The 288,358-nt window shown below is 40.7% G+C and overlaps 3 protein-coding genes across 3 annotated transcripts; 2 read left to right on the top strand and 1 right to left on the bottom strand.

The window, feature by feature from the left end:
• Positions 1–10,572: 10,572 nt before the first annotated feature.
• KCNB2 (potassium voltage-gated channel subfamily B member 2) lies at positions 10,573–205,092 on the top strand. The gene is made up of 3 exons (XM_075023441.1): positions 10,573–10,706; positions 26,006–26,684; positions 202,683–205,092. Exons 2-3 carry the CDS (start codon positions 26,106–26,108, stop codon positions 204,843–204,845), a joined length of 2,742 nt encoding a protein of 913 aa, XP_074879542.1. The 5' UTR covers positions 10,573–10,706; positions 26,006–26,105; the 3' UTR covers positions 204,846–205,092.
• Positions 205,093–231,330: 26,238 nt separating this feature from the next.
• TERF1 (telomeric repeat binding factor 1) lies at positions 231,331–255,351 on the top strand. The gene is made up of 10 exons (XM_075023442.1): positions 231,331–231,574; positions 235,039–235,134; positions 237,340–237,470; positions 238,146–238,232; positions 239,107–239,256; positions 242,710–242,810; positions 243,940–244,005; positions 244,096–244,139; positions 245,253–245,317; positions 253,022–255,351. The coding sequence occupies exons 1-10, from the start codon at positions 231,364–231,366 to the stop codon at positions 253,178–253,180; spliced, it is 1,110 nt and encodes a 369-aa protein (XP_074879543.1). The 5' UTR covers positions 231,331–231,363; the 3' UTR covers positions 253,181–255,351.
• A 341-nt stretch (positions 255,352–255,692) lies between these two features.
• On the bottom strand, positions 255,693–266,977 carry SBSPON (somatomedin B and thrombospondin type 1 domain containing). Its single transcript, XM_075023443.1, has 5 exons — positions 266,652–266,977; positions 258,231–258,425; positions 257,564–257,654; positions 256,554–256,730; positions 255,693–255,874 (listed from the first exon to the last, which is right to left on the bottom strand). Exons 1-5 carry the CDS (start codon positions 266,866–266,868, stop codon positions 255,757–255,759), a joined length of 798 nt encoding a protein of 265 aa, XP_074879544.1. The 5' UTR covers positions 266,869–266,977; the 3' UTR covers positions 255,693–255,756.
• Positions 266,978–288,358: the final 21,381 nt, after the last annotated feature.

The raw sequence follows: 288,358 nt of genomic DNA on the forward strand, positions 1-288,358 counted from the left end.
AAGGATGGAAAAACAGGGTAATGACAACAGTTAGCAGAGCAGTCTATTGAATGAGCAACACCAGAACATTGAAATGATGGACAGAAATGTGGCAGAAAGCAGAGTGTTATGGTGCAGAGATCATGTTGCCATCCTGAATCTTTGGTAGGTTTGAGAATTTCCTAGTGAGGAAGCGAAATTATATCATGAGACCCACAATGCATTGCCACGATCCCAGAACCTATGCAAATAGCAAATATGAATAATGAACATTTAAAGCAAGAACCATGCACCAGGCAAACAATTCATAAACTGGGATATTTGTCTGAGTCATTTGCAAGTAAATTCAATTAATAAGCAAATTAAAAATAATCACACAAGTCTATTTGTGCATGTCACTAGCAAAGTACGGGGCCCGATTTCCTGCTACTTGCATCTCCAGCAGTCATCTCCATCTACATGAAATGAAGGTAATACTTTTCAAATCAGATTTTGTAGGATTTCCCACCTTCTTCAAAGTCACTTTGCAGTGATACAAGCAAGTATTCAGATGGCAGTGAGCAAGAGGGTCCACTGAACACTTCTGCCTGCTCAGCTCTGCATATGACAGCTCAGCCTGGCTTCCTAGGGAAAAATCTATGCCTTTGCCTTTCAGGTCCATTCTCTCTACAACCTCTTCCACATGGCTTCTAAATCCATTAGACCATTTCAAAACATTTTATCAACTTTCATGAAAAATAGTGACAGGAGAGCAAAGGAACCCACATTAGTGTCTTTGCTGAGGCTGCAATACATCTTTACTGTTATTTGCTTAATTTAGTGGAAACACTGGCCTTGCAGTCCATAGAGTTCAGAAACATCCACAGCATATGTCACTAGCAGCTGGGAAATGGGACACAATGGATGGAGGATACTGAGTGTACTCGTGGAAGATAAGGAGTATTTCAGAGCTTGTGGGAATAAATTTCAAGTACAGTTGAAGATAGTTAAAGGTCACTAAAACATAAAACAAGAGCCACCCCAAAACCAACCTGTTTAACCTACAGTAAAAATATGAAGTTCTATGACTCTGCTTCCAGTCCTAATCAGCTTCCACATTTAAGTCACCATGTTAGTTCATACTCCTCAAAACAGTGTGTTTCATTGTGGTAGCTATGAAGTATTTTTTGCATTCTTCCACCGATTTGCAGAGGACTTACATAAGCAATTTAAGAATAAGAGTTTTAGTTTTTGTTGGTAGTTGTTGTTGTTGTTCTGTGGTTTTTGTTGTGGTTTTTTTTTTTTTAAACAGGAACAGTGAGAAATGTGTTCTAGCCAATTTTGGAATATGCAAATATGTAAATTTACACCTCCAAGGTGGGGTTTCTTAAACATAATGCCATTTATCCTACATTATAGGAATTTAAAAACCAGCTACGGTAAGTGTAAAAATGTCTAACAAAATATTTCAGAAGATATTATGGCATGTAACCTGCCAACTGAGATTTGATGTACTGCAGGGAAGCCTGAGGACTTGACATGTAATTTTAAAAAAGTTAGATTTCCTTGACTTAAATAGCACCCCATGGTATTAATCAAACCCCACAGAGCCAGCATCTTCAGGTATGCAGAATCTAAAGCAGAGAAGCAACACATACTTGCACAATAAGAATCTCTAAAACCGTGCATCACTCAGGAAATTATTTCAGAAAGTCAGTCCCTTACTGGTTGTTATTTCTGAAGCTAGTTATAGACATAGAGCTGCTTGAAATGTTCCAGCAAAGCCAGTGTGTTAGTATCAACATGCTCATTTAAGTTCACTTTGGTTTGGTGAACTTTTATGGTCCCAGAGCCTAGCTCTGAACCAACTCTACTTCCTGGCAGGCTGCCTTGGATCTAGGAACCTTGTTTCTCTTCAAGGACCACTTCATCCAACGATCATCTATCCTGCTCAGGAGCCTGGCTTGCCTCTCTCAAGCAATCTGCTTGGTAGGTGTCTGGAGTCCCTGACGCTAGGGCTGACCCCCATATACTGGTCTCCGTTCAGATGTCTCTGCGGCAGGACCCTGGCAACCTGGGAACCATCCACCTAATCAGGGCTTTCCTCCAGTTTTGCAGCAGCGAGGTGAAGCCAGCGAGAGCCCTCACTCCCCAAGCTTCCAAGCTCGTACATGTTGGGCTTGAAGCCCGAAAAACCTTACATGTGCTCACTGTGCTGGTGTCTGGGCAGGGCTTGCCCTCCACCACCGAATTTGTCTGCAGCTTGTCAGGGAAGCTGGTGTTTTTGTTAGTTGAGCCGATGTTGGAAAAAGCAAGCATTCTCCACGAAAACCCTGCTTTTCAGACACCTTTAAGAAAAAATATGATTCTTTCCCAAAAACAGTTTACAGATTGAAACCATGACCTGGTAACAACTTCATTATTGTTTCTCTTTGAGGACGTTCTGCTTGGGCTAAGTGTCCCATTTATACATCATGGCAGTACTCTCTTCCAGACATTACAAAGGATAAAAAGGCTGTAGGGAACTGTTGGGGGTGAAGGCTAAAGAAAAAAGCAATTAGGTTAACTTATTACTCTATCAGATTTGTATACAATCCCATAGGAAAAAAAAAAAAGTCTGCATAAACCCTGCAAAATAGCTGAAAGTAATTTGTGGAGTTTTTTTAGCTTGCTGGTTGTTTTGTGCTGCAAGCTGGGAGTAGAATCATGTTCTATGCAATGTGTTATTCACAGCTGGAGAAACATGGTCCTTATATTGGGTCAGGGTTTGCCAATGATATCAAGAGACATTTCATTAAAAAAGATGATGTCCACAGGTTTTTTGCATCTCAGTCCTGAGACTTAATCCGTGGGGAACAAGTTGAAAATGAAAAATAATGATGGGAATGAGAGCTCCAAGGCCTAACACTTCACTTGCAAATACAGTAAGTTTTAAACAAATAATCCACACAATTTATCATATTTATCAGCACTACAAGTTTATCAGATGTGTCGGCAACAGGTTCCGTCTAATCTCTGGGAAGCTCACTCCCCAGTTCCCGTCACAACGTCAGAGCAGGACTACGCTGTCTGGGCACAGCTCAGTGCCCAGGTACCTGTAGAACTGCCCTGCTCAGGGAAAGCCTCAAACTGTATTTCAGGAAAATGAATCTCCCTGTAGTTCCCCCAAGAGCCTGACAGAGTACAAGATATGGAAGAAGCTCTCCTCCCAAATGCCAGGCCCTACCTCTCTGCTCGGAGTCTCTATCCTCTTCTGCCCGGCTGCAGGGGAGGAGCATGGGGATTGCCCTTATAATTAGAAGCTTCATACCTCTCACAACTAATCACAGTCTGATCCTCCTCTCTCTGCAATTGGCTTCTTCCCATTGCAAAATCCTCTGCTCCTGGATGTTTCATTCTCCCTTGCTAATAAAGAGAGGTACTTAGACAGTAATTCTGAGTGGCTGCTGAACATCCCTCCTTCCAGTTCTTGCTGTTTTCCTTCAGCTTCAACCTGAGCAGAAAATGCCTCCTGCTTATGCCTAAAATATTGTGACAGACTACTTTTAATTAATCTATCATTAAATCATATTTGACTTAGAGCAGAAATAATCCAAAGCAAAAAGCCTAAAAATTCTGACTCCCATTTCGCCACACTGAGGAAAGGCAGACAAATAGCTGCCTGCTACGTAAACCCCAGGCAGGTACCGCAAACCCCCAAAGGAGCTTGGAAAGGACGTCTTCCATAACAGCCCTCCTGGGAACAGAGAGCCCCGCTTCTGTGGCTCTGCCTCCACGGGGCCGGGGAAGAAGCCAGTGCTCCCAGTCCTACCTACCTGCTCAGCGCTCTGCACCGCAGCAGCAAGCCACTGTAGAAGAGGCAGTGGATGGTTCCAAAGGCGTGGAAACCATCTCCTCGAAGGTGGTATTTAGGGAAATGTATTTTTGCATTGCAGAGCTTGCAGAGTTCAAAGCTAGAAGGCAATTCCTGATCACCTAGATAAGCCTCATGCTAAGTATACCTTTGGCTATAAGGATCCCTTGGCTGCCCCTATATAATATAATCAGGAAATGCCAGGTCTTTAACATGACAGGATTGGGTTTTATTCGACTGCTTTTTTGTCATAAACTTGGACCAAGCTACCGAAACTTCTAAAAGGCAATAGCAGAGCAAGTTTAAACCTGGGATATACCCTACCTAGGACTCATGAGCAAAGCTGAATCATCTCAGGTTGTGACCTGGCATGGGGCCAAAATAAGGGATCTCAGTTTAAAGGTCTGTGAATAACACTGGATAACATTTTAATTGACAGAGAGGATTACCATTCAGATCATGTTTAAAAAAAAAAAAACAAACAACAAAACTATAAATATTACATTACAAAGTATGATTTTTTTTTTTAATATCAAAACATAAGATAGAGTAACCCATTACAGGAGGTTAAAAAAAGACTTTTGAGTTTGTGGAAATCATCGCCATCTTATGTCACACAAAGGAGAGCCCTATATCCAAATGTTGCAGGCTGGAGCTCCAGGAGCCACTCAGCAGGCATCCTGTCTGCTTGACATAAAAGCCAACCAGTAAACCTTAACTATTTGACTTCTACATACGAGGAGATGCCCCAGTTTGAAATGAATCAGTTTGTACAACTCTGATTCAACTGTAATCATATTGATATGCCTTTGTTTAGTTCAGGTTTGCTTTCTGTTTCTGTTACATTGTGTCTACAACTGATTTTAGTCCTGACAGCAATTACTATTTTCTTGTGCAGATTTGCCCAGAATAAAAAATATAAAAAATTTCCACCCAGAGAAGAAAGCAGCAATAAATCAATTTTTACAAACACCCAGAAAAAAAAACCTCAAAACCCATCCAAGTTGTGGCTAATTTGACAATGGCATCTTGCCCACGATCTGTCCTTCCTGGCTCTGCTCTTGCTCAGCTCCATTGCTGGTTTTGTGACACCTAGCTCTGTAAGTTTCCACTTACTGCGCTAGAGAGGAAAAAGCTGCCACTCTTGCCCCTGTGTGCAGCAGCATATCATTCCTAGATGTGTCTACAAGATAGCCTTTAAACACTAGTGAGACTCCTGTCCCACTGCATCCTGTGGAAGAGCTGAAGACCCTTCCAGGAGCCCCTCTAGAACCCAGGACTTGGAGAAAGTCTGTTGGAGTCTGATCTGTGACAAGAAGAATAGAAAACATATTATTCTGAACTGGACAAATCCGATAAAAGGAAACCAAAACGTGAAAAAGAGGGGAAAAAGAAAAATACCCAAGCCACTCATTAGGAAGCATGGAAAGCTATTCCATGAATCAGGAAGTCCCTAATCCAGACCAGATTTGGTCTGAACTGTGGTAGGCTATGTCATTGCCAGAAGCTATTTCCAATGTGATTTATTTTAAAAGAATATTAGACTTGGCCAAGAAGCTGTCTTTGTTTGACTTGGTTTTATCTGGAGGTCTTGGGTGATAGAAAGGGCACTCTTTGCTCCTCTCCTAGAACAAAACCTTCTTCTTTTTGCCATTTGTTGGACTCACAACTGGGAAATTAGGATACATTTCCAGACCTGACATTACATTTTGGCATTACAATAACTAAGATTAATACAATCAGGAAAATTATCAACTATTTATTTAGACAGACGGGCCAATTTTGATGCTGATGACAGCAGTCCTCCTGTTGCTAGTGCTTATTGTGGTATCTGCTCCTACAAGTGAGGAATAGCCATTAAGCCAGTCTATGAGAGGATCATTCCCTTCTCCACAGAGGAGTGTCTCTAGTGTTGCTGGGGGAGGGACTGAAAGCTCTGGGTTGAGCTGAAATGGGGTCCTGGGCCATCGTCAGGTGTTGGGGGAGCCCCCAGAGGAGGCTGGGCAGGGTCAGCAGCCCTGGTAGTGCCTTCAGGGCCCTGACAAACGCAAATGCACTCTTCTTTCTTCAAAAGGAAGCAAATGTGTGGGTCACATGAGTTCACTGGTGTGGTTGAGATGGTCAGCAGTGGAGAAGACAACTACTTCTTGCAACAGTTATATTGGGATTCTCAATGATCCTCCTGCTGCATATCAGGATTTAACTATACCTTTCCAAATGTCTGCCCATCTTCCTCCAGCCATGCCTTCCTCTGTCTGCCCTCTCCTCTCACTCCCAGGAGATGTTTTGGGAAGCACTGCCTCACAGAGACCTAGTGGGCTCGTCTATGCAAACCAGGCATGAAGTGAGAAGGAAGAGGTCCAGCATGTTTACGAGGCTGGTCTTGATGAAAGGTGCTCTGAAGAACATCATTGTAATGAGGGAGAAAAATCCTGCAGCAGAAAGCTTGGTAAGAAAGAGATTTCTCTTTCATTCCAGCTGTTTCTTTCTTCCCCTTATTTGACCAACTGAAACAAAACTACCCTGAAGGAGATCTTTCCCACATGGTCTGCAAGACACTGGTCACCAGCAGGGCCATACATTTTGCACTTTTTTTCTGGTAAACAGAGGAACCATAAAGGTTTCCCTTCAATTTCCAAACACGCTGGTGTAAGAGCAGAAGATGAGTGTTCGTGAACAGAAAAGCCCTAAGCCTAGAAAAGGAGTGAGCCAAGAACAGTTAGCATTAGTTCATGAAGGAAAATTGAATAACGTAGATCCAGTGATGTAAATGTGTATCTAGGTATGATAACATTCCTCTATGTGTAAAAATTCTTTCCCAGAATAAAGTTATTTTTACTGTGGACTCACTAGCTCAATAAAGAAATTTTTATTCCAGAACAATTCCTTCTTTCTGAAAGCAGATTAATTGCTTATTCTGGAGCAGTGTCTACGCAGCATGCACAGCGGCATAGCCAGAGAACTGCAGGAACTCACCTGTTGACTGCTCTTTGTGTCGGTTTTCCCAACAAGCAAGTCCTATTAGTGTCTGGGTGGGTGTATATGAGAGAGAAACAAGAGTGTCTCCCTTTATCAAAAATACTGAAAAATCAAATAGTAAAATCTCACAACAACAGTCTGGTTCTATAAGACACTTACAGCCTTCAAAACCACTCACTGCATCATGAAAAGCAGTAGAGGAGCACTGGAGCTCCTGAGAACCTATTACTTCACGAGCATTCAAATGCATGAACTCTGGTTTCCTACAGCTCTGTTTCATGGGCTTTACTGGCTGCAGTGGTTAAGAAGACATAAGCTCCAGCTGAACTTTCCTCACTGATGTGACATATACATGCAGATTTTGAGGTATATAACAACACATGAATTCTTAATGGTACCTTTGCCATGCTCTGGGCGCAAAGGGATACAGAGAGACCCCTTTCACCCAACTGCCTTCTTTTTATTAAACTTGTAGGAATTGAATTGTCTTTGACAGTTTTGCCCACCTCGCACATTCAGGTGAAACTGTGGGTTCCAAAATTAGTAATGAGACACCTAGACACATGCATGCATACACAAGAGATGGAACGTATGGAATTCATAGATACCTACATTTCAGTTGGGGAGTAGTCAGGGAGAGGAATGGGTTGCTATGGAGCTTCGTTTATCATATAGAAGATATGTAAGAGAATTTCCCTGATTGACCATAAGGGTAGACTAGGCTGAGCAGCACAGGCATTGATGTCTATGTCACAGATGTCCAGATTTCAGAAAAGTGCATTCTGCTGGAGGCTTCAACATAAATCATTATTTCCACAGAAAACTAACCTTGAAATCAGCACCACTTAGGACTTTCCACTACTGCGGTACCCATTCAGAAACCTTTGGAAGGTAGGCCAGGAGAAGATGGTCGGTCTTTTTTAAAAATCACACATCTATATGTTCCTGCGCTGGTGGGCAAGGAAGTACGTAAAATGGGGGGAAATTAACACAGTAAATGAGTATTCAAAGTTCAACCTAATTTTTAGTTCATTGTAATTGAAATCATGGTGGCAATACTGCCCAATCTGTTTCTTGGATGGCTTTCAAAAGCATTAGAGGTCTCTGAATTAAAAAAAAAAAAGGGGGGGGAAGCTGATTTTATTGGGTTCGCGTGGCAAGATTTTGGTAGTGGGGGGGCTACAGGGGTGGCTTCTGTGAGAAGCTGCTAGAAGCTTCCCCCATGTCCAATAGAGCCAATACCAGCTGGCTCCAAGACAGACCTGCCGCTGGCCAAGGCTGAGCCCATAACATGGGCTAACATATTTAAAAGGGGGGGAAAGTTGCTGTGGAACAGGAACTGCAGCTGGAGAGAGGAGTGAGAACATGTGAGAGAAACAACCCTGCAGAGCCCCAGGTCAGTGAAGAAGGAGGGGGAGGAGATGCTCCAGGCGCCGGAGCAGATTCCCCTGCAGCCCGTGATGAAGACCCTGGTGAGGCAGGCTGTCCCCCTGCAGCCCAGGGAGGTCCATGGTGGAGCAGATCTCCACCTGCAGCCCAGGGAGGACCCCACACCAGAGCAGGCGGGTGCCCGAAGGAGGCTGTGAGCCCATGGGAAGCCCATGCTGGAGCAGGCTCCTGGCAGGACCTGTGACCCCTTGGGGGACCCACGCTGGAGCAGTGCGCTCCTGAAGGACTGCATGCTGTGGAAGGGATCCATGCTGGAGCAGTTTGTGAAGAACTGCAGCCTGTGGGAAGGACCCACGTTGGAGAAGTTTGTGGAGGACCGTCTCCCATGGGAGGGACCCCACGCTGAAGCAGGGGAAGAGTGTGAGGAGTCCTCCTCTCCCTGAGGAGGAAGAAGCGGCAGAGACAACATGTGATGAACTGACCCCAACCCTCATTCCCTGTCCCCCTGCGCTGCTGCAGGGGAGGAGGTAGAGAAAATCAGGAGTAAAGTTAAGCCCAGGAAGAAGGGAGGGGTGGGGGGAAGGTGTTTTCAGCTTTAGTTTTTATTTCTCATTATCCTACTCTGATTTGATTTTTCCTGAACTCAAGTCTGTTTTGCCCATGACGTTAATTGGCGAATGATGTCTCCCTGTCCTTATCTTGGCCCACAAGCCTTCCATTGTATTTTGTCCCCTCCCTGTCCATCTGAGGAGGGGAATGATAGAGTGGCTTTGGTGGGCACCTGGCGTCCGGCCAGGGTCAACCCACCACACTGATAAACGTTGTGTTGGAAAGCCTCCATTCCAGCAGGAAAATGTGCAACAGTGAAGGCAGAATCTCAGAGCTATAGGATGAGATGAAGCCTGAGCAACACAATGCAGAGGGCAAAGCTACAGAGGAACTGTTATGAAACCTGAGAAAGAGAGGAGAGCTTGAAAAGGAGAACAGCTTTCTAATCCAATACCTAAAATATAGAGGGGCATCACTGAATGAGGGAGAGAGACTTCCTCCCATTATCGGGAATGATAAAGGACTTCCCATTAAAAAGCAATAAAGAAGAACTATTAAACCCCATGGGAAGGAGGAAGAGGCAGCAGGAGGAGCAGGTCTTGATCGCAGCCTGCTACCCCAGCAAGACTTGATGATAAAAGTGCACGAGTCCCCACCCCACAAAGGGTCCTGGCTCCCCAGGCACTGACTGCACCTCTGCCATGGGGTTTGGCCCTCGGCAGACCCCCGGCACGCCAACAGCGAGGCTGGGCCGGGGCTGTGGGGTTGTCAGCCAGACTGGGGCAACAGCCCCGTGTCGTGCGTTGTGTGCCTGTGCCCTGCGTGGGCTGGGGAAGGGGAGAGGGGAAGAGGGGAGGGATGGTGCTGTGGGTGTACACTGCCCAGGAGAAGGTGTGGGGGGTGTGGGAGGTGGTGGGATATGGAAGTGAGTGTGTGTGTGTGTTGCCTGTCTGGGGGGGAGGTGTGTGGGGAGGTCTGACCGGGTGTGCCCATTCCCTGTCTGGGAGCGTTAACGTGGGTTCACCCTCGTCTGAGAGGGGGATCCCCTCCCTGGGGGGGGGGGGAGTTAGTGTGGGTTGTGTGTGTGTGCGTGCGTGTGCATCCTCTGCCTGGGGGGCGGTTGGTGCGGGTTCTGTGTGAGCATGCATGTGCGTGAGCGTGTGTGTGTGTGTGTGTGTGTGCATCCCCTGCCCGTGGCAGTGATACAGTGTGCGTGTCTGCATATATGTGTGTGTGTGTGTGTGCGTGTGCATCCTTAGCCTGGGCAGGGCTGCGGGGGGAGCGTGCACACCCCCTGCCTGGGGTTAATGCGGGGAGTGTATGTGTGTGTGTGTGGGGGGGGGGTGCGCGCAGCCCCTGCCTGGGCTGGGGAGCGCGGAGCGTGTGCGGGCGCGGTGGGCGGGGGTGCGCGCAGCCGGGCGGGGGGCGGCGCGGCGCGGGGGGCGCGCGGGGGGGGGGCGGGGGGCGCCCCGCGTGCCCCGGCCGGGAGCGGCCGTGCCCCCCCCCCCCCGCCCCGCCGCCGCCGCCGCGCACAGCCGCAGACACGGGCGGCCGCGCCGGCAGCCGGCAGCTCGCGTGCAGCCGGGGATTACAGCGGGGCGAGGGCAGCGCGGGCTCCGCTCTTATCCCCCCCCCGCCGCCCGCCCGCCCCGGCCCCCCCCCCCCCGCCCCCCTTCACCGCCCGCCACCCCAGCCGCTCGCCGCGCTGCGCGGTTCGGCGGCTTTTCATCTCCGGGGGTAGGAGGGAGATGCCTTTGCCGTGGTTTTTCCACCCCCGGTCCTCTCCGTGCCGGGGGGGGCGGTGATGTGGAGCCGGGAATGTAGAGCAAAACCCTCCCCGGGAAGGAGCGACCAAAACAAACCTCTCGCCGTGGCTTTGGCGGCCGCGCGGTGCCCGGGGAAGCCCGAGCAGCCCCTGCCAGCGCCGGGGAATCCCTCCCCCAGCCCCCGGCGGTGCCCCGGGCGCCCGCGGAGCAAGGTAAGCGGGCGGGCATCTCTCCTCCGACGAGGGCTGCCGCTGGGTTCTCTTCGGGGGTTTTCGAGAGACCGAGGCATCCACGCCTCCCGCACCGGTGGGAGTTGCGAGGGAGGCGAGCACCGCCGGCTGGCCCCCGGCGGGCTGCGGGGCGCCCGGGCCGGAGGGGAGCGGGGCTCTGCCGCCGGGAGCCCCGGGGTGCCCCGGGCGCGCTCCGCTGCCCGGCGGCGGCCCCGGCGCGGGGAGCGCCCCTCGGGCGAGGGGGACGCGCTCGGCGGGGCCGGACGGGCGCGGGGTTTCCTCGCCGGCTGCCTGCATCAGTTGGAGGGAGGAGAAGGCAGCCCTCACGCTGGAGCGCTTTGGAAGCCGTGGCTTGTGTTTTTGTTCCCTCAGAGCTGCTAAAGGGGGGGGGGGGGGGGTGACATTTCGTAGTATTCTACCTCCTGCCGTGGGTGAGCTTTAAAGATAAAGGCTCGTCGTTTGTTTCCGATGCTCTAATAGCGCTTGTGGGAACCTGACGATACAAAACCTCGGCGTTCTCGGTAGACAGCTGTCATTTGAATTACCCCGTGTACCCGGGGATTGAAAAATCCCCTCTATCAGAGAAGAAAACCTGTAGCCTTGTGCTAGTCTAAAATATAGCGGCATACATGCTTTCTGTAGATACGTAGCGTGCCGTCAGTCCCCCAGATTTAAAAACCTAAGTGTTTTTATAAACAAGCGTGTTCGCTGCAGGGTTTCTACAAACCGTTCAGGGTGTTCCTTGCATCAGAATTTCACTGCCCGGGCGAAGGTAGACCTTTGTTTGTACCCAATGTATGTACTGTCCGTATTTATAGTAGGTCTTGGACTTCGTTCAACTCAAGTTACATAATGATTAAGATATAAATAAGCAGTATATTTGCAGTTTCTTGGCCATTTGAATTCATTGCAGATGAGACCATCTCCAGCATCACTGCCAGAATTGTCACTTTTAAAATGTTTGTGTAAAAAGGGAAGCGTCAGTAGCATCAGGTGGAGGCAACATTCCTTAGCAAATACACAGTCATCAAACCTTGCTATTAAAAAGGACACCTAAGCGAAGGATTTCAGTGACCCCATCCTGTAGGTCTGAGGGGCTGCCAGGATTGGTTTAGAAGAGGAATAGCAGCGATGCTGGACAGGCTTGGGAGTGAGGAAAGCCTGTCTGGTGAGGTTTTGCTTTCGAAACACTCAGAGTTCAAGTGTGCTCAGCTGGCGAGTCGTATCCACGTTAGTACAGAGCTAGCACTGAGCCTTAGACACTGGGCAAGGTCTGAGAAACTAAACGTCCTACCAAGCCTGGGGCGTGATCCTCCTCCCAGGGAGTTTTGCTAGAAACTTTCAGGGGAGCAGGGTCAGTCAGTACATGCCGCTCATCAGATTTGTTTGCTCCGTGATCACCTGAGGTGTACTGGCAAAGCTCCGGAAAGAGAGATGAGGTGCAGTACACAAAAAAGTTTGTTGGCAGTTCTTAACGCTGCTGTCTTTTCCATTCAGACAACAACTGATAAACCATCTCTTTGCTCAGCCTTACCGGAACTTGCAGCTGCCTTGTTGTGGTTTTGTTCGTGGTTTGTTTTTTTTTTTTTTTTTTTAAAAATGATGCTTCCACAGGCAGCTCTCACAACAGTGTTCAAATTGCTCTCGTCTCCGTCTTTCTCAGCTGGACGCTGTCACTGGGGCTCAGCAGGTTGGCCTCATTCAGACACATGCAGACAGTGAAAATGAAAACATCTTCAGCTTGAGATGAGGGAGAAGTGCTGTTTGGAGCAGCACGCTTCAGTCTGAGCACTTCCATTGGCTTCAGCATTTTGAAATGTCCCGATGCCGTAACGATGCCATATCATATGTATTTATTTATTCATGCTCAGCCTTTTTTTTCCTAAGTGCAAGTTAATTGGCAAATTCTGGCTTGCAATTCAAGGCAAGGCGAGGAGTCGAGATTCGCAATAGTTTTCTTGCCAACGTTTGGGATTTTGCCAAACAGCTTGCTACTGTGACTTTTAGAAGAAAATCTTGATCTTATGTGACTTCCTTGAGCTTCATGTCACAACATGCGCAGGTAAAATATTTTTCATGGTGCTACTATATTTAAAGCTACCTGCTGGAGGAGATTTCAGTCAGTGTTTTACTCCGTATGTTGTTCTTATATAAACAGCACATTGGGGAGGGGCTGTCTGGTCTCAACCTTGCATGGTTCAGAGGAAAGGACTGTCAGTGAATGTGAGATGAGGTATCATCTGGTGAAGGGGGCAGTGACTGGGAGCATGGCAGTGCTGTGGGATCCCGCTGCAGACCCCTCTGAAGGTGTCTGCTCTTCCAGAGTACAGACCTGCTGCTCCTGACAGGCAGAGCCCAGGAGGGAAAGCTAGGAGCTTGGAAGGGGAAGCGCTTAAAGTTGTGAGCCACTTCAGCTTCATCAGAGTAGACAAAATTAATTTTTTGGATGTTTTCAGGGGTCATTTCTATTCACTCATCATGTTATTGCAGAATACCTTCTGACCCAGCAACAGTATGCTCACAGCTCTTGGAGTTAAGTAATGATCGCCTCTGAAAGGACTTTCCCTTTTCTGTAGTATTGCTATAGGAAATTTTTTCATTTTTAGAAATAAGGTTTTTTTACCTAATAGGTGTCTGAATATTACAAACTTGGATGCATGATAAAAACAGGCTGTTGTTTACTTTGTTGAGTTGTGCTGTTTCTACTTTTATCAGGACATGAGCACCCTAAGAGAAAATATTTTTGATTTCTCATAAGTAACTGGCATCTTTCTCTTATGGTTATTGCTGAGGTAGTGGCACTGGATATCTAATTTCTTGGATGTTATAATATGTAATGGACATGCTGTTTTAACTCACATTTTAGCAGGTAGAAATGAGTGTCTGCTTCCTAAATATAATTTTGACTGTAAATCAAAATAAACTTTCAAATTCTTAATTGCAGAGATCTCTAAGATGTACAACAGTGTTCTGTGGGATACTGTGAAAATAAATTGCTTGGGACATTATAGATTAGATTTTTTCCTGTTGTAAATGCAGATTTTTGTGCAATCCCATAGCTTCCTATGTTCATTTATCTATAATTCTTTAGCTATATGAAAAGGACTTCGAAAGAATTTTATTGTTTTGAATTTTTTCTTGAGCATTATGCAATTTTAGATATCATATTGCATGCTATAGTAAATAGATTGCTTAGTGATGCTCAAATTCAATCTAAGTAAAATGTGTATATATTAAATCATATGATCAAATATAAACAGTGAGCAGAGAAGCTGAACAACTCAATTTTTTTATTGAATAGATCTTGGAACTTTCTTATCTTGGTTAGCTATAGGTATAAAGACAGTCCCCGTATAGCTTCCCAGATCACTAAATATCACAAAAGCCTTAGATATAATATGCATCTGTCAAGATATTTAATATCTGTTAAGCTTAAAACTGCCTCTCTTCTCCATTAAAGCTGGAAGGACTGCAAAGGCTATTCTGCTTTTTGTCCTTCCTAGTCCTTGTTACAGCACATGCAGAAACTCCAGGGCAAGTCACACATTGGCATCCTCCTGGAGTTTCACTTGTTTGCTGTGCAATACATCGCTTTCTTCCAAGGCTGGAGGGCTAGAATAAACGGAGGAGTTTTTAAGTTGAGGAGCTACTTTTTTTCACCAGCATGAAAGTATGATGCCGTTAACTTCATAATCAGTAAATAATGAACATTATTTTGAATGTACTTGTTCATGGAATATGGTGACCGCATGAGCAATATGGAAACACTAATGGAAAAGTCTTAGGCTGCTAAAATCAGTGGGGTTTTTAATTTATTTGTTTCTAATGCAGGAAATCTATATTTAGCCGTAATGGTAGATCAGCTGTGACTTAGGTGTCTGGCTTCTATATGGCCCTATTCCTCCTCCGGATGACTATAAAAAGTAGACAGTAGCATCACTGCTGGGAGCAGCAAGAGAGTCAGAACCAACAATCTATTACCTAATAAATAATATATGTCATGCTGGCATAATGCAGCTCCTAGTATTTAGGAGTAGGCTGTGATAAGCAGCGATTGTAGTCTTTACAAGGAACAATGGCAATCTACCAATTTACCTCTCATAATACCATGACAGGGATACCATGGTACGCTGTGAAATTGTGCGAGGGCAGATACAGTCTGAGCCTAGACGGAGGGGCTGAGCAGCTCTCTTATCACAGCGCCGGCACGTGATACAGGAGAAGCCGCTACGCTGGTCAGTGCTTCTCCCTGGGAAGTCATGCTTGCTATTGCAGGGTATTCTTCATGCTGCCATCATATTTGGGTATTAGCTTGTTAGGAAATAAACATCAGCCCTTTAGGTAAAACCATGTAACGAGGAAATGAATGCAAAGCTGTGCTGATAATTAACTGAACAAAGCTCTCAAATGTAATCTTCTTTGATGACAGTGGAGATGAGCTTCTCCCCCTGATTGCCTAACAAGTTAAGAAATAGAAATCAATTATGGCAGTACAGTCCAAATACAGACTAAATTTGCCTCAGAGCATTAATAAGACATCTCAAGGCAGTTCATAAAATAGTTTTTCACAGTACCTCATCAATAGTTAACTTTTAGAAAATTATCTGTGTTTTAAATATATAGAGATAAAAATTACAACCAAACTCAGCAACTCAAAATGAAGCCATAATGCTGCTTTCTACAGAGTTTTCAGTTGTGTCTTTTGCCCTCTTAAAGTGTGAGGTTTTGGTTTACCCACAAGGTTGATGACCTCATCTCAGCTGGATGTACTCTCAGATGACTGGATAGTCCCGCTATAATTTATGGCCATACGTTCAGTGTAAATTTGCATATCTCAGAGAGATCCTGAGACACTTTGAGCAGAAAGTGCTGGCAGGATGCAGCAGCTAGAAGAATCCCACTAATGTATTTAAGTAGACTCAAAACAGTGAACTGGCCTAATTAGCCTTGAAATCACAAAGCTATGAATGACACTATTGTACGTGCTCATCCAGTGGTTGCTGAGATTAAGAGCACACAGAGTTGATCTACCTTGACAGTAGTACCAACTAGACGATTTTGCCTTGTAGAATATTTCCATCTCATGCTTTCTGCATTCTCATTATTGCTGACATAGAGCAAACTTCTTAAATGGGTAGGCCTTGTGCTTGAATTTATATTCAGGACTAGCCTGGCTACCAATAGTCACTTCAGTCTCTATTTAGACATGTCATTAAAGTAGCATTAGCAGTGCTGGGTAGCTTCTGCTACCCTTGAACTAAAGAAGGGATGAGAATGTTAAACTGCTCCAACTTGTTTATAGATCACCTAGTAGAAGCAAAAAGTCTGGCTTTTGTTCAGTAGCCTTGTGGTTAGGGTACTCACTGAGAAAAATCAAGCTTTTAGGCCTTTCTTAGATTAATATGATGCAAACAAATATTTCACCTCTTGTAATCCAAGATTCCCCCCAACCAAAGGACTGCTCATACACCTCAGCTACAGACTCATGCCTGTTGCCTTTTGAGAGCAGGCTGCCTCATTCTTGCTCAGTAGGAACAGGGAGGGTGGTCTCCATCCCTGCAGTCATCCTGGGGGTTATTGGTAGCAGCAGTAGCCTACAAAATATAAATCACAGGTTTGAGTCACCAGTGATGAACATGGTCCCTGGCAGAATGTTTAATAACCAGGCAATTATATCAATAGGTTGCTACCACCACCTCAAGGTGTATTTTGAAAAGAGTGGACCCTGTTCAGTTCTTTTGAAGGACTGTGTTTTACGTGCCTCTTGTAAGAGGAGGTTTCCAGGCTTAGAATATCATCTGGGTGAGTTGTGTCCCTTTTGATCCTGCTTATGCGCTGAGCCTGGATGGGAGTTCAGAGTATCTTCTTTCTGACTGGGAAGTATTGTGTTGATTCTGCCTTAGAGGTTCCCACACCCTTCTTTGAACTTGGGTCTTGCATGTTTAATATTAGAAACCCTGAACTGATGGCTCTGATGAAGCACATTTTTTAAGAGGATGCTGTGGCTTTTAAAAATACATTTTGGCTTGATAGAGGTAAATAAACTAATTTATAGTGGCAGTTTTATAAAAATTTTCCTTTTAGCCTGTCTTGATTTCAGAATTACAGCAACAGTAGCATGGGCTTGTGCATGATAGTGAGTCCTCACTTTTTTCAATTGTCAGGTCAATTTGAGGGTCAAAAATATCGATGTTCCTTGTATCACCTGCCTTTAGGCTTGACATTCTGCTTTCCAAAACTTACGCTCTCTCCACTCATGGTAGGACTAAAAGTGACTATGAAAATGGAAGTGTAGCTTCTTCTCTACAGTGTTAAACTAGAGTTGCTAAGAACAGCTTACCCTTACCCAATCCCCAAACAGGCCATACCCTTGTGCAGTATTTGGAACCAAACCATTTTAGATAAAGTTGGGAGTCAAAGTTTTCTGTTTTCTGGGTGACTGCTTGTCTCAGATGGGAAAAATAAGATGACAGGTTGTCATAGGCCCTGCACAACAATTTTTAGTAGTAGTTTGGGGTGTTTTTTTCAAGGCATTCCATAGTTTAAGACATCAAAATGTTGAAGGGATGGATTCTCCAGAATCAAGTCTAGACTGAAATTTGTCTTAATTTTTAATGATAAAAGCTTTTTGTGAAGACTTGCTGATGCTATGACCTTGGGGACATTTCCAGCTATGTACAAAGGTACTTGTCAGAATTGAGACACCCAAAAATCAAGGCCTTGATTCATTCCTTCCAGCTTCAGTGCTTCTGTGAAGCACCAGAGATAGGAATGTAGGCTATACTCCTGCTGGGTAGAGTCATTGGGTTGAGGCAAACATCCCTTGAGTAAATCTGCCCATCTCAAACTGAAATCTTTGGCTGTGTTTCTTCCTGTCTGTTGTCTAGGTGGGTCTAGGCCTAACATTTTCCTTGGCTGAATGAGGGAACAGTCCAGTTAGAAATGGTTCAAAATGAAATTTTTGACAGAGGCAGGAGTTAAACCCAAATGTTTTAATTTCCAAAGAAGTTACTTATGAATACAACCATGCTTTCCTTAATTGTAGATCTAGGATTGTAGCATTGCATGTTTATCCTCTATTAGAAAATTCAAACATTATGCTAGGATTCTGGACATAGTGCCACAGCCAGAGTTTTGGGTGTGGTTTCATTCAAAAAGGGATAAAATCTGACCCTTCTCAATGTGCCTTGTTGCTTCAGACATCATTCTCTGTGTATATACAATAATATTATGTAATATTTCCCTGCCTAGAAACCTAGAGTCATCATTCAGTACTACACTGTATGAGCTTTTCTTCAGGAGAACAAAAAGACATCTGTGAAGTTCTTCAGTGCTTTCAGCTAGTTGGCAGCACTGTTATTGGTAGGGAGCAGTGGAAGATTGAAGGGTTATAGAAGATAACATGTTCAGAATAGCCCTAAACCAAATTATTTTAGGACAACTGGTTACAGTAGTGCCTCCTCAAAGAACAAATTATGTGCTGACAATCTCCTCCATCATCTTAATCCACTGCAATGCAATTAGAAAAAAAAAAGTGGTGGATGAATAAATTGCAATTCAAAGCTCTAATTTATTAATATTAATGTATTTACTATTATTACTGTATCCTGTATGTGTAATATCTGTACATTCTCAAAGAATTGTATGGAAGCACCAATTAAAAATGTGGATCCAGAGTACTAGCTGGGATATAAATATGTAGTCTGATTTAGCCCTGAAATGAGGATCTTACATAATCACATTTCTGTAATTTCTGGTTGTTTGAAATTAAAGAAAATGATCTACCATTTGGCCTTGTACTTCTCTGATAGCTCATCCCCTCTGAAATTTCCAGGAAAGGCTAAATATGCAGTGAAACACAGTATCTTTGGTGAAAGCAATAACTCAGCCCTTAGCAACCAATTGTAAACATAAATAGTAAAGTGCAGACACGACAGACAATTACATCCTAAACAAGAGATGCTTCAACCTGGGCTGCAATGGAAATGCAAATGTTTTTGTAAACCGAGCAGGAACGCAACAGGATTGTTTTGTAAGGATCATATAGCCACACTTGTCACGAGCACCAACAGCAGAGCATTGCTAATAAGGAAAGACAGAGAACCAGACCTGGTCTGGAATAAAGGCTGGTGGTGACCTTGATTCAGTCCTGGGATGGACTGCAAATCCCTGTTCATCACTCTCTTGGAACCTCAGTGCAGTCCGAGGGGGTGCTCCAAACCCAACTCTCAGCTCCAGAGTTGTGGTGAGGTCCTACTCAAAAAGGCCACTTGAGTCCTAAATTCCATACGAGTCTTGAGGTAAAGTTACACTGAACACTGTCAAGACCATTCAGCCTTTTGGTATAAAGTTGTCCACATCACCTGGAGTGGGGTCTAGGGCCCAGTCACAAGGCTTTACCTTGAGTAAGAGCTCCAGCAAGTAATTGCAAGTGCTATTGGAGGAGTTAGAAAACTCAGATAGGCCAAAACAGCCAAGCTCTTGTGACTGCAAGATTTTACAAACGTTTTATCAGTTATACTCTCCCTCTTCTTCTGTCTTCTGTCTCCTTACTTATTTCTGTCTGGCTTTTCTTATACAAGGCTCTTAGGGAGTATATAAAGCCTCTGAGTCTACAGCTCTTTGGTGAAGTTCAGCTCATCCATCTAAAAGACACTTCTGTGCTCAAGATGGTGAGAACAGGGAGTTAGCAGACAGACTGATTTAGTTGATTTGAAAAGTTCGTCTGTAAAAGGCCACATCTTTTTCGAGTGTTTCCTGCAGATCTCTGAGACTTTGTGCAGCCAACGTTTAATTTTTCACATACCAGAAATAAATCATCTGTGAGGTCTCTTATGAAATAGAAATAATCATCATTTTAGACCAGTTAGCCATACTAATGCCCCAAAAGCTATTTTTGCAGGATTTAGTTGCAAAGCAAGATCTTACTTTCCGTAGACTAACCCATCCATAGCTGTAAGCAGAGCTCTCAAGGCTACAGGTGCAATTTGGTCTTCGCTTATGGAAGGACCCAGCTCCCTTACACTCCCTGCCACCCACCAGTGATGGCTCTGACCATGGTTGTGGTCTGGCATGAGCCAGCCGTTGCTTGCAGGGAAGCTCTGTCACAGGGGAGACAGGCTCAGTCTCCATCTTTGCCCCTTCAGGTCAACCCCCTTCAAGTGGTTTCAGCTACGCGGCTCGGAGGACTTGAGCCCAAGTGCTATCACCGATAGTTTGGACAATCAAATCTCAGCTACTTCTCTCCTGTGCGTGCATGCATGTGTTCCTGCATATGGATATGAGTCTGAGACATACACGCGATGCTCAGGATTACTTTGACATGTTTCCTGACACTTCCTGCCTTCAGCTTGCCAATCCTTAACTGTATGAGATGTGACTTCTGCAAAGGTGGGAAATGGAAATAACGAACACCTCATTTGAGCGGGATGGTTTTATTCAGAGTTTTAGAGCCATTTTTTAAAAAACTGAAATTAAGAGAAAATTCTATTAAGATCCCACAGCTCACCATTAAGAAACTGCAGGTCTTCATATTTTGAAACAAAGAACAGATGTTTGATAGCTGAAACGTGGTAGCAGAGATGTTACAGCAGAGCAGAAGTTGGAAAAAACAGAATCATACAATCGAATAAGATTGCATATAAAGCTCTAAAAATTTGTTTACTCAGTAGAAATGTATTAGTTTGTCACAACTAACTCACTCACAACTAAGAGTCAGATGCTGAGGTGGGCACAGGCTTTCTAAGGCTTTTTAGAATCATAGAATCATAGAATATCTCTAGCTGGAATGAACCCATAAGGATCATTGAGTCCAACTCCCTGCTCCTCGCAGGACTACCTAAAACTAAAAACTAAACCATATGACTAAGAGCATTGTCCAGACACTCCTTGAACTCTGACAGGCTTGGTGTAATGACCCGTCCCCTGGGGAGCCTGTTCCAGGGACCGACCACCCTCTCAGTGAAGAACTTTTCCTAACGTCCAGTCTGAACTTCCCCTGATGTTATGCTTACAAAAAGCTAAAGCTAGTTTTTCTGGAAAGTGTAACATATCTATATCTGCATTATATACAGACTGCAGATCTGATTTTTGTCACACTTTTATAAGTAATTTTTAATAGCCAAACAGTCAATGCAACAATTATCTCCCCAGATTCTTCTGGATTGCAGTGAGCAGTTTTGACTGGGAAAAAGAAAAAACATTGAAGTTAGATTTTCCAGTCCTGAAAAAAAATACATTGAATGGGATCACCCAAATTATTTTGTTTAATATTTTCAAAATGCCTAATTTTGATCCAGAGCTTTCTTAACCTTTAAAAAAAATGATTAAACATCAGTACACGTAGAACCAGAAATCTAGATTTTGTTTAAAAAATGTTGAAGACAGACTTTCAACAAATTCTGAAAAGTTTTTCCATTTCTTTCCAAAGCCAGAGAATGAATTAATACAATCTTGCCTTGTGAACAATGTGGCAAGTTTTGACAAAATGACATCTTCTGACAAAAATGGTAGAGGTTTGTCTCTTAAAAGTCAGAACAAAGCAAATTTGCTTCCCTTTCCTGGGGGCCTTATGATACAGCCTTTTCTTATGTATCATGTACTTTTTTCCTCACAGTGCTTTAAATGGACACGGAGGACATGCTCCGACAGTGAAGCGTGTTTGTGTAGTGTAACATCTCCACCTTCTTTGACACAATTTATATGGCAGAGATTGGTAGGGAAGTTTATGACTGAGACATGCAAAAGTAGCTTGGATGTGAATCTGTTTGGAATGAGGTCTTGCACACGCAGTCCATGGAAGGGGCCGGTGCTGCTCGGGCCAGCTGGCATGGTGACCTCTGTGCGTGTGGTTAAACTCACCTCGGCTCCAAAGCAGATGGCTGCGGACAAAGCACTTATTAGGAGCAGACCTTGGAGCGTGCTGACTCTCCAGCCATCCCTGCAGATTATTTGGGAGAGTCCTAACTGTGCCGTGCCAGACGACACTCCGGCAACATGACAGCACAGGCAACCGAGTTCCTGTGCCTGAGGGTTTAAGCTGCTCATGAAGGCATGCCCATCAAATGTGACAAAAATTCTAAGGATTCTGTAAAAAACAGCTATCTCAATTTGAGCAGCCAAAATTATTGGATACTTCAGGCATCTATGACCTTCATTTCTCCATTATAAAGCAATGGCAATAGTGACCTCCTAGTGATGTTGGGAAGGGAAACTCTGGGATACCCTGGAAGCACTCAGGTAGGACAGTGAGACCTCCCTGAGGGAAATTCACCACTTTGCGTGTAGTGTTGGGTTTGCATTAGGACATGCTAAATAACATCAGAGGCCAAATAGTGAATGAGAAAGATGAAAAGAAATGGTAACCTGTTCACTTAAAGCAGAAGGGATTGGTGCAGGGGGAACCACACCGTTAAAAACCATATGCATATGGTGTGGGGGAAGACACTTAACCTTAGTTCTGCTTTCCCTAGCTTTTTGAGTAGTAGTTTTAACTTTTATTTAATGCAAAGAATTGGCTTTGATTTCAAAGAGTTTTATTCAATATTACAGGTATTTTCCTACAAAATCATTTTATTATTGCAAGGAAAGAATATGGGGTTTATCTGGAGTTGCTCTTATATATCTGTGGTTAGAATTTGTGTCTTTCTCTACTGATACTGCTAAGCAGAGCTGGTGAGCAGCAGGCTGGCTTTGCCTGCCTGCCCAGGAATACTCACATTTCTCACTAGCCTGTGGTGGACAAAGTGCATGGTAGAGTTGTGCACAGCCAAACAGTTAAGGCAAAAAACTAAACTGAAAAATATTTTAAACCTTCCCAGGGCAAAAATTGCAGTGTCTGAAGAGTTAGTTGCAGTAGCTAAAGTCCGGAAAGGTTATTTAATGAATTGTAAAGGCACCCTCACTTGCATAATTTTGTTATAATGAAAGATCTGGTGATTTTGTGTGAAATTTATAATGTGGATTATAAAGTTAAAAATGTTATGTACTTAAAGTAGAGGCTATTGATTACGTTTTTGTTAAATACAAACAATTTTTTGTTAAATACAAATTGTTAAATACAATACAGAGTTAAATACAGGGTCTGTAGTCCAGACTTGGGGAAAAGCTGTGCAGGAAGAAATTTTAAAAAATTATTAGCAGAAAACAAAAGAAGGTGTGAAGAAAGGCACTTAGGCAGCAAACTAAAAGAATTGTTTTTTTTTTAAGTTATGTAGTCCACTGCTTGTATATATTTCAATGAAAGAAGCTCTGAGAAAAGGCAAAAATAGCCCTCACGTTTCAAGATTCTTCACTGGGGAAAATGCTTTTTATTTTTTATCTTTTCAGAGTGCTATATGTTGTGGATGCTGGTTCATCCCCTGGTACATACGTACATATATAGCACCTCGGATCCAGTCTTCTCTACACTAAACTTAATGGTGTTTCACTGCTGACTTCAGTATGACCACAGTTAACCAGGATTTTTAAAGCTTTTTAGAAAAGCCATGTTTCCTCAAGTAGGAAGATGCAACCAATAATTATACTAACAAATCAGAAAATATTTTATCAGCTTTAGACCAGCCTTGGTGACACTATAATTTTGCATTGTTTAACAAATCTCTGTGGTAACTACAGTGCATAAAAGCTAAAACAATGCATAGTTTTGTGAATCTTTGTTTTTTGTAATCAGAAAAGCAAATGAGGATATGGTTATGCTAAGATTAATCAGATCAACTGCTTGATTTCTACTGTGGTTTACTTGGTATTGCTAATATCAGGGTATACATATTAATTGAAAAAAGAAGAAATCCCTGAGATTCAATAGTGAATAAACTAGTGAACCTCTGTAGAAATTGCCTGAAGACTTGACTGATTTAATGGAGGATGACAGAACCTCTCTATAAATTTCTTAAATTCTTGTGTTTTGTTATGTAAGACATCCTTTAAAGGAGAAACATTATTGTGCATTAAAGTCTAAAAGGATTTTTTCAAAAAAGGTTGTATTTCCTCTGTGGAGAAAAACCCTCTCATAACTGCTTAGTGTTTGTGTAGTTGTCTCTGTGTCAGAAGACCGATAAATGCATCACAGACCACTAGGAGGTGCTTAAGTGGGGAGACCTTGCGATGACTTGAGTCCCCCCCTTCTCAGAAGTCCCCCCATCATCCCCTTGCATGTCAGGCAATAAGGAGGGTAAAACCAGAGAAAAAATCAACCCAAGGTGAAGAAGAAAAAAAAGGAAAACACAAAACAAGCACAACAGAAAGGGATATATATTATGTAAACTTACTGATATCAGGGCTTTGATTTTGATATGACATTTATCTTTGCAAGTTAAGTTATCAGATTATCTTTTTCATGAATGAAGGTAAATGTTACAGGCTTAATCCCTTACGTAAATAGGCACAGAGGTGCTCTGCGTTGCACTGGGAGATGAGGAGGGAGCTTCACAGTGCAGTGCTGGAGGTAGGTTGGGAAGAGGCAGAATATCTTGGCTGTTGTGTTTTTGAAGTAGGTTCAGCTTGGCAGTGAAATTGCCAACAGGGTGGTGTTTTGGGCTGTTGCCATCATGGGGGTTAACAAGACAATAAGTTGTGCACTCAACAACAACAACAACAAAAAATCTGTAAATGTAAATATTAGTCTGGTGGGTAATTTTCCTTTTCCCTGATGTTTTGGATGTAGAAGTCTGTTAATACTTGTATCATACATGGCTGAGCCTTATTATTACTTTATCTGTTGGTGGAGGAACTTTTAAAGCTTACATATAATGAGGTCTAGTAATTTTAATTTTATACTAGCAACATAGTCAACACTGTCATAAGCATGTCAGATGACATGCTGAAATAATTATTTGTTTTTCCTGATACTTTTAGTAAGGGATTATTCTAGACCCTCACTGCTCTGGTGAGAATCTGGTCTTTGTGACCTTCTAATTCCCTTTCAGATTTTCACCTTTTTTCACGGTGAGTTTGTACCCATTTTTTCTTGTGCCGTCATGGTCCTCTAGTACAAATAGTTCTTCTCCCTCTCTGGTGTTTACCCCGATGTATTTATAGGTAACAAACCCTCCCATCACAACCTTCATGCTTACTCTGCAAAGAGGATCAAATTCTTTTTAATATCAAATGCTTTTTTAAAGCTGGAGTTACTTCACTGGAAAAAAAAAAAAAAAAAGACCAGACTGTTGAATTGTTGATTTGCAGAGAATGGGAGGAGATGTCAGCTCAGGGAAATTACTGAGGACTTTCCTACTTTGTAAGAGAAGCTTGTCTAAGCATTCTTAATAGTCTTCCCTTTGGGCCAAGATACCATTGCTAGGTTATTATTTAAGCACTGTGTCAGATAATTGACCATAGTAGAGGTGGTGTGTGGGTTTCCTTCCTGTTTGATAGTGATATTCCAGGTTTGGTGACGAACAGCTGCACTTCAGAGTTCACTGAAGCACTAGGCACAGTGAGTGAGGATGCACTTGTGGATTATTAAAACTGAGGTTGCTGATTGCTGTCATGCAGTCATATCCCTGTAGCAACTTAAGAGGTGAACAAGAGAAGAGACTTTTTGAGGAGTCAGGGAACAGCATGCACAGTCCTTACCTATATAACACGTATTACTGGTCAGTTGGCTGCAAAAGAGTTAGGATTCTTTTGAACTATTTGTAAAGAAATCAGCAGTGTCTGGTGCTAGAAAATTTGACTTGTCAGGATGGCAATTGAATTGTTTGATGAGTAACGTTTGGCCATGAAATAATACAGCAAATCAAGATGTGAGTTGGGAGAGGGAGGGAAGCAGTTTGGTTTCCCAGGAGATTTTGATATGCTCTAATTGTTTTATTCAGTTTCAGTATCTCCCAAATTTGAATTTTTCAATAAAAGGGAAGCTAGCCTCTGTCTCACTTTTTCCTTATGGGTATCCCTACAATCTTTCCATTAGCACACCTCAAAAATTAATTGGTAAGTAATCAGATTAAGCTAACATGGCTGCATCAGAAACTGATTAAAAAACCCCAAACAACAAACAAAGCAACAAAACCCCAAGTCCTCTGTACAAACTGTCACAGTTGATTTTCATGAATGCAGAAATTCCAGTGAATTTTTTCCTTTGCTTAAACATAGTCCTCTTAGCTGTTCCAGTTGTTCCAGTGGTTCTACATACTACCACAAAAGAGTCTCACTGTAGAGAGAGCAAATTACCATCATTAAATTTTCATCTGCATATGAAAGCATGGAAGGAGAGAGAGAGAGATATTGGGGAATATATTGTACATTGCAATATTCTAACTTTTTGTCTTCTTTAACTTCAGGAATGGAGCCGTCTTTCTGAAGAGGACTCTGCCCAAATATTTGTAGTCTCCAAGCTCATCCTCCTAAAGACTCTGGTGTTACAACTGCATCTTTTTCAGAATGGCCGAGAAAGCTCCACCAGGAATCAACAAAAAGTCTTCAAGGTCCACCCTTTCTCTGCCTCCAGAACCAGTGGACATCATTAGGAGCAAAGCCTGCTCACGGAGAGTTAAAATAAATGTTGGTGGGCTCAACCATGAAGTGCTGTGGAGGACTTTGGACAGACTTCCAAGGACACGATTAGGAAAGCTCAGAGACTGCAATACTCATGAATCTCTGCTAGAAGTATGTGATGACTATAATCTAAATGAAAATGAATATTTTTTTGATCGTCACCCAGGGGCTTTCACTTCCATTTTGAATTTCTACAGGACAGGGAAACTACATATGATGGAAGAAATGTGTGCTCTTTCTTTTGGCCAGGAGCTTGATTACTGGGGGATTGATGAGATATATTTAGAATCTTGCTGCCAGGCAAGGTATCATCAAAAGAAAGAGCAGATGAATGAGGAGCTGAGGAGAGAGGCAGAGACAATGCGAGAGAGAGAAGGGGAAGAGTTTGATAATACCTGCTGCCCAGAGAAGAGGAAGAAGCTCTGGGACTTGCTGGAGAAACCCAACTCATCCGTGGCAGCAAAGGTAAGGTAAACAGTAGGCTTAACGCAAAGACAGTAGAAAACATTTTCATGAGCCATGTTTCTGACATGCAGGAATCAACAACTTTCACTAAAATATTTAGAGAGAAGAAGAATCTAAAAATCTACATATCATGAAGTGAGTATACCCAAATATGTCCTAAACCCCACTGAAATCAGCAGAAGGAATCCTGTTGACTTCAGTTGATTTTAGGCAACTGCTGCACTTTACTTTTGTTGAATATAATCAGAAACATCTGTGCATTTGTTAATGGACTTCATATTAAATGCTTCAATGAAAATACAACCAGAGAGCACTACCTACTTTTCTGTTAGAAAAGCATTTGGTTATGAGAAACATACATTTCAGTATTGCTACTTGTCCTATTACAGGCGTTGCATAAGTATGATATCTGTGTCTCTTGAGGTGTGCTGGATAGGTTATCAAAGAATAGTGTCAACAGCCGCTGTTTGGCATGGTTTTACATTGAGCAAGGATTGCAGTATGTCTTCTCTTATCCTACATTTTTGTGATCCACAGTTAGAGTGTTCTGTAGAAAGTATTAAAAAAAATATATATTTGTATGTATGCATATATATGTATATAAACAAGTATATATTATATACATATAAAAACACACACATACATACATATATATATCTATATGTAAAATTTGTATATATTCAGGCAGAAATGCGGAAACATTCAGATGAAGCCTTGTTCCAGTACCGCTGTCTTCAAACAGGCAAGCTGGCAAAAGTCTCACTGATATAGTGGAAAACTTTTCCCTTGTTAGAGAAGCGGGACTGCACACACAGGTGTTGGTACTGCTATTTAAAAGGAAGATTTTCTTGCTTCTTGAGGAACGTCATTGTTCTATTTGTGATGTGAGGTACTATTTAATGTGAGGTAAATTGTGGAAGCTTGTTTCCAGTTTGAACCACTCTGAGCAAAAATGTTCAGTGTTCAGATGTTCATGTCAAGCTTAACTGTGGCTTTATTTTCTTCTGTTGTTGATTTGTTGTTGGATGCAACACTATTGGACTAAGGTAAGTATTAAAATATGATGGTGGAATGGACAAAAACCAGAATCCTGGCAAAGATTTTTCTTGCGATAGCAACTTCTTACTGTTGCGGTGCAATACACAATTTTTTTTTTAGTTTAGTTTTCTCTTGTGGGCTGCCTAACTATTTAAGCAAGGACTCACATTTGTAAAAAAAAATATTTATTGTGCCAGAATATAATGTTCATAACTGGAATAAAAGCTTATAGGAGAAAAAAGAAAGTATTCAGAATATTTTAGAAAGCAATACGAATACGTTTTCTGCTTCTGAGATACATATTCTAGGCCATATGTTCCTCTCCAGGAGAAAGAGCAGAGGGGAAGCAGATGGGCGTAAGTTGTGCCAAAAAGGGTTCAGGGAGGCTGTGTTACACACCGTGATCCCCTGGTACAAGCTAGCATCCATCAGTGCCCCCAGCACTTTTGTGACACAGCTGCTACACAGCCTGCAGGAGTCAGGGACCAGCTTCTCAGTCCTCCACGGCTTGAAACATCACTGATGTGGTCTGTAACAGACCTCTCCTCCTCCCGGACCCAGGCGGGAGGAGCAACCCGCGGAGCCACACGGCTGGGACACGCTGTGGCCAAGCCGGGAGCTCGCTTGGCCATAGGCGCTGCCTCGGCTACATCTCACACCATACCCATCAGGCAGAGGTGAGGGGAGAGAAGACCCAAGTGTTTGTTTGTGGAATCTTTTTTTTTTTTTTTTTTTTTTTTAACATGGAAAAGAAGGCAATTACCTATAGGGTTTGAGACACATCCTAAGACTAGGTAGGAGTCAACACATTAAGATGGACCAGATGAATGGGGTGAAACTAAAATACTGATTCTTAGGTTCTTTGCCTGTGACTCACATTCATTCTTTTGCTTGGAGGATAAATGCAGAAATACAGGATGGTTAAACTTGCATGAGCGCTTGCCATTGACCGAACTCCTCTCAAGACTTAACAGTGCCCTGTCATGGATTTGCTTGAAAGGAGTTATGCCAACTCTGAGCTTTTAAGAAAATCCCCCTTTGGCCATTCAGGCTGGATTTCTCCTCAGGTTTCTCAAATGAAAGTGGCCATTTCTTTCATTTCCCAAGATGTCTAAATATTTATTTTTTACCTTTTTATTTCCCTTTTTCCTCATCTCCTGGTTTGATTGATTGGTTATAGTTCTGTGCTTTCTTGCTACAGGGAGTTTCACATTGCGCTTATATACATGTTGCAGTGGTTTTCATTATTTCAATTGCCTTTTGTCTAATTCCATTTGATGTGGTTTCTGTGATTCTAGCAACTGGAAGTCACTGTGTTACATGCACTCAGTTTCTCTTTGTAGCAACCCTCAGTCTGTAAATATATATATGAGCCAAAACTATAGTCAGATACACCTATGGCATCTCAAAGATGGCTGTGGAAACTTGACTGAATGACATAAAGGAGAGCAAAAACTGTTGCAGCACATTCAGACTTGGGGAACATAAGCAAACAAGCAGAGTTGCATATAAAACAAGGTATGCTGGAATCAGGTGGATGTACTTCCAAACAGTCTGGAGTCATCACAGACTGTGTTAGGCTCTGTGGCAAGGTTTTATCTGAAGTGTTTGGGTAACATCACTTTCGTATTTCTCATTTTTTGCTCGGTTATGTAGTAAGGTGCTAGTTTGTCCTGAAACAAGAGGCAGAACCATCTTCTTTCATCTGTAGCAGTAGAAAGGATGGTGGGATTTTGAGAGGGGGAAGTTGGGAACCAAATGAGGAAATATTACCGTGAAGCCTCGAATTCAAATATTTGCTCCCTTTTGAACTTCTATAGAAAGAGATGAAACCATGCCAATGTGCATAGCTGTCCTACAGATGCCTCTCAATCGTTCAGATCATGTATAGCACCCAAGCAGTTGACAGGAACAACTTGCTTTTTAATCCCTTTCACGTAAAAGATTAGGAATGAGAGATAAACACTCAGGTGTGGTTTTGGTATGTGGCTGTGTCTTGCCACTTCTTGATTCTGCTAAGATCCCTTCTAGGTCTGATCCAAAGCTTACTGAATTAAGGGGCAGTCCTGCTTTGGATTAGGCATCTCAGGAAAAATACTGCTCCCTTTGAGGTCGATGAAGGTTTGCCATTGAATTCACTTACAGCAAGGTGAGACACAACAAAGTGACAGCGTATGAGCAGCAGGTATTTTACAGGATCTGTGACAATAAATAGGAGAGAGCAAGAAGGATGTGGGGCAAGAAATGAAAACTATGGTTAGCTAGTAAGAAAGGAATATTGTGGGTCAAGTACTGTTGCACAATACAGGCACACTTTACTATGTGAGGTTTTTTTAATTTTAGTAAATGCAGGTGTGCTCCTCATCTCAGTCACCAATGAATATACTTACTCTAGGCACAGCAGTTCTTGCTTAGTCCTCACCCCAGCAAAGCTCTCTGTGAATTCAGTAGAGGTCTTAATGAAGGAATACAGGATTTGCCTAGATTTTCCCGTGTTCTCATTCATAAACTTTTTAAGTAGCATTAAGACAAAGATGTCCAGAAGTTTGGCCATTTCAGACATGCACGGTGACATGAAATGAGAAGCAGTGCTGGGATTTATGAAGAGCGTGAATTTTGTGTATTCTACATCTCAGAGAATTCCCAAAGCCTGGTCCCCAAGCCACAGAGTTTTGCGAGAGTCTGGCATTCTTTGATTCAGAGTAACATCTGAGTTTTTAGACCAGACATTTATTTATACTTATTGTGTAACCAGTATTTTGTGAAAACTCCATTTGAAAAAAGTTATTTTACTAATGCATAGTGAAGCAAAACCAAAACAAAAACTTTTTATGAAACTTTATGGCAGAGGGATCTGAAGCAGAATAGACCTTCTCCAGAGTGGGGTCATGGTACATCTGTTTCTCTCCAGAAAAGTCTTGTCTTTCACCTTAGAGTTTTCCACCAGAAAGTAAAAAACACTCATCAGTGGTCTTCCAATTACAGTTGCTGGACCTGTAACAGCCTCCTTAGAGCAGTAGCAGCTCTGACCAACCTATCAGTGGTATGAAAGTCCTCAACGGATACCAGAATGAGCATTGATTTCAGTGGATGTGAATTGACTGCAGCTGGATTGCATAAGTGCCTACAGTTCAGCACCTTGCTGAACTGGGATATTAAGGATGAACCTAGCTGAGCTGACACCTTTTTAACTACATCTATGTTCTATTGTTCTGTGCAGTGCACTTAAAATCAGAGGAGCCTTACTTTGGAATGACTGTGAATCAAGTGAACCCATAAATTTAATGTTTCTTTGAAAGTGTTAATGCACGAGCTCTTCTTTTCATTCTTGTTTATAGAATCCAAGAGCCTGGTTCTTTTCTCACACTTGTTTTGTATTGATGAAACTCATTTGGACTAAATCCTAAATAAATACGGAATGTTTCTAGTGCAGATGATCTACTATAGAATGAATGAGTTCAGAAATAAGTGGAATACCTAGGAGAAATGGAAAGCCTATGTCTGCCTAAAGATATCTGACATTGACTCAATCACCTTTCATCTACAAGAGTGTAAGTGCCTTACAGCAATATTATCAATAAATATCACTTAGATTTTCCATTTGGTATTTTATATCACAGGTTGGCCCTTTGGATGCAACTGGAGAGTAATTGCTTGGGATTGATTCTACAGGTCTTTCTTGTCCAAGTCATTCTTTCTCACATGAATATTTCCTTAAAGCTCAATGTGACTATTAATTGATCGAGTATAAAAGGTAGTATAAATAATTTAAGTCATTAAAAAAATTACTGGTCAGTCACACTCTGTCCTTGATTTTTTGCATAACCCCTGTTGATGTACATATGCAAGAGGATAAAATATTGGCTTTTCTGGCTCTGCAGCATGGAGTTTACCTTCTTTAAAGTTATGTGAAACCTGATGGGGTTGGAAGTGTTCTCTGTTAATTCTATTTGTTTCACTGCATGGCTCATTTGTCCTTATTTTATTTTGTTGATTTCTTTTTTCTCGGGGTTTGTTTTCTGAGGTTTTTGTTTTTGCTTTGCATTACTGACTGTAGCATGAGTATTCCTCCTTTGTGAAAAGCACACTAATTTATCAGCTAACTAGTGGATTGTGGATTACAGAAGGTATAATTATCCCAAGCCTGACTGGAAATCGTGAGGAGTTTGTGTGCTGCATTCAGTAACTAATCCCCTAGGTGAAAAAATTCCTTTGAAAAAAAAAAAGCAGCATGAAAGAGGAGATTCAGGCCACTGATACTTATTTAGCTACCAGGTGCATTATGGCTAGGCTTGCTACAATGACTTGCCAAGAAGGGACACACCTATTATATGTTAGGGGCCCAATTCTTATTTTCCATAGGTCTGTTTTATATATAATTCATGCTAACTCTCATACCTATTTAGACTTTGTAGAGCAGCTTATGTCCTGGGGTAAGTGCAAATTAGTAGAGTCATTATGCATGACTTCAGAACAGAGCTGAGTGTCATATAAGACATTTCAGTATTCCTTTGCAAGTCCTTATAAATTATCTCCTAGATTGTCACACAGTGTTCATTCAGGGGTGAACCCTAATTGATGGTATACTACTGGTTCTTTTTGGGTTGAACGTCACATCATATATGCTCAGAGGACTTCAGGAAACTTTTAACTGGTTGGTTGTATTGCGAAGAAGAGCTATCACACATAGAAAAGTGTGTGTCAACAGCTGAATGTTTGCACTAAGAATATTGAAGCGTTCAAGTGAAAGAAATACTTTTTGTTATGTTTACATCCTTCGTTATGTTATATGAACAAAACACTTCTCTTGCTTATGTCCTCAGTTTAGGTTTACATGTTCTGTGTCATCCTGATTTTGTAAACATTTCTCCCTACAAAAGCTTATATTCTATGTGCTTTCCCATCTAACTATAGACCAAGGATGAAGATGATGGAGAATTAAGGCCATCTCTTTTTTAAAGTGTGAGGAATGGCTTTTGTACTATTTTAATTCCCACAAGTTTTTGTATTGTATATAGTATACCTCAGAGTGTGATAACATTCATTGAAGATAAGTAGTATTTTCTAGCTGATGTGTGGGTTGAACTTCTGTTTGACCTCTGGTTTCAACTTATTTTGGGAAGGAATCCTGTTATAAGCCTTTATTTGAATGTACTACCAGGGATGTTATAGTTTGCATTGTCACTCCCAATACTTTAAAGAAAGGCATTTGTCTGCTGAAACTAAGTTATGGTGAAGCACAGAGGATGGTCACTGGTAATAAATATGTATCTTCATCTCACCATCGTTTCTGACCAGGACACTTATTACCCCTCTTTGCTTTTAAGGTGAAGTTATTTTTTGTGCCAAACAATAAAGTCAGTCAATGTGACTGTAAGACAAAGAGATTATATTTGATCCTAGTCATTTATATTTAATAACTAAAGTGTTTTAATGTCTTGAATGATAAGTGAATATATTGTTTTTCAATAGATATTATATCAAGGAACACAGTAGACTGACAGTAGTTAATTGATTTTGTTTTAAGAGCTTGTGCATGCTCACTGCCGAGTTGGTCATTAAAAGATTATTTACCTTCTTTATACTTCTTATATGAAGTATCATGTAACCCATGATTCAGCACTTTTGGTCAGCCTAAGTATCATGGGAATAGAGCTACCATCTGATCTGTCTTGCTCCAGAGGTGTTTAATACCTCAGTTACATACAGGTTCCCTCCAGCCCTGAGATCTTATCTGTGGTGTGCTGAAAGGTCTTGCTGTAAACTTATTAAAAGAACTTACTAAAAACTACTATTGGAATAAAATGAGTAAAATGTCCTTTGAACTGACCTGTTTATTATTGACACTTATTTCTCAGTAAATCAGATGCTGAAATTTTGGAAGCAGTGCCAGGGGCAAAGATGCAGTGACTCATATTCAGACAATCACCAGCTTCAAGCACTGGCACCAGGGAATATCCCTGTTCATTGTATGAACAGAGGGAAGGGATCTTTCCTTCCTGGAGCTGTGAGGAGGTGCTTCACTGACTCTGGTTTTATGGATACATTAAAGAAAATTAAAGAGGACTCATGATGAGTCTTGTTAAAGGGGGAAAGAAGGTGAGAATAATTATTTTAAAAATTGGGGAAATCCATTCTCCATATTTGGAATAAGATCTAATTGGTAATGTTTTGCAAAACAAAGTTTTAAAGTAATGGCTAGAGTGTGCCTGCACTTGTAACACCGTTCACAGAATCACAGAGTAGCTCTTGCACAGAGAAACGTGCTAGGTTTTAGAATATATGCGATTACAGTGAATTAGCAGCAGGTACAATCTGCATGAGAATAGCTATCCTTTGCCATAATGGATAGAGAGCATTACTCCAATTTATCCCAGCCTGATGTGTCCTTCTTAAGTTAGGAGAGCAACTTAACTCTACGATGACTGCTTTTTTTACCACTGCTCATATCCTTTTTTTTTATAGCTGTTACCATAAATTGAGTATAGACGAGCATCAATTGTGTATACCTTCTAAAATATGTACTGCAGTATTTCTGGTTAGGATGGTAATGTTTTGTGCATTACAGCATGCCCCTCAGTAACATCAGAGGCATCTCACAAGCTGGATTTTCAGCTGTGACATGTCACTTAAGCTGTGTCATGCCTGAGTGGACAAACCAGGGTGTTGTGCCTTTCCCTTCACCCAGAGGCAGATCGTATGTCCTAAAAATGTTGCATTTCCGTTCCATGTTTTCATAAGCAGCTGCCAGTGCATTGTCTTCTCTCATGTAAGATATTTGGAAACAATCAGATGTCAGGGAGATACACTAATAAATTAAATGATGTGAAGGTGATGTTATTTGAAGGATTATTCAGACCAAATCTGTTGGAAGCAAAGGGCTGCACTTACTGTCTGGATGAACAGGCTCCGTTGTGCTTTTGTAAAGCTGAGAGCAAAACAAACCTATATGATAACCTGCAAACTGTCCTTTCTGTTTGAGTTTCTGATTTTATTGCAAGATGTAGAAAGGCAAAAAACTGCTCTGAAGTGACCAGGAAGCCAAAGAGATTTCTGCACATTACTTATTTCAGAAAAAACCCATGGTATTTATCATGACATACGGCAGACTAGTGAGTTTTCTATTTGATGAAGATATGTGAATATTTGACGTGTAGCACTGAAGCCCAGGTCCTTTGAGGGAATATTGAAGACAAGCATGTGACACTGGCACAGCTGTTTCAAAGTGACTTTGAGATCAGAAAAGTATCCCAGTAGAGTCTTTTTATGAAGCCACCACAGTCTGGTCTTTACATGCCTTCGTAACTCTCTCTTTGGGGAGGCATGCAATAAGGCCAGGTTTTCAGGTGGGTTAAGTAAGTGTATTTCCATTTAAGTGTATTTGATTTGCACTGGTTGGGACCCAGACAACAGCCCTATATTTGAAGTTGTTTGGTTAAGTGTACAGTATCCTTTCCACATGAATGTTATGGCATTATGAGTGAGCGAATACCTGTACTCCACATACCATACCTGAGACAGTTCTAGTATTTTTGAGCAACAATGGAATGGGGCAAGTTGTCTTTGAAAAGGACCACTTAAGCACTGTAACCATTAAGTCTACATAGTAACAAACTAGCCCTTATTTCCAAAAAGTGTGTTTGGGGTTGTTAAAGCTTTTAGTCATGCATATCCTATGTGTAAGTACATAGAAAACTGACAGCTGAGCCTTTTTTTGTTAAACTCACAATATTGCACAACGAGAAGATGTGTGAGATAGTGGAAGCAATCAGAGCAGTGGTTTTCTCTCAGTACTTAAGCACCTACAAACTGCCTGAATCATATTTGCTGAATTTTCAAGTCATCTTGCAGCTACTTGTTATAAATATTCATACAGGATTCTTCTAAAATGTAAGGAAAGGCAGGACCCAGAACACAGGATGCAAACCTGAAGTCTGAGGAAATTTTTATCTGAATGACAAGGTGAACTCCAGGTCAGGCGACTCTTAGCTGATCTGTGAGGCTCAGCTTCATTCCTCACTGAGAACCTTTTATGTCTGCTGCCTGTGGGAAATGGTGTTGTGTTCCCCTAAGCGCCTGCCTAAAAACTGGCACTTCACTGGACTAATAAAAAAGCCTTCTAGGATTATCTAAGCTTTTCTGTTCTAGCCTCTAAAAGGCAAGTTAAACAAAAGTCCAACAGGAGCAAAGTTCTTCACAAAACAGCCCTGAAAGGGAGACTTTTTTTTTCCAGAGCAGTAATGAACTTCACTGCAGGACGCCGGGCTGGGACACATTTGTTAGCTAGGGTTCGGTGTCTTCACTCATCTTTCATTGGGTCCCTCCTGATGCAACCGCAAGGGTTAGACATTGCTTTAAATAGCTCAGGTATGGCACACGCCAGAGCTATCCCAAGGACAGCCAAGTCGCAGTGACAGTTTCAGGTGTCACTGGCCACTTGCAGAATGCCCCGTTGGAAGGGGTGGCTGCTGGCATGCTTTGGGACAGTCCGGCTTGCCTTGATTTAATATATTGTTAGAGGTGGTATTTTTGGTGAACTCCTGAGATGGTCCCATTTTTTGTACTTCTTCAGTCAATCAGGTTTCTGTGACAGACAACAAGAGCATCAAGTTTTGTTTACAAACTCATATTCACACAGGTTCTTTCCCAAGCACTGTAATCTCCTTTTGAATTGATTACTGAAGGCTCCTCGGGTGATCTGTCTGTTCTGCTTTACTGAAGCGTCTACCATTGTGTTTGGCTTTGGGGGAGGTTTTTCTGGAGAACAGTGGATATTGCTAAATTAAAGTAGTTAAGGTAGTTCTTTTGCAGACTGCAAGAGATCATCTAAAAGTGTTACAGGCTTGTTCTGAGAAGAACTGGGAACTCATTTCCATTTCTATTATTTTTACAAAGCCTTTATATTTTCATATATTATCTTTTTAAAATTTTGATATAAATGCTTTTGTGGAGTTAAATGCCATTTGAAAAAACTGTTCCAAAAGTATCTTGGTCTGTGGTCTATGTGTGTATGCATGCAAATACATTTTGTGAGATGATAGCACATAAAAACTTGGATAGTGCCCCTGAATTGTCAAAACACTGACATTGACTTCAGAGTGCTTTAGACCATTCCTACCAGCATTTAGCACAGAAAAGAAAAATTGAAGCAGGAGGGACAAACAACTTAGACATAATTTAGAGCTGAGGCTGTAAGTTTGGGATGTATCTGATCAGAAGTCTGTTCTGTACTTAGCAGCCCTTCAGGCCAGCATGGTACAGTTAAGTCTCTTTACTGGCGATACATAAGGTAATTGCAGGAATGGCGAGCTCTTGCAATACAGTGGCAGGAATTATAACTAGCCACTTCTGCATCTCCAACTCAGATGGCTGGAAGCCCACTTAAAGCTCTGAGGATGGGTAAGCCATGCTCATGAATCCAAAATGAGGACCAAAAGCCTGGAGTCATTTTGAGATGCTTCTACTGTTTTCCCCCGTGTCCTGGCAGAACACTTAATCACCCTTCACACTGAGTACAGGTGGCTTCTCATGCCATTCCTTTGGCCCGTGACCTGCATATGGTCAGCATTTTTTTTTTTCATCTTATGATTCAAGATTTTCTATGTCCTTTTACAGTCTGTTACCTAACTGCAAGTCTGCACAGTGCAATTTGCTGCATTTGACAGTGTTTAGCTGAGTGAGGTCCGGAGAGTGGCACCAGGTCCATGAGAGAGCTGGTTCCTCAGGAGGTAAGCCATGAGGTTGAAGGTCCTGTGGATCACCTTGATGAGCAACTTGTGTGTTGGGAAAAAAGAGAATGCTTCTTCAGACAGGATTAGAAATCTAGATTGGTGTTCTGTTACTTTAATAAATGATATGTGAAGGCTTGAAGTTGGAGACAGAAGGATGGTGTGGTTTCATGCTAGGGTGAAGTTCATTATAAAAGGAATTATAACCTGAGAAAACTCCCAGTTATTTTTGACAAGAAATAGAATAAGAAATCCCTACACTTCTACTGTTCATTCTGTCAAAGGTCAATAAATGATATGGGAAAAAAAGCTGAACAGAGCTGACCAATTATTTTAGAAGGATACAAGCTAAATCCTTTGAATGGAATGCTAAGTAACAGAGTTTCTCTGGGTCTTTAAAATGTTTTTTAAGTAGACTTCAAAGCAGTAAAACAAAGGGAAAAAAAACCTTTGTAAGTTGATTTATAAGGCCAGTAGTGTGGCCTGTTAGGAAATTGCAGAGAGAGTGATGTAAATGCTTGCCCTTTCTCTTCACGTGTCAGTTAACAGGCATAGTGGTTAGGGGATGGATTAGATGCAGTTATTGGTGAAAAAGCCCCCTGTCCCCTTAGCTGAATATTAGGACATCCTAGTGAGCACTCAGAAATGAAACATTTTCACTAGAATATTTTCACTCCACCAACTCTGGTAGTGGATGTGTGTCCTAGTCCCATTTTAGCCCTATGCACCGAGTTTCTTGCTTCTCTTCAGGACTGTATTCTCGTAAGAGAAGGTGGGTGCACCATGAAAAATTAACTGAGGAATCTCACCCAGAGAGGAAAATGAAGATATGAAGATGTAAAGTTCTGAAAAAACAGTAGATGAGAAAAGGAAGGAAGGAAGGAAAGAAGGAAGGAAGGAAGGAAAGAAGGAAGGAAGGAAGGAAGAAAAAGAAAAAGAAAGAAAGAAAGAAAAGAAAGAAAGAAAGAAGATACTTTTAATAGAAAACAACTTGTTTAGCTGTAAAAATATCCCTAGCAAATTTCAACCAGCCTGAAGTCTGCTCCAATGGTCAAATCATTCACATTTGTTATGGTTCTGTTTGGCCATTTTTAAGTGAGAAAATTCAGCCCAGTATCCCAGGCGTACAGATAGGAGGAATTTCTTAATTGCTCATTGCATTTAGTTTCTTATGGTAAATACTGTATCTTATAAGTACTTTTGCTAGCCAACATTTGAACCTCAGGTCAATCCTTATACATGCATCAGTGAACCTGATACTAGTTTATTGTAATCTGAATTTTAGGTTGATATATTCTGCTGCCCGATGGTGAAGTTGGTGTGGACGGATTTCATTCTAAACTGCATATGGAAAATTAACCCCAAATGCTGTAGCTGCTGCAATAACAGTGAAATGGTGAATAATTCCTCTTAGCTTGTCAGTAGCTTCTTCAGTCTGTTGAATTCAGGAAGAATCAATGCAGTTTGTTACATACTCGTATGTGTAGTTTTGAGTGAAATAAGTACATTGAAGAGAGAGGTTTTTTAACTAGAGTAGCTAACAGAGATGAGAGATCTTGGGCTGAAGGATAATCTGCTTGATGAGTGTATTATAGAGAGAATAGATGAGGGTTAGACGTGCTCTTTAGGAAATATTCTTAGTACTTGTTAACACCAGCAGCGATGGAATGGCGGGACAAGTCTTACTGCAATGTTGTGTCACTGATGTTAGTAATGCCTGTATGGAGAATAAGCTCTTCTGAAATAACTTCTCTTTTCTTTCCTGAAAGCAAATGAATTTCCTTTGAAGAGAGCTTGTCTGTCTGACTCACAGGTGTCCCTCCCTCTCAGACTGATTTCTGTCATTATTTGGAAGTAAGTTTTTTAGTTTAGGGAGGTATGAAATTGAAAGCATAAGTCTAATCTTGGAAATATCCATTGTCCTGATAATGGATCCCTGATAATGTGTCTGGTAGTTTCAGCAACACCGCATTCACATTAATGTAATTTCAGCATTTATAACTCCAGCGTCATCTGTTTCCTCCCTAATTTGATTTAAAAACAAACCCCAACCCTTACCTAAGCCCGTGTTCCTGAGAAGGAGGCTGAGTGTGACAGAGAAGTGGTTAACAGAGCACAGTTGTTAGCAGGGTTTTATTGCTGCCAATCTTTCATTGAGGCGTCCTCCCCCAGGGCTTCTCTGGAAAGGCAGGGTGCAGCTGCAAAGGGCACTGTGCAGGCACACACGTCTTTGGCTTGTGAAGTCAAGCTGAAAGTCGGCGAGCAAGCTGCAGGAGAGCCCACGTCAGTCACTGCGAACAGGAGGCACGACTTCAAATCTGTTTGATGCCTTTGCCCCCTCACTCTGTACAAGGGAAGACGGGAAGAAAACCTTCAAAAGCTCTGAACCTTTTCCCATATTCCAGTTACATGAAAGGGAGTGTTATCCCTCTGGAGCTAGGCTGAGCTAAAGAGTGGTCCTGTCAGGAGGAGCAATATTTCACAGGCATATGCAAACCAGGGGATCCCTGTGGCAGATCAGTTTGCCTGCAGGAGTACACATGGTAGTTGTTCCTCGTTCTAACTGGGTGACGATGAATGGAAGAAGCAGTTCTTTCCTGCACTTCCTCCACTGCTCTGTCATAGGCAGATAGCACTTACGGGCACAAAAATGACACCGAACCTGCACAGAGGCTTACACAAGTAAAACTCGAAAGAATAATGGAGGTTTTTAACTGGATTTCCCCTTTTCATTTCCCATGCCTGTATAAACACAATTTTCTTTTCCCTATTATACATGCATGAAGGAGTCAATTAGAAAGGAGCCAAGGAAAAACCCATAGTGCTGTCTTTCTGTTTTCTTAAGGTCCGTCTAGAAGGATCTCACAATATTTTTACTACTTTTGCTAAAATGTTTATTTTTTAATATTACTGTAACTGTTGTTTTAAAACTTCTCTAAAGTGAAACCTCCCCTCCAGAGGGCTGTTCACCTAAGTCTCCTGAGGTGTTTATAGCAGAAAGGCAAACACCCATTGACTCTGGTGTGCACCGCTGTAACATTGATCTAGCATGTAAGGAAAAAAGAAGATACATTTTTCAGTGGATGAAAAACCCTGATAAATTTATACCATGATGTCAAATACTTTGGCATTCATTGTTTGGTGAGTTGTCACAGATAAGGTAGATTTCCTAGGCTTAAGGGTGCTATTTTGAAGCACAGTTGCTGTTAAAGGAGATTTACAGTACTCTAAAAAAATGGGAGTGAGATAATAGATCAAAATGAAGACATAAACCACGGAGCCAGGTTGCGTCTAAGCGGCAAAAGCAGTCTTTTCTTCCCCTTCCATGCGAAATCTGTAGTCGCAGTTGTGCCAGTGCATGCTGTTTGTTTTGCACAGTAGTATATATCACCAGCATAGTCCTTTGACCATAGGAAACCCTCCTGGCTGACAGGCTTGGTGATGTTGAGAGCTCAGCCTCTGCGCAGCAGCTGGTGTTGCATGGAGCCTCGCCACAGAAAGGCACGGGGCAAGCTGAGGTCCTGCGCACGAGGGCTTGCTTTGGGGGCAGCTGAGCTGCAGCCCGTTTTGGAGACAGGCTGCCCTGGGGGCAGAGCAGGGTGTCGGTGCTCTGGCTGGCTTGTCATGTGTCAAAGGAAGGAAACCTGTATCAGCAGCAAGGTGCGTGTTGGTTGGAGTAACACATGCAATTTAGATAACTGTGTTTGCGTCCTGTGGAAGTAACCTAATATTTGAGCTGTAGAGCTGACATTACTTCATATGGTAAGGGTTCAGGAAAAATGGAATAGGCAGTATAAGTCACCAGATAATTTCCCTAAGGCTAGAAGAGATCAGCGGAAAAGAAGACTGAGGAAAAGGTAGGGAGTGAGAGAAAAATAGTCACCAACTATCTAAACGTCCTGAAGACCTAGTCCATATTAGGGTTTTGGCACCTAAAAGCCATAGCAATATTACTCAAGTCTTCTTAAAAACCATTAGCTTGATATCTCATGTAACTTTTTGTTTCTATTGTCAGACCGTTTGTTCAAAAAGAGAAGGTAGTAGCCATATGATTCCATACGAAGGTTGTCCAGTTTGCCTTGTCTTAATTCATAGTACAGAACTTCAGCATAGTGACAACCATCTACTGAAAGAGGAGGTCTGACGACTAACCTACTTGTGAGTGAGATTATTCCTTCTGTAAAAGCAAAGCAGTGTTTTCTCCAACTGTGTAGGACAGAATTTTAAACTAAGCAGGGGACAGCTGTTCCCTCATGTTTACTGACAGCTCGTGCGTATGTGTTAGGCATGTGCAAATAAAAGTTACTGTGCAAAGTGAGGTGCTTTGCAGCTGTGCTGGGTCACATAAGCATCTCACCACACCAGCCCAAAATCAAGGTACCCCAGAAAGGGGTATACGTTGTGCTTGAGAAAAAATTGATATGATATTGTCAGCATTTTTGTTGTGTAAATCACTCCTAGTAAAGATTTAGTGTTACAAGCTCACCTCTGGGGTGAAAACACATCTATTAAAGAAAGCATGAACATTTGATAGTATTTGGGGAGTAAAGTTAATGAGCCTTGCTTACAAATTAAATGCAGACAAGTAGATGTATGTTGTCATCTGTCCCTAATGTCATTGTTTCAGTACTGAGTGCCTTGTAATATTGAGTGATTTGAGATTTACAGTTGTTTGACAGAGCAGAGAAGCCCTGTTGTACAAATGTGGACGTCAGGTATACTGCAGCTACTTTAAGGTCACACAGAAAGTCCATGGCAAAGCAGGAAGCTGGATCCAAATCTTTCATGTCCTACACAGACCCTACATCTGGACCATCTTTTCTTTCTGTGGAAATCTGGTCTTAACATATTTTAGACTTAAGGGAGGCAGAGTTTATCCTCCCTTACCATTACTAATCAAATAATGTTCCCATTTAATAATGCTGGCAGAGATTTTCAAGCTTACAAGCCTAAGGGAGTCAGATGTCTTGTTTCTATTCCTTTTAATGGGAAATAAGCTATTTTAGCCAATATATTGTGGGTGTATCTGTGTAATGGTGTACATGTCGGTTGATCCCAGAGTCTTTTGACATGTTTAGTCCAGTGCTATTGTTTAAAAGAAAATTTATAGATTACATTATACTTATGGAATTTAACTGCTACTTATCATAGTAACCATTTGCCTTTGATCAGATTTCTACAGTGTAGCTTGAAAACTGAATTAATATTTAATTTAAAGTCAATAAAAAAGTCTTTGTGGGTGGGAAAACAAAAAGAAATGCTAAAAGCAGAGATAAAAGAGTAAGAAAGTCTTCAGATGCATCCAGATTTTGCTTTAGATATTTATCCATAGTCATTGATTCTTGATTCTGTCCTGGTCTTTTGGCTTGAAAGCTTCTTTTGTTTGGTAAGCAGATGTGAAGCATCTCTTCTGAGATGCTGCAACCTGCCTACTCTTCCAGTATACTTTGGTCAAGCTGAATTTATAATCCGTGCAGTCAGCTTCCTCTAGATTCTGAAATGGGTTGCAGGGCAAAAATTCCTAAACTAATTCCAGCTGGTGTACCCCAGGACTGGCAGCTGGATTGCTGCATCACCCTTTGGTGCTACCCTCATATTAATTCACCTTGGTAAGAGGCAAGGCTTATTATTGGATGGAGGGCCATGCTGACAGCCTCAGTGTTGCTGTGCATTGTGGACAGACCAGCATGCTCAGTGATACTTGATTTCAGCACGAAGTTCCATCGTGTCAGACCTGCATCTTCCATATTTTTTAACATGTTATAAAAGAGAAGAAACAAAGTTTACTGCAGTTGGACAAGGGATGGGCTAAGGCTATTGCATATTGAGTCAAGACAACAATTTTGACATTCAGAACAGTAAATAATTTGTCAGACCTATCCTGCAACTGCTATCTGGATGGGACATTTGTTTCCTTTCCACTGTGACTCATGGTCACATTAGTCTTCATTACAGTAGTGCTGCCAGTAGAGAATCACTGTGTACACTGCACTGATCTCAGAGAGCTTGTAAGCTGCGTAGGTGATGGGCAGGAGGGAGGAAAAATACGTAGGTGTGCACATGGAGTTGAGCAGGGACGCGGTTACAATAGTTGGTACTGATAGAAAACACCAGCTGGGCTTCTGGAGATTCAATAGCACCTGATGCTTTCTTAGACAATATGTATAAATCTTCCATGAATGGAGTTAACTTTCCTTAGTTTTCTCTTCACCCTGTTCCAATTTCTCGCTCTTGCGTGGCTCAGAAAAAGACTGAGCTGGGCATTCTGAAAAGCAGGATTGATGCAGTAGGTAAGCTTGGATAAAGTCTTCACCTAACATTGCACTTCTAGTCATTTCTCTATATCACAAACAAGTGAACTGAAGACATTATAGAAAAATTTTTTTCAAACAAAAAGTAGGGAAAATATGGCAGGTGAAGAAGGACACAAAATCAGGGTGATCATCCACTAGAGAGAAAGTAAAAAAAAGCTCTCTCCTTGATTAAAAATAGGACAAAGATGAATAAAAAAAGTGCTGGCGAAGTCCTGATTAAGCCAGATGTATAAAAACAGATGGAATAGTATATATTAAGGTGCTATGTAAATCATATAACTCTAAAAAAAGTAAAGCGAATGGAGTGAAATGCCTAGTTTTATTTGAGGATATTAGCCAAATAAGTGTTTCAGAGCCTTGATGGAAGGAAACCCATCAACCTGTAATATCAAACTACAAAGTACGTATGAATGGCAGAGTAAGTCCCACTGTTGGAGGAAAGCTCCTATACATTAGGAGTGAAGAGTTCACACTGTCAGGAAGAACCCAGAATCCCAGATATAAACAGAAAGAATGAAATCCTACAGCTCTACTACCTGCTGCTTTGTCTGGGTGAGGACGGGGATTGTGAAAAGCTGAAGGAAACCAAAGAGGCTGCAAAGGCAAAACCCACATGATTAGGTGTGATATACAGAGTAGAAGTTTAGACCCCATAAATGTATGTTTCAAAATACAACCATAGAAAAGCTATTAAAAAATGAGCATATTGTTTGCAAATTTGTCAGCATTCAAAAATAAAAAATAAAAAAAAGGACCCACTATGGAAATACTTAATTTCAAAATAAAATATTCCACAAAGCTGAGGAAATTTTCTGGAATCAACATTAAAGGAGCAAATATGGGAGGGGAAAAAAAACCAACCCCAAACTGGTGCAATTATATTAACACTTATTAAAAAAATTTAATCCTACAAACTGGCATGTTAAAACAGCTAATCAAAGAGATTTACTGCAAATAAATAAGCCTTCAGAAAGTGGAACTCATGTCTAAACAAGGAAAACAGAGAGCATAAGCACAAGCAAAGATCCCTCTAATACTGCTATAGGCAGTGAGGTGGCTTTAACCTCCAGCTCTGGAAGTCCCCAACCACTGTTACTGAGGTTGGGAGTACGTACTGAGGAAAATCTCCCCCTGAGCTCTTCCCTTTTATTACTCTTTCCCTGACACTGGGCTCTTTCAGATGTGTGATAAAGAGGTAGGCGAGCCTTTGCTCTGCCCTGGCATGGGCATTTTTGCTTGTTCTTATGAGAAAGCTCATCCTCCTTTTTGATGTACCACCGCCGCAGTGTGCTAGGAGTTTTCTGAGCAAGAGGGCATTGCTGAGCACGTTTTAGGTATTTCAAGGTCAAATGGTCCCTGAGCTGAGTTTTGTGTTGTTTGCTTGTTTCTGCTTAACAGTGCTATTTCGGTTGCTTGAGTTTATTTAGTCAGTCTGTGCCCTTCTGCTGTTCGTACCCAGTTGATCAAACAAGGTCCAACCATAGGGGCTTTTTGTCACTCTGCAGCCTGGAGGGGAAGCAGTTACCCTGCGCAGCTCGGAGGTGAAGTTAATTAGCAGAAATATAGTTCTAAAAAGACACCCAAGGAAACGTCAAGAAAAATGCACCGTCCCCCCCAAATGACAGCAGCTCCCCTTGTTACGAGGCCAGTGACAAAGCACAGCTGGGGCCCATTTCCAACAATGCGGAAGACAATGCTGCGCTGCTCCCTGACGGCTGGTTAGCATCTCTGCTGCATCGCTGGATCTACACAAGATACCATTGTTTTTCTTTGGTAAAGCCAGGTTTTGATCTTTTGAGTCTGTTGTGTTTTCAGGGGTTTTTTTTTTGTGGCTTGAAAGCATTTAGCTACTAGGCTTTCTCAGGGTCATAAAATGTTTGCATTGAGAAATAAAGGAGAATGTTTTTTCTTTTAAATGCTAGTGTGAATCATTGACAAATAGCGAAGAAATGAGCCCTCATTAATCATAACAGTCCTTGTGGAAAACAAATACTGAGCAGGCGCATGTTAGGGAGTGTCTTATGTCAGGTCTGCTTTCAGGCAAGGCTGGTGTGGAAGCCCTCCTTGTCATAATGTGCAGTAGTCCTCGTTCTGTCCTGCGGATGCTGATTTCATTAGGGGTTAGCTGAAAACCAAGATTCATTTGGGAGGCAATTACCCCTTTGCTTCCATCCCTGCAATTTCTCAGACAAATGGATAAAAGTCGACAACCATGGAGAACAAGTTCAAGACTAGAGACGATATTACAGTCCAGTAATTTCCACCCTGACTCCATGTACCAGGAGGTACACCCCGCATTTTTCAAAATTATTTCATCAATAAAATTTGTATTTTTTGTACTGGATTTAGAATAGAATAACTCCTGTAAGTAGAAATATGGCAACGCTTGAAATACCATAAGTGGAGCTCGTATTTTTTGTATCTGGAGTCTTGTGTTTCAAATTTTCTTTCATGCCACTGATCTCATAAAAATTCAATTCCAGGAGTCTAGAGATACTGAAATATGGCAGTTGTTAGAGGACTTCATTATATACTCAGCTAGTGAAGCAAAGGCAGTATGTGATTAGAAAATCTGCTGAAGAAAAATAATCTCTCAGTTGTTCGTCCTTTAAAATTAAATGTCTTCAGAGCAAATTTTAGTCCCTGTGTAGAGATATTTAGAAGGGTTAATAAGGGAATATTTATTACCTGATAGACTTAAGTATTTTAGTGCAATGAAGTGAAACAGAAGTCAAGGTATCAATCTAAAACATAAAAGAACAGGTTTTTTTCTATATCTTATGGCATTTAAGAAATGTCACTTGACACAATATGTGGTGGTTTGGTTTCTCTAACAATAGGAAATAAGGTGATCTGTGTGAGGGAAAATGATATGGTGTCTGGCTCTTTAGTCTAACAACTTGTGCAAATAAGAGGGGAATCAAAAGAACATTTCAAGTGTCAGCAGGTCATGTGATGGGGAATAATCCCATTCACCAACATTTTACAATCTCACAATGCCTAGGGACATTTTATAAAGCCTGAAAAACCCTCAGTGAGACCTTATATATAATTTCAGGAGACAAAAAAGCTATAGAAGGCATGAGAGGTTTCCTGCAGTGAGCCCAGAAGCAGGGCGGTAACACGGTCTCAGTTCTGCAGCAGTGCTGCTGGGGTGGGAGACCTGACCAACACCCTGAGCGACATCTCACCAGTGGCCTCCAGAGCCCCAGCCCAGGAGAGAAGCCACAGCCCTGCCCTGTCAAGAGCCGTGTGTTCCCATTGGGTCCAGCTTTCAAACCACGAGTTCTGTCTTTTTATGCATATGTGTATATATATGTTTGTGCTTGTACGTGTGTATATGTATATATTCAGATATAATCCTTGTCAGCGGTTTCCAGCATTTATCATATGGAGAGGAAGAGAAAACATAAGCAGTTCCTTTAGAAATGTTTTTGACATAAATCCCAAGGTGTCCCACTTTGTAATATTTTTCCTTAAGTGCTTGGTAGCTGAACTGTTACTCGAGCTTTTTCAGTTGCTGCTGAAATAGCAGTCTGTGGAAGGGGTATTTCTTCTAAGGTTTGTTTTTTCACTCATAAAAAAGTGTAAAGAATGGAAGAGGTGAACCATCTAAACTCACCCTGAACTGTTCTACATTAATTGAATTTTACTTAGGTGTCTAAATCCTTTAGGTACTGAGCTTTAATTCTGAGGCATTCCATGTATTTTAGAAAACGTTGGCTGAGTTGAATTACTTTGCAACATTGCTAATACAAAATCTGCAGCAGCCTAAGACTGAATTCAGCACTCCTTTATGTCGGTAGGAGTCCTGTTACTTGGAGCTGAGCTGGCTGTCCAGACGCAGTCCTGCTGCAAGAGAGCTAAGGATTCACCCCTTCTGCCTCCAGCACCCAAACCGAGGTGCCCGAGTCAGGAGTCTGGTTGTCCTCTTCTGTTTGGATGGAAGCTGCAGCTTTTCCAAAATACTGATAGGAAAGAGCTGGATTTGGCACAAAGCTTTGAGGATTCTTTGCAAACAGCATCTTCAATTTGTGCTGAAATAAAAGGGACTTAAATTTGTCTCAGTGGATATCCATCATCTAATGGTCTACAATGTCTTAATTAAGTGCACAGCAGCAAACAAAGTGTGTTCCACAGAAACTTAGCCAGGTATTGGAAGACAGCAAAAGAAATATTTGTGCCTTGTTTTTTTTTTTTAAATTTTAAACTGTCCTTGGCTTCTGAAGAAAAAGTTTGCAGCTAGTCACATAAAGCTCTTCCCAAGAGCTCCTTCCCAAGAGCTGCTCCACTGCATTATACCAACAAAGCAATAAATTTGGTGATATGCATACAACATACTACTACTTAGAAACTGTCGTAGTCAGTCTCCTTGAAACCATGACAGTTAATATTAAAATTCATGATCACATTGTCTACAGGATAAATAGGGAATACTTTATTCTTTTCATCACATTATGTTACTTGTGGATTATATTTTGTACATACTATTTGGTCTGACCGTAAGCATGTGCCTAACTGCAAGTCATCTCTTAAAATTCAGCATTTGAGTGCAATGATTAGTTTGGTGAAACAGAGATGAGATACAGCACTTTTTTGTCTCATGATGCACCTTCTGTAAAGTAACAGTGGACCACCTTTTTTCTAAATCCTTGAAATCTCAGTCAGGTCAGGCTCGGTTCTGTTGGTAGTTTCATATAGATGTGATAGATTTTGTAATTCATCTGCCTTTAAGGTAAAAATGTTTCAAATTTCAAACAACTAAGTCAAAACATGCTGAATTATTCTAAACAGGAGAACAGTGCTGTTAAATGGTCTTCCATATAGGCACAGAAACAGAAATAGAAAATAAGTCAAAAAGTTTTATCGCACTATTGGGAAAATTAGAATAGATTCGAAGACATTGTGACAATGTGATAATGTACATGTTATGCCTAAGGGAAAAAATGCCGAAATGCATCTTCATATATATGAATGGTCTCTGGTAAGACTGGTGACATTACAGTCTGGTCATTTTTGCAGTGCTTCATTTACATCAGGAGTGTAATATCCAAGCTTTGCATTGTGTGATTAACTTAGGAAATGAATCTGTGCTATCCAGAAGTAGCTAGTAGGGTATTTTTATGGATCAAAGCATGAATTAGCAATGGAAATGAAGAAAATACTATTTTCTTCTCATCAGTTACTACTCAAAAGTTACATCGCATATACACCACAGAAGCAGCACACCCGCACAAAGTTGTTGCTGATTATGGCTGTTCTCAAAGCTCCTTGTCACAGTTGATGCAGCGGTTCAAACACTTCAAGAGTACAGCCAGGTCCTCCGTCCCCTCAGGTGGTTGACTTTGATTCACTGACACAGAATCTGAAATTAAACTGCTATATTTAATTGGTTTTTGTGGGTCAGTTTTGTTTTCTCTGAGTATTTCACTAGGAGTTGCTGCATTGTTGGGAGGGGAGCAGAAGCTTTTGGCATTGGCCATCTGTGAGTTTGCTGACAGGAGTAATAAGGTAGCTCAGAGCCTGGTGAAATCGTGGTGGGATAGTCAGCAAGTCACTTTTGACTGCTTCGAGCTGGAGCCAAGTGTTTAATATTTACACCATATTCATCTGTGGAGAATTAATCTGGTACTCCAGAAGGGTGGAAACTGCTTAAGAATCTGTTACACTGGGTTCCAAACTGCCAATACTGTGGATGTCACGCTTCCAGGAATAAAAGCATATGTGCTCATTTTTAATTCAGAGTCTCTAAATATGTCTTCTGCTGTGAGAATAATTTGCTAGTCTGCATAAACTTTTCTATTACTGTTTCTGTTGAGCAACATAGGGACAGACAGTGTTCTATATTTTTCTCAAGTGAATCACATATTGCTATAACTTTATTTTATTAGCCATGAGATAGTTCAGATCAGATGTCTTCTCATGACTTAACACGTGCTGTATATTGAACTGGCAGTATAAGGCACATGGAAGAAACATTTCTACTCCAGATAGAAAACCTTGGTCTGCTTCTCATATTGACATCTAACCTGAGAAAAAAAATATTGTGCTAAGGGAAATGGCAAAACGGTGGACAAAGATCAAAGGACATCTGACAGAAGGAAAGAATGGCTATTGGTTTGACAGCAGAAGAATCCTAGAAATTATCTCTTTTTCTAACTCTGGACAAAACTTACAAATTACTACATTTTGCAAGTTGTCTTATTCACGGCTGTTCTGACTAGATAAGGGCTGGCCACTGAACTCAGGCACGTTGTTCTGACCTTGCAGCAGCTCCACAGTAAAAGATGGGTCCAAGGCACTGAATCACTGAATCAGTGAAATACTCTTCCTTGTGGACTAGCATTCCCATTGTGGCTGAAAACAGTTAAGCTAGATTTTGACTTGGACAGAAATGGAGCCAATTCAAGTCCAAACTGTTAAATGGGAGGAAATGAGAACTTTTTGCCAGGGTTTTGTGCAATAAAAACTAATTAGCCCTGCAGGATTTGCCTTGTTAATTTTACTGAAAAGCCATTGTCGTGAGTATATATACACGTATTTACCCATGCACAAACATGAACACACATGATTGTAGATGTGTACAGAAATGATGCACAGTTGTTGTCTTGCCTACTTAGTTAATAATTTCATGGAAAAACAAAGGAACCACTCTATCTGGTCTACTCTGGTTTTGTATTGATTGAAAGATAATGGAGAAATAACATAGAATATGGAGAAACTAGGGCTTTACAAATACAAAATTGGCCTCATAAGGGAGCCTTGCTGTATTCTGGCTTTTAGATGAATGGTTTCTGTTTATATGCTCTCTGGGATAATAGTTGCTTTTCCTTTTGTAAGATGTGATCCAGCCTCTCAGGAATTTCTGAAAACTTTCTTACATCCATTAAACACTCTCTTAAGAGTTTAGCACAGAAGTTAGAGCAAATGAAAAGAGCACGTAGTTTTTGATTGATAGGCTCATGAGTTACTCTTATGGCTGTTCAAGGGATAGCTTCATCATCATGGATTTGTGTCACGATCCAAACCAGCATGCTTATGATAGATCTAGAACATAGGATATCAGGTTTACAGATAGACAGACATGTCAGGTACATGAGAAAGTACTTTAATTTTTCAGGTTGGTGGGAAATAGGCATCTAAAGGAAACGGCAATATTTTCCATTAGATTTTAATATTGCCTTGCACCTGTTTTTATAACATGAGCTCAATGTAAGAGCTTGGTTCTGAAAAGACATGGTGCAGCTGAGTGCAGCGAGGTAGGATCCAAACAAAATAACGCTGACGCTGGGTTTGGATTAGGTATTTACTTCCTGCCTCTCTGCATTTACAGCCTATTGTAGGAAGCAAAGATAGTACGCAATATGCTGCAATATGCAAAGCTGCCGTGGAAAGACATCGGAGGGCTGGAATTGAAAATTGTCATTGTCTGACAAATCCACACAACTAATTTACTGAGAATGGGTGTCATTTACTGAGAGATGCTGTTGCCTCCCCCCCACCCCATACAGTTTGCCAGTGGTAGACTGCAAAGGCTCTGGGCTCTGAGCTTGCTTTCAAAAAAATTGTCAATGCAGGGAAGCAGAAGTTGTCAACAGAAGTTCGGGCAAGTCAGAAAATCTGTCGAGAGTTGTTACACTTGTCGGTGTTTTGTTATCTACTAAGTAGCTGACCATTTGAAAGTATAACTAGCAGGAGCTAAATCAGCTCCCACTCAGAGCTGCAGCGTGCAATGTAAACTGAAGTGCCAGGGCTTACCACCACAGCATGTCTCTTAGCCCATCAGTGACGTCTGATAAGCACGGTCACACGTCTGTGTCAGCTAATACTATTACAAGACTCCAGAGTGGTTAAACAGCAGGCTGGCAGATACATTAAATACCCATATGGTACGCTTGGTTACTTGTCCTTCCTCTCCCCTCCACTTTTGCTTTCCAGCACCTATGCTTTAAGTTCATTAAAAAATGAGTCAAATGCTAAGACCTGAATTTCTGAGGCTGTCACATTTATTCAGAATAGTCCTCATCCATTCCCTGTGTGTGCAGAGATTATAGGTTTAAACTCCCACACCATTCCCAGGATAATGACATAAACTCAAAGCATAAATGTGGACTATCTAATTTTAGTCAGGTGGCAGTAAATTTTCCTGCATAAATGCAGCATGTCATCTTTCTTTGAGGAGAAAACAAAACAACTAAATATACTGCTCACATTAACCTCTTTGCTAATGCAGAACATCAACTGCTACTTAAAGTTTTCATTTTATTTAGCTTCAGTTTCTCTTCACAAGTATGAATTGATGGTTACAGATTACACATCCAGAGCAAAGATATGTCCAAGTAAAAGGGTTGAAAAAAATGATTTCTTGTGTTTTTCCCCCATCCCATTCAATCCCAATCAGATATTCTGAAATAATACTTAGCAATGGTAGAGCATTGACTTTGCTACTGCCTTAACGTATATATTTATTCCTATTAATTTTTCTTCATCTGAGAAGGGGCAACAACAGAGGATGGGGACACAATAACAGCTCTCAGCAAATCCTGCTGTAATCGCCTTTCCAGTTAAAAAAGAAGTGGCTGTCTAAGGCAAGACAAACACATTTGTATTCATCACAGCAAATCTTATCCCAGGTATAAGTATGCAAAACTATCAGGAATTATGCCTGAGAAATATGTGTACCTGTGTTGCCTGGGCTCAGTTTCTGTACATCATTATGTTGTATTGCTTTGGAGTAATTTTACAAATGTGGGACTTTAACAAGAACTATATTACTAAAAGTGATAGCCTGCCGTCTGTATTCATACCTTTCACCATTGACATCAGTGAACTGCTCACAGAATAGAATGAGAAGGAAGTAAAATATGGTCCTTTATGTATATCAGAACAAAATAGATGTTTAAAACAGATTGTGTAATTATCTTTGAAAAGGGATCCTTTCTTAGCCGAACTGAAGGATTATGATGTATTTTAGAGAGATTTTGGGGTACAGTGAATATCTGACAGATAAGGTGATTTCCTTGCTGAATTAAGCTGAGCAGAGGACTCAGAAGACATGAACACTATAAGTGGCTGTAATCTGCTTTGATGGGTTTAGAAAGTCAACAGACAAAAATAATACAAGAGGTCATTAAACAGCAGTGTGCAAGGTTTGGTGTCATCAAGATGTCTGATGCCATGTGCTGGATGTCCTGAAGTATTCACTGAACCTAGGTCATGAAACCCAAGGCAGGATATTGACAACAGAGCAAAGCTTGTAAGATCTGTGTGGAGAGGCTTAGACACACTATGAGATTATGTTTGTCAGTTGAAAGAGCAATGTCAAAGCCCACACAGGCATAATTACACATTTTGAAGCAACGTAGTAATTTCACAGCCTCTCAAAATGTAATATTGAATACTGTGTTGGCTTCTTTATCCTACAGAATAGTTTTCAGACAGTTCCAGAATACCTTGAAACTCTGTACTTGAAACTGAGTTGGAAACTTTCTTGGAGAAGAAAGTTTCTGCAGATTTTTATCCTATCAGTGCTTTCAAATGCGTAACATAAACACAAATAGAATATCACAAAGAACATCGAATTTTGCTGATGATTGTCAAATGAATGATTGTGTTTTCTCCTGTGGATAAGTGTCTCAGGATAGGTGGAGGATGATTTGGTTCTGAACTTGTCAACTATAATTTAAGATTTCTAGGAAGATGTCTTTAATGTGCATTTTGACGCAGGCTCTGTGTAGGAAAGGCGTAGCCTTTGCTTCTTCACTGTTTTAGTCACGGAACAAACAGCAAGCACTGGACAAGTGATGTTCAGAAGGAGACCTCCCATGAACCAGCACCTCCCTATGGCATAGAGCAAATGACTGTCCATTTGAGGGGCTCAGGAAAGTTGCTAGCTCAACAGAAGTTTCACATTTATACTCCAGGGCTATAAATTATATATTTATTAAAAAGGCCATGTTAAGATCACAAGAAAGTGCAAGTCTTCATACAAGGAGGACACATAGCTTTTTCCTTTATTACAGAAGGGTGTGTATTGGAAAAAGACAAAGGAAAGTTAAGAAGTGAAGACCCAGAACTAAAACCAATTCTGCCACAGATGGTCTGATCATGCCAAGGTCAGATCCAGATAGATCATTACAAAATGTCCTATTAACTGCACTAGGTTTTATTTTTGTGTATTTTGGCAGCCACTCATCAACTGGAAATTAAAATATTTTTCTATTTCTATAAAAGCATGTTTTCTGTGCAAGTTACTCAGCAGTTATCAGGAGTTCAGAGGCTTGCGTGACAAAAGCCATGTGAGTAGATAATAAGCAGATAAACCACACCATGTTACAGGGAGAAGGAGCAGGTGACTGAGTTTTTTCTGTTCCTGTTGTTTTGCCTGCTTGCTTGAGATTAGTTATAGGACCACATTTTGTCCATTGTAGGGACTTTCTTCATTATTTGTCTATGTGTGTATCGAAGACTTCCACATATAAGCAGGCATAATAGAAAGAAAAGTATATAAAAAAAGAAGCAAACATAAGTACAGTGAAGCTAATCACAAACTTGGGCAGAAACGAATAATTAAGAAACTTTAAAGGAGGAAGGCAGGAAGGGTAGTAAGACTAATACAATTTTCAAGTAAATTTTAAACTACTAGGTGAATCTTAAATTGACTATTTCCTTCTCAAGCTCCATTTGTGCAGAATGCAATCTGAGGTTTTCCCCTCTTTGCCTGTGTACCTATACAGCATAGTAGCCCTGATAGACATCAGTGGAAATCTTATCTAAGTAAGGACTTCAAGGTATTTTTTGATACGTTGCAATAAATTACTCTTTCCTCTCTGTTCTCCTCTTCTTTTTACAAGCTTTAATGAAACTATAAATTCATAGAGACCTCCTTGCAACAGAGACAAAACCTGTGATACTAACATAAATCTCAGGTCCATTCCTTTTATTTATAGAAAGATGATGTCTGAGGACCTAGACCTGCGTCTCTGTGGTATGGCTGGAGGCTGACACTAGAGTTGCTGACCTAAGGAGACTCACCCCGGAGTGGAAAGAAACCTACCCTTTCTTTCCATCCCTGCCGTGGGGTAAGCCGTTTGACAGTAGCATCATTCCCAGTGACCTCTGGTTGGGTATGACACTTGGGAGGCTGGTGGCAGGCACTGTGATTTTAGAAATGTTCTCCAAGGTTTTCTCAGTTGCTCGGGGAAGTGTCTTAGGAAACAGGCTGGCTTGTGATCAAGAAAACACATTTCTTCCAGACTCACCCAGAGCTGCCTTTTACTTCCTTGGCTCTTGATCAGGGTTACCATTGCTTTGTGGGCATGAGGATATCCAAAAGGCAGAACAGTGCAACGAATTTAGGATCTCTATGATGTAATCTATCAAATTTGGTCACATGTGCGGTACATTTTGATAGGACTGCACAGGTGTTAACTGCTCCAGGAAAATATTGGCCTGCATGTTTCCACCTCTGAGAAATATACTGCAAATGAAAAATCACTCCTTTCTGTGACTCTAACTGTATGATCCAAATCCACCACCAGGAAACAGAGGTTTGAGTACCTAAATTTTGCTCTCGACATTCATATATTTCAGGTATAAATTCTCCCTGCAAAAAGATTCCTGTCTTCTCTAAATTAAGCAGTATTTCAGGCTTCTAGAGCACTTGCTCACAAGCACCACAGATTTTATGCACGTTAGTTTTTGTTTACCCGCTCTAAATGACAGATTAGCATTTAAATGCTTTTGTCGCAGTTATATCTGTTTTCGATGTCAAACCAAACAAGGCATTATGTCTCCCTCAAAATAACACTCGCTGTTGTTCACAATGATTTCCTGCCATTTTCCCCACTCTACAGGAACGGCTGAGCAGGGAACATTTCACAGTACATATTGAAATCTAAAGTTCTTCTGAAATCTATCATTCATGGCAAATTAAGTCTAGCACGCACTCAGAAAGCAGTTGCATTCACTGAGGAGTCACGTAGGCATACTCTGAGTAGCAGGGATTTGTTTTTCCCTATTTTTCCTCTTTTTTCCTATTTTCCTTTTTATCCTATCTCCTGATGCTTCATTTTTTCCCCTCTTTCTTCAGGTTGCATTGTCCTCCACCAGCCCAGTTTCTTGTCTTCCCTCCAGCACTGCAAGTCCTCCTCTCTTTGTCTTTCTCCAGGAGTTTCCATACCCTTTTGGTTTTTCCTCCCACCCCTATGCTCAGCTGGATTTATTCTTTCCATAACTTCTTTGTAATTTATATCTTGTACCCTGTATCTGTCTAATTTCTTTTCCTCGTGTCTCTACAGCATCTCTATCACATTCATAGATACAGTCAGAGATTATCCAGTCTTTTGATTTCTAGACTTTGACCTGGTGCAAGGGAAAGATTGGGTTGGCTGTTTGAGGGTGACAGGAGTCCTGAGGATCCATATGTGACCTGTCTGTGTCATGAAGGTACATGAACAGTCTGACCTTGCTGGCTATCTTTATATGCAGGAGACAGTCTCACAAATTTCAAGGAGTACCTTGTACTCAGCACAAGTCATTCTTGATAATTTTTACTTTCACATGAAGGAATTTACTGTCTCATCATGCAGCCATTCCTCTGGCAACATCATACAATTTTAAAACAACTACATGACATTTTTAATCAGTTTGCAGCACTTTAGGTCTAACCTCTAGCAGGAGTTTGAGAAATACTTGCTTAAAAAGAGCATGTGGTAGAGAAGTACATTTAGAATTGGGAACAGCAGCGCTGCGAGGAAGTCTGCAGCACCTCCTCACAAGGACCTGTGTAAGATCTGCGTGTGGTTCTGGTCCCTGTGAGCGTGTTGGCCCTCTGACATTATGTGGGTTTGAGGGAACCATAAAAAATCTAAGCGACTTCAAAGTTGAAACTCCACCAACTGTAGCTTGATTTGGTACCAAGGAAAGGGGTGCTGTGCATTTCTCATGATGTTTAATTGTCTGCAGAAAGAGCTTGCAGAGTCAGAAAAAGACTTTGTAAATGCACAGTATTGGATTAGTATTAGATACAAATATCAGATTTTTATTAGGTAGGTTAGAGATTCAAACACCATCCCAAGCCCATTTTTAAATGCGGTTGCCCTCACTTATTAGTATGTGCTATTCAATTGCGCAGTGCAAAGCCCCAGTCTCTCAAACACAGCCGCAGGTTTGCTGCGCTGCTTCAGGCTTTACCCAAACGTGGCCCAGGTTTGCCTTTACAAGCAGACTGCTGTAGCGGGGGGAGCGTAGAGCAGGCGGTCGCTGTGTCACGTCTCATCACGGCATCCCCGGGTGGAGGCTGTGCCCCACGCAGGGGGTTCAGCCTCGCCACTCTGGCCACCCCTGCCCCGAGCCGGGTGCCGGTGGCTTCCCCGCCAGCGAGCGTGCGGCTGCTGCAGCGCACCCGGACAAGCCGACGCCAGCACGCGGGCAGGAGCGAGGATGCCACATGAAAGAGTAATGACAACGCCAACCCAGTTGTGGCACGACGCATTAGACGCTCTGCCTTGACAGCCTAAAAGCGCTCCCGATGACCGCGACTTCCCTCTGAAGGAGCGGCGGGCGTGCACGTCCCCCTGCCACGGATTTCCCCACTCCCTCTCTATCCCTTGTCTCACCGAGTAGAAGCGTATTCTTATTGAAATCTGTCATATTTTTCAGAGCGAGACAGTTCAAATCCTGCTGGTGGTGAGGGAGAGTCAACAAATCCAGCTGACCTATGACTCCCACGCTGCCAGCTAGTAACAGCCCACCCAGCAGCTGTGAACATGCAGTAGCCCCAAAAACAAGCCCAGAAAAGAGCCCTGCTTTGCAAAAATGAAGCAACAAGATGCTAAGGCCTGGCTTTTCTAAACAACATACATGTCTGGCTGCCTGTGAAACCGATGAAAGGTAGTGTGGCTACGTCTTTGGGATTCTGGTTGTAACCATAAAAGAAGACACGAATTTAAATTCAAGCGCGCAAACTGAAATACCGACTTCAGCCTCTGTAATACTGGCCATCGGCATCACAAAAGAGTATCACCCATTGCTATTTCAAGGCATACATACTTACGACTCTGCAAACTTTTCCTGACCCTTTCTTTGACTCACTGTTTGGCTGTAGGAAATTGTTCACTCTCCCATGACTCAGTTTCGCTGTTGGGAAGCATTTGCTGTAAAATTGCCCACTTCCCTACCTGACACTTGATGTCTGAGATTTCCTTCCAGGCTCGCACTCTTGCAACTTAGTAACAGGCTGCTCACAACAAATGAAGGGAAGATGTATCAGCAGTGATTTTATTCTGAGGTGCCAAGTGGCTGATGATAACAGGAGTGTTGCAAGTACCCGAGTTTGAGAACCTGAGGTGAAGGATGCTGGAAGGGTGCAGGGTGTCGTTAGGTTTGATGCAGGGCGGGATGCTGTAGCCGTGTTCCCACACACCAGCTCTTGCTCACACAAGTTATTTTACTGAAGTCACTGCACTATTTATATGAGTACGTGCTTACTGACGTCAGCGGTGAGTAATCTGACCCTTAGTGCTTTCCAGGGCTTCCCAGCCACCTGCAGGATGCCGGGAGGCAGGGAGATTTCCTGTGCCGGGGCCTGACGAGCTTTTCCCTGGGCTGTTAATTGCCTGCTCTGCTCCTGGTTTCCAGGCATGTCATGTTCCCAGAGGCGTTAGATTTGTTTCTGTTGTGAAGCCTGTTGGATTTCCACTTCGGTTTCATCATTGGGTACCCAGTTCTCTCAGTGGTTTGCAAAAAGGAGGTCTGTCCTATTTCAAAATACTCTAATCTGTTTAATTCTCATACTATAATCAAAAATATGTAAAAACATGCTCTGAGCCTGACAGCCTTTGAGCTGTGACCTGTGTGCAAATTTTTGGGAAGAAATTAAAGTTGCCTTTTAGGCTTTGAAAAACAGTGATGGGTTCTTGCTCTTAAGCAGATGCATTACTGTCTGCTTCATATGTAAATAAATTCTTGATATGACAGGTCACAATCTGAAGTACTTAGACTTGAAAATATTGTAAATTAGAAGCTTTGGGGGAAGAAAAATACTTCCTGAGGAGAAATCTTAGCCAAAATAAGAAAAAAAATAGCATCATTGCTTGCGTGTTGCCAGCTCTTGCCCAACCTCACAATCCTTGTATTTGTGTGATGCCTAAAGCACTGCACAGTCTTCAAAGGTTGTAATACAGTGAGAGATGCAGCTTGTCAGGTATACATACTTCATTAGAGATTAGATGAATCCTGGCAAAATATTCAGTACCTTTTCTCTTGACGGGGAGGCAGTATGAAAAAAATTTGCATCCATAAAAATGCCTGTATATAGACATATGTATTTAATGTATAAATCCATGTATTATACATTTTTTAAATATTTATACATTTAAAATGCATAAATGTTTAATATAGAAATACATTTATGTATTCATTGAGGAAACAACACATCCAACACGTGCACAGATGGAAACGCTCATCATTACTGCTTTGGGATTGATGAAACAAACCAAGAGCACTTATTTTAGGAGCAAAAATGGAAATTGGCTGCCTAGGATGCCGAGAACACTGACACTTCAGCAAGCACCTGGCCCAGGAAGCCCATAAACTTACCAGCAGCTCCCCTGTTGTCCTGAGGAGTCTTTGGGTGCCTCCCTGGGGCACTTGGTGTGGGCAGGGATGCTGTGCCAGTACTACCCCTAGGAGTTTTGCTTAGTTAGGCAATTTCCTTGATAAGATGACTTACATTATGTTATAAACCTAATGATGTAATTAAATGCCCACTGACTGCAGCACCGGCACAGATAAATCTGAATGCCATCAGCCGGCGATGCGTGCCTTCTCCTCCGCCTGCCTTTCCGGAGGTGCCCAACTCCCTGTGACAGGGCAGTGGCCTGGATCCCGAACCCCAGCACTGTCGGTCACCCTACTGGGACAGGAGAGATGGATTTCAGGCGGTGCAGGACCCAGCTGAAGGCACTTCGGTGCAGGCTGAGGCCATCCAGCCCCCTTCTGACAGCGGGTTTTCTGTATGCGTGGACTTCAGAGACTTCCTAGACAAGGGTGAAGCTCCATCTTCACCACTAGCAAAGTGATGCTGATGTTAGAGCCAAATTAAGTTTGTAAGTGTTAAATATAATCCACATGAAAAGAGGTTTCAGAGTTTACAACCAGCCTAGTAAATAATGCAGTAAAAGTGAAAGATGTGTTTTAGGACAGTAATTGCATAATGCCCATAAAAAATTTGCCATTTTCAGCATTTCTAAGTGCCACGTGCTTCTCCAGTCATAACTAAAATGTCTCTTCAGTAACGTATCAACTCAATTCTCTTGCTAAACTAAAGCTCTGTCAAGTCTTCAGAAATCTTCTGTCTCCCTTAGCCTTTTTCCAACCTGCTTTGCAAATGTGCTCATTTTCTTCTTACATGCTACAGATGACTGTGATCCAATTTGGGAGGATATTTTCTATTAGGGAAAAATAAGCAAACATGCATTTTAAAAGCTCTGCATCCCAAGTGTATTTTTTAAACCTACTTACACCAAATATGTATATATATGTACTTATAACTCATTTCCCAACTTCTGCTCAAAGTATATGTGACCCCTTTAAGATAACTGTGTAAAACTGGCCTTTTTGCTGATTCATGAGAACCATTTAAAAGCTGAGTTAAAAGAGGCAATATAAAAAAAATGAACTGTAGTAGGGTATTGTTTCGAAATTTATTTGTAATAGAAGTTTGAATTGCAACATGCAGCTATTCGTCATTTTGTCATTATTAGAGGTTCATGATATCAGAGTCCAGAGGCACTGGGACATTAGATTTATTTGGGCTCCGTTTAGACATATTGTAAGGCAAGCATGGAAGCAATTAGTGTTGCAAAAGAAGCGAGCTATCACTAGCCAGTATTTTAACCAGCTGGGGAGCAGGCAGTTGTGTGGGGGCTGATGCCAGCCAGCCGAGATCAGAGGAGTGAAGGGCATTTTTTCCTCACCTGCAGCCCTAGGTGGGGAGGCAAGAGCAGCGAGGTGCGAAGGGCTGGCAGCTGCAGGTCAGGAGCTGGGCCACAGCAAAAGTATTTTTCTTCCTCTTTATGGCTCAAGGGAGCTGTGTGGGATCACCCCATGTCCACACGGTGTTTGGCAGCTCATGGAGGATGAATATTTTGACCTTCCTCCAGCCATCACTTAGTATCTCATCAAAGCCTTGGTACTAAAAAGATTGAAACACTCTCTCCTCCAGGCTTAGACAGATAGAGCTAAAAAATACGGACCTGACCCAGTCTCCATGGAAAGCATCTCATGAAGTGTAGCATCCTCTGATGTGACCTCACCAAATACTAGAAAAAGTGCAGTCATATTTTTGGCAGTCTCCTTACTACCACGAGAGATATGTGCAACATATGCAACAGGAGAGTCTCAAAGAACACAAAGATTCAAGTAATAGAGGGAAAAAAAGCATAGAGGGAAGAAAATAATTGATAAAACGTCTATATTACAGTTATTTGCACTCATCATAATTCTTTACATCTAGCCATACTGAAACATTCATTAGTAAAACTTCACAGTGACTTAAGTGCTATAGTATTGCCAGAGCTAGCCAAAACATTTGAAAGAAAAAAGGGGAAATGCAAAATGTCAGAGCTCTTTCAGACTTTGTTTTTAATAGTTGTCTGGTAAAATTGCATTTAAAATGGTTGTGCATCTTTTAAATACAGCTCTCATTCAATGGAAATGAGGAATTCCATAGATTCTGTAAAAAAGAAAAATTATTGAAGTGCCACAAAATTCTGCAAAAGCTGCCAAAAAGTTTGAAAATTGCATAGTATGGCAGATGATTATGAAAACAGAAAAATAGACGAACATGTTTCCTGCAGTTTTAAGAAAAGCAACATCAGTTCCCAAAGCTGCTTAATATTCTAGGCAAAATAACAAAATCCTTTCAATATCACATTTATATTTCTGTGGTCTCACTGCCATTTTTCTGAGTGCAGAACTCCCATCCTGCTATCTAAAAATCAATGGCTGATTTTGGATGACCCTTTAATGTCAAGTTCAGCTGCTCTGTATTTTTAACTGGAAAGAGAACTCAATATTTATGACCTTGTAAATTCTGTTTATTTAAATAAACTCCTACTACAGACCCAGGACATGGGAGTTGTCAGGGGCAAAAAGAAAAACCAAGTAGTACAGAAGTGTGTAAAGGGGAAGGTAAAAAAGATAAATAGTGTCCTTTTCTTCCTACTTAACACATCTCATGCTCTGCTTTTTAAAAGACAGGATCCTATCATATTTGAAGAGTTGCAGGAAGTCTGCAAGTCCCAGCAAGGCAGTGTATGCATCACATCTATAATGCAAATGTTGGTGTTGGCTTCGTTCTGCATTTGATACCAGGTTTGTCTGAGGGTCTTTTCTTTGAATGCAAGCCCAGCCTTGCAGAAGGAGTTGCGGAGTGTACTGGCACTACATGAGAGGTGAGTCATCAGCCTGTATCTTCAGTTAGCCCTACATGCGGCACATATGGGCCAGCCGTGTCATGTACGCCACATACTTCCCACTGTCTTGAGGCAGTGCGGTATAGCTGACATCAGACAGATAGGTGGATTCCTTCCCAGACAGCTCCAATACTGCAGGTTTCCCAGCGCAAAGGGAGTAGTGTTATGTGCATCCCTGTAGCCACGCGTTGACCTGGCTGCAATGCTAAAGCAGCAGCTTGTGTTGGTGTGCACCATTCTCCGTCTCCCAGTCAGACCCGCACATTGAGAAACCATGTATGCATGCTGCAAGACCCAATCCAAAGCTTCCTCAAGCCCTATGGCAGCATTTCCCTTGACTCTGGTGGAATTTGAATCACATCTATGGTCTCCTATATGAGCTTATGCTGACATTGTATTTTATTGTCTCTAGTAACCAAGAAGTAATATGACTGAATCTGCAATGAAGCTCTTGGTGACTACATGGATGGCAGTCCTCCAAGTGTATATAAAGAGCTTAATTTTCTTCTAAAACTTTCCAGGTTTTTCTTGCAATACATCATGACAGGCAAAAATATTTCAAGTCAGTCACTTTACCTTGTCTTAGTGTAAACAGCAGTATCAGATGCTGTAAAAGAAAGACATGGTCCCTGGACCAGAGTTATGATAGATGGGAAAATAAAGTCCTGATTTCCGCATAGATTGTTTTAAAATACAAAGCTGTACACCTAGCTTTTCTGCTGAACAGGGAGGCACTAGCAAGGCTAGTTACTATGATTACGTTGTAATCATAAATGCTGCAAATGCAAATGACCAGTTAGATGTATAACTGGCCATTTGATAATTCAGCTATTAGTACTGTATATGAAATTGCAGCCACATGTAAGTTTCTCATAGTTGAGCTTTTAATCCTGCGCATGCTCTCAGCTAATATTTCTCTATGTAAAACATTTTTCAGTAAGTTTTTTACTTAAGAATGTTTAACTTCAAATGATTGGCATTGTTTGCTGAGGTGATGCTTTTGAAAAACATACATTGTATTGCGTAGTACCAAGCTGGAGTGGTGGATTGTTCTCTCTTGCCTAGTCTGCAGTTACGGAAGCAGCAGTTTGCTCTGGGCACTGAACTGCCTCTCACAATGAAAGTGTTTCGGAGAGTATAACCAACTAGCGGTAATCCACATGCAGATCCGGGAAGCTCCTGCATATTTCACCTTCAAGGAATGAACCAAAGCATCTGTAGACTCATGAGGGGAGTTCAGGGAGATCTAGAAGTTGTGTTCCATACAGAGTTGCCATGTCTTCACAGTTGGTTGCACACCCTGTGATGCTCAATGTGAAAAGCTCAGAAACAAGTGATAGTTAGAATCCCTGCTGTAATTTTCAAGTGATTTTCTAGCTGTCGTGTTTGTGGGAAGAAGCGTAGATGCATGGCCCAAATACACAGAAGTCAGAAGGCTAATCCATTTTCTTTAAACTGTGTTATTATTTTCTTTTTAAACACATCTTACATTTTCTAGGAGGGTTTGAGGTCGACTTGCAAGTTGATTTAATTAACTGGGAAAAAAATGTGTCTGTTCTAAACCCAGATCTGAGCAGAAAAATGTGATTCTGATAATACCAGTTGTGTTTAAGTTCTGGTATGTGTCTTGCATCCCGTATTCTGAGTGAGGCTTGTCTGCTTCTTTAGGTAGGTTTCCTTTTCTACTGAAACAGGCTTGACCCTGGAATTATAACCGTTAAGTGTCTGTACAATTCTTACCCCAGCCGTTTCCAGACTTCTTCTGAGTAACCCTCAGCAAATGGAAGGTCTTTGGGGAGAAGAGGTGCAGCTCTGTACAGCTTCCCAAACAGGACCTGAGGGACATCAGTTAAAGTTTCTTCTGGGAATGATGGGAAGTATACACAGAAAGAAATGAAACGAATGTGATTTAATATCTGCTTAATTTCTTTAAGTCATTCTTCTCTGGTTAGTCATTTAAGAAGTTTGAGAGGTTTGTCTGGAACTTGGTTTCCTCTCCAATATTAACCCCATGTTTCCCTTTCTCCAGGTTGGTGGGCTAAGATAATTGCTTACCTTCTTGTTTCCCATGACAATGTGATGACAATACAGGATCAGCCTGAAGGTCCCTAGCTCACTCGTTTATTGTAAACCTTTCAGCCCAGGTTCCAGCGGCAGCATACTGGCTCATGTTCGCGGTGCACAAGACTGACACAAGCTTGAGAAACTTGGTCCTTGGGGAAAGGCAAGTGTCCCTGCTCTTGGCTCCTGCTGAGCTGCAAACTCCTCTGGATTGGAGAGTTACTGCCTCTTACAGCTCTTGGGCTGAGGGGGGACCTCCTGGGCATTCAGGGGGGCCTCAGAGCTCTCACAGTCTTCTGAGTTGCTCATCTCTGCTTTACATGCTATGTTAGATGGTTTCAGACACTTGGCTTGGCTTATACATTTTGTATCCATATATCCTATATCAGCAGTAGGCATCAGATGCTAGCCCTGTAAGATATTTTTACCAATTGATATTGTAAGCTGACTTTTCTCGAGAAGCATTTCCCTCCTCCCATCATTCAAGCCTGACATGTGCTACCTCTACCAATTTTACCTCCATTTTCTTCTTTGGAACAGAAGCATTCAGAGGTGCCATACTGGGATATCCATTTTCTTCTTTCTTTTTCACTAAATGGATCTTCCTAGGAATTTACAAACATGGAGAAAGAGATTTGCATTTACCTTGAGGCTGTTTTACCCAGCATCCATGCGATAAGGCACCTCACAGAGCCTGGGAATGTAGCTTTGTAGCTTACAGGAATGCTATAGGAATCCTTAATGCTGCCATAGTGGTGGAAAGTGATGACAATTAGACCCATTTCATTCAGATTGTGATCTTGTTGAACTGAACTTTTTCTGAGCATTGTTTCTCCTTTCAGTGGTTTCCAAGCTTGGAAAAACTGTTTCTGATATAAACCACTTAAAGCTTAGTATTGTTCTGAAACGCACTTGCAGTCTTTCGTGAATAAATTTGTATAATATTAGTTCAAAATGATTTGCATGACAAAAAAAATACTTCTACGCAGTAAATTGTTTGCAGAAAAGCCACAGTGAAAAGAGCTGATTGGTGCCATTAAATTACATAGCAGTAACCCGCTCTTCGTTCCATGTTTTTTGCCAATAATAAGCTCCATTTTATTGGAATATTTATTAATTAAAATGTAAATATTCCCTGACTGCTCCTATTAAGAATATTTTGAAGACAAGATACAGCAAGCCTAAAACTGCTAACATAGTGGAAAACAAATTCATGAATGAAGTATAAATGCAAACTTTTTCCTTTTAAAACTATTACTGTTATGGTCAAAGATATAGTTGAAAGAGCCACTGCCTCACACATATGCAATATGAATATATAGGAGTCTTCTCATAGGTAGTGTTATTATATCATACTTCTTGGCTATGCTGGTCTGACTGCAACACATCTGCAACTGAAGGGTAACTTTGGGGGACACTGTTACCTACAATACTGCACTGAAGTACTGTAATGATCAGAAAAAGTATATTTTTGATCTAACTTACTGCTTAAGGAAACCAAAAAAAAGGTAGATTACCTTATGGACCTTAGATTTGCGTAGGACTAAAATGGGTTAAATGCAAACCCAGGCTAACCTTAAATTAACCAGTCCAGGAACTGCAAGGAGTGAAGAAGCAGCAAGTCAGTGCTCAAATTCTCAGTACTCGAGTTTCATCCAGCTTCTTGAAGAGATTTTGCCCATTTTGTGTCCAGTGACAGGACCAGGAACAATGGGCACAAGCTGAAGCACAGGAGGTTCCCTCTGAACATCAGGAAACACTTTTTCACTGTGAGGGTGACCGAGCACTGGCACAAGTTGCCCAGGGCGGTTGTGGAGTCTCCATCCTTGGAGATACTCAAAGTCATCTGGACACGGTCCTGGGCAACCAGCTGTAGGTGTCCCTGCTTGAGCAGGGGATTGGACCAGATGACCTCCAGAGGTCCCTTCCAACCTCAGCCATTCTGTGATTGTGTGTTTCTGTGCTTTGCAGCCTGGGATGATTTTTGTGCTGCTCCAGGTACTCTGCAAAAACCAGTTCAGGTTTGTCTCCACTAGTTAACAGGGACTGCAGAGTATCCCCAATAGGAATTTCCAGATATCTCCATGGCTCTTTGTAGATCTTGGTCTGTACAGTCAGGACTAAAGGGAACTATGTGTTTGCTCACTCTGTCATATAGCAGAAGGAAAGAGGATGGTGGGCACTTTGCCTTCTTTCCTTCTTCTTTTCTGATAGCTCATGAGATTGGAAAGGATTTTCCCACAAAAGAGGGTCATCAGTTCCTAGATCCCATTGAGCTTAGGAAAACCTTTTGAAATGACTGGCTCCAGGAGGCTTTGGATGGAGATCACAGAGCAGGAAGGGCAAATATATCTGTGGGGTTGGGACAGCATTTTCAACACTGAGGGTGGAGAAGGGGGAGAGGGGGAGAAGGGATGGAATTACCATCTGCATTTACAGTTGCTTTTACCTTTTCATGAAAAATCTCTCTCATTTGATTCTTCCTGTATTTCTCTTGTAGGTATCCTCTTGCATTTCCCCACCCTCCAGCCAGCCAGTTAGGTCCCCAGAGACCAGGCTTTCCCACACACAGCCCACATCTCAAATGACTCTTCCTTTTCTTGTTTTCAGTGGAGGCTTCTTCCAGTTATCATCATTCGCTTTTGCAGAGTAGGTTTTTATTTTATTTTTCTCCCTCCTTGATGCTGTGAGTAGTCTCACAGTCAGAGATAAGCTGGAATGGCTGCCAGTAGTGTAAGAAACTCCTCCAGAAATAATGAGACACCATAAATATGAAAGGCCTGTAATGAAACTTCGCAAACACCAGCCAGATGGGATTTTTGAATTATTTGTCCTAGGAAATAGTGGGAGATCGTAATTAATAATACCTTTCTTTATTAATAGGGAGATACACATGCTCTGAAGCAAGAGAGGACACTTCAACCCATCTTTCCCACTTTGGTCCCTGTGTAGTAGGGAGAATTTATGGGTCAGTTTGGTTTGGCTCTGCGCTGTTGCAATACACCAATGATTTTTACTTCCCTGTTCTTTTCATCCAGATGGGCTGTTGTTCAGGGCATGGGGATAATCATGCATGACAGAAGTAGAGCTGCCTGTGGGAACCTTCAGCGGTACGAAGTCCTCTGGTACTACTCTTGTTGGTCTAGCCAGCTTTGTTACTGCCAGTCGCTTTGCATCGAAACACGCTGTGTTCAAACTGAAAGGAGTTTTCCTTTGGTCTTTCCCTGCACAGAGATGAGCACTATAGTTAGGAATGAACTACTTCACATTTTCTGATGTGTGTCTCTGTGCTTGAGTATGCAGACAGTTAAAATAAGTAACAGATCCAGCAACTTAGGATGATACGTGAATTATATGATATTATTTCAGGAGTTTGCACTTAAAACTATTCCTTTGACTGTTAAATGTATTCACTTTTCAGTTAATTTTGTCAGGTTCCAGGCACTGTACTTCGTTGTCAGGGAACAGTTCTCAGGATCAGCCTCCCTTCATCATTTTTTGAAATGTGTAGCAATTGATACTTGGAGCTTAGAAAAAGCACGTTCCATTCTTGAAGTAATACTAAAAATAAAACCCCGGAATCATTTGTCATTTTTCTTTCAGACACATCTTGTGTAATCTGTCTTTCTTGTTGCTTCTGAAAAGGTGGGTTTTGTTCTGCCTAAGATTCTCTGAATGCAAATCAGCAGAATCTTATATCAAGTGTCGTTTTCTGTTATTACTCAAATTAGTGCTTACAAAGTAGAAAACCTCACTTTAAAGTAAATGGCATTTTTCAAGCATGATAAGGCCTTTATTTCCATTTTCAGTCCAGCTATTTAAATCACTTTTTGTCTGACTGGTGATAAATATGTCTGGCTTGATTCTGTAGAAAAGCAGAGGTGTTCTGAAATCGTGCTGTTTGGGAAGCGTAAAAATCAGCCACGCTGCACAGGAACCTCAGTGTAAACCATTTTAACATCCCACTCTTTCAGGTTTTTTCTACAACACCCACGCATTTTGCACAGATGGAGGGATGTGACAGATCATGGAATTAAGAAACCAAAAGCTTTTTTGTTAGATTTTTAATCCACTCCTCCTACACTTCCATAGTTCCTTGATTTACAGTTTAATTCAAAATGAATGAACTACCAGTCTTTACTAGCAAGCATCTGTTCATAGCATGTGTTAGCTTCCAGCCACGTCTGACCCTGTAATATTTCTTTTATTATTCCTTAAACAGGCAGGCCTACAGCAAGCAGTATTTATCACCAGACCATCGTATCTTCTGGGCATTACTGTAGAGGCAGGCTTTGGGCAGCAATACTCATCTTTCTTTAAATCACTACTAGCACCATCTTTACTTCAAATAATTACTGTTTCCTAATAAGCAAGAAGGAATGCTTACTGGCAGAATGTCTTCGCTCATTTTGTGTGAAATGCCTAGAATAATAAAGACCACCATAATGAATAGGATAAAACAGATAAAAATAGTATAAAAAGACAATATGGTCAGCTGTTTATAAGTGATAGATAATTATGAGCCATGTGGAGTTCTCACAGTCTGCGTACCCCACATCTCCTCTCTACCTATATCTGCCTTGCCCTACACAAGAAGATGCTTAGACGCATCTCTAGCTACTTCTCTCACACCAAACCAAGTTAAATTCTGTCACTTCTCACAGAAAGTAACATACTGACTAAATAGAAAATTTCCATCATGGATGAAGTAGGGGAGCAAGGAGGATTTGGAGGAAAAGTAACAGTATTCATGTAATGCTTTTAACAAAAAAGGAGAAAAGCATGATTTCCTGACCAGTTGTCACCCCCACTTAAGGACTTGCAGAAGACTCTCGGGCTTTTAGTTCTACCTGCTGTTTCTCTCCTCTGCCCCCCCAGCAGCAGCTGGGGCAGGAAGGGCTTGACCAAACAGATTTCCTGATCTCTCAAACTCCTTCCAGCACTTTGGAAAACAAGAATCAGTACCTGAATTATTTTATTGCAGGGAAGGACCTTTGTAATTAATTTTGGGACATTGAATTCTTGGTTATTAATGCATTTTGCTGTGTTGATCCTTGATTTCTAGAATTAACTAACCAGTCATTTAAAAGCATGCAAGTTGCATTCATTCTGCAAAGCAAACCAGAAGTATCTGTTTGTTTGGGTTCCCTATTCTCGTTTATATTTCTCAATGGTGGGGACATGAAGCACATACTTGAGCTATTGAGATAGGTACTTCCCCTTTGGGGATGCTCCTTATTTTCTGAAATACAAAATAACACTTACTGAGTGTCTCTGTGTCTCATATACCTTTAACTTCCTGAGTTCTTTGCAACTTGTTTCTGAGCCCAGTGGCAATTGCATAAGTTCAGAGTAACAGCTTTGAAGTAAAATATTCCTACTTCTCATTTACACAGATATTCTTGAGATTACAAACTAGTAAAGAAGTATTTGTTTTGCAGGGTTTAAACCTAAAGGCAAGATCATGCTTCCCTGTAGAAATCCCTGTAAGGAAATCCTGGGAGAATTTCAAAGCATATGCTGTTCTGATCTATGAGCCGAAAGGGTTCACTGCTGGCCAAAAAGTAAGGACTTCAGTCACACAAGATCATGGATCTACTGAATGAGTCATGCAAAACTTTATTTCTCTGTTTTCTGTGCTGGAAATTTTCTTGGTGGTCCCTGTTGCTTAACTTTAGGTAACACTTCAGCTAGTTCCTTGGGAAGGCTGGACTAGACTTTCCCTTCCTTCATGGAGACACGAACCCTGATGCTTAACAACATACTTTGGTCCTTTCTTTCTCTCCAGAGGGCTAAGCTAAGATATGACATGGCACAGGAGTTTAACAAGCACGAGATGGATGACCGGCAGGACAGGATGTAGCTGCGACAGCAAGAGAATAAGGATTTAAAGGTGCCAGCCTGGAAGAGCAGTACTAATGTATGTCTAATCCAAGCAGGCTGCTCCTTTATTAGTAATTCTCTGAATTTCTACAGGTCATCTGATACCTCCTTGTCCAACTCATTGTAGTGAATGTGACGGCACAGCTAAGAGGTATTAGATAAATTATCAGCAAGTAAAGTAGCTTGGTTGCATTTAATCTGTACAGAAATTAGAAACCTATTTTGAGAACAGTTTCCATGCTGCAGCGTGGAATATTAGCAAGACAAATTGAGCAAAGTGCCACTTTATCATCCAGGTAGGTGTAATCCCCTAGTTTTGCGTCTGCCGTAGCAGAGGGCTATCCCCCTTTGTGTGTCTGCCATACGTTAAGGCTTGAGGAGTGGCAGAAGGATTTTGTGCTCACAGTTTATCTCATGACAGTGGTAACGCTGTCTCAAGGGTCAGCCGGGCTTTTCAGTTAAGAAATAGCAACTAGTGTCTAAACTTTGATCCTTTTTGATTTATTTGAGCATCATAGAACTGTCACCACACTAGGTATTCGAGATTAAGTAGCGCAAGGCAGAGGAAATGAAACTCCTCTGCATGAGTCTTTGCTGCAGGACTGTGCCCTTGGGGATCCCTGTGCTGCAGGAGAAGTCCAGGTACAGTATGGCCCTTCTGGGGAAGGGTCTCCTCAAACTCTGTGTCTGCATGGCCACCTGAGACTAAAGAGAAAGGACTAGCACCTTAGCTTTGACCTCTTCATGGTAAGAGTCAAATTATTATATGTTTCTGCTTTCCCCTCGGTGTGCTTCCTGCTGTGAATTCACCTTTCCTTCAAGTCAGGAAAATCAGATTACATGATCTCCCACATATTAAGTGAGTTTTCATCTCTTCCTCTTCCCTTTGGGATTGCTAAGGCTAATGTTGTTCCTTGTCAGGAAGTTTTATCTAGCTCTTACTCTAAATGTTTCCTTTTTTAGCTGCATGCTATGATTTCTAGTGTCGCTCCAAGAAAATTCATCTCAAGAGTCATATATTTATAAAGCACTACAGGGTTCCCCACTCAGCTTGCTTTTAGCCAGCTACATGTTTAACTCCTCTGGTCTCTCCTCATGAGTCAGCGCTTTCCACCGCTTGTCTTCGAATGTCCCTCTGTTGCATATGTTGAGTATTTTCGACAGTGAGCAAAGCTCAATGCCACCTTGTTGGGACAGCCATGTTAGGGAATTACATAAAGGGAACACCACGGGGAGCACCAGGCCACCTCCCTTTCTCCTACTGGGATTCCTCTGCACCCCCCAACACAGTTTTCCTGCAATTCTGCATTGCAATATCATGTCTGAGCTACCGCCTATGGCGTTTGCAGGCTCCTTAGCATTCCTGCCTTCCTGGCTTTCTCTCCTGCTGGGCTTTAGGGGCTTTCTAAACAGAGAAGACCTGCCAGCATAGGTAAGGAGAATGCAGAGTCCACCGTATGGAGGTTCCTGGGGGGGCTGCAGCATCCTGCTGTTGTACCGTGCACGCTGGTGGCAGAGCTGCTGCATAACCCCCTTGTTGCTGCCCACTCCAGTGCACAGCACAGCTGCACCCTGTTACTCCAGCATAGCTTCCCTTGGGAAGTGATTTTCTGGAATAAAAGTGGCTTGACTTGAGAGTAAAGAAATCATTTTTTATTCTGGAGCGGAATGGCTGCACAAGGGATGTATCCTGGTAGTTTTACCAGTGTAATTGTTCTATACAGCTGTATGGACAACTTTTTACATGTAGACAAGCCTCGAAGTACATTCCTATTCATGTGTGACTCTGCATGTTCCCAGAGTAAATCGTAATTCACCATCAGTCTGTTCATGTTTCTAATCTTTATAGACCCCTTAGTGTTACTTTATTATCAACACTTGGATACTCAACTCCTCTCTGTTTTGCATTATGTGCAAATTTTATTACTCTCAGTATTTCCTTCCTCTAATGGAGATGGTTAGCAATAGCCACATTTTGCTCCGATTCCTGTGATCCTCAGTAGACACATTCTCACTATTTGATACGTTGTCATTCATCATCACCTTTTGTTTATGTTTTCAGCCAGTTTTCAATCCTCCTGATAATGTTTATATCCAGGGTAATTTGTATTAATTAGGAAAGTAAGCCTTGTTTTGAGACACTCCGAAATGCATCACTAAAATTCAAATAGCATCTGCCATGCTCCCTTCATTCATTACTTTAATTAATCTACCTGACAAAGAAGTAAAGTCTGCACAAGACTTTTTCTTCATAATTGCATACTGCATCTTTCTTAAGGTTCCACCATCCTCTAAATAAAAAGGGTTTTTTCCTTGTAAAATTACTTCTATTAGTGTACAATCAGTTGATCTAATCTTAAGTAGCATAAAGAGTCATTTCTCAGGTAACGCTTGCTTCAACCAGTGTAATCCAGTATAATCCCAGCTGACAGTCTATGTGCTTTAAAGGAGTCTGCTGTAGCATTCAGCCTCAGATCCAGGTGCTTTTCATGTGTCGGATGGGAAGGAGTGTCTTAAATTGGCACCCCTGCCGAACCAGACTGCCTTTCCCATTAGATTTCTTATGGACTCACAATTGCTTGTCATCATTAGGGTGAATGAACTGCTGGGAGGATGCCTGTGAAATTGTCTCAGGGTCAGCCTTCTGTTCTGTTGAGCATCCACTGATCCCTGATCTTCAGTAAGGAAAAGCTACAAATGCTCTTCCTACATTAGCAGAGTTAAACTGAAAATCTGGGAAAAGTGATTTTTAATTCCATTTTCCTGAAGAACGGTTTTGTATTCATGCAAAACATTGATACTAACTTGTTTGTGCTTCCTAACTAGACTGGGAATGGAAGTTACTTAATTTTCAAAAGAACAAGGCAGAATGAAGCAGAAATCTTGGGACTCTGGTATCTATCTCCTTCTGGATGAAGGAGTAAATAAAAGAATTTGTTGCGTCATATACAGTGGTCCACTGTAAAGGCTAGTTTTTTTCTAAAATAGGGATGAAATACCCTTTGGAAGTATCATCACTAACTATAGAGAAGCCTAGACAACCAGGTGCCTACTCTTCAGAGGACTAATGTTATGTGAAATGGATTAACATAATTTTTCCCCAGCTCTCTCTACTTCAGCTGCTTGTGGCCTCATAGACCTGGAACCCATTAGCAAGGAAAAATATGGGCAAACTCAAGACACAGGGTTTGTTCCTAGGTAAGCTGGCCTGATTTTGCAGTACCACTATTCACAGCATGGTTAGAAGTATTCTGAGATGGTGATGTCCACAAACAGTGCATTGCAAACTAGATCTGAAATACAGGTTACGGATGTTTTCTTGTACAGATGGTGAATGCAAAGTTGCGGCATTAGATAGGAGACAGACCACGAAAGCTTTCACATTTTTTAAAAGTGATTGCTAGAAATATCAATTTCAGCCTTTTACAGACTGGCACCTAAACCTTCCCTCGTTTTTTGACTGTTCTTTCTGAGTGATCGACCCTCAGATCTGCCCTCAGTAGTTAAAGAGTACTTGGCATGAAGTGGATATTAATTGATACTAAACTACTATAGGAGCCTATAGGTTTACATTTCATAGTTACATAAAAATCAAACTGAGCATGATTACTGGCACTATGGTAGATACCAGAAGACATAATAGTCATTTGTTGTTTTGAATGCATTTTCTGTTGGTGTGCAGAAAGTTAGGAATGCAAGTCATTTAAGCGATTGCTAATGGAATTTGTGTATCTAATTAATTCTTCAGGGTGCAGTCTATGGAAAATTGATTTAATTGTGTCATGGATGGCCATGTTGGTCAGGTGTTTGAGTGACACTGTGGGTAATGCTGTTTTTTTAACATATCAGTCTGCCATCATCAGAAATTTGCAGGAGCAATAATTACCTTTGCAGAGGAGCTTATTTAGAAGGAGGTGTTTTATAGCCATAGTCACTATATAACAGAGCATCCAGAATTGAGAAGTCTGGCTCCAGACATCTTCTTTCTCCATAATACACTCCAAGAGTGAGGACAGTGTGTTTATCTGGGGGGACAGAAAGAAGCAAATCATTGTGTTGTAGTTGATGTTGTAGCTTGTTTCATTTTTACACTCAGTGGTTGAAATAAGCTGTTCAACCTACTCTGTTAATGCAAACAGAGAAGCAGAGACTGAAGAGTTTAGTTTTGTTATTCAACTTGTCTCCCAGCTCTCCTTTCACTTTCCAAAATACCTATAGCTTTCTGCAGTATGAAATTATTGATAGATGTGTGATAAGAAAAGTCTCATGACAAGTCTCATTAACACTCTGTAGGATAAGATGCAGTTTCCATCCACTCCAGCTTGGTGTCCTACAGAATTTCTTACTGCCCTTCTGCTAGTAACGACCACTCTCTTCAGTCCCAGGGGGACTTGGTCTACAGCCAGTTATGTCCGTGGGTGCTTTTTAGTTGACCTCCATGAAGGCTGAACTGCGTCCCAGTTGTCAAAGTGTCCTAGAGAACATCTCCTGATATCCATTTCCAGGTTGCTGGTAATGAAAACATGCTCCACAATAGTCTTGCTTTTCCAAAAGGCTAGTGCTGATTTTGTACACAGATGTCTATTCCCATATTAGTCTGAGTGAGGCCAGATCTCAGCAGGTCAAGCAGCAGCTCAGGTATCTTTCATTAAAAAGTGTGTTACTGATAGCCCTGGCTGCATGAGCATTGCCTGTGTCTGTCAGCTTTAAACTGCCGCGAATGAGCAGTTCTGAGACAGGCTCTGTCAGATCTGAATTGATGTTTTCATCCTGACATAAGCTTAATATTGACAGCGCATTTCCTTTATTTCAAGTTGGCCATGTAATTCCTCCAAGAGTAGTCTTGTCAATACTCTGAGAAAGAGACATGGTTTCTACTGGCTGTAGTTATGTGAGGGGCAGAGTGGTAACAAAGATCAGCCTTTTATTGTCCCAAAAGAGTGGCAACATGTAGGTTTTTTGTGGTTTTGTGCTTAAAGTTAAAATTTCAGAATCAAATGTTCCACCACCTCTGATTTTGCACCTAAAAATATTGGATGCGTGTCCCCAGCTACCTTACAGTGCATGGAAATCCTATCAAAAGGGATTCACTGTGAGACCTACCTTGCAATGGCACTGACAAAGAAATAAAGGGTTTTCCCATTTTAGCAATTCATAGAAATTCACCAAATCTAATACCACCTGAGTGTAGACAATGTGGAATAGGAGATTATTCACAGAGAAGGATTCCCTTCACCCTTTCCAAAGGTTACAAGAGGCTTCCCAAAATCCGGTAACAAGCGATAGCTATATTAGAGTACAAAAAAGCCGTAGCTACAGTATGCCACAGCAAAACAGCATGAGGGTTCACGTTTTTCTCCAGGGTGCTGTTTCACAAGGGTGTTTATTTTGCCCGCCAGATTATCCCGTGAGGAAGGATTTTCAGCATGTAATAGTAGAGGCACAGGCCAACCCTGCTGCTTCCAGCCATTGCTGCTGCTGTTATCGCTGCCGATCACAGCCAGTGGTTCTGGCAGGCTGAAACGTGAATGACGTCAGCACGGTGCAGTCAGCATGTGCTTCTGGCATTGTTGTCGTAAGGATGCCCCTAACCTAGCTAACGTTGGGAAGCATAATTACTGTTGGATTGTGTAAGGCACGGAGGTAGGTATCAGGCACAAGAAGGCACTGAATAATGAAAATCAGTCTGCTCATCTTTGCTGTGAAGGTTTTCTGATGATGATAGTGACTTACTCAGATAAGCAAAAGTACTTTTTTTTTTTAATGAATCATGTTGATCTCATTACATAATTAAAAACACTCAAGAAATGCATTCATTTTCCCTTTCTCTGAAGGAAAAAATTGTGTCAGTACTTTCAAGTGTGAGAATCTTCATTAAAGAATTACTCTGTATGTGCAGGTCCTGGTTTAATTATGTTTAACAGAACTCCAGCTCCGATACTGAAATAGATAAATACTTCACAAAGGGAAGATAAAGCAGTGCAAGCTACTGAATCATCTGGAGCGCAAAACATTACATTTCTGAGGATAAAAGGACAGGGGTTTTGTGTGGCACTGAGAAAAGTTGTCATTAACTGAATTTTTTGACCTCTCCTTCCCAGAACATCTTCCTCATGGAAGTACGGACGTCTTAGCTGTTCTATAGACTATCTTTTGTCAGTCTATTTCCATTAAATATACACAAGAAATCAGTGAAAAATCAGAGGGATCAAGTGCAATGTTTGAAGCTACTTTGATTCTCTTAAATGGGCTGACAGTTTTGCTGTGGGAAGGAAATTATTTCAAATTAAAGACTCTGAAAAATAGTTGAAATCTCTTTAATTTTCCTTTTCTTCTTTTTCCTTGGGTTTTTGTTTTTGGTTTTTTTTTGTGGTTAATGAAGCTCCCATTCTAATCTAACGTGACGTTTTCAGTCCCTGGATTAGAAACAAATGAGAGGAAATAGGTGTGTGTAGGCTTTCTTCCTAGCTGTAAGATAAAAGCCAGTAGCCACCTTGCCCAGTTGGTGTGTGCATGCGTCAGCAAGGGCATCACATGCTGGGGCTGTTTCACAAATGACTTAGACACAGAAATAGCAGGCAGGTCACTGAAGGACTTCACCAGTGGCAGATCACTTAATCAGACTTTACAAGTCGGCTGCTGAACCAATCCCTCCCCTGCCGCCCCAGCAGCGCCTGCCTCCACAGGCGCAGTCTTAGGGCTGGCTTATCCAAGGATTGAGCAACTCAGCCAACACATAACAAAGATTACCAGTGTGGAGGAGAACCCTTGTAGATTACAACGCTTTGGAGTTTGCACAGCTGTGATGTGCATGCCTTTCCACCGTTCTTGTCTCCTCTTTGGTTTTGTTTGGGTTTTTGTTTGGTTTTTTTCCCATGCAATCCAGAAACGGTTCAAGATATGCCTCAGAAATGTCTAAGCAGAAAGAGACGTGTCTAGTTTATTTCATTGGGGAAGCTCATTAAAATAGGAAATGCCGTGGGAAAATAGACTGGATGCTTGAGTAATCCACAGGGTTATCCAGAGTTTGACTGTGACCTACTGTATTTATCCTACCAGAGGCTTAAGATGTCTTGTTCTTGTAATATACAGTTGAAAATCAGACAGACTGAGCCTGTTTGCTGCAATTTTGCACTTAGAAAAGTGAAATGGCGATGTACAGTCATGCTGTAGCTGATTGTTGGTGTGACATTTTATTCAGTTTGGTGGACATATATATGACTGTAGCAGTGTGAAAGTATCCACATGCATTTGAAGATGTTCTGTATACAATAACACCAAGAAAATTGGCAGTGCTCTTATCTCAGTCAGGCCAATAACATGCAATAAGTACAGGAGAAGGAACAATTGGATTCACATGGTTTCACCAGTTTGTTTGCAGTGAATTATTATTTTATGCAATAATGTTCTATTATCCGCATTACTTTTCACATACATAATTTATATTTTTTGCATAGTAAATGCATTTCATTCCTGGATGAGCTCCCACTTTTATGATGTCTGCTATCCTAGCTAACACTGGGAGCTGGTGACTCCAGAGCTGTTAGTCTTAGCCTTTGCAGCTGCCCACTAAAGAGACAGTCTTTGTGTCAGAGGCTCAATATGTTCTTGTCTAGGGCTATCGTAAACTCAATCCACTATGTGCCAGAGCACAGAGGAACAAATAATTCCCAGTGATGAATGGGCCACATCCAGATCTCCTGCTGCATGAGTAATAGTTCCACAGCTAGACCTTTTCATCACATCTCTTGGTTTTCCACTTGGTAAATCAGAAATAACTCCACTGCCGTAGGGTTTGCTGTACAATCAGACAAACCAAGTATAATTTCTCAAGTTCTGAACCAGAATGAAATACATAAAGAAAACAATTTCTTTATGAACAAAAAGTAAGAACAAGCAAATGAATGAAAGCAGCAATATTGCATTGCTCTTTTATTGTCTCAAAGCAGTGTAATACTGGTGATATATTATCAAAATGTATTCAATTATACATTGCTATAATTTGATATATTTTATAATTTATATATAATTTATCATTATACATAATTTGATTATATTTTGATAGAATCAGAAAGTCCACATAAAATAATTGATCTTGGATGGATTTGGAATGAAACAGTTTTACCTCATCCACATATTTTTATCCATTTAAGGATAAAAAAGGAATTATGCACAACAGCCAACATTTTATTTACATTGACATAAACCTGCAAATTTGTCAGTGAAAATGGTTTTTATAATAAAGACTGTGCATTTTTGGACCCATCCAAGTAAATGTCCTTGTATTCCCTATCAATAAATAATGTTGCAATTTACTTTGCTAATGATGATAACTAGGGCATATAAAATACTGGCAAGCTCACTTTCAAGATTCATTCAGAAAAACCCTAAAAAAAGCAAACCTCTTTTGTTTTCTTCAGTAGTATTAACAATCTATTTATTTACTTTTTACCATAAATCCTTCTTCATCAAAGGATGCTCATGGAACTAAAAAAAAACCAACCCCCCCCCAAAAAAAACAGTGTACATATGTTTATGTTGATGTTTAAAAGGTAATTTGTTCAAGCTTTGATCTTGCATAGATATGTTTAGTCATTCAATTAAGGAGGAGAAGCAATGTCTCATGACAAAGGCCTGACTACAGCTTAGCCCCTGCTATGAATCCCTATGATGTTCAGGGGTGTTTGTCCTTGAACATTGCAGCTGTACTAGTAAACACACTAGCAGGTATGGAATTTATATTCTATATCCAAAAGTTATACTCCATATCCAAAAGTATGCTTTCACCTGTGTAAATTGATTCTGTATTATACTATGCAACTAATTGTATGACATGGAAGCACTTCTAAAGTGGATGGGAGCAGTCATACAGGCTGAACAGCTAACTTCAGCTAAGCAATATTTGGACCACATACTTTGCAAGCTATCCCTCACACAGCCCAGTAATATTAATCTTGGCCGTTTGCGGGGGAATCTTCAGAGTCTCCAACTCAGCAGCCAATCTTAAATGCCAACTTTTTCCAATACCAAAGCAAGGCATATCACAGGAGAAATAGTATACTAAATTTTCATTAATGAGGGCATCTGTCAACCGTTTGTTGTCCCTCATTAAGCTGTCCTGATTTGAAGCAGCCATAAAAGAAGAAGTCTGAAGGATGCCAAGTCATATTAATATTCTGTTAGCTAGGACGAAGGGCTCAGTTATGGTTTCCCCGTGAGTCCTGTTCATGAGGCAGGGCGTTGGATCACTACCCCAGATGCAGCAGTCACAGTTTGTTTCCGCCTTGCTCCCTGTTCAGTGGGTGCCCTGGCTTAGGGGCATGCTCAGGACTGGCTTTATACTGAGGGCGATGATACGTTGCACCCACGTGTGATGAGAGTGGAAGCACCTATAGGTCCTCCTCCTGTGGGTGCCTGCCTGCAGGGGATGAGGGTAGGGGGAAGACATGTGCTAGATCTGCTCTCCCTAGTGTGGAGCCTAACCATTGCCACCATCACAAGGTAGCAATGACCCCGGAGTTAATATTAGAAACAGTTTTCTGTGAAATGCCACTGAAGTGTAAAATAGAATGCCTCTTGCCTGCTGGTGCATTTTTGCTTATTTCTCATCATGAGCATTCTTGGCAAACGGATTTACTGATGAACATTCACTAAACTTTAAGTCTTAAGCCAGTATTGGAGAGCATCATCAGATAATGAAATTCATATATCGGCTTTTCTCATTGTGAACCCAATTCTACATTATGTCCATCCAGCCAAGGACCAGGAGCCTATCATGTGGTCTCTTTATCCAGGTAAACTCATTCACATGTAGAAGAGCTAAGCCTTGCAATGAACTGCTTCAGATTAGCCTCAGCTAAAGAGTTATTTTGCAAAACTGTCTATCAATTACTTCAAATAATGAAAACAGTTGAAAAATACCAATCTGTTCAGGAAGGAAAAAAGAAGTTATTTTTCGGAAGTACATTTTTTTGTGTACAATAGCACTCTAGTGCTGTCTATAAATACAAGGATACAAATTTTATTCATTACAGTTCATTTCAGTTTCTTCTTTTAATTATTATTCGACAATTTCTTTATTAAGGGACATGGGCTTAGAATTTCACACTTAGTTAAACACCACTTAACCCCCTGACACGATCTGCATGTATCCCATTAAGTGAAATTTTTGCTAATACTATCCCGGTTAAGCAGTTGTCATTACCATTCACTATCATTAAGCTAAACAGGTTCTCTGGGACGTATCCTAATAAGGCACCATCCTGATTACGCACATCCTGATTAAGAGAAGTATGTGCTATTACACTTATTTGTCTGTCCTGGGAGGAAAGGACCTTACATTTCAGAATGCATCTGACCTTACTTAATGTTAAATGCAAGGCATTCTTGGATCTGGTGAAACTTTGTTGCGTGGCAGCCCTTATTTTGTGTCTTCATTATGTGAATTTGTTGCTGGAATTATCTTTCCCTAAAAACCATGTAGTTTGCTTCATTTTGAGTTTGGCCCCACAGTTGAACAAGTGGAATTGTCCTTATGTATGGAAACCATATTCTTAATGCCACTTTAAAATTCTACCCACACCCTTATGCAATTAATTATGTTCTAAATATTGTTACTTGGTTGTAACTGGTTATAGGGCTTAATTGATAATGGTCTAGTCAATAGGAATGATACTGTTCAATGGAAGTTGTATAATGACTCTATTAGATCTTTCCAGTCCGGAATTAGTGTCTGTATTTATGTTTAATAATGTTTGTGGTATGTAGCAAAGGAATAACTTCTTAATTGCACCTTCCAAGTTAAACTACGAAATGAAAAGCAGTGCAGTTATCTTTTCAGGTTGGGTATCTGTTGTTTTCCTAATCTGAGATGATAAAATGGAACCCTTTGCAATTTAAGGAAACACCTGAAATAGGCATATGTATGCAGTGCACTCAGCTGTCTCAGTGCAGATTTTATCTGGCAAGAAGCCGATGACGAGCACGCCACCCTGAACACCTCACAGTCTACGGGTGCACACAAACGGACACATGTAACTGCCATCCTGATAAAAAGTGCAAGGGTACTTAGAAATAACTGGAGTCAATGCCATTTGATTCACGACCTGCAGACAGGTAGATGACACGACTTATTCCGTTCCATGGCAGGTTCTTCTGGAGCTCTGTCCGTTAAGTGCCTCTGTGGCATAAACCCTGGTCTTAGCTCGTACAGCTTCCCTGGCCCCATAAAGCAACTGAACGCTGTGCTTCAAGTCATTTTTACAAGGCTTTATCACTGTGTGCACAGCTTGGCTGCGAATTGCTTATTTCAAGCAAGTCATGAAATAAAAAGTGGCTGTACTGAGAGTGCTGAATGCCAGAGCTGACTTTGCCTCTGTGCCTTAGAGCCATGTGCGCTTGAGCGCACGACAGACAGCACGTTTCCCAAACTTAAACACAAACCTCTTTTGGCATGCACATGCATGACCACCTGAGTTAGCAGAGGTCCACCCCCCACCAGGACGGGGGAGTGAAGCCATCTGCAGCTACTCTTTCAGATACCTGTTCTTGGTCCTCTGCTCTGGAATTACTGACACTTGAACTTCTGCCAGCAATTAAAGGTAGTTAGCAGTTCCCTGGTCAGTGGGAATACCCACTAATTGCTGCAGGTTTTCAGTCCCGCTGCAAGAACAGAGCTGTTAGCTGAAGAGACACTGTGTAGCCAGAGGCCTGATGGCATCTGGTCTGATGGCTGGTTGCTGCCAAAAGGGGCAATCCCATTTCTCTGGCCCTCTTCCCTTCCTCCTCCTATCCCTGCTCCCAGCCATACAATCCTGCTTTTTTTGTTATAGCCCTCGTCAGACCTTACGGAGAGCCGATTCAACTACCCAGACTGGAAGAAAACTGTTAATTTTCTTTTGCCCCATTATTCTAGTTTCCTCCAAAAATAATGAATGAAATCAGCTTACAGTGAGGTCAAGTGAGCACCAGGCCTTGTAAAGAGAAACAGCAGAAGCTTGCAATCAGGAGCAGAAGAGGTGGGAGAAGAATGCACTGGGTCTCCGCTTTTGTGATAGCAAGCTGTTAGATCAGCTTATCTGGCATGTCTCTGTCTGGAGAACTGCAGAAATACAGATTGACAGTATCTATCTCCTTCCCTTGGGAAGTGCTATCATATTCAGAAATGGAGCTGGAGAGTATTTAGCTATGCTCTGCTACAAGGATAGGCTGACTTTAATACTTTGAAAGAATTACCAGTTGTTTTAGAAAAGAGTGAGTGGGAGCAATATTTCGTCTTTTGCCCCAGGTGAGCAGTTGAATCCTGCTTTGCAGAAACTTTTGAGAATTCAGTATTGCTTGCAAAAATCACTGGGTCATCTTTGGTTACTCTTCCCCCAAATGGCATGTTGCCTGGTCATTAGTTTGCTTGTGGTGGCTAACTTTTTTCCGCTTCTAATTAGAACAGTCATTTAATTGGTGAATTTTGCCCTAATCGACACATGCCAACTGAAAAGGGTCTGTTCCTGTGTAGTAGTCAGCTGGATATATGCTAATTAAACTCCCATCAGGATATGTGTCCTGGTTTCAGCTGGGATAGAGTTAACTGTCTTCCTAGTAGCTGGTACAGTGCTATGTTTTGAGTTCAGTATGAGAAGAATGTTGATAACACTGATGTTTTCAGTTGTTGCTCAGTAGTGTTTAGACTAAAGTCAAGGATTTTTCAGCTTCTCATGCCCAGCCAGCGAGAAAGCTGGAGGGGCACAAGAAGTTGGCACAGGACACAGCCAGGGCACCTGACCCAAACTGGCCAATGGTGTATTCCATACCATGGGACATCCCATCTAGTTTAGGAACTGGGGAGTGGGGGCGGGGAATCGCCGCTCGGGGACTGGCTGGGTGTTGGTCGGCAGGTGGTGAGCAATTGCCCTGCGCATCATTTGTACATTCCAATCCTTTTATTACTACTGTTGTCATCTTATTAGTGTTATCATTATCATTATTAGTTTCTTCTTTTCTGTTCTATTAAACCGTTCTTATCTCAACCCAGGAGTTTTACTTCTTTTCCTGATTTTCTCCCCCATCCCACTGGGTGTGGGGGGAGTGAGTGAGCGGCTGCGTGGTGCTTAGTTGCTGGCTGGGGTTAAACCACAACAATATGGCTTACTGAGTATTTCATATGAGACTGGTTACTGTACTTTCTAATTCATGCATGGTTCAGTGAGAAATATTTCACTCTGCAACTTACTGTCAATAGTTTTTCTTCTGAGTATCTGGCTTTTCTCTGTAGGAAGCAAGAACCCATACATGTCCAACAGGCAAAAAGTGAAAATGGTTCAGGTTGCCTATTCCAGGCAGGCTGGAAACTATGCAAGTGCTTTCAGTTTTCCAGCAGTGTGGCTAGATAAAACTGTGTGAGTTCCCCTGGGGGGGCTGAGTGAAGAGGACACCCTGAGAACTTGAGGCGGAGATGCCCATGTGTTCGTTGGCTTACAAGACAGGGCCTTCCAGCATCCCCATTTATAGGATCACGCACTGGGGAATGAGTTAGAGGAGCACCATCAACTCCGGTGCCTCTGAACATGGAGCCTCCGTGCAATGGGCAGGCATCCTGGCAGGGGTGTAGACCCCTTTGCCCCCCAGCTTGGTCCCCCTGGGCCAGCTGCAGTTGCTGGGTTGGGCCACTCAGTTCCGCTTGCATGCATGTGCCCCCAGGAGAAGGGAGGTGCTGATGCTGTGCTGCCGCGGTAGGAGTTGCAGATGTTGCAAGTTTGGAATGGGACCAAATGAGTGTTGCTAACTCATGGAACTTGACCAGTGTGTTAAAAATCCTCTGAGGGTGTTACAGCCTCCTTTCCTGTAGCACCACTTCTTCATTCCAGCCATTTCATCCCAGCCTCAGGCTACAGCAGCATCCCAGGTTTTTAAGTGGTCTGCATCCTAATGCTGTATGGCAACCTGATACATTTCCATTGTTGAACCTAATAAAAACAGTGGTTGTCATGGTTTACTAGCAAAACTTTAGTGCTAACTCAGAATCATGGCAAAGTGCCCAAATAGCCTACGCTCTGCATTCTGTACAGTTTCAGAGTAGTTATCAGTAATTGCATCTCCACCCCCTCCTTATTACATATACTCCATGTACCATCCGATTCTTCACATTTATTATTCAGGGCACTTTTTGCTGGAGATTATTGCAGCCAACTTACCAAGAAAAAGGGCAGTTAATGGCTTTAAAATACAGTGTTTTCTCTTGTTTATGTTATCCTTCTGCAACCCCACTTCATAATGCTGTTTCCTGAAATTCATTGCTACTTCCCCATTCCGTGGGGGCTTCCAAAAGATTAGCTGATGTCACAGGGTCATATTTCTAGCCTGATCTTATTTCCAAACATGTCTTGGACAGATAGCTTTCAGCTTTGTATGTACCTGAGCTCTGGTTATGTGACAGGAAAACACAGCAATAAAATGCAGTTCTGTTTATATAACAAATCAGATTATTTTGCCTTGCAGACAAGTACTATATGGGAAACTATATGTGACCTCTGTGTAAAAATGAACATCTGCTTCCATCAGCTTAGAATATTTATGACATCAGACTAGCAGAAGCAGTTGGGGAGCAGGATCTCGTGGTTCACAGTGGTCATTGTGAAATCCAAAGCAAAAATGATAGACTGATGTTTACCTCTGAGTCGAGATATTCCTCTCTCCTTTGAAATGTTTCTTTTCATTCCCCTACAGTTCACATCTGCAATAGCTTAGGGCTAGGGCTTTTGTTTAATTCTCATTCGCCTTGGATTGAGAGGATCATAACTTAATACACAGCAAACACATCTGCTTAGGAGCAACTTAGTGAAAGAAGGGGAAAGGATGTTGCTTTTGGGAAGTTTTCCAACATTTACTTTTCACTTCCAGGGAATTTGGAATACTGAAGCTGTGAATGTGAAGGGGAATTGTGGATTGAGGTGTTTACCATCCAGTACTAACATTTCTCATTAATGCCCTGCTGTTAAAGATTCCTTAGTGTTGCAATCCATAGCACCTTTGTGCCTGCCGAAGTCAATGAAGACAGCTCTGAGCTGCACAAGCCAGTGGTATAAAATCAGCAAATGCGTGGTGATTTGGCAGCGGTATAAAAACTGCAACTGTACGGTGATTTGGCAGAAGGCACAAATGTTGCTGACATATAAATTTGACTGTATACTTTCATCTCCAGTTTGAAATGTTAGAGTGCATTCAGTCAAATGGGTATCTGCATCTCTACAGAACTGATCTGTTAATTAACTACGATATGCTTAATTATTAAAATGACCCTATAGGAAGTGATATTCAAGGGCTAGTCACATGCATAGACTGAGAAGAAGAAGAATGCCTGGGGTAAAAACCTGTGAAGGATTTGTTAGTGTTTTGATCACAGGAAATGAATTTATGAAAATTAGGTCTTTATTTCATTAAATACTGTTGAAACCCATAAGAACAGAGTGTCCCTCACCTCAGAGGGCTGATAAACTGTAAGTAACCCTGTCTTAGGTTGATACGGAGTTTGATGGGTAGTTTCTGTAAAGTCAGTGGTATTTAAAATACCACAATTCACTCTTCTGAATAAAAGTCTCACAGTATGGCACAAAATAGATAAAGCAGAGAATAAGTAAGAGAAGAGGAGTATATGTGACCTCTTTCCACAGATGAGATGCTGAGACACAGAACAATTGTAGAACTTCTAATGATGACCCATTGTGCTGGTTTTGTCTGGGGTAGAGTTAATTTTCTTCACAGTAGCTGGTATGGGGCTGTGTTTTGGATTTGTGCTGAAAACAGCGTTGATAACACAGGGATGTTTTCGTTCCTGCTGAGCAGTGTTTACACAGAGCCAAGGCCTTTTCTGCTTCCCACCCCACCCCACCAGCGAGGAGGCTGGGGGGGCACAAGGGGTTGGGAGGGGACACAGCTGGGACAGCTGACCCCAACTGACCCAAGGGGTATTCCAGACCGTATGATGTCATGATCAGCATATACAGCTGGGGGGAGAAGGAGGAAGGGGGGATGTTCGGTGTGATGGCGTTTGTCTTCCCCAGTAACCGTTAGGCGTGACGAGGCCCTGCTTTCCTGGAGATGGCTGAACACCTGCCTGCCCATGGGAAGTGGTGAATGAATTCCTTGTTTTGCTTTCCTTGCGTGCATGGCTTTTGCTTTACCTATTAAACTGTCTTTATCTCAACCCTTGAGTTTTCTCACTTTAACCCTTCTGGTTCTCTCCCCCACCCCACTGTGAGGGAGGTGAGTGAGCAGCTGTGTGGTGCTTAGTCACTGGCTGGGGTTAAACCATGACACCCATGAGCTCCAAAGCCTCTCAAGTCCTCCAAGGAGATTGCTACCATAGCAGAGGCCATGGCTGTCCATTTTAAGGAAGCTGGGTACTCAGCTTAGTCTACTGATTGGACTACAAAACTTTGTCTCATCCTAAAACTCCTGAGCTCCAAAGGAGTTGTGTCCCTGAAGTCCATATGGAGTTGGAGAGAGTGAGACATCTGGAAAAGCAATCCAAAATATCCCCATTTTGAACAGAGTATTATTATTTGGAGCTTACCAGTAGGAAACCTTGGACACTGGCATCAGTCATGGTCCTCTCTGGAGCTTCTGTGTCTGAGTCAGGGCTGCCTCTCCTTGAAGGAGCCAGAGTCCAAGCCTCTCTCCTAAGGAGAGGGGTGGGTACATGCTTTTTGGAAGGAAGAAAAAAAATAAGAGTTTGTTTCCTGTTTAAAAAAAAAAAAAATCTTAGAAGATGGGTCTTCAAATTGTAGCTCAGCCTAGTCAATAGTCATCGAGTCAGAGTCTTAGGTCTTGTATCTTCTTCAGAAAGAGCAAAGAGTATCACATCCATGTCAGCTCTTCGGCAGCAACTCCAGCCCACAGGTGGGTGGCTCTGTGGGGTGGGAGACATGGGTCTGAGCACTTTTCACATGAGAAAGTATTGTCAGTGCTGGGTGATACCTTCAGGGGAGCAGAGGGGTGCTGGTGTGTATTGTTTCTGTACGTCACCTTGTGTCTGCACTGCTGCAGGGTTTGCTCAGAAAGAGGGACCATTGGGTACGTGCAAGAAGGGAGGGTGCCTGGCAAGTACAGTTTCCTGCAAAGCCCGTGAAATGGAAATTGTGTTGGCATTTTGGATTTTGATAACTGAAATCTGTCTAAATCCTCTTTAAGGCATTTGTGTTCTTCTCAAGACCTGGCTCCTGACTTTCTGTGGCTATGGCAGCTATGCAGGATGTGAGCTGGTACCAAGCTGAATCCCTCCTCTTGCGAACTTGTGAACTTCCACAAAAAATGGGCCAAAAATCCGCCTTTTAAATCTTCCTTTATTTTAATTTTCCATGACATGAGCAAAACTAAGGCAAATATTAATTTTATTCTGCACTATAGTTCTATGGGGAGAATAAGTGACTGGCAAGATCTAAACAATATGTCTCTGGATTCTTTTTCCTTTCATTGCATTTGCTATTAGCTTTATAACCATGTCTTTACTGTGGTGGCATTTTATATTAAAGGAAGCTTTTGGATTATAAATTAGATTTAGCTAGTAAAAGCCATGTCATGTCTTTTATTGCATTTTTCATTTGTTGTTATTATTTTATGAGAATTCAGGCTGTGTACAAGCTTCCAGCAACTGTAGATTTCCCTCTCACACTCACACATCCAGTGCTGTTAGGAGAGTGAGTAGGAATAGAAATGAATTATCATCTGTGTGGAAGCTACAGGAAAGTTCAGCAGGTCTCAGATCTTATAATTAAATTAAAAACCCCGGAGAAGAAGTCAGTCTAGGGCTGCTTTTTATGGTAATTCCAAAACAAAATTGCAGTCACGGGAAGCAGGATTACCCCTGCTTTTTGCAAATTAGCTAATAAGCTTTCTGTTAAAAGCAACCACTGAAATGAATAACATCAAAACAGTTGCAGCCACCTCTGTGGTGGCTCTTTACCTCTCAGCCAGACACAGCCCCAAGCCTAAACTTCAGCTGGGGGCAATTCCCTAACCAGAGAGCACTCAGAACCTAACTTCATTACCAGTTCTTCCTGCATGGAGCTGTACGCATTAGCTGTGCTCATGTCTAATGGCAGATGTGAGTGTGAAAGAAAGCAACTGAGGCTTCTCTAATTTGTATGTGAGTGAACTCTCACCTGCACTGCAGAGGCCTCCAAAGCCGGTGTGAACACAGACGTCAATACATAAGGCGTTTTAAAAGAGAGGTTTCCTTTTCCTCCATTTCCTGTAGACAGCGCTTATTTTTAATGGATACATCCAGGTATCTTTCTAATTTGCTAGAAGGGCTTGAGGCCAATTTATTTATTTTCGTGCGTTATTTCTGATCAACAAACATCAAATGGAAAACAAGACAATATTACATGCGTTGTCAGAGCTTGTTAGATCATGACTATGTTGCCAATATACTAAGGCTGTGTTCACTGGGACATTTTGTTGGCTGGAAGACATAATTTCCTACTGAGAGTTTCCATCCTGAGAGGTTTTTGTGCCTAAAAATGTAGCAAATGGTAGCAAAAGAGCAAGCACCAAATGTCACTGTCACCTTGCCAAGGTCTATCTTTGTCATTTCTAGACTTGGTTCTTTCTGTGTATATTAAAAGTAAATAACTCTGAAGCTCGAAGTGCAGGATATCAGAGTAAAAGATAAAAGACGTGAGTTTATAGCACTGTAGTGGAGATTCTTTGTCTTTTTCAAGCAATTATAAATGGCAGATGTCATCTTGGCATGAAATATAAGGCTTCCCAGCTGCCAAGAAGAACCTGTTTGTTAATGCTGCAATCATTCAAGCTGACAGTTTTGCTTAATAATACTTAAAGTAACCCTTTGGAGAGTAAGTATGTAGTGTAGATGTCAACATGTATTTTCCAAAGCACTGATTTTGCTGGCAGCTTGGAGAGCTCTGGTGTTCTAAGGGTTAAATAACTGTTTATTAGTTTTGATTTTCCTTGAGATAACCATTTCATAAATTAACTATTGGTTTTAGGTTCTTTAAAGTCACAAACTTCAAAGGCCACATCAGTTTCTTTTAGGCTTGTACAAGCGCACCAGCCTACCACTGCCCATAATAGAACAGTCATAGTATTGTTTATGTTCCTGTAAGGAGAAAGCTTTTGCAAGGCTATTTTTAGGACTTAATGAAGTCAACAGTGATGCAGGAAACCTGCATAAAGCTTTATGTATGTATATAGGTGCTACTTACATATATACAGGCTATATCTGTACATGCATTAGAAACCTTTAGTTTAGCCTGCTCAGTCAGTATATTTTGTGTCCATTGTGCTCGTAATTTTCTGCAGTCAAAAACAGGAGGTCAAACAAAAGGCATTATGTAGGCTTCAAAACTTCCATATACATTGATCTGGCATGAACAGAATTTAGCTTTTGTTCTTCTTTTTTTTCCAGTTTAGGCAAAAGTGTTACCATTTATTATTAAGCAGACATTAGAAGAAGAGTGAAAAAAGCTTATTACCTGAAACCTGCCTTTTCTTTGCAAAGGGATTGTCCATGGTAGAATTCTGGTATTTCAGTCTCTGAACACCAACATTCACATAGCATCAATCAGAGGCCATAGATGCTCCTAATTTTTTTCAACATAAAAATTTTAAGCAGTTCTTTACTAGTAAACCTCAGATTACACAAACTAAAAGAAATTGTTAATAATTCTCATTCATTTTCATAAACTGGTGCTGGTTTGAACTTCATGCAATTTATAAAAACATTGTCATTTTTATTCTTACCTTGCCATTAAAACTCCAGGCTTACTGAGTTAGCACTGGATTGTTACATTTCTTCTAAAGGCACCAACAGCAGAAGAAAATCTGACAACTGTTGGTACAATTGAAATGCCATATAATTTAGAATCATGTCAGGGAAATGATTGCACAGCTCCCTCCATTTTAATGGCATTTCATCTCCACTTACATGTTTACTTGTTTGTTCTGTTGTGCATCAAATACCATTCACAATCTTTAGTCATGAGCTCTTAAAGAACCTCTTCCACATTGTTATTCCCAAAGCCATCAGTATTTGTTTGCTGTTACCATATTTTTTTTTCTTTTTTTTTGTAGGGAATACGTTTCTGAAGACTTATGTAGCAGGAAGTATTTTTACTGATTATATTGAGAATACTTGTATAAAATGTTGCAGGATTAGATCCTGAGATCCAAACCTGCAAGCACATGAGCACACACTCCATTCTAATCCTTAGAGCAGACTCATTAAATATTTTTCTCCTGTGGAAGTGGTTGAAAGACAAATAACTTAGTCTGTATTTGGCCAAGCTAGCCCTATTTACTCTTTTAAATTTTCCCTTATAAAATGATCCCTACAGTTGTTCGAATTGTTTTGTAATTGAAATCCACAATAATTATGTGAAGGCCTTCAGGGGAGACTATATGCCTGCCTTAATCTGAAATGGGGTTTGCCTGATAGTTGTGGTTTTATTTATTGTCTAATTTAACTGGAATCTATTCTCTAATTTAACTGGAGTGAGAAAGTGGTGCAGAAAACACATGTTCAGAGATGGAAACCAGTGTAACAGCTCATAAAAAAACCTCTCTTTTGATTCATTGAGGTCTGGTTCCCAAGTCAGTGGAATCCAAATAAAAGATGTCCAAGGACTTCTGGGGCCTTCTGGTCAGATGAAGATATATATGTTTTAATGTCAGTGCAGTGAGTGGATGCAATTCATCTTTTTTTTATAAAATGAAGCTGTTTGTGGGCATTCCATACCCAGCTGAAGTATTTCTTCCCAAATAAGAGATGAATAAGATTATCTGGCACCTAAATAGAAGCAATAAACATTAACTTGGCCCTTGGCCCTTGGCTATTTTGATTCACTGAGAAACTTTCTTCCAATATATTATTCGTTTGAAATCTTACCTTTAATGTAGAAATGTTGTGTCTAAACTCTAAAGTGTATGCTGATATACTCAAGACTGAGATTAAATAAGAGGAATTTAAGAAGGCCACATTTCCTTAGGGTAGGTTGTAGGATGGATGGTAGAGCTCTGCAAGTTAAGCGTAAGACAATAAAAGCTCTTATATAACAATTCAGACTACCAAACCCATAGTTCAGAGACAGGCGAATATGTACATTTGCCATGCCACTAGTTCTCTTGCTGAAACAACTGGTCAGAGACTGGTTGGAGTCCCAGCCACCCAGTCATCACAGGACTCCCTTGAAGTGGAGCAGTCCTGTACTGACCGGTGTTACCAGTCGTGTTACAGACTGTGTCCCCTGACAAAATCTAGCTCTCAGGTAGCTGATAAGTGGCTGTTGCTAGAGAATGATAGGTAAGGAGAGCTAAAAAGAAGAGTGGTAAAATAGGTATCATGTATTGGAGATACTCAAACCCCAGCTGGACACGGTGGACAAGCACAACCTTCTTTAGCTGACTCTGCTTTGAGCAGGAACATGTTGGATGAGATGATCTCAGGAGGTCCCTGTCAACCTCAGTAGCTCTATGACTCTGTGGAAAGAAATAAAATATCTGTTAGACCCAAATTTAGGAAATATTTCTAAGGCAAACATAAAAAGCTCTAATCTTCATACAGGAACCCCTCTGCAATGTAGCAGCATTTTTTTAAACTCAGAAGAATATAATAATTGTAAGAAAAAACTGAGAAGACTTTAAATGAGATTCAGGTAGGGATTAGTCAAGAAGACCTAGATTTGTCTTGTTCACACAGCATATTCAATCCTTTCTGGTTTAAGGTATCACTTTGTAGTATACACAAGGATATATTTGAATTTCCCTTATTTTGTGAGAAACCTAGGCCATATTTCCTTTTTATAGAGTCTCAGTTAACACTCTGATATCTGGTAGTATGATCTCTGGGCATTTCACTGTAGTCTGATTTTTGTTTACTTCATGCTGCTTTTGCTGGCATTGACTATATAAAATAAACAGTGTGGAAAATTGAATGGTACAAAATCAAACCTGGAATTCAAATTCTAGTTGAACTTAACTGATTCTGTCACTATACAAACATTTGTTTGGTGAAAAAATACGTAAAATATAAAAGCTCTCAATCTCTCACACCTGTCATCAGCTGGCAAAAATAAACAGTAACTTTCCTCAGCCTTCCCTTCATGCTGAGGTTTGGTGTTCAGCTATTTCGAATGATGAAGCTTTTCAAGTGTTGCAGCTGCTGTCTTCATACATCTTGATTTCCTTATCAGCTCCTTCATTCCCAGTGGTCATGCATCCAAAGCAGCACTATCAATGTCCTATCAGTCCTATCAATGTCCTCCACTCTTTTCATTACTATTCAGATTTCTGGTTTTTCATCTTTGCCTTCATGGCATGTGCTCTGAAACACCGTTTGACAGTTTTTCTATGGATAACATTAATCCAATCCATTTGTTTCCTAGACTGGCCATAATCACAGCAAGCTCAAAGCCATTATCTTCCAATTTGTATCCCCGTCTCAGATCTGAACATTGAACATTTTAATGAAGTAGTCAATAGATAAGGCAAATGAGAGGCTATTGCATGCAGCTGAGTCTTCTGATGTCGTTGCTTTACAAGGATGTCCTCATCTTCAGTGCTCACTCCTGTGGGTCTGTTGATGTGGGGAAAGGTAAGCCCCATGGAGTGGATCGATGCGGTGCAGCCAGTTCGGGCTGGGTCCCCCTGGCTGGCTGAGGTCTCAGGCAGAGAAGCAGTGCCCATATGTGGCCAACTGTGTAATTGAGCCCAGATATGCTGCAGTTCAGGACCAAAATTACTCTGTTGCAGCTTCCCTTCAGGTGACCATCTCCCTTTTCTAATACCAAAGTAGCCCACATTAATGACATGCCTAAACACAAGCTTTTAAGAAGTAAAATGAATGACAAAAACACTTCACTTAAGCACAAATATGCATAATGTGTTCGTAAACCATAACAAAAAAGTATGGAAGGTAATCCACTGCTAACAGCCACTAGGGATGGTATTACCAGTGTTTGCACAAACTTTGTTTCATGTAGCCCAACGGTATCAGGTGCATTAGTGCCAGAACAGGTCTCTTCCTGTTCTCTCTAGTTTTCACAAAGATGAATCTGAACTGATGATTTTGTCTGTCCTGTAAAAATGTTACTTTAGCATTTATAGTTTTCACTCATCCAAGGTGCTGTGTCAGAGATGATGGACAGACATGAAAAGAAAACAAAGACATCTGAAGGAAAGCTCTCTCTGGTAAATGTATATGGACTAGTATGCAGAGGAGATAAACAACATTTCATCCCAGTAAGCATTGCGGGTTGGCAGACCAAGCCACCCTTCTTCCACATCATCTCATTATTACAAAAGGAGGAATGGGGTACAAGAAACAGTAGTAACACCAGAAGGCTGGATATTATCAGTAGCAAAAGATTAGATGAGACAAGTAGACCTGGCTCAGTCACATGAGGAGGGAGATCAGGATAAGCCCCATACTGGGGCTGTGATCAGAGAGCTTCTGCTGGAGAGAGAGGCAGTGCCAGGGACTCCCGACCACCCTCCCCACCACCAGCGAGCAGCTTGGTGTCTACAGGAGTCCACTGCAGTGCTAAAGGTGCGTGGCATCCTCTGAACATCCAAGGCAATTGAGGGATGATTTAATTTACTGCATCTTACCAGGCAGCCTTCAGCAGAGCTTCACCAAGCAAAAAAGCCTTGGTTGTTCCCAAAACCCAAAGTAGGAATCCTGGAGCTTTTAGCGTTGTAAGAAATACCAGTTAAGATCATTATTTGTGAGCGGTTCAGTTTGGTTTGTCTGCGTCAATATGAGAGATATCCCAAAAAGCCGGTGTCCTATTCTCACTGGTAAAAAGCCTTCAGTGACAATGTTTTTCTTCTCAACTCCATTTTTGGTGCAGCATTTTGGTTGTGTGCTTGAAAAATAAAAACTTTTTAAAAAGAGGCAGAAGTTCTAGGGAGATGTAATATCTTGCATCAAACTGAATGATGGTAGCTGAAACAAATGGATATGCTTGAGGTCACAAAAGTCCTTCACTGCTACAGCACTGCTATTGCTGCTGCATTTTCAAAGCAAAAACTAAAATTAGGGAAAAAAAGGTAATTACTTTTTCCTAAATTTCCCCCAAACGCCTCATAGAACAAATAGCCCAGCAACAAAATTTGAACTCAGGCATCATGTTGGACAATAAAATTTTCTTTTGTCTAATGAATAGTTAAGAGACCATGAAAAAGAAAAATATAAAGAACACCTTTGTTGCCATATGCTAGGCTTGCCTGCAGGACAGCAAGCACTTCTGAGTGCATTTGAGGAGTGGTTTGGAACTGACTTGCTGCTTCCACGTACTCTATATCCTGTGCTGGGAAGAGTACATGACTGGCTTCAAGGTGAACTATCATCCCACTCATGAATGTGGTCAGTACAGTCAGTGAGCTGATAAGAGAAAGGTGATCTAAATGGTATGGGTTAATATGCCTGAATAGGTAGAAGAAAAGAGCACAATTTATGATAAGCACTGGTCCTTTTTTCTCCTGGATTATGGTGAATGAGCTTTGTATAGAGATATTTGAAGAGGCACAATGGAGTTACTTAACAGGTGTTTATCTTTGAGTCATGGAGTAATAAAGCAGAAAAGACATGAAGAGAACGCTTAGTGAATCCTCTGGGCACAGAATCAAATACACCTGCTTTGCTTCTGACAAACTTCTGATCTTCCCTTAGACACCTTCAGGGATGGCATCTTCACAGCCTTCCAGGCAATCTGTTCTGATTTTCCTACGTGCTCCTTGTGAAATTGTGGCTGTTACATCTTGTTGTCTCCACAGTAGATGCAGAGGGCTGATTGCAGCAGTCCTTTTTCATGAATCTGATGTAAATTGCATCCTGTCGTCCCTCAGCTTTCTCTCAGACTGAGCAACTAATACATATTTCCTCATAGGTCATGTTTTTTAGACACCTGATCATTTGCATTGCTCCCTCCTGGCACCCGAAACTGGACACAGTAAGAGCACTGAGTGAGGCTGTGCAAAATTGCAGCCTCCACAGAACTGAGTGTAATGGAAAGGTTTTGAAGAGTTCAGTGCAAAGCTGCAGGATGAAGGTGCCCCTTTGAAAGCAGACTGAATGTGTTAGGTGTCATTGGCTCTACATGCATTAGCATTTGAAGCATGTATGTGAAAGGATTAGGAGTGGATGGGGAAGGGCTATGAGACTTCAAGCAGGTTATGTTTCATGTGTTGAAGAAGGAAGAGTGGGAGAATGGCTGTTAAGAGCAGATTGATCATACTCAAAGTGTTAAGAAAACCATTTCTTTGCAGTAGAGTTTGTGATGTCTACCAGAAAAGGAGAGATTTTCGAGGTTAAAAAGGCAAAAAAATACATGCAATGCTGAGACATGAGCTGATGAAGACATAAAGTATAGATTTATATGTATGGATGAAGAAGTATCAATGAATGTATAGCTAAAATAAGGAGTAGCTTAGAAAAATTTAATCAAATACTTCTTGTCTGAGTTGCCTAAAGGCAGTCACATTGCTTATTTGTCTTTTTTTGCATCCTTCTCTCCAGCAGTCCCATTTTCCTCAGTCTCAACGCAAAGAAATTCTGAACGAATTTGCCAAGGAAATAGAGTCCCTGGAAGTTTATGAAAGTCAGTGGCTAGATAAAAAGGCCCAGGAGACTGAACCCAGGGGAGTATCCCTTGATGCCAGTTTTGGTTGTTTTGTCGCAGCAGGCTAGGAGGTGGTGGAGTCGGAGGTGGTAGAACCATAGCTGCTGCAGATGGGGTTTGCCTCTAATCTGAGAGTTTGGATAGATTCATCTCTTAGGATGGACTATCCCATGCTCTGGGAATGCCTGTCTACCCATTGCTTATAGAGGGTGCGTGGACGACTCGTTCGGGTCAGACCCCTGTCTTTCAGCAGAGGCCAGGTGAGACGAAGTCCAGCTCGGACTCCCACAAGAGGCATGACAAGGGAACAAGAGCAGAGAGAGCAGATGGTGGTAAGGTGGTCAAGTGGCCTTTTGGTGTGAAAAGGAGACAAAAAGTCTGGAAATGGAGGGAAGAAGAGAGTAGAAGCAGCTATGGAAAGTGAAGAGAGCATGGAGGAGCTGAAGGAAAAATGTTTAGTTCTGGTGAAGTGGAGAGGAGTTACAGGCTGAAAAAGGCCCCATTCACAGAGAAGAAACCCTCAGAAGCTCACATTATTTCTCCCCAGGTCTTCTCACTGGTGACCAATTTCCTAAAATGATTTCTCCGGTCCAAACTTTTTACCTGCTGAGGCTTGTTTACAAACAACGTGGTACAGTATTTACAGTGCTTCTGAATTACATTTAACTGATGTTTCTTCCATACCACTGCATGTTAGTAGCAGCAGTGCCAAGTTCTGTAAAAGACTTGCTAACTAGCACAATTGAGCTGCCACCCACACTGGAAAGCCTCCAAACATTTCAGTAAACATGGGAAGGTGTTGGCAGTCCTCTTTTAAAAGAAGCCTCAAAATGATCTCCTGCTTCACTAAGGAGACAGTGTACCCAATATGTACACAGGTATATATTATGTATGAGGGGAGTCCAAACAGGGTGACCAACTCTGTTGGACTTAGAATTGCATTTCTGATTTTAGAAGGAGGGTTTTGTCATTGTTTAATGAAACCCTTGGGAGCTCCGAACAGAAAGGCTTCATACTAGGACTAGGAAGATCAGTTTGGAAGAAGTAAGAGTTAGGCTGGATGCAAGCCAGTTCTTGAGCTATATTCTGTATTTAAAAGGGTCTGCTTCCCATTTCCTGACTACTTATTAATGTTTTGCCTGTATTGGCATCCACCAAACAATACTTTGTTGGACCTTCGTTGGACCTAACACAAGCTCCAGGTCGTGAGAGCAGAAGCAGTAGTGTCTGAGCCAAAGGATCTAGAGCAAGTCATTTCACACAGACCTTGAGGCAGAGAGCTTTCTAGGGATGAAGCTCTCAGGAAAGTTTGAAGCCCTGTTAGACACTGTTAGGGCTCAAAAGGAGGAAGAGAAATCCACAGAACCAGATGAAGATTCAGTAGCTGGAGCCTTGTTGCAAATAAGCATTTCAAATGCAACAAATTAAATTTCTTTATCTATTTACATTTATAGACCTTGAGCCTCAGTAGGCCAAAACCACCTCATAGATATGTTGGAAGGCGAAATGTGAAGAAGCTCCAATGGAGACAGGGAGTGCTGGATGCGGTCCCCAGATTTCTGATGAACACTGGGGTCCAGGTCTTTCTCTAACATCTGCTTGGTCCATGTTAGTTACTTTCATGTCAATGGATTCACTCCTATGAGTAAAAAGATCAGAATCTGGCCCCGAGTATCTTATTCCTGCACTTCTAATCCTCCATCTTTAATAATTTTTAAATCAATCACATCAAAACAAATGAAGGAGACTTCCTGAATGGAAGCAATTTTTTTACTGCACTAAAGACAAGTCAGAACCAACAGGAAATGATTAAATAATGTTAAGTCATTACAGGACCCTGGTGGAATAATTCTGGCATTAAGATTTGGAAGACTTAGAATATATATTCTTGGAAAACAGCAGGATCTTTGCATTTTAAAGAAGAAAATGGCCACATTTATAAAATTCAGTTCATGTTTTGGAGAAAGAAATTGTTCTCGAAAAGTAGTCAGCCTGGGATTGGTAGCATAATGTGTTATTACATGTAACATCTTCTAATGTTGTTCTAAGAAAGGATGACAAATCTCTCAGAGTACTGGGCTAATAACTCATAAACATAAAGAATTGCAAAATGCAGTATGCACAAATAATCAGTCTAGTCCTAAAACGTCTAGCTAGCTCCTCGCAGAAGAACCCGATCTGTTATTGTGACAGTTGATTTGCAATAGGTGATAGGAGTTATTTACAAAAAAAGAAAAAAAAGAAAAAAGCCCCGAAACCATAAACCCACCTCAGATTCAAACTGTGCTTATTTAACAAGCTCCCCATCTGGATTCCTCTTGATTTGTAGAAGTTGAGCTTATTTCAGAATTTGCAGCTTAGTGTGGGAGGTTAGCTGAAATCCTCTGTAAAAGCCCTTTAATTTTACTTGAAGTACATGAGGAACGTTCCTCTGCCTGACAGCATCAGTCACACACAAGGCAGCAAAAGGCACGCGGAGGAAGCTGCCCTGCCGCATTGCTCATTGGGGCAAATGAGTGCTGTTCAGCCAAGTTGGAAGAATCATGGCTATTTCAGCTGCCTAAAGATCATATGGTCTTATCAAAACATTATAACAAAGAGGCTAAATATAGGCATGAAAGTGTTTGTAACCCTTGGTGGAAATCAGTTATCAATGCCTGTTTCAAATTGGATGAGTGCAGGGATTCAGATCCCAGCGTCTCTGGTGACAATATAGAACAGCGTAGGAAGGCTGAACCATGAAGGCTGGTTAAAAGGAAACCTTCCCTTACACATCCCTCAGCATTTTGGTGACAGGTTGTCACGACAGTACCGGAGTCACGGAGTGCAATAGGGTTTCCTCTGAGATACATGACTGGATGCCATTGGAGATCTAACGCTGGTAATAGTCCTGGAAAAAAAACGTAATAGAAAGCAGACCATCCTAATGTATGTTTTTATTCCTCCCCTCACTTTATCGCCTTTTTCTGTACTGTTATATTTAGAACAGTTTCAAACTTGACCTGCCATTTCCTCCAGGAACAAGCATTGAACAAGCTGTCTGAAGCGGGTTGTTGTTTGTCGCTGTGATATAAGCCTGTCTGAGATTCGAGTGTGACATTTGCTTGTATAAACTGGCAGCAGTGCAGTAGTGATCACTTGGTTTCTGTTACAATCAGGCAGTGCAGTTGTTTTTTAAAGTCTTGACGGTTCACTGAAATTTAACCTTATAAAACATCAGATTAAGAGATTCTGCACAAGTTTTCAACATTTTAGGACTGATCTGCATTCAGCATTCATGCCTGATGTTGCTAAATCATGTCCTCTAATGTAGACAGTTACTACCTGGTTTATGTCACTGGCAGTATCATCATTCTGTTGGATCCATGTCTTTAATGTTGATCTTTGTGGACAGTGTGAGATTACTGCAGTATAGGTCATTGCATTCAGCCTGTGCTTATTATGTGGATAATCTCCAAAATTAGTGTACAGTTTTAGAATCAACTTAAATTTATAGGTATTCCTTTACCTCTCCTTTTCCTTCCTATATCCATTTTCTCTGTTACTCTGATGGGTTGTACCCATTTTCATGTTTTGCTATGAACTCATGCAAAGATGATAGTGCAGACATGATGTTTGAAACCCCTCTAAGCTTCCCCTAAGCTCCCCAGTGTGTTCAGTTTTCTTTCTTTCTATTAAAAAAAGCTCTCCGAATGCAGGAAACAAATTCATTCTGTGCAAGTACATTGCCTGTACTTGTCAGCAAACTAAGGTCCTACCCTAATGTATGCCGACTCACAGAGTTTGAAATTCGGTTCAAAACTCCCAGAGCTCAGCCTTCCCCAATCATGTTATTTTAAGTCCTTCTTCTTTTTGTTCATTTTTAAGCTCTTCACTATACATGTGCCTGGGAATATGCCTGATTCACAGTCTTCTGACATGGAGTCCTGTATACATGGCACATCTTCGTCAGGGCTAGCAGCCCTATGAACAGCCTCGACATCATGCAGTGGATTCTTGGGATAAGACACAGTGGTCTTCAGAGGTCATTTTATCTGTGGAATTGGACCAAATTGGGCTGGATTTCGGGGAGGGGACGTCTGTCCAGTGGAAACCAGATTCTTTTTCTCAACGATTATTTCACACTGGATGCTATGCAGGTGAACCATTCAATGCTGAGGGAGGTCTAAGGTAGAAGCCTGACTTTCACTGGCAGTCTCATTGACAATCCCATATGTGCCATTCTGCTGTTAACATTAATGATAAAGAAGCATCCTAGGTGAAATCTGAGCTCCCCAGACAAAGCCTGCAAGATAGCCTTTTTGCAAAGCAACATTGCATGGGAGTTGAATGAGAGGCTTTTTTCTTGAAACACCTGGTACTTGGCCTTGTCATATGCTCATGCAGCTGCATCTGACCTCTGACCATCACCCTCTAAGTCCAAAGCAGCATCTGACACTTTGGGTTTGTATGCAAAACCCGGCAGCACAGCAATTTCTGCCTGTGCTGCCCCTGAACAGAGTCACTGACAGCTGGAGTAGTGATACAATAGTAGGTACACCTCCAAATCCCATGAATAAATATGGTGCTTGTTGAGAAATAACTCCAGTTATTACCCATATCTGATAACCTGGTACTTGTTTTGCAAAGCAGTAGACAGTGCTGTGTGGGAAAGAGATACAAGCTCCTTCGGCACACTCTAGGATGGAAGAAACGGATTCTTGGCTGTGAAACCTTCTCCTGGCATTGTCAGAAATAAAAGCTTAGGTTACTCTTAATGTAGCTTTTCTAGAGCTTGGGGGGAAAAGCTGTCTTGCTGGAAAACATCACATTAATCCTCTTTTCAGCTCCTAGCTTGTGCTGCGGACAGTAATCTTTGTCATTATTTACTCACAGCCGGACGGAAGTTGCCCATCCCATACTTTTATTTGTAGCTAAATAACAAGGCCTTTCTCTCAGATGCCCACATTATTAACTAGTCTCTGACTGTTGTGAGTTTGCCCTCAGCATGAAAAAGCCCTGCTTTCAAGTCTATTTAAAAGACCATCTTTTCCCTGGGAAGAGAGGGAGAGGGCGTAGATGAGTGTGTTTATTTCTGTGTTTGCTTTTTCTGCTTGTCCACAAGAGTGAACTTACAGCACAGGTATATTCACATAAGCCTATGGCTTTCCTGCATCAAGTCACTTCTTGTACTGCAACGCGCTCCTGGGAAAAATGGGCTTATCAATATGAAATGGGTGCCTCATACTCTGGTCCATATCATCCCATCATCACTGGTTCTCTTCCCATCAGAGAATAAACTCCAGCCTTGGAGTCAAACTGTGGAGTTCTGACTCAGGCAAAATTTCTTGTTGTTGCTATCATTTATTAATGATAATAAAATAATAATGCATCATTATTTATGTATTGGCTGATTTGTATTTAGAGCACGACTATGAAACTGCAAGTCTCTTAAATGCGGAATAAGAAAAGGTGCGGGCCCTGCCGAGTTTTATGACCTGAATTAAATATATCTAGACCCTTCCTAAAGAATATAGGGAAAGAGATGAGACAGCAAGCTGTTAGAAGATTGCTCAACTGGAGAAAGTTTGAATAATTTCTTTTAATTTTATTCTTGTAGAAAAAGCCCCCAAAGCATGTTACTTGGCAGTTTAAAAAATAATCTGATTAAAGTTTCCTTTTTTTAATACATGGTAGATTATATAAAAAAAAGTCAGAGAAAATGAAGACGAACAACTTGTTTTCTTTATAATACTGATTTGAGGAGAAAGGTGCTTTGCATCATAGCTCTGTCACTAAGTTTATGCAAGGTTAGAGAGCAAGAAGTCTCATTAGCAGTACCAGTTTCAGGGTCACCTGGATCATCTTACTGTCATTCGTCTAGGATTTCTGTGTTTACATTGGGATGTTCCATATCTGCTATCCTCAGAGGATACAAATAATAGTGTATCATTGATTTGCTCTCCTCTGTTGAATGGTTTTCCTATATTTTTCATGTAGGAAAAAGTTTTAATCTTTGATCCATACCTGCCCATATTTGTTTTGTTTACGGTCACCAGTGACAGCCTGTTCTACATCCCCGCTTTCCAGTGAGCTCCAACAACATCATAACTTGGTTTCTGAAACAGCCTTTGTTGCTGGGTGAAAAAATGGATCAGTCTTTATTTCTTGGTTAATACCCAAGGAAAGGGCCTTGCAGTACTTCATCTGAGTCATTGTTCTTCACGGTGAGTCCTGGATCAAGTATGTGTGAGTTCTCAGGAAGAGGACATCTACCTTTAGCCACTGTATTTCCCTATTTGATTTTTTTTTTTCCCTGTCATCATGCACAGCTATTATCTCACCCTTTATCATCTCTTCTTTCTGAACCTACAGAGTAGCTTATTGTAATGTTTTTTTAAGAAAGCATTAACTTTCAGTAAACAGCTTTACCAGTATAAAGCATTTGAGCAATCAGTTGTGTGATGCATGGCCCAAATGTCATATGAGCACTGCCTAGACCTCACTGACCTGAAAAACGACAGGCCCATTGAGGACTGAAACCGAACCTGAGTGTCTTGCCTCATTATTGTGGTTTGTTTTCTATTCTCTGGGCAGCTTGGGTTTTCTGGTTACTTCTTTCTAGCCAGTGGTAACCATATACCAGATGTCCTCTTTCTGCCATTCTGACATTATGCAGCTGCTGTGCTCTTCTTCATAGCCATGCAATAGATCTGATCAATGTCAAGCACACAATGACAGAGAGAGAACAGGCTTCTTAATCTTGATACTCTGTCTGGATTGATTAATTGAAGAAAAATATATTTTTTTAGTAAATAATACAGTCAAATGAAGAAAACTAACCCCATGCTCTGTATACCTCCAACAGCAGTAGTAGAATTACACTAGCCAACAATTTTGTCCAATGAGTTGTGTATGTTTTCCTAAAGTCACGATTTAAATCTGCAACCAGTAAGCAAAAACTTAGAAAACTAGCTTTGGTGCTAGATTTAGCATCACTGAGGCTCCTCTTTGTGAGAAGCCAGATTATGCTTTTCACAATTTCTTCAGCCAAGAAGCTGAAGGGCAAGGCTGGAACAGAGTCCCACTGGCAAAATCCTGGACGTCATTGCTCATTTGTCTCGGTTTAGGAAAGCAACCTCAAAGCACTGCAGTGCGTCCCCTATGCGTCATCCCTTTGGGAGGGAAATAATTAAGTTGAGAAATTAGACCAAAATAAGATTCCCTTAGGCATAATTTAACCCCAAGTTGTTGCCAGGAATGTGTCAAGGAAATGGTAAGCATAGGCTGATATATATTTTTAATTCTTCTTAGAATGTCTTCTAATCTTGTGAAGAAAATGGCTATTCACCATTTGTTCCTGCTTTTTGATACTCTGGGGATTCTTCCATTTTTTGTTCTTCCCACCCTTTCATTTGCAGTAGCAGCACTGGCTAATCAAGATGCAGTTGTCAGGATTGCTGCTATCTCAGTATTAGCCCTCATAGCTTGTGGTGAACTCCAGCTCACAAAAGCATCAATGCACATGCACAAGGCCAGTCTCCATTCCCATGTGGCCTTAGTGTGGGTTTATTAGCTTTAAGTATGGGCTTAAACTCCTCTGAAACCAACAAGACACAAACACATGCTGAAAAGCTCTGCTAAATCGGAGCAGCCTGCTGAACTGGGTCCTGTTTACAGACAGTTGGAACAGACTGTGCCTGGCTCTTGAGCATCACAGATATGCACAGACGTAAATCCATCTGCAAAATTTGGAGGATGATTAAACATTGTCTCTCCATAATGAGCCAGCCTTGTACTTAATGATCATGGTGGTGAAAACAAACTTGACACACCATTTCATCTGTTAATATTGCACAGCTCATTGGAATTGATTTTATGACCCTGTCATGTCTGACAAAAAAAATGATGTCCAAAATGCAAATTTATGACTAAAAAATGTGAACATGACTGATGCAAAGAAGCAATTGGTGAAAAAAAAAGTTTTTAGGGGTTATGGGTTCTATGATGGAATCCAAGAGGAAAGATAGCATATGGCACATGAAACATATTTTATGTTGCGGGTTGCTCAAAGGCACATATGTTTCCTCTTTGTGAGAGAAAGTTGGCTGGTGTCTCTACTGAACTTCAAGGTTTTTATTATTATTCCTAATTATGCTATTTATCTGATGACCTAATCAAACAGAAAAAGTAAATCATACCTCTGACTTTTAGCAAAGTCATAAAATGCCTGACTGTCCTTGAATTTAATATTTCCTAATTGCCAGTTGTTCCCCAAAATAATTATGTTGTAGATTTATTTTTATAGCCTGAAGTTCTGTTCTAGGACAGTTTCTCCTCTTGAATTTGATGTAGGTGTTTTAGGAGAATTTTTAAGAAGGATGGTTACCATCAAATTATAAAAGATTTCATATGCTGCAGTGGACCATTTTATTCTCTGATGCAACCCTGAGAAGTCACAGAAGTTATAGAACAGATTAACTTAATTTAGGATGTTTGAACATTAACATACTGGAATATCTGGGATTACCTTGTTTCTTTGAATATTTGGAAAAAGAATGTTATTAATAACATTAGCACTGTATACTAGATAATTGCATTTCTCCAGGTGGCAGTATCCATGGACCCTGGAAGGAGCCCTGAGTAAAAGATTTTATAAGTCCCTGTCCTTTTCACAGATCACAGAGGTCAAATGTGACACTGATTTAAAGTTTTTATAAATGTACTCGCTTCTTATTCAATGTTTTGGGTGGATTTCTAAATCTCCTAACAGTGCTCTGATTTGTTTTGGTAAGTTGTTTCACAATATCCAGGAGCCGTCTTATTTTTTCCTCGCATGAGACTCTCTGATCTGCCTTCAGATAGATACCAAAATATTTTCTCTGCTCAATTCAGAAGTAGCTGCCTCCTTTTCCTGGGCAGGGCTTGGGTAATATTTGGTAAGTTGTTAAATTATACTACCTAAATACTTTAATCAGTTATCTGGCTTAGATTTGTGTAGTGAAACACCAGCTCAAAGAGCAGACTATCACAAGCATTGGCCAGAGGGGACTAAATACCCTACGGCAAAGCTGGAAGCCAGTCTCTGGTCTCCCTGCGGCAGTGAAGGGCTGAGCCCCAGGAGTGAGAGGGCGGGCAGGTGGGGACGGCTGCCTTTGACGATGAGCGTGACGGAAGGTGGTTAGGGGACTTGCGTTGCCATCGCCTTCCAACAGCATATAGCATATTTTCAGACAACTTTCATGAAAAAGGAACTTTTTTGCTGATTTCAGCAGTACTTGCACCAGACCCCAAAATCTGTAGGCTTCCTTCTCTTGCTTCAGAAAAGTCTCAGCTGGCAAATCTACCCCAGAAAGAGCCTGAGCAAGCTACCATCCCCAAACTTTAATCTACCTCCACGCAGTGATTAAACAGACCAGTATGTGTTGCTCTCGGTCAGAAGAGAGCAAGATGACATTTCCTCAGGGTATCTACTTGTATGGAGGGGAGCTGCATCTATTTGTCTTGTAGTCCTTTAGGATGCACCAGGACAATTTCTGAGGGAAATTACTGAGACTAGTTTTGATCCTTGTGGCCTCGTCCAGTAACATTAGGAAATATTTAAAAAAAAACCCAACAACCAAACCCCTGCAATGGAGGAAGTGAAATGATCACTTCTGAATTATGTAAATGATGCATTTGCTAGTGAGCTTCATGAGAAATGAGCAGCTGTAGATGCCTGGAGCTTGACTAGCAAAATATTAAGCCCAAGGTAATACAACATAACCAGGTATTCCTTTAAACCAATGGCAGGTACCATGTACTGCTGAAATAGCAATTCCTCATAATATTTATACAGATTACTTTAAATGACCTCTGCCAATTTTTTTTAGGTTTATAGTGACCTAGGCTGCAGCTGTTCCATGTTTAATCACATGGCAAGAGTAATAGTAGCTTTCAGAGAGTGGAAAAGTATTGAATAAACTGCTTAATTTTGCCAATTTCTGTGTTCTTAAGGAATTTCTCTTCATCTTTCCTTCCATCTACCTAAGCGAGTGTGGCTTACTGGTGGTTGAGTATTTTTGTCTCATCATAAGCAATGATGTTTTTCTGGCTGATGCTGTACTTCCTGTTATATAGCTTACTAATTTCAGTTTTTACAACAAATACTCAAATAGTTATTTTTTTTTTTTAGTGGATAACTTTGGAAAGAGTTTGTTTTTTCTAGTATAAAAAGAGTACTAATCTGAGGCATAGAATCTAAAAAGAAACCTTATGGCCTTAGCATGCATAGTCAGGACCCAGGTCCCTAATTAGTAACGCTTTACAAAGATATATAAATGTTAGTCCAGGAGGTGAGAAGACAAGAAGGAATAAAAATGTTTAGAGCTGACTTAGAATTTTTCATTAGTGGAGTTCAAAGTGCAGTGTTTCTTGGTTATAGCTAATTACTACTCTTGAAATCTCCTTTTAATTTGGAAGTGGAAAACAAAAGGATTAGGGATTCAAGTTTGAACAAAAGACCTCTGGTACATATATTTCTGCAAAGATCAGGGTGGTATTTCTCAGGTACATTGAGACTGTTAGACGTGACCCAAAGTTAGCCATTATTTCTGCTTTTCCTGCCAGATATTTTTATTCCAGTGTTTGAGAACATGCTGACAGTCTTCATCTTACATCTGATGTTAGTGATGCCCTTGACTAGCTCTTGCGTCTGTACTTAGAATTTCTGAGTATTTTGACATCAGAAGTAAGTTTGAGTAGCTGTTAATCTGCTAGATCATTCTGTGCGTACTGCGAGACAGCCATTCATTTCATTCTTATGCAGAAGTACTTGCTACTCAGCCTTGTGGCTAGGGGATCCTAAGCATTTAATTTATTTTTCAGTATATCTTTGCACATTAAGTTACAGGATGACAAGAACAGCAGAATGTAGCAGCGGTAATGATAGTCAATATTATCATAATCTCACAAGCAGGGAAGACATGGTAAAGCACTTGCATAAGAACTGGACCACTGCCCACCTGAAGTGACTCTCAGCAAACCATTTCATTTTCTGGTCCCACATATTCTCAGTGAAACATGAGCAGTAATGCTGACATGCTTTGTAAAATAGTTTAAAAGCCACTGGTGAAAAGTGTACTCTAAAATGTAGAATAGCATTTTCAGTATATGACACTCCAGAAGACATGGGTAGATTATGCCTGTTTTCCCTAGGATTCAGATTGCTTCAGACTTCAGAGGGTCTTCGCTTGCTTCTGCTAAAAACAGGTTTTAAAGTTAAATACCATATTAGGTGTCCCATTCAGTGCGTATTCAGATTCATAAGATATTTTCATTCACATCCTCATCCTTAATATTATAGAAAATAAAGTGGCATCATTCCTTCAACATTAATTCCAACCATCTACTTTCTGTTCCCTCTCCTCCTTTAAAAGCTGAGACTCCGTTCTGCATAAAATTCATTTTAGAGCCCTGGGTACTCAATCCACACACACCCCAAATAGATGAGGGGAGTGTCAGTAGCAATTAGGAGTGCGTATTTCCTCAGCATGGTCTCATCAGGGATCTCCTCCTGAGGTTTATGGCTCAGGGCACTTAAATGTCAAAATGATGGCATGAGAAAGGAGAGGCCAGTGGGGTTGCGATCTGAGCAGACAAAGGCTCATTTAGGGATTGCATTGGGCTGGAGACTGTTCCCAATGGGATATTGAAATTTGGGTTCCTCCCTAGTGAAGAATATATGATGTGGGATTCTAAGGTCCCTTCCTCATTTAATTTTAATTGAAATACATCTGGAGGAAGATGCTGAAATAAAAGCGTAGCTAAGATACCCTGAGAGCAGTGAAAGGGAGCTGACCAACTCACTCCCCTGCTGATCATGCTCACAGGATAAACAGGACTTGCCATAATGCTGTCCTTTATTAAAGGCTAACATGAGCCCGATCATGTGCAGGCAGAGAAAGAGTGGGCATAAGCTACCCCACTTGCATGCTTCAAATAAGTAGACAGTATCAAGAATGCGTCACTGTGCCAGGATCATTCGAACCCATCTGATTTTATTACACACGTAGACAGAGCATTAAGGTCAATTATTCGGCATGGAAATAATCCAAGGGTTTGGGTAAGTATCATATTCTTTAGTCTCTGCAATCTGAAAGAACTAATAAAAAAGCAACTAAAGGGATTTCAAATAAATCACACTGGCCTCTTTATTCTAAAGCCCATTTGGCTGGATACGTATGAGTATTCAAAATTGCAGTAACAATTCCTGTACTTCTCCAGCAAACTATTTCACTTGAATAAATCAATGAATAAAGTTGATTAATTGCCAAAGCTGCTAAGTTTAGCACAAGCCACATTTTACTTCCTCTTTTTGGAGTATATCCTATGGCTAAAAGCGGATTTTGTAAATCCTACACTGAGATTAATCATGTGTTGTGTTCAAAGACAAAACAGAGCCCCGAAATTACAGATTTGGGGAAAAAAATGTATCCTGTGTTCATTCATTAAATTTTATGCTATCTTATATTAGAAATAGTCCACAGCTAAATAAGGCTTGGTGTCATCATAAGTAAGGGTGCTTTCTTCACCCTTACTTGAAAAGTTTACATAAGGCATTTATATCTCCAGGAAGACATGCCTGAATCTGAACCAAGTTCCATCTAATAACACATGTTGACTGAACTTTCAGAGATCTGAACAGAAAAGCCTGAAGATGAAATCCCTCATGAAAACTCAGGTAATCTTGGACAAATAGTACACATGATATTTACACATGGAACTGTTTAGGCTTGTGATATTTTGGGGGACAGATTTTTTTTTTTTTTTTTTTTTTTTTTTTTGTCAAAGCCTTTTTCATCATATTGTCTTTGCTCTCCATTTTCAGGGAGTTGTCTCTGGCTCTCAGTCCCATGGATTGAGTGAGCCGCGCATCTTACAGAGAGATACTAGGGCTTCTGAGAAAGGGAGAGGGTTTTTTCTGGTCATATCATCCTCCCCTCAGTCCTCCCTGTTACTCATATTCTAACCATTCTATTCATATTGGTCCTCCCCTCAGTCTTCCCATCCCTCCAAAGCAGTATTAGATACTTTCTCAGATTAAAATAACTTGGAATTAGATGTGATTTTTTCACCCAGTGCTGTGACCATTCTTTACTGCTCAGTTACAAAACAAAATGGAAATCATCAGTGAAAGGCAAAATTTGGTGCAAGTAATGACTTTTTGAAATAGTTAGATCTTTCATTTGTATTTGTAAACACATTATATACTGTGTTACATACAAACACATAAATATGTTCAAGTGCATACATACTCACACATACATCTTTTTATCTCTTTAAACAGGATGATTAGAGATCACTTTTGTATATAAACCTGCCTACATACACACAGCTACACATATACGTGTTTAAATCAATTTCAGTGTTCCTAAAGCTGTGAGTAGTACAAGCTGAGTGATTTTCCAATACGGTGCCAGATGTGATCTAGTAACAATTTAACCAGTGTTAATATATAGTTTTGGAATGCAATACAATGCAGTAACAAAAAGGTTAATGTAATTGAATGTAATAGAGAGAGGCATGGGCCAGATTTTGATTTGTAACCCCCAGAAGACACAGGTTTAGCATCTTCAGGAATACACAATTTTCTGCACCCCAGATGACACTGTAACACAGCCACTCCTCCCAAGAGCCTGCTGGCCACATCAGCAGCCCAGAGTAGCTGGTAGAAAAGAGTCCAAATCTTCTTCTTCTTTTGGCACATCCTCAGATCGATGCTCTCCTGGTGTTTTCCCAGACAACCAGTTGTGTTGGTTTTTTAATTCCTTCTCAGTGGTAAACAACGATAGGAAGAGGGGATTAGAGCAGGGAATTGAGGTTCTCATTGTTATTTGCACTTACCTCCACCAGGGAGATGTTATATGGAAATTTTACCCAATGATTTCTGTCCCATCTTCCCCAGCTGACAAGAATGTTCTAATTAAGCACAACTTGTTATAGTAGCTGTAGTGAGTCTGTAAGCCTGAAATTAGCAGGTTGAAGGAAACCCATATTTCTGTTGTAAACTTCTGCAAAATCTAAGAAAACAATAAATAAATGGTAAGATAAAAGGATTAAAAGCAATGTGTTTGATGACTGGAATTTGGTATGGTTATTCCTGGTGTCTGTCTTTTATTGATGGAGAACATCATACATGATAAGTTAACTAAATTCATTGTCCTGTTTCTTTATTGTCTTGGAACCACAAAGGAGAGCAAAGAAAAACTAAAATAAAACATTTCTCAAACAAGTAACAAGAATTATTTGTATTTAAAAGATATTAGTAAAAACAGTCCTGGTGGGAAATGATGGTATGTGTCAAAACTAGAAATATTCTTGTTTCTTTCCAGCCAGGAATAAAAACAACAGAAGCAACTCATTTTGTCTGTAATAGCTCTTCTTAGTGCATAACTTTGTGAAAAATGATGCTGCTTTTCCTCATATCCCTTTCTCTAGGTATAATCACCCTTCAAGTATGTGTTGGACTTGTTTATTTTCCTATTTCCTCCTATTGCCTCAGCTCTATATTAGATAGCTATGTTGGCATGATGGTAAGGTTTCAAACTTTCAGTTAAAGATCATTGCAAGTTTCATTTTCATTTTATGTAAGTAGTTAAATTAAATGGGAGGGCTAGAAACAGATATAAAACTCAATCTCCAAGTACATTAATAGTTCTGTAGGAGTTATACAAAGCTCATACCAAAGCCTACAAGAGATTTGTCTCAGAGAAGGCTTTAAGACTCAGTATTTATTTAATATGTGGTCGCTCATGTCTGGAGATGAATAACAGAAAAAAATATCTTTGTTTGAAGAAAAGAACCCAAATAAACTATTTACCTCATGAATGAAAAAAAACCCAGAACTAGTTGTTAGGGAGCCAGAGAGTCCTGTTGGCTGCCATATTTGATTATATCTCAGATAAATACATTATTCAAGACAGTCTGTGAAGGTCACAAGCAAATCACAGCTCATCCACTCCCAGTAGAATTAAAGAGATCAGAAAGAAGAATCTCAGAGAAAGGTAAGATTTTGGAAACCACCCCCTTTGGTTTCATCAGTCACAGGTATGTGAGGGGCAGTTGTGGCCTGTCCTGCATCGCCTTTCCCTGAGAGCCCCAAACATTCTGCTGTCCACATGCAGGGTGCTCCCCTGCATGCAGTCCTGGGGATCCCAGGCGCCTTTCCCGAAGACTGGCAGGGTGAGCATCACGGGTAGCCCCATGGCGTGACGGAGGAGCCAAGTGATGACTGCTTGTTCCTCTTGCAGTTGTAGCTGCATGGCATGGTTCATTAGCCTTATAGCAATTAGCGTCTCCTGTTTGATGACACTGTGGTTCTGCTCAGATTGGTAAATGCATGGGGATGGATTTAGCTTTGGGGGGTGTCCGGTGTGAATTCCTGCCACTTCCTCTACTGTGTGGCACTTCTCAGTATCCTGCCCAAAGGTGGAGGGTGCAAATAACCCCACAAAGAGGAATGTCCTGTTGCACAGAACTGCGGTTTGAACCTGTCAGAGCTGTAAGGTCGCTTGTGTAAAGCTTGCTTGGGCTGAGTGTTATAAGTATCCTGCAGTGTGCTTTTGTGCTAACTGACAGCAGCCTTGATGACAGCAAAATGGAAATGCTGTCTGCAGCACACACACAATATTTGTGTGAACTTGACCCTCGCATTTTGTTGTGAGTTTCTTTCACTCTATTCAAAACAATAGAATAAAAAAAGAAAGAGCAAGTACTACACACCAGAAACCAATGGATATATAAGCAAGTTCGTTATGAAATATGCTGTTAGAAATTTGGCGGTGTAGTATGTCACAATGAAATGCTGCTATAAAACCACTCAATGGTGCAGCAGAGACAGTTCATATTATTAACATTTATGGACTTATTAAGGAAGATCCTTATTCCTGTGCCGCTCTGCATCATAGATGTTATTAAAGGGAGTGTTTTCTTGCTTCAGTATTAAAGCAAACAATTTTTGCATTCATATTCTGTTCCATAATCATCTTGTATAGATGTACACAGGTTTGTACATCTTTATACATGTATATAGATGTCCCACTGATGTATAATATCATATATAGTATATATAATACTTTGCAAAATAGATGCAATATTTACATTGTAGTACTATTACATGCTTAATATTTATAGGCATGTAGTTTATGTATTTGTAATTCTTCCCTGTCATGGTTTAACCCCAGCCAGCAACTAAACACCATGCAGCCACTCACTCACTGCCCCCACCCAGTGGGATGGGGGAGAAAATCAAAAAAGGTAAAACTCAGGGGCTGAGATAAAGGCAGTTTAACAGGACAGAAAGGATGAAAATCATAATAATGATGATGACAATGATGATGATAATAATAATATGACAATGATAATAATAAAAGAATAGAATATACAAAATAAGTGATGCACAATGCAGTTGCTCACCACTCATCAACTGATGCCCAGTTAGTTCCCGAGCAGTGGTCTGCCCCTCTTGGCCAACTCCCCCCAGTTTATATACTGGGCATGGTGCCATATGGTATGGAATATTCCTTTGGCCAGTTTGGGTCAGCTGTCCTGTCTGTGTCCCCTCCCAGCTTCTTGTGCCCCTCCAGCCTTCTTGCTGGCTGGGCACGAGAAGGTGAAAAAACCTTGACTTAGTATAAACACTACTTAGCAACAGCTAAAAACATCGGTGTGTTATCAACATTATTCTCATACTAAATCCAAAACCTAGCACTATACCAGCTACTAGGAAGAAAATTAACTCTGTCCCAGCCAAAGCCAGGAAATACCCCATTACAGGAAAGTAAAACACTGCAATGCTAAAAATGTGTATAGAAAATAATCAGATTAGTTGCACAAACCAGTGGCCAGATGTTATTTGTATATAGCTGTACTGTAAAGGTCTTTCAAGGAACAATATTAATAAATGTAGTTCAGCTGGTTAGAAAGGTGGACAAGAGTTTTTGTTGTAGGAGCGACTGGTAGTCCGCGATTGGAAGAAAGGATTTTGCTTGCATGGCCTGACACCTTCCTGCTATCCGTAGCAGAAAGGCCGCCCAAGAGCAATGGATTTGCCGGGTCCCAGGTGGCCTGCAGAGAACAGCCTGCAAGCCCACAGCTGGAGCCGGCAGCCAGCTACCGCACTAAGAGCTGCGCTCCAGCTGCAGACAGAGCTTATGGTAATCTGGGAGAAACACCGTCCTGCATCTTCCATCTTTCCTGTCAGCAGCATCCAATTCGGGGGTAGATTTACCAATGGGAAGGAACATTTGCACCCCTCGCCCTTAGCAGCACAGGGCACATTGTGGCTCGCAGCCTGCTGAGGGTTCTGAGCACCCTCTTCCCCATCCGCATCTGTAGCGCAGCTCTTCCTGAGGTCTGCGCAGCAAATAGCCTGGAGGCTCTCTAGGAAGGTCTCCTCAAGCCCATCCTGCCTGCTGGAGCTAGCTGAAATTGTCCTCGCAGTCGAGAGGCCAAGAATTACCATGGAAACTCTTGCAAAAAACTCTCATGTCAAAGCAAATACTTCAATGTTAGTTAACAGAGATTTAAAAAGATGCTGATTGAAAGAGCAGCACACTTTGTTCCCTTTTCTGAGGTCACTTAGCTAATCTGCCCAGTAAATCTGTGTGCGCACGTGTTGCTCTCTGTTGACCTTAAAAGTTCTTGAAAAAGATGGATCAGAGAGGAGTTTAGCAATGACACCAAATACTCAGGAGTGATCTCTGACTACATGATAGCTTCTTTTGGGTTTGTGTGGTGGGGTTTGGTAGCAGGGGAGGGGCTGCGGGGCTGGCTCCTGTGAGAAGCTGCTAGAAGCTTCCCCGGCTCCAAGACAGACCCGTCTCTGGCCAAGGCCGAGCCCATCAGTGATGGTGGTAGCGCCTCTGGGAGAACAGATTTAAGAAGGTGAAACCTGCAGTGGAGGGGAGGTTAGAATGTGAGAAGAACCCCTCTGCAGATACCGAGGTCAGTGAGGAAGGAGGGGAGGAGGTGTGCCGCAGGAGGGGATGCCCCTGCAGCCCTGGTGAGACGGCAGGCTGTGTCCCCCAGCCCACGGAGGGGAGCGGGGGAGCAGATGCCCACCTGCAGCCCGGGGAGGAGCCCATGCCGGAGCAGGGGGATGCCCCGAAGATGGCCGGGACTCCATGGGAAAGCCCATGCTGGAGCAGTCTGTGACTGAAGGACTACGGCCTGTGGAAAGGACCCATGCCAGGGAAGTTTGTGAAGAACTGCAGCCCGTGGGAAGGACTCACGTTGGAGAAGTTGATGGAGAACTGTCTCCCGTGGGAGGGACCCCATGGTGGAGCAGGGGACGGGTGAGGAGTCTTCCTCCCCCTGAGGAGGAAGGAGCGGCAGAGACAAGGTGTGGGGAGCTGACCCCAACCCCCATTCCCCGTCCCCCTGCACCGCTGGTGGGGAGGAGGGAGAGAGAACCGGGAGTGGGGCTGAGCCGGGAAGAAGGGAGGGGTGGGGGGAAGGTGTTGTAAGATTTGGTTTAATTTCTCATTATCCTGTTTTGATTTGATTGGTAACCAATTAAATTGATTTTGTTTTTTCCCCAAGTTGAGCCTGTTTTTTGCTCATGACCATAACTGGTGAGTGATCCCTCCCTGTCCTTGTCTCAGCCCACGAGCTTTTTGTTATATTTTCTCCTCCCAACCCCACCAGGCGGGAGGAGTGACCCAGTGGCCAGTGGCCTCACAGTGCTTTGTTGCCAGCTGGGCTTAAACCACAGTGTAGCTATGAAGAACAGGTGACCCTGGCAGTGCTTTTGCTCTTGAAGTTAATGCAAGATATGCCTAAGAACAGTTCCTGGGCAGGAAACTCATGACTGCATAGTGCCATCTACGAGAGAGTCTGTTTGTCCTGTAGTAGCAATGGGATCACCAGAAAAGGCGCCATGTTGAGATCCTAGCTCACTGGCCCAATGCTGCGTAGGTCTGTGTTCTTGGTGCTTCCCCTGGCTTAGGTTGCAAGCTTGGATGTGTCACTTTATTGCTTAGTGTCCCTGCTTCTGCCCACTGTCTCTTTCTTGCCTGTATAAATCACAGGCTCTTCTACCTGCCCCTTGTTTTATTTGGCCATATAGACAACCTGTGAACATAACCTTCAGCTTTGGCATATTTATTCCCTTTTGTCCGATCCCAGTGTTTTTAACAACACTCAGTTCCTTCCTCCAATGTGATATTTCGATTCTTACCTAGTGGACATTGCCTCCTATTTTGGTATAATCACGAATTTTCATTAGCGCACTACTACATCATGTGCCAGATTTATTAATGATAATTTTTACAAGATGTCTTGTTTTTAATTTGTATGTCATTCTTCTCTCTCCTCCTTTTTTTTTTCCCCCAGACATATTTCTTATAAACACTTTGGCAGTGTTAGTGCAACATATGTTTTCACATGAATAATTTAGCAGTTGTACTAAACCACTATCATCCTAGATATATCAGTCTGAATATGCTGAACATACTGGGTACTGATTAGTATGGAGAAACTTAGGTAGAAAACAGCACTGTGAGAATGAATTTAACACAGGAAGTATTTCACATGCAAAATGTGTTCAGTTTTCACAAAAATATGAATAAATATACTGTTAATTTTTGAATGACTCCTTGTAAATTATTGTTCTTGCACAGCAGTATAGCAAAATGGGATTTAAATTTACAAGTAGTACAAATAGAAAATTTGCCAAAACTTCGTTTCATACATGGACTTGGATCAAATTTGCCAAGTACTTTCAGCTGCAAATGTTTGGGCTGTTGAGGAGGAGACGTATCTTGCCAGAGGGACAGATAATGTCCATTCTGCTTTTTCAGTGTCCAGTGATTAATGTTGTCAAGCAAAACATGGGAGAGCTATGTTCAATGCTGCCTGCATTGATTTGAACTATAATTCTCTCACCTCAGCAGAGTGCATTAACTATCAGGGTAAAAAAAATCCCAATATGTGTTTCCTCGATATTTACAGCTCTGAAACACATTTTTATAAATACTGAAACATCAGCTGTCAAGAGCGAGAGAATGGCATAGCACAGTGGCTAGCTCGTTTCACAGGAGATGCAAATTGAAACCCCTTCAGGCAGAGCTGGGACTAGAGCCTGGAGTTCAGGTCCCAGAAGTGTCCCCATCACTGCCGATTCTGGAAGAAGGAAGCGGGTGATATAGGTGCAGCTGGTCCTTCATTCTCTTTTTTCTTGTACATCTGCCATGAGATGAATTGTTTGTTTCAGATTGAAGAGATATTCTGATGCAAAAACAGTTTGATAAGAAAATTGTTTTGTTTTACTTTGGCAGAACAAAATGAGGAAAAAAATAAATGTTGTTCAGTTCATTGTAACTGGAAGAAAGAAAAAACAATGGGGTTTTTATTGGCACTCTTAATCCTTATGTAGATCATTAGTATTCATGGGACAGCTGAGCCTGTGTCTGTGCTGCTGCTGCTTAACATAGAGCAGAGACGATCCCTTCCACCTTTACAGAGTGAATACCCTGAGAAAGAAAACAGTAGAGTGAGAGCTGCCACCAACATCCAGGTGCTGTGTCCCCTTCGTGAGAGGCAGGGAAAGGCAAAAGCACAGGTAAAAGAGGTAAAGAGGAGACTGCCCATTGTGTAACGAGAACAACCTGCTCTTGCACATAGCTGCCCATGCCTGTGGAAATGCAGGAACACGGCCAGGCTCTGTTCACCTCTCCGTGGAAAGTCAGTAGCCAAAGCTGCTGTGAGTCAGCAGCTGCTCCAGCCATGTTAACCGCATGCCTTTTGGGATTGCTTTTTGAGAAAGAAGGAAGCTGCGGAAAACCCTTGGCTGCCAAAGTGCAACCATTCAGCTTGTCAGAACCACTTTCCTTGGCTCCAGGTGTGTGATATGAGTTACTGCTTTTGCCTTCGCTTCATTTCCTAAAGGCCAGTTTTACAGAAGGATCACCAGGCAGGGTTTCAGCTCTTTATCTGACTGTCACTTTGCACTGTTTTTGTGAGGCCCAGTTGATGAGCGGTTTACTTGCATGATCAATCTCTTCAACTTCAGTGGGACTACTTATCAAGTATGTATGCTTTAGTAAGAGTACAAGTAGATCAGCCTTGCCCCTAGAGACTATGCGAAGGAAAATATGCTGATTAAATGTGTGCAGGAGGCCACATTTTATATAAATGCTAAAGGAATTTTATTTATTATGAGGGCTACTGTTTTGATTGCCTTGTTAAAAAAATTGCCAACAGTCTAACATTGTTTGGCCTTGAAAAATTATCTTTTCTTCTTCCTTGCTGTCTGTCTGGAATAAAAATGATGCCCACTTCTGTTTAAACTCTAAAAATACTGTTTCCCAGCAAAGAAATCAAGAGATATTGTGCCTTTCATGAAAAACAAAACAAGTAAAACGAGAAAAACTCCACCACTGCATATACTCATCAAAAATGAATTGCCAGAGTGATGGAGGAGGGTATTTCCATCCCATTTGTTGCTTTTAATTGCAGTTCTTATGAATGTTCTTAATCTCTCATACCTGAGTGGCAGCACAGAGCAAGTTATTTTTAGCAGCTGTAGCCCAAAGCTACTGTTGCTACTCTACAGTGGCATATCCACAGATATACTTCCCATCCTGTGGTTTCAGACTCAGTAGGTAAATTAAATGCATTACCTGATACAGCATCTTTAGTAGCAATTAAAAAATATTAGACAAATACTAACTGAACAGAGCCAGGAGGAAGATAAATGCAGCCAAAGAAACTGCCTCCTCTTTTTCAACGCCTCTGTAGATGCATAAAACCTAGAAAGAAGAGATTCTTTTTAAAGATGGTATAAAGATTTACCTTTCCGCTAAATACACACAAAAGGAATGCCATTATTATTTACTTATTTTTAAAGAAAAAGGAGGTTTTGCCATTTGCAAATGAAAGTTAGATGTTGCGTAGAAAAAAAATCTGTTTCTGCTTGCTTTGGGGATTTTTATGGTTTTCAGTACAAAGCAGTTGTTCAAAAAATAGTCTCTGCTGTAATGAATTAGACTTCTCCATTAGAGTGCATTTTCATTAGGGCGAACAATGGAGGCTGCTGGGTGGATTGCGACGAGTAGCTTTACATCGAAGGACAAGCTGCATTTATCTGAAGGCAATTCATGGGTTTATAATGGACAGCAGGGCCTTTGTCTTTGCTAAGAGTCTTTCTGTGAATAGCTCTATGATTCATAGCCAAATTATAGTTGCTTCCTACTACCATGGCCATTTTAATAGCAAGGTTCACAAAAGGCTCTCTTCAGATGTTGGGTGGCACTAGTGGGCTTGCACCCATTTTTTTGCACTTACTAGAATCAGATTAAATAAATAAGAAGTCACATTTTTGATCCTTGTAAGGATTTCTTGTGAAAGATTAAGTTCAAAGCACAAGTATAAGGTTTAGAATCACTCACATTTTTCTCTCAATTGAAGAATGATAGATACACTAGAAAATTCATCTAATCAAGGATAAAAACTCACAGATGTGCAGTTGCAGATAAGCAGTTAAAAACATTTAAAGGTTTCTGATTAATATAAGTATTTTGAGATCCTTCAATGCAAATTACTGTATACTCTGTGCCTGATAACATCATGATGGTGCTAATATTTGACAATCCAGACCGCAGCCTCTGTAGCAGACATAGCTTTGGGATGAATCAAAATAAATATGTGTAAAATGACATTCATAGTAGTAGTAGTAAATGTTATCTCAGTAGCATGGAAGGCCACATCAGGACTGAGATTCTTTTGTGTTATGCATCCACAGACAAAAAAAAATACAGTCTGTGCCTAAGGTTGTATAGTTTCTGTTTAATTAACCCATTGTTTTTTCAGGTTAATTTGTGTAGTTTCTGGGGGCAACCTAATGTGTGACTAATAACTGGCTCCATAAGTTATTTGTCCAAGTTGTGCTTTAATTAAGAGTGAGCTCTGTTTGCCTTGGAATATACAGAGGGCATGTATGATGCTGCAGCCTGACTGTTTGCTCAGTAGATTGGCAGAAGCTTTAATCTTCCAGTCTACTCAGAGGTAAACGGGATTATTGCTATTATATGCCATTAAAAATATATATATATATATATATATATATTCTAGGAGTGGATGAGTTTAAAGTCCAGAGATTTGAGCCTTTTTAAAAATCAACTCACGCTGGAAGAAAGCAAGCAAGTTGAAATTTCACAAACCTCCCATTTTTTTTCACTGTGATCTACTCTGAAGAGCATGGACTTCAGGCTCTTTATTCTTACCCTGGACTTGGACACAACAGGGGGAGAACAACATTTAATCCTGGTTTCAGTCAAATGAACACTGAGAGAAGTGCTTTGCTCCTTTCTAAACTGCTTGGTAGTGGCCAAGGGCATTCTTATAGCACAAGGACAAGATGAGAAAACCCAGCACCCCACTAGAGAGTTGCTGAAGTGCTTCAGATGGAGAATTCATTTTAGGTACTGATTCAGCCTGGCACTTGAGCATGTAGTTTTGCAGCAGCTTCAGACAAAAGTGTAATCTGATGCTCTGGTCCAGACAGTCTCCTTGCAGAATATGCATATGGTAGTTTCCACCTTGCACTTGTCCCCTGTATTGGGATGGAGTGTCCTGAGCTGCTTCAGTGGGTGGACACAGAGGGCCAAAGAAGTCCACAGTGAAATGCAAATGTCCGCACTGCCTGAAAGAAGCACAACTGTCTTGGATGCAAGGCTAGTACAAGACCTGCTGTAGATATGCCAGAGGGAAAACACTTGAGTTCCTATAGAAGAAGGAAAAAAACCCTTGGTGGCTTCTGGGAGAGCATTACTGATTCTCCTTACGAATAAAAATAGACATGATTCAGAAATTATTTATTTGAACTACCCAAACCGAATAAAGTGTCCTGTTTTTAAATCTTGCTACCCAGTAGTGAATGAGTGGAAATGAGTGCATCCAATATTGCAGCCGTCTGTTGTCTAAGAGCTACATAAGGTGTCTTAGTGTGTGAAAGCACACGTCAGAGACTCCTTCCCAGTGTTCAGAAACACTTAAATTTTCACCTTTTGGAGAAAACCATGGGGAAGCTCAGGAGGATCTCAGGCGAAGTTCAGGTAGTTCACAAATTATGTACTGGCCTCTGCTAAACAGCCCAGTTTGCCTCTTCTTCAAGACACTTCAATGGAGACAGTTTAATTTGTTATTGATTCTGTGCATATTCTTAAAACTGGCAAAGTGATACTGACTTTTGTTTTCCAAAGTGTTACAGTTCCGCGCGATGATAAGCGATGGGCGAGCATTACTGGTAATAAACAGACAAGGTGCCTGCTAGACAAAAGGTAAATAAAAATACATAGCTCATATTGCCTGATGAAGTTGGCACCAATTCAGAATTAATAGACACATAAGGTTACCTCCTCTTTTCTGGCACATAGGCTATTTAACTAGATTTGTTTCTAAGATACAGATGTAGAAAAGACGAGTTCTACATTGCTTAAAGTCTGATTTTTCTTGTTCTTAGTGACTATCAGCATCATGAGACTATAGCATTGTCATGGTAAGCAACAATATAAGGTTTTTTTCCACAATGCTGTTTCTAGTAGGAAAATAAGATATCTTTGCTGTCTTTCAGTGCAGGTGGATGAAGAAGATACATGATCAGGAAGAAAATGAGTGCAGTTTTTCACAAAAAGTTGTGGTGACTTAGAAAGACTCATAAGCAATAAAAAGAAAGACTGAATGAGAGAGATGGCCAGAAAGCAAACACAAATGGTTATGGTAGAGTAGGGGCACAGGGCAGTGTGGGACTACCTGGCTGCCAGCTTGAGCCTGACGAGTTAAGAAAAGAAAGTAGAAGCTAATTTTTATTGAAGCCACAGACATAGGAGCATGGGAGTATTTGCACTCTCAGAAAAAAACAAATCTAATGCAGGTAGGTTCCCAGCTAGGTTTGATATCCAAGGCTCACTGTTCATCAGTAGGAAGAGGAACACTGCTGCTCTTCATGGCCCTCTTGAGAGCCCTGCCTTTGTCCCTTGTCTGTGCAAGAAGACTGATCAACATGAGCTGGTCTAAAAGTGGTATGTGCTCTGTCCTCTGTATTTAAACCAACTTTGATACATCCGAGACTCTCTAGCCTTACTGCAGTTGATCCATACATCTGCATCAGCTACTTGCCTGTCATGTCCAACAATCTGGCCTGCCTAATATCCAGAAAATTGTAAATCCCTAAGCAAAGTGTAGAAGTTACTGGCTATTGACTTCAGTGACTTTTGGGGCCTACCTATCATAAATACTGTGATCCGGGGGAGAGTCTCTTTGGGATCAGAAGAACCACGCATGGGCACACACCGAAACACTGGAGGTTCCCTCTGAACATCGGGAAACACTTCTTTACTGTGAGGGTGACCGAGCACTGGCACAGGTTGCCCAAGGAGGTGGTGGAGTCTCCTGGGCAACCGGCTGTAGGTGTCCCTGCTTGAGCAGGGGGGTTGGACAGGTGACCTCCAGAGGTCCCTTCCAACTCGGTGACTCTCTGATTCAGATCCCACCTAGCAAGAGCCAAGGCATCAGAATCTGGCCTTCAGTTGTTTTTATGTAGGGGAAAATCATCCCATCTCTTAAAATGTCCTATCAAAAGGTACTCATAATGAAATACATGGAAAAGGAAAGAGGGTTGAAATAAGCAATTTTGTCAACAACATTTAGAATGTGACATTTTGCACTCTTAATACAATTTCCACAGCTCTCTGGAAATACCTGGTTTGACTGAAATGATTATTCTTCAAAGATAATGGAATCTTTGATTTCAGGCACCATTTGAATTATACATCAGGATTTTTTTTTTTAATCTGGTTTAAAAAAAAAGTGATTGCATTTTTTCTTTTTAGTAACAATCTGGTACTTCTATCTTCAAAGCTGTTATTTACATATCAACAGCTTTGTTCAGTTCCTCTGTTCTTTGGCCAAGTGTGAGATTACAATGAAAACCAGAGAAAGGGGTGGCAACTCAATCGAGTCAGATCAAAAGAGGCAGAAAAGGAGTAAACAGGACTATTAGGAGGAATAAACAATGATGGTAAAAAGAGCACAATTGGCTATTTTTTTATTTAATTTAATTTCACATTTCTTTGTTAATTGTAAAATCTTGTCAGAAGTTTGAAAATAATTTTTCCCCTTTAACCAACTTGGTCCTTTTCCATTTGGCAAATACACTGTTGGGTTTATTTTCCCCTCCCATATGTTGAATGGTAATAGAATAAATATATCTGTTAATGTTTTTTGTGTAGGAGCAACTTTCCCTGTAAGATATACTCATAAAAAGCTTTTTTTGCCCCATGATGGCATCATGGGTAATAACGGCTTGTCTAGTAAACTCCTAATGAAGTAAAAATTAAGTATACCATGATTTACTAGCAGCCACTCATGTACCAGAATAGAATTTGTCTCTGCCTTGGTATCATTTTAAAGATGTTGAACCAGGTTCAGACATGAATTACGATAAAAGAAGCAAGTAAGAAAACAGTAAAAAGTGGAAGACACTGATTTAAAGAAGAGGGTGGAGGCACGCCCATTGTTTTAAATGGCATGGCATCAGACACCAATGCACAGTGCTACTACTTCCATGGTAAAACAAAGTGCCCTTTTCCACACCTTGTGGCTGAACATCTTAAGACATTTAATGGATTTAGAAGCAAACTTCTCTTGGTATGAAACCAAGTTAAGAAATTATAGTATAGAGACAGAAAGCTCTGATGAAGGAAAAAGGGAAGGAGAATGACAAATCACAGTGAAAGACTTAAAAAAAGAGAACATTGATGAATGGTAATATCATTCTTGTATCATACTCTTGTCTTACCCTTTGACTTTCCTCAGGTCCAACCCCTGCATGTACTCACACATTAGTTAGGGGTACTAGCCAGTACTTAGTGGCGATGTAGTTTGCCTAATGCAAGGGTTGGCTGAGTAATGAGGATGCTACATTGTACTTACTCCAGGTAGGATATTAGACATGAAAAAGGACTGAGGGAAATTGCTGTCTTTGGGAAAAATAATGTATTTTAAAGTTCTGTGCACATCTCACTGACTGATGGCTGGGTCAGATGTGAGCTCTTCTCTACTTTTTCAGGCAAGCTTACAAGGGGATGTTATAGTGGTGTCTCTGGACACAGAATCTGGCTGTTATCATCTTGAGCTCTTTTTCTTGCCCCTTATGCTTTCTCATTCCTTACGGTCATGGAAGGACTAGCTATCACCCAGGTGACTCACTTGCTCTTCTTTGCCTCTCAAAGCTGTTTGTAAAAGAGGGTAAGCACTTTTACACAAGACATGCAATATGCAAGTCTGTTCCGTGAAGCGGAGTTGGGTCTGAAAGAGGGTATGAACTATGGGTACAAGGATTGTTTCAGCTATCAGTAAAGTGCAGCTGTCTCTGAGGCTGGGTGCAGCTTTGAAATAATAGGCACCACCACTGTACAATGTGTCAGGATGAAGAGAGAATACATTGCTCCTCTGAAAAGAGAGCTTCGTATTGAGCTGAATGTAATTACTCAAATGGACGTCAGCTGGTGCACCTGTGCTCACTCATGGGAGCAAACCCTAATTCCTAAATAGGAATTCAGGAGAAATGTTCTGTGGCACTATATAAATTCTCAGAACTGTTTGTATAGTTTATATTTCTATCTTCACTTTCAAAATGGCACTTGCTCTTATGTCTATCACCTAATGATCAAAGAGAAGTTTCTCTATAACTTTGTCAGAACTCTGCAGCAAATTGAACTGAGACACCAAGATGACAAATACTTTAATCCTTTTACTTCAGATATTTCAACACTGGAAAATACAATAGATTACATACTCAAGTGGTATACATTGACCAAGAAATATCACCTTGGTTAATGTTGATTTTTACCAGCTGAGGATCCAGTCCAGTAATCTGAAGCATATCAAATTGTTGACAAAATCCTGGTTCCTTCTTCTCACAGCTTGGACAGAGGAATCTCAGCCCCACAGAGACTGGGCTGGCTACTCATATTGGACCAGGTGGACCAAAACGTTCCTGCTCATCCTCCACGCTGGCTAGAGAGGAGCCGGCAGTATACCTGAAGCCAGTTTAGAGTTGTGTTGTGCCTGATAGTACTTTACTGAGAAGCTAATAAACGTCCCTGGGAAGGTTCTGGCGGGCACCTCCCCTGTTTGACATATTCTGCCAAAAAACACCAGGTCTTCACCTCCTGGACAAACAGTGGTACCCTGTGCTTTACCTGTGGCTACTCTCTTTCAGTGCTAGAAGGACCTTCCAAATTGACAGGATCATCTTAGCTGCAAAAAGGAAGGGTGTTCTTGATGGATAGGTGATTGTGGAGATGCCTCACAGCACTGGCCAGCCGAGGAGTAATGTCAGGCCACAGCTCTGAAGTAGTCCTTCTGTCACATGAAGTTCCAGTAGTTGTGTGCTGAAGTCCATTCATCCAGGGCTTCATTTTCAGGGCCAATTATCATCATCCATTACCAATAAATTCAGACAGGTGGCTAAGCTTCTAAAACCCTGGGGGCTTAAATTCAAGCAGAAGAAATAGCTTTCTCCGGATATGGCCTTAAATGTGGCTGCAGTTCAGCCTGCTACACAGCAAAGGAAGGTTGAAAAATAGGTAAGTTTGTGAAATTTTCTTGTGATAGTCAGAAAACTTAAAGTAGCTGCTTATTAAAGGACATAGAAGATCTCATCCACTACAATGATTTGTGAGGTAAAGCACAGGACATCAACTCTTGTAAAAAATCTCAAAATCCTGAACATCAGTTGAATGCTTTTTTGAGGAAGAGGAGGCTGTATTAGCCAGGGCAGCATTATCTCTAATGCACTCATTTCCTCCATAATTGAAGTCATTAAAGTACAGATACTTGGACGTGTACTGGAGCATCAGATTGGATTTCTAGCCTTTTACCAGTTTTCCCTTTGCGTTCTTTCTTAGGACCAATCTGCAGCAATTGGCTTAGAGTAAAATACCCTGCTGTGGCTTGTCCCCTGCACAGATGCTGTAAGCAGTGTTCCAGCAGTATTGTACTTTTCATTGTATTTGCTGTTACTCTCCTAAGACGGAATATCTAAATGGGAAAAAAATTAAAACAACAAACTGAGAGGAAGATCTATCACATTTAGAAAGGCAGGCAATACTGGGCTCTGATAACTTTGTGAAAAAGGTCTCTGACCTCTGACAAGGTTTAATCAAATTTCTAAGTTTTCTACATTTCATCATCAGATACTTAGAACTACACTTTGTAGATGAATCATATTAGGAATTCCTGTTACTTATATGTGTAAAAGCAGTTGTATGTCTTGTCACTGTATTAAAAATAGGTGTCCCAATTATTCAGAACTGGAGAATATTAGATGACACCAATCTTTGTGTAGGTATGTGATATTTGGATGTTCTTTTCTGGCATGTTATAATGAAGTGAGACTACTACCTAGTCCAGAAAACTGAGGAAAATCAATGAACCTGACTCAAACTAATTCATTAAATTGGATGAGTTAATGCATTTCTTGTGGATGATGACAATAAATCAATTCCCATATAGCATGTTGTGTTTTCACTTCAGTGGTGTTTCTCACACAGGTGGATGTGTGTAGCAGCAAACTGAATTCAGATTGTGATGGCCAGAAAAGGATGTCAGTCACACCAGCCTCAGCCTGCAAAATTTCATTTACAATTTATAGAGTTCCTCCACATTTAAACCTGTGTATCTGAAATACAATGGCCTTTGGTCTTCAGATTAGTTCTTTATCCATCTTTGACCCACTTCTGACCTCACAGCAGTTATTCATTATATTTTACACTATTTATATTTGGATTAACTTGACTTACAGGAAAGGAAAATGGAAAATATAAGAAAAGAACATGTTGTGGAGATGGCTTGACTCAAATCGAGGTCAATCTCTATAACTTTACTGAAGCTGGTCAGTATACTCCCAAATATATTTTAGTAAAATGCACGCATTTACTTTTCTTTTAATACACAGAGCTTTCTATTTGGGAATAATAAAACCTGATCTCAATATATTTAGCCTAACCAGTATTATAGAACATAACCTTATGTTTTTGTATATGTATTAATGGGGATTTAACAATTCAGGCTGGTGATGTAACGTCATGTACCCTGCATTGCTTCCCATCTTAACCACAGCATCTCTGAGTGCTATTGATTCTTTGTGTTTTAAAGAAGCTTTCAACCTGTTCGGTTTCAAGGGCACAACAAAGTTCAAGTAGGAGACTGTTTAAGGAAGGCCAGATAAGAATGTGATTTCAACAAGTTCTTGTCAAAAATCATATCTAATGTTTAAACTAAACATTTTTTCATGTTCTCACCCAATCATTTCCTCATAATCTCTGCTGACTCTGAGTTATCCAGCATAATCTAGGCAACTATCTGAAGGCCTTCATATTATTATTATTATTTCAGTATATTTGGATCCAAAATTGTGTTGAAAAGTATCAGATAAATATGAGGTATCCAGTCTGGAATACCAAAAATCTGTTGTTTGCAGGTTGATAGCATTGTTCTCATGTCAGGTTTCGTGCTTACCAGCTATTGGAACAGCAAAGGTCACAAACCTTGTGTTGGTGTCTCATGTTTTCAGCTGCCTTCAGGATCAGTCAGTCATATCAACAGGGTGTTTTATATCTCACAGGGACATTTTCTTCAGTTGGTCCTGACTGAGCTTAGTACCAGTCTAAATACCTATGAGATCCAGTCTCTGTAATGGATTGAAAAAAGTCAAAGGCATCACGTAGCCATGATTTGGGGAAAAACTTAGTCTCCAGATCCAAATTTTAAACCCTTAGTTCACCTCTGTCATTAGTATTCTGTGAAAGAAATACGGGATTCAGCCCACCCCACTTCAGAAAGCTAAAAACAAGGTCTAAGCCAGATGTCTGCAGCCTCTTGATAGTCAGCAGCAAGAGATGGGAGGCTCCGGAGGTTCATGGACCCAGTCCCACAATGGGTATCTCAAAGAGGTGCCCCTCTCCTCTGCCTGTAAGCGTTGCCTTGAGGATAGTACCATCTGCCTAACTTCAGACAGCTGGCATTAGGTAGGATGAATCCCTTCCTTCATGATTAAGATGTCTCTCACATGGCTTGATAAAAGGTGGGTAAATTAGATGATCTGATAAAGAGAGCTGCCCGGTGGCAGCTGGAACAATAATTTGTGAGTCCCAGTCCCACATGCGGATGACTAGACTGTGCTCCCTGTCATTGCATTAGAAAGCTCTCTTTTTCTAATGGATTTACTTCCTGAAGAAAATCATGGTACACTGGAAAGACTGTTTTGCATTTCTTATCTACGAAAATTAAGTTTACATGGGACTTTTCAGGATTTACCATATGGAGTTTATGCCTCTTAATATGCTCATCTCAATAAAATATATGGCAGTCAAACATGGCTCGTGTAAGATACAGGGTAATTAGTCATTTATGTAACTCATGATCGTACAAACCAAATCAGCTTCTATATAAATGTCTAGACAGCACATTAGTGCTTTCCCAGCTGGCCCAAGAATATGTAATGGGGAAAGATAAAATGATCCTTGCTTCCTAAACTTCTTGTTAGCACTGGCCACACTCCCCACTGTCATTTATATTTTGGCAGATAAACCCCAAGCGTGCAGGTCCCAAATATTCCAACCTTTCTGTTAAACAGAGCTCATATGAGGTTATATTTCCATAAGTCACATTGAAATCAGTATCTGTTTGTTCAGAGCGTTGATCTCAGGGAGATTTCAGATGTCCCTCAAGGACTGTGTAAAATTAAGCCCTACTCTATTTACAGCATCATTATTTCAAATATATTACCAACTAATTCATAGTATACTTAACAGAAGACTGCTCGATGGGTAAGATAATATGTTCTTAGATTGAACATAGCATTTCGTGATGTAAATGGACACAGTCATGCAGTTTGGGCCAAAAGTTTTAGTTCCAAACAATCAAATTCTTGCTTTAAGCAGCCATCCCATTAAAGGCTGGGGTACACAGGCTTGTCATGCACTGTGGAATGAATACCTTATGAAGTTTATCATGGGGAAAGGAAAATACTAGCTGAAGAGTACATGCACACAAGTGTCCAAATCCAGCCTGGAGAGCTTCTCTGTGTGGCACAAAACTGACAGCTTCACCCGGGGCCAGGATCAGATACCTACATTAACAGGGCTCTTTACTTCTGCCTCTTAATGTCATTTATTAGCACGAAAGCACTGGCTTGGCATGGTTAGCGTTGACCAGATCCTTACCTTAAATCACTGGCACCATCATGGATACTGTGGCATTAAACAAAGTAAAAATTTCCTCAGTTAGATCTAATTCTTGTTCACTAAGGCAACGTAGCAATGGATTTTTTTTCTTCTTGTTGTTCAGTGTCCAGCTCAAAACTAAGCACCAGGCAGATCAATATGGCAGACAGACATTTCAGATCTTCTCACACAGACAGAGCTCTTGGTTCCGTTCATTTCCAGCTGAAGGAAACACATATTTCAACCAAAAATGGAGCATGTGCTTTCTTGTGCTTGCCATAAAAGCTTATGGGAAAGCAAGCTGGAGTCACAAGAGTCCTAGAGAAAAAAGTAGTGATTTTACCCAAGAGCCCATAATTATGGTCCTTGGTTAGGATGAAAGAGACTACAGTTCTGTCCTATACTCACCCTCAAGCCCAATTTATGTCACTTCTAATTTTCCATCTAGTAAGCAGCATTTTCCCTAATTTATCCTCCTCAAGAACATGTTTCCAGGATTAATAAACAGTTTCACTGCATAGGATTTTTTCAGTGACAAAACAAAGAGAACAAAACCCAGGAAAAAGCCAATAATCTGGGAAATGGTGAATATTAACAAAATATGATTGCAACACAGGAAAGGTTTAGCTGTACATCTGGAATTTTTCTTTACAAATTCTATACATGCCTGTCATTTGCAGAACAGGGATCTATCTTCATATGTCCTGTTGTGAATAATTAAAATTCATTGAAATGGTTTTTAAAATGCTTCTAAGACTCGGAGGAAGTAGTGGTAGCTTTCTCTCAGTCTCTGTATGTAATGTCTGTATCTGGCTTTTTGGGGTTCAGAGGTCAGAAGTAAACTATATCAGGATATCTTCATTCTACTGGTGATTTGAAACTTGAATCTGGATCCAAATTCTGTTGCTCAGTCCCATCTCTGCTCTTTCTCTGCAGAGTTGGGGGAAAAAAAAAAAAAGAGGTGGCTATTTATTGCGCTGTTGCTACCCACACATCCTATTCCTATTTTGGAAGGCTTCCTAAATTCATTACACAGGCAAAACTCCCACTTAAGTTATTTGTTTGCCTGTGCAGAGACCAAAAAACAAATCAGAGAACAGAAATGTCCATCACTGTAAATATGTCAGTTGTTGCCTTGCTGAAACTGTGTGCTTTTGCTTACTCATTGAGCAGAGTCCAGACAGATCTGAAAATTCAGGGAGAAGTTACAAGTCAAAGCCCTCTTGCATATTTAGTGGCCACATAAGAATAACCAGTACTGCTAAGGGCCGTTGGTTTTCTAGATTGAATGGACCTTCAGGGGAAAAAGAAAATGTTTATAGTGAAAGGAAAATGAATTAATCAGGACTTTAGCCTTCAGCTGTCAGCACCAGAATACAATGTCAATTGAAACTAGGGTTGCCTTTGACAAACCTCACCTGCGCTCACTAGCCCTATTTGCAGTGCCTTATGCACAGATCTTTACAGCAGCAGAGCAATGCTCACCAGCACAGTCCATTAGCTGTGAAAGTTGTTGCGTTGATTTCTGAATAAAATGGTGCAGCAGAGAAAGAGCAATACTCTGGTATCTTTGCTGTTGACTATACAAGGCTTGGCATTGATTTACTTCCAGAGCAATATTCATCTCCTAGGGTAAAAGAAGCTCATTTACCAGATAAGTCTAATAAGCTACCAGTGTATTTAGGAAAAACACAATGTTCTCGGATATTGTAGAAAATTAGCTAGGCTGCAGTACCAAGGCCATGATTGTGATTCTTGAGCTTGTAATTTGATTTATGCTGTTAAGACTGGGGAAGTATGAGGCTCAGGAAATAGTTCTATTAATGCTTTGTGAGACACAGGGAGCCAGGCTGGCAGCAGTCTTCAACTGCTCTAAGTTATTTGAAACAGAAAAAGGTAACTTTTATGTTACACTGAGTTTATATTAGAAAGTTAAAAAAATATTTTGCTTTTTAAATAATGAAATTTCAGGAAGTGAGTGGTAAACTGCAACTGCTGGACATCATCATAAATTTGGGGGTACATGTCAGTTCAGATGCTCTGAACTAATGAATCCACCTGGGTAAGGCTTGCTTCTGCATATGTTGGAGATCATACTTGGAAGCTAAAGATACATGTCAAAATTGATATAGGCACCACACATCCTCTGTTTAGTGCAGATGGCTGCCACTTTATTCCCCTCCTCTACACACTATGAACTGTGTAAGATAATCAGGTCCTATATTAATTGTATTTATTACAAGATTTAGAATACTTTGTTCAAATTCTTTTATATTTTTAATGAAAAACAGTTTTTTAGCTTTTGTCAAACTAGCCCTGCTGAGTTCACGATCTTTGGAAGGGGATCCTCTTGGACTGTCATAAGGGAGTGTTACTTTTCATTGCCATTTACTCAAATGGAGTATTAAGTATGATTAAGAAGACTGCTGTTTGTATACCACTGCTTCCATCACTGCAATAGCCAAGGTGGGCAGTGCATGGGGCAGTGGACTTCTAGAGGAGATAGATGCTCTTATAGTTAAGAGACTGTGGTCCAAGGAAATAGTATTCTTTCCTTAGTTCTTGCTGCTTCCTATGTTTTAGTGAGCAAGTCACATAAACTAGACTTTGCACAGTCTTTAATTGAGGGTTTCTCTGTACATTAGGGCCTAGCCCGAGAGCAGCATGGTTCTAATTTCCAGAAGTATGGGCAATGCCAGGCACAGCTGAATTTAGGAAAGCTGTTCTCAGAATGTGTTAACCACTTGTCCTGGTTTCAGCTGGGATAGAGTTAACTGTCTTCCTAGTAGCTGGTGCAGTGCTATGTTTTGAGTTCAGTATGTGAAGAATGTTGATAACACTGATGTTTTCAGTTGTTGCTCAGTAGTGTTTAGACTATAGTCAAGGATTTTTCAGCTTCTCATGCCCAGCCAGGGCACCTGACCCAAACTGGCCAACGGTGTATTCCATACCATGTGACGTCCCATCTAGTTTAGGAACTGGGAAGGGGGGGGCAGGGAATCGCAGCTTGGGGACTGGCTGGGTGTCGGTCGGCGGGTGGTGAGCAATTGCCCTGCGCATCATTTGTACATTTCAATCCTTTTATTACTACTGCTGTCATTTTATTAGTGTTATCATTATCATTATTAGTTTCTTCTTTTCTGTTCTATTAAACCGTTCTTATCTCAACCAAGGAATTTTACTTCTTTTCCTGATTTTCTCCCCCATCCCACTGGATGGGGGGGAGTGAGTGAGCGGCTGCGTGGTGCTTAGTTGCTGGCTGGGGTTAAACCACAACACCACTGTACAAATGTTGCCTGTGCTGAAAAGTCAGTCCTAGGGGACCTCAAACTGAGAGCTTAAAACTAGTAGGTACTCTTGACTTTAATCTCTATTCGCCTTCATACCATATCTGTAAAATGGTGCTGATACCTATCCCCTCACCTTACAGGTCAAGAAAATAGATAAATAAAGTTCGCAAATCACCTAATGGTTCTGTGTGTACCACAGAACAGCCCTGGAGTGTATCTATTATATTCAGGAGAGAGCTTCTCTACTGAAGTGTACACAATATATTGAGCAAGGAGGAAACAGAACATCAAATGCTATTTAATGCATGCACTGAATGAGATAGGAGGCATATGGAAAAAATTGTATGTGCTCAAGTCATTAAAAACTATTCTAATGCTCCAGGGGGAAGGGTAAATAAGGACAAATGTGGAGTGGAAACCGCTAATTCTAGTATTTCCTAAGCTCTCAGTGCTTGATATCTTTAAATTTCTGAAATTCTTTCAACAAAGAAGGGACTGAGAGTGTGCAGGCATGCCTACTTTCCACATTTCGTATTGCCTATCCTGGCCCATATTCCTTGCTGACACATCACACTGAGATCCCACCAGCTCTCCCACTTTAAGGTAGTTGTATTGCAGCTTGGATGGAGGTTACCAGTAATTAACCACAGACAGTACTTCTGCTCATTCACTAGGCCATGTTGTCTCTGCCTGCACCCAATTAACCTTCCCCCATGAGTCCAGAAAGCAGAGTGGAAGCTATATTATAATTCTTGAGTCATTAAAAAATCCCATGACATTTTTTGTAAGAGTAATTTTGTTAGTCCTCATGTCCTGGCCAAAACCCAGTTTTGTTTAATTACTTGAATTATCTGAGAACTGGACAAATATATTCGTTGTACATTTTACTTAAAAAGTCATGGAACACATTGAAGAACATATTGAGAAATACATTTGTGAGTGAATCAGCTAGGTCTCTAAGCTGGGCATAGAATCACAAGAAGTTTTCAAAAGCGTAGAATTAGTCAAAAAGGTTATCTGAAACTAATCAACTGGCTTTTCTGCATCCCGACTATGAGTTTCTCTCTGGAATTTTATCTGAAAGATGTAATATTTTTCTTTCCTTCTTCTTTAACCAGTTCTGCAGTGTTGGTCGTGTTGTTCAAAATAGGTATGCTTGTCTACATTACCCCTAGAAAGATTTCAGTCCCAAGGAAAGTGATATTTATATGGGAGTCTTATCAAGTAAAATTTTCTTGCCTTTATCTTCCTTTATTCTATGAGCAATCTTAATAATTGCACATTAATTCTTTGCTATTTGTGTAACTCCCTGCATCTCAGTAGCTCAGTAAGCTTTAAAGACTTCCTGACTTTAAGCAATGCATTGATAGAAATTGAGCTGTTGACCTTTCCAAATCTCATAGAAGGCCTTCCTTTTCTAAGTGTGATCTGTGGGTGAGCTGGCACAAACCGTTCATTTCTATACAGAGCATGAGAAGAGTTCCAGGTCGAGGCTTGCAAAGAAGAACCCATTTGCAGTATGCAATCAGGAGTGTTATTGATTTTACAAAACCCAGAAAATCCGCTCCTTATTCTCAGCGCTTTCTATTGGCATTTTATCAGTTAACCGCTTGGAGATATATAGGCAGCTATAGAATTCTTTTATAACATAGCATTTGCCACATTGGGTAATCAATGCATAATATACTGTGTTATTCCATTTTTATGTTTTTACAGATGCACTAGCAGACCCATTTTATAAATGAGGAAAAAATAAATAAAATATTGATCCAGGCAATTACTTCCTATACTCTTGTATCTTCTTTCAGCTAGCAATCACAAAATGAGTTCTTCATGTCATTTGCTTATGGTGATGGTAGGCATAAATTACTAGAATTGGCCAGTCTAAAATGAATTTTGTGGAAGTCACTGTTCTGTGTAATTTCAGTGTTCCATGTAATGATGTATTTACTAGTGGTGCTTGACTGAGACTTAGAGTAATAGTACTTTTCTTCACCAAATGTCTATACAGTAGCATAGTAACATTCAGAGGCATTTTTTATTTCTTTTAACAAAGATTGTCTTTATGCTAAACAATAGCATTTTAAATGTGTTATCCTTATATAAATGTATTATCCAATACAGCATTTTTACCTCTATGTCCTTTCCACTGCATAGTTATTTTTTTCTTAAGGGCCTGAGGTTTAGGCAGCCTGCTATCATTTTCAATGGTAGTGCAAGATCATTTTCAGTTTGATAAGGATTGTTATATGGAAATTAAAACATACCATGTCTTTCATGGAGTCTTTGTCATTGTTCTTTCTTGTTGCTGGAACCAAAAAGAAATGTAACTTAAATGCTGTTCTGTCAGAGTAGAAACTGTACTTTATTAGGTGCTCTTTCATTGAACCAGGATTAAATTTTATTTCTTTCTACTTAAGAAAAAAAAGCAATGACACTTTATTTTGCATGAATGTATGTAAAATACAGCCATGAGTTTATGTAGAAAAATCCTACTGTCATCAATGTACATCAATAGGCTATGTTGTTCAGAAGAGTTCCCCAAAATTGCTATGAACAGGAAGCAGTGTCCTTCCGTAGGATTTGAGCATTAGAACTCAACAGAAGTTGTATTTGACTAGAAATGGGGCTCAGACATTAAAATTGCCATATGGATTCCTTGGAAAGTGAGGTGTGGCAGGTTATGGACATCCTCTCTGTGACTGTAAAGCAGCTGTTTCACAAGAGAATCTGTAAACAGGGGTAGTGGATGTACCACCAGCTGTCATGCAGTTTGTAAAGAGATTTATCATCTTTGTGAGCAGGATTTTTTTTTAAGGTTTTCCTTTCTGTCAGCATTTAAATGCTTCTGGATTTCCTCCAACCCAGTGTGCCTACCAGCTTCATTAGTTGTTGTTTCTGGTCATTACTGAGTACAGCCTGTTCAGCGGGGATCTTTTCTGACCAGCTGGCATAGATTATTCAGCCACAAACTTCAGCTGCCTTTGGAGACTAACCTGAAACTGAGCAAAATGCCCTAGGCCACAGTGAGGGATCACACAGTAAAAGTCTGTGTCTAAGGTGTGATTTTCTCATCTCTGCTTTTGCCTCTGTCCTTTCACGTATGTAGACATGACAGAAGTCCAGCCACCATTTTTCCACATTGTCCTGTAGCCTGCTGTCCTGGTGACAGCTGCCCTAGTATTGACGTTCAGAAACTGATTTTTATATAATTTTGGGAGTGTAGTCACTGAGTCAGTGACATCAGTGATTTAAGAAAGGAAGTGGAGAATCAGACCTACAGTTACTGAAATGAAACCTTCCTTGTCAGGCCAAAACTGAGACTCTGGAAACCTTAATTCAGAGTGCCTCAAACTCAAATTGCATTTTACTGACAAGTTGCCAAGGCATATTTGACCCGTGTGAGAGCCTCTTCCAAGACCTAAATGAAAAATGCATTCATGTAAATATCATTGAAATTGTTCTCAGGTTCTCCTCATGCTCTCAGCCATTAGCCCCTTCCAGAAAATGGTTTTCAGATTCTTTTTCCTTCCCTCCTACAGACATAACAGGTTTTCAGCCTCTGAAGATGTTATGAGCTGTCTTTATAAATCTCTTTAAAATAAGTTGGCAAGTCATAACATGGAATTTCATATAGTTGAAAAATATGCCAGACCATCTTGTATTAAAAGAATATGGTACTAAAAGTGAAATATGAAGGCAAAGTTGCACCTAAGATTGTTTTCTTTACATATGGTATACACAGGGTGAAGTGTCTAAAAATAGCCTAATACTTGCTTCTTACCAACAGTCAATATATCATGATTTACAGTCTCTAAAATGGAAGGTGCTAGCAAGTCAAGCCATTAATGTTACATGCAAAAGAAGCCTTCAGTGCTGATCCAAAGAGTTGTCTGCATGCTAAAGAACAGACCAGTGGAAGATCTCTTTGTATAAGAGCTTTTTGCCCATAGCCTGGCAAATTGTTCCTTATGCTGTACTCCTTGTGTGAAGGGGAATTGAAAGCTATTCCTCTGAAAAGAGGTAAAGCAGATAAGAGTTTAGAAAGGTGGGTATTCCTTCCAAACCAGGATTCAAAGATAATCCATGCTGGGATGTAATTAAATATACTTTAGGCAAGGTAGAAAATGGAATGTGACATATATTTTGTTATTCTAGTTTTATTAACATAATACTGAGTAATGAGACAGGATCTGCATATTGACCTTGCTAGAACTGGGATTGTGATGTGTGTGTCTATTTGTATGTACACAGACAGCCCAGAGCCCATTTCTGTATAAATTACTGCAGCTCAGAATAATTTAACCAAAACTCTTGTATTTTCCTGAGGACGCTTACTAATCTTCATCACATGATTACCTTACAGATGTTCAATTTGTAATTTACCTTTTCCATTTTGCGTGCATCTATCTGATAACCACTCACAGAAGGGTCCTGATCCTGATTCTGTTACACAGATGCAAGTGAGGAGGTTGATATCCATGTCCCCTATGGACTAGTCGGAAGATGTGGAAGAAAAGATGAACATTTTCTAGAAAAAAAAAAAATCTTACTTTTTCATCACTGGAAGCTTATTTTCATTAAAAGCTGTTAGGAAAATGAATTAAAACCTTTTAGATTTAACTGGAAATGTGGTGGCCCCTCCTTATTAGCACATGAGCTACAGGGTCAGCATCATTCTCTCTCTCCATGATAACTGGCACTCAGTTTAGCTTGATTTGCAATAATTTAGCCAAAATTAGGCAGCTTCAAGAAGAAAGACTGAGGGAGACTCCTCATTGCCTATGCTACACATACAGTCTGATGGCTAGAGTCGTGTCTTCGGAGGAGAGAGATACAAATTCCAATTACTGCACTGAATCAGTCAGACAAGATTTGAGCAGGAGCTTCCCATCTGCCTGGGAAATGACCTGCTCATTGTTGGAGAGCTTGAGTTACAGAGTATGATGGTACCGTGCATGGTTTGCATAGCTGCATCTTCCTTGGTATTTGAAAGGCAATTGAATCTTGTTATGAAAGTAGTCCAGAATTTCTTTACTTTCCTTATTTTTATCTTAAGTGCCCCAAAATTATTACAATTCTCAAATATTCTTCTCAATTTACCAAAGAAAACACATTGAAAAATGATTGTCTGCACCAACCGAAATTAAAATTTTCAGCTGTGTTTATTTTTGTTCAGCTGTGCGTTTTTGACTCACACAGGCCTAGTTTCCATGGGTAGCTACAGATACTTGATGCCAAGAGCTCCTAAATATGAGATACCATTTTAGCTCTGAAGAAGTTGTGTAAGTTTCTGCTTTTCATTCTTTCGCGCCCTGCCGCTTTTTTCTCAGGCAGTAAAGCTTTCCATCAGTAGCCATAGCTCTGGTACTATAGCCTTACAAAATGATTCATAGCTTTTACTCTTCCCTTCAGCTAGATTAGCTGCAGAAGAAGACATGCCACACGATACCTTCACAAGTGCTTATTCAGCCTACCAGCTGACAGGGTGCTAACTGGAAACAACACTGCCAAAATGAGAATTAATCCTCTGGAGAACTTCAGGGGAGACATGCAGTGGTGTAACTCGATTTTCTTTTTTCTTGCAACACTTCAGTTTGTTATGAATTATCCCACTTAAATACAGGGGAGGGTTTAGGTAGAATCAGTGGAGACAAGACATGGATGGTGACACAGCAAGGAATTCTCTGTTAATTTAGATGAATGCCTACATTTGTAGTGGAGTTTTGGCTGGTTTGAAGCAAATCCCTGTATCAGCTCCATTTCATATGTTCTGGTTTAGTTAGGAAAACAATTTTGGATTTTAGATTTCTTTTGGAGGAAGCTAAATTGAAAAATCTGCTCCAAATGCTCATCAATGCATGCCAGCTCTGAGGATAGAGTCCGAAACAATGACTGGCCTTGAACATCTTTGAGCCCCAGCATGGTGGAGACTTTCAGTCTCAGGAACCAGACAAACTCTGCTTCAAAGTAAATTCCTTCAACTACGTCTGACAAGGATGTAGGAACCTCAGCACCAAGTTTTGATCTACTGATCTGCTCCTGTCATGCCAAATTACTTGCTAATGAGATACGAACACTGTGTTTATTTGGAGCTGAGGTATTGACTCGCTATAAATCTGCATTTTAAGCAAACTGTTAGGTCACTAAGTACTAGCTGAATAAAAAGTTTTGATCAAAGGCGGATGAGCTCCCTCCTGTTCAAAAGCTTGAATGAGTTCCAGAAGAAATAGGATCTTCTACTGTGAACTTGTCCTGAGGAAAATGTCTCATAATTTGGTTGCATTGTTCAGTGATGCCTATTAGAAAGTTTCATATGTTTTCCTTATTATCCTTCTGATTGTGCTGTTTTCCCACAGATGAACAATGTATTTCCCATCTCCTGTATTTGAAGTGAATTAAATTTTCCTCCACTGAAAAAGAAATATTTCCTCCACCATTTCCGCCACTATTTGCTAAGTGTAACAACATACTTCCTCAGTGCTCATCCAGTGCTGTGCTGTTCCTCTTTTTTATTTTTCATCAGTTATCTATAGATTTTTTTTCCATATATTATAGTAACCTCCTTTATCAACCTCTTGCTATTTGTGGTATACTGACTGGTTTTTTTCCTTTCTGCCTTGTTTATAATTTTTAAAAGTTCTATTCCAACTGTTACCTTCATTTTGACACTGAATTTGGGTGTGCTTTCAGCCAAAATTGCCCTTTTCTAGACCTTAAGGTTTCCTATAGGTTAAGTCTGATCTCCAGTGCTCAACATCTAGAATGGCAAAGTTCTTACTACAGTCCAGTGCATGACCAAACAATTTCATTGAAAATGTAAGGATTAATACTTTGCACATTGCATTGTGGTATTCTGCTAAACACCATCTTCTCTGTACTCAATGAAAGTTAATTTCTGAAAAGTCAGAAGCAAGGAATGATACTTTTTTTTGCTTTCCTACTGAATTCCTCTACCAATCAGCGGATGGAAAAAGTGGATGTGTCATTTTTCTTTTTGCAGGTTTTTGTTTGTTGAAAAATCAGTTGAAAAGAGAAGTGTTTGAGTAAACCATATCTCAGCCTTTTACAAAAATGTCCTTTTTCAGATGGTCCCTCCCTGCTGTTCAAAAAGGTAGAAAAGAAACTGAAAATCTATCAAAACTTCATCAAGTCAAGAAATTATTCTAATAATGAAAATCACTGCCCTGAACTGTATATTCTGGATATCACTTAAAGCTGCAAAACAGGTCTTACTTGCATCGACAGGACTATTGTTTGGCCTTGTCCCTCTCTACAGCTGATTCATCACTCTAGAAGGCAACCAAAAATATCACCAATAAAACATGAACAAATTTTGAAGTAATTGGGAAGGACAGACTGAGTGGGACTGCTACACTGATACGATGGCTGGCACCTTGCTGCATAGTGTCCCCTGCCCTATCAGAAGACAATTCACCCAAGTTATCCCTGAGCTGCTCCAGCATCTGTCTCGAGGTGCCTCCAGCATGTAGGAAATGAAGTAGTCAATGAAATCTGCCTTTCCATGAGCCTTCACAGTTTTGCTGTGAGCCCAAGGAGAACAGATGTGCAAGCTCATTAATATCTGTTAGCCATAGCAGATGTCATGCACTTCATATGGCACAACGTATTCCCTTGCAGTATAGCATATGCAATAGAAAATATGCAGTGAACATCAGTATTTTAAGGAGCCAAGTATCATTCTTCATTTCTCAATACCTCTGCCATATGTGTCAGTGGTCTAAGGTATGAATTTAGCTAGTGTTTTTAAAGCTGGTTGTATGTTGACAAACAGTAGCAACTATAGTCACTTGAATAATAAGAACATAATCACTAGAATTCAGAGCTGCATAATAGACACAAACTCAAATCGGAGGCAGGAAAAGACAAAATATCTATTATAGTTGATAATCATAAGATATCTTTTCACTAATCATCTAATCACTCACAATACAACTGTCTTCCTAAATCAAAGTTAAATGAATACTGATGCAATTAATGTGAAGAGTCACCAAAGCTTTTTATTAATCAACATTCAAATCCCTCACTTAAAACCTGAGAAAACGTAAATATAGTCTCAAAATAGCCTTGACTATCCAGTTCAAGGGCTATTATTGACCAAATTTATTGCTCCCAGTTAAAGCAGTTAGCTCCAGTTATGCCAGCAACTGATGTAAATATCCATATTATTAAAAATGTCAAGCTGTCAAAACTAAGCCCAAAGAAAGTACTTAAGCTTTGAAACTAGACAACTGAATAGCATTAAGTCTAAATGGGTAAGTATAATAAATGCATATATTTTTAATGTTCACCTGCCACTCACTGATTTTTGCATTTTTTTAGCCTAGCATAAAGTTATTGAAATGATAAATAAGATGAAATGGAGCAGGAAATGCAGACTTTAACACAATTTCTTCTAATTGAAGTAGGTTTTCCCTGAGGGAGGACAGCGCCATTTAATCAGATTTTTCCTGACATTACATTTTACAAGACTGGGGTTTTATGGAGATTCATGTCATGAATAACAAATGTGCTGTTTTGTACTTGTGTTTCCATGAAATGTGAAAAATCTTATACTAGAGCTTATATAATTCAGCCATTTTCAGCTACATTAATATCTTACCTAAAACCTAGTTAAAGTACAGTGTTTTATGCGGGATTTCTGTGATGAAGGAACCTTTTCCTTCCTGTGTTCCTCCTATGAGAGATTATTGCTTATGAGACCAGGAATGAGGGTTTAAAACAGTCTGAGAGCTTCGTTAAATATCAAGAGGCAAAAAATGTAGGTGAGTTTGAGTGAGGTTTCTTTGAAAGACTGGTCCTAATGTGTTTGTATGCTACTGGTCCACACACCAGTACCTTTTTCTGAAAGCTAATTGCAACGTGGCCTCATTGAAGACCCTGTTGTACCATAGCCTCATTTACGATGGGTCGTGCTCACCGTGCTGCAGGGCTGTGGGGCGAGGTGGGTGGGAGCTGGAGGTGGTGGCGTGGGCTGGCTTCCTCGCCCGTGGCCGTGGTCCAGCCAGCCCTGCCTGTCTACAGAACACTTTGGCCACGTGCGCTTCACCCTTGGCCGCCTTCTAGCTTTCTGATAGTGTTCCTAAAATCCTGCGGAAACAACTCTTTGTGAAAACATGCTTTAGCATTCAAAAACAAAAAGAAAAATCTCATCCATTTTCTGCCCCAAAATTGCAAGTTGCAGCTCTCTGTAAGCAAGGGTAGGTTTAGCAGAGGAGAACTCAGTTGTTCAAGCTGTATTCCTCCTCCCTCGCTACATCATCGGCTCTCTGCTAATGCAGCATGGGCTCCGGGTCAGGTAGCAGGCTCTGCCCAAGCTAGTAGCCCAGCAGCCCAGCTCTTCATCTAAAATGGTCTGCTAGCTAAATGTGTGCCCCGCTCAGTTGGTAGAGGACGCAATCACCTCGACTGGCCTTGTCTGCTTGCGGTGTCTCTTGGCAGTAGCTGTGTACCCCTCTTGCTGCTGAGCCCTTGTTCCTCATCCTTCCCCCAGGCCACCCGTTTCTGCTCCTTGATCCTTGCCCTGGCTCCTCCTGGGGACAGGACAGCCAGGCCTTGCATCCTTCTGCCTTTCTGGACTCCGGACCAGTGCATCCCTCAGCGTCTTCAGCTGCCCGCTCTGGCTCACGTTGTGTTTGGCACCTGGCTCCTGTTTCTGTGCCGGGTGGCCCATGGGCTGGAAGACGCCCACTGACAAGCTGCGCAGCTCAAAGAGCAAATCTCTCCCGTGGTGCCGGTGCTCTCGGCTCGCAGAGCTGACTTGGCTGATGCTGCTGAAGATGGATTCAGAGGAGCTGTGTACTTCCATTATACAAAGGATTTCTTTGGCTAGTCTCTGACGTGTTCCTCTGATGCTCACAGCAGCATTTTGGTTCATTCTGGCAGAATTGGTGGTCAAAACAGATTGAGGCAGTGTCGTCCTCTCTGCCCATAACAAGCAGGATAGCATACAGGCACATACATTGCAACAGAACAGGGGCAGCTACTACTTTATAAAATACCGACAAATAGCAGGCAGTGTTAGGCTGAGAAGGGATCACTTCATTACTTTAATATGTTCCTACTAAATAGTTTTCAAATGGCGCTCACTGTTCGTATTGGATTCTGTCATAGAAAGGCAAGGGCACTGAAATAAACTCTAGTTAGAAGCTTGCTCTTTTTTTCCCCCAAATACAAACCAGACTGCTTCTGGCAGAAACAAATACCAGAACACATGCTGTAGTGCTATTCTGCCATCTCTAACCCTCAGCCTCAGAGAGGATACCCAAAGGTTGCACTTTACGGTTAAGCCAGTTCAATAGGCTATGGCAGTTCCTAATCTCACAGCACACAGAGTTGCTCTATTTGTCGTAAGGCTTTCTCTGTTACAAGCCAAAAGGGATAGAAGCAGCACCCAAGGGGGATACACCCCACAGATTTGCGGCGGCTTTGCTCTTTGAGGGCACTGCTGAGCAGCAGCAGCACCTACTGCCTGTTGCGGCTCAGCCTGCCTCCCAATCTGCTCCTCCCGGTCCACATGTTTTTATAGACTGGATGCAGTCCAAAATCTGAGGATTAACTTGCTTTCCACACATGACAGGTTAACCAGAGGACACCAGCTTATATGAATCTTGATTTGTTTGATTTCCATATGTCTTAGGACTAAAGTCTTACTTTGGATATTCACTTAGGGAAGAAGTGAGGGAAATCCATGCCTGCAGAAATAATCCCGGAAAACATAAGTCACTGTGCAGGGTGAGAGATTTATTTTAAAGAGTACAGAAGTTGCACAATTTGCCTGTTGTACAAATCTTTCACTTTCTTGTGGCACCCGGATACCTTACAGTGATATTTCTGAGAACCATGAGGAGCTCGCTGAGTGCTGTTGTCCTCTCCCGAAACCAGTGGCAGCAGCAGCAGTGGCTGAGATGCTGCTGTAACGTGGCCTTCCAGAGCTGGTGCGGCTCCTACTCTGTCTGGAAGCACCCAGCAAGGGGCGGCGGGGAGAAGGCATCCTACCTTATCAATTGCACTTACTCTGCCTTTGGGCATCGCATTTAGTTCTTCATGTGTAATGTGGCGGCAGAAGGCACACAGAGCCTCACAAAACCCAGGCTTGTTCGCTGAACAGCTGCTGTGGTACGTTTCTTTCTGCCTTAAAGGTCTCTCACTTTTAACCTCTTCTGACACGTTATTACTGGGAACTCTATCTGTAGGTCTCGTGGGCAAAGTTTTATCCCAATTATACTAATGGTAAGGGGAAAGGAATAGAGATAGGGAGATGAACTGTGTTTTTAAACCGCATGGATTATGTTACTGTAGACAAAGAAACAGTAACTGAATCTAATGAAGAGAGGAGGGTATTCATTATAGATGAATCAGAAAAGAAAAGGCAGTGATGGAAGGTAAATATGATTTGGGAGTGCCTGAGTTTGCCTGTCTTGACTGTCACCTACACTGTTTTTGTTCACTTCTATGAAATCAGGCTGGCAGCTGGTGATATATCTGAAAAGTATGTTAAGTTTTATTTCTCTGTTTTATGAGAGAAATCAGTGGGCACAGACATAAAATTGATATACAGTGCAAATATGTAATTTACAGTGTTTATATAAATCATTGCAGGATATCACTTTGAACAAAGACATTATCTTAGCGGTAGTCAGAGAATTATTCATACCACAAAATCACTGCGTTCCAGAAAGAGGAAATCATGACCAGTTGTTGTGAATCAGTGCTTTTTGTATGGGATAATCCTGTGCTTTCCATGCCCCTGCTCTGCTAAGCCCATACAGATTTCAGGGGCCGCAGGTGTGGCTCGGCACGTCCAGCTCCATTGTACTGGGACAGGCAGTGGGGCAGCTCCTGAATGCTGGGCCAGCCCTGTCCAGTGCTACCGCTGCTCCTCCGAGCCTGAGCGCTGTACAAAGCCTATAGCCTGCAGATGTAACACCAGCATAATGGAAGTCTACCAAAGTGAGGGAAGTTACACCACAAAACCTCCTACCAGCCTTGGAAATATGGTGGCAGTCACATCATGAGCTGAAGGTGAATGCCCTTCCCCCAGTGGCACACCAAAGATGCTAAATTTCTAGGGTGTTGATTTCAGTTGCCAAGGGATTATATGCTGGGTTTCTAACAGGTGTCAAGCCAAAAAGCTCCACTGACCTACATGGACCTTTGCTGGACTTACACCCATTAAGGAGTCCCTTCCCCAACAGGAACACTAGGTTTAATACCCAGCTCGAAGGCAGTTTTCTCTGTAGCTTGCACTGCAGAGACTCTTTTTGAGTTGCTGAGAAAATGAACTATGAGCAACAACTCTGAACTTTGCTTTAATACCTTATTATTTCAATAAAACTTCTGTACTTCCACAAATAGCTGTTTTTCACGCCCCATAGTTGTCAGTGTTACACTGCCAATTAGACTTCTGCATTACTGAGTTGAAAGGATCTCTGTTGCTTCTTAGGATGCATCATACAAGATGTAAGAGCTCATTTCTGCCAAAATTCAACAGATAAATTATTTTCTCAATAACCAGAGATGGAGTTAATTCCATGCTAGGCTAGGATACAGCCCAGAACAGGCATTTGAACTTATGTTCCCCTGACCCATTGATATTGTTGTTTGCCTAGCATAAATTTAATTCTTTGTATAAAGATTTTAAAACTCTGTGGTACAAGGACTTGATCCTTGGTTTCCAATGTCCCAGATGAATGCCCTGACTGTGCCATTATAGAGTGTGTTTCTTGCAATAGCATCCGTTGGAGCTATTCCCTGTTTAAATAATTGAGTAGTTACTAGGTCACAGCAAGAGATACCAAGTCTGTAATCTAGTAGTCAGGGATCCCAACTGAGCTGCTAAAATAGAAATCTCTGGCAGAAACTGGGAGCTGAAGGAAGTTCAGGTGGGTTACCTTCCATTTTAGAGGAGAATCCTAACCTCTTATGATATCCTGAGATTTGGATTTTCACTGGAAAGGTCTTAGTTTCAACCCAGATGGAATGGGGAAAATGTAAAATCAGAAACTTCTAAAGGACTGGAAAATTATTTTCTACCATGCTCTAGGAATAATCGTAATCAAATTATAAGGAAAGAGAGAATTCATATGTCAATGCTGCATATGTTTTATTTGAAAGAAAGAATTGCTTGCCGCTTCAGTGTTTCACAAAGTCTGCTGTTAATTATCAACAAAGATCATGCATCACACACTCATCTGACCTGAACTGGCTGGTGGAGGACTGCCAGTGGCAGGATCAGGCCAAAAGTTTGTGAATTGCTGCCACTTTGCTGTTTCAAGCTGGCCTTTTGGTGTACACAATGCAGACAACTTAAGAGGTGAGATCTAGTCCTTATAACACTGCCTTAGCTGTGGTAATGCTCCTGCAATCTGCTTCAGGTGGACACTTTGGCACTCAGCTCTCATTCAGGTCCCCTCCCAGAAGATGCACAACAGAATGAGGAGCAGGGATTGTCAGCGTAGTGATAGAGTCTTCTTTAATAGATCCAGTTCAGTAACTAAATCAAAATATCATTCCTTTTCTTAATTTAGTGCTGTCTGCTAATAATTTCCCCATTAACTAGGAATGCAGAGTAAAAGGCAGTGTGCTGCTCTGCATGTTAATAAGATTTCCAACTTTACAAGCTGTTTTCTAGTACTGTTTCAAAGTGTATCAGCAGACTTTCCTCACAGTAGCTACCGTTATGCAAGGATGTTCCTCTCTTAAAAGTTGAGAGAGACACTCTTGAACTCACCGTGGTTGGTAACTGACAGGATTTAGTCCCAGAACTAATTTTGATGGACAACATTAAAATTAGTAGCTATGCAAAGTGAAGATAATAAGACTTCAACTTGTCTGCAGAGCAGCGGTGATCACCGGCATCTGTGAAGAACTTCTTCAAACTCACATAGAGAAACAACTATTCTGGCCAGGACTCATCCTGCTACACACATAAAGCATAGTCATCTGAGGCTAAGTCACTAGTGCAGTAACTATGAAACACAACAGCTGATAGACAAAAATGCTTGGAAATCAACAGACAAATATGAATTCAGATGGAATACAAAACCCGAAAGTACAATGTCAAACCAATTAAAGTTTTGGTGCTGGGGGTTTAGCTTCTGCTTTACCCAATAAAATCCTAGAAACAGACATGAGGATAAAAGGTGTCTGATATTGACTTAACATTTATTGGAACTTGCCTTCAATCTGACTTGTTTTTAAAATAATTATTTTAGTAGAAAACCTTAGATTTTAGAAGAAATATAATGGATTTTTCCTTTCCTGTTTTCAAAAACAATCAAAACTCCACCTGTGGGGAGCTTGCCATTTTCAGTGGAAAAAGAAGAAAACACAAATTTTAAGAAAGTTGAGTTAAAGTACAAGTTATTTGAGCAACCACAGTATTTATTACGCTGTTGTGAAAAAAGGAGTAAAAAAAAGTCTCTGCATCAGTGTCCTCCACATGACCTCTAGCGCATCAGTACAATCCGGCTGCAATTGCTCCTGCGGCCAAAAGCATCAGTAAGTGTGAGGAAGGTAGCCAGAGCCTAGTCTCCCCACTCGCTCCGCAGAGATGTGCAAGTGAGATGCTTAGATAGCTCTGGGCACTAACAGGCACCGGCTGGGTTGTCAGTACTGTGAGGTGTACTTTGCAGCTTTTTGGAGCTACAGCTGAAGTTACAAGTACATTTCTACCAGCACCCTGGGATGGGTGCTTCATCTAGGCACAAAGGCTTCATCCAGACAAGCTGGTGTTACTACAGGTCCCTCTAACCCACAGCTCCCCAGTTAGCCAGACTTTAAAACTGTCTATTACAATTGTCAGAAGCAGGAATAGTGGAAGTTGTACGTCTGGATCAATCATGTAAGCTAGATAGGATTTGACAACTTTGGGAAAGATTAAATTTAGATACATCAAGTTAAAACACAAAACCACAACAAAACCAAGTCATTTTCAAATATTTTCCTCCTTCAGGTCACCTGAAAATTTCCTGTGGAGAGGGGTTATTCATCTGGTCCCAGTTATTTTAGATATTTGCTGATCTTTTTTTAAAAAATTGCATGCTGTGCTATTTAAACAGCAACCTTTAAGCTGTTTAAAGGAGGAGAGTGCAAAGCACTGGATTAATCTGCTTACAGCCCATATGGCCAGATGTTCCAAGGACTGTGGAGGAGCACAGGTCACAGTTAACCCGCATTCAAATGGCTTTCTCAGCAAGAGGGCTTTATTCCACTTGATGAATCAAACTGGATGGCATTTTTATCTTTGAAATTGATTTCAATATTCTACTGTCAGGAAGAAAAATCAAGATGCAGTATGCCGTTCATGGACACATCCTTGAGATGGTGGGGAGTTGTCCGGTAAATTATTACACTACTAAAAGTCAGGAGGATCTAGGCAAGAATACACATGGTAGTCAAAAGGTGAGGAGGAGAATAAATTTCCGCTTCTCTGTGGGAGGACAGGGTATACAAAACCGAATTTTCTAATCTAATGAAAGGAGGCAGAAGGGTGATGACTGAGGAGGAGTGTTACTGTAAATTAAAATGAGAGCTTTTACAAGCTGATAAATAGAGCATAATGAATAACATTTTTAAGCATCAGCTAATTTATGAATGCTGTTAAGCCTTCACCCCAGCCAATTCTTGTGACTTCCTTTTCTTCCTAACGGATTTGACGTGCTGTGTATTGTTTTACAAAACCACCTTCTTGTCAAGTGGCATCTTTGCTTTTTCTATAATCTTATTTGTGTCAAAATATTGACTACAGTCTCTTCTGTAGTATAGAACAAACAGGCTTGCTCTTTCTGTGGTCTTTTTATTATTATTATTTTGGGGATAGAAACAGGCTATAAAAAACAGAATGTCATTAATTTAAAGATGGTATAACACTAATACTCCTGGTAGAAGCTTTTAAAAGGAGTAGAAAATCAATACAAAGTTGTAATTTCTCAACCTACTGGACTTCACAGCATCCAGTATAAAATAGATCAACATTTGAGTTTGCTGTTGCAGGAACGTGGTGATTTCCAGGTCATCCAGAGGAACAGAGATTACATCCTTGCTGCAGCCCTGCCTCTGCACAAGTTAGGTGATACTGGCATTTCACGTGCAAAATTACTTTTGTGGCTCATATTGTCTGCATTCAAAAAGAAACATATCAAGTGTGGGGTAAAACCACTGTGTGTATTGCTCATCATTGCGAGGTCCATAATAAATGGCCCTAGTGTATTGTTACAAAATTAGTGGGGTTTATGAGGACTGCTGATAATTACTGTGGTGGCTGATTGGGTTCAAAAGGTTGATGAGTAAGCAATCAGCCATGGCCAAAGGGATGGAGTGGAGGTGAAAGAACAGCTAGCAAACATTTAATCAATGTGTTAGCAATCAATAAAGAGTCAATTCTCAATTTCTTTTATGCAGCCAGCACAGGCACCCTACTGCTCATTTTAAGCTACTTTAGAAACTTCCATTCAAAATTTTAGACTCTCTGGATTTCTTTTTAGTGCTTGAATGGGCATTTGCAAATTGCTGACAAAGTGGCAACGAGCACTGGTGAAGTGTTGTCTAAGGATAAACATGCTTGGCGGGGAAGTGGAGAAAAATCACAGCAAAGGCAATCTGTGATCACTAGATAACGAGGCTATGTGAAAATAGACTAACAGCAGCTTTTGGAAACCAGGATCAGGAAAGCCAAGACACTGGAAAGACTTTTAACCATTTAATACAGGATGGGGGTTGTGATCATGAACCAAGACAAAGACATTTGTAAACTTTAAGATAATTTACTGGGACAAATATAATTAGGACTAAATGTTTTCTGTGATTTTCTTCAGTATACTAGGAAATATAAAATAGTCATGCCATGAAAAATTTCCACAGAAAAAGAGTACTAATTGCCATGCAATTTTTATGTACTGTATCTACCGCTGGAGCTAATTAGGAAATTTCAGACAGAACATTTTTCCATTGAAAAATACAGATCTAACAAAAAAATAGAAGAAGCCAAATTAACTTTTTAACCTTTCAGTAATTGAAAATTTTTCTATTTCAGAATGAATTTATTACTTTTTTTTAAACTTTACACAATAAATTATAAAGTTAAGAAGTAGAAATGAAAATAAAATGGTTTAATGCTGTCTAAATAAAACATTGCAAATGATACTGCTATATTTATCAGCATGCAATTATAAAGTCACTATACAGTAGTCAAGGGTATAATTAGTAGTTTGACCCTGCCATTGCTGAAATTGATAGATTTTTACAATTGACTTCATCAGCAAATACTCTCTGGAAACAAGGAATTTAAGTTACACAAACCACCATGTATTCAGCATGCACACAGAATTTTCAGAGTGGAAAGTGTAATGAATCCCCTTGAAATCACAATAAAATGCTCCTCATTTCTAAAGGAAGCAGATGTGGATACCATACCATCATGGTCAGTGTGTCACAACATGTATAAAATTGACTGAACTAGTTAAAAGTTACTGTCATAGTGAGGTGGCTCAAAATTTGACTTTTATTCTCCATGTTTCTGTCTATTCTTAACAACATGCGTATTTCTGTGTATATGGGGTTTTTTGCCCTTCTGAAAAAAATGCACTAAATGTTCATGATTAGCTCTATAATAGCAAATAAAAGGTCAAGCAAAATGAAACATTGTGGTTTTTACATAGCTGCAATTCCAGTTTTAACCTGGAATGAAGTTGTAGCCTATTATATTCAAGCACAGGACAAAATGCTTAAGAAATTCTAGGCTCTTTCGTAGCACTTTAGCTTTACGTTGTTACCAAAATAATCCTTCTCACTCGATGTTGATATAAATCTTCTCTTTCATGTGAGGTAATTACAACAGGATTCAAATCTCTTCAAATCTCTTCTCTAATGGTGTTCCTCTAAGTGCAGAGAGTGAGTACAAAGTGGTAAACTGTACTGTACTTAATGTGCACTTTTCATGATGTAAACAACATTTACTGGAACATTTCTAAGACTCTGCACCTAGTGAATGTAGTCATTAAAAACTCGCTATCTACACAATTTACAGTATTTTGCACTTGGTGGAACAATATTTGCTATTTGTATTATGTTGCTAAGTGAGATATACATGGCATCATTTGTTACAACAGCTGACCGAAATGAATAATTGACCCCCTGTTTCAAAAAATATCATCTTCCCCCTTTTGTTCTTTTATTCTTTTCATGATCTTTCAGTCATGAACCACAGTCTGAGATAAGAAAACAATGAAACATTGAACAAATCCTTTGGAACTAGTAAGAACAGTGGAAAACTGGATCAAATCTCGGCAATACCAGGATAAATGTCAACGCTCCTTTTGTTTCATTAAATGTTTGTTCTTATCATTGTCATTAAAACATGATGTATTACTAAATGATCTGTAGAAATAACTATTGTATGAGCATATGACAATCAAATATCAAGAAACAGTGATCATCCTTAGGCAAATACTCTTCAGTTATAGCAGTTCTTAGAGGCTGAAAAGAAGGTTATATCAAGTCATCAGAAGAAGCATTTTTTCACTCAATAGCTTATCCTTTTTTTCACATTGTGTTGGTTGATCTAGTAGAACATACCATCTCTCCCCACAAACCCTGTGCCTGTATCTTTAGACTGTCACGGCTACAGTAGCACCACTGCTCTGTCATGTAATACATTAATGATTTCATGCCTGTAATACCCCAGAATAAACTGTCCCAAGACAAAAAGTGATTTAGTGGTGTGGAATTGTGGGGAGAACGGGGGGGGGGAGGTGGGTGTTCCGTTTTTGCTGGAAATCTAGAGCATTTACTGGGTAGAAGACTGTCTGGGCTTAACGGCTGGAGGTGCCACTCCTTCCTGGATTTTTTCTTCTTGGCAGACAGTGCTGCTTCCTTCCAAAGCTCATTGTCTGACATTTCCATTCTGTCTGCGTAAAAGAAAATGTAAGAAAGTTACTGTTGTTAGAATGAAAGGAGAGGTTGGGCTGGGGGGGTTGGCTTTGAATGAAATCGTGCAAAGCCCAAGTCATCTTCAGAGGAAACAGATGTTACGTTTGTAATTAAAGCCTAAAACCCCCTCATAACAGCTATGAGTGCTGGGGCACTTATGCAGTATACTGCCACCCTGCCCACAGTTTTTCTGGGCTTGCCTTTTGCTTTGCAGGGCAGTGAAATGTTAGCTCATTTGTTGGGGTGAGGGCACTTGACGCTCTGTAGGTATAAGGTGTCTTCTCTGCAAACATCACAGACACATGTTGATCCAGCTGCAACTCATTCAGCCAGTATTCCCATGCATTTCCATGGAGACAGGGCTGATGCATTGGTACCAGAGTGCTTTCTTCTAAAAAGTTCTAGAAAATGAAGAATATCTGTTTTTTGAGCAGGTGTATTAACAAATATATGAATTGTGTCCCCAAACTGCTTGTCATAGTTTAGAAGAAGCAAAATCCCTTTGCTGCTGAAGCTGCTTCCACAAAATGTTTTCAGAGAACAACACTAGAACAAATTCCTACCTCTGGGATATAACAGGTTTTGCTGTATTTCAATTGTATAGTCTGTGGAGATGTAGCTTCCATAGCAACCATGTGGACTGCGCTTCTCTTGTCCTGCCACAGGTCTTTATGAGACAAACTAAAGGAAACTACCTGTAATTTTCTGATTCTTTACTGGGCCTAAGGCCATCAGGACCCATTCTTAATCACCCATATGACTTGAAATATAGGAGACTGATTATTTTTTTCTTACCAGCATTGGTTAATGGCACCCACAGAGCAGTTCAGATAGCTGTGGTATAAAGACATATTGAAAAATTAGTTACAACAAGAAAACACACTGTAAAAATTGCTATTTTTTACAGTGGAAGAAGTAAAACCAATCTATTTGCTTAATACTGTAAAAATTGTTATTTTTTACAGTGGAAGAAGTAAAACCAATCTATTTGCTTAATACAAGCGATTAATGAGATAAAGATGGTACAGATCCATAACCACCTTGTAGTAAGGACTGATTACGATTCTCTTATTGTTGCATATAACAACAGGATATAACAGGACCCCATTATTACCAGTTCAAAATGTACATTGCTATCATCATTCCTATACCTCATTTTGCTGCTATTGCTACTAAGAATATTTGAAGTAAATCGCATTAAAAAATTAACGATATTTAAATTAAAACTTAAAACCAGCATTAAAAAAGTGAAGGATGCGTTCAATGATGCGTTACATCACAGGGCAGAAGCGTGTATTCTTAATGCAATACAGAGTTCTTGTTTCACGTGGTTGGGCTCGTTTTGATCAGCTGCTGAGAAGACTTTGATAGGGATTCACATAAAACAGAGCAATTAATATGTTAAAGCTCAAACCATTCACAAAGCGGTAGTTGGAGGCTGACTTCAAGCTGAATATTTGTACTTTGAGCTTCATTCCTGAATTAGGTAGTTAGCTGTTTCATTGTCCCAAACCTCCTACTTTCTTCACCTTGCCTTATTTCTCCAGAACACATTCTCTCAGGCACTCGCTTCCCACACATTTTCTGCCTACAGACAAAGCTTCCCTGTTTCTGAAGGTGTGCTAGCCCTCATCTGTGAATGGACAGATTTTAATACGAAGTTGGAAATCTACTGGATTTATAGACTCTTCATTAGATCTTGACTTCATTCCACAGCTATATCTGTCAAGCCCCATCACAGAAGTACTTCAGAGACTGCTTTCTATTCTATTTATCAAGCATTTTAGCCCATCACTGACAAAAGAGAAAAAAACGTTTGTTATTGAATCATAAAGAACACATATTCCTGGTGTAGCTCAGGCAAAATGCCACTGGCTATGTTATTAGAGTAGACAATTTAGACCAAACTGAGTTCCTACATTTGTATTGAGGTTATGACTGATGTAGCACTATTATGTCCTGCAAACTTCACATAATATTACTCAGAAGGATACAAACCACTGTATTTTATGGGGAGGATAATGATTATGATAAAAAAAGGTTTTGCATGCTAACGTAGTTCCACCTAAACTGTTCTCTGTAACTTCTGATAAATTTGTAGGAAAGGAGGAAGAAAAGCACTTTGTGCCACTTCTGCTTTCTCTCTGAAAAAAAGAGACCTTTTTAAAAGAAAGGGGATGTTGTAATTTACTTATGGTGATGAGAAATGGAAATTTCTATAAATTGGCTCATAACTCAAAACTCAGTTCTAGATCAGGATTTTGGATAGTTCATATTTCTTCAGATGTGATCATTTTCAAAAGTCCAGCTCTACATTTGGGTTTGGATCACTCTAAAATAACGTTTCAACTTTTCGCCCCTATTCAGAAGTAAAAATGCTTTTGAACTACATTGTTTAGATTATCTTACTTACAGAGAACTAAAGAAACAAGTACATCTGTGCAGTGTACAGACTTATCCAGGAAAGCTAATATTTAAAGTTTAAATAAGGAAGTAGATAAATATGGGAAAATTAATTTTAACACAAAAAAATTGTTCTTCTTTTTTTTTTTCTTTTTTTCTGCTCTTTCTACTGGTAAAATGCTGGTATAAGATAAATATATTTTCTATGATTTTTACATGTAGTATCTATATAAAACATCAAGAAAATATTAATCAAACTATGCAACAAGATAATTTATGGGACCTGTAGTTAGGATCACAATTCTGTGTGTACTGTAATCACCCACAGACCACGGGAGTCTTGGAGAGCAGCCGGGATACCAGGATGCACTTTTGTATATACATACAGTAATAAATATATTCTTGGCATTAATTGCCCATCCTTCCCCAGCAAATAAGGGACTGTTTTCTAGATTTTATCCGTATGTTCATCAGAGTAACATTAGCTCTCCCTGTGCTCCTCTATCCTCTGTCCTAATGCTTCATGGAGGGGGCTATCAAAATACCACTAGCTGACCAAGCTGTAGGGTCTGCGCTTTGCAGGCATCTCAGCTAGCATTCATGCTACTAGCTGGGGAGCCATGCCTTTGCTCTCTCTAGACTACTGTGAGCAAACTCCACTTGGGTAAGGAGTAAAAGCCTGACAGCAGGAGTCCCATACATTCTTTGTTACCCAGAGAGCATCCGGGCAAAGCTGCTAATGCCTGCTGTTATTACTACCATAAATACTCTGTGAAGGTGGGTCAGATTCTTGAAAAAAGGATATAGTGGAATGGAGAAATTGTCCTCTGCATGTAAGAAAGGAGCAAGAGGCCATGAGGTTCCAGAGGCAATGTCCTTAAGTTTGTTTTTAGCAGCACCCTGGAACCGGTCGATGTTCACTGCAGGCTGAGGAACTCTGAGGTGCCTCTGAGCAGCTTCTGGCTTCCAGATTACATGGAGGGAGATCTAAACTTACCGAAAATTGATTAAATTCTTGAGTCTGGTTAAATTTAGGGCTGCTTTCTTAGCTCTAGACTTTTTCCCTAAGATTAAGAAGTAAAGGGGATTATTGTTTTCCACAGGCATGCTGTGTGTTCTGCAAACATATTCCTATCACTTCTTTGGCAATAGCACATTGTAGCTGTAGCAAAAACAGTCTGTTCTTTTTTTGGCTAGGCAATAGCCTTTAAATAAGGCAGAGGTTTGGGCATCTTCTTTTTCCCAGATTTCACCATGGCAGAAACAGCATGTATATCTTTTCTAAATATGTCTTCTTTGGGAAGTGAGACATAATTTCTTGGGAATAGGCATTTTAAACTAATAAGTGAAGCAATTCTGTTTAAATTATTATTTAAAATGATTTCTCATTTTGAAACTTGCTGATCACTGCTGTTTAATCACTTAAACATGCATTGGTAAGATCCCTTTGTTATGCTTTGCCTATTAAATGATGTTTATTGTACTAGAAAGCTAATGACTCAGAAATTTAAAATGATAGCGCTGTAGAGATTGCATTTGGTTTTCATTTTCATTAATATCATATTACAAAGAGGAACATGCAACTTCTACCTTTCCCCTGTAACATGTAACAACCCTTTCCCTTTATGGTATGGCACCATAGAAAAAATTGCATAACTCCTTATTATAGCTGTATCAAATGTTGATTGCGAGTCTAAGCAGCCAAGTTGTAAACCATGGAAAGATTTTACACTAAAGTATTTACATATATTAAATCCATGATTCATACTGCTCACAGCAGAAAGTCCCATTCAGTACACCGGTCAGGAAAGACTAATACCTCACACTGTCAGAGCCTCAGGAAATTACTATATTTAGATCCCTAAATTATATAATGCTGCTATTAGCATGAACTTTATTATCATTAACATTATGATTAATACTAAAAGTTAAAACTGCTAAAGAATTTAACTTGCTCATCAAGAAGAGTTTTCCCAGCTCCAGCAACTGGATATATGAGCAAACTTGCCTACATAACGTCCTGTGTCATGACATGGCATTTATAATATAATACTAGAGCCTCCACAAAAGTGAAGTAAGTTATTCCCCTGTCACCCCTACCCAAGGCACGTCTTAGGCCTAACTCATCAAGATGTAGAACAGGGATTATACTGTGCTTTGTGCTCCACACTCCTTTTCTGACTGCAAAATCTTCAAGCAGATGCGATTATATTGCTACATGCTCATAGCACCTAGCACCACAGTACCCGGTCCCATCAGAGGCCCTGAGGCATTTTCACAAAACAAAATGGCTCATCAGTCATGCCATGTATCAGGGTCTATATATCTATTTCTTACTTCAGCTCTGTATGTTCTTTGTACGCTTTTCAAAATCAGACAGAAAATTTTTCAGTGTCATGTAGGAGTTATAAGGAAATGAGCTTTATCCTTGTGGGATATGATTCTGGGCCAAAAATTAGTGATTTGACCTATTGTTATCGTGCCATTTGAAAAAAATGCTATTTGAAAGTCTGTAGGGTCTGGCAGTAACCCTGCCAGAGATTTGTCCACATCATTATTTAATTGCCAGAAGCATAACAAAAAAACGTCTTTTCATTTAAGCAACATTTATCAGCTGGGGCTTGGTGACTGCCCCAGGCTCTAACAACTATGAGCAATTCCTGTCTAATCACGAGCATTATGCAGTATGAAAACAGATTGTATTTTTAAAGTTAACTTTATCGTGCTCTGAGGAGAGGGCAGTGTCCTGTGAAAGTATGTCCTGATGTGTTCTGGCAGCCCTGATGTTTGTGTCCCACTGACAGAAAAACTTGAGAAGTTTAAAGCTTTTATCACTTAAATCCAGGCCCATGTAAGAAAAAGAGTGTCTTTAACACAGAAACACAACCTCTGAACCTGCAGGATATCTGGCATAAAAAAGCCACTGAGGCCAGTTTGCAGGCTGCACTGGGACAGAGAAACATTTCCTGGGGTTCCCTAGTCCACCAAAATTATGATCCTTTTAGCCCTGGATATCTGCAAGAAAGTATAGCCCCACTGTTCTCTTCTGTCTGGCATACAGGAAGAGCAATGGAGGTCCTGAGCAGCATGAAGCTGTCGGTGCTCTCAGCACAGAGCTCTTCTTGGTAATAAAGAAGGTCCTCCATCCTAGTCTTCAAGGTTAACTGTTTTGATCATCAGAAAGGACATGGTGTGGTTCTAGGTGTACATCTTGGAAAATACTGAGACTTTGATTTCTGAAAAGCTTTTAAGAAAAGCTTTCTATTACTATTAAATGCATGGGTCTATAAAAATGTAAGAAGTCTACACAGAAGGACTGTGGAGGGGTGGAAAGCTACTGGCGGGTACCAAGGGGTGATCAGTGCAGTCTGAGACACAGCCTGTGCCTACCTGCATCCTGAAGGTCTCCCACAAGCAGACGTGGTGGGTCTGCCTGCCCATCACAGGCCGATCCCGTGCAGCAGGGTGGGCACAGCCTCTTGTCCTAAGCTTAATCCGAGAACGGAGAAGAGTCAGTACATTAGAGAAAGCCACTGAGAGGTCTGCCATGTGTACACCTGACCGCCACCCTCTGAAAATTCATGTTCAACTCACATTCAGGGAGCCCCCAACTCCACTCTTCTCCCTTCCCCTCAATTTTAATTTTCTTTATACAGGAACATTGCGTCGTTTTAACCAAAGTTTTAGTGTTCTCCTGAGACCATGGACACACAGGGGATTTTGTGAGAAAGTGAACTTTATTTCCTGGCCTCAGTTAAATGACATGGAGTAACGGTACAAAAGCTTGGTATTCTTACTTGCTACACCATTTCCAGAATGAGGAGTTCCCAAACAAATAACGTGTGAAGGTGTTGATTCACCCTGTCATGGTTTCAGTTGTTAATGATAGTTTAGAGGCTCTTGTCAGGGCACCAGAAGGGTGTCAGGGCAGGGCCTGGCAGCTCGCCCCGTCCCACCTCAGCCAGGAGGAAGGTGTCTGGGGGGGGCACAGGGGCAGCCCCAGCCCCAGACGTGGGGCACCTCCCTGGGGATGGTGACGGGCCAAGGCCGGGCTGGGCTGTGGGCCCACAGGTGGGCCTCCCTCAGCGGAGCCCATGGCAGGCTTATGCGGAGCTAGAGATCATCCCTGCTGCAGCGTCACTGGGGCGGCGGCTGATGGCCCCAGCAGGCTGACATGGGGTCCGAGCCCTGGGCAGGGTGAAGGGAGCCCCAGGGGGCTAAAATGGTGTCCTGGGCCATGGGCAGGGTGGAGGTCTCAGGGAGGCTGAGCAGGGACAGGCAGGGCTGGCAGTGCCTCATGGCCCTGACCGTTTTATTCAGCCTCTCTGATAAGGAAGAAAGTATGAAACCGGCAGAATCTGAAGTCAGCAGAGAAGTTGCACTGTGAAAGTTAAGATACAAGGAGCCAAAAGCAATGCATTTCTTCAGCAGTCCTAGAAGTTAAGAAGTCTGTATCAAATCACGCTTTCCACACCCATGAACACTGAGCAGTCACACCGCTGCGTATGTGCAAGGGAAAATACAGTGTTTGCATTGCCTTCTAGATTCGCCTAAAGCCTAGCTCTGTATTGCTGCTTCAGTAGGAGATGGTTTGGATGTTTCTGTGAATAAACTGTCAAGAGCCCATCTATGAAATCATAAGCAGCAAGACTAGACATGTTGGTGCACACATAAAAAATTAATGATGCAAGCTTCAGCTGCCTTGGGTACTGTGATGGTATTTACACCTAGGGACAAGGGATGTAAGATAATGCTTTTACAATCAGAGTTTCAGAAGCAGGTTTCACTCTTTGCTAGGGAGTAAAATGACTACAGATGCAGGGCAGTTATACTTTCAGACCATATTTGTTTTGGCTGATACGAAACTAGACACTTCTTCTGTAACCCAGTCTTGAGGCAAAGAGCTGGAGAGGAAAAGCTTTAATTTCCTATACAACTACACCTTAATGTATGGGCTTGTGCAGAACAAATGAGTGACAATAATGAGTGACAGCAGAAAGTTTCCCATAGGGCAACTCTGAACTCCATTTAATGGGCATGGACTGGGTTTGTCAAAATATTTAACAGGAAAGCATCTGAAATTTTTAATTCAATTTTTTTTTTTAATCATTTTGGTTTAACTCAAATCATATGTGTCCCTTTTGACTCACCATACCTGTCTCTTAAACAGCCCATAACATTAGTATCACCTAAGTGCTTTGCAAAGGAAATCATTGTCATCATAGTTCTACATACAAGGTACTGGGAAAAAGAAGATGAGACTTTCTGAGAGTTTAAAGTTTTGAAACAAAACCCTGGGATGTTTCATTTCAAAAGTCAGATCAAGAACTTTGATTCAGATTCTGGGCAGTATGAAATGCCAGCATCTCAGCATGCCCCACAGGGTGCAACTCAAGCCTCTCATAATATCTCTTTTCAAGAGAAGACCAGGAAAGCCATTTCTCTTCATAATCCAGCCATTTCTTATGTCCTTATAGCAGCTAACTGTCACTGTGTCAGGGAGAAGTTTGCAGTGAAAAATATCCCATGCTAAAGAAAGTCCCGAACCTGGGTCTTTTTCTCTCTAACAAATGGCAGAGCTGCCAAGCTTCCAGCCTGGGTTTATTTTATCAACATTTCCAATTTCCCCTTCAGTCAAAATAAGACTGTGGGACCATCTGAGCAGATAATTATGTAACTGTGAAAGTTCAGAGCATGCTGAACAAAACAAAATATGTTTTCCCTCATTTATGCAGACTAAACATATTGTCAAGGTTTTGAATCAGTCAGTCCAAAATTTTCACAAAACACTGCAGTTTCCCAAGCAGCCTGTTAGTGGAAGAATTGCACCAAAATGCTATCCTCTCTGTAAATGCTCATCAGAGGGAAGACTGCTGAATACTTCCAGTGCCTAATTAATTGCAGACATCTGAAAAATCACTTCTCATACCCCAGCATTGCCAGCTGAAGCATTCTGGAATCGCTGGTGAGCTTCCCATAATTATAACAATTTAAAAATAATTATGGATCTGAGGAATCTGTTTTGGATCCTTTTGCTTGCTTTCTTTTCACAGAGAGGACTCCATTCAGTTGCCTAAATATAGATATCTAGTATAATTTGAGATGCCCTGAGAGGGGTATCCAGGGCATCTGGATGAGTCTCGCAGATGTGACATTGGAGCAACAGAAGACCTGTGCCCTTATGGAGCAGTAGCTGGAGGCCAGTCAGGGTCCTGTAGGGCATCCAAAATGACAGTAGATGCCTGTGTTTAGGTCACTGAATCATGCTCTGACTGTCACATTTCCAAGCTGTTCATTATAATTGTGAAGGTTAAAAGCCAGTGAAAGCTGACACTTGCATATATTTGGCTGGCATCAAAAGCTGCATCTTTACACTGAATGCTTTGAGATGTTTGATAATCCCTGCTGCTCAAAGCTAGTTTCAAGACTGCTAGGCCCAAAAGCTGACCTCTCTGGAAAGCTTTCTGTAACTATTCCTGTGCTATATCCATCACACTCTGGCTTCTAAACCCTCTAAATGAGAGAACAGTCTTACAGATCTGTTTCTGAATTGGGAATTAATGTAAATGGGTTTCAAACCCAGCCCTGCTGAGGTCTTTTTCTGAACCTGCATTTTAAATGTTCATGTCTTCTATGTTTCATGTCCAAGACAAAATCCCCTCTTCTGAATTTCAGAACTGCCATGGTCATTTAACTGCAAGGGCAAGATGAAAGTGCTTGTACCTCTGAAAATTGGTGGGTTTTATAGGGGCCTGAGAATACACTTTTATACTTTCAGGTTCTAAAATACTATACTGTATGGATACGCCTGCCTTCAAAATGTCAGCCTTTCAGATGACTCTTGGCTTTTGCAGTTTCCATTGAATTCTGTTTCACTCTTCGTAAAAGACACAAGAAAATCCACAGTACGTTTACAAACTCATTGGCCTCCATCTTCCATTAGGCCTCTGGCATTCTGCTGAAATGAGTGTGCTGGGGGTGGAGATATTCTGGGGATTTCTTCATTATGTCTTGATGATCATTCACAGGAAAAAAAAAATCAGTTCTTGCTTTGTAACTTTTGCTTATAGCTGACTTCCAGTCCCAGAACATTTTTTAGTGAAGGGACCAAAGGAGAGTGATAAGGGGGGTTCAAGATCTTTATTTTCCATTTCTAGTTGTTTGTTCTGATAATTACATCTTAATCATGCTCATGCTTAAACAAAACTGAAATGAATGTTTAGTCAATGACCAATTCTTTGCTGTAGTACTTTTCCTTGATGACTTCTGCAATATTCTGAATGTTATGCCCTGCTACATGGCAGAATCCAACTCATGGTTACTAGCCAAAAGACCAATAAACAATCTTGAACTTCATTCACACTTGGAGCATACTTCTCAGTTGAGTCTGCTACAGAGTTCCTGTTGGCTTCAGTGCATCCCGTTCAGCGCATATATATCACACTAAAAATTTTTCTTCCAAATTCGAGCCACCCAGGCAGCCTCTGGCTCATAAGTTTAAAAAAATGGTAATCTTAAATCAAATTATATTATATTGACATAATTAGGCTCAGAGAAGAGGAAGCCTTGTTAATTCTATTATTCATTCTCAAACAGCTAATATAAGGTGGCATAGTCTTATCCTCAATATAGCTGATAATCATTACTCTTAATGTAGCAAAATTGGCCTTATTTTAAACACTCATGGGCTTTGACTTCGATAAAGCGGTAAGATAATAGTGATAGAAGTGATATTCCTTAAAGGATGTTTAGGAAATTCTATTAATATGGGGGTAATCTTTTCAAGGGTAAAATGTACCACACGTTCAGCTTAAGACCCTCAGTCACAAGACACTAATGAACTAACATTAGCACTTCTCTAAGCAATATTCTCTTTTATCTCTGGAGAACTTAGCAAGAGGATATAGATTTTCCAGTAAGCCAAGCAAGTTAGAAATGTAAATATCAATACAGTCGCTGGGACTTTGTGAATATATATATATATTTTTAAATTTAGTAGCTGTAGTTTTTTCAATTTCTTGTTTGAAAATATCAAAGCGAAAAAAGTCATCTTGAATGCAAGGTCCTGCACATGAGTCGGAGCCTTCCCAAGCACAAATGCAGGCTGGGCAGTGAGTGGTTTGAGAGCAGCCCTGAAGAGAAAGACTTGGGGGTGTTGGTTGACAAGAAGCTCAACATGACCCAGCAATGTGAGTTTGCAGCCCAGAAAGCCAACTGTATCCTGGGCTGCATCAAAAGAAGTGTGACCAGCAGGTCGAGGGAGGTGATTTTCCCCCTCTGCTCTGCTCTCATGAGACCCCACCTGTGTTCAGGTTTACTGTGTTCAGCTCTGGGGCCCCCAACATAAGAAGGACATGGACCTGCTGAAGCGAGCCCACAGGAGGGCCACGAAGGTGATCAGAGGGCTGGAGCTCCTCTCCTATGAAGATGGGCTGAGAGAGTTGGGGTTGTTCAGCCTGGAGAAGAGAAGGCTCCAGGGAGACCTTATAGCAGCCTTCCAGTACCTAAAGGGGGCCTAAAAGAAAGCTGGAGATGGACATTTTACAAGGGCATGTAGTGATAGGACAAGGGGTAATGGCTTTAAACTGAAAGGGAGTAGATTTTTATTAGATGTAAGGAAGAAGTTCTTTACTGTGAGGGTGGTGAGGCACTGGAACAGGTTGCCCAGGGAGGCTGTGGATGCCCCATCCCTGGAAGTGTTCAAGGCCAGGTTGGATGGGGCTTTGAGCAACTTGGTCTAGTGGAAAGTGTCCCTGCCCATGGCGGGGGGGGGGGGGGGGGAACTAGATGATCTTTAAGGTCCCTTCCAACCCAAACCATTCCATGATTCTATGATTCTATGAAGGAAAGAGATGTTTTGTTCAGTTTAAAAAGATGCACCTCACTGTATATTTTTTATTGCTTTAAAGCGTAACTTCCAAATACCAAATTAAAGCAATTCCTTAGAAAATGTCAGAAAGAAAGGTTTTCAAAAAATGAAAACTGAATTTTTTACAAAACCAATGCAATTCTGAATATTTCAAGAGTCCTGTTGCTTTATTTCTTGGCAAATAAGTAAACTGGCAAAGGTATTTAGGCACAGAAGGGTGTAGATAAATGCTTTGTGACGTTTAAAAAACGTGTGAACAAGTTATGTCTCCAGTTCACAGCTGCACTTGTAAAATATACCTTTGAAAATCAGAGATTCATCTGCTATTTTCTGCTTTTTTATGCATCTAGACCCAGGTCACTTAGTCTACCCCAACTGTAAGATGAAGAAGCTTTAAAAAAAATAAAACAAATATTTGTTTTCACAATGCATTAGAGATAATCTGAGTGTGAATCCTACAGACTCTGAAGAGATCAAATGAACTGGTCTTTTTGTTCATGGTACCTAATGCATTATTCTCTTGTGAAGCAAATACTGAGGTACAGAGAAACACCTTTACCTTGATATTTTAGAAATCTTATTAAACAGAGAAAAATACACTTAAGGTCTATCTTTGAGGATTTGGGGCAATTCCTTCATCTTTCACTTGGCCTTCATGGGATGCTTCACAATGGGTGTCGTTTTTTTAATGTTGGCACTTGACTAGTGCAGCCCTCCTAATCTCACAGCATTTTATAAGAGAAAGAGCAGATTTAAAGCTTAAGGGTTTTGGTAGTTACCAAATGTAAGTAATGCTGGACATATAACAAAACAGCACACAGATCTCCATCTGCCTGCCCTTTCTATAGATCTGTTTTCCAAGAGGATCTTACATGTTTATTACGTTAAACATTGTGAATTATACCTCAGTACTAATGCCAAGCCATGATAATTCCCTTTAAATAACAAGTGACAAAAATGCTTAGGGTGAATCACTTATTTTTACCTAGAAATAGTCTTGCTGGCTGAAAAACATCAGGCAAAAATGTGTCTCTTTCCTAGTGTTCACTCTCCAAAAGAATTTCACTTTAATATCACCACTAATACTAATTGCCTTTCACCCCTGTGCTTTTAAATGAATCATAATCTATGGTAATAGAACAGATTGCCTGAATATTTTTGGTTCCCTAGCAGCTGGTGCTAGCAGGGATGCTTGGGGAATTTCTTGGGGAGACTCCAGTGGTGGGTGAGGGGACCAGGAGTGAGCGGAGATGGAGCCAGCACAGCCCCCAGAGCAGGCTGCCCTGGGCAGAAACGTGCCCAGGCAACGTGGCTGAAGCTGTTCCCTGGTGTTTCTGTGGCTTGTTGGCCCTACCGGTCCTCTGCAAAAAAGCCAAAGAGCAGAACATGCCCAGATGAATGCCACTCTGAAGTTATAAGTTCAGTTATCTGAGGAAAAGTTCTTGGCAGCTCAGTTTTGCTGACATTAATCAAAGCAAAGATCTGGCTACTACATTAGAAAGCATGTGCTAAAATTGCAAGGGGGGCAATACAAGACATTTTATCATCAGTAATAATTATTTTCCAGCAACTCCATAGTTTATTCTTTTGCTTCACATGGTTTCCATGTTTTTCCAGCATCTTAGGCAAGAAACCAAAATACTTAACTGATGCTTATGAAGTATTTCTAGTGTTTTCTTTTCCCCTCAATTCTGCTGCTACTTTTTGGAAAGCCTTGGACTGAAACGTTTGCTAAACCTGGTTAAAGTTAGCCAGAATGGATTTAAATCTGCCGCAATCTTATCTGCCACAATTAGACTCATCCTGTGCATCCTGAAAGTATAATGTAAGCTTATTGAAGTCTGGGGGAAAACTATTTTCTGTCTTGTGTACTGTTGAACTTAAATTTAAAACATGAGATCATCAAAAGACAGGCTGTTCTTCCATTGAAGCTATCCTGTAAACTTTTAACTACTGGATTTTTACCACAGTTTGGTGGAAGCAAGCACTTGAAATAAAGATTTTACAGGATCTCTGTCATTTGACTGATTTAACCTTTGAAGAATCACAATTTCCTCCAAAGAAGTTGCTTCATGGATCAGCATAATTTTCTCTCTTACTTCTTTCATTCTTCAGTAACTGTTGCTTTAAGTTGATAAATTCTTTTGGGGAAATATTCATCACTTTAGATTTCATCTGTCCAGTCTTCAGAGATGCAGTGTAATGCCATAGATATTCCCAAATGGTAAGATACTGGTCTTTTCCTTAAAAAATGTTGAGTACCTTTCTACACAGTCATATATAAGTGAATTAATGATCTGCAATAAATCTTACATGCATTTACTGTCATTTCTCTATTGGTAATAATAGAATCAGTTTCTAAGTCTGCACTGGCTGAAGCCAAAGATCACCTTAGATGCCCTCATAGCAAAGAGGGCCAAAGCACAAGGTTATGATCTTCTGCCAAAAGCTCAGTCCCACAGATGAGCAGCTTCCAGCCCCGGGCACGCTGTTGGATGGCCATGCAGAAGCTGGGGTTTTGGGAGGTATTCTACCAGTAGCTCTGCGGGGGGATAGTTGCCATCTCCTTAGTTATCAAGGCTGGTCCCCTTGTAAGTACCATGGGAAAGAGGTGACTTCTTTCGTCAAACAATTTTTTGCCTGTAATGCTAGACTAGCAATCTGCCTTGCCCTAGTAACAAAATACATTCAAGGTTAAGGTGGAATTGCTCACTGTTCAGAGTCATCCAGCCCTTTTTTATAGAAAGTGGACTATGCATTATGAAAGGAAAAAGCCATTTTTAGTAGAACTGGCTAACCAGAGATGGCAAAAAACTACCTACTTGTTCTTGCTAACTGATAGGGAAAAACAGAAGACTGACGTAGTCTGCAGCTGAGTATGGTTCAAGGGCACTTCTCTTCATTCCTCCCATTCCGTGTTCTGCGCAGTCAAATGTTTCTTGCGTCAATTAAAAGAAAGGCTAGTGAATGAAGAAAGCAGAAAACCAGAGAAATACAGGGAAGCTATTTAAAAATGCTTCGCTCAAGCCCTTCCTTCACTCTTTTTCTTCCCTCCCTGCCCTCCTCCTCCTCCATCCCAATAACTGCATGTTATTTTCTTCCAAGAGTTTTACATCTTAACCTCCTCTCTGTTGACTCTCTATAGGTTTTCAGACTATGTTTATCATTGTATTGAAATACCTTATTATCTTGCATTAAGCACTGTATCTAATACCTGTCAGGCAGTGTTTGTTCTCCCACCCTTTCCCCAGAGACAGAAGTAAGTACTTGAGAGTTTTGTTTTGAAAACTCATATACATTAACTAAGAGACATCGTTAATACCCATGTAAGAAGACAAGATAAAAGAAATGTGCTTTCTATTTCAGGTTGGAGGTGTCTGATACTCTTATTTAAATGTCTGAATGTGCCAGCCCTGTTCTCCATAGAGATGAGCTTTAGCTGTATTATTCTTTTCCACGTGAGGAGAAGAGTTGTCAGCTGTGGCCTCATCCTTATGCTTAAGTCAGCTTTTGAATACTCAGTATGAGTGAGGAGATGCCTTGAACATGAAGACTGTGACCTTCACTTGTTTCTGCATTGTACAGGGAACAGTGTCAAGCACAGTGGCCAGCTGTGATGCTGAGGAAAACATGCCTCTTCACCCTTGTTTAGCTGGTATCCTTCAGTGCTAAAGCTTCTTATGGAGGTATCAGACATTTCCATAGTCAGGGCCTGTGGAGAATGAAGGCCTGAAAGCTGAAGGTGGACTGTAAATCATAAGCATGGCACTTAGGTCTGCTCAAAAACTTGCACTGATTTAACTAAACAGCTTGTTGGATTAAGCCTGAAGCACATCAAAGTATGTTTTTCCTAACAGATTTTCACTGTTTTAAGTAAAGTGATTTTAAAATGCACTCTTAAATTTAACCAGTGAAAGTTTGTTTTTACAGGAGGCTGCATCTGCCATTCCTTTAACATATTTATTGTTTTTAAAATTCCCTCTGCCTCAAGTCTTTGATTTCCACATTGCATTTAGTATTTTCTTTCCTCGCCATATTTCTATGCTGCATCACCACCAGACAGAATCCTGAGTATTCATTAGTTCCCAGAAAGCTATTACCTAGCCAATGGCATGCACATTTCTTCATCTAATGGATTGCAAAACAATTACACTGTTCTGTTTTTCTTTATTTTTACTGGTTTTCAGTTAAGAAATGGGGATCAGATCGTAAAAGAGAAAACTATATGAAAGTCTCATCCATCTCAGTTCAACTTTTACGTTGGTCTAATTGCTATACTAAAAACCAAGTGCAGCTTGCCAATGTTACGAAAAGGCTATAACCTCTCAACAAACTGCTGTTTCTTTTCTTTATCATGTCAAATATCCCAGACAGATCCATAAGGACTGTAAGTCAGAGGAACAAAGGAGCACAGAACTCTTTTCCCAACTATTTTCATTATCTTATTTTTTCCATCATGCCCTTTGGTCCCTTTTGTTTGAAATTAAGTATTTCTTGTGCTTATTACCCTAGGCATAAAGCTCTAACCTTATTCATAGTTTCATAATTTATAAATCGTATGTCCTCTCATTTTCATGTTGTTTAATTGTATGTGGAGTTTGAATTAGTTCTATCAATCCTCTTTATAACGCTAAGTATGAAAATTAGGTGCTATAAAACCTTCATGTCCAGGGAATATAAGCCCTCTTCCTCAATCTGCCAGTTGAAACTTAAATATTTGAATCCAGTTGCCATTCTGATCATATTATAACTTGCCCAGTTAAAACACATTATGGCAACTTTTTTAGTGCAGTAACTAGTGCAGTACAGTGTTACTTTAGATGGCTCTGCTTTTCCATGGGAATGTGTTCTTTAACAAGCCAAAAGAGCATCTTCCTCACTCCCTTCCTCTTAGCTGCAGGGTGGGTTGGTGGGTATTTATCTCAAGAAATTTCTTAAGCTTACCTTAAGGTAAAATAGCCCTCTAGATACAAGAAGATAGTATCTGTTACTGTAATACTTAAATACAGAGCTGGTGGTTTTCTTCCATACACAAAGCTGAGAAACAAAGAAACAGAAATTAGAAAGGGGAAGGGCTCTCAAGATGCTGCTAGAACTGAGTGTGACAATTCTCTTTGACCCTGCTAGGATATGTTGGCCTCTCCATTTAGAAACGCAGGGACAAAGTACATTTATCTTCCTAACATTAGGACATGAGGTGGAAATCCGAGGTACCGCAAGCCTCAAGGACTTTGCCCCTTCCCTGCATTTCCACCTGTGTTGCTGCTAGTCTCAGGAAGAGGTGAGGAGGAAGAAGGATACATAGTAAGTACCCCAGGAAGAAAAGCTGCAGACTAGCTAGTTTGCTTATCTGAAAATAGCCTCCACTCATTATTTGCAATATAAACTAATCAGACAACTTAAGAACAAGTATAGCTGAGAGGGTGAATAAGGGCCCTTAGTGCTCCTCACCTTAAAATATTTGCTTGGTAAACAGTTTTATTAATTAGTCCTTTCAGCATGTCTGCTGTATAGAAAAAAGAGTGTCTATCTGTGCTCTGCAGAGGGGGAAACGAGAGATTGGGTGTCTTGCTGAAAACCAGAGAGCTAATGCTGGGGGGAACAGAATAATACTTACAGCCTTTGGTTGGTGGCCGCTACTCTATGAGATGAGCATGGTTTGTCTGTCGTACTGAACTCACACCACTAGAAAACATTTGTTTTTCCCTCTGTGGCAACTGTTAACTTCACTTGGTAGGCTGGCAGGCAACTCTTCTAAGAATTTGGACGTGGTGATGGTTTATACATAACTGATCTTGTTTGGAAGAGACTGCTGGGCTGTTTCTCAGCATGCACCACAAGGGTACTTGGGCTCTTCACATAATGGCACTTTCTCCAGTCGCTTGAGTGCCTGGGCTAGAGCATATGAGCTGAAAGAGGGAGGATATATATATAAATAAAATCAATTACATCTTATTTTAGCATTCAAGAGTGAAGCAAACTGGGACAAAAAAACCTTCTTCAGTTTCTGTAGACTTTGGTTTGTCAATGTCTTCCATTTGACCCCAGACAGGTCTCCCTGCTTCAGCATCCTGCCTTTTAGCAGCATTTGGAAAGTAGCAATCTTAAAATTTTGCCCAGTCTTGTGCAGTGTGTCTCTAAACGTAGGAGCTTATAAACAGGGCTTATAACACAAGTGCCAGATTCCCCTTTGTACCTTTTGACTTTGGGGAGCCTCTGAGCTCTCAGTAAGAATTTCCTTTACTTCTTGGCAATAGGCTATAATGCAGCAATGTACTTGGGATCATTTTCATTTTATTAATTTTTATTACTACATTAAGGTTATATGAAGAACTGTTCAGTCCAGTACCTGTTGCAGTTTTAGGACTTTTTTTTTTTAAAGTCCTTTTATAAGTCATATTAAAGCATTTATTAAAGTGCTTTAAAGGTAATGAGTAACTAACTTTAGAAGGAAAATCAGAAACAATGTCTTCTGAAAAATCTGAAAGGGATTAAAATGGTCCTTACAATGAATAACTAAATAGACAGAGATCAAGAACCTTGCAAAATCTGAACTGTTTATCAAAATATGTTTATTTTCAAGGGGGCAAAATGAGCTTCTTCAGTATCTGAATGGTTAAAAATTCTGGAGCAAATGCCTTTCCCTATGGGAAAAACATTGTCACATTTACTTTAGCTCAGTTATTGCTGTAGGGATTAACTTATTTGTAATGCAAAAAGTGCTCTTGCTAGAATAATTAGCTTTTGGGGGAACATAGCTTACACCTTTTTAGAGCCTATGTAATTAGAACTGAGGAAATAGGTTCATCGCTACTGCTGCTATTTCATTACTGAGTAATCATTTGTATCTAAACACACCACTTCGCACAATGACTGTCTGTGGTCAGATATGCTAATTTGTCCTCTCATTTACATTACAGTGTGTTTAGCAGCATACTTTTTAAGATGGGCAAATAAGAGCAGCTGAATTTTTAATTCTTTGTGTTGCTAAGAGGTTGGTTCAGTTTAGAAAATCAGTGCTATAACAAGCAACACCAAACCATTTAATCAGCTTCTAAACAGGAGGCCCTGAAACAGAGAGGTCACAACAAGGGACACACATTTGCTGCTTTATAGGGTTTGTATATCAGAGGAGATGCCTCTTGTTAGAATAAAGAAAAGCTGCCTGGCAGCTCCGGACCTCAGACTGCAAGTCAGCTGTGGGATGCAAAAGCACCGTCCTGCCCTCAGGTTTGGGTGTGCATCCCAGCTACAGCCTGACTATGTATAAGGATGAGACCACAGGTCCCCTGTGCCTTGGTTTCTACCAGAAGAAAAATTCCAGTAGGTCTCTCAGTCACGGCTGGCAGAGGCCCAGGACAGCAGGGCACATTACGACACTCTCATCCTGGTCTTGCTGGTCTTAAGCTTTGGTCTGCTTAGTTTCTTTAGAGGCAGCTTAGTGTAGTGGTTCACACAGGGTCATCCTGCCCATGTGCGGTCTCTTCAAGGAGACTTTGAAGGGAAGACATGAGAAGAGTTTAGGTACCTCCAGGTAGTTCATTAAGGAGTGTATTTTTTAAATAATTTTGGACTTTGGTGACTGATATCTACCTAAATCCAGTTGCAGGTGTTTTCTTTCAGCTCTTGTCACGTGCTCTAACTCACCACTAATACCTGCTCTCATACACAGTACAACTGGGTAAAACTCATGAATTTGTTTCACTTCAGAAAAATCCTTACATCCTACTGATTTGAGGGAGGCTTATGCACCTTCCTCACACCAGAGGGGCTCAAGTGTATTACTGAATTGGTACCCCATGAACAGTGAAGCACAACAGCAAAGATTATCTTAGAGATAAAAGACAAATGGCACTTCAAGAGATAGCTATGAACCTGAGGCTTGTGGTCTTTGCTACAACTTTGAAGGGTGTGAGTAGTTTAAAGAGGCTGAAAGGGGATTTTGCACTTTGTTTGGAACCTTTATTCATACACTGAGGTCTTTTTACCTAAAGGATCTTCTCTTCTCTACTTGCACTATTGAATGTCTACTGTTATACAAATATTATACAAAATCAAATATAGTATTTGTGATCATTAGGACACTTAATTTTGTGTAAAATAGTCAGCTTCACTGAACAGAAAATTTTACCTTTGTTGTGTATTGAAAAATAGAACATGGAGATTGGAGGTTACAATGAGTAGGAAACTTATTTCCATTACAAGATGCATATTTTTTTGCAAGGTTTGTTTTTGCTGTTCTTCAGTATAGTGTCAAGACTTTAGATACCGTCTTCATACAATTGGTGATTCTCTTTTGAGAAAGACAGAGGCTAATCATGATATTTTTAATAAGTGGCTACTCAACTATCTGTCCTATGGCAGCTGTGGGGTCAACTTTCACCAGAACTTCTGCTGCACCTGACTCAGGTTCGTTCATCTCACTGAAAGTTTCCCATTTCCCTAGTGCTCCTCTTACAGTGCTTTCTCACCTTGAAGAATACCTGTCTGCCATGGAGCAAAAGGGCTGTTGATAACAGTAAGAGGAGACAAAGAAAGAGTCAGTTACAAATGCTTCTTTCAAAGAAACCAGCACAGAAGATTCTTTCCAATCTAGGCCTGAAAGCAAAATGGCAAGCATGTAATCTTTTCTAACAGATACAGAAAAGGCAGAAAACTGCTGGGGTTAGAAACAAAGTTTCACATATTTTTTAAAGCTAACGTGATACCATGATTTAGCTAAAGAAGCAAATCTGATTACACAAAGCAGCTGAGAATCTGTTATATCCAGTAAGTAAATGAAAGCTATGCTTTCTTACAATAGCATATTTTCCACTACCTTCAGTAAATAATCCCTAGGAATCAAAAATTTATGTGCATAACCGGCCCAGAGCTTTGAATTGCACTTTGGAAGTGAAGAGGAAACTCACTAATCAACCAGCTCACACAATCTTGCATTATTTGTGTTTTCTTTCTTTCAAGTAATTAGCTCTGTTCTTTCTCCACTCTGCTGAATAGTAATACCTACCAATGGAAAACTGAGAAGGTGGATAATAAGGCTGTTAAGGAACCTTACTAAACAAGCGGATTAAAACTCTCAATTTCTTTCCAGGATCCAGATAAGTGAACAGCAAAAAGCTTCTAGAAGAAAATGTTGGACACTAAGGACTTGATTCCTTGCTCAAGCAAGAGTAATTGAAGTAAGGGCAAGGAAGGGTTAATACTATAATCTGAGCAATAGCCTATTTTATTGCAAGAGACTAAAGGACTTGCCTAGCTTCAAAAAGGCTTGCTTAGCCTTCCAAATTGAAGACTATCTGTAAGCAAATAACAGAAGTAAATATCAGGGGAGAAGACAGCTACTTTAACCATATTGTCACAAGAATGAATTGGTATACACTTGTTAACAATGAATGTAAACAGAAAACTAGAAGAACGCTTCTATCAGAGCTGTAATGCTCAGAAATATCCTCCCAGCAGAAATAGTGGGAACAAAGAATATGACCTGGTGTAGGTGGAGCCTGATTGCCTCATGAAGCATAGTCCCATTTGTAGATGTAGCAGGTGATCATGCTCTATGACTTTGGAGGTGTTTCAGTTCTGTAGCTGAGGTTCCTTCATCACTGTGAAAGGCCATTCAAATCAGTCAGCTACTTCTCAATGACTTAAATGCTATCTGGATCAGACTCTGAAGTTTATTCTCCTCCTTCCTTCATTTCTGTTTCACTACCTTCTATTTTAAGACAGAAATAAATGGAGTAGTGTGACAGTCCTTCATAGAAACACATGAATGTCCACTCCTTCTCTCATTAACATAACAAGCTGGTCTTCACAATATTCTCCTGCCTACAGGAAAAGTTGTGTCCAAAACCATTTCTCCTGAGACTTCAGGTCAAACAAGTCTACAGAAATGCAGAGAGTCAGCAGTCAGTGTACACGTCCTGCCTGTGCAAGAGGAGAATATGGTTTGGCTGGGATGGTCTTCCTCAGCAGTGAGGAGGTCTCACCTTGCCTGTTAGTAGGTTGTGCACAACAGTGTTAACAGAGTCCCTGAGACAGCATGGGGTTACGTTATGGAGAGCAGGGAAAGGGTCCTTCAGCTGTCCTGCAGTGGCGGGTAATGCGACAGAGCAAAGAGAGCATTCATAAAGCACGTGGGAGGGTGGAGGAGAGGGGAAAGTGAGGAGAGCAAAGGCAAGAAGGAGGGAGGTAGCAAGTCTTCCTTATGTGTCAGGTGGAGACAGCAATAGAGCTCAGGGGAGCGCCTGAATGCCAGCAGGAAAACACAACAGGACCCCAGAGGAGGGGGAAAAGAGCAACTGATTGCCAGTGGAGAGAGAAAGCAAATAGCAGGGCTTGCCTGGCATGTTGGGCAGGGCAGAGCAGGGCAGAGTGTCCCAGATGTGTGGCTGAAGAAGGGAGGAAGCAGTATGGGAAGCCACATAGTTCAGCAGGAGCAGTTTAACAGGGTGCTGTGCCAGCTCACCAGTACTTTCAGGGTCTGGTTTCTACTTTAAACCAAGGATAATCTGTTCTTATGGATCCCTGACCTTCTCCTGCAGCAACCGCCCTCACTTGGCACTGCCCAGGAGGAAGAGATAGGGGTAGATGAAGGCCCCACACAGCCCAGGAAGATCAACTCCATAAAAGAAGAACCCACAACCTTACTGCTTTCAGAGCTAGCCACAAAACTGTTTACTCTGGCAAGTGAAAGCTCCCCATCATTTATTTTCACGAACAGGCCTCCAGATTAAATGGTTGATTTCTGCTGCATCCTGTAAAGACATAATAAGAGCTTTTTACTGTTAATGATTGGGAAGTACTTAAGCACTATTAGGATGGAAGACAAAAGATTAAATAGAAAGGACTTTCTCTGCTGTATTTGTCTCCCTTAAAGCAGCAGTGTTTAGCTTCATGAAATTGTTCCTACATACATCTAAGCACACCAGGAAGATGGTAGCAGTGGTTTTCTGGATGCTCAAAACCAGTCCCAGGTCTTGATCCCTGTCAATGGCTGAAAGCTGTCCATCAGTTGTGTCAGCTCTGCCTTGAGATAAAGGATAACAGAGACCAGATCTGGGGAGCAAGAGCAGAGGAAAGCTTGGAAAAAGAACAGCATATTTTCTTCAAGCCAAAACTTTTAAAATATGTATACATACTGGGGAATTTTATGTTAGTTAATCCTCTTCTGCGAAAAGCAATGATTCACCAGAAATTTACAGGTTATCAATTGGTACAAAAGTTGGCTCATTTTCAGTTGGAAAACCAATGTAACTTGCTGATTTACAGCTAGTGTCTTAGATTTAAGCTTGGCCAGGCATATATTTTAGCAACATAGTTTGATTTTTGAAAAACATATTAAACAAACCCCCAAGTACCTAAATAGAATGGCTGGATTCAGAAGGAAGATTAAAAAAATGCAATTTATTGGCAAAGATCACATGACATTTTCTTAGCCATTAGGATGGAAAAAGAATAGACTGGATGCCTGCCAGTCCTAGAAGTGTGGAAAATCAGATGCCATTTTGCACACAAATCAATACAGTAAGTGGGAAATCTCAGGTCTCCCAAACTGTCTGCAAATCTAGCTGCTAATTGACTCAATTAATCTCTGATCCTGTTTCCACAAAATTATATGCTTAGAATAAGGAGCGATTGGCAGTGTTGTGGATGATTAGAGAATATTGCTTTAATGAGCCTTGCTCAGCCATGAGCAGTTAACTGACCGTTAATCTTCAGAAGGAAAGGGACAGGCTCTGCACTTACAATGAGGGAAAGGAAAAATATTGGCAACAAAGAAGGCTTTTAAAGAAATGCTAAAAATGTGATTAGATGCACTGATGGTTATTATAACCATTATCCATCTGTGGCATGTGCTAACATTCCTTCACTAAAATCTACCTTCCTTCCTTATGCAGGCCATGAATTCTTCACAGATTTGCTTTCTGAAGGTATTAAGGCTGCCTGACTCTTTTCTGAATACTTTGTACTCTAAATACAAGATGTGTCAATGGAAGATACTCTGAGCAATGGTTCAGTTGACAAAATGTAAAAATTGGTACAGCATAAAGAACTGTTACTGCACATACACACTATGAAACAAAGGTGAAGATGAGGATGAGGATGAGGATGAGGATAGTACTCATTCACTTGGAAATGAACTATACACTAAAAGTGGATTGGGATTGTCTCTGCCTTCTATATACACAGACAAACCCTGGCATCTTACTGTATTTACCTGTGGAGGTACAAAGGACACAGAGGAAACTACTACAGGAAGGCAAAGGACAGTTAAGGGTAATTGTAATAGGATTTCTATATATAGTAAGGATGTGAAGCCACTTTTAGCACTTACTCATTCTTTCCTGGTACAGGATGACAAACTGTCTGATGTTTCTTCAACAGCATTTTAGAACAGAACCATTTTTAGGCTTTATTAGATTATTAAATATCATGCATTAGATCCTAAGCCATTAAAACAAACATAGATCATGGATATGAGGCTGAATTTTAACAGTTCAAGAAACAGAGCCTAAAAGAATAGAGGTAGAGGTAGAGCTAAAGCTAGAGAGGTAAAGCTAGAGAGGTAAAGCAAGATTTCTGTACAGATTCTTTTTTCTATTACCCAAACCTGGAAATTAAGTTATTTATGTATTTACTCTCGACTGCTTAAAATATATCCTTCCACAAAGCTTGTCCAGGTTATAGCGTGACCATTGGCTGTTAACAGTAATGAATACGTAGGGGCAGATTATGATTTTTGAAAATTTAGCATGGAGAGTTTCTGCTGTGCACCAGCTAGGGACTAGGTGATTTTTATTTATCACTTCTATAGCTCCAGGAATATGCATTAAGTTTTTCATGACAAAGGAAAAGATCAACTGCTGATCTGAAGAGGCTAAAATTGTAAGGAGATGTAGCACCTTAAAGCCATGATAAAGCACAGGAGAGCAGAGCACAGGAGGACAAGAGTTTCACTGGTGTCAGTGCACAGTATATATAGCTTACGGACTGCTTTTGTACACAAACACATACAAAAATGCATCAGCTAATGTGCTTGTGAATACTACTCAGCATTGAAGGAAACCACCAAAGGGAGTGCGCAAAAGACATGAGGGGTGGGAATTTGTCATTGTATTATAGAGGATAATGTTTCTGATTCTGTAAGACATTAAAAACATACCTTATCAGTTAGGCAACTAACTCCTTGCTGCAGTTGTGCTTAGTGCAAACCTGGAGGAAACTAAGTCTGATCCCAACAAATGTACATGCTACTGAATGGCAAAGATATTCTGTGAAACTAAGTGTCTCATATTGACTGTGCATGTCTGTCCTTTCCATGACACTATTTCAGGATCGTTAATATTACTTTATTTATTTGTGCTTTTGAATAGCAAACTATGTGATACAGGAAGACCCATTTGATTTGCATGGGCTGTCAAAATAGAATATGCTTCTATCAGTTACACGTAAATCACACAAAAAGCCTCTTTGGTGTGAGTAGTAATATGCCATTCCAGTTTCTCTCTCCTGTGTTGTCGTGTTTGTAGCCAGTCGAGCTTTAGTTCCAGACCTTCACAGGACCGTGGGGTTGCATTAAACGCCACCTGCCACTCTGCACAGGTCTTCTTGCAGAACTGGTAGCTGCCATTGCTGAAATACATAGAGAGGCCTGATCATCAGGCAAAGGCATAAGGATAAGTTCCCATTCAGGACTGCTCATTTTGGCTTGTAATCACAACTGACAACATAATTTAAAAAAAAAAAATCAAATATTTATGGTCTGCTCTTGCTCCTGATCTCATCAGTACTCTCACCGAGTCGCCCACATGTGCTGTCCCTTGCACCCTGTTCACTGGCTGCCCAACATCACTTTCTCCCCCTTCCCTTCCTCTTTCCCTATCTGCATTCTTTTATGATGGCTTGATGTGACATATTATGGACCTGTATTTATTCAGAGGTGTTGAGCCATGTGGAGCTCTAATTTAACCAAAGCTACAAATTATTTTACAAATTATTATGAGAGACCAAGTTTTGCTTTTGTCAATATCTGTAGTCTCTGTGCTGCAGCCTTCAGCATGACTGAGAGCAGAACCTGTGTCTGTATGTAACAGCCTTACACAGCCATATTCAAACATTTAATGCTAGCAAGAAGGTTTTCTTAGCATGTGTCTTTTGGCAAATGCTAACGATGTACTTCAAATAGCAGTCCAAAGAGCTATCAAGCCTATGAGGAGGCTTTCTGATTAATTAGAGTTTGTCATTCAACTCAGAGAGGACAAAATCTCATAGGATTCATGCAACCCTTTCCTCAGCTTAGACTTGGCTTTCTTGCAGACAATCACTTGCAAAAAAAACCCCTATATCCTTTCTGATTATTTTACCACTCCCTTCCCATGGGAACTGACCTCTGCAGTGTATTGTCTCATGACATAGTTGTCTTTCATATCTGAGATGTACTGTAGGGCATGAAAGTATGAGATGCCTCCTGTTCTTGAAAGAAGCAACCAAGAGGAGAAGGGTGAGGGTGTTTTCACTAAAGGATAAAGGTGTTTTCTCTGGGGTATGTGAAACAGAGTCAGAACCAGGCAGGATGAATGACAACTGTGACAAACCTATCTTCAGAAATTCTGATTGATTTGATGGGATTTCTCTACCACATGCCCTAATAAAGTCTGGAAATAGATGTGAGTATAACGACATAGATTTCAAAGTGAAGCACAGCATTATATTTTGTAAAGGTAATTTTTAAATTTTTTTCACTGCCAAATTGTGTCACTAAGAATATGCTTTTAAACCATCAGACCAAACATATGTGTACAATGATGACAAATTAAATCTGCAGCTGAAGGTGGAAGGGTTTTTCCTTTTAAAGCTGAATTTACTGCTTTAGGAAGGCATTGGATTGATGGATCTTGAAGTGCTCTATTTGTTCATAGAACAAGTGACAAGCTTCCCTTCATTGCAGCTTTCTTCATATTCTCAAAAACAGCAGCCCCGCAAATCTTCTTACAGCAATGATAAATATTTAAGACACAAGGTCAGAAATATACTGTAATTTGTCTGGTGACAATGTTCTATTCCAGTAACTTTATATCTTTCATATCAGATGATTAATGACCTTGGGGCTTTAGGTATGTGCTGTAGAGTGACAGTTCTACAATATAAATATATTAAAAGGCTCAGAAAATTAATTGTATGCTCCAGCCAATGGCAAGCAAGCTCATTTCTAAGTCCATATGCCATGGGGAAATATCGTACTGTACCAATGACAGTTCAGAAATGTCAGTTATTTATTTTTTCTTACCAGAAGTTGCTAAAAGGAGCTGTTTAGTGAATACAGTGGTAAGCAAGTAGCTTTTAGCCCTGCTTCAAACACAGGGTACTTCTTTAATCAAGCCCCCAGTTTTTCTTATAGATCCTCTTTGTCTGTATCTCAAAGAAAAATACCATAATGTTCTAAAAGACACCATGTCTCTGCCCCAGCATATCTCTTCCTATTTTTTGTCTTTTGAGCCTCCTATGTTCCCGGTTCATAGTTGTCTCTGCCCTTCAGCAAACACAGTCAATCCCTCTGCTCATCCCAGGCTACATTAATATCTGTTATCTGCTGGCATTAACCACTGTTGCTGGACAGCAGGACTGAAAGGGAAAAGCTTTCTGTGGCTGTGCAGAAGCCTAGCACCTGATTCCTTCCTTTTGTGCCTACCCACTCAGACAACGCTGCTGGGCAAGCACTGTGAGCACAGTTCCCCCAGATCCCTGCCACAGGTCTGCATACTGGAAAAGTCTGCAGTCAGTTGATTTCCACTTGACTTTCTAAGTATCCTTTTGGATATGGCCTCTATATCTTTTTGAGGTTTGCCTATCAGTGATTTATTTCCACCATGTCAATAAAACTTATGAAAAATGAGCATGCGAAAGCTTATTTTGTTATGGTAGGACTTTGTTCTCTTGTTTAAACTTAGAAGAGCTCAAAACAAATGTTTGGGAAATACTTTTTTGTAAAGAAACTTTTCATTGCCTGATACAATATATTCTCCTTATCAGTTTTCAGGTAACAACAGTGAGACAAAGGTGTCTGTAAGAAAAAGAAAAATTTTGTTAGCAATCAGCCTAGTACAGCACAGAAAAAGCTATGAGGAAGTCTCAGGAAATTCCAAACAGTAGATATTTCCTGAGTAGTCTTTTTTATTATAATTGTGTTTCATTCTTATTTTCACTCTGGCCATTCTCAGTTCCAGGAAAACCTTTCAACAATTATTCGTCTTATCTGCTAAATTGTTTCATTCCAAAGTGTGTTTGAATTTATTATCTGTATTACCACTTGACACACAAAAAAAGAAATGGTGGTCTTCAGATACAATTTATAGTTACGATAATTTTGCTATGGCTTTTTACTTTCTGTGCTAAAATCAATTTCTGCCCTATCTAGCAAGTCAGAATGTGTGACTTTCAGTACTTTGTGGTAACAAGATGTTCTTCTACAAGGAACATAAAATTGGTCTTCAGAGTAGAAATTTTTCAGCAGTAAAACAAAACCAAAAACTATGGTAACTGCTGTTCACATGTTATATTATTTATTTATGAGCCAGTCTCCTCCTTTATCTGTTTTTTGGGGGAATTCTGAAAAGTAGTAGAAGTTATTGTCGCATGTGTAGAAATTGCTGGGTTTAATCTAGTTAGATCAGAACTAATAGCATTGAAGATGTGGTAGCATGGGATTAGGTTTACCAAAGAATCAATCCTTTGAAGTTGCTATATATCCTGAGGTTGCTAACCCCACATCTTCAGCACAATGCTTCGGAGTTCTACATGCAAATCACTGCTGGTTGGGAAAAATAAGGCTTTTCTGACTAGTGGCTATAAAAAATGAGCTTCGGACTTAAATCTCAAGAAAAATTCTTTCTAATCCATCCACTACTAGTGAAAGATTATGCAATTCACATCATCGGCAGCATTGAAGCTGCAGCCCAAGCCAGCACAGAGTGTCTTTATTGGTAACATCAACCATCAGTAACCTGAGATCTCTGAGAACCCCAGGAAAGTCTGGAGCAAGAAGTACTTACCCTTGGTGGAGGAGAATCGGATTAAGGAACATTTAAACTGGACATACACAAGTCGATGGGACCTGATGGGATGAACCCACAAGTGCTGAGGGACCCGGGTGATGTCACCACGAGGACACTCTCTATTATCTTTGAAAAGTTGTGCTGATCAGGAGAGGTCCCTGTGGACTGGGAGAAAGAAAACATGACTCGTATCTTCAAGACGGGCAAGAAGGAGGAAGTACAGACTGGTCAGCCTCACCTCAATCCCTGGAAAGGTCATGGAGCAAATCATCCTGGAAGCTCTTTCCAACTATATTAAGGACATGAAGGTGACTGAGAGATGGATTTACAAAGGGGAAATCATGCTTAACTAGCCTGATAGTTTTCTACAATGACACAACTATCTTGGTGGCTGTGAGGAGATTAGTGGATGTTAATAAGGCTTTTGACACTGTCTGCCAAAACATCCTCGCTGACAAACTGATAAAATACAAGCTAGGTAAGTGGGCAGTGAGGTGGACTGAAAACTGGCCGAACTGCCAGGCTTAAAGGGTTGTAATCAGCAGCACAAAGTCCAGCTGGTGGCCAGTCACAAGTGGTGTACCGCAGGTATCAATACTGTTTGACATCTTCATTAATGACCTGGATGATGGGAAGGAGCACACTGTCAGCACGTTTGTGGATAATAAAAAATTCAGAGGAGTGGTTTATACACCAGAGGGTTGTACTGCCATTCAGGGAGACCTTGACAGGATGGAGAAATGAGCCAACAGAAACCTCATGAAGTTCAATAAAAGAAAAATGCAAATACCTGCACCTGGGGAGGAACAACCCCAGGCACCAGTACATGCTGCGGCCCAACTCTCTGGAAAGCAACTTTGCAGAAAAGGAACTTGGGGTCCTGGTGGACATCAAGCTGAACATGAGCCAGCAATGTACCTTTGCAGCAAAGAAGGCCAACAGCATCTGTATGTGTTAGGACGAGTGTTGCCAGGAGGTTGAGGGAGGTGATTCTTCCCCTCTACTCAGCACTGGTGAGGCCACACCTGGAGTTATGTATCCAGTTCTGGGCTCCGCAATACAAGAGAGACACAGTCAGACTGGAGTGAGTCCTTCAAAGTGCCACAAAGATGGCTGAGGGATTAAAGCATCTGTAATAGAAGGAAAGGCTGAGAGCTGGGGCTGTTCAGCCTGGAGAAGAGGAGGTTCGGGGGAATCTTATCAATGTGTACAAAAACCTGACTGGGGGAGTGCATAAAGATGGAGTCAGAGTCTCCTCAGTGGTGGCCAGTGACAGGACAAGAGGCAATTAGCACTAGTTAAAAACCAGGACATTCCCTTTAAATATAAGAAAAAGCTTTTTTACTGTGAGAGTGGTCAAACACTGAAACAGGTTGCCCAGGGAGGTTGTGGAGTCTCTGTCCTTGGAGACAGTCAAAACCCAACTGGACACAGCCTTGAGCAACCTGCTGTAGTTGACCTTGACCTGTTTTGAGGGCGGGGAGTGGTGGTAGTGGACTAGATGATATTCAGAGGTCCTTTCCAATCTTAGTGATTCTCTGATTCTGTAAAATCCTGGTTCTGACATAGGTTAGTGAGTTTTGTTTTCAACTTTGTTTTAGGAAGGATGCAATAGGAGAAGCCATCGCACATATCTAGCCTGAGGATACCGCACTGAATAATATGAAATTCCCTTCAATTAGAAAAATTAATTGTAGTCTTCCCATATAGATTATATACAAGCTAAGAGAAGGTTAATATGCTGTGCTTATTATTTAATCTTAATTTTTTTATATATCATATGCAAATTAGTGATTATATGAAGTATCAGGAAACGTCATGAACATCAGAATTCTGATTCATCCCATCTAAACTTCACACCCTTAATTTTGATGAACTCATTTAAAAGTGTTGTCACAATAGTATCCCCCTAAATTCAGTGTAGAGGGAAGACGGGCACTCCTCCTTTTGTGCCTGTAGTAGTACCTCCATGCCTGAGCATGTGCAAGTGCCCCAGAAGGTGATGTGCTGGCCATACTGAGCCAGCCTTGTTTTCAAGGATTTGGGTATTACTTTGCTGTGCATTGAAACACACCACCATTGTGATGGATCTGTTAAACATTTGTGCTGAGATTCACCCACCTGAGGCAAAGTGGTAGTTAAATTAGGAAGGTAGGATTTGACCATTCCAACAGGTGATCATAAGAGTCCACGTAGTGATGCAGTACCCCCAGAAGTATACTACTGTTTTGTCCAGGTACTTAAGGCTCAGTTCTTAGCTTCCAGTGGAGAGACCCAGAAGTTTACTTTTTGAAATTTGTTTAGAAAAGTTTTTCTCTCTAAATGAAAATATTCACATTGGTAATGGATATCTGAGACTTTTGGTTTCTAAAAAATACTTTTTTTTTTTTTTACCATTAAAACAGAAGAAAAGGCATGGAGAAAATATTATTTCATTTTCATTTCACTCAAAATTTTCCTCAGTAAATGCTTACCCATCTGTTCTAGTGATCAATATTTATGACACATAATGAACACTAAAGCACTGCTGAAGTACCTCCAGGCTTCATTCAATATTCTGTAGCTACTCCTAATTTTGACATATCAATATTATGTGGATAACTGTTCTAATATACAAGTCAGTCTTGAGACCCTCTTATTTTGCTTTTTCTGAAGAAAAGGTCTAGTGTAAAGTCTAGTAATAATGTTATTCTTTTCCTCTTTCTCTTGATTCTATTAATGCTTGGCCTTGCTAAATGGGTATAAATCAGAGTACAATATTACATTAAAAACATTTTGGTATAACTGAATTTGGAGCTGAACTGACTGTGTTAGAAGATATCTATTCCATCTTCCTCACAAAGAGAACTGTTGAAATGAGATCAGGTTGGTGAAGCAAACCAGGAAATACTGTGAATTGATTTTTTGTGGAAAAAAACAACAGAACCCGAGGGTGAGGGGTGGGAGGCAGGGAGTTCCAGGTATTTCATCATATTGAATGAACAAAGAATCACCCTGTATGCATTTATTATACAAGTATCTATCTGAAATCCTCAGAGCCCGTGGCTTTTTAACATGGAACATATGCATTTTCATTGTTATTTTTGAGCTTTTTGTTCTTGCCATTCTCTCATGGGTGAGATTCTCACAGAAATCAGTGGGGGCTGAGAACCTTGACATAGCGGGAAGTGCAATTCTTGGGCAAAGTAGTATGCAGTAAAAAAGAAAGGAACCCAACATGACAATGCAGAAAAGATATGTAACAAAATTGTATTTTCCGGTAGAGTATTTCCGGCCCAGTTCAAATGTCTCCTAACTGTATGCTCTTAATTACTTTAAAAAGCACTAGCAATCCAAATTAAGCTCCAGGAATATGATGTTTGACTCAGGCTTTCAGAGCTGACATAAATTCATTAAATCTTCCAAACCAATCCGCTTTGTTACTTTTGGCACATCTGCAATTTTTTGTATAATAAAACATTGCATAAAGGGCTTAGTAAATTGCATTTAGCACCATGCCAGCAATGTAGCCCACAACTCTAAATGCTCCTAAATTAAGCCTTTGTCTTTCAGATTTGAAGGTGTTTAACAGGGATCTCTCTGTGTATAAGTGTACATACATACATATATGTGTATGTGTATATGTGTGTGCATGTGTGTATATGTATATTATATATATGAATGCTTACAGGTGCTGCATTTGAAATATAAGTGAAGATAAGCTTTACTCGTTCTTCACTTCAAAAACAATACAAAATGAAATGGAGAAAAAACCAACCTCGTAGCCATTGTCAGCTTTTGGAAATAAAGTTAGAATCGTATTGGATATTTACGAGGAGAGCAAAAAGAATTCATTCCACTGCATAGAACATAAATGAGTTAGAAATGTATTTTCACCATCTGCTGCTCCCATGAAATCTAGGGATTTGTAAACGGCTGTTTTGTGTAAGAGTAAACCTGAGATTTGGTGACTTTGCTGCAGAGTTTGTAATCTTGAGACAATGTTCTGCTGTTTTAGATGTACATTTTGTACATTTTAGATTACTCTAAGTATCTAAAAGACTGTGAGAGGTAAGTAGTTGGAGCGGATATCTTTGTCCTCCTCATCTGTACAGTACATGAATATATGAACAGCTGTGGAGATCTGGAATGAAATCTTTGTAAGAGAGTTGAAATGGTAATTGCAGGTAGTCACAGCCAATACTCCAGTCTCTTGCTTGTGATTCAAATGTTCCCTATCACTGCAAAACATTATCACTTACAGTTGTAAGCAGATGTCTTTTAAAATTAAGCTCACACTGGGGGAATTATTTCACTCTGTTACAAGAGGCTACCACAAAATCTGCTATGAGAAGTGGCTCATTGTATGTGAAGTTCATGCTTCTACACTGCATAGCCTCCTGCATGTGTCCTGGAGAGATGCAGCCCATTGTTCTGAACTGCATAGTTCTATCTGTTACAAAATACAAAGGCTTCCAAAAGTCCCCAACTTTATTCTTCTCATGTACCATCTCGATGGCAATGCTGGCGAGCAACAGCAGCAGTTCCCAGTCGCATTTCTGCTCAGAAGGAAGCTGTTGGCTTCCTAGGCAGTATTTATGCATCTTTCATGGCAGTTAACTGTTACACAGTTAAGAACCCCTGGACCAAGCAAAGTCATTTTACTTACTTCTATTCATAAACTAAGCATGATATTTTTATTGTTGGTTTATTCATAACCAAGCAGCATATGTTTGCATCCAAGAACCATTTTTAAAGTAGGATAATCAAACCTAAAAATGTCCTGAAGGGAAACAGATACAAGTAATGCATGAACTCAAACTCCTGATCCAACCAGGACCTCTGATGGTCTGGAACTGGTTTTATTCTTACCATGAAGGTTTGATTCTTACAGCCAGCGATCCGTGTTCCACAGCTACTCAGGAGCCCTTCCTGCTCCAAGTGAGAGTTAACTTCCACACCTGTGGAGATTTAGAAAGAAGAAGGTTCTTCATCAAAGGGCCTGAGATGCAACCTCCCCTAGACCTTGAAGTAGCATAGGCATATTTCATGGACTATAATGCAGCACAGATAATTTGGGATTTGGTGACTGTTCCAGAGAGAAACTAGCAGAGGAAATCCGCTTAAGTGGCCATTAATATTTAATAAACTTTATTCAAATGACATCTGTCAACCAGACGAGCTTCATGGGCATCTGTTGTTTCCTCGGTTGGCATTCAGTTTGCGTTACGTATCTGAGATATGGATCAGATGCCAATACTCTTGGTTGACTCTTCAACACTATAAATAACCATGCGTGCAAGCAATTGCTTAAGCTTTCAGCAGTAACATACGTGACCCTGTAGAGATTTGACCTGTTGTCTATCAGCATAGTATCAGCTGTTCTCATATGTTTCAACTCCACATTCTGCAGATCAGCTGTAAAAGCCATTAATAAGGCATTTGTATTGAAAGGATTCAGAAGTTCCTTTCCTGATTGCATTAAGGTCATTAAGGCTTCTGCTTTTGTAGATGCTGTAGTTGAGATAGATAACCATACACAAATACATGCACATGCAGATTATGTCTTCATATAAATTTCTGAAGGTGAAGCTTATAAATTGGTAAACAAGAATTTTAATGAACTAACAAAATGTAGTGAAAAGGTGGTCCAGTGAGAATAACTAAGAATGGCAGTATTCCAGCTTGGCAGGCTAGTGGAGAGCAGAGGAAAAGGGTGATACTTTTTTTTTTTTTCCCAGTTTGGCCACAGGCTTTTCTTCAAATGGGATACTTACAGCTTCTTTTTGCCATGGAAGATGTATAAAATAAATACATTATTCATGTTTTCGGCATAACTTCTGCAAACAAGTGCCTTTCAGGAGGGAAGAGAAGGAAAAGCCAACAATTTGTTAGAAATATTATCTGATATTTGTTAGAGATGTGGGAGAAAATGAACAGAATTAAGATAAGCTACTCCAACCAATTGAACTACACAAACTCTGGACCCCTAGACCAGTTTACCCATCTCAAGCCTTGCCTTTATCTTTGAGGATTGTATTTATTTCTCTGTGAGTAAACAGAAATTATTATTAATGTGAAAACTCAATTCTCATTTAATGTAAGGGCACTTTTTTTCCTTTCTTGCTGTTGCAAAAGCATCTTACATATATAAATCATGTGCAAAACTAATGATCATTGAAAATAATAAATTGTATTTTTTAACCATGTAAAGAGCACTTACTGCTACACAGTGCCCAGAATTCATAAAGGCCCTCATTCCCTCTAAAGGCATTTATATAAAAACCATATAAAGTAGATAATATGTGGTACTAAGCTTTGACTAGCAAACATAGCATCCCCGTCTTCCTATCTTTCCATTTTATTTATTGTGTTCATTCAGTATCAAGTTTAATTGAGATCCAGACAAGAGTCTGCCAATTGTCTGTAAAGAGCCCACTTCAAAGTGAACTACATTCTTCCAGCTATGCAATGTAAATAGTAGTAAATAATGAATTATAAAGAAAACAAGCTATCCAATGCCACAAAATCATGTCATGCAAACCAGTACTTCAGAGAGGTAGCGCAGTTCTAGTTAAGGCTAACAGTTAGTCCAGTGTGGTATCATTTCCAGAACCAATTAAAAATTGATAGTGAGATTATCAATGCAGGTCCTTAGACTGTGGCCAGCACACCCCCAAGTGCCTGTGTGGCAGGACATGAACAATAACAATAACCACGTCTTTCATTCCTGCATAAGAAAGCAAGCCAGCAAGATGCTATGATTTAAATGGGAACGGATCTCTGAAAGTTTCTCAAATGCCAAACATAATTAATTGATCCTCATAAGACCAATGTAACGTTGGCAGCTTCTATAGAGTAGTTTTTATGTAGAAGTTTTATACAATAGGAAAGTTATAGCTGGGAAAAGTGAGGCCGTAGACATGATATTCCACAGCCTTCCCCAGGAGTTCTTTGCTTTTGATTCTCTTGAAAATTAAACAGTTCATATCTAGAAAGGCCACCTGGTTTTCAATTTGAGGACCTAACTGTAAGTTTTGGTAAGTCACAGGTCATCAAAGCTTAAGGCAATAGTAATGCAGAACAACAAATTCCTTTCATAACTTTATTCCCATGACACTTCTGACATGGTTACTAAATAATAGAAAATGTTGGCATTTTATATGAATTATCTATGCTTATATTTTTGCTGCTTCTTTTCTGACGTGCAATGTCTAAATACTATTTGAAGAAAAAATGAATGATAACTGTTTAACCAGATATCTTAATGAAAAAAATTCATTCAGTCACTGAATTTAAAATTGTACTGCTGCTACCATAATTCTACCAAGTCAATTTTTAAAGGTTTTTTTTTTTTTAAGTTTTTACTTTAAAGCAATGGGACTTTTACAGCTAGGATTACTGTGGTGATCAGACTTTAAAGCATATCTTGATGTATAAATTATTGATCAGAAAAGTATGTATTATGCTGGTAATGTTACAGCCACACGAATATATTCTACTTTTAGCTATTTGGTCAATTCCAGCATTGTCAGCCAGCACAAGGCATATTAATTTATGTGACATTACCAGAGCAGTATTCCACATGCCTTAATAGGTCTTATCTACTTCTAACTTCTATGCTTCAGTGAATCTAAATAACTTGAAATTTACCACCTCCTGAAAAAAAAAAAAAAAAAGTAATTACTATATAGAGTGCAGAAAGAGAAAACTTAAGAAACAGCTAAAGGCTCGTGCTTTTGAGCTGGTTTAAGATACATCAAACTGAAGTAGGATTTTGATTCCTGATACCTGCCTTACATGGGCCTTTGGCTCATGAAGTTAGTGAGGATATTCCAGCTCTGAGTTCTGTGGATCTGGATAAGGATTTGTGCACTGCAGAAAATATATTAGACCAAGTATAGTAGATTCATTCAGAGCAGGCACAGCATGCTGCAGTTTAATCTCTTGTCACCAATGGGCCAAGGCTTACATTGCTTAAGTGCTAATATGCTAATCCCAACTTCTGGTACCAAGAGGTTAATATGATGCCTCTGCTTTAGTAATTATCACTAAGATTGACTTAACACATTAATGGAAAATTGATGAAACTCTTTAGCAATTGTAACACCCTCTGGGAAAAAATATACAATTCATTCCTAAGCTAAATCTGATAAGCAAATAATTTAAGTCATTTGTCAAATTCAAAAGCAATTGGGAACTCCAAAACAAATATTGCATTTCTTTCCAGCTAGAGTTAGAAACTAAATGAATTTTAATAAAAGAACAATGCTTTGTAATGGAGAGGGGACTGCAGCTTTTTCTGTTTGATGGGGTATTTAAAAGGAGACATGTTTTCCTTTGATGTAAAGAAAAAAACCTAATCTCTTTCATCCCAGCTTCCAGATTTGGTGTGCAGCTAGTGACCCTACTAACATTGCTGATGTTTAACACTTTCAATGTGATTTTATTTGCACGTTTTCATGTTAGCAATGATGTTCATCATATTGAAAGACTAACTGTAAGTGGAAGGATCAGACAATGAAAGTGCATTTGTTACTCACTTTCTTTACTGGCACCATTTTACTGTTTGGATCTCTGATTTCCACTGAGAGAGATTTGGAAACTGTATTCCTCTTTTACAGTTTCACATGCCTTTAGGGGAATTTCTTACCCAAATCACGCTGCTCTGAAACAAGCCTCCTGCTGATAAAAATCCATAGAAATTGCTTTTTATCTTGCTGAGTTACATATAGCATGCTTCCCCCAACACATGCATTAAATATGCACAGTAACATCACACAGTTGCTATATGAGTGCTTTCTCTCATAAATCAGATTTGGTGTCAGATTGTAGCTGTAATATGTACATTTGAAAACATGTTTGGTACAGTGATGAAAATGTCTGTCCTGGCTCAGCCCGAGCACGTCAACAGGTCACTTACCAGTCCCTCCCATTTTGGACGTGTCAGTAGGGGCACCTACAGCAAAAGGGCCCTTTGCAGAGGAGGAGGTCATGGGCAAATCTGGTCTAAACTTCCTTGTTCCTGCTTTTAGACTTCCATGTTTTGTCCATATTGCTCTCCTGGAGTATATTATCAAGAATATTGGTCTCATGTCAGAGGGAGGTGATTACCTGCCTCTGGAAAGAGCCTGGAAGCAAACCAGGATTTGGAAATTAAGCAGGGAGCTAATAGTTTGAGCATAAATGTATCCACAAATGGTGATGTTAGGGCTGATGGAGGATGGTATATTTCCCTCAGTCACTGTGAGTTATTATAGTCCCATATTTCTAAATAATCCCAGTCTCATGTCAAACTAGATTCCTTTTGAAATATTACCATTTAGACAGAAGATGAGATATTATGAGTTCTGTTAGCGGTAAACATAAACAGGAGCTCAAAGATGAGGAGTGTTTTCTTAGATGCTGAAAAATTCAGTTCCCAACTCAAGATCCAAAATTTTGAATTTTGAAATTCCTATGCTTTGAATCCGTAATCTCCACATCACGTGCATTTCTGCATCTTGTATGACAGCAAAAGCAGTATTGCCACTTATTTGCTTTCAGACTAACATTAACTTTCCTGTCATAATGTCAAACATATTGTACTGAAAGCAACAAATCACCTCTCCCACTTCTTATCCTTCAAAGGAGCATGGGGCAATTATAGGAGCATGCACTTCCATTACTACTAAGATAAATCATTTTGAAAAAAAACAAACTGCAGCCATGGTGCTGTTGCTATGTTTCTATTAATAGTAGTGAAATATATCAATGTCAGTTAGCTTATAGGTATAGTAAAACAGGTATTTTTCCATAAAAATGTGCTTCTCATTAGATTATTTACAGAAAAATAATTGGGCATGAAGGACCCAGAATAAAGTGGAAGCAATTATAATCTGCAAGATCAATAATAAATAATCCTTTTGAAAGAACATAGCTGTATGTTTACATCTCAGAGAAACAATATGTAACAGTATATAGTAATATTACATATATTCCTTATAGACAGTGGTTCCAGTTTATTCCAGGTGTAACTGACTGGTGCCTTAATTATACTGTCCTCTTTGACTAGTGCCATGATTCTCTGTAAACTACTAGAAGTCACATGGTTTTGTCATATCAATTCCCCAGTAAAAGATTTTTCAAAAATATTTACTTTGTTTTGATTAGCACTTCTGACTGAATTGTAACACAAAATTTTGTCTTTATGACTTTTTCATGCAGTGCTATCCCTTACCATAAAGATTGTGCAAAAAAATCACATTGCCTTTAAAGCAATTTTTAGCTTCCTGGGGGGGGGGGGTGGGGGGAGGGGTGTGTATGTGGCTTTCAGGAAGTAGAAATAGATGTAATCGGTGTGTAGATAGAAACAGTTGTAAATACCCCAAAGCCTCCATTCCAGGTCTTTATCATAAATTGCCAGGTGCTGGCAGTTGAAAGAAAAAAAATATATGTATTATGAAATTGTCAGCTATGAAAAATACTTCCTGAGGCATAGCCAGAGTATCATGTATTTGTTCCGTGTTCAAGGGTTCTTTGAAGATGAATTTTATTGTCCATAACCTTGCTGCAAATAGCTACATTATAGCTGTTCATACCTGCCAAATTTATTTTCAGGTTTAGTTCTTGTCTTAAGCTTGATTGAGCTGTAGAAACTCTGCTGTGTAGCTGCATTCATGGAAACCTCTGGAGTTTCTGTGGCCTGGCCATCAGTTTGACAATCAGGATTCAACAATTTGGTCCTTCTTTTGCAACTATTCCACACTGATTTCCCCTTCTACAATCAGCTCCTCATTGTCCATACATTTTGGGAGCACCTGTGTCTAATAATAAGTCATTTCAGGGTAAGGCCTGATATTTCCTTCTGCTAGTTCATGTTCTGCTTGGGTCCTAGAAATGGCCACCCTCTGAGGCGGTGGAACCAGTGACATGGGACTAATGACTCTTGGAGACTGGCCCTCCGCACCTCTCATCACAGTGCATTTGGAGCATAAATGTGGACTAAAAAGTAGCTCACGTATGGCCCTACTTAACAGCAGGAGAAACAGCCACAGCGTGTGGAAGCATGAACACGCAGGGGAACTTTGTAACACATATTTGTCCTTGATGCAGTGCTCCCTCCAGCTGGAGAAGTTCTGTTTCCAACATGGACTTGGGTCTCAATGGCAAAAAAAAAGTCCCAACATACTGCTTTGGTTTATGTGGGCACAGCTATCATCTAAACTAGGCACCATTTTTCTTCTCTAACATAATACGTTTATGCAATTTAATTAGTATGAGGCACAACCACAAATCCTAACAGTTTCTGTAGGGATTTCTATCAAGGAAGCACCTGACCAGGATGGAACAACCCACAAACAAAAAGTTCTGATGCAGTTCAGGGCTTAGTGCAGATCCAGTCTAGAGTTTTTTCTCTCTGATAAGCTAATAATCCAGGATCTCAAATATAAAAATACCCGGGAAACAGATCCAAAAAGCTAGGTCCTGATATTAAATGTATGGACTACTGCCATAGGTCATCAAAGGTAAAGCCAAGAAACAATTAACAGAAACCTATCATGTTCTTAGACAATTACTAAAATTCAAGAAGTTACAATTTCTGAAATTATATAGCTTCATTTTATATATATATAAAAAATAGAATTTGAATATAATTTAAAACTGCTGATCTCTTCTGTAAAAACTTTAGAATAACTATACATATCCTATATTTTCTCAAGTTGTGAGGAAAACACAAATGTCTGAATAGAATTGCATCACATTGATATTTTCAGTTAGGTGTGAATGTTTCAAGTCATCTACATTATTACTCTTAATAGCTATAGATACAGAAATAATATTATCTTACACATTCATGAAGCAGAGAAAATAATTCATCTGTCACAACTTGGAATTTCCTAGAGGCATTGTGTAGAAATCAAATACTCCATACTGTTCTGTAAGCTGCTTCCAAGAGCCCTCCCATGTGATAAAGCAAGCTGTACTAAATTTATTACCTTTTTAGGTGAATGTCCATAGAATCTCACCAATTCCTCTTTTGTCTTCTTAAATCCTATAGGACATTTCCATAAGGATGATTTTCAAAGTTGCTTAGCAGCCAGAGCTCTCACTAAAGCTTCCAGGGGCTTAGGTTGGTCAGAAATCAGCAGGGTACAGCAAGAGCATTAAGTCTGCATTTTTACATCCACATATAGTCATTCCATGGAAAAAAAATGGGTTTTTACTAACTATGTGTTGTGACAACAGGAATATTGTGTCCTTATCAACAACTGCATGATAAAACAGAGACATCTACTGGTTAAAATACAAAATAGAAAAAATATCAAGACATCTTTTGTGGAATGCTAGACCAAGGTTTGTCAGACTCCCTTCCTTTGCTTCCTCACTCCACTGCTGAGGTCCAAAACCTGCTCTTCTTTACATAGGCATACTTCTTCTCTTGGTGATCAGCACCCTCCCAATAAAGCTTACCAAAATATTCAAACTCCACTTGTGCAGTCTGGTTAAAGGCAACAGAAAATTTCCCTTTGATTTCCTGAGAACAAAACCAGGTCCTGTGATGCTGGTAGACCATGAGCGTTTGAAGCCTAATAGACATTTATATGTGACCGGACAAAACCAGTCTTTTCTGTAGAGCAGTGAATATTTAGCTCTTCTTCTGGCCAGTCCACAGTTTAGGAGAAAACAGATATTCCTTGAACACCTTATTCAGCACCTGCCTAAGTAATTTGTGCTAAAAGCGGAGTCTGAATTACAGCCTTAAATTGGAAGGTTCACATAACTTACAGGCATTTTCCTATCTAGTATACTCTTAGTCTGAGTCACAGCAGCATGAACAGTACCTTTAATAATATTTTAATAATAGATAATATATTTTGTGCATCAGATCTTTATTCAATTAGGATTTGACCTTTCTAAATATGATGTGAGGACATTTATATATTTGAAGAGCACTGGTGCTCTGTGGACATGTTACAGAATACATCACACCTTAATAAAGGCTTGAAACTGGACTATTACAGATGAAGTTTCAAAAGTAGTTCTGAAGGGACATCTAACATAAGGAAAAGTTTCTAACCCAAATTCTGGATCTGAATTCTGTTGCTTAGCATCCAACCTGGCCAAAGAACTGTTCTCAGTCTAATTCCTACCTTTGCAAATTTTGGCTGTGTAGCCACAGGACGAAGTAAAACTCCTGGCAGCATAGCTTTCAAAGTCACTGGAGAAAACAAACAGTCTTATCACATGAAAGACAAATTTGAAAAAGACGGTAAAAAAGTCTACTCAAAATATGTAGCTCTGTTCCCAGATCCATGCCATCAGTCTTGTCATGGTAGCTCTACCAGCAGCATGTTCCCATGGGTTAAAAAATGTTCAAAATAGGAGCATTCCAATAAAGGTCGGCTGTTGTCTGCATCAGCTTTCAGAGAATCTGACTCCATCTTTGCCCAGATGTTTGGAATTCAAGGAGCTGCTGAAGTTGAAAGATTAGAAGTTAATAATTACTCGATTCACTACCAGTTGTAGTGATAAGCTCTGATTATATTACCTGCTTACATTATCCGATAGGGTCAGGATATGCAGGATGAATATTTATTGCACCTTCAGAGGCTCTCTGAATCTGTGTCTAGTTTAGGCCTTTCTTAAAGTATCCTGTTTGCCACCAAGCTGTCTAATGCTCTGCAGTGTCATTTTATCTATCAGTGGCAAAAACCATTCTTCCTGAACTACATCCTTTCTAACAGAAACTAGATTGAGGCAAAAATGTTATAAAAGATCTGTCATCCAAATGATTTGTGCTAGGCTAACTCTCACCCAACTATTTTAATCAACTGTCCAGCACTTTTGGATCATGGTAGGGAAAATCAGAGATTGAGTTCCATGAGTTTATTCAGCAGACTGCTTTCTGCTATTGTGTTACTCCAAACAGCCCTCACTTGAGTTCTCCATCTGACTTCTGATGATGTTGATACTTAAGCTGCCTAAATAGTTTATGTAAGAATCACGATTTCCATGCTGCAACAACTACGTTGGTTTTGCTGTCCTTGATGGTTTATTTAGAACTACTCTAAATAGGGCTCCACTCCACCTCAGCCTGGAATGTAGACATTGCCTATGAATGCTACCTTTTACTTTACATTTATAGAATACTTTGGCTTTACTAACTATTTAGTTTCTTCTCCTCCAGTTTCTCAAGTTGTCAGCTTTGCTTCTTAGTAACATGTCTTCATCATACTGAAACCAGTGGGAAATTTTTATAACGCATCTACATCTAACCAAATCAATTTTCTTTCTTTGTTAATTGGATTAAGACTAGAATCTTATTTAAACTGCTGCACATTTTTTTCATCCCCTAGAGTTAACTTTCCCTAACACCATATATAACTTCTAGGGTTTTATTTAAGAAAGGAGATTCTAAAATTCAAAAGTTAATCAAGAGCAATATGCAGTAAACTATGAACAGAAAAAAATACTTTAAAACAGCAGTAGGAGATTGAAAAATTAAGCAGTTACTTCTTTCATAGGGAAGTTATGAGTGGATTATCAAGTGATCATCATATTATTTGATGACTGTGCTCTCAGTATGTTTTGGTAGGATTGTTGTGTAGTTAGAATAATTAAACTTACTGTAAAAGGAATTAAAGCCTATTAAATATCTTCTTAATAAAACATAGTGAAAAGAGAAAATATGAATTATGGGGAATTGAATATTGTCTAATGATTTATAACAAGATAGGCATAAAATAAAAATGTATATCAGGACTTGAGTCTAAAGTTAAATCAATGTTCTCTTTTAGATATATTTATAGTAAATTTTATTAATTCAAGGAGCTGAAAACCCCACAGAGAATTAAGTTCTTTACATTGTGAATGGAAAATGTATATGGAAATTTCTCCCAATGGGATAGGACTAATTCCCCCCAGAAAATGCAGAAAACTGAAGGCTGATAAACAGATCTATCTATTTTCTTCAGCTTGACCTCTCTCTCTCTCTCTCTCTTTCTTTTTTTTTAATTTATGTTTAGTCCATAGTCCCCAGGGTTATGGGCAGAGTCTCTGAAGCATGAAATGAGTGTACTTAATAAATCAATGTCTGCTAGAATATGATAGCATCCTAAAACACATGATATGATATGAAAGGTTCATATATTTCTGTTGAAGCTATAGTTAATATTTTAAATGTCATAAAAGCAAGTCTATGTAGTAATGAGAAAAAGTATCATATTGTGTATATTTCCAGCGGAAGTCTAAATAGTTTATGAGGGAAAAAGCAGAAAGAAGGGAAATTCACCTTACAGTCAGTAAAAAAGAAGACAGTTAAGATATGCAGGCCTTTAACTATACATGACTGTATTGCTAAAGAGGAAACAACAGACTGGATTCATTTCCCTAACAATTTCACTGATTCCACAAGTGTGGGAAATATTGGCATAAGCTTTATATAAACCTATAGATTGATGTAGATGTTTTATATAGAGCTGCAGTTCTGAAATATATATAGAAATTGACATGAAGCCAAAATAGAAAAATTATTTTAAGAGTGTGAATAGAGATTTTGTCTGAATTTTGTGCCTGTCTTAATTTCAAATAAAGCTGAGTAGCAAATGTCTTTGACAGATAACAGCAGTCTTCAGGTGGGACGTCATCCTTACTGTGTTATGTCACTAAAAGACAGTCTCTGTCAATGGTAAAAAGATGATAGAGTGATGATAGTTTAAACAAAAATCTTAGTATGATTGTCAGCAAATTAGACTCAAGCGTACAGTCCTGGTTAATAATCTGAGGTCTCAGCTGTAAACAAATTCCATTAAAACTAAATGGTACATACCAACAGTGAGAACCAAGAAATTTAATTTCTAATTTCCACAGCATTTCTTTTTGAAATCAGTTACATCCAGCCTTCTATTTTAAGTTGAATGTTAATATCAAAATTAGTAGTGTCAGAATAAATCTGTGCATCAGGTGTGTTGATTTCCCCCATTGTATCCATTCAACAGGCTATCCTAAAACTTCTTCGAGCTAAACAATTGGGGTTTGATTTTTCATTGCTCCTGCTTGTTTAGCTCCACCATGATTTGCCAGGTGTTTTTAATAACTTACGTAATGGCAAGCAGTAAAAAGTAAAAATCTCTCACCCCTGGTGAGATTCCGGTCTACTTGGACGGTATTTTGTCTGAGAAGCAAGTAGCGTGCCAGCATTATCTTTATTTTGCCAGTATTACCGTTACAAATGGTATACTTTCCATACCTTCGTGTATTTAAGGTGGTAGGATAAAGGCCTTCTGCAGTCGATGTGGGTGCCCCAGGACAGCGCACGGCTGCATCTGCTTTGCCGAGGGCCCCCATTCAGCACCGGGCCGGGGGGGGACAGCTCCCGGGCCTGCCCCGCCCCGCCCCGCCCCGCCCCGCCCCGCCCCGCCCCGCCCCGCCCCGCCCCGCCCCGCTGGTCCTACCGCCCCGCCCCGCCCCGCCCCGCCCCGCCCCGCCCCGCTGGGTCCTACCGCCCCGCTCCCAGCCTCGCTTCCTCTGCCTCCCACCGTCAGCCCGGCTGCTTACTGGGGGTAACCTCCTCGCTTGGGTTTGGGGGCGGGGCTGTTTGGGGGTTTTTTTTTGGAAAGTGAAATTCCTGGTCATTAATGTTTTGTGCGTGCGAGGAGTGCAGAACAGATCTTGCATATCGTCTGCTATGCTAAAGAGTCGGGAACCGCAAGCTCTTTGTCATGACTTAGATGGAAGTTCTGAAGATTGTAGTACATTCATCTAAGTAATAAAAATTAGACAGCCAGTACAAAACACAACCTAAACATAAGGAACATGCCAGCTGTGATCATCAAAAGGCTTAGGAAACTTCTGACTGAGGACAGACAAGGACTTATTAAAGACATCTCAGACATTTTTGGTAAATTTAGCTGACTTTCCTTACACAAATGGGCAAATTGTTTCATCTAAAAATATATTTAGGGACGTCAAAAAGCTCTGCAGACACAAAACTATTTTATAAATACAGCCTTTAACATGACTCTTAATTTTTTGTGTTTATCTGTAACAGGGAGTTAAATCTCTCCCATTCTTACACAGAAAAGAAAGCTTTAGCTAGACAGACTTTTTATTTTCACTGTAACCTACATTACATTAAATGGTTTAATTGATTAAACTAGTTACACTATCATTTCAAGCAGGTACTAGCTCCACTTCTGCCAATAATATGACAGACAGATTCATGGGCTTATACAACTCCTAGTGAAAAAAATAAAGCAATTCCCATTCATTTACACTGACTCCGGATCTGCCATTTCTTCTACATTAAGTCCTAGTGGGCAGTTTGCAATTTATAATTATGAAATAATTGATTTCATGTCTCCAGCTGAGATAGCCTTTTGCTGGTCAACAAAAAATATTAGAACTGACTTGATATGGATTTTAATCTATTAACAAGCTGAAAGTAATGCTCATTAACTTTGTGCTAAATAAACAGTATTCAGGGTTGTCTCCATTGATGCTGAACTGAATACATATGCCTCTTCCCAAACTATGAAGAGCGCCTTCATCTCTGACTACTTAAGGTCTCCCATCTTTGCCAGTCTAACAGATACCACCGTATTTTCCTCAACTTTTGCTCCTAATTAATTACAGCAGTTTTCTTCAGGGCTGTGCTGAAGATGCAGCTAATCGTCACGCTTGCAATCCATTGCCTATTACTTGTGCCTAGCGCAATTTCTCTGGTCTCCAACATCTCTGTCACCACTTTTTGGTCACAATATTTAGTAAATACATCCTGCAAATTTTAGCAATGTTGTAGTTAATTTTGTACTATGTAGCTAATATGCCACTAGTGTTCTAATCGACTTTTATGGCCCCTGTGTTCAGATTCATAGAGACTCAGTCCACATTCCCAGGGTTCTCATTTTCCCATATTATCCACTGGAAGATTGCCTAATACCAAGCCACCTCCATATTCAGCCATAATCAAATGCTCAAACCCTGATTTTACTAAATCCTGATGCTGAAATTCTAGGTGGTGCAAACACCAAGGTCATCCTCCCTAAAGCCATAATCAAGTCATTAAGTAAATGCAGTTTGCCCACCACAGAGTTCTCAAAGAACATAGGAATCTTTCCTAAGGAGATTTATCCCCTCTGAGAGTTTAGGTCTTCTAAGGCAAATATTAGTCTATGGAATGGGAATGTCAGCACACAGTGGAAGAGGGATGGATATGGAAAGGCTTTGTGAAAAAACTGGAGTTCATGCAGGGCTCTTAAGCAGGAAGGATATCAGCTATACAGAAAGGCTTTATGACTGAACTTCTGAAGTCAAGGGTGTGCCAAGACAGTAGTTTTCTCTCAGGTCAAGTAAACTTACCAGAGCCAGTTTCAAAATAACTTGCTTAGATACAGTTGTGCTTGAAGAAGTTTGAGTGACCTAGCGGTAAAATCTCAGCTTTATCTACTTGTTATTACCCCTCCTGCTAGACTTACCATCATTGTGATCATGCTGATGTTGTCATCAGTAGTCTCCCATGCATACAGGAATTGGTATGCAGCAAACTACTACCTCCCTTGAGCCTCCTCAGACACAGACCTGAAGGGCACCGCATTACAGAAGCAAAGGTAGTCCCTTTGACTACCTGCCCTCAGCTTCACTACTACACATGTTGGCTCCCAGTTTGGGTGATCTTCATAGGACAGCACATCCCTGGACACATGCCACTTAAGAAATGACTACTTAGGTAGAGTCACCACTGAACTTCATGGAACCATGAATAAATATCTAGAAGTACTTGAACTCACTAGCTTAATGGGAACTTGGGTCTGTCAAGCTGAACTGAAGACACAGCAGTGACTGCTCACCTACTGATGAACTAGTCTGATATCTAAAGTTATGATAGGGAGTGTCTATGAAGCTAGTCGTGAAATCTTTAGTGAAAAGCTCCTAAATGAGCATTTCTAGACTAAGCTTTTAAGGTGACAGTCATACCAGTGCAGAGAGACAAAAAGAAAAGACTGTGCATCACTTGGGCACCAGATAAGTACACCACTAAGAGCTTAACCTTCATACATGGAGGTTAATGTCAGGCTTAATGAATATCACTGAAAGATCAATGAAGAACATTCAAATTGAGTCCTTAAAAATATTAATAATAATGATCTAGGAAAAAGTGGAAATGAAAGGTCAGAATTCTAAATAATGTCATCAAGGAAGAACATCAGGAGTAGCAGAGAGAAGCTATTCAGTGATTACACATACTGTCAGAACGATTATCAGATGTGTTCCTGAAAGGGCAACTGTGATAGAGCTGTAAGCTGAACTAAATTTATGTTATTCTGTTAAATTATTCCCCTCTCCTCCATCTTATTTTTCAAAAATTAAACTCTGTATTCTATGGGGAGCTGTTAGACCTGTGCCAGGAGTCTGCAATCAGAGGTTATTATGGAAAGGTAAAAAGAGATGAAAGGTGTACTCTGAAAGGGTAGATGTACATAAGCAGTGGCAATTTTCCACTTGTAATGATGGTTTGCAGGCCCTTTAAGATAACTACAAAGGATGTCTGTTTTGAGACTTCATGACAGAATGATGTAAATTTCTTTCTTACTGTATCATGAAATTCTGTCCTCACTCTTGCAAGTACTGACTCAGCTCTAATAATGACAAAGCGGAGGCTGAGGTCAGAGTACCTGACCCAACTGGAGGCTGATATTTATTTCTCAGTAATAGTTTTAGGATCATTTTAAATTGGTACCTAGGTCTAATTTTAGTAACTGACAATTAATTTTTCCATCACTTAAGACAAGGATTATTTGCAAACATATACAATACATCTATTCTTACATAATTTTCAGTGTTGCAGAACTATTAAGATTGGCTAGAATTGGCATGCTTAAGCCTTGCCATAACTCCATCGCATTCCAGTCTGGACCAAATCCAAGTAGGGTTTGTCCCTATTTGTCTCCTTTTTCATGTCTCCTGGCCTTATGCTAATAAAGAACATTAGCCAGTAGTGGCCATACCCTGTTATCAGTAGCAAAATGTCTTGCCTCTTTGTTGGAACTTTTTCAGTGTGGCCTGTTTGTCCTGGTTTCAGCTGGGATAGAGTTAATTGTCTTCCTAGTAGCTGGTATACTGGGCATGACGTAATATGATATGGAATACCCTTTGACTCGTTTGGGTTAGTTGTCCTCGCTGTGTCCCCTCCCAGCTTCTTGTGCACTCCCAGCCTCTGCTGGCAGTGAAGTGTGAAAAGCTGAAAAGTCCTTGACTTAGTATAAACACTGCTTAGCAACAGCTAAAACATCAGTGTGTTATCAACAATATTCTCATCCTAACCCCAAAACACAGCACTATACCAGCTACTAAGAAGAAAATTTATTTTATTCCAGCCAAAACCAGGACAATTGATTACCTGGAGTATGCAAAATTTACCAGGTGTTTCAGTCCAGAATACAGTTCCAGAAACATGCCCAGAACACAGGAAGTTTTGCTGGGAAAGATTCAGTCAGTGGTGGTGGGTTTTTTACTCTTCTGTATCAGCATAGCTAGCCTAGCAGGTTGCTGCAGGCCTTTCTTATAAACTCGGTGCTTCTGTTAATATAAGCTACATCTGTTCTATGAGGATTTACCAGCGTAATACTACCTGCAAAGTGTTCTTTATGTAGACTCAGAATAGGGACTCCCTTTTTTTCTTCTTTTTTTCTCATAGTTGCTCTTGTTCTTCCTAGTGATCCCCTGCCATTTTTTGCCTAATAAGTTGTAAAATCTAATCAATTGCAATAATTAAAACATACTGTGTGTGGAATGATGCACAATTTTAATTGCACAACAAAGTCCCAAACAAATAAAAGCTTGGATTCTTACATTAGAAAAAACCAAAATACTTTTGTTTGCTGTAAATTTTTTTCACCAAGAACAGACTCATGCTTATAGATGATAAATACAAACACTAAAAATTCCAGGCTTGCTATTCTGTATATTTTATTAAAATAGCGGGCAGAGTTCAGGTTTGCATGTTACCAGCCTATGAATGAATGGCTGGAACAGATAGATGGCTGCTGTCAGTAAAACACCCTAGGTGGCAACTCTGAACAGGAAAGTTTTGTGTGCAAGACTTATAAAATGCATGGAGTTTTAGCGCTGTCATACAGTTTAAGAAGTGGTGCTACACATTGACTCACCTCTTTTCTAGGATCTTTTGTATGCTGATAAACATTTAGGCATAAAATAAATTGTGTATGACAGACTGAAACGCCAGTGTTTCCTAATTAAAACCAGTTTAATGACAATTGGGCAGGTATGTTCTCATGATTTTCTTTTTTAAGAACAATGCATGTCAAGTAATTGGGTCCTTGTATTACACAGCTTTTTCCTATGCTGTTATTTACATTCTGATGCCAGCACCAATGAGGAAGCCATCAGTTTGACAGACACTGCAAGCTCAACAATTCAGACCTGTGCCATGTTTATTTGTTCTTTGAATTCTGAAAGTATAATTATGCCATTGAATGTGTTAGAGAACTCAAGCATGCATTAGTTATTTCATAGTGATTTCAGTGGAGAACCTGGTATACCTTATTTAAGCTTCAAACTTTTTCACAGTGAAAGCTGATGCAGGCAACTTTCACAGCTTGAAAGGTAGTTATTGCTCTCCAGTAATAGTGTTGCCTTTTGTCTGCCTCTGTCCTAGCTATGGGCCATCACAAATTTCATTAATCAGCCCTACCTAGGTATGCAGTGCTATTGCCTTCATTCTTTACTAACATTGGCTTCTTTTGCTGTTGTGGGTAGTAGAAGTTTCAAGGGATGTATAGCCCTTCTAAATAGGATAGATTAACCAGAGTATATTTTCCAAATGGGCTGTATGAAGGATGAAGACACATGGTCCACAACTCACTTAGCAGGAGAAATGAATGGATCTTATTCCTCCAATAAATATGGCTAAAAAAGAAAAAAAGAAAGCAAAAAAAAGGCAGAAGCCACACTGCTAAGGAGAGATACAAATCTGTTTGGAATATTTCTGTCCTGGTTTCTGCTGGGATAGAGTTAATTGTCTTCCTAGTAGCTGGTACAGTGCTATGGTTTGAGTTCAGTATGCGAAGAATGTTGATAACACACTGATGTTTTCAGTTGTTGCTAAGTAGTGTTTAGACTAAAGTCAAGGATTTTTCAGCTTCTCATGCCCAGCCAGCGAGAGAACTGGAGGGGCACAAGAAGTTGGCACAGGACACAGCCAGGGCACCTGACCCAAACTGGCCAACGGTGTATTCCATACCATGGGACGTCCCATCTAGTATAGGAACTGGGGAGGGGGGGGGGGGCAATCCCTGCTCGGGCACTAGCTGGGTGTCGGTCGGTGGGTGGTGAGCAATTGCCCTGCATATCATTTGTACATTCCAATCCTTTTATTACTACTGTTGTCATTTTATTAGTGTTATCATTATCAGTTTCTTCTTTTCTGTTCTATTAAACCGTTCTTATCTCAACCCATGAGTTTTACTTCTTTTCCCGATTTTCTCCCCCATCCCACTGGGTGGGAGGGGAGTGAGTGAGCGGCTGCGTGGTGCTTAGTTGTTGGCTGGGGTTAAACCACGACAACTTCAAAATATGAAAGGTACTACCTGTTCTGTACTATTATTAGCTGAAAAGGCCAAAGATAGCACTTAAGTAGAAGATGATGCCAAATGCGGACCCTCACACCATGAGCAATTTCAGTTTGTGCTTAGAGAGCTGAATCTGTGCTTACTAACCTCTAGCTGAAACAGGCTTGCTGCTATTTTTCTCAAAGTTAGAGGGAGGTGGCCTGTCCATCTCTGGAGCTGTTATCATCACTGTGGCCAATCTATCCCCATATACTCATCACACCTGCATTCTGCTTAGCTGCATTTCACTCTTGGGTATTACAGCAATTTTGTCAGACTTAGTGTGTCCTTGGAAGTACACCAAACATCACCAAATGGATTTAACAGTACCAGTTCTGAGAAATGAGAGCAAATGCTTTTAGGAATGAGTTTAAACTGAGCTTTAAAATAAAAAAAAAAAATTATTTTAGTATTTCTAATAGAAACCTGGATTTACTTAGGACTTCTAACCAAAACAATATATTTCTTCCAAGTAAAGTATTATAATAATTTTTGCATCACTTTAATGCTTCACATGCTATCTCAAAACTGCCCATATTCCTTTGAGTATAAATAACTAAATGTTGTAGTAAAACCATTAGGTTCTCTGATAGATTCATTTCTTTTCTCATAATACTGGTTCTGTAAATGAGAATGGCCAGCTATTCCAGGCAAAATGGAAGGCTGTGAGGTACAGAGGTGCCTGAACTTTATCAAAATGAACAATAAAATATTTCAGAAAACCTATCATCTCCTGAGACAGAAATTGAAACATTATTTCTAGGAAGCATTTGTCTCCTTACACATTTTAATCATGATGAGAACCTGGGTTCACCTTCATACTACTGCTTACTTTTTAACATCTTGCTCTCAACCTAATTCAGGGCCAATACCTTCGATTCTTTTAGCACCTGAAATTGGTCTAGACATGACAATTCAGCAGGACTAGTCTCCTGAACAATGCTTCATGTTTATTTTACTTAACTTTGACTTTTGGCTCATAAATTTACACATGGCTAGGAAGGTGTGCACTATGTAGTACTAAATTGACAGCTTACACATTGTATTTCCCAATTACTTCTCCACACTGTGTAAAGTTTTACATAATTACATTTAATGCAGAAAATTAATAATGTTCTGCAAATTAGCAGGAACTTTATGTCCTTCACTTGGTAACCTGCAATAATAAATATCACCTCCCACTGTACTTCAAAAAATGGTAAGACAAGTCATGGCTTGCTTTCTGAAACAAATTGGCTTACTGCAGGCAGTAAAACCATCAGGTTTTGATTGTGTCTAAGGTGAGTGTAATGTTTTCTCTCTGTGCAAAAATCAAAACATTAAAACAAAATAATGAATGCAGCAGCCAAAGCAGCTTCCACCATTCTGAGTTTGACACGTGCACATTTGAAAGGATTTAAGCAAGCCCTGACAAATACACTTGTATCAGTCTAACCAAAACATTGTTTATTTTGTTTTACAGATTTTGGCCATTGTGTCCATTCTGTTCATCGTACTGTCCACTATTGCTTTGTCTCTTAACACACTACCAGAGCTTCAAGAAATAGATGAATTTGGGCAGCCAAATGACAACCCTCAGCTAGCACACGTTGAAGCTGTGTGTATTGCTTGGTTTACCATGGAGTACCTTTTGCGTTTTCTGTCCTCACCAAATAAGTGGAAGTTCTTCAAAGGCCCGTTAAATGTCATTGACTTACTGGCCATCTTGCCGTACTATGTCACCATTTTCCTCACAGAGTCCAATAAAAGTGTCCTGCAGTTCCAAAACGTCAGACGTGTGGTTCAGATATTTCGTATCATGAGGATCCTAAGGATTCTTAAGCTTGCCAGACATTCAACAGGACTTCAGTCTTTAGGTTTTACACTCAGGCGCAGTTACAATGAATTGGGCTTGTTGATATTATTTTTAGCCATGGGAATAATGATATTTTCGAGTCTTGTGTTCTTTGCTGAAAAGGATGAGGATGCTACAAAATTTACCAGTATCCCTGCATCATTCTGGTGGGCAACAATCACTATGACTACTGTAGGGTACGGTGACATTTATCCTAAGACGTTATTAGGTAAAATAGTTGGAGGACTTTGCTGTATTGCTGGAGTCCTAGTCATAGCCTTGCCCATACCAATTATTGTGAACAATTTCTCAGAGTTTTATAAGGAGCAAAAAAGACAGGAGAAGGCAATTAAGAGAAGAGAAGCACTTGAGCGAGCTAAAAGAAATGGCAGTATTGTTTCCATGAACCTGAAAGATGCCTTTGCTCGCAGTATGGAAATGATAGACGTAGCAGTAGATTCAGGTAAGCCTGGAGAAGCAGCCAATCCAAAGGAGACACCTGATGACAACCACCTGTCCCCAAGCCGGTGGAAATGGGCCAGAAGGACAATGTCCGAAACAAGCTCAAACAAGTCTTATGAGAACAAATACCAAGAAGTTAGTCAACAAGACTCCCACGAGCAATTAAACAATGCTGCAGCATCCTCCAGCCCACAGCACCTCAGTGCCCAAAAACTGGAGATGCTGTATAATGAAATTACTAAAACTCAGTCTCAGCCTAATCTTAATGCTGGTTACCAAGACCAGTCAGCAAAGCCACCCATGTATGAAGAAGAAATTGAAATGGAAGAAGTTACTGGTCAGAGAGATCCGTTGCCAACTGGACCTACGGACATCATAACAGACATGAGAAGCACATCCAGTATCGACAGTTTTGCCAGTTGTGCAACTGACTTCACGGAAACAGAGAGGTCTCCCCTTTCTCTGTTTCCTGGCTCTCACTTGCAGATGAGATTTCCGGCTGATGCTGTTAACCTGGAAGACAACCAAAGAGTAAGGAGTTCTCAGTTTATACCATTCACAAAAGACAGAATGTTTTCTCCAACCGATGTCACCTTTGACTATAATCCAATCGACAGAGCTGTTATCAGTGACGGCAGTGGGTCCCAAACTGGTTTGCATGGTCATTTGCATTTTGACACTGCCATGGAAAGCCCCAAAAGTTCCCTGAAAGGTAGCAACCCATTAAAATCTAGATCCCTTAAAGTTAATTTTAAAGACAATAGAGGTGGTGCTCCACAAACTCCACCGAGCACTGCAAGGCCGCTGCCAGTAACGGCAGGGGCAGACTTCACACAGGCTACCCCACAGCACATCAGCACCATTCTCCTAGAAGAAAACTCACCCCAAGGTGAGCGACCTTTACTTGGTGCTGATGCGTCAGCCCTTTGTCAGGGACCTGCTAAAAAATCATCCCCTCTCTTTCCCAAACAGAAGATTTTCTCTTTCCCTTCCAAAGAGAGGAGGAGCTTCACTGAAATAGACACTGGAGAAGAAGAAGAGTTTATGGAGTTACATGGTATAAAACATGAAAAACAACAGGATATCAAGACAAATTGCTGTGGGGATAAACACAGTGATGGCAACCACTTAACAGAGGAGCCACAGGTCAGCTCTTCACCTAAAAGCATGAGTCACAACTGTACTCAAGACATTTACCATGCTGTGGGTGAGGTGAAGCAAGACAGTAACCAAGAAGGTCACAAAATGGAAAACCATTTATTTGCCCCAGAAATTCATTCAAGTCCAGGAGAAACTGGTTACTGTCCCACACGTGAAACTAGCATGTGACTAGTTACAAAAGCAATAAAAATACCTTTTCTTAAAACACAGTTAGTAATGCCTATGAACTAAAACATGGAAAGCCTCAAAAAAAATGCATAAAATGTTATTTTTGCATGGCATGAAGAGTTGTTTAGTTTAAATACTGTTTAATTAAAAAAAAAGACTGCTTTTTGTAACAAACTGAAAAAAAACAGGAAAAAAATGACTCGAGAACAGTGAATAAAATAAAGAGAGCTCTGTTAGGAGCTAGTGTTCTGCAACATCTGACATTTTTGATCCTTTCACTTATGATTGTAGACAGATTTTGAACTCTTTTAACTTTTTTTGTTTTCTTGGTTACAATGAATTTTAGAATTTGCACATGAAAGGATGAAATGTCAATGCATGCATTCATAAAGATATGAAACAAGGTGCTTTGAGCTTGCAAAATGCATATATTTGTAAATAGTTTGGGGTTGGGGGGAAAGCTACTGTTAACAAGGATTTATGGAAAAAGCATTTCCTGGGACACAGGTACTTCCTTCACAGCATGCTGCCTGGAGGTTTTGTACAGACTTATGTTGCAAAATTGCAACTTCTACTTAAAGCATCTCACGTATCTTGCTTTCTGTTAAAAAGCTCATGCGTATATCTGTTAATTAAGGACTACAGTATTTCAGTTTATCTGTGCTGTAAATCATGATTTTTTATTTGCATAACTTTAGTTATTGCATTTGTCAGTTTAATTAATGATCCTGTGAGGAAAAGCAAAGATTTAATGACCAGAACTTGAAGCATTTGATATTTTTATAGAAAACTGCCAACATTTCATAACTAAGAAAAAATATGTTCCATTTTAAAATAAAAAAACATAGTTATTTCTGTGGCAATAAATAGTGCCAAATGGCTATATAGACATATCCAAAAGTTCTCAATCTCTTTGAATATTTCTTGTAACTTGGTATTAAAAAAAATATTACTCACATCCTTTTTTCCTTTGATTTAACAGTATTTCCTTCTACATGATCTCTGAGCTCTCTTTCCCTTTTCTTTACATGCAGTGCCCATATTTCAATAATGGCAACGTTGTTGAAGCCGTTACGGTGTAAGGACATAAGAGACAAGCTTTGTAGGGGGTAGTAGTACCTTTTGTTATCACAAATCATATAGCTGGAAAAAACAGGCTTCAAATACATGTGACTTGCCACAGGTCTTCCATGCCCCGAAGCTTGTCTGTGTTTTTCAGTTCAATCATTTGGACTGACAGAAGGTTATCACCTGACGCACTAACTTTGCCTCCAGCCATCCTCCCATGGCTGTTCCAAAAGCCGAGTATAGGCTTTCCCCTATATTTAACTAAAGGGAAATGTCAGTCATTCCATTGGCAACTGCCAAAGCATCTTTGGTTTCTCTGATATTCTCCAGCTTTGTAAAAGAAAGATGTTGAACCATCTTTCATTACAAAGTAGCCATCTAACCACTGTCTGAAAAAAGCTATTATTTTTTTATCCAGCACCAATAGCTTCCTATGCTATACTATAAAGAAGCCTATAAATTGCTTTAATTCCCTCAGTCATAAAGTTTATTCAGTTCATTAATCCTAATCATAAGCAAAAGTATGCAGCTACACAGGAATGTGCTACAAAATTTTCTTTTTTTTTTTTTTTTTTCAGGAAAACAAAATACAGGGGTTTTTTTGCTGTCCTCTGATTTCTGCTGAAATTGGATACTCCCTTACAACAGTTTTGTAAGAGCAGCAGCCCAGCCTCAAAGCTAAAAGCCAGAGGGTCCAGCAGTTAAATTCTCAGGAGGTGTTTAGAAATTGTAGCATCAGTTCCATGGGCTTGTTGCCAGAGATGGGGCTTCTCACTTCCCCATGCACAGAAGGGGGAGAATGCTTCTTGCAGGTCAGTGCTGTAACAGCAAGCATTGCAAAGACATGGAGACAGCAAGAATGGAGACCTTAAAAGCACTTTAGACCAACCAACGCATGGTTTGTAACAGCAGGCTTCTACCTCCTGTAGTGGACCTAGGTTAATTTTTACTTATGTGTCATTTTCTGCCACTTATATGAGTAAAAGTCAGGTACCTAATGCATTTAATGTAAAAGAGCAAGCATTTTTGCTGTAATATTGCCCTCTGCTTGAAATGGCTGGGCTGATGCCACAGACCTCGCTCAAGTCTGGCCCGTGGAAGAGAGGCAAGTTTGAAAAGCCCCAAAATATGGATTCTGGTGGCTGGCCAAACAATGAGCACAGCACAATCCTTTGGGTTAAAAAAAAAATAAAAAAGTTTTCCATATTTCCATAAAAAGATAATGTTGCGGTGTCTCTTCAGTCATTTGAAAAACTGGGACTATAACGTTATTTTTTTTTCAAACAATGTCTGGTCATTAATTCTCAAAATAGAAATGAATTTTTTTTGTCCTTAGTTGCAGTTCATTGCAACTTGTTGCTTCATTCAGCTTCACCTATTTATATGGCATTCTGCTTAACATTTTTCAATCATGTTGTGTCTCACTGTTCCAAAACTTAGCTCTTGAGTATTTTATAGTCATTAATCTTCTATATTTATTTTTTAGTTCCTAGATATTTTCAGTGACTAAAACTAAATGCCAGTCAATTTTTATATGCCTAAAGTGTTGGTCTGTATTTTCTATGTGCAGTTTTATGAAATCACATGGGCCTGTTTGATCTGCCTTTACATCCTAGTGAACTAATGAAGACCAAATTAAGTCCCAGTGGGACCTGATCCCATGCTCTGGATCCACAGAAAGATCCCATTCAAGATAATGATGTTGTTCTGGCAAGACTGAGGTCTGTGTCATGTTCCTTCTGTGTGCTTTTTCTCCCAGGTGACCCTTACGCTTTGGAAAAAGCCCCCTCAGATCTGTGCCACTTGGTGGAAAGGGAGGAGTCCAGCCATAGGGAACGTATTGCAGGAGCAGAGATTTGATTCCTTAAGCTCTCCTGAGCTAAACTTTATGCAAACCTGATTCTGCCCTATTAAAATAATTAAAAATTCAATAGTGGTAAAATCAAAGCCTCAATCCTTGTGCAGATGAATTTCCCCTGAAACCAATGGGAGTCTGACGGAAAAAGGGACTGACTGAAATACAAATGAGGATGGCAAGAGTCTCTCTCTCTTGATGAAAACAAACAGGAGCTTTAACTATATAAACCAGATGCAAAGACCAGACCCTTATTGACTGCCATATTTTAAATGTCTTCAGAGAAGCACATTTATTTTGAAATGGTACAAGCAAAAGAAATGCAATTCTCTTTATTAACAGATGATGTATTTTTTTTAAACCTTGGAAGCAAAAGGATCAAGATTTACAAGTGCTTTTGGTATAATTTCATTATATACTTTTGACTATGCTGAATATCATTTCCAGAAGCACAGGTTTAGATATTTGGTTTTTCCAGTCTTGACTGCATACACAGTATCCAGTCCTGAATACCTAGCTCATGTATAATTCCCAATTAAAACATTTACTTGAGCAATTGCAGGACTTGGCCTAGCTTTCATTCCAGTACAGCAGGTGTAAGAAGCACAGTCCAGGATCACTTCATTCATCATGAATTGCTATTTAGAAAATTATGCAAAATTACCTGAGTATATTTTTCTGTTTTTCTAAAACTTTGAAGCCATTTCAGACTTATTACCCATTCACCACAGTAAAGGAAGGTTTGTTTTTGAGTTCCGGAGTCAGTCTCCAACAGTTGTGGAATATCAAAACAACTTAAGGAGTCTTAGGATGATGTGGCTCCCCTGTGCATCTGAAAGGGGTCTGACTCTTTGTATCGCTGGAAAATGAAGATTGTTCAGGGAGATAGCTTTGCAATCAATCTATTTTTTATATTTTATACTAACTGCAGAATCCTTAATCAAAGGTTTAATTCCTTTTCAATAATGAAACCAAATGTACACATTTAAAAGATGTTCACAGAGTAATCAGAACAATTTTTGAGTAAACAGCCACATTAATCCAAATCTAGGGGGGGGGGAATAATATATCGCACAAACTGCAAAGGAAGTTCATACAGGAAAGCTGTTTACAGAGGAAGCATATAACAAAGAATGTAACATGATGTAGGAAGATATTGCACTACAGAATTTATATAAAGTACACTTTTTTAAATAAAAACACAAAAGGCCTTTTAACGCTTCATTGTATAGAACATAGGACCCTCTGTGCTCATGCAGCAATCTAATGCACTGTGTCCTCACTTCAAAATTGGTCTCAAAATTCAAACATTAGTGATGTTAGAGAGGTGATATCTGATCTAACAATAGAGCAACTGACTTGAAGAGCTTTTTAGCACAGTTTTATGTAACCAAAAGTGTGTACAGAAAATTGCATTTTTGCCTATAACATACATAAATCAAAATGACAATTGGCTTCTTTCTTGAGTCTTTTCCTAACAGGTAACACTGGGCAACATATTTTTATTCCTTGAAAAATAACTAGTTCTTTCAAAAGTAGGTCTCTTCCCCTACACATAGACTGAGCTTCTGTTTCCTTAGATCTGTTTGAAACAAGGTTTACCTTCAAATTATTTAATTAATGCCTTCAACCTCATCTCTAAACTGCAGTCCAGTAAAAAAGCCAGTTGACTTTTTCAAGCCCTACTGCAAACACAGTCAGCTTGGTAAAAATGTCCAGGGCCTACCTGACTGGGTTTTTCCATTCATATAATTTTTGAATAATTTGGATAGAAAATAAAGTGTAACATTTTGATCATGCAAAACATATTTTAAAAGCAAAAAAATACAAGAAATATGGTTTTTTTTCAAAGTAGCCAGCACAGCTCAAGCAAGAAATGCAAATACAGCAAAGGGGGAAGAAAAGCAGAAAAGTGTAAGTAAACAAGGCATGTTTTAATACACTATATAAACAAGAAATATAATAAAACATTTATAAAATAGTCTTTGTTCACACCTAATGAGGTAAGAATGCCAGTAGCAAAAGACTTAATTCCAGTCCTACCCCATGTTAATTTTTATCCTAGAACCAACAGGTCTCTACCAAGGTTTTCAGTAATGTTATTACCCACTTACCTGCTATGTGAACATCTGATCTGTAATAATTTTTCAGAAGACTTTCTTGAAAAAGAAGATACTGTATGTTCCTACCTTTGTTGATCTTTGGATCTCTTCCCATTGCCCTCCAAACACCAACCTTCTCTTCTTCTTAGCAGTTAGAAGGCAACCCATCAAACAAGATGACAGGTGTGTCTTGTTTATCAGGAAAGCATTTTGGTAGTCTGGTGCAAATGGCCAGATGGACTCTATTGCATTTGAGCCAAGGAGCAAGAATAACTGAGTGTCATTTCTCTCTGTTATTGTTGTAGCCATACCATCTCACAACTTCACATTTTCTACTTTTATAATGCTCTGACTCCTCCAGTGTCCCCCTCAACCTGCAAGATGTTTCAGTGCATTTGTTCAGTGCTTTTGCAAGATGTTTTGTAAGAGCAGTTGACTGTTAAATGCTATTAAGAGAGCCATCAGTGTTAAGTGTGAATATTTGTCTCGTCTGGTATGTTTTTATTACTTAGTGGTACTCAGTTTAAACTCCAGCTGAAATGCTTTCATATTTTAAAACAGATCAGGTGTTCTGGGAGCCAAATCATTCGCAGCTACTCTGGTACTCTGGTTTTCTTAATGAAGAAAGGTTAGGTGACTAGCAGGCAGAGACAAAATTGTTTGCATTGTGTGATGGTTTCTTGTTAGTAATCATGCACCATGTGACATCTGCAGGTGGAGTAACATACTTGTCTTTATATTTGTTCTGTTGCAGGTTTAAATAATATTTTTTTGAAATGTTGTGTTACGATATTTAGTACAATGGAGATTTCTTCAAAAACAGCAGTGATACCTTATAATCCTGTATTATTATTGATTGCTATTTAACTTTCTTTTATGACAACTATCCAGATGGATCCCATTGTAGAACAAGGAAGTAGCACACAAATATTATTGCTCTTTTTAATTAAAAGTAGCTGAACAACATGCTATTAGCTAACATTTAATTAAAAAAAAAAAAGATAAGATTATCCTAATTTTACCTATGAACCAAACAGAATGGTGACATGTTGTTACCTTAGACATTGACTGTAGTCCGGTGGTTAATGTAAATCCTGAATCTAAGAGCAGTCTGGGTAATTAATTTCATTAGGATAATTTTTTACCTCAAATAAGTACTTAAATACATATTTAACATCAGCAGGAGTAATGTACACTTCTATATCTGGAAGTCTATGGCTATGTTTACACTGGCACCTTAGTGGAAATCAGGAGAGTTCTCTTGACATGAAACTCTCAGCTATCCCCGCTTCTTGTGCTTTGGTTCACACCACAGAGCAATCCTGGACCATGCAAACTGGATTACTTTTAGATGAAGCTGAACTTATTCCATGAGGACACCTCCTGTGCTGCAACCAGTATGAAGCACTCAGGTCTTGGTACCAGACTAGAGCTAGTCCAAAATATTAGCCCTGGTACACGTAGTGTGAATTGTCAGCACAACTGTTTTACTCAACAAATCTGCTTCTATTTTGTTGTACTACTTGCTAGTGTAGTCATAGACTATCTCTACCACGGTTATTACCTCCAGTCCATGTAGTCTTGGCTAAATCCCTTACTCAAGCAAATTTTGCCATTGTCATCAGTGGTATTGCATAAAAAGAGCAATACATAGCCAAAGATGAAATTGTCCCCAGTGTATTCTCCAACTTAATCCCAGTGGAATCATCTAAACAATAAATTCTTGATAACCCTTGGATAGTTGTGGTTTGCAGTTTGGACCACACTCTTAAATACTGCATATTTCTATAGTCAGTTTACTCTGAAGCTGATGTTACATTTGATTAAGACAGTACCGACAGCCCTACATCGACTCTCACTCCAAAATTGTTAAATCAGTGGAATGATTAAACTGACTGCAAGTAGCTCTATTTCACTTAACAGTAACTCTTAGTTTTACTAGTATGGATAAAAACAAATGACTGTGCAAATGGCTAAGCAGTGATGGAGGATCAGAAACCCAACTTGAGTATTTTGTGCTGATCTACCACGTCTAGGTATCTTTCCATTTGGATCATCTGTTGAAATTTATTTAAACTGGGGGCCTAGTAGGATTTTGATTGTGTGCTTAGTTGCTCCGATATCTAGGACTACCTTGTAAAAGGTAATGAAAGAAACAAAAAGCCTATTCCTTACCTTACTTTTTTTAATGATTTCAAGGTGAAGGACACATGTCTTATACTGATACTTTCGCTCTAAGTTTTGCTCAGATAGCATCTCTCAGTGGAGGTTCAGAATACAAAACATTTATGCCTGTTCTTGAAGTCCTTAAGCAGAAAGCCAATGGGAATTCTGCCTGTATAAAACTGAAGAATGGAGCAATATATTATAGCTTTAGGCAAAAGGAACAGTTTCTAACACATTACAAAATGAAAAAAAGAAAAAAACACTGTTGGGGACAATCATGGGTACTTCTGCTAGGATGCAGAGTTCTGGGTTTATACCTCTAAATTTTCAAAGAGTTATGCAGAGTTTTACCTATGTAACTCTTTCAAAAGTCAAAGGAGCCATGCTGATAAGCTGAAACATGGAGGGATTAGTGTACAAAGAACCTGAGAGTTGAATACATAGCCTATTGCTTTAAGATCACTGTAAATATGAACTAAAAATATGTACTAATTCATGTTTATAAGTTATTACTGTGTTAGTTTCATAGAGATGGTAGCATGACTATTATTAGTTTTATTAAGTTTAATGAACTTTACTTTGTATTCCTCTGTGAATGCTCTGAATGCTGCAAACAAAAAAAAAGCACAACAGTATTTTTTCAAGTTCTCTTGGCGCGATAGCAGTGTCTTCACTATTGTTCAATTTTACAGAATTAGCAACATTTCATCATACAATGCTATATTAACAACATACCTTTCTTTAAAGAACTGTCACTAGGAGATAAAAGCATATGTGATAAGTCTTGTCTAACCTCATTCATCTGCCTTTACAAAATGCCCCAGACATTTTGTGGAAGAATATGCTGCTTTTGCTTCATGTGTTGTTTGTATTTGGGGGTGGGGCAGGGGAATAATAGGGCATTTTGCAATGGTAATTGCATCAAACATGCTTTTTTTCATTATTATTGTATTTGTTAGAAACATTTTGCTTTAATTTGTTTTTGTAGATAAGACCGTTTGACAATAGCTTTATTTTTTCAGCTAACCATCTGATTCCACTAGACTAATAACTTCTCACATTTAGTGGTATTTGTATCAATGTCTCCATATCAGCTGCATTTTAACTTCATAAAAAAGGAAATGTGATTATTTTTGTCATACTAGATTTTGCTGATCAACTAAATATTTCTGCACCAATCTACATATTAATATGCATGTTGTAGTCTGTACAATTGTTCAACATCAAAATATCTGTTTAATTTATGTCAAATGTCTGTAAAATAAATACATTGTTCTCCATTTCAGTCTGATAGAATAAGCAGGATAGTAAATAAATGTGTAAATGAATCATCTGTGTCTCATTTCAGTTCTCTGCATGAAACCACTTTACATTGAACATTGCATATATACCAAAACAATAATCCATAGTGTCTTTAGATTTCATTACTTGACAATATTATACAGGGATCTCTGGCAGACAGTGTGTACAGAAATAAATCATTTGGCTATGCAAATAAAGTCAGAATCCATTATTTTTTAAATAAAATGAAATACAGTGCTTCTAAGCCTTTTTTTTCCTCTCTGTTCAGCATTACTGCTAATTACTACTCGCACTGTCATAAATACAAGACCTCAAATGACTTTACGAGGATGAGTAAACATTATTGCCTGCAGGATGGAAAGCAGAAGCATGGAAAGATTTGGCAGCCTTCTGGGGGATAGTCAAGCCTAGGTACCTCAGCCTAATATTCAGAGGTGGTGGATAAACCAACCTCTTGTTCAACTTACTAGTTGCAGCAATCTAGCTTGGACCCCAGCACCTTTTTGTCTAATGTGGACCAATTTTTTTATAGCTCAAAACTGACAGAAAATGTAAGTTGTACTGGGAATTATTTGTTTCCTTCAAGATGAGTCATGGAAATAACTAACTTTTTTTACAGGCAAAGTTTTGCTGCAAATGCCACTATAATAGAGCATCTCTAGCATTCAGAAAATAAGAAATATGATTTATCTTCAAAATAGAAAGCAATTTTTTAATTTCTACATCTGAACTGTATTATAATGAAATAAAAATACAGGACCAAATTCTGTCCTTTGGTGAGCATGTTGATTATAGTTATTACAAGAGAGCTTAGAGCATGCTTTAGCTTCACAACTGCATTGTGGTATACATATCTCAAGAAACAGTTCATTGCACTGCAGAATTCTTCCCCTTTCAGCTTTTAATCTAAGCGTTCCTTCTCTGAATGTGCAGTACTGCACATAAATCTAAATTTTTTTCATCTTCCTGTTCTCCCTCAAACATATTCCCAACCTCCTCTTTCCTTAAAAACAAAGCCCACACCTTTGTTATTGCTTCTCCCAGTCTCTTCTTCTTGGCATTGATTTGAATAATTGCATTTGAAAGAAAGGATATTGAGTTTTATATATTATTCAATAACCAAGCAGTCTGCAGGCCACACATCTATCCATGGTACCTGAAAGTATCTCCAAAACTGCAGTTCTAGGTGCACATTCCAGCTGCCTCATGGTTCTACCCTGCAGCAAGACCTGGGTCTTGTGTAAGTCCTCTGACCCTCCAGATTTTGACTGCACAGAAAAGAAACTAAGCCATGCAGGAGAAACAGAAAGGGAGCGTTTCCAAATAATCACTGAGTCTGGACAATCAAGGGAACAGGATACACCACCATAGTTCAGACACAGCTAAAAATCTCTTCGATCATGATGTGAGATTAGATCTTTCTGTTCTAGCTATTTCACCTTTTTCCATCTCCTTCTCTCCCTCTATTCTTTTTTGTGGAGCTCATTTCAAAAAAATATCTAGCACTCTAGCTTTTCATCCCAACTCCATATCAGCCTAAGGAAGGAATGGATTGATGCTAGCAAGAAAAGAAAAATACAGAAAATCTCCACTACTTTTTTAGTGCCATCTGACAAATGCAGCTAGAAAGCAGGCAAACTATTTTATGCAAAGCTGCAAATGTGATATGTGCTAGGTATTAGGTCCTAAAGAAAGAAATATTCTTGGCAGACCAGGAATAGAGCAGGTCATAGAGATCATACTGACAAAGTACTGAGATGCCAGTAGGTTAGTGTAAAAGTACCCCTCTCAAATCTATTCAGTAGGCAAACTTCAAGCAACTCTAATATAAATATTAGGAAAGAAAACCACCTAAATAGTCAGAATATCATTATGTTAAACCTTAATTTACTGTATATGCTTAAAAAATGTTTCTGCTGACTCTCTGAATGCAAATTTTCATGGAAAAAACTAAATCAAAATTTGTTCAGACCTTTTTTTGGTCTCTAGAAACCCATGTCCATTTTTCTACCTTAAAGAAAGATAGAAATGGGGAGGGAAAAATTAGAGTATATTGTATTATGTAGTGGATTTGGTGTTTTTTAAAGGTTTCAGAGTACCTCACAGACCACAGGCCTCAATTGCCTGCATAAGCAAATGGTGAAAGTGTCTACAAAAAAATTCATTACTTATCTGTGATGACAGCAAGCCAGTTTCCAGGCCCCGGTCTTCTGAAAAGAGTTTGCATACCTTCTGTCTAAACTGTGGTGTTCTCCAAATGAAATATCAACTTTTAATGGATAAATTCAAGAGCGGATGTTAATAGAGCTGACTCATTTTCAGACTGTAAGCAAATACACTCTCCCCCAGTAAAATAACTCAAAATTATCTTTCAAACAGTGCTTTTAGTACTTACAAGTTTTCATCCGAACACTGAAATACCAGCAGACTTAATCTATGGGCACTGCAGAATCCACAATTGAAATTACCTTCATAAACAGGCATCAAATTTTCAAATTAGTTTCATGTAAGTAAGCAGCCACCTTCCAATATTTCAGCACTATTTTCTCCTCAGTCACACACTGAAATGATACCAGGATTGCAAAACATAAAGTTATTTTCTCTTCATCAGTTCATGATGAAAATAATACTAATCAAAATTGTAACTGCATCTTGCAAGAAACATAGAGGTTTTGATTCATATTTTTGTTCTGCACTAGAACAAAAAATGGGAACTTTGACATTGTCACTGAAAGCCCTTGGATCAGGCATCAAAGCGTATCTTCTCAATTAATGCCCTTCCTTCAAGGCCTAACCTGGCTGTTAGCTGGGGTTGGAAGGGACTGAGCCTATTCCTTTGTCCTCACAGATTACCTAAGGGGACATGGCCCTCACGTGAGTCCTGTAACTAGAAATTGGCAGTGTAGGGCCTTAACCAGAGGGAAGCACAGCCTGACCTCCAGCACAGACCTGGCATTTGGGCATTTTCCAATGCTTGCTTTTAAAACCAGACTGAATTCTACTCAGTCCTCCCAAAGCCATCATCTACAGATAACCAACATTATACAAGAAGCCCTGATTGACCTGAAATCCAATCGTACTGACTCACTATGAAAACTATAGCTGCCTTATCCACATCAGGACTTTTTATATTTTGTCATTATGTGTTAATAAAATCCTACTATAGAACAAGGCACTATGAGCCAATGAAGACAGAGAACCTGCTTTAATGGAAGTTTTGGGTACCTAAATGATTCAAAGCTGAACTCTACATTTACAAAATTCTTTCTTTTCAGCTTTTTGGGGAAAAATACTGCACAAACAAGATGGCTACATACTCCCCATGAAAACATAAAATATTTGCATTATTGACTCATGGTAACTAATTTATCAGAGGACTTTCATTTTTAGACACCCAGTTACTGATGCTTGATAAGAGTGAAAAATAGACAGTATTAATCAGATGAAAAGAAAAACAGTCTGCAATTTTGTTAGCCAACAACATCAGAGGGCCCAGAGGGAACAAGAGTTTACTCAAAGCTGCTAGCTTGGCTTAAAACTACAAACTGACTGTCTTAATGAGGATTTTATCTGGTATTAGTTGCTACAGGTGAGCCAAGATGTAGTTAAATGCACAGAGAGACAAAAATATTTGTTAATCACCAATGTGCCTTCACATGCATTAATCTGTATCTTAAAAAGTATTTAATCTTGTTGAACTACTATAACTATAAAATACATCTTACTTGCAGAAAGTAAAGACAAACCAAACATGAACAGTGCCAAAAGGAATAAATTTTTAAATTATAAGCATGATTTGGTTTGTTATTTCTCACTCTTCATCCTCATGTTTTCTACAGATTATCATCCTTCCCACACTGGAAATGAGCACAGCAACAATTTATTGCTAATCTCTACTAAATTATCATTTAGGTATTCCCACTTCAAAAAATTCAGGTTGAGTTATGTTATCCCTCACTGCTATTTAAACTACTAATGAAACTACTGTTTTACTTCACAAAAGAAATCTATTTTTATGACTTGCTCTCTTACGTTACAGTTTTCAAAAGGCAGACAATTTGCAGTTTTTCTTCATAACATCTTCCCATGTCAGTTTGCTTCCACTAGATGGCAAGAGGTGAGCTGTTGACTGAAGTATCAGTCAGTATCCATATCCATGCCATTAAAGTTAAAAAAGCTTCTTAAGAGATTATCACAACGTAGTGCATTCATTAAGGAAAAGGGTTCAAAGTGAATTTTACTCCAATTACACTTGGGATAATCCACAGTGAATGGAGCCATTATGAATGCCTCAACTGCAGGAAATGTTTCTACCTTATTAAACACTAAGGCATCCAGCCACAAAACACAGATCCATAAAGAAGTAGAATTCATTAGCTCAGCCACTCAAGGAACTACTTGTATTTACCACCTTTTCAATTTTAATCTTTTAATGTTGTTGGTTTAATGATTTCATTAAAAGATATAAAGAAGCAGGCATAATTGTACCATCCTCAGAAACTGTGTCTTTAGTTCTCCAATCCCTCAACAGGATGCTACGTGATAGAAACATACTATATTTGTAACTCATCTTCCAGTGGCAAGTCTGATGACCACCTGAGCAAATGACTCCACATACATACACATACAAACACCCATACACACATAGAGCACATATGGAATCTGGCATTATCTTAGCACAGTAGTCCGCAAACCAAAACCCTGCAATACCTTGCATAAGTGCTATGATATAGCTGCAATCTGAAGAGATTTCTCAGTTCACCAAAGCACAGCAGAAAGGAGGATCTCACAGTTCTCACAGCTCTAATTCATAGTTGAACCAAAAGAAGTTGTATACCAGGACATCATTGCCCAGGAACACAGAAAATGGAAGTGTTAACACCTGCAGATTACTGTGACTGCTATGAGGCTTATATACCTGGCAGTAAATTAAAGCATACATAGACTAGAACAATTTCATTCTGGCATGAAATGTTACATCTCCAAAACAAGAAGTTTCTTATGGCAGCAACAGTAGAACTACTGCTTTTATTATTCCACTCTCGCTTACCTGATGTCTCCTCTTCAGGACCATATAAGCAAGCCCTGTTTAAACACTTCAATCAAGTTCCACAAGTATTGTAAGGACTAGAGAAAAGCTCTAATTTTTCTATGAAATATTTAAAAACTAAATCAAAAGTTACCCCCATTTCTTCGGGAAGACAAATTAAGATCCCCAGTAATCAAAATAAATAGAGATTAGTACATACAAAAAAAATCAATTCTATAGTGTTAGATAGTAACAGAAAAGAGTAGTTAGTGCTTTTCATGTCTGAGCCTTCATCCTCACCCAGGAAAATGAACAAAGGAAAAACAAATTTAAAGAGGCAACACTGCATAAATATACAGCTACCTCTGCTTTCCATGAGAAAAGTTTCTCTTCAGTATTTCTCCACAGTTAACACTGGAAGAGATTTTGGGATAATCAGCATGTCTTGTTCTCTGTGTATTTCTAATCATGACTTCTGCAGAATTAAATCACAGGGACTGTCAGCAATGTATCCAGAGCTCTGAATGAATAAAATTGTAATTCCAGGAGTGTATTAACGTTGCAAACTGATTTGACATTCATTGTGGTATGTTTGATCAGGGCAAACTACTTTGTTATTATGCATATGTTCAGAGGCATTAACTGTCACAATAACTATTTAAAACAGAGTGTTAAAAATCTAATGAAGTCTACCAACCTCCCACTTTTAAATTTTAAACAACAGTGAATGATTCCCCTTTCATTTGGAAGCTTGGGTTGATAACAGCACCAGATTCAGTTTCACCCACTCAACTGAATCTCAAATTTTCTGGTTTTCTGATATTAACTATAACTCATCTTCTCAGTCACTTTTACAGATAAACAGGTATGTATCTTTTTAGTATTTTCACAATATTACAATTGTTTCAAGTCCATTCTCTTTCTCCCAGTCTGCTGAACACATACAATGTTCAGCTAATCAGTAGAGCCAAAGAATCATGTTTCCAAGACCTTATTTTCACACTGAGAACAGTTTCAAAGCTGTTAGTTCCTAGTGCCTGGCACACTAAACAAAATAAATAAACACATAAATAAATTATGACTTCTAAACAAGCAAAGTTCCCAAGAAGTCTCTAATAGTCATTAAATGGAAATATAGTTACCTAAGCTGAAACTGTGTATCTCAGGGATAATTCCACAGAAAATGATGCCCAATGTCAGCCAGTACTCAGTATATCAGAGAGATCAGTGTCTGGCCAGTAACTCAGGGACTCATTCTGCATATCTTTATCAGGCAATCTTCATTTACACAAAATGTAATCCATAAAGAGCATTCAAATTCATTAAAGCATGTAAACACCATGGATTTGTTTAATTGATTTAAATATCTTGATGTTAGCCAATGAGAATACCATAAAAAAAAGTCAAAATGTGAGAAGTATGTGCTTCTGGTAGCAAGATGGACAATGGTCAATGCTATACAGCATGCCAAGTTACCATTTTTCTTGCTAAGGAGAGTCTCACGCACTATGGTAAAACATTGGTTTGACACTCAGTGATGCAAATGTGCCAATGGACATGGCTGGTGATAATGCAGTCAGCTGCATTGTCTTTAACTTTATTGGAGCCTCTAATGTAGTTCTTCAGCTGGGGCAGAATAAAATACCTATCAATTCCTATTCTATGTGTGAATTAATCTCAGCAAAGGGGAGGAGAGCTTGCCGAGTTCATTATATTGAATACTATAATATGTCTGTCTCTAAAACTGCATTTCATTAACTGAGAATAATGCAACCTCTATTCTTTCATACATATAGTAGCTTAATGAGCCATTAAGATGTCTAGTATTTAAAGCATACAATGAGATCTATAGTGTAAGCTTCAGAAATCATCCAAATATCTTACAAGTGCTAATAGCACTCTCAACAGGAGAAATCTAGCTTTTCATTTATTTTTAAATGCCCCTTTCATTCTATTCCATAAAATGCATTCATTTACAAAGAAAACAGAAGAAATCTAGAATACTGAATCAAGTAATCTAAGTTAGGAAATGTAAAATGGGAACATACACGTTGGATAATACCCTGCTCCTGATCAGGTCCCAGGAAATACCACTCATTTTCTCTTACACTTTGTCTAGTTAATTAATAAGAAAATTCTTCCCTTCCCACTGATCAGAGTTCCATAAGGTATCTGTCCCCTTGGAAGCAACAGTATCCATCCACAAAAGCGCCATGTACCTTTGCAGTGACCTCCAGACCTTCCAAACAGGCTCTCATACAGAAATGTTGGGCTTGGACCTCACCACAGGAAATCCCCAGCACTCCTGCGACAGTAGACAAGGGAGTCATTGGTTCAGCCTTGCCACTTCTGCCAAGACGGACCCACCGCTGGCCAAGGCCGAGCCCATCAGCGATAGTGGTAGCACCTCTGGGATAACATATTTAAGATGGGGGAAAAGTTGCTGCACAACAGAAACTGCAGCTGGAGAGAGGAGTGAGAACATGTGAGAGAAACAACCCTGCAGACACCAAGGTCAGTGAAGAAGGAGGGGGAGGAGATGTTCCAGGCGCCAGAGCAGAGATTCCCCTGCAGCCCGTGGGGAAGACCATGGTGAGGCAGGCTGTCCCCCTGCAGCCCAGGGAGGTCCACGGTGGAGCAGATCTCCACCTGCAGCCCAGGGAGGACCCCACGCCGGAGCAGGTGGACATGCCCTGAAGGAGGCTGTGACCCCGCAGGAAGCCCGCGCTGGAGCAGGCTCCTGGCAGGACCTGCGGATCTGTGGAGAGAGGAGCCTATGCTGGAGCAGGTTTTCTGGCAGGACTTGTGACCCTGTGGGGGACCCATGCTGGAGCAGTGTGCTCCTGAAGGACTGTGGCCCATGGAAGGGACCCACGGTGGAGCAGCTCATGAAGAACTGCAGCCTGTGTGAAGGACCCACGTTGGAGAAGTTCGTGGAGGACTGTGTCCTGTGGGAGGGACCCCACGCTGGAGCAGGGCAAGAGTGTGAGGAGTCCTGCCCCTGAGGAGGAAGGAGCGGCAGAGACAATGTGTGATGAACTGACCACAACCCCCATTCCCCATCCCCCTGTGCTGCTGGGGGGGAGGAGGTAGAGAATTCGGGAGTGGAGTTGAGCCCCGTAAGAAGGAAGGGGTTGGGGGGGAGGTATTTTAAGATTTGGTTTTATTTCTCATTATGCTACTCTGATTTGATTGGTAATAAATTAAATTAATTTTCCCCAAGCTGAGTCTGTTTTGCCCGTGATGGTAACTGGCGAGTGATCTCCCTGTCCTTATCTTGACCCAGGAGCCTTTTGTTATATTTTCTCTCCCCTGTCCAGCTGAGGAGGGGAGTGATAGAGCGGCTTTGGTGGGCACCTGGCATCCAGCCAGGGTCAGCCCATCACACAGACCAACCTCAACCATCACATTTTTTCCTCTCAGAAATGTACTGCATCTAATTGCTTCTGTATGATTGGCTCAGGACCAATACCCATAAATCTGTGAAACATCTATATGAAATTATGCTTGCATAATCTTGGCATACTCATAAATAAAATCCTTCACTGAATGGAAAGTTACTGCCAGTAATTTCTAGACAGATGTGATTTTCCAAGATCTGTTATTTTTGACAGTATTCTATCAGAACTCTGGCCTGATGCTTTATTTTTATATACGATGAAATTAACTTCAGTAATATTCTTTTAACAGAACTTTTGAGACTCTGTTACTTTCATTTTTCCATCATTCCATATTGTATAACTATTACCATTGAACTAATTTAGTAAAATATATTACAGTAGAGCAGCATTTTAGCTGATTAAATGTGTCTCAAGAGTGTTAAACCATCTCTTTCACCTTTGTTCCAAAGTAACTGCATATGATACTATGTAACCACTATTATAACTAAATGTATGTCTCGTGGTTGTGAGGATTTTAATATATCTCATTCTAAAGTCTACTGGTTCAATTGGTCTCATGGCTCAGCACTGCTAGTAAGACAAAAAAAAAAAAAAGAACCTATGCTATAACACTCAGGAGAAATTACAGTTTGTAAGCCAAGAAACAGCTTTGTCATGCAAAAAAAGACTAATACAACATGTCTGAAAAAGCTCAGCAGCTTTGAAAGTATGCCTTCTAGGCAGAAAAGAAGGCTAAAGGGATAAACTGGACTACCACCACAAAAACTTCAATAACTGAAAGAGACGTTGGAGTTTCCAGTGCACAACTTCTTTTTTCTACCTCGCTAGCTTCTCTGATAAGTATTTTTAATAGGAATCTTGATTCTGGTTAAGGTTAAGATGAAGATATCTAAGACCAATTCACACAGGGATTGTATTGGCTTTGCGTGGCAAGGTTTTGGTAGCGGGGGGGGGTACAGGGGTAGCTTCTGTAAGAAGCTGCTGGAAGCTTCCCCTGTGTTCAAGAGAGCCAATACCAGCCAGCTCTAAGATGGACCCACCACCGGCCAAGGCCGAGCCAATCACCGATAGTGGTAGCACCTCTGGGATAACAATTTTAAGAAGGAAAAAAAGTTACTGGGACAGACAGAAACGGCAGCCGGAGAGTGAGAACATGTGAGAGAACCAACCCTGCAGACCCCCAGGTCAGTGAAGAAGGAGGGGGAGGAGATGCTCCAGGCGCCAGAGCAGAGATTCCCCTGCAGCCCGTGGGGAAGACCATGGTGAGGCAGGCTGTCCCCTGCAGCCCAGGGAGGTCCACGGTGGAGCAGATCTCCACCTGCAGCCCCGGGAGGACCCCATGCCGGAGCAGGTGGGTGCCCGAAGGAGGCTGTGACCCCGTGGGAAGCCCGCGCTGGAGCAGGCTCCTGGCAGGACCTGCGGATCTGTGGAGAGAGGAGCCCATGCTGGAGCAGGTTTTCTGGCAGGACTTGTGACCCCGTGGGGGACCCACGCTGGAGCAGTGTGCTCCTGAAGGACTGTGGCCCGTGGAAGGGACCCACGCTGGAGCAGTTCGTGAAGAACTGCAGCCTGTGTGAAGGACCCACGTTGGAGAAGTTCGTGGAGGACTGTCTGCTGTGGGAGGGACCCCACGCTGGAGCAGGGGAAGAGTGTGAGGAGTCCTGCCCCTGAGGAGGAAGGAGCGGCAGAGACAATGTGTGATGAACTGACCGTAAAGCCCATTCCCCGTCCCCTTGTGCCGCTGGGGGGGGTAGGTAGAGAATCCGGGAGTGATGTTGTGCCCAGGAAGAAGGGAGGGGTGGAGGGAAGGTGTTCTGAGATTTTGGTTTTATTTCTCATTACGCTACTCTGGTTGATTTGTAATAAACTGAGTGAATTTTCCCCAAGCTGAGTCTGTTTTGCCTGGGACGGTAATTGGTGAGTGATCTCTCCTGTCTTTATCTCGACCCACAAGCCCTTTGTTATATTTTCTCTCCCCTATCCAGCTGAGGAGGGGGAGTGATAGAACGGCTTTGGTGGGCACCTGGCATCCAGCCAGGGTCAACCCACCACAGGGATCTAAAAGGAAGGCTTTCAGAACAAGGAAACTGCTGCATTTTTTATTATTTGTGGAAAAAACAATGGAGAATGTTTTGGGAGGACTCTAAAACTGGTTTTGTGCTAGAATGTCTTCCAAACCACTGCATTTGGGGCAACAGTGCAAAGTATCAATTAGTGAGGCAAATAGTCGTGAGAAATGCCACTGGTTCTCAGCATATTTTCCAAGAAATAAGAATTAAAAAAAAAAAAAAGTACTTAATCTAACATCTAACACTGTTGGAGTTTATAAACTTTGACCAACCTGTCACACCAGCTCAAGAACCTCTGCGTTCTGATAGGGAATTCTGTCAGGCCCATTTAAAACAAAGTTCAAGTTCAGGCTACCCATGTCCTATATCCATATCCTTACTGTCCTCATATTTGTTTCTTATAAAATCCAGAAAATAACTGTAGAAAATGCATTTATGTAACATTAATGCTCAGTTTAAAAACATGCAAAAGATGTATTCCCAGTAGGCACGCACAGACAGAGCACATGTATACAACACATCTATACATACATATATACACATATACATGGCCAGCCACAGAAATCACAGGCAGACAGTCAGAAAACACACAAACACTGACAGCACCAATGGCCTCATCCTGCACCCCTCTCTGGCTGAGCAGGACAGAGGTCCACTGGGCTCAGTACACACAGACACACACGCACAAGAGCCCTTGCCCAGGAAGGCGTTAGAAACTAATAAGCAGATAGGACAGACTGCACTGATCCAGCACAGACAAGCATACTGAACAGTCAACTATTTTCATGCACTTTTTATCCCCTTGCCTTCTATTATCCCACACTTTTCCCTCCTTCGTATCACCTAAATCCCTCCCTTTTCTTACCTTTGGTTCCTCCCATAAGTCATGTGCAACCCCAAAATCATAGAATGGTTTGGATTGGAACGGACCTTAAAGATCATCTAGTTCCAAGCCCCCCGGCTATGGGCAGGGACACCTTCCACTAGACCAGGTTGCTCAAAGCCCCATCCAACCTGGCCTTGAACACTTCCAGGGATGGGCCAGACACAACCTCTCTGGGCAACCTGTTCCAGTGCCTCACCACCCTCACAGTGAAGAACTTCTTCCTTATGTCTAATCTAAATCTACCCTTTCAGTTTAAAACCATTATCCCTCATCCTATCACTACACTCCCTCCCCATCCTTCTTGTAGGCCCCCTTTAAGTACTGGAAGGCCTCAGTAAGGTCTCCCTGGAGCCTTCTCTTCTCCAGGCTGAACAACCCCAACTCTCTCAGCCCATCTTCATAGGAGAGGAGCTCCAGCCCTCTGATCACCTTCGTGGCCCTCCTGTGGGCCTGCTTCAGCAGGTCCATGTCCTTCTTATGTTGGGGGCCCCAGAGCTGAACACAGTAAACCTGAACACAGGTGGGGTCTCATGAGAGCAGAGCAGAGGGGGAAAATCACCTCCCTCGACCTGCTGGTCACACTTCTTTTGATGCAGCCCAGGATACAGTTGGCTTTCTGGGCTGCAAACTCACATTGCTGGGTCATGTTGAGCTTCTTGCCAACCAACACCCCCAAGTCCTTCTCCCCAAGTCCTCCTCTTGAGGGCTGCTCTCAATCCACTCATTGCCCAGCCTGTATTTGTGCTTGGGATTGCCCTGACCCACGTGCAGGACCATCCACTCGGCCTTGTTGAACTCATGAGGTTCGCACAGGCCTACCTCTCAAGCCTGTCAACGTCCCTCTGGATGGCATCCCTTCTCTCCAGCTTGTGGACTGCACCACACAGCTTGGTGTCTTCAGCAAACATGCTGAGGGTGCACTCAATCTCACTGTGCATGTCGCTGTGGTGGTGCACACCTCCCCCCCCCAAGTTGAGTCTGTTTTGCCCATGATGGTAACTGGCGAGTAATCTCTCCCTGTCCTTATCTTGACCCATGAGCCTTTTGTTATATTTTCTCTCCTCTGTCTAGCTGAGGCGGGGAGTGATAGGGTGGCCGCGTGGTGCTTAGTTGCTGGCTGGGTGTTGTGGTTTAAGCCTGGCCGGTAACAAAGCACCACGCAGCTCACTCCCGCCCCCGCCCCAGCCACAGTGGGATGAAGAGAAAATATGAAGGCAGGCTCGTGGGTCGAGATAAGGACACGGAGGGATCACTCACCACTTATGGTCATGGGCAAAAGACAGGCTCAACTTGGGGAAGAAAAAAAATTAGTTTAATTTACTACAGATCAAAACAAACAAGGATATTGGGAAATAAACCCAAACCTTAGAACAGCTTCCCCCCACCCCTCCCTCCTTCCTGGCTCAACCCTACTCCTGGTTCTCTCTCCCTCCTCCTCCCCCAGTGGCGCAGGGAACAGGGGACAGAGGTTGGGGTCAGTTCATCACACCTTGTCTCTGCCGCTCCTTCCTCCTCAGGGGGAGGAGGCCTCCTCACCCGTCCCCTGCTCCACCGTGGGGTCCCTCCCACAGGAGACAGTCCTCCATGAACTTCTCCAGCGTGAGTCCTTTGCATGGGCTGCAGTTCCTCACAAACTTCCCTGGCGTGGGTCCTTTCCGCAGGCCGATCTTCAGTCACACACTGCTCCAGCATGGGCTTTCCCATGGAGTCACGACCATCTTCGGGGGCCTCCGCTCCCCAGCTCCCCTCCATGGGCAGGGGGGGGAGAGCCTGCCATCTCACCACGGGCTGCAGGGGCATCCCCTCCTCCCCCTCCTTCTTCACTGACCTCAGTATCCGCAGAGGTGTTCATCTCACATTCCAATCCCACTACTAGCTGCGGGTTGCCCTTCTTAAATCTGTTCTCCCAGAGGCGCTACCGCCATCACTGATGGGCTCAGCCTTGGCCAGAGGTGGGTCTGACTTGGAGCCGGGGGAGCTTCTAGCAGCTTCTCACAGGAGCCACCCCTGTGGCCCCTCACCCCCGCCACCAAAAAAACCTGTGCCACACAAACCCACAACACTGGGGTTAAACCATGACAATGACAAAAGCCAATAATCTTGAGACCCTACAAATAGCGATCCAAGGAGAGACCTTTTGAGCTCTCTGGGACCACAGTGGGCTGTGTGACCCAGTATCTCCCCCTGAGCTGGGACACCTCTCATGTTTGAATTCGGGAGGGTTGAAAGATCGTCCATCGACCATTTCATGAGGACTTAAAGGCCTGATTTTGTGAGGTTTACTGACCGTCTGTTGATAAATGCCAGCACATAAAAGTAACTCATGAAACTCATGAAAAGGAAATTTTATTCATAGGTTAACCTCTGTGTGTGCACGTGTTGTATCTGTGAGTGTACATTTGCAGTTTGGTTCAGAACTATTTGCCTGTCTGTGTGATTTGATTCAGAGCTATTTTGCCTGTCTGTGTGTGGCTCAGAACTGTTTTCTCTGTCTGAGCGTGTGTGTGATTTGATTTCACCTCCATCTGTGTGCAACCATGCTGTAAGTTTTGGGTGATCTTTGCCATTTTTGAATCTTTAACTCACAAATTTGATTGTAGCAAATTCCATCGAATCACCCTGTTGAATTGGCTCATGATTAAGTACTGTTAAAGTTATACAACCTAATCTTGTGATCTATCTCAAAAATACTAATAAATACTAAATTGCTGCTAAACCAAAGCCATGTAACATAATCACATTTGTGACAGTCACCGACAAAGATGTAAGCAGCGCTGGTCCCAACACCGATGCCTGAGGAACACCACTTGTCACTGCTCTCCATTCGGACATCAAGCCGTTGACCCCAACTCTTTGAGTGCAACCATCCAGTCAATTCTTTATCCAGCCAGCGGTCCATCTGCCAAATCCATGCCTCCCCAATTTAGAGACAAGGATGTCATGCGGGACAGTGTCAAATGCTTTGCATAATTCCAGGTAGATGACGTCTGTTGCTCTTCCCTTATCCACCAATGCTGTAACCCCATTGTAGAAGGCCACCAAATTTGTCAGGCATGATTTGCCCTTAGTGAAGCCAGGTTGGCTGTCACCAATCACCTCCTGATTTTCCATGTGCCCAGGAGGATCCACTCCATCATCTTGCCAGGCACAGAGGTGAGACTGACTGTCCTGTAGTTCCCCGGGTCTTCCTTTTTCCCCTTTTTAAAAATGGGGACTATGTTTCCCCTTTTTCAATCAGTGGGAACCTCCCCGGACTGCCACAACTTCTCAAATATGATGGAAAGTGTCTTAGCCACTTCATCTGCCAGTTCCCTCAGGACCCATGGATGCATCCCATCAAGTCCCATGGACTTGTGCACCTTCAAGTTCCTTAGATGGTCTTGAACCTGATCTTCTCCCACAGTGGGTAGTTCTTCATTCTGTCAGTCCCTACCTTTGCCTTCTGCAACTTGGGCGGTGTGGCTGGAGCACTTGCTGGTGAAGACTGAGGCAAAAAAGGTTATTGAGTACCTCAGCATTCTCCAAGTCCTGGGTAACCAGGTCTCCTGTTTCCTTCCAGAGAGGGCCCACATTTTCCCTGGTCTTCCTTTTATCACCAACGTACCTATAGAAGCTTTTCTTGTTGCCCTTGACATCCCTGGCCAGATTTGATTCTTTCAGGGCTTTAGCTTTCCTAACCTGATCCCTGGCTGCTCAGACAATTTCTCTGTATTCCTCACAGGCTACCTGTCCTTGCTTCCACCCTCTGTAGGCCTCCTTTTTGTGTTTGAGTTTGTCCAGGAGCTCCTTGTTCATCCATGCAGGCCTCCTGGTGTTCTTGCCTGACTTCCTCTTTGTTGGGATGCATTGGTCCTGAGCTTGGAGGAGGTGATGCTGAAATATTAACCAGCTTTCTTGGGCCCCTCTTCCCTCCAGGGCTGTCTCCCATGGTACTCTACCAAGCAGATCCCTGAAGAGGACAAAGTCTGCTCTCCTGAAGTCCAGGGTAGCGAGCTTGCTGTACACCCTCCTCGCTGCCCTAAAGGATCTTGAACTCCACCATTTTATGGTCACTGCAGCCAAGGCTGCCCTTGATCTTCACGTTCCCCACCAGCCCCTCCTTGCTGGTGAGAACAAGGTCCAGCATAGCACCTCTCTTTGTTGGCTCCTCCATCACTTGGAGGAAATGCTTTTCCTCTGTAACCCATCATGTCTCCCACCCCTCAGCAGCACCCAAAAGGTGACCTGAAAAGCTGCTCCCAATGACTGATGGTGATGGTTTTCACGCTTGGACATGGCGGGGGGGGGGGGGGGGCGCTGGGGCTCTCCTGGGGCAACCCTGGGAGGGGCCTGGATACAGTGGTCATTCTCACCAGTCTGCAGTTGGGGTTCCTGCCTGCTGTGGTGTCCTGTGCTCCTCTGGGCTTGTGGAGATGGGCCTGTGATGGGACTTCAAGTATCCAGGGCAGGGGATTATTTGGGCTTTCCCTGCCCCATTACTGTCTGTTGGTGTTCCTTTGTGGGTGTGCAAAACAACAGAAGGGCACAGGCTGCAAGAAGGAGTTTGAAAATTACATTAGATTTGTACTTTCCTAGATTAAAAGTTAATTGCATTAGAAGCATCTTCACACATTGTTTTCAAATTGAAGAGACAGTTTTAAAACAGTCCTCTGCTGCTGCTCACAAGGCAGGCAGAAATGTACTGTTCTAAGGTGCACAAGCATCTTGGACTTTCCAGGTGTTAGGGGTGGAGATAATTTAGATTGATACACAAATTCACCCATAAAGAAATATGATAACTAAAGGAAAGTCAGACAAAACTCGTGTTTGTCACAGAATGTAGTGTAGAAATACTGCACTGGTTTGGGGATATTTGCTGAGGCTTAACAGGCCAAAGCAACTACTGTGGCTTTCCAAACTACATTTTCTATCAAGTCTCCCTCCATTTGAACCACTGCAGTCAGAATCTGCTGGAGGCAAAGAGGACCTGAGCAGAATTAATGCCAAAAAAATCAAGTTTGCAGGTTTGTTCCTGCTGTTGTTTGATCACGGTAATTTCGAGCTTTGATATACCTTCCTGCCACCGTTTCTACTACAAAACCCCACAAACACATGCTCAATTAAAGATTAATGCATAATGTTCTCATTTTTTATGCCTAACTGGTTCATGTCATCACTTATACTAACTCTAACACTTTGAGAATTTTGATTGCTGAGATTGTCAGCAGCCTGATAAAGCTTGTCGCAGTTTCGGGCTTGCTGTTATCCTGAAGTACTATCAAGCAATATAGCAAATAAGAGCAAATTTGCCTAATCTAAAGAATTCATGTCCTTGAAGTTGTTCTTGTAGATACACATGCAAACATGCATCTGTAAGCTTACTATAACATAAACTTACAACTATTGCCAAACATTGTCTCTTCCAAAGTACAAATTTAAATCTTACCTTCTACTAATAAAGATGTCCAAATAGATGATCTTTTTAATCTCAAATTATGTATTTTCTTCTCTGTTTGACCTCAGCAAGACTGCTGCAGGTGCATTTAATGTGACCACAGGAGTCAAAGGCAGCAAAGGCCTACCAGTTTGTTCATTCTGCTCTTTGATATCATACTGTTCATCCCAGAAGTAAAGTTAAGCGCAAGTTAAAGCCTTTCACCCTTCCGGCATATCTGCCAAAAGACTATTTCACCCTCTGTCAAGCCTCAGACAAGAAAACTGTTCTGCCCTTCAGCATTTGCCTTAAATTCATCTCATCGTTGACTACCTACTTTCTCCTTAACGTTTTAAAACGTACAGAGGATTGCCTTCTCAGACAGACGCACACCACACCCCAATTAATTCAGTCACTCTTCATGTTTCATCCTGGGCTTCACTGGCAATTTGAGGCTTCCATTTGTCAGTTTCCAGGTTCTGCAACACTGACATCTTCTCCCTCCCTCCTCCAGCAGCCTTCTCTCTCTCCAGAATCCATGTGACGACATGCTTCTTACAGGAAGCCCTTTACCTCACACATGCACAAACACCTGTGTTTTGCATTTTAGCCTCGCAGAAACCGTGGCAGCTCTCATGGCCATCTGCCCCGGAGCAGGACGGTCCTTCAACTTCTCAGCCTCTACCACCAAAAGATATCTGTATTCGCATTGCTACACCAAAGTTTCTCAGGACAGAGCAACAGCAGGGGAAAGCTCTCAAATCACCAGTGGCAAGTGGGGGTACAGCCCAGGCCTTCCAGAACATTCCTGTCAGGGGACAGGGTGCCATGGGCCGCGTCACGCCGTTTGTTCAGTTCGAGGTAAAGGGGATGCCCTGCAGAAGGGCTCCTACAAGCCGACGAGACAGTGCCAGACACGCTCCTGCGTGCGGCCCGCCGTCCCGGGGCCTACCGGCACCAGGCGGGCGCGCAACCTCCCCGCTACCCGCCCTCCGGCCGGGCGGCGCATGACGCCACGGCCGCGCCCAGCCCGGGCCCCGCCCATCCCCTTCCTCAGAGGACCGATTGGCGCGGCCCCGCCCACCGGCGGAGGCGACGGCGACCAGGGCCGGCAGGAGGCGGGCGCGCTGAGTGGCTGCCGCGCGGCAAGGGGCGGGGCTGGGGGAGCGCGAGGCGGGCCGTTGGCGGAGCGGCGCCAGCCAGCAGCCGTTGGCGCGCGGGTTGAAGATGGCAGCGGTGGCCGGCAGCTCTCCGGTAGAGGCGGGCGGCGGCGGCGGCGGCAGCGGCTCCTCCTCCTCCTCCACCACCGCCGCCCCGCCGGCTGAGGCGGAAGCTGTGGCCGCGGACTGGATGCTGGAGTTCGCCTGCTACTGCCTGTGCCGGCACTTCGGGGAGGGGCGCGCGGCGCCGTTCCGGCGGTGGAGGGCCGTGGCGCAGGGTGAGGGGCGGCGGCGGTTGCCGGGGTTCCGAGGGCGGGGGCGCGCGCGGGGCGGGGGCGCGCGCGGGTCTCGGCCGCTCGGACGGCAGCGAGCGTGTCCCCGCAGGGCGCGAGGGGCAGCTGTCTCCCGCGCGCCGGGGAGGGCGGTGCCGCGCTCAGCCCCTCTGCACGCACTTGTGCGCTTGCTCACGGCGGAAATAAAACCGCGCAGGCCGAGTTTTTGTTTGCTTGCTTAACCCACCCGTGTTTGAGTTTAGCGTGCAGCGGTAGCTCTGCTGGACTGTTGTGAGATAATCACAATTTCGGGGAATTCCGATTTTTTGGTTGAAAGAGACCAGGGAGGGAAGCAAGCTGAACTGTTCCAAGAAAACAGTGGTTACTGAGGGGTCGGGCGTGAGGACTTTTAGATGATTCGGTGAATACGAGCATTGCTGTTAACTTATCATCTTGATTCTGTGAAGCTTGAATGTATAACTTGGTTGTCTATATACCGCGAGCAGTCACTGAAGTTGAGGCCTCAGATGCCAAGAGTTCAAGGCTACCAAAAAGTTGAAGAGGATTTTGTGAAGAGATGCAAACATGGTAAAAACCAGAGTAGAATTACTTAAATACACTGAGTTCCTTGACTTTATATTCAGGGTTATGGTAGAAGAACTAGAAGTATTTCAAGGAACTATAGTCTAGCAGACAAAGGTGGAGACGTCTGGTGACTGAATTTTGAATGGAAAAAAGTTGTATTTAAAGTGAGAAATACTTGAGAATGAGAGTAGTTAACAGCTGGAAGCAAATGTCTTGGTCTCAGATAAATTTGTTGGATTTATGGTGGTTTTTCTGTTAGAAATAATTTTCCTGAACATACCAGGTTAGGGATTTGGGGGATTAATTTTTGTGTGTGTGTGTGTTCTTGACTCGAGTAAACATGATTGCAAAAGTTTAAACAAGTCATACTAGGAAGGGAAAGCAACGGCACGCAGAATGATTAGTAAGGAGATTGATATGAGAAATTGTAAGAGGTAAGAAATCTAAAGATAACATAATTAAGTACAGTGAATGGGGGGCTGCTAGATTAAATTATTAATGGTGCTTCTCTGCATTTGGCCTTGGGACCGTGGCTCAGTGGGAGAATCGTACTGAAATTTCATGAAGACATAGGTGGGAAGCAGAGACACTGTCAACACTGAAGCAGATTGGAATATCTCCTGATAAGAACAGGAAAACTTTTGAGGCCTGTGTTAGTAGAAACAATTAATTAAAACATACAGAATGTGAGGTCACGTGGCACTTTAATAGCAAATTTGGAATTTGCTCCTGCTCTGCTCAGCAACAGAGGAAAGAGTTGGTCATATTGGTGCTGTAAGATTAGAGTCAGAAGTATAAAAGTCTATGGAAAAAGCTAAGCACAGTCATAAGACTGCATTAGAAAAGTGGGTGTGTTTTTTGTCATAGAAATACAGAACTATTACCCTTGCATATGTCAAAGTGAGATCCTACTGAAATAATGATTGGCTGTCAACAAGAAGGTCAATTCAAACTGAAGCAAGTACAGAAAGGTAGGAAGGCTAAGGGAACAAGACAAGCTATTTTATTAGGAGATAAATAATATTTCTGTATAGCTTGGTACACTGCCAAGTAGAAGTAGCTAGGCTACATGGAATTAAGGATTTAAAGACAGCATGGCAAGGTTACATGCCTTGCCTACCTTATCCTGCCTTGACAGGATATTATGGTCTATATACCTGAACTAGCTTGTGTCAGTGTCTACATGGCAAGAAACTGGATTTCTAGAGTTTCTAATGAAAGGCTAAGATGAGAAATACATTTGAGTGGCCATAAGAAGGAAAGCAATTTATGACTGAGGGAGCTATTAACAAACAAATTAATAGAGAAACTGCCTTGGGAGCGGGGAGGGAGAACAGTCTATAAAAGATTACTAAGGCTGTGTCTCTTTCTGCTTGTCCACATTACTTGTGAGTAATTGCTGCTAAGGACCTGGTGTCCACACAGTAAATGTTTCAAAGTTTCTTCTTTTTCCGAATAGATCTAAAGGAATTCAATTTGTGTACTCAAGACTGCTCCATTGCACAAACCAAGCACAGGAAGTTTGCTTTAAAAATGCACCCCTGCTCTGAATTAAAGCACTAATGTAGGTGCACCTTAAAAGAACAGAGAAAGCTGAAAGATCTTAAGCTACTTGCCAGGATGACCCCTTTTGTTTTGTGGAAGTGTTCAGCTGCAGTATTCTGCCTACTTCCAAAATTTCCACACTCTGGCTCCATCTTCAGGGCACGATGTTGGTGCTTATCTCTATCATTGAGCTCATCCAAACTTTCTGAAATTGAACTCTGTCTGCTATGGAAGGTGTGTGAATTTGTGATTATAACGAGTGGCACACTACTGCTCTTCTAAGCAATGTTCTTTTTTTTAATTTCCTATTTTGGCTATAGGAATTAAAAGCTCTTTTATCACCTGTCCTCACTGAAGCAGCTGTAAATGTGTTCTTCCAAGCTCAAATGACAATATCCTGCTTGATATTGTCTTAGGTAATCATTCAGGGCTATTTAATTACTTTGTAATTTCATGCTTATCCATTGTTCATAGGAGATGATCATACACTAATAAGCAAGTAGGCTGAGTACTTCCCAGTAAAACAACGTGTTATGTGCTCTAGTTGTGTCACTGCAAACTTGGGGGTCCCATGCCCCAGAATCCTGGCTCTTGCTAGGCTGACACCAAAATGTGTACATAAACACTTCTCAACTAGGGTGTTCAGTCTGCAGCTTCAACAAGTCACTTGCCACATTCTTCACTTTTCATTTTGCATGTTTCTGTATTATGCTGTGAAGACAAATGACTATATTCAGCACATTAAAATATGAAGTTCCCAGTAAACAGCATGATGGAATAATCTCATGATAGCTCCCATTCTAAAATCTATAATAATCCTTGTGACCTTCCAACCTTGCAAGGAAGATTTCCCTTGTAGATTTACATTTCTGATGAAGCTGTCTTCATAGCTTTTACTGCTTTTGGTCTGTCGGTTGTTGTAGCAACATGTAAGTGTTACCAGTCTGCATGTGGCTTATCTTTTGTGGGCATTCCACCGAAAGACAACTGTCTGCTCCAGAGAACATTTCTTAATAAGCTACTGAGCCAAACGAAACTTCATTATTTATGTAAGATACTGTGGTATTCTAATTTGATGAAATAAGGCTGTGATGCATCTTACAACTTCTAGGTTACTGTTGTGAACTGCAAGAGGGATAGGTTTTTCTGGTCAAATTCTTAAATATGATTTAAGTTATTTTAACATGGAAGAGTATGAACTAAATGTGCTTCATCAGTTTCCTGATGAATTAGAAATTTAGTAGATTATTAAAGTCTGATGACACACTGTCTAGTATATTTCTAGCCACACTGTGGCAGTGCTGGAGCAAGACCGACTTAACATTTCTCTTCTTTTCCAGCTCTTATTGATGGCCTCTCCAAAATACCTACACATCAGAAAAAAATGGTGTATCTCTGTCAGCTTTTGATAAGAATTGCAGAAGGAAAAAACCTTGGTAAGTACTCTGATTCTTTTTTTTCACTTGTTGTTTAAATAGATTTGTGTGAACTTGCACAAAGATGTATTAGATATGCTTTCATGTAGCCTTTAATATATATATATATATATATATAAAATTACTAAACTCTTAAATTTCGGTCTCTCTACATTCCACATGTGACTGAGCTGTATGCAGGACCAGTGTTATTCTGTGCTGACTAATTTAGCTGCTTTGATTTTGAATGACTATATGCTTCTTAGATTATAGGTCTTTTTTTGTCAGAGTAGCATCAACTAAAGAAATATACTGGAAAAGATTGACTAGCTCTTAGTGAGCAATATTTGCAAGTTTAAAGCACAGAATGTGTGTTTGTTTCTGCATGTGTAACTCTAGAGGTTGAAGTAGAACAGAGAGTAGGAATAAGAATACGCATGAAAAGTATGACTGCCCTTGTTGCTTACAGAAGGCTGTAAGACTTTCAGCTGGCAGCAGGTCCTTAGGACTCTTATTCGCTACCATGTCTCCTGTTTGGCAGTATTCACAACTTACTGGTTTAGCCAAGCTGATTTTGCTTCCACACTCAAGTTTCTGGAAGACTTAACTTTTTTGCTGCAAGTTTATCACTGCTTGATAAAACTCATTGGAATTTAAGGACTTCAGAAGCTGCCTTGCTAGCATGAGCATGGAAGAAAAAAGTGTATTCTAGCCTAGCAGTGCCACAAAGGCTTGTTTTTATAAAATGAAATGTCTTGTGTTGCTTGTAGGGTAATAACACTTTTCTTGTTTTAGTTCAACTTGAGAATCACATTCTAATATTTAAAATAGTTCGTATAAAAATTATGAAAATTTTCTGATAATGCTTTAAAACTGTATTCTTATATAGAACACTTGGGAATATGACTTCAACATGTGTTTTTATCCATCAGTGTAGAGAATGACCTGTGTGGTGAGGAAGACTTCATGTGCTTAGTAGGCATTACATCAGATGTAGTTGCACAATGTACATGGAAGGCTAATATATTGTATGGTAGCTTTCCTAATTCTTTTCCAATTATTAAAATATTTAATCTGTACTGAGCCTTAAAACAGAGTAGGCTGTTTCAGATGCCAGCTCTTTAAGAGCTAAACACTTTGTTTTTACAATATTAAAATAAACTTAATATGAAGTGTCATATTACCTGAGTGAAACAATAATTAGAGAAACACAGAAGTGTTATTTCTGTAATGTCTATATATACATATAATTAAATTTTCAGTGTTTGTCTTTTGCTGTAGTGGGTAGCAAATTATTTTTTTTTTTCAGTATTGCTTAAGTTGTTTACCTTCTGTCTGAAAAATACTTACTGTAAGGAATAAGAAGATATTGAGAGAGATTCTGCTATGATGTCATATAAAATGAAGGAATAAGTGAGACTGTAGTTCAATGAACATCTTGAGCTAAGCTGGCAGTGCCATGAGAGAAAAAAGCGGTCTTGTGCACCTGCCAGGTCCTACTGCATCTGTTCTGTTATCACACTCATCTGTGCAGATGTGCAATGGTCAGACTGGGAAACTGTTACTAGAGTGAGTGGATGGTTATGTGGCTGGGCTACATTTCTACCAGAACCGATCACTGGTCTTGCTTGCTGGGAGTTTGCACAAACCTTGGTGTTGGCACAGTGGTACAATGACATGGGAGGTTGCTTCTGCTTTTTCAGTGACACTCCTGTGTTAAGCTGTTTGAATTTCCCTCTCAGTTTAAGCCCTTCAAATATAACAAAAAGTTAAGACATGAGAATAGAGAGATAGACTGAGGAGAAAAACTTAGGATAGTGGTTATATTACAAAATTAATAGTATCAATACCAAATGTTTTGATATGTGATGTCAAGCTTAATGTAAGAGTATTATTAATGCCAGCCCAAATACATGATGCTAAATTAGCACTATTACAAGTGGCATTTTAAGTGAACAATAATTAGCAGATGCATAATCTCCCTTAAAAATGCAACAGTAATGTTATTAGCAAGACTAGGAAGAACCAGTCTCTCTGAAAAGAAGGCAGTTACTTCAGGTCTCTTAAACACACCTGAAGAGAAAGACTAAAATTTATTTGAGGAAAAAGGAGTTGAAATTAAGTATAGTACATATTACTTTATTGTGTATAAATAATGTAATATATTTAGCTTTATCCTTTAAGTTTTTTTAAATACACCCCCACCCCACCCCCATCCCCCTCCAGAATGCCATTTTGAAAGTGAAGAAAGAATGTCATCTTTGGAATCTGCTCTGTCTTTCTGGACTTTGCTTGAAAGGGAAGAAATTAAACTGGAAAAGCTTCATGGAGATATTCGCCGCTTGATTCAAATTCAGGTCTGTGTGACTTACTCAAAATGCTTCAGGTTGCTACCTATTCCTTCTGCTAAAACAAGGGTCCTCTTACAAAAAACTTGGGCTATTAGCAGGCTGAACTGAATCTTTTAAGTTTGTTGTTTTTTCAAGTACAGAGTAAATAGATCTGTACAGGGGACCTTTTCCTATCTAAGTTGGTTCTTGTTTGTCCCAGTTCAAAACTGTTTCAAAAGCTGCCAATCTGAAAGAAAAGAGATATCAATTGAGAGATCAATTTAAAAACACTAGTATCTTGAGCTTTAAAATGTATTATAAATAGCTTTTTTTCTTTTTTCTTAAAATGCTTCTTTGTATTAGAAAACTTTCCATTTCAAAGAGAAATGTAAAACCATGTTGACAGCTACTGGGACAAAGTCTGTAAGGGAAAGATGAAAGCAATACTTAGTAGGTAAGTATGGGAAGTTTTGCATCAATGAGGGTCCTTTTAATGCCCGATAGAGAGGTTTTAGGCCTTTATACATGAGGTTTAATATTACTTCAGAACTAACTTTTATAACTAGATAATATGGTGACCCTTAAGTATATAATCCTGGATTTTGGAAGTGTTACAAAACTGTAAAAGTGTGACTTCACTTGTTTTTTCTGCATCTCAGGTGAAATGTATTTCAGCACATCTTGTAATTATATTTGTTGTAGATTGTAGCAGTCCATATGGAAAACGGATATTTCAAGGAGGCTGCTGAAGTTCTTGAAAGGCTATTTACAGACTCAGAATCAGATAAGGTAGTAACTTGCTTAACCTGCATTAAGCACTCTCATTTTCAGAGAAGAGGGGAATGGGTTTCCAAAGCTAGCATATTCTACCTGCATAGCTTCATTGTAATTACTGCCTATGCATATCTCTTTTTAAAATAATGGCTAGTGCACACACCTTAGTTTGCTGGGGTGGAGAAAAGAGCAAAAGGAGGACTGCAGGCAGAAAGAGGCAAAAATGCTGCCTCTTATCTTCTGTATATTAGGACACATGTTCTTTGTAAATAGTAGCATGTGTATAATTTATTCTTCAGGTACACTCTTCATTAAGAGGATTCAGGTGTTTGGAAAGTGTAGGCTGTGGTAATAGTATTCAAATTCATAAATAAAAATGCAACCTGCACACAGAAGTTAATTCTGGGCTATATGGGTCTCTGTAAGATTCAGAGTGGTCGGTAGACAAAATGTGAAGTTGCAATTATCAGGATCAATGTGTCCTTAATGCTACTCTACTAAATAGTCCTTTTCCTGAACGCTGTAAACGCCTTTCAATGGCAGTCTTCCTGAGGCAACAAATGAGAAAAGAGAGCCCAGTAATGACTGGCCTTTTCTGGGTGTTTTTGCTCCATTGACAGCCCTGCTTTCAGTGTTATTCATAAAAGGAATGAAAATGAGGATCACTGTAAAGTTACACTTAACCATTTAATGAGCACATAAAGTAAACACCTGGTACTATGCCTAGTTAACTTTAGAACCCTTTCAAACTGTAGCATGAAGTTGTATAGGCATATTCAGAAAACTATATAATCATTGTGTTTAGCTTTGTGTATGTCCTGTTTAGCATAGACGTCAAGTTTACAGCTGGATATATTTTTTGTGTTGTATAAAGCTGTGCTTTTCTTAGCCTTTAAGGGTGAAGCTGGCAAGCATAATTAAAAGCAAGGATCCATATGTTCCTCTTCTCCAAACCTTCAGTTACGATCTTTTGACAAGTAAAATCAAGTCTTACATTGAACCTTTAATGAAAAGAACTGAAAGTAACTTCTTAATACAGGTATGTCAAAACTATTTTCAAAACTGATTTCAGAAGAGGTACCTGATAAGGTTAAATAGATTTATACTTTCAAGAAAGTTTAGACAATATTCAGTTACTGTATTAGATGCTTTACCTTCCTTTGGATTGTCTTATTAGTTAAAAAAAAAAAAGTTGTATATAACTTTAGGAGAAAGTTAGTAGGAGTAAGGCTCCTCTAAAATATCTTCTGTGAATGTTTTTTCCACAACTGTTTTAATTAGAAAAGTAGTTAGGAAAAGAGCATAATTAAAATGAGGTCTGTCATTTAGTGTATGTTTAAGAGAAGCAGTTTTGATCTGAGACTCCTTAAAAGATAATGTAATTATACATTAAATATTTATTTTGTTTAAGTCTATACGATTCATATTAAAACTGAAAGATCAACACATGTTAATTTGGCTAAAAGCTTTAGGCATGTCAGAGTTGTTAGGAGATAGAAAACTGTTGTCTTCCTGTAAATAAAAAAGCTCCTTATAAACTATCTTGCTCAAAAGTGATTTAAAATTGGCAAGGACAACATTCCTCCTGCAGCTCATCTTGAGGAGGATTCTAAAGAATTTCTCTTATGTTTACTTCCTATAAAAGAATATTGAATTACTCAATTACAAAAGCACAAACATCTAAAGGTAATAAGAAGCGAACTTTAAATAAACAAACCTGAAGTTCCTCTGGGGTTTTCATTTTCTTACTAGAAAGAGAGACCAGAGAACTTATTAAATACATTCAAAGTATAATACAAGGAATACCTTCTAATGGTTTCACTCGGCTGTCAATTTTCAAGTTTATTTTTCAAGGCTATTTCTTTGAGTCTAAGAGGAGATAGAGGTTCGAAGGTGGTGGAGAACGCCTGGAACTCCATACTAGCATACCTAGGCCCTCTGTGTTGCACCCCCACTGCCTGCACATCAGTCCTACTGTCTGTACCAGTGCTGCAAATCTTACTTCTGAAATCTTTACTTTGGACTGAATAACTGTGGGACATGGAGGAGACAACTCCCAGCAGTGTACCCTGTGTTCTCTACGGAAAAACACTCTAGCTGTAACTGTTAATCTCTCTTCCTTTTCTTCTGGTGCTATATGTAGAAGTAAAATCATAGAATCATAGAATAGTTTGGGTTGGAAGGGATCTTTAAAGGTCATGTAGTCCAACCTCCCTGCAATGATCAGGGACATCTTCAACTAGATCAGGTTGCTCAGACCCCCGTCCAGCCTGACCTTGAATGTTTCCAATGATGGGGCATCTACAGCCTCTCTGGGCAACCTGTTCCAGTGTTTCACCGCCCTCACTGTAAAAATTTTCTTCCTTATATCTACTCTGCATCTACCCCCTTCTAGTTTAAAACCATTACGCCTTGTCCTATCACAACAGGCTCTGCTAAAAAGTTTGTCTCCAGCTTTCTTATAGGTAGGTCCCCTTTAAGTACTGAAAGGCCACAATAAGGTCTCCCCGGAGCCTTCTCTTCTCCAGGCTGAACAACCCCAACTCTCTCAGCCTGTCCTCATAGGAGAGGTGTTCTAGCCCTCTGATCATTTCTGTGGACCTCCTCTGGACCCACTCCAACAGTTTGTCTTTCCTGTGCTGAGGGCTCCAGAGCTGGATGCAGTACTCCAGGTGGGGTCTCACCACAGCAGAGTAGAGGGGCAGAACCACCTCCCTTGACCTGCTGGCCACGCTTCTTTTGATGCAGCCCAGGATACAGTTGGCTTTCTGGGCTGCAAGCACACATTGCCAGCTCATGTCCAGCTTTTCATCCACCATAAGGTGGTCTACATTGCTAGACTGTTTTGTAGGCTGCTTTTTCTAGATTATTGTCAAGCTTGGAATCCAAAAGATTGCAGCTCCTACTGTTGATGAAGTTCTTGCGCTTCAAGAAACTTATAGATTAGCTGCCCTAAGAACAGTCTGCAGATAATGCATTACAAGGAAAAAAGACCTATACCAAGAACGCATTGATCTGAATACTTTGTAATTTTTCTTTATAACTTTCATTTCTCTTTCAAAAGAATTATTTTTAGGGACAAGTACAATTTGAAAGCTACTGTTAACTTTTAAAATACAATATAGTGGATTTAAACTTTTTTTTTTTTTTAGCTAAATCCTTTCTACCCGTTTGTCTTCATGGATATGTCCTCACTTTCACATGTTTTGCTACTATCAACCACAATAAAAGAGTCGGTATTTTGAAAACTTGCAGCTAAAAAATGTGCTAGTTTGGGTAGCTGTGAAGTTTCTGACATTGAAACATTTTCTTCTGCGATGGAAGTATTCTGTGACCAGAGTATCTTCCAGTATTTTCATGGATGAATGAGTGAAATTGAGGGTGGTTTTATATTATCTGACTCCTATAAACGTTGAGAGATTTTGCGAACTACTGTGAAGGACAGGTTAAGGTTTCAAGACGACTAAAAATTGGATGGGTGAAAGAGGAGGCAAAAGCAAGCCCTGAAGGAAGAAACAGATGAAAAGTGGGAGCAACTGGCTAAGCAGAAAAAGAATATTGGGCCTGTAGTGACTCTGTCAACTTTGAATCATTTTGATATTTGAGTGTTGCAAAACGGATCACCTCTTGGGATGTATAGACAGTGTCGGATGGAAGATGGTTGGCTGTGCTTAGTAATGATGGTGCACAGCCAGGATTTTTTTATGGTTTGGGCAGTAACTATACCTTAAGATGCTAGAGAAGAAAGTTGATAGCAAAGTGGCAAGAATGACTTCATGTGGACTAAGTGATTTTTTTTTAAGTTGTTATTTATTATAGCAAGTAAGTGGGAGCAATCTATGGAAAAGTACAAATCTTGCAATCCTCTCGACATTCTATAAAGAATAATGAACTAGTCCTTCCTCCTCTTGAGAATGGAGGAGAAATAATCTTAGTTTGTGGTTAAAAGTTTAGGCAGGATGTTACAAAATTCTTTTGCTAATACAGGAACGGTTACATTACAAGCCTAAAGTCTGATTAGACATGTGTCTTTTGCAAGTGTTATAGGTATGCTTGATCCTGCCGCGTGCTACAGAACTGGATGAATTTGTGAGGCCTGCCAGTTTTCAGTTTCTAATCTAGTTATAAAAAACTGACTTTGGAGTACTTTGATAGTATTTGCAGTCTTAGTTAATTTCTGCAATGTATTTCACACATCTATATTTCTCTTATTATGCAATTATTCATTGTATTTTTTTGTGTCCATATAAATATCACTTGTGGCTATAACTAAAATTTCTCTGAGTTATTAGCTGATAAAGATTTTGATGGATTTCAACTTGACATGCTACAGTTGTTTTGAAACTACTTATTTTAATAGTAATATCTCTGAAGGGTCTGTGAAATAAGCACTGTTAGTCCTGATAGAGAGTACATGTATTAATCTTAGTTTAAACTGCTATCTAGGTACTGTCTGGCTTTAATTTTAAAGCATCAATTAAATTTCTTGCAGGCAGCCACAAAACACGTGGAGTCTAAAGGACTGGGAGCAACAGCATTGCAAAACAAAACTATGAATGAAAACGACAAAAGGAATTTGGAAACAAATCAAAGGTTTGTATTAAGCATTATACCGCTGAGGGACATGCTTGGACAGTAACTTGAAACTTGTAGAACTAAGTGTAGGTAGAAGGAAGGATGTTAAATTCCAAACTGTCCAATAGAAAATTAACTACAAGCACATTCTCTATTTTTAAGTTTTGGCTTTTTTATGGTTGTTACCTTTGGCATTTACATCAAATAGCTTGGCATTAAGTTTAAGTACTTGTTGAAGATGCACATTTTTCAGTTGAAACAGCTGTCAGTCTTGTATAACAATAAAAACAATTCACTTTGTTGTTGTTGTTGTTATGCTTGATTGAGCTCCATTTAGTCCTGCCTTCCTAATTTCAGGCTATAGGTTGTCTGGAAAAAAAAAGAGGATAAGGAAAGGGAATTAGTCTTATTACTTCTTCCTTACAGCTAAACACAAGATTCTCTTACTTAGTGATACTAGCGTGATGGGAAATAGTTATGTTGCTTCATGGTTCTGGCAATGTGAACCCTCAAAACAATTACATGCTTTTCTAAGAAAAGCTGGGGGAACTTGAAGCACAGTTCTTTCCCCCCTCCTCTGACTTCATTTTGAAAAATACTAATATTCCAGCCTTATCACCACTTGTTTTTCATGGAGAATAAATTGTAGTCTTTAGTTGGGATAGAACTTGTGTTTCTGCAGTTTTATACTTGGAATACTTGGCATTGTTTAGTTAAGGAAATTGACTGATGCAGACAGAGTATATAGGAAGATGAGTCATAAGGTGGTGGGGTTTTTTTGGTTTTGTTTTTTTTTTTTGAAGGGAAACTTCTGACACAATTACATCTGAGAGGTATGATGACAGACTTGATCAAAAAAACCTATGGAAACAATTCCTAGATTGTGAAGATGGTATGAAAAAATAGATGTGCAAAATGCCTCATGTCTTCAACTTAAATGTGTGATGTCTTGTATGTTTCTTCTCCAGGTATAGGGAACCAAGGTTAAGAGGGTTAATGGATTGAAGCAGTTGGTGTTTGCATGCCACTGTTTCTGTAGAGAAATCTTGTGATTTTCTTTCATTTAAATATTATTGAATCACATAAATGGCAAGTTGCTGCCTAGGAAGTTATTTTTTGGTGTGTGTGGTTTGTGGTTTTTTTTAAGATCAGTGGAAGAGCAACAGACTATTACAGATCAGCCACCTGGAGGCATAAAGAAACCCACAGTAAGGTAAAAATTATTTTTTGTTGTTGTTGCTCTTGGTCATGGACATTTCATGAAGTTCTGTGTATTTTTACTTCAGTTCTGTGTTCCTTGCAGGCCTCATCCAGGGCAGAAACCCAGAGTGAGCAGTGCTCTTCAAAGTGAGTATTAGCTTATTTTTACACTTTCAAAATAGTCATGTCAAACACTTTCCCCCCAAGCTCTGCCCCCCCCCCCCCCCCCCCCCCGCCTCACACCCTCCTCAATAAATGGGCTAGTGGTTTGGTAACAGCTGTCCAATGTGATTAGGTTAATATAAAAATGATTGTGGTAAAAAAAACCTCCCAATCGTTGTCAGTGGTTTCTGCACAAATGCAGATTTGGTGGGAGCCATATTTAGGAAGCCATGAAATGGTTTAAGGTGCTGTGGCAACTCATTTTGCGAAATCATTCACTATTTTCTGATTCACTTGGGTTTTTGTTTGCTTTCCTAGGATTTATGGTATTCTGTGCAAAAGAAAGCTGCCAGAAGAATACTGAAATTTGTCTAGGTTCTAAGTCAGAAAGAGACAACTTTGGGGGAAGGGAACTAAAGAGGTTGGCTGATTTAGAAAAACAAATTGTAGTGTAAAACACACAAAGTTAGGATGTCCGTGCATCTTCCTGTTATTACTTTTAAAAAACTTACAACATGGACGATATATTAAGTAGTTTCTGAAAACCATTAGCACCCTCTTACCACAAAGAAATGACATTATAGCTTCTGTACCTGGCCATGTTGTACTTGGAAGGACAGACTAGTAAGGTGCCTTAAATGCTTGCCACAGTTAGAACCTGACACCTTCTCTGGAAACCATGGAACCTGTATACAAAGTATCATAGCCCTGATTGCTGGTTAGTTTCAGTTCTCTCTCTATGTAAAATGGAAACAGTATATATAGTAAAAATGTTTTTCCCAAAATGAAATAACAATGTTTCATTATTATGTACCAATTGTTACCTATTGTTTAAAATATAATTCTTCTGTGAGCTCTGTTGTGTAGAAAATAGTGTCTTTTTTCAAAATATTTTTTGAGTCCTTGGACTAAGGTGAGGTTCATGTGTATACATATATAAAAATATATTCATATATAAACAGATACTGAAATCTTCCCAGTCTGTCAAAGAATATCAAAATAGTGTACATTCTTGTCTCATGTAAATAGTAGAATGCAAAACTGCTGCCTTAAATGTTGACTCCTCATTGGTCTGGATGTGTGTTAACTGTCTTTTAGGTCTGAACAGCTTGCAAAGTGTGGAAAAACATGGAGATGCCTTGGCTTGTGGCCGAAGAAGACAGGTTTGTACCCATTCTCTAATCTAAATGGAGATAAAATCAATCTGCACTGCATAGAATTTTTTTCCCAACTTCATTTGAGTCTGTCTCCAAAATGCCTGGGTTTAAGGTCCTCCACATTACTCAAGCTGTGCTACAGCTCCTGAAACATTTTTTTAAGTTCTAATTCGTGCTTTAAAAAAGAAAAGTACCTCTTTTTTTTGTGTGCAGTCTCAAATATTGTTGCTAATGCTTATGAGCCTTTAATTTGTTGAAATACCCTGTTACTAAAGCTTAGTCTGAGTCTTTTTAAAACATGTGAAAAAATAAAAAATTCTTTCCACTGTTTGGATTAAAGAATTCAGGATGTCATTTGCCCATTAGAGTTTTGGGCAAACATCAAAGACCTTCTGTTTTGCCACTTAGAATGTTAAAGATTTAGCAATTTTATAATTCAATACTTTGTTCATATGAGTGAAAACATATATTTACTTGGGAAACTATTCTAGTTTTTATAAACCAAATAATAGGGTCTTTTTATAATGGTACATTTCAAACAGTCCTTTGCGTTCTCTTCACTTTAAAATAATTCTACTATGTTCACTAATGCTAGAATTCCCTATTGGTGAGAAGTACTGAAGTGTACGCTTTAATAGAAGGGAATTTGAAGTTGATTTGATGTTGGGGTGAACGGTTACAAACTGATTTTTGCACATAGCCAATTTTCTTCAATTGTTATGATAAGACAATAAACACTTCTGAATGAAATTAATATTAAATAAACATATACCCATTGTTGAAGTCCTCTTGAGAATATCTCTTAGGAAGCACTATGGAGTCTTTCTGTTTAGATAACAATGGAAGTTATCAACATACATACATTTTGGTGTGAGCTGTTTCATTTTTCTGGTGTTCCTTTTGGCATTTCATTTTTCATATAACAGGGAGAGAGGGGCTTATGTTTTTTCAGACTGTCCTTGAGGACAGTTGTACTTATTCCTAGTTCTTTAAGCATTTTTACTAAAGGTGATGTACTGGTTAAATCTTCAGTTGTGTGCTGTCCTCAGATTGGTTGAGGTCCTAATGATAGCTCATCTGTGCTTGGAGGTTAAGCCCCCTGCTAAATACAAACAGTTTCTTACTTTCTCACAAATCTCAGGAAGAGTTAAATCACTGAGAGCCTCCCTAAAAGCTGCAAACAGAACCAGTGCCCTAAAAATAAATATCAGCACTTACTGGATTTGCTTGTTGCCTTCAAAAACATAATCAATTACTTTATTCCAACTTATACTTGGATAGGTACCTTGTCAGCTAGTTGCTGGTAAGCATGCACACTTCCACCAATCTTGGTTTCAACATCAAGACTTAAACTAATTGGACCACAACTGGCACAGAGCTAATGACAGCTTCATATTCACCAATTTTTATGTTGAGGTAGTCTGTTATGGGGTCAGTTACAAGCACTGTATCCAGGTCTAGGGCTTGTACACACATCTCACTAGAAAAAAAATAGAAGTTGTGCTTAACTCTGTTGTTATAGTTCAACTTTATTTGAAATGTAAAGACTAAATTTATAGAAAACTACATCTAATAGTACTGAAGAACTCATTGAAAATTTTATAAAAACTTGAAGGAAGTTAAGATTCAGAACTGTGTTTCTTTAAACACTTAGCAAATGCTGACTTTTCTGTCTGTCTGAAATTTATGCCATATTCCCTGCCAGTGAGACCTCTCATAAATATTGTATAGAAAGCAATGATATGGACCTTTTAAACAATAAATCTGCTCCTCTGCTTAATAATCTGGGTTATAAAATTGCTTCCATGCATGAAAGAATGCAGTGAATGTCAGAGCTGTTGACTTCTAGAACTTCCTTTTCCATGTAGTCCCTCTTTCAATGTTGGCATTGTTTGCTCTTGTTTTGTAAATGGCATTTCATTGCAATGGTTCAGTGCCCATTTTCAGCCTTTCATTGCTGTGTTTTCATTTAGCTGCATACAACAATCTGCAGTGCTATTGAAAGGAAGTGTACTTTATTTTCTCGTTCCTAAATTAGGGGATGCAAGTGTCACAGAATTTAGGGAACTGTTTGTACTCAACTTTATATCCTGTATATTTATGGCAAGTCCTGTGAGTTGTCTAAAACTTGACTGACAGTTTGCTTAAATTAAAGAACGTGTCTGAAACTCTGGGTTTTCAGAATCTAGTCAGACTTGTGTGGAAAGAAATTTCCATGTATTTAAACTTGGAGGAAAAAAAACAAAACAGAGCAGAGTCCCAGAATGCACAATCAAAGGAAGACGGGTTACTAGAGTAGAACTGACTCTAAGGAGTAACAAGATCTTTACATATGTAAGGATATGTCTACACAGTCTGGCAAGCTCAAGCTTGCTCTGCCAGCATTCTGAGCTAGCCAGATGTCACATTGCTCTGGACTAGGCGCTGTGATTTTGTTAGCTCAAGCATAGTACTTCATTATGTCCAGTCTCTCAACCAGTCTTGGTAGCTTGTAATGGTGCAATGCTAGCATCTATGTAACTGCCATCCCAGAGGGCACAGGCTGTTTGTTAGTGGGGAGAGAGGGGGGCAAGTTACTGCTCTATACAGTGCCTCAGTGAAAAGAAAATGAGTCAGTCTCTTGGTTTACCTGTAAGGCAGGCTCCTCATTTATGTGTTAAACTGAAGAAATTTATTTTTTAAAAAAAGCTCAATATAAGCAATTTAAAAGCAAAACAAGCAAAACCCAACCCTTTTAACAGCAAATGTAATTAATCATTACAACAAGTAACAAGGGTTGTGATTGTCTCTGTTGCTGGAAATATGTGAATTATCTGGTGCTGTAGATCAAGCATAACTGTGTTACTTGAATAAAGATTTTATTTAGGAAAGTTTTCTGGCATGCTCAGAAATTAGAACTAGATGGTTCCAATGGAATCTCTGGCCTTTTAATAATAGTAAAAAAACACCATTCACTGCTAATGTTGGAAAAGATCTGTGGAACAGGAAGTATTGGGAAAAGGAGGTATTTTTTATAAAGGGTAGACTACTTTAGAGAAGTTTTAGGTTTCTAACTGTTTAGAAACACAGCTGAACTACTACCACTCTTAGTTCTTTCACTGCTTAGTGAGGCTTATCAGTGATCATAGTTTCTTGAAGAGGCACTGATAGTTGCATTAAGCTGGAATAAGTGCAGCTTTCAGCTGTGATGTTTGATCTTTGTGTACCTCAGCTTACACTTTGTGCAGATTTTTTCTTTTTGCAGAATAACCAGAATACAATTTTGATCAGGCTGAATGTTACCTAAGCTCCTTCCCTGCCAGAGACATCCCCCCGCCTTTCAGCTCTGAGTGCTGTTGCTGCTTTTAGCAGCTTAAATTCAGTGGCACCCAAAATTGTCACCTGGCCCATCCCTGGTGCCTGAATTGTTGTTGTTCTTAAGGGCAGAATCTTTTAAGGATCCCCAGAAGGGTTCCAGGTCATTAGGAGAGGAGAAAGTTTTAAAAAAACAAAAACAAACTTTGTCTCGATGGATGAGGGATTTACCTGACTGTCCTTGGACAGATAGACCTCTTGTGCCACTGACAATCATACTGCCTGGCCCTGGGTTGTCCTACCCATCCCTTGTGCACAAGCGGGATAGTATGCATTTGTCTAATGGCAGCAGCCATGAGATTTACATTTCCACTGGGTAGATTATTTGCAGAATTAGACAATTGTTCCCTCATAATTCACCAATTTCCTCTGTACCACTAGCTTCTACTACTCACCTTTATCAGGTTTAAATCTCTGTAAGTTGAGACTATTCCTCTGCAACTGTGCATTTCCCTTTCTACCTAATTCTTCACAACTTTGAAAGTTCAAACAGTAGAGAGTTCAGCCATAGCCTGATTCTCTCAGTTTCCCTCCTGCTTTACAGCCAACACTGTTTATCCATTTGATAGTTGGAAGTGACCTGTTACTTACAGGAGGAGGTTTTGTACATACTCTGGTAAACCTCTCTTTTCATCCACACACTACAACTTTGGATCATTAGGCCTTTAGCTTCAGCCATTTACAACTCTTACTGCTCTTCTAATGTTCTACAAACACTTCTTTTCCAATCCATTTGTTCCAATTAACCCGAGGATTTACTAGCATTGGTCCTGTTTGGGTGCCCCCACAATGCTCTAGAAGTTTGCTTACAAACTTAACACTATGGGCACATTAGCAAAGGATCGGTCTCCCATCACAGAAGGATTATATACATTTAATCTTGGGAATACTCACAACTCGGCCAGGCCCTGCTAGCTACAAAACTGTTAAGGGATGTTAGAAGTGGCTGCCTCCTCCAGCAGCCCCCATCCAGGACCCTCCCGCCTGGCTGCTGGAGCCCAGCCCAGCACCCGGGGACCCAGGGTCCCTGCCCAGGCTGGGGGATGTGGCTGCTGCTTTCCTCTTTGCAGGTTTGCCCAGTAGTGAAGCTGAGCACAAATCCCAGAGACACACAGACACAGGACACATGCAAAGAGGACACTGACATGTCCGATCACACAGACTGCCATGGACAAGGTGCTGCCCTCAACAGCACCCACACGTGGTACCCACGAGGGACATAAACGCAGCCAGCCAAGTCTCCTCCTCCTCTCTGGCTGGTAGAGGTGTACGTTTACTGGTGAAAGCACACACACCCCTCTCTAGGTTCACAGGCACGCAAATGTTTGCATTTGCAGGTCCTTTTGCTTGCTGGCTGGTACAGCTGGATACACTAAACACAAGCACTCACACACTCATCCCATGGGCACTTTGTTCCAGTCATACTCCAGTGTACACTTGCAAGATGTCTCCCTTTCAGACAAAAGGTGAAATGTTTCACTCATTCAAGGAGATGAGGGAAAGGCAGAGGGCGCCTATGCTGCCTGGGTGTCAGCTCACAGTCACTACTGCCGGGCTGACATTCCAACCTGATGATAACTAGAGACTCAAAGGAATAGCTACAGGATACACAAGGGCTTCTCGTGGTCACAATGTCTATCCTGGGCCCACTGTGCTGGTCAGGACTGTTAACATCAGGTCCCAAGGAAGCTTGTACTGGAGCTAGAGACAGGGAAGAGGAGGGGATAACTGGTAATCCAGGACCAAACCTCCACCCCTTGCCCTTGCAGCTAAGTTAATGCCAATCCCCACTGGGGCAGCTGCATGTGGCTTCAGCTTTGTCCTGAATCTGGCTTGTTCATACCATGTTAATAGCTGAAACCAACCCAAACTTTCCTGACCAACCTCTCTTAAATTTTACCAGATACCAGAAGTATCTTTTCCAGACTTACCTTGACCAGATCAGTATTACAATTACCCTTCCCTCTTAGCTGGCAGTGGGGCACTGGACTGACCTGTATTAAAAGCTGGGACTCAGCAACCCCCTGCACGCTGCAGAAGCCTACAGATGACCCTTGGCTGAAGCCCCAGCAGGGATTTCAAAAGGTCCTGTACCTTTTCAAGCAGTGGCAGGGAGCAGCCTGCAGTCCTCCCGACTGAAGGACATGTGAATCCCACTCACAGCACCAGATGCTACCATGGAAATAACCTGAATTGCAATTTAGGTGAGGTCAGAGCAGAAGCAGTTTACTGCTATGGCTATAGGAGAGGACAGGGAGCAGCAGAGTGACAGCTTCTGCAGATGTGAACTCTGCCCAGCTGGGGCAGCTACAGAGTTCCTGTAACTTTTACAACCCGTTTTTCACCAAAACTGTGTCAGATAAGCAGCATATGGTACATAACAGCAAATGAAATTCATCAGACAAGGAGGCTCTAGACAGTATGTCCTTTTACAAATAATTCACTCCTTTGTCAGTTAAATAATTCTGACTTGCATGACTGTTAGCTGCAAATGCTTATTAACTTATGATGCCTGCAAAGGCCTATGAGACGTTAACTATTTTGCTTTCACACACTGAACAAGAGTAAGTAATTGCAGTGCTTTTGATCACTTGCCTATGTAAATTTCATGGTGCTCTTATGAACAAAAAATGCTGACTTTTTTGCTATTTCAGAGCAACTCCAAAATAAGTAAAACACAGATGATGGTTAAATGCAGAAATAAGAGAGATTCTTGGTTGGATTTTCAGCAGTCATTTGCTCATGACATGCATGTAAACACATGCAGGTTTTGTAAAAGTCCAGTAACTAATGATTTTTAATATGGAATCTGCTGGTGCTCACAGAAATGCCAGCATGAGAGCAGTGAAAATTGACCATTTGTCTCCTTTCATAACTTACTATGGTCCATAAGACCATCAGGAGCAGCAGGACATCTCCGGAGCAAGAAGCAGAAGTGAACACAGATAAATTAAATGGAACAGCTACACAGTACAATTCTCTGTACATCTCAATCTCATTAACATTTTTAAGTTTGTATTTTTTCTGTAAGTTAAGTCTTTTTACATTTCAGATTTTGGGGAATAAATTTAGAAGGAACATGCTAGCAAACTGCAGTTTTAAATAAAAATTGATACTTACTTTTTAGAAACAGTTTTCCTACACAGTTGTTTCAAATGGGGATACTGTCCTGTATTTGCATAGATGATATGCAATTCAGTTTGCCTAAGGAGATATGCTGATCGTACATCAGTATGATTAGCTGTATATTAAGCAAGCAAGGATTTGAAGATATTTGCAGAGGATCAGATTCTAGCAGAATAAGTTGCTTTAAAATAATTTCATATTAAAGTTGCTAATTGCTATTCCAGAGTGAAAAAAGGACTGTATGTAATACACCTGTATTAAAAATGCAGTGGTTAAAAGTAGGTATGATCGGATATGTAGGATCTGTAAACTTTATTTTATATATGCGTATTTCTATAAAGCTACAATAAAAGAAAGTTGATACTCAGTTCTCCCTCACACTTTATTTTAAAGGTAAGTTTTTAAAAATAAAGTATTTGATTTTTAAAAAATTAAGTTTTCTTTCACTCTGTGTGCAGTCTTAAAATTGTTTGTATGGAGATATTTGTATCAAGAAGCGACTAAGGAAGAACTGGTCTGGAGAACTTCATTGGAAGGGATTGCTTGCAGATGTATAACTGCAAGTAATTTTCTCTCCTTTTATGAGAGAAATGTCATCCCCTAAAGATTAAAAAGCTTGTAGGTCATGACAATGAGAATTAAGTAGTGGGTTCAACAAATGGTCAAAAGCAAATGCATAGCTGTTACCTGAGGATATGGCTGATCTCACTTTCAAATGCAATATGTATCATTTTACTTCTATCAGCATTTTAAATATTGGGATTTGTTTTTTCTAAGCAGACTGAAATTCCTTTGTTGGTAAATGGTGTCTCTCTTGATTTCTCTTTTGTGAGGCATACTAGGATCAGTCAAGGTTTGTCTTGGCTCAATTAGCTAATAAAGTACAATTTTGGAAAGCATGTTCTGAATGAAGCAAAACTTTGTCCAATGTCTTCTTTCTTCTCTTTTCCTCCTGTAACTTGTGAATGCTGAAGCATGTGGTTCTTGTTCCAGGTGATGTCTGCTACTGTGTTGTAACGCTTGACTTGGTAACCTTTGTTGTTGTATTTAGTGTCAAGTTGTGGTGCTCAGAAGAAATCAAAATGACCTTACTGACCCTTAGACATCTGTACTCTGTAATAACTAGAGAGCTGTATAAAAACTTGCTTTTATATCTGCTATAAGCTTAGCATTTACATTAGTACCTTTCTCTGTTCATGTATCCAATATTTTTCTCTGTTCTTCCCCTAGCGATGGACTTACAAAGAAGACTTGGAACTGAAATCAGGAATAAGGGAGTTTGGAGTGGGTAACTGGGCTAAAATTTTGGTCCATGGTGACTTCAACAACCGAACTAGTGTCATGTTAAAAGACCGGTGGAGAACACTGTGCAGGATCGAACAAGGCTAATTTGGACTGCAGGAATCAGCTCAACCTTTCCCTAAATAAAGACCTAGTCTAGCTTTTCAGAATAATACCTTATTTTAGTCTCAGAGTGTCCAGCAGTGTTGCTGTCCTAAAACATGAAACAGAATAGTGATAGGTGTAAAACGTTCATGTAAGCTTACTTGCTTGGGTAACGATGACTTAAATGCAAAGCTTGGCCTTTTATCTGCACACAAGACCTGATTTCTGAAATGTGAAAATGTGTGCAGTGATTTAAGAAAGGTCAGTTATGTACATAAGGGCACTAAATGACTGGCAACATGTTTAGCTTGATAGAGGCTAATACAGAGTCAAGTGTTCTGTATTTTAAAGGAGTTTTATCTCTAGTCAGATTGAGCTTTGCTAATACAGAGTCAAGTGTTCTGTATTTTAAAAGGGTTTTATCTCTAGTCAGATTGAGCTTTTTATCATTTTATCTCCTGCCGTATAACCCATTCTAATCTGATTTGCTTCACTTTGAAATTTTGGTCAGATTTGTCACCTCTGTCAGTAAGTTACACCAAAAAATATGTATGTATTGGTATTACTAATTTTACAAACGGATTCCTTTTTTTGCAGTTAAAAATGTGATAATTTATGTAATTTTATATTTATAAGTAGTAAAGTCATTGCTTTTTTTTCTTGTTGTTAAAAGAATTAAGCTTAAGTTCTAGGTAGAAGATTATTTTGAACTTAGGTATATTAGCATAATAACACTTTTTTTCTCGCAGAAGAGATGGAAAACATATGAAAAGTAACAGTATGATACTAGCTCTTAACATCTCTTGATTATCTTGTGCCACATAACTTGTCTTGAGAAGTGGCTTCTTCTAGACCAGCAGGAAAGGGAAAGCTCAGGGCTCAATAATGAGTCTATACTGACACTGGTAGCACAGCTCAGGAGACATGGTTCATCTATGCCCTCCACTGTCTGCAGTGATAGCAAGCAAAGATACACTCTGATGGGGGTAATTAACTATCAGAGTGTCAGTTGGTCACTGTAAATGTCCTGCTTATGAGAGACTGTAATGGATGATGGTACTACGCTGTCCCTCTTGATTCAGGTTGTGTGGAAAAGAGTTCCACAACCTCAGAAAACCCACACTTTCCACTGTCATACTGGTGTGAATCTAGTGACTTGAACTAACTTCTCACAGCATTCTTTTAAAAGTGAAATCTCTTCAATTCTGATGTTTTCTGTGCCTTTATCCTTGAATAAGGTTTTTATTTTACAAGAACCTTACAAGGAAAAGCATCTGTCCAAAGTGGTCATAATAAAATAAACCTCTCGGATATTTTTCCTGGCTACAAAGGAAGAGATATATTCTTGAAGGCTGAAATGTTCAGGAAGCATTAAGATAATCTTTTTGCTTTCTGTTTTGGAGGCCTGCTTCCATTAAGATAAAATGGTAAAGTACAGTTACAAAGGTTTGTTTCACACTCTTATTGTGGACAGGACCTCAGCCAGATCTCCTTCCTCATTCTTGCCACCAGATGCTACGGTTCCTTCTTGCAGCTCCTAGAAACAGCGGCAAGCAGTAGTCTTTAGGTTCCACAGAGATGCTGCATGTCTTAACAGTAAATTTTCTCAACCTTAAGGCATAATTGCTTTTTAGCAAACATTGTGAATTTCAGGATCTTCAGGCTTTGTCCTTCAGCAAGGAATGCTAGAGCAGCTGTAAGCCAACAATTCAAAAGTCATAGCAGGTATCTGACAAGTGAGAAAATGCAGTATGCAGCCTCTTTAATGCTGTTAACAATAATTGAAGGTAAGTTATAGGTAAGAAAACAAGGATTTGAGCTACCTGCATAGCAGTCTTGCCAGTGCTCTAATATTGCAGGTTTCTATGTTGATCATTGTACATAAGCAGTTTTAACTAGGAATTTTTTTTTTAATGTTAACCGAGGTTTAGTCACAAAGTCTTGTTTAGGTTCATCTGCCATAAAGTTCACACTGTGTATTAGTGACATGAAGTCCTGAGCAAGACTACTTCCTTAACAATGCTGACTAGTCATATCTTTTTATGAAGGTGGCTGAACATGAAAAATGCAATGTAGAGCAGGAATACTTACCCACTTGTAGTACAAACAACTGTCTAGATGATATTGGGAAGGAACAAAGGATCTAAACTGAAATCCGGTTTTAGCTCTCAAATTTTCATTTTTATTCACCCTTGCTATTTAATGATGACAGTAAATATTCTCAGACTTGAGAATGTTTGGCTGGCTCATTACTGAGTAGGAGCAGTGCCTGTAGACAGGACTGTGCAAGTAAAGAATGAGAACTTTAGGAAAAGCAGCTACTACAATTAGAAACTTCAGCTCTTTAATTACAAAAGACAAACATGGAAAAATGCTTCTAGTGTTCTAATACAAAGATCAGTCTTAGCGTTTTGTATTAAGGCAGAGAGAGTTTCCCGAAATGTTTCTTCCAAAGTTCTGACTCCTTTAAAGTTTTTTTTAGGTTCCAGAAAATGCAGCAGAAACATGCAGGTTTCTTGGCATTGGTGTTAATTTTCTTAATCTTTTTGTTGTTGCTGTTTTAAAGGTCTTTTAAACTTTTATGTAAAAATAAAGCTATGCACAAGGGGACATGAACAGTGCTTCAGTTGCCGAATCTTCTTCCAGGTTCCTTGGCACTGAGAGTTGCCAACTGCTTCCCAGTGTAAGATTTTACTTCTGAAATATGACAGTAAATGAGGAATTAATATACTGAAAACTGTATTTTTCATGTTGCTAGGTTGTGTTGTAGAACACAGATTTGCTTAATAATGTAAGACTTTAATTAGCTCATCTAGCACTTAAAATGCTTTCTGGAGCAGGCACTGTATTCCTAAGTATAGTATACAGATGGTTGACTGAGTAGCTGGTTGTACAGGTATTAAGTGGTATGCATATTAATAAATGTATGGATCAAATAAAAATCTATTCCAAATATTAAACATCTACTTTCAAAACGACTGTTCTAGAAACCAAGTGTATATGTTTGAGAGGAGTATTTATCCACCACTGTTAAACCTGAAATCAGATTTGCAGGAAATACCGTTTTTAAGTAAAAGCCCCCATAACTGTAAAAAGATGTCTTGCACTACAGAAGTTGCATCATTCCTTCACAACAGCAAATAAAGCATTCAAAGCACTGAACTCTTATATTGAAATTATTTCCCAATTTTATCTAGATTTTAAAAGCAATTTCTGTGAGAGCTGAAAGGGTAAATCTGAGCTCTACAAGCGATATGAGCCATTTCATTTTTTAGGTATACTAAATGCAGCTTTTAATGACACCTTGAGAAGTCTTAACTTCTGTACTGGGTTTTGCTACAGAAGACACACACAGCAGAAAAATGGCTTTCTTTACCTATCTGCATTATGGCCATCTCCAGAACAACGATGCGTGTCAGTATTCATGGCTGGAGGCTGGCAAGCTACACACACAATATGTCCTTCTCGTAGGTACTGCATCCATCGAGCGTACGGCCGATTCTCCAAAGCACAGTGATGTGAAAGTGATTCTGTTTTAAATTCCACACAGTATCTGCTCAGAGGGAAAAGTACTAAATTAGTTATGATAGATAAAGCACAAGCTAGGTATACACTTCAAATGTACTTACATATCATATGGGTGGTATCTGTGAAGTGCAAGTTAGACATCATTGCTAGCAAGTCCGTTTCTGACCCTAACCTAATTAATGGATTCTTAAAAACATTATGCAAACTTTCCATTTCATGCCCCAGTCCAGTGCTTATGTATAATCTCACTTTCTGGTTGTGTTCTGTATTCTTAAATTGTGCTGAAAAATAGATCTCAGTAACCCATGTTTTTACTTCTATGCTGCTAAAAGAGAAAACAGAAGAGAGGCTTTAAGAATACCGATGGGCTTTATTGTTCTGGGGAGTGCAGCATAGGGCAAAGCAGTATGAGCGTTACAGGCCCGGTAATAGCCTAATTTGAACTTCATAACCATCTCTACTGGTAATCAAACAAAATTTTTTACTGCCTGTGTCAATTAATTTAAAAAAAAGGTCTCTTGAGACCCCTCACATGCAGCCCATTTTGTTTGTTCAGAGACCTATATCTAATTTCTCAGACTTAGGCTTACGGATACATTCGGCTTTGGTTTAGCATTATTTACTGTTTGCTTTCAAAAGCAGCTATCCTCAGACTTGCCATGACCCCGATGTCTAATTCAGGACAATTAGCAAGTAATAAAAAACAACATCTAGAACATGCAAATGAACTGCAGGAGAGAAAAACAGTACAAGCTATAGCTTATTCTTTAATTATTGCAAATTTAATTACATTTTTCCCTGTAGCCAGCTATTTTCTGTTGAACAAGATGACCCACATGCATATGATAAATAGATTACCCAGCTTCTTCTTTGTCTGAAGGCCAGAGAGAAGATGCTGCTCGTCGTTTTCTTTCTTTACCATATTCAGAGGTAGTTATGAAAGCAGGGACTAAGGAAGAAAGTTACGGTAAGGCAGCAAGACACAGTTGAGTCATTTCAATTATTGTAACAGTGGATGAATGAATCAGGACCTTGTGGATGGTGATGCTGACTGACTTCATTGAAAAAGTGATAAAATGTTGGCAACCTCAGACTTCAACCGTATTCCCTACAGCTAAGCTCTCCTTATTCAGAAGAAATATATCTAGACATCTAGACATGCCATCTAGTCTGTGAGGAAACAGGATGAGCTGGAATCCTACAAGGAGCTCTGTTTCCTGTTCTGTACTGAATTTGTGTTCTAACTTTTCACAGAGATAATTTGATACTTTCTGAGGGGCTTAAATCAAACTGAAGGAATGCATGCAGCTTAGTTGTTTACTTAATAGAAATTAAGAAAAGCCTGAGTAGGAAAAATAATATAAGAATTGAATAAAGAGCAATATGACAGTAGAAGGTAAGGTTTTAAATTGTATTTTTAACCAGCTAGCTGCAGAGAGATGCTTTTTTTTCTGTTCATTGACATCAGTAAAATTTATGAAGGCCCTGATGGGCACAATGTACAGATAAATCAAAAAGAGAATACCATGTTCATGGCCACAGTCCTCTCCCTGGTAAGTCAGGTATTCCAGGCAGCCAGCCTTCTCCTCTAGAGCAGGACAAGGTTCCCCACCATTTTTAGGTTCCTGTTGTACATAGCGCCTACGTATCCGCAGGTCAGGCTGACATTGTTCTGCACAGCCACTCCAATGACTCCACTCCCCCACAACACATGGAAGAGCTGCAAAGCAGTATTAAAACATTAGGAGTAGTCAAGACTTCTGTTTCATACTAATTGCTCTCAAAAGCTTGAGTAATAACACTGTGTCTGTTTTTTTCTTGCATACCTTTATTTATAGGGTTTTAAATGCTCTTCTAGGAGTTTGCATCTTCAAATTTAACATTCAAACCTGCCTGCAGTGGTTGGCTCCCTATTCCATCCCTTGTCCAGAAAGAAACAGCTCCTCAGGGAAACCTTTCACTACAGCTGTGGGGTTCTTCTGTACCCTCTTCTGAAGCATATGGCATTAGCCCCAAAGCAGACCAGCTCATGGGTTATCTAGACCAGTGAGTGGTCTGATCTACCTTGGCAGTTCCTACACGACCAGATTTTGTTTAAAGGCTGGAACATAAAGTAGCAGAATTAAGGAAAACTTTCAGCCTTCTTGATTCCCCTCAGATTGATTTCTAACCCCTTTTCCTCAACACTGAAATAAGTTCTACTGCCACAGCTTTGTTGCTGTTTTAACACCGGGTGTCCTGCTCCACGGTCCTTGCTGCAAAGACAACTTTTGGTGATAATTTTGGTTTTGTTTAGTCTCAGAACAATGCAGGGACATGTGTGGAGTTGTGTTTCTGTGTCTGTATAGCTACTGATATAGACAGAGCTGTGCAACAATGCAGATATTTAAACATACTAAATAAAACTTGTAAAAATGTGATTTTAAGGTCGTCTTTTGCTATTTCCCAACTATAGAATAGTCCGCTGGATATTTGAATTTTAGTTCTCACGGATCACAAACTTCCTCTGAACTTGACCAAAACATTGAGGAAAGCACCATTATTTTGCAAGCAAACTTTGAATCATAAGAAACTGCACATCCCTCAGGCAGAGCATCCATAGTACAGGTACAATACACTTGTACCTCTGGTCTCTCCTAACCCAGCCTAACAGTCAGAGGTACAAAGAACTTCTCTCTTCATCTGTTAAATTCACATATATTAGGTGAGCTCGCTGAAGGTCTCAGATGAAGAAAGAAAGAAAAATGCTTTGTTTTGTATTCTGGGGTGTTTTTCTGGCAACTGTTGAAACCTTTAGCCCAGTTTATGGCCTTTGACACCTTTTTGATTAAATAACACGCAGGTTCTTTAGAAAAAAACTAAATCATCGTATTACGTAGAGAATGAGCCCTTATTTCATGTTTGTCACTTTTTGTAACCTTTCCAGGAGAGATGTAGATAGTCTAAGCATCTCTTAGTTTCAGTTGTCTTGAAACTCAGAAATGCTCAGATCTATCATATCTGTTACCTACTAGCCTTTTCCTTCCTTATTTTATTCTCTGCAGTACATCTAATAAAGATGGCATGCTCCTTGTAGTTCTCATTTATATTAAGTGTCATACTAATTTTTCTGATCTATAATTCTCCCTTCTCTTGCATTTCTCCTTTATATTCTGGCAAAAGAGTAGCTCTGCCTCAACCTTGCTAATGTAAGCATGGACAATATGCCAGATATCTTCCAGGTGTATACAAATAATCTACTCCGGAAGAAAAGGTTTTGCAGCCTGATTCCCAGAATACAGAAACAGGTGATGGACACATTATTCCTGAGTAAGAAGCTACATAACACACAAGCCTTCACTTTATTTGTCCATTAACACAGTATACAACAGTAAAAAACACACAGTCATTTCACATGTTTCCATGAAACTGAACTTTCCTTAGCCTCACCTCCACAAACACCAAGCCCCTGGTTTTAAAAACTGTACAGCCTAACAATTTCACTTTTAGCAGTCAAAATGAATACTACAGCTCTTCAAAACTGTACTGAGCGTTGACCCCTGAAGGGCTGGATGAGCATGATCTCTGGGTGCTTACGGATGGAACAAATGCAACCCCTCCAACAAGGAACTTCAAGTCTACACAGCCTTGGCAGTGAAAGAACAGGTAAGAAAAATGTCTTGCACATGGGCATCCATCAAGAGGAAGAATCCTCTGAGAATAGGCAGCCAGTTCCCTACATGAGTAGTCCTCAACTTGTGGCCTACGAGGACATTTAATCGGACCAGTGGTCCATTCCCAGTAGCCTCTTTTCCTGGAGGCCACCTGGTAGGTGCTCCAGGTTGGTCAGCCGCATTCCTCCAGGCTGCTTCCCCTCTCGTCAGTGTGTGTGTCCAGAGGGAATGTCCTCTGCCTGGACACCAGTGGCAGCAGCAGCTTTCCTGTGCATGCAGGGTATGCTGCTGGGCAAGCAGGGAACGGCCATGTCTGCAGCTTTCCTTAACCGTGAAATGAGACAAGCAGTCAAAACACTGCAGCACTCTGTACTCGTCCATGCTGCTTTCCCTAATAGCATTAGCTGCTTTTTGTCCTCTGATGGGCTTGCTTTTTCAATAAAGTTACAATTAATGTCATGTAATTGAAATACTAGCACATAGTGTCTTATAAAAACAGTGTGCCTGTGTTAATATTAGAGTTTCTTATTGATATGGAAATTCCCCAATTCTTCAAAGACTTTTTTTCACTGCACATTGCAAATAAGCTTAAAATTATTTTCCATGTAGTACTCTGCTTTTCCACTCCTTTATAAGGGCAGGTCTTCAACATGATGCTTAGAGAATGGTACAAAATATATGTTATAATGAATGGCTGGGCTATCTTAAATTGGTTCTGAATTGTTTTGGGTCATGCCTCTCATTAACTATCTAGTTAAATTAAGCTTTTTCTTTTGCCATGTATGCTGTTTCCCATTAGCTTGTAATGGGACATATCACATGTTTTCGGTCTTTTCTTCTGTATTTCCTGATTACAATTTAAATCCCCAAGAAGTTTTACAGCTGTCCTGGTTTTGGCTGGGATAGAGTTAATTTTCTTCTTAGTAGCTGGTACAGTGCATTTTGGATTTAGTTTGAGAATAACGTTGATAACACACTGATGTTTCAGTTGTTGCTAAGTAGCGCTTATCTGAAGTTAAGGATTTTTCAGTTTCCCATGCTCTGCCAGCAAGCAGGTGTACAAGAAGCTGGGAGGGACCATGGCCAAGACAGCTGACCCGAACTAGCCAAAGGGGTATTCCATACCATAGAACACCATGCTCGGTATATAAACTGGGGGGAGTTGGCCAGGAGGGGTGGATCACTGCTCGGGCATTGGTCAGTGGCTGGTGAGCAATTGCATTGTGCATCACTTGTCTTTTCTTGGGTTTTATTTCTCTTCTTTTTTTTATGTTCCTTTTCATTACTATTACTATTACCATTACCATTATTACTATTACCATTATTACTACTACCATTATTAGTAGTATTATTACCATCAATATCATTATTATTATTATATTGTTGTTATGATTATGTTATATTTTACTTTAGTTATTCAAATGTTCTTATCTCAACCCACGAGTTTTACTATTTTTTCCAATTCTCCTCCCCATCCTACTGGATGGGGGGGGGAAGTGAGCAAGCAGCTGCGTGGTGCTTAGTTGCTGGCAGGGGTTAAACCACAACAACAGCTTAACCACTAGTTATGTACTTGTGTCAGTGTTGCAGGAAAATGATGGGACCAAACTACTCTTTCAGGAAAATATTTTATGCCCTCTGCGATTCTGCCAGTACAAGACTGTGAAAAAAGAGTAAAATGTGGTAACTTCTTTGGTGTTTGTGACTCTTTTCATAAGACACTGAAACTGCTGGGTTTGCTCTGTCACTACATCTCTAATTTCTTGGAGCGCTACAGACATCATAAAGCAGACAAAACCCCTGACAGAGACTACCTGGCAGATGTCCATACTGCACTATTACAATTCCCCTCCTTTCCTCTCACTGTGCACCTGTTCTGACCAAACTTGCCCACTTTTGAGTGGCCCAGCAGTGCCAGGCATACGAGTGGCCAAGGATGCTGCATCCCGTGCTCTAAGGAACTGGCACAGAACCACAGAGCAACCCTGGGCACTGAGGCACCAGCCATCCATCCTGCTTAACCATTAGCATTCTCTGGCATTTTCTTCTACTTACTGATAAACACCTTCCCAGACAGCTTCTGGGTAGGATTTGTAGAACAGCACTGGAAAATAACATGGAAAAAGCATATGGCTCCCTTTGCCACGTGCAGATACCTGGCACTGCACCACCAGGCACTGCCCTCGGACACATCTAGGTACCCCAAGGCAGACGGCACAGCCTCTGCAGCTGTGAAGGCACCGCTCTACTGTGGTGCAGTACAACACTCAGACATTTGTTTCAAGAATTTTGAACTAGAAAAAAAGAAAACCAGTGACAGTAAAAAAGTCTTAGACCCTGCCATGGGCTAGCCAGGACAAGTGCTACATGTAGTATGGACACCACAGTCTCTTTGCCACCTGGCCGCAGGGCCAGAAAACAGTCCTGGCCCCACTTTATTTAATAATACAAGCATAGACTTCAATGCCTGATCACATGTCTTAGTTCTACCTAGAGTACCCAAAGGACAGTAAATGTCATGTAGTCCAGTTTCCTTATCTGTTGACTCTCTTCCAAGCTGGCTGTATGAATAAGTTGCAGAAGTAAGAATTTCCACATAATTTAAATCTCCTATTAGCACCTTGATATGCAGATAGCATCAGGTCTAACATCACATTTTCCACGCAGAAAATTTCCCAAGGGACTGAGTAGCTGCATAACAAATAAAGCGATGACTTCACATCTTACTGGAACTAAACCAAGCTGACAGCTAAATATTGGTCATCTGCAGCAATACGTGGCAATTTTAGGGTCATCAACATTTAGAACAAGAAGTATGAATTGCCTTAGTCATGTGGAATAATAAGAATATTGGGTTGCTAGAATGGAATTTAGCCAGTGGGATAATAATGTCGCTCTTGCAGTCAGTACCCATCAACTATTAAGGGACAGTACATCAGTTTTGTGCCTATTAGAAAGATGTCAAATTCCCTAGCATGACAGAGAACAGGTCCCAGAACTGACATAAAAGGAATGGCGCCATCTCTTGAAATACAAAAAGAAGCATCAAGGAGCCATAGCTACATCTTTGTGGTCTCTGTCTATGTCACTATTGGTCCAGCTTACTTAACACAATGATGGTAGATGATGATTTATTGAAACAATGAGAAGGATGCAAGCCAAAGGAACCCGAAGGACAGGATTTGTGCTCAGGTACCTACCAAAATATGAAAAATAATAAGACACTTGGAAGTTCAAAAATACACAGAAAAATTATATTGCTATCATATGAAACACAGCTTGAGTGGTCAGGACTTTTTTCCCCCCCACTTACAGCACTGTGAATCATAGATTTTTTTCTGAGTCACACTCAATTTAATTTTTACCCATCTCCGGAAAAAAGAGGATTACAGTATCTTCACTGAATCACTGCAAAACGTATGTTGTAGCGCACAAGGATTTGTGGATTTTCTCAGAGTAACCACTTCCATTCAAATGACGAGGTCATTCCTTTTTCAGGCTTTCTCATTGTACAGTAATTTCTATTTAAAATGCTTTCTATGTACAAAAATACTCTTTCTTCATTGTTAGAGCTATAAGGAAATTTATTTTAAAAGACCTGTAAGAAAATTTATTTTAAAACCCTTGGACCTAGGTTCAGCAGCCCATGGACTTCTGCCGAACCATCTATTTATAAAGTACCAGACCCATGACAATGTTTAGGCATGACAGAATTTAACCATAGCATTGGCAGCTTTAGGACGCCTCTCCTTTCAGTACTTTCTATTCTTTTGGACCATTGTTTTCGTATTATTCATAACACATTTCTTCATTACATACGCTTGAGGCACTTTACACTTTCCCCAAATACTTCGTCCTGTTAAATACTTGCAAAAGGGTAAAATGTCATTTCAGCCGGTGCTGAAATCATGAGTGGCGAACAGGCTGACAAACAAGCTGTAGCACAAGAACCATTGGTCACCTTTCTTCACATTTCTGTTTTAAATTTTTGAACTCTATGTTCCAAACAGTATTTCAGAATGAATTATGCCAATAAACCCCCTCAGTGTCATTAAACACATGAACAGAATTTAGAAACACCCAATGGTGAGACCTCAACATCCAAACAGGAACAAAAACGACTTTAAAATTTCTGACCATGCTCGTCTAAGTTGATACAAACTGCCACTGGAAGTATTTGGAATTTCTTGTTTATATGAAACATAACTTACTGGCTGCTTGCAATAGAAAGTATATATGATCATTTGCCTTCAAAAGAATGACTTCTTGTGATCAGTTCTGTAGTTTGGGGATGTATGAGGTACAGGACCACCCCGCCAGGCTGCCCAAGTCCTGTCCTCCCACGCTACACCCATGAAAATGTCCTCCCTTTGCTTGCACTAGCATTGCTGCTCACACAACCCGGCAGCGAGGCAGGGCAAGGAGTCAAACCAGCCAGAAATGGGCAATAGAGAAAACAGAAATAGTTTCCTGCGGGTTTAGCTCCCTGAACTGGGCCACCAGAGACTGGCAAATTCCAGCTCTGGTGCAGGGGACAGAGAGAGACAGAGAGACTTCACTGGGACTCCATCTTCCTGCCTGGATCTAGAGCAGCCACTGTCCACGCAGGGTACAAAAGAGAGGCAGCACAAACACATCAAGCCTTTTGAGGCAACCACCACTGAGTTTGAGACAAAGAGTACCACCTCGATAACAACAGGGCATCATCAGGTGCCAGAAGTCATGGTAAGAGAAGTGTCTAAACTAGAACTTTACAAGCACAAGGTTGAGCTTCCTTTTGAAAAGCATAGAAATTTTTGTTGGATTGCAGCTCCCTTTTAACGCTAACACTACGCACCTTTATTAGCTCTCTCCTGTTATACTTGAACGTTAAAAAACATTTGATTTACTGAAAAGACACAATATGCTGTGACTATATGACAAGCAAGCATCTTGTCAGTTCTCCCCCTACTGATTTTCCTGAACAAAAGATCAATATATAAAACAATGCTAATTTTAAAGATGCTACCTTCTGTCAGACCACATGGTGCATGTTTTTTTCGCTTCTGTTATTCTGGAGAGATTGTTTAGCGGTGAGAGAACTGACCCTCTTTCCTCTGGAGACCTGGGGTCAGAGTTCTGCTCTGCCGAGTCTTTCTGTGCAGCTTTACATCACCTAGGACGGGTCTATGCCATCCGAGAGGCATACTCCCCTTCCCAAACCTATGTGGCTATGTCAGCAGGGTGCTGAGCCTGCTAAATACACCCTAATTAGCCAGACTGTACAGCGGAGACTGGTGACTTTTTGGCTGTAGGCTGGCGTGCGTCCAGCCAGCTGGGAAGAGACGTTAGGCTGAGCGCTAGTGCTGCACCTGTAAAGCGAGGGCTGTGTCCCTCATCGCAGACGGAGGGAGGGAGGACAAATTGTGAGGACTGCGACGGGTAGAAATACCACGGAAAGAGCGGGTATAAATACCTACAAGGCTGCTGGGTCCAGTTTGGTAGAACTGGGCCACTTTCTCCTCCTCGCCACGGCTCCCCTGGGAGCCAGGCCTTCCCCCACAGCCTGGCAGAGGACCCTCTCGCTCATTCCCCTGTGCTCATTTTGAAGTCCGTGCCTTGACGGTGGATCCTTGCTGATTCCTGCCCCTAAAAATGAGGACAAAACCTCACCCTGGGGACATCCCCGATTATTTCATTGATAATTTGTTTGGCAAGACATGAGGAATCACCTCAGAGACACAGATGATGCTAAACAAATCTCCCTGTCGTCTCTGCAATCCCACACCCCCGCTGTAACCGATGTGTACTCGGGATGAGCGTGAGTGAAAAGTAAGTAACATCACGTTTCAGAGGGAAAGTAACTCCAGACTGGCAAACCCCAGGCACTGTACCACGGCTGATCCAGAAACCTTGCAAATGTCCAGGGTGGGAAAAGTCTCTCTTCCCACTTCTGTGCCTGCTGCTGCCCTCGCACAGCCCCAGCCTGGCCCCTGCTCGTGCCCTCGCCCCGAGGCTGGCGACACCGGGGCGAAATTTGGCCTTGCAGAGCCCCCTCACAGCCGAGACCCCTACCGCACGCACGACCCGGCTCCAAACCCCGGGAAAACCTCCAGCCCGCAAAGCACCGGCAGGCAACGAGCTAACTAGCCCTGGAGAAAGGGACGGCGCTGCCCGGGGGAGCCCCGCTCCGCCCGCCGCCCACCCCCCGGCCCTCGGTGGGCTCGCTCCGGGGCTGCGACCCAGCCCGACCCCCCCCTCCCCGCCCCGCTGCCCCAGGGCCGGGCCGGGTCCGGGGGGGCGGACGCACCTACCCGGGCACGCCTGGCCGTGGTCGTGGCAGCAGTCGCCGGCTCGCCGGCATCCTCCGTCGCAGTAGCAGGTCCCGTAGCCGCCCCCCTCCCTCCAGCCCTGGCCGACGCAGGCGGCGTCCCGGCCCTCGCAGCACTTTCCCGAGCAGCTCCCCCCGGCCCCGCTGCCGGCCCACAGCAGCCCCAGCCACAGCGCTCCCGACAGCGCCGCGCCGCCCATCACCGTGCCGCCCCGACGTGAGGGACCTGCCACCGCTACGCGCTCCCGCCGCCACCGGCGGAGCGGAGCGGAGCGGAGCGGAGCGGGGCGGGCCCGGCGGGCAGGCAGCGGGGGCGGGCGGCCGGCGCGGTTCCTGCCCGGCCCTGCCCGGCCCTCCCTGCCCGGTCGGGCAGGGAGGGCCGGGCAGGGCCGGGCAGGAACCGCGCCGGCCGCCCCCGCTCCCTGCCCCGAGGGGCCGCGGGCAGCGGCGGAGCTGGGGGGGGGGTGGGTGGGGGGAGCGGGAGGCGGGGAGGGTGCGTGTCCCCGGGGGTGTCCTGCAAGGCGGTGTCCCGCGCGGGGATGTAGCCGGCAGGATCTGCGTGGCAGTGACCCGCCCCGGGATGTCCCGCACGGTGGTGTCCCGTGCAGGGGGCGTCCCGCGCTGCCATGCCCCGCACAGCCACGTCCCACGCAATGACGCCCCGTCCAGCAGTGACCCACGCAGCCGTGTCCCACACGGTAGTGTCCCTCACTGCAGGGACCCACGCGGTGGTGCCCTGCAATGTCCCCCCCAGCGGTGTCTCCTACAGCGATGGCCCTCACGGCAACGTCCCACGCGGTGATGACCCTCACAGCAACATCCCACATGGTGATGACCCTCACGGCAACGTCCCACAGAGCAGTGTCCCACGCCCCAGTGACCCTCCACAGCAATGTCCCACACAGTGATGTCCCTCCCACACGACGAAGCCCTGCGCGGCAGTGTCACAGCAGTGGTGAGCCACGGAAAAATGTCCTGCACGGCAGTGTCACAGCAGTGGTAAGCCATGGAAAAATGTCCTGCACGGCAGTGTCACACAGCCATGGCCTGCACAGCAGTGGCCCTCACAGGGCTGACCTGCACGGCGGTGTCCCCCAGCGGTGCCCTGCACAACAGGGACCCACAGAGCTGTGAACTGCACAGCCGTACCCTGTATAGCAGTGACTCACGTAGCAGTGACCTACAGAGCTGTCCCGGAGTGTCCCCATCCACCTCCACACAGCCCAGCAGGTGGGGATGACCTGGGGCCACCGGACGTGGTTTATTGGTTCAGGCGCTTTCTCATTTCAGGGCGCATCCCACACAGCCAGGAGCGTTTGCTTGTGTTATGTTTTTCATTTTCTTTCTTCTTTTTTTTTTTTTTTTAAAAGCTCTGTTTCCAGGACAAACAAAAGAAGCTGTACTTGCAGGTGCACAAGGAAAGCGGGATGGATCCCCAAGTAACTTCCTAAAACACAAAGATTTGGATTCTGGTTTTCAGTTATCTCCAGTCCTAAGAGGTTTTTGGGATTAACGGACCTGATCATTTTAGCCAAAAATCAAATCCCAAAAGTAAGCAGTGAGGTGACTGCAAAAATATGTTAGCTTTGCACACTTCAGTTTGCAGATACTAAGGCAAGAGACATCTGGTCTTACAAAGCTGCCTACAGATGGGAGGTAACAGTCTACTGTATTATCTGCTACATGTGGGTACTTGGACCCCCTGAGATAGCTCGGGCCAGTCAGAGTTTAATTTCTTTTAGCCATCACAACGTTGCTGTTAACATGTTGTTTAAATCCCAGAGGACTGGGTCTGCACTGTTATCCAATGTGCCACTAATGAACTCACTGGCATGTTGCCAGCCTAAAACTTGAACCCGTGAATAGTGAACGTTGGGGGAGTTCCTGTGGTGGGTGAGAGGAGAACAAGACTTGCAGCCTGCCTTGGTAAAAGGCAGTGTGAGAGAAGGAATGCCTCTTTATGTTTTCCTTTCCTTTATTGGATTCCTGTGGTTCACCTGAAAGGCAAAATATTAGCAAATCAATGTAGAAACTACATTTATAAGTGGGTAAATCATGTGCGGATGACTTACGCTAAAGGGATAAGTCAGTAAAACTTGAATGAGTTTGGAACAGATTAAAGAGAGGTTTTGTCTTAGTGGATATGTTTACAGAAAAACAAGAAACTATGTCTGCAATAGTCTAGTAAAAGAAAACAGAATACAAATGAAAAATATTAAAATTTCTACTAGATGCAGTAAAGCAGATTCTTCAGAGCAACCAGAAAAAAGAATCTTAATTAAAGGAGAGAAGAAGCTCACCCAGTGTTTTCCAGCAAATACTTTGTTTTTTCCCTTTTAGTTTAGTTCCTCACTATTAGGAGTAGCACTAGGTAACTTGTGAGTAAGGACAGAGAAACACAGCAATGTGTCCTTGGGCAATGAAGCAGCATTGAAACCCTTACAGGCAGTTCCAGCAAAATAGGCAGAGATTTCTTTCTAGTTTGACATGAGATGGTCCACAGAAAGTAGGTGTTGCTCATGCCCTGCTTTTGGTTATCTTTTTGTCATGCAGATAACTTTGCAAGGAAAAGCAGTTTTGGGCAAGGCTGATAAAAAAAGGCATGTGTAGGTAAGCTTAGGGAATGGGCAGAGCCATTGCTCTCTCTTCCTCATAAGCCACGGAGGAGCATTGCACGGAACAGAGGTCATCAGTCATCTGTTCCACATGTGCCCTAGCTGCCGAAATACTTCTTCTTAATCCCAGAGGAGAGGAGAAATCTCAGGACTGTATGGTAGTCCTTCCAAAAGCAGGTGTTGCTGCTGGCTCTGAGATTTTGAAAACCATGGTCTAGCTTAAGTTGACGGCCATTTTTGTGCTTTTCTGCCATTTCTGTTCTATTTTAGTTTTGAGTACTCAAAACTCAAATTCCCAAACTAAAACATAACTGCAGTATTGTAAGGTAAGAGGGGAAAAGAAACCAAGACTGTGAAACATGTTTTTCAACTAATTTCTCGAATGAGTAAATGGTTCCAATAGTCTTGTTCCTTTGTTTTCTTATTTCCAACCAAAGTGTCCCCACTGCCTTACATGGAGTTCTCCTTGGTTTGTAATACCACAAAGACAACACTGAGCCAAGAGAAAGAGAAAGCCAAAGAGAACTAGCCTGTATTATTTACTGTGCTTACCAACTCTATTATTCACCATGGTTATTTATGCTCTCTCTGTATAAAGCACGTAAAGCAAGGCCAAACTCTTACTCTCTGTCCATTCCTACGGTACACGTCTACCCATAATATTAGGCAGAAGACTGAAAACACCTGCAACTGGGAAAAGCTTCAGGCTGGAAGCAAAATACATGTTTGATAGTAAAATACCTCTCTTTTATTTTTCAAGTTTAACTTACATCCACAGTGACTTTGAGGACCTGATATAAGGACCATTCAGCACAACTTCAAAGTCTTTTTCAAATACATTATCTGTCAGCCTGCAGCATTCCACATGCCCACACCTCCTCACGAGCAAACTCTCTGGAAGGTCCTAACTTGCACAAATAGAGATCATTTTTCTTTGCTGCTAGGAGGTTAATCCAACGGCAACAAAATGAGAAGACTTCAAAGATCCTGCAGGGCATTTCTTTTTCTTTTAGACCCGTGTTTGCACACAGCTCTATTTATTTTACAGAAATATCCTTCTGAAAGCAACCTGCTTACATTTTGTATTGAGACAACATGGTGACTGATGTGACTACAAAGGCTACAGGCTGTCTCCATCCTGCTACGCAGTATCAGGCTTCCCGGGAGCACCACAGTCAGCTACAACTTGAGTTTGCCGTAAGGGGCCCTTGTTCCCCTTGTTCTGAAAAAGTAGACTTTCTCCTGATAAGAAATAATCCCTACTAAGGTGAATAACCAAACCATGGTGTTTGCTAGTGTAGCTGACAGCTTAAAGCAACAGCAACATTTTGTATGTAAGAAAAATAAGGAGTAATTTGTCTTCACTAACAATCAGCCTGTAGAAGAACACAGTAGATGATACATAAAAGAAGGTTTCTATAGTTTCACAGCCCATGCTGTTACACAGAAAGCACAGTGCTGTTTCAATGACTAGCTCGAGCTGTTCTATATCGAACCGCTCATAAGAGAGCATGCGGAGTATGTGGCTATATTTGAGAGAGGTCATTTGCTGTGCAAACAGCCTTCCCCTTCTACCCGCTTTGCCCTGGCAGTCCTGTCAGTGCAGCCCTGCCGTGGGAGACACAATGGTTTGCTGCGTCTCAATTACAACCATTGATTTTGGTTGGGGTTGGTAACGATGCATGAAATTGCTTGAATTCTAGAGGTTAGTGGGAATATAGCAGAGCTATCTATCAGGATATTTTCAGCTGATTTTTAAAGGCCTTCACCTTCCCTGTAAGTTACTGAAGAAATGTCCAACTACTCAGATGAACACAGAGCTACTGTCGAGCTTCCATGCAGAAAAAGTCAGGCAAACCCGTATGCCCAACCTAAGTGCATCAGGGCTGCAAAACATCCTTTTCCTGTTTTTTTTCCGTGAGTTTCTCTTTTTACAGGTGCAGGGACCTGAACTGAAATGAAGCACCTGAGCCAACATGAGGAAGGGGAGGTGGCCCAGGGCAGGGCGGGCAGAGGGCAGCAGCACTGCCTCCACCAGCAGCTATTAATGATGAGACGGGCTCAGCTAGTGCACATGGTAGAACATCCCCCTTATTCTGTCAGGCTACAACTACGTATTCTGTCTGAATAAACAGCCCATGGCTTATGGAATAATAGTATCGCAGTCATAAGTACATTTTCTCATGTTAGTTCTTATTTTATCTTAATTCTAAATGCTATTATAATCTAGAAGCATCATCGTGATGTCATTCCAATTTTCATTTGTCTTAGTGACATTGAGAACAATATTCCCCAGGGATCACTCACAAGGGAGCATGCCGAGTACCTGGCTGTGTTTGAAGAAGAGCATTTGCAGCATAACCAGTGATGCATAAAGCGATGAGCTTTCTAACTCCTGGTCCTGGAAAGTCAGCCTGTTATTCAGACAACCTGTCCTGGTTCTTCAGGCCAAATAGGACACTCATGCTTTCAAAGACTTTGCTCAGATGTGAAGGCATCTATTCATGCTGTGTGAGGAGCACAATCCACTTGACTCGTGTTTGTTAGCTATCTTCCTGCACGCTTTACCAGGTAGTTTTACTTTTTAAATGCACGTGATCAGCCAGAGTAAGAGAAGGTGGCAGTTTAAGATAAGCACTTTCCAAAACAGAACTGCCTCTTACAAAATAAGCATCCCAGGATACTATTCCACATACTTCCCTGTTTCTCATGCTTTTGGGTTATTTTGTTTGGTAGTTATAGACTCCCTCTTTTCTGTAGTTATGACTAAATCAATTACTTCCCTTCCTGATGGGGGAATCATTATTACCATTTTAAAGGTAGGAGAAAACGATACTGAGTGATTAGGGCCCCTATCCAGCGAAACACTTAAGCACTTGCATAACTTGAGGCACATAATAACCCCACTGTAGGACTGTTCACTTGTTCCAAGTTATGCAATCTTGGAGGATTTACTGACCCGGGGCCTCCTGGTGTGCCCAAGGGGCTCCCTGAGACGCAGCTCCCTCTACCTCGGCTGCACATTGCAGCCACCGGCCTCTCCTTGCACAGCCTCAGAGCATCCACACTGTTCTGCCAGATCTAGGGCAAGCATTAGTCCTGATTTAGGCCCAGTCAGCTCCTTTTTCATCAGGATATAAAGCTGAAGAGATGAATAGCTTATCCTCAAATTTGTTATTGAAATTTATGCAAAAAGTGGCTAAGACTGTTTATTTCTCGTTAACTCCAGATCAGATTTGCCCTGCTGTTTCAAACTATAACCAGTATCAGCATAGTCCAAAACTCAATCTGTTTATTTCTTTCTCAGTTATCACAGCAAGCAGCAAAGATTCAGTATCTTGGAGTTAGTGGATTATTTTGATGATGGTGTGTTTTGCAGAGAAGAATGCAACTCCCCCTCCTGCAGCTGATGAGTGTGCTCTGCTAGCAGGAATAAACACACTTTTTTTTGTCAATGAAGAAAGCAGGAATAACAATGAGTTTATGAAATTAGGGCACTGAACTGTTGAGAAAGAGAGTAATTTTTGTGATCATAATCCCATTTTTAAAAACCTCTGCCAATCTTTCCGCTGGTCTGATGAAAAGGTGGATTTTGCTGACTTGAATAATTTGAAAGTAAATGATGATTCTGGTGTACACTGGCAGGCAGAGGAAACTGTTTATATAATTCTGGGCTTGCTAATAACCTTCTTCATAGCTAGAAAGGGTGCCAGGGAAGCTGCTGGCTATGTAAAAATGCTTTCCCATTTCCTTGCCTTTATTGTTTTCTGTCACAGCTTGTTGGTTGTTTTAATTAGTTCATGAACTATTTTTAGTGTCTGTAGACAAAAATGTATTGTTCGAGCTAAAATGAGGCCAGGTACCATGAAAATGTATTCAGGGAAAAACATTTGGAGCCAGAGCTTGTCTTTGGCTATGTGCAGTGAAAGTTTGCGTGCTTAGTCCAATTAGTTACAGCCATGTCACTTCAAATAAGTGAGTGTAATTCTGTCACTGTACAGGGCAGATTTTGGCTCTCAAGCTGCAGAGAAATATTCTGAACCGCACACATCTAGCGTCTGCAGCATCTAGAACATTCTGGATTGTTTTGTCCATCCAAATTCCATTCATATCTTGCTGTTTAAGAGCAGAACAGTGAACAAAGCTTTTCAGTCAGATGAAGGACTTAGGCAAATGTGATTTTTGATAAGGCACCTCTTTGTAACTCATCTAATCAACTCTAAGAGATCTTAGAGTCCCTGCATTGTAGGCAGACCATACAGTACCCTGACTACTACCCATGTGTTTACACACATGTGTGCACACCATGCAGGTAAAGGTGCAGTGAGATTTTGTGAGCCCTAACTCAATCTGAAGGAAATAGAAACAGCTTTTCCATATGTAACAGTCTCAGCTGAGAGGCAAGATGTGGAGCCCTGTCATTATCAGTTTCCTGCAGAACTTCAAACCAAGTTCAGAGTCTTGATCCTTTTCTTCATGGTTGCCCAAAGCCCAGTCCCACACTATGCCTCTACTCTAGTCAACTGTTAAATTACTCTAATGCGATGAAGGCTCCATTACCAAGGGAGAGATAATCTGTGTGGAAGTAGTATCCATAATGGGAACCGTGGAGGAATCCACCAGAAATGAAGAGCTCTCCCAAGAACCAGTTAGAATGCAGTTAGTCCAGTTGTTACCACTTTCTTCCTGTGTTCCAATCCACCTTCATAGCAATATACTTTGACTAAGCTACCACAGAACCACAATACGTGGCATGTGGTAGAAAATGAGCCTCATCGTATAAAGCCAAGAAACCAATTAACCTGGCAGACTTAGATCAAGTGGAGCATCTAGTCTAGGAAGTTCCCTCCATTGCCACCATGACCTTCAAGGCTTTTCTCAGGAGCTTCTCTTCAGGTGTCCTCAGGACTGCATGACCCACTAAACATGACTTGCTTCTCCCTCCTACCACCTTCTCCACTTTGCTGCTTCTGCCTGCGGTGTGGCCAGGTGCTGCCCAGTGGTCCTTTGCACTCACTGCACTTGCAGGACATGATGGGTTTGTGACATGTGGGCGGAGGCAGCCAGGTGAATTGGGAGAAATTTTCCACGGAGACCCTGAATGACTCATCACCTGGTACACTCCCATCTCCAGCTTTCAATGTTTTCCTTGCGGAGCTATGTGGCCTCTCCAGACTCGCAGAGGAGTGCAGGTGAAGGTCCTGGGAGAGCGTTGATGTTTTCTTAGCACTTACCTCACTGGGAGGACTATTACACACTTCCTTTTTTGGGCTACCAGTAACAGATACTTCCTTATTTATAGAAACGCTAACTAGAAGTGCAGGCAGGAGCGGCGATCACAGTATCAAAAGGCCCTCTTGCTGCAATGTAAATATTCTTGAGGGCTTTGCAGTTCCACTTACAAAACCTGTGTATTGTTTTAAAGATAAATAATATAAACTTTAAAGAAGAGGTCAATCCCCAGTCTCAGCTGGCATCACTCCACGTGACTTACGTGGAAATATGCTATTTTACACAGAGATCTGCCCTTCCGTGTTTTGCCCAGTTCATGTACTCAGAAATTTTCTGAGAGCTCTGCGCTTCATAAAATGGCCCTGAATTAATTTGGGGTTCTTCCTGGGGTTCTTCCTGACATGTAATACCTGCATTTCCTCTCCCTTTTTCAAAAGACATTTTCAAATATTGTTAAAGAGGCTTGGAGGAGCCTTCTTCCCAGACAGCAGCTGCAAACAGTGAAGGAGGGAGAGTGACAACCAGGGACAAACAGCGAGAAATAATCGTTTCTGCAGAGGTGTTGAGTTTGCCTCCAGTTCAGACTCTGGACACAGGATGGATGCATCTCTTTTTACTGCTACTTCAGTAGTAACAGCACCAAGCCTGGCCTGGTGTACATGCAGCCTGGGAACCTCTTTGTCACCAAAAATGGAGATTACCCAGAGTGTACAGAAGGTTCATAAAGTACTGAATAGTGCTAAACAGCACAAACAGTTTATGCAGCCTGAGGCAAATTCTCTCCAACACAAATTTACTATTGTGCCATTTTTAAAACTTTTGTTCTTAATATCACACAACTGCAGATTGTAATTTGGATACGAATGGGTGACAATTCATTTCCTTAAAGGATACTTCAGATGGGTTGTAAGATGGTAGTAACTAACTCCTAGAGTCTCCCAGTACGTTTGCTTTCCATTCCCACCCAGGTTTCCGTGATGCTTTGGAAAGGCTGGGTAATCTCCTTGAATAACTACAGGTATTTAGGGGCCATTTTAATGAGCTAAATCTTTAGATTACTCTTAAGAATTAATTAACAATTTACTACCACTGCATGATTAGAAGAAGAAAGAGGCGATAAATGTGGCTAGGCTTTACATTCTGTTGGGGTGGATGTATGGCAAAGGCAGATACAGCCCTGAACTCAACAGCAGGCAGCTCAGCTTTGCCTGCAGCAAATGAAGCAGAACAGCCATCTCATCAGCCAGTGCCAACAAATGTGAGGGCTTTTCCCACCCAGGAAACCCACTTACCCATGGGCCTGAATTTATCTCAGTATCTCTGCGTTTAAATGTATGTATTATATATGCAACTGCATAATATTAAAGAGATAATTAATTTTGTGGCTACATTGTGCCTTGATTTGTTTATATCTTTCTCTTAAGTGCCTTGTTTTGCAATCTTACTTGAAGATGTGAGTACTTCAGCTGTATTTCTGACTCTCTCTGGATTCCCATATTGGCTTAGTTACAAAGAAGATGTCTCCAGGGCAGAGGATACCCACAGTTAGGCCTCTCTGTATGAAACATGTTTATCAATTCCTCATGCAATTATCTGCACATTAATTTGATTGTAGACCAGCACAGCATGCCTACAAGTTTGATGTTGAAATTCTTTACATCAGCTTTGTGTTCAGCTAGAGATATAACATATCCATGGAGAGCAAAGCTAGATATACTGCACTTAGTGCATGGAGAAGCTTATATTTCAGAAAGGAGAACAATTACTTTTCTCGTGGGATCACATTCTGGGTTTATCCACAACTCATGAAACTCACAGAACTGTCCTCCTGCTGCACTGAATGTATATCAATGCAGAATGGGCCGCCAGCAGTCTGACAGTGGATTTAAATTAAATTGAAGGATTAAAATTTGTAAGTTTTTATACACTTTAACTACATTAGCTCCAACAAGAATATACTGTAGAGACTGTTTTGTGTGACTTTCAAAGATCCTGAACACCTACGTTAACCAGGCCACCCGTTCATAACTATGCTTTCTGGCTGACACCATCAGTCTTGGAGAGATCTTTTTGTTCATCCAAAGCAATGAAAAATACAGCAGTCACTCATATGGAAAAAAAACCCCAAGCCCTACACCCATTTTGGATGCCTTCAGATTTACAGCATTAGGAAAAGGTTTGACAGCACCAAGTGTTTAATCTGCAAAGGGATTATAGTTATCTTCACAGCACGCACACATCATTAATGTTAATGGGAACTGCACCTCCAAGACTCGCCCTAAAATGCTGGCTGTAAATAGCATCCCAGTAGGATAATTAAAAGTCTGGTAGAAATACAGCAAGTTCCAACAAACATTTTCTCCCAGGGTAGGTGACCAGAGAATCTGGAATTGAAAAAAATAATCAGCAGTTTGCCTGAGATGGGTAGTGCGCCAGTTTTACAAACAAGGTCATACACAAAAGCTTTTTCCAACTTAGGCGTAATTTTAGTTGGTATATTTTGTTCTATGTTTCTTAGCCTACTTGTTTTTTCCTTCATTTCTGTAATCCTACTTGACCTGAAGTTCAATGCTGGGCTATGTTTGCAATCCTTATTGTATCAGGATTGCCAATTCCTATTTCTATTTCTCCCATGCTAACTACTGGGAAAGAAATATTGAAACTTTTAGCAGAATTACATCTTTTTTTCTCTCTTATTTATTTCTGCTCAGGCTTAACAGAAATCCACGTTTCATCACTGGAGTGCATTTCCTGGAAAAGAGTATGTCTTCTGCCAAAACTCTATCTTGTAGTATTATGGGGGCACCAACAGATAAGTACAACAAAACTTATCCATCTCATTTTCTTATTTTGCAAAGACTTATGATGAATGTGAAGCTAGGAATGAAATCAAAATAATCATCTAATACCCCGTGAGGACTAAACTACACTGTCAGAAGGAAATAACCTCTAGACTTTTAATGCCCCATAAGTTATCCGATTTTGAGATGATGATGTTTGCCCAAGGGGCAAAGTAAGCCGTGGGAATGGTTTTCCTAATCCACAGAGGTTTTTAAGTTTCTAGGTAACATTACAGACCTTGACACATTCTCAGTTGATCTAAGATGTTCACAGAGAGGCTCAGAGCTTATCCAGTAACCTTTGAAACTCCATCACTGACACAAGAGACTTCAGACTTGTTCTCCACCATTTCCTTGTCTTGGCCTCAGAGAAAAAAAATCTCCCAGCATATTCCTGAGTGTGCATGTTCAAATGTGTGCATGAGATGAGTGCCTTAGCACAGGATGTAAAAGACTTCAAACAAAATGGACTTGATTATTTATGGGGAAAGGAAAACAGCTTTGGAAGTGATGCCACAGGCAGCAGCTGATTGTGCTGCAAAACACAAGATTTTTAAGCAGATTTTTCTACAGTTTTTCTAGAGGAAAAAAACCAGTTTCTTACAATGGAGAATTTTCAGCCCAGCATGCATAAAAGAGCCTCTATCCTCTTTTCTGCAAACACTTAAGGGGAAAATAAAGAATGTCTCTTTGTTGTGTTTCTTGGTTTCTTGACCTCCTTAAAAATCAACTCCCATCCTCTCTGGAAGTGTCTTAGTAAAACAAGTAGTGAACACTTTCCTTAAATGGGTTTTCATTTGTCTACAGAATAGGACTTACTGTACACAAAAAGCAGATTAATCACTTGTACGACTCCACTGAAATCAATGGATCCTCTCAGTTAGGAATTGGATCAAAAAAAATGGCAAAAATGGGGTTCTACTTCTTTATACATCATTAGATTTAAAAGTGTAAGATCAGTACTGCCCCGCACAACTCAGTTAAAGCAGCGGGACTAAAACTGATCCCCTGAATGAGTAGCATATGGCTCTGCGGTGCACACAGAGAAAACGTAGCACAAGGCAGTCCTAACTTCTGGTTGTGCTCTAAGGAAACAACGTAGTACAGATAGCATGTTTGTTAATAGGACTGAATTATTGTTGGTGCTAAAAACCAAGCAGCTAACAAGCAAAGAGCCTCAGGCCTATAATGCTGCTGCTGCATCAGTGTCAGGAATGAATCTCTGCAACAACTGATGTTGTGTTGGAGAGCCTGAAGTCTGACCATAAGCAAGAAATACAGCTCCCCAGAGCCATTTGGCAAGCCACATCACACTTTGGGTGGCTCTGCAGGATCACTAATTCCCAGTAATCTCTCCCAGGCTAGGGAAGATACTGTAAATGGCCTTTTTCTGTCAGTCAACCCAAGTTTATAAGGGGTTTTATAAAAGTTGCAACTGGCTATGCAAACTCTTTACACAACCCTCATCACGGTGTGAGCTACAAAAAGTGCTTGAATACCATCTTGACCTCAAGATGAAGTGGCCTTAAATAGAAGATCTTCACCTTCAAAAGAACAGAAACAAAAACTGCCAGCATTACTCTATTACTCTTGGATCCAGGCATCATCCTTCAGCCCTGCACAGCACTAGCGTTCCCAAAGCTACCACCGAGCATGTCACCTGAACGACCTCACAGTCTGGGAGCCATCTTCTCCATGCCTCTGGTGCCACCTGCCCCTCCAGCATCTGCCTAGCTCACGTGCTGCCCCTCCTTTTCGGCTCTAATGCTTGCTCTAATCCCCTCACCCATGTTGTTCCTTCGGTCTGCACACTGTATGAAGAGAAACAAGCAAAACAGAGAGACAGGATCCTGCCATAAAATGAAAAAGGACAGAAACTGCAGATGCCTAGTAAACATGGAAAGAAAATATGGTCTAAGTATAAGCTTAGAAAAGGATTTGTCTTAGAAGGGATTTTAATTGCTCAATTAGTTATCAAGTACATAATTGCTTTCTGATGAGAAAAAAAAGCTGTTTTCCCAACAACAGTGAGGCTAGTAATTCTGAACTGCTGTGTGTTCGATTGCTCACATCAAACAGCTAGTTGTGTATCTGGACTTGGCAAGACACTTACACACAGTAAACAGTTATTTTTGACTTCACTGCCCCCATTTTGTTCCTTTACAGTGGCAAAGTAAAAGACACAGCAGTACTCATTAGGCATTTGCCCACACTAACAGATCAATGCACTTTCTGTTCCACAAAAGGGTTTCATGTTATATTGTAGAAACTCTTAATTTTCTTCTTCCTTAATTTTTCAAGCACTGATTTTTTGCTTACTGTCAAGGAAGGCAATGGGGAATTTGCTTTGTGACATAGAAACTCTTTAAGAAGTGGCTTGAGATTTTCAGTGAAGTGTATACAACTCTCTGCTACAGTAAGTAACAAAACCTTGCGTTGGTAGCTATTTCAGCCTGTTAATTTGATTCCTATCAAGATTTGTCTTTAATATAAAATTAATTTCATTTAGGCAGGTGGAAATAAAATAAAGCAAAGACTAAATGAACACCTTAAATATCTGTAGAAACAAATGAAAATTTAATGATATTTTGCATTCTGGTAGCATCAAGAAGCTAATGCTGAGCTAGATACTGTCATGACTTGCAAACAGTTTACTACAATTACATTCATTTTTACTACAGTAGTACAAAGCAGTCTTAAGGAAGAAAAATGAATGCAGCCCTTGGGCTTTCTGCTTGGCACCTGGGGGAGGGATTTACACCTGCAGGAAGCAGATAGAAAGCACTGCCAAGAGAGAGCTGTCAGTTCATCTGCTCTGTTTTTTAAGCCTAGTTTGCACAGGTTGGAAGGGTTTCCTAAAATGCAAGGTGGTGGAAAGGCAGCACAGTTAGAACCAGACAGACTTTTTTACCCAGACAAAATTGTAATGTCAAGGTCCAGTTTAAAGAATAGCTTAAGCTTTTTTTAAGACCATGCTTCTGCGAAAAAGGTAGTCCTACCTTTCCACTGCCACTTCATACGTATTTCTGCTACCACCCATGTCTGATATTTGGGACGAACAGAGAGCCAGGTCAGCTTACTGATTCAGCTAAATGTTAACCTTTTTTTTCTTTCTTTTTTTTTTTTCTTTTTTTCCATGGGCTGATTTTCAGGCAGCTGTGCAAGCAGATCCAACAGCTCTGAGATTGCATAATTGCCAGTGCTAATGAGAAAGACGTGGTGGGCACACACAACTGGAGCACATATGATTGCACAGGCATTTTTGATGGCAACATGACCTTGTGTTGGGTTAAGACACCACCTGTAGAAAGCATGTTGTGATGCTGAATATAACTTGGCACTAGAATTGCCATCATGTTTTAAAGATAATGAGTATACAGCTTTATATGCTATTCATCATGATGCCATATTTACCCTTAAACCTACACTATTTTAACTTATCTAATCGTATTAAGTCTGTACCCCTTACCCAATAAACTCACTTTCTTGAATAACTTGCAAACATTTAATTTAGCTTGCTAACTTCAACTTCTTTTAAACATTTAATTTAGCTTGATAAATTCAGCTTCTCTTAAACATAAACAGAAACACAGTATTCAGTATAACTTCTGAATATTTCAAAGCAAAGCCAGTAGCAGAAGTTCATCTTGGTAAGGACGCAATAAGAAAAAGATTTGTCTATGCCAGCCAGCTTCTAAAGAGCTACAGGCTTATCCAGTCTGAGAATATCCAAACTTCATTTTGGTAGAAGAGTACCCTCTCTTCCCTTGAACAACCTCATAAATGAGCACCCTATTTTAATGTTGGAGACAGTGAGTGCCGATTTTGCAATTTGACTTCATGGGAACTCTCAGCAGACCTTTTACAAGATGCTTGTCTTTCATTTCAGGGAAAAAGCTGACTGGGCAAGACTGTTTCCTGCTGGTTTATCACTTTTTGCACCAGAAGTATGGTTTTGGCATTTTTCCTCTCAACTTCAATGGAAATGAAGAACAAGCTTGATTGAGGTGTTGCCAGCTCTCACAATTTCATCACAAATCTCACTACTTCTGTTTTTTCTTAAAGCCTCAAGATTCTGGCTGACAGAAAACTAAAACTTTTCTATTTCATAAGAATCTCCCCTTGCATTAAAAGCAAAGTTTCTGTCTTTTTTTACTCGCAAAGTATGAAGAATGTGAGACAATTATAGTTTCAAGGCTGAAAAGTCCCACGTCAGGTATGAATAACCCACCTTTCTTTTATTCTTCATGACTTTTACGCCATTTAAAGGCTGTGGGGAATATATTCTTGTTTTCTTTAAGTTTGTTGTTGGCAGCACTGCAAATGTAGCAGGAAAAAACATAAGTATCTTTTATCAGTTTTCAGTGTGACCTATCAAACTGAAAAAAGTAGGACTGGGATTTGCAGAGCTGCCTCCAAGATTTGGACAGCTAATAAAAACGGAAGGAAATGGTGCAGATGAATGAAATTGCTTTTGTGTCAAGGGAAGCATGATGTTTAAGTAATACCCAAGCTGTTGATATTTTTAGTTTATTTCAGCTTAGTATTTTTTTAACCCTAGGCCATCAAGGTTGGTAATCTGTAAGTAATACAAAGGAGTTTTTTGAAACTGTCAGCTTTCCAAAAGTTAAATGTTGCTGTTTGTTCTGTCAAAGATATTTCACCTGATATAGTAAAATTCCCATATTCAGACAATCATCTGGGAATATCATATGTAATGATGTAGATAAATAAAAGAAAATCTTACCCTACCTGTGGAAAATACAGCCGTTGAAATGTTAATATTGGAAAAAAAACCCCGCTGAAATTATTTTATCATATTATGATGTTAGCAGAGACAATGTACAGTTCACATTCTCATTAGCATTCAGGGTTTAAAAACTGGATCATGCACAAAACAGACATAAGCGCAAGCCAGAAGGGAAAAACTGGTATTTTGAACATTCTCCACTGTTATTTTCCCCATCAATTTCACCTACTTATAGACAGACCCACAGACTGGCAGAGAATAAAAGTTTATTTATTTCCTGTCGTTAGGTATTCCCCATAAGTTATGCAGCACAAAAACCCAAGGAGCAATTTGCTTATCTAGTAAATGGAGAAACTCTGTTGTCGGAGTGTTCTATGTGGCTGTCATGAGACATACTTCTTCTCTGCCATTTAATTTATACTAAATGAACACAAAGAAAATTAATGACACAGTTATGCAACCAAGCTAAAACTTATTAATCAAATGTAAATACTTATTTTTATATTTCTACAAAGTAAAAACTGCTACAAAAGTAGAACACATTCATGGTTCCATATTATTTATTTAATTCAGGGTCTGTAACTCAGTCATAAGTATGAAACCTGACATATGTACCATCAGCCCAAAAGCCAACTGGATTATGAAACTGAAGACATTCATTTAAATTAAAACCTCACAAATGTGATTCTGTTGGAATTTCAGATTTTTAGCCTTTAAAAATCAAGAATTGAAAATGTGGGTCACTCAGGTTTGATTCTTCCTGCTTTGTTGTGCCGTGGTTTGAATCTATAAAAAAAGTGATTTTTCAGGTGAATCAAATGGCCCAGTTCTCTCAGACAGAAAACAGCATAAGCCAGCTCCGCGGGAGGCAGTTCTGCCCTCTTCATGGCCCCAGCAGCTGCTTTCACTTTCTGCATTGTCCCCACCTCTATGCAACCTCAAAATGTCTTGAAATTACAGTATCAAGGCCTGATTCCACTGCCCAAGCCCATCGATAACAACCCACAAAGTGCATTGGTGATCCACCATGTTGAAAGGATCGTTTCCACTTGAAAGTCAGGGGTTATGGAAACTTTGGTCCAGAACCTATGAGGAATTTGTTAATTTGTAAATGAAACACAGTGGGACTTCCAGTCAATCGTAAATGAAGTCTGGAGCAGTAGAGGTGGAGGGGAGGAATGATAGGAAAGCTGGCTTCAGCCAGCCTTCATGTTCATCCCGCTGGGGCTTCTTCTGGCCCCTTCCTGTAGTTTCTCAAGAAATATTTTCCCTCTTGCAGTGCCTGAAACCTCTTCTTGTCCCTATCCCCACCTAAAGCTTCGTTAGGTCTACCAGCTCCAGAAACATCACAGGCCTGCTTCAGTGTCCCAACTCCACCTTCCCATCATCTCAGTAAACCTCCTCTTCTCTTGCTTCCAAGCCAGGCTGTGCTTCACCCAAGGCAAGCATTAAGTCTGCAAAGCCAAGGGCAATGTCCTGCTGGGCCAGGATCAGGGGAACTCTCCCCCTGCTGACCAGAAGGCCTTTTCTGGCTTTGTGTGTTGACACAGCGTTTCAGAACATGTTCCCCTCCTTTTGGCTTCTTCTTGGCTTTTCTAAAGGGGATAAACTGAATCGGATTCCCTCCTACAGGAGGATCAATTGAACGTGCATTTTTAAGCACTCTGGAGGCTGCAAAACTGGAGCATGCATAGCACAAAATTTTGCTTGCTTTCCTAGGGGGGCAATATCCTGTTTCCACAGGCGGGGCCTATCTCTGAGATGAACGGGATTTGTGCCCTGTCCTGCTGGGTGTGCAATACCTTCCTGTCCAACACAGCCTGTACTTTATTTTTATTGAAGATCAAAATGGGATTCGTGTAAATAAACTATATCTCACTTGGCCTTCTTGGAACAGGTTCTCATGAAAGGAGTAGAGGTTTTCATAACATTTACTTGGAATATTTATTTAAACTTTGGAGGCCTTCAGCATGTACAGTTTTACTGTTAACATTTCCCAGACATTATCTGCAGATCACCTACACTAATTTTATCAGTTCACACCATATGTGGTATGATGCTGGGGCTTTTACAGGCTGTTGCCCATTTTTATGTATTTTCCTCACTGGTAAAGTAAAGCCATTTTAGTTGTATGGTTGCCTCCACTGTAAGGTTTGGGTTTTTATTAATTGTTTTGTCCGTACAAGGAAATGTCGAAGGCTTTAACTCTGAGACCAAAAATAGAGGGAAGGAAAAAGGGTTGCCAATATTGGGACCCACTTTTTCCTTCACTTCATTTATATTGCAATCCTCTTAAATACATGAGAAGAGCTATGCAGGTCTTTTGATTAAGCTCTATAAACCTGATTCGGAAGACTGCGGAGTTAACTCTAGGCTTGGAATTTGGAACTGAGAGTTCATGTTGTATTTAACATATATCCTTCATATGAAGAAAAAATCCAACATGATCCCTGCTCACAAAGAAAGAAATGGCATTCAAATAGGCTGCAAATGAGATTCCAGACCACCTCTTGAAATATGTTCTCCTGTGCCAATAATGTCACTTTTTCTCTGCTGGATAGCAATTAACATCCTTTCTTTAACCTTATTCTGCATATTTTTTGTGCCAAAGTGTCCTGGACCCAGTTGATATGCATGAATGCTCTTAGCCCAGAGGTAAATACCTTCCAGCAACAGTGAATCGTTCCTGCAAGGATTAGAAATGGGCAAAACATTCCCACTGCGTTTGATTCTAGTGGTGCAGCAAACCTTTGGAAAGAAGTGCTCAGTCCAGCTGAGTGGACTTAGCAATAGCCCACTTTCTTCTCATCAAGTTCCTGACAGGTTTTCCATAGCCCTACTCCTTCCCAGCACAGCGTAGGGGACCAATATCTTCTTTCCTCTCAAGATATGTCCATTTTGGTATTGCTTTGCCAGCAGCAGAAGGCTCCCCCTAATATCTGGAAAATCAGCTTGGAAAGTTTACTGGAAAGCTGGCAGAACAACCTTCTTAATTTAATGTTTGAAAATGACAAAGTCTCACTGAGGATTTTCCAGCTGCAGTTCTGGACTAAGTTTTATGGGGCAGTCCTGCCGGACTTTGGCCAGGCTGAAGCTGAGATAATCACAAGACTGTGGCCAAAGATGTTAGCAGAGAATTTTGTTGTCACAAATTCTTGAACACCTTGCATTGACACTGCATTTAATTTTAATTACCTTTTTTACATTGAACAGTAGGAATGTGTTTGTGCCAGTTTTGATTTGGAAATAAAAAGTGGGCCGAAGTCTTCCAAATGTTTCAGACAGAGGTGTTAAATGTTGAAATGCATTTTCCTGTGTTACATAGTAACGCAAATAACTGAGGAAAACATTTCTGACAAATTCAAGGTATATTTTGGTCAGACAGTTTAAACATGTGGCATTAGAACTTCGGAGAAACATTCATGCAGTCTCCTGTAGGGGTGGGTATTTTTTGCCAGTCTTTGCAAGGAAGCAAGATTTACACACTCTCCCTCTCTGTCTCTTGTATTTTTTTTCATTGTTTTGACAAAGGGGTGGAGATTTTACATATATTTGAAAAAAGAATAGAGACCTTAAGTATGTTTGACAGAGAGAGAGAGAAACCTTCGATACATTTAGTCCCTGTAAGCTTTAGGAAAATCAGAAGGTGTATAGAAAGATCAAAGTAGTTCCCCTACCAAGGAAAGGCAATTTTAACATAGCTGTGTTTCTACTCTATGGTGCAGCATCCATTTGGCCAATGCACCCTGCTACTTCTTGTTCAGTCAAACAGAAAGCAGATAGCAAAGGAGCTGATTATACTGCAGTGAGGAGAAGGGACTGAGTAAATGAAGGCATGTAACACAAATCCATAGGAAACTAGACTTCATTTGTTCAGCTGCTCATGAAATAATTTTTGTTTGGAATATATTAGGGTACTTAATTGCACAGATACATTTAATGATTCCTTTCTCATTTACTTGTTGAAGTGTGTTGAGGGATTTATTCAGTGCTAATAAAAATACCGCAACAGAACATTAACTGCCAAAATGCTTATCTGAAAAGGACTTCCCAGTTGTTTTCAGGTAGAGTATGGGTCAGCAAAGATAAAGGTTTAGCTATTTTCTAGTAAAATGGTGCTTGAATGTTATCCTGAAATACAAAGTTTATTTAATGTCCAAGAAGTGTAGACAACTGATAGGCCAAAACCAGAATTACTGAGAGATGGCTGAGACTAAGCAGTCTGAATTGAGAGGGAAGAGAAAAAAAAAACAGTTAGATATAAAAGGTATTAAAATGTGTTTGGATTTTTAATTATGTTGTTATTGCTCAAATAAACCTTTTTAAATGCATTCAAACAAATATATATTTATGTCTTGTATTCAAAATTGTTTACAATTAAGCAAATCCTTTTGACTTTGGGTAGAGCAAGAGTTGGTCTAGTTCACCAATGGACTTAAGCCTCTGTGTGTGGAACACTGCAAGCAATGAAAGATCAGAGCTACAGGAAGGAGTAGGAGGCCACAGTGGTGTTTTGAGAGGAGGTTAAATGCTGCTGAACTGAGGTGCCTTCATTCCATATGTATTAAACAGGAGTTCCTTGCTGTCCAATTATACAGCCATTCGGTTCACATTACGTGAAGAATGCAGATAAAGGATGGAGAAGAAACATTTGATTTGACAAAGTCACATAAGTTGAACAAGCTGTGAGAATAGCATGCTTTGTAAACAGATGTTGCCTTAAAAAGGATTTGGTTCAGAACTGGAGGTACCAGGAGGGATGAGATTAGCCCCTAAGGTCTCAAAGCTTGTTCGTGTAGTAAATGATAGTCATCATTCAAAGCTTGTTCATGTGGTAAATGATAGTCATCATTCAACTTTTTTCTCAGCCTTACAGAAATGCAACAGAAAGAATGTCTGCACAATCATTTGAGGACAGGCATGAGCTCACACTGCCTACTGGCCAAGAATTATGTGGCTATGCTAAATGCAACCCTAAGCCAACACTAAAATACCCTGTCTGTTAGCTGGGGTTCAGTGCCACAATAAATAGCCAAGAGATTTATGCCCGGTGAGAGGACAGGGAGAAAGAGCTCATACTTATTAGCAAAATATTTTGTAGACACTGGTAGCTACAGGTAGCTATTTTCACAGTAAGAGACACAAAACATCAGTTTTGGCATCCTTTCTCCAGACTGCACTCCATGAATATGACCTAATATATGTTTAATAATTTTCCGGTCAGATCACAGACTGCAAATGTGTCAAACATCGCATGTTGTCTTTTGGTGAAACGATTGTAGTTAGCATTTAGGAAAAATACAACCCTCAGGTTGTAATTTATGCAGTTCCATAGGCAAAAGGTCTGAAAGTAACTGGAACAAAAGGAGTTTGACATGAAGAAGAGAGATGAATGCACAATGCCAAGTTACATAATTACCTTTGAATACAATAATGTGTGCTGACAGTTCTTAACACTAGTAGTCATTGTATCCTAAATAAGCAAGATCATTGCAAGGGGAAGACTCTGTTTTTAGGTAAAACTACTTGCAGGAATAAACATATGCTCACTTAGTCTCTACAATTCACCAGTTTCAGCTGCCCACTGTGCTGTCTGGTGGCTAAAGTCACTGGGGAGTGGAGCCAGACCGCTGTCCTGAGCACTTGGATGCTCCTTCCATTTTCACGCGGAGAACACCCACAAGTGTCCTTTATCTTTCAGATTGCAGTCTCTGGTCTTTGAAGAATTACCCATCTTGACCTGTCTTTTACTTCAGTGGTATTGCTCTTTCTTGGTCTTACCAATGGCACCACTTTTTCTTAATCCTATTAACAACATCAATCCTGTGTGAGACCAGCTGTCTCCTGAAGCTCTTCCTCTTATCTTATGCTGAGGGTTGGACCAGCTGGACCTTCACAAGACCATTGTTCTTCAGCCAGATCCCACAGATTGTAGCTCTTTAATACCATGCACAAACATTATCCTTGCATTCTGCAAGCACAGCGCACATATATTCTTACTGACTTTATGGTGGTTCTAACAGGCCAAACAATTTACAGGGATCCACAGTATTGCTTAGGTAAGAACTAATGATTAAGTAGTCACGGAAGTTCCTTTGCTAGCATACTATTTCTCTACTGAGAAACAGTTCAGCATTTTTTCTTTATAACCATGGGTAGTCACAAGTTCATTAAACCATGTTATACCATATGAAGTATCTGGATGTATGTTATATACACTGGGGAGAGGGAATACCTTCTTTAAAAGCCAAAA

Source organism: Buteo buteo, chromosome 3, assembly GCF_964188355.1.
Source record: "Buteo buteo chromosome 3, bButBut1.hap1.1, whole genome shotgun sequence".
NCBI lineage: Eukaryota > Metazoa > Chordata > Aves > Accipitriformes > Accipitridae > Buteo > Buteo buteo.

Excerpts from the sequence above, each read along its gene's own strand:
- SBSPON (XM_075023443.1), bottom strand. The coding sequence starts at position 266,868 with ATGGGCGGCGCGGCGCTGTCGGGAGCGCTGTGGCTGGGGCTGCTGTGG. Across the intron at positions 258,426-266,651 it reads CCACGGCCAGGCGTGCCCGG|CTCTTCCATGTGTTGTGGGG; the intron begins GTAGGTGCGTCC and ends ACTGCTTTGCAG. Across the intron at positions 256,731-257,563 it reads TCAGACAAAGAAGAAGCTGG|ATACTGTGTGGAATTTAAAA; the intron begins GTAATCTATTTA and ends CCCTCTGAGCAG.
- TERF1 (XM_075023442.1), top strand. The coding sequence starts at position 231,364 with ATGGCAGCGGTGGCCGGCAGCTCTCCGGTAGAGGCGGGCGGCGGCGGC. Across the intron at positions 238,233-239,106 it reads CAGACTCAGAATCAGATAAG|CCTTTAAGGGTGAAGCTGGC; the intron begins GTAGTAACTTGC and ends TGCTTTTCTTAG. Across the intron at positions 244,006-244,095 it reads ATAAAGAAACCCACAGTAAG|GCCTCATCCAGGGCAGAAAC; the intron begins GTAAAAATTATT and ends TGTTCCTTGCAG.
- KCNB2 (XM_075023441.1), top strand. The coding sequence starts at position 26,106 with ATGGCCGAGAAAGCTCCACCAGGAATCAACAAAAAGTCTTCAAGGTCC. Across the intron at positions 26,685-202,682 it reads ACTCATCCGTGGCAGCAAAG|ATTTTGGCCATTGTGTCCAT; the intron begins GTAAGGTAAACA and ends TTTGTTTTACAG.